The sequence below is a fragment of the Mirounga angustirostris genome, unplaced genomic scaffold (assembly GCF_029215605.1).
Source record: "Mirounga angustirostris isolate CCGP_5_RB_7025 unplaced genomic scaffold, mMirAng1.0.hap1 SCAF_6, whole genome shotgun sequence".
Classification (NCBI taxonomy): domain Eukaryota; kingdom Metazoa; phylum Chordata; class Mammalia; order Carnivora; family Phocidae; genus Mirounga; species Mirounga angustirostris.
The window spans coordinates 29,643,450-29,931,807 of NW_026991714.1; the positions used below are offsets into that span (position 1 = coordinate 29,643,450).

A 288,358-nucleotide genomic window follows, 5' to 3' on the forward strand; every position below is an offset into this window, starting at 1 on the left:
TCCTAGTCCCTTGGAAGAGTTTTCACAAACACAAAATTTAAACAATGTTAATGTGTTCCCCAATCACTAATAAGCAAATGCCTTCGGCAAAGAAATGGTTTTCTTCAATTCACTGTGTTTCTGTACAAGTCATGGCCGCCTTTCTTTCTTCCTGATAATAAGTAAGTCCACCTACAAAGGCGCTGGCTATCCTTAAGGAGGCAGAGCTCTGGAAGGGCTGGCTTGAGCATTGGCTGGTAGCTATAGATGGTGCCAAGTTTTGCATTTTCTGTAGGCAGAGGAAGAAGAACCGTGGAACTTGTTCAGTAGCTCAGTGTCCTGAAGCTGAGTCATTCTGCTTAGGTAGTTTTCAACTGTGCGTAAACCCTTGTAGCCTTACTCAACATCAGTGGGTCTGCTAGCACCTCCTGGTCTCCAAAATGAAGTGTGTGCAACCTTGGGCATACAAGAGGAAAACATGAGTCTCCTTTTCTATTTTTATTTCATCCCCCTCTTATCTATTTTTTTTTTTTGCATATGTTTTATTCCATACCTAACGTAGTAGTAAAGGTTCACCATCCCTTATTCACATCCCTGATGTCCAGAAGTTATTTTGTAATTCATTTGGTGACTCAGCCTGAACTGACCTGAACTGAGATGTGGCTGTTTATAGCTCTTATTTAGCACAACGAGTGCAAGTCATCAGAAAATCAGACATTCTCTGCCCAAGTCTTGATGTGTTCCACCATGGGATGCTGCCCTAGACCCTCCATTGGGAATGTTGCCTAATGTATGGTGTATGTACTTTATTACCTTGCCAAAATTAGAAAAATTCAGAAGCACATTTGGCTCTGAGGATTTTGAATGAGGATTTGGGACCTGTAGTTGTATATAATTTATAGATGAATAAATATACATAAGTTGAGAGTTCAGGCGCAAAAGTTTTTTCCTGATAAAAGCTTGTGATCTTGGGGCACCTGGGTGACTCAGTTGGTTAAGCGACTGCCTTCGGCTCAGGTCATGATCCTGGAATCCCTGGATCGAGTCCCGCATCGGGCTCCCTGCTCAGCAGGGAGTCTGCTTCTCCCTCTGACCCTCCCCCCTCTCATGTGCTCTCTCTCATTCTCTCTCTCTCAAATAAATAAATAAAATCTTTAAAAAAAAAAAAAAGCTTGTGATCTTGGATCTTGGAATCCACCACATCAGGCCATAGTGACTCTGACATTGACCTTGTCAGGATGTGGGCCTTCTAATTCATGGGGCAGGTCAGCACAGGTTCCACATGGGGAGACTTTTACTGAGCAACCTTGATCACCACCTTAGGTTAAAGACAGGTAGGGAGAAGGGCAGATGTGACATACAAACCAAAGACAAAAAGAATAAAAGGTTCTATGTACCTTTGTAGGAAAAGTCTGATGGCCCACAGCCCGATTAGGCATTTCTTAGGATGGGGCACTCATGGCAGAATTCTAGAAATTAGTATTTATTTTTTAGCCATGTAAAATATATTTTTTTGATAATAAAAACTTAAAAATCATGTTTTAGGGGCCTCTGGCTGGCTCGGTCGGTAGAGTACGTGACTCTTGATCTCAGGGTCCTGAGTTTGAGCCTAAGCTGGGGGTAGAGTTTACTCAAAAAAAAAAAAATTTTTTTTTAAAGATTTTATTTATTTATTTGACACAGAGAGACACAGTGAGAGAGGGAACACAAGCAGGGGGAGTGGGAGAGGGAGAAGCAGGCTTCCTGAGGAGCAGGGAGCCCAATTTGGGGCTTGATCCCATGATGCTGGGATCATGACCTGAGCCGAAGGCATACACTTAACGACTGAGCCACCCAGGAGCACCCCCCCAAAATTTTTTTTAATAAATAAAAATCATGTTTTAAATAGTGATTTTTTGACAGTTAATGGAACCAGTTATTCATATATTGAATATGAGAAAGAGGGAGACGGTGAGAGAGAAATGTAGGTCTGAAAACTATGGATTAAGTAAAGATTTCCAGTCTCTTAACTGACGTGATGTAATGATGAAGAAGAATCCAATGATTGAAAAAAAGTGTGAACAAGTGTTACGGCATCCCCAAAATGTTTTAAATTAGCTTCCCTCAAAATGAAGGGGGGGAATCGGAGGGAGAGAGGAACCATGAGAGACTATGGACTCTGAGAAACAAACTGAGGGTTTTAGAGGGGAGCGGGAAAGGGGGAAGGGTTAGCCTGGTGATGGGTATTAAGGAGGGCACGTACTACATGGAGCACTGGGTATTATAGGAAAACAATGAATTGTGGATCACTACATCAAAAACTAATAATGTATTGTATGGTGACTAACATAACATAATAAAATAAAATTAAAATAAAAAAAATTAGCTTCCCTCAGCTTTTTCATAAGTCATTGCAATATTTTATACTCAGCGTCCTAAGAAGTAAACTAGGTACCATTCTGAAGGATCTTGCCAGTAAACTTTTGCATTTGCCATGATGCTGAAAGTGCAGTTATAGCATCCTTTTTGCTAAGAGTCTTGGACATTCGTCTTGCTATTTACTTCGTAGTAGCAGAACGGCCCGTGCAGCATTTGCTCCTGAGTTTTTCGTCGACTCTGGGGACACCGAGTGTCACTTTGACTCCAGTAAGTAATGCCAGTGGCACAAGTAGATGGATCTGACGGGCCCGAGGACTAACAGCGTCTCAACCGCCTCTCTCCAATGAAGGCTATCCATCAGCGCTCGGAATCTGCCGGAGCCGAAGAGGGTGACAAGGGAATAACATCCCTTTCTCTTCCATCGACAGGGGTAATAACTCCTCACTCCCTGGGGACAGATTGTAAAAGCCAATAGCCAGGAGCTGTGAAGCAGGGAGGGTGGAAGAATTGAAAATTGAAGAGGGAGTGGAAATTTTGCGTAAGGCTCTAGTGAGATGGAATAAACCATCACACGTCAGTCTTTTAATTGCCTCGTTGTTGATACGGGGGTTTGCGAATGTTCGTTTGGATTGCTTAATTATTTTAAGGGATTATTAAAATCATGTACATTACATAAAGGTGGGTTTATGCTTTATGTATATGTTTTACCAGCGAGGTCTATAATATGCTGATACTTAATATCTGGGTGTTTTTGAAGTCACTGTTGAAAAGTCTATTAATAGTATATGTTTAAAGCTCTATGGATGATGTATTTTAAAATATCTCTATGAGGAAGGCTGCCTGGTGCATTAGTTCTCAAAATGTTTAATCTGATGTCTTTATCTCCTCCTGCATACCTGTGTATTTATTGCAGTGGAACATGAAGATATTCAGTTTATGGGTATCACATACGATATTTTTCAACAGTTAAGAATTTCTGTTTTCGAGCAGCCTTCAAAATGACTTAAATGCCTCGTGGGCATGGTCCTCCAATGGCAACCCATGGTCAACAGATAGTTCTTACAGTCTGTAGTTTTACTGAAAGCTTTGCATTCACGGCCCCACACAAACGAATGAGTTCTGGGGGCCCAAATGTGGCTTTGAATGTAACGTAGCACAAAGAAAGATTTAACTTCTCAGAAAATTATGCCACTTGGAAACATGCCTTTGAATGCCTCCTGCTTTATAGGAAACTCCCTTATTTAGTTTTAAACTAGGACTGGTGTTTAGTTAAATCTCCTGCAGACTCAGTTCACTGAAGGTGACAGAAGTCCTCACTCGAGTTCAATGAGAACTAGAGGCGACAGTAAATTTTTCAGGCAGCGACAGGAGATCTTGTTATAGGAGTCAGAACGGGGGTCAGGGCAGAGCCTGTTGATGATTGAGGAAAAGAGAAGTAAATTCATTCTGCTTCAGGCACTTTGTCAAGTGCCAGTAGCTTACCATTGAGAACTAGTCACCCGTTCTAGTCTTATGGCCCTAGAGGTCACTCATTTGATATAAATCATAGCACCGCATGGTGCAGCAACCTATTGCCACTCGGGATGAAATAAAGAAGAGGAATGCTGCTTTCGGAATGGAAATGACTGCAAATATCCCACCACATGTTGCTGTTTAATGCAATATGTGGTTAGATATTGATCTGCCGAATCAAGTCATTAAAATGTGCAGTTTTTGTTTATTGGAATGAAGCAATTAAATGGTTCAGTTATGCCAGACCTTACCTTTTCTGATGAAAACTATTGATTTCTTGCCACAGCTTTATAAGCGACAATGTTTTTGATTACTCTTGACAAACCTCCTTGGAGTGTTAATTAAAATTGTACCAGATGAGCAGGTGTGGGAGATCATTAGATCGCCCGGATCACACGTCTACACTTCATATTCTGCAGCCTTGCATAATGAATAGGGCACAAGAGGGGAAAAACAATATCTTCATCAGCAGAATTAGCATCTTCACTTCTTAAAAAACTAGGTGACATTCCATGTTATAGGACAGATGCTTTGGAATTATTGGCTCTCTCCCAACACTAAATTTGATCAAAATTTGCTTCTTGTGTTTTGCTTTAATTTTTTTCAGTATCTAATGAGTTGCTGTTTTTGTTTCTGAGGTAGCAAATACTTAAACACATATTTATACAGAAAATTGAGGAATCAAATAAGGCTCTTCCAGTGCTTATGCAGATGAAGTCATGAATATTAATATGATTTCCATTTAACACTTTAGAAATCCCCTCAGTAAGATATCTTCGACATGATTTTAAGAAATATTTTACTACTTGTTTTGGGGACCCGTGTGAAATACGATTATTTAGGAATCTGCTCTCTTGAAGACTACAGTCTGTTAATTTATAATCGCTATTATGAGATTGTTATATTTTAAAAATTAAAGATACTCAATGATAATTTATAAAACCGAGGCAAATAATATTCATGTTTTTTAGAAACAAATGATCTTTACATTAATGCTATTTGTTACAAAGCTTGATTTAATTATTATTATTTCATCAATATAGGCATCGAGGTGGAGTTTTTTCATGTTTGTTGTAATGCACAGAATTTAAGTCATTGAAATTAGATTTCAAATAGTCTGTGATCTGGTGTCTATATATAACAAAGCAGCTTGTATTTCTCAGATTCATAGGCCCTGAAAAGAACTTTAAAAGGTCATCTAATCCAATCCCCTGCTGCCAAAGTAGCTGTTTAAAAATGCACTATTTTTCATTAGTCTGGAATTTTAAAAAGGATTAATGAATTTATAAATGTATTATTTAAAATGTTCTGATCATGTATATCAAACTGGAGCTAACTGTTAGACTTTGAAATGATGTGTTTTTTTTTTTCCTTTTAAATCTCAGCTTCTCGTCGTAGAATGTTTCAGCGTTTACAAAGTGCTTTTCTGTATGTTTTTTCTCATTTGATCAACAACCAAGTTTTATATCTCAGGAAAATGTTTTATAAATTTTTAAATAAACTTTGACTCAGTTTACTCAACTGACTTGATAATATTTATATGCTCTAATTCTTTGAAGCTATGTTGTTGTTTCGTAGACTCTGTTATGGATAGCTTCTGGAAAGCATAAATTAACCCTAAGCTATTCCTTGTATTTTGTAGATGGAGGGAAATATGAAGTTCATATAAGAGCTTCAATATAGTTCAATATAGTTCATAGCACTAAAAATCAATCCAAGCAAGTCCTACAAATAGTAACAGTATCAACCATTTAAGCAAAATATTATAAATAATAAACATAGAATAGCTTTACAGGATCTTAGCATTTTAATGTTAGAAAATTTATCTGCTTGGGCGCCTGGGTGGTTCAGTCGTTAAGCGTCTGCCTTCAGCTGGGGTCATGATCCCAGGGTCCTGGGATCGAGTCCCACATCGGGCTCCCTGCTTGGCAGGAAGCCTGCTTCTCCCTCTCCCACTCCCCCTGCTTCTGTGCCTGCTCTTGCTGTCTCTCTCTCTCTGTCAAATAAATAAATAAAATCTTTAAAAAAAAAAAAAAAGAAAAAGAAAATTTATCTGCTTATTTCTCATAATAAACCACCCCCAAACTTAGTGGTCTCAAACAAAGAAATTATTGATTTTGTTCGTGAATCTTCAGTTTGGAAGGGGTGGGTACATCTGCGGGGGCAGCTGGCCTAGGAGATAGAGGATCTGCTTTCAAGATGGCTCACTCAGATGGTTTGTGAGTTGGTACTAGCCATCATCTAAGGAACTCGACTGGGGCTGTGGGCCAGAGGCTTCTCCATGTGGGCCCCCCCATAGCCTGCTTGGATTACCTTCCAGCATGGTAGCTGGGTTCCAAGAACAAATGTTCTGAGAGAATAAGGCAGAAGTACATAACATTTAAAAATTCTAGCCTTAGAAGTCACATAGCCTCACTTCTGCCCTACTCTTGGTTGAGGTAGTCATAAAGGTCTGCTTAGGTTCAAGGAGAGGTTTGCTTAGTTTCCCTTGAAAGGAAGAGCGTCAAGAGGGTCCAAAGAGCTTGTTGACTGAGAGATGTGGCCATCTTTGGATGATACAGTTTGCCTCAGAAACCACTTGTTCAATCTCTTTTTATGACAGATATTATTTTGAATATGGTTTAATTTGAGAGAGAAAAAGTGAATGGAAAATCCAATAAAATTCTATAATTCATCTGCAGTTATTCTTTAAACAATGCTTTAAGTTGTGTTTTATTTCAGAGAAAATGGCATAAAGAAGGATAATTTTTAAAAGATTTTATTTATTTATTTATTTATTTATTTATTTATTTATTTATTTATTTTAGAAAGAGAGAGTAGGGGGTAGGAACAGAGGGAGAGGGAGAGAAAGAAACTCAAACCGACTCCACATTGAGTGTGGAGTCCTACACGGGGCTCAGTGTCATGACCCTGAGATCATGACCTGAAAGGAAATCAAGAGTTGGATGCTCAACCGCAAAAGCCACCCAGACATCCCAAGAAGGATACTTTTTAATGAGATAATGAGTATGAAAGCCCTTTGAAATCTATAATCTCTAATGTTAAACAATGGAAAATAAAAACCATGGATTAAAAAATAATACTATTTTAATTGTTCTAACTTTATAAATTTTTTTATTGAGGTAAAATTGACATATAACAATATATTAGTTTTAGGTGCACAGTGTAATGATTCAATATTTGTATTTACTGAAAAATAATCACCACAGTAAGTCTAGTTGCCATCTAAGTGATGTATTAGAAAACTAAGCTGAAAGTGTTATTTCTGCTTCGATTTTAATTCTGTTTACATAAAAGATTTTTTGTCATACCTTGGTAAAAATTAGATGAACTGGTTTCATTTTCAAAGTCTTTATTTTAAAATAAATATGTATCTTTGCATGATTTGTAAGTGTACCCACAGATAGAAATACATGTGTTCTTAAAACTATTTTGTATATTTTCATTTCTGGGCTACATTGTAGCTAAATATTCTTATCAAATCTCAAGATAATTTAAATGTATGAAATAAGTATCTCAGTTATGTTACCAATAAAAGAGGACTGCGAATATTTTTTAAATAAAAATTTGCATTCTGTCTGTTATAGAATACATAGGATATTAAAAATAAATTTTATTCATAAAAATAATAAATAACAAATAACAAATAAATAAAACAAATAATAATAATTGTTTAGTTAACATCTGCCTCATCAAACTTTGAAAATCAGTTAAGTTCTGATGAAACGGAGCCTCACTGTTTCAGAAAATTCTAGCTATTTGGTCAGTGCTTGTTGTTGCTGTTGTATATTGTTTTCTTAGAAACTCATAGTGTCATTTGCTGTGGTAATCGTATTTGATGTTTGCTGAAAGTTGAGATTGCTGTATTATAGAATTACATATTTGGGATCTTCAAGAGTTCTCTCCTTCATTCAGTGAATACTTACAGTGCTTTTATAACGTGCCAGGCACTGTTCTAGGCACTTCAAGGGTTTTTTTTTCTCAGACTATTACTTGCAATGTACACAATTATGTAAGTATAAATCTTATTTAACCAATGTAATTAATGCATTTCTCTGTGGTTTTTTCTTTTGAACTATTGAAAAGGTTTCCTTTGTTTAATTTGTAATCATGGAAAGAATTAGGAGGTAAAGGCAATTTTTAGGAGCTATTGGAAAGTTTATCTTGCTCTTGGTGCATAATTAATCCATAAGTGGAACTTAGAATGTTTGGTATAGGGTGCCTGGGTGGCTCAGTTGGTTAAGCGACTGCCTTCGGCTCAGGTCAAGATCCTGGAGTCCCAGGATCGAGTCCCGCATCGGGCTCCCTGCTCGGCGGGGAGTCTGCTTCTCCCTCTGACCCTCCTCCCTCTCACGCTCTCTGTCTCTCATTGTCTCTCTCTCAAATAAATAAATAAAATCTTAAAACAAAAAAAAAAGAATGTTTGGTATAAATTATTCAATGAAACATAGTGATCTCTGTCCAAAAAAATAGTGTATTTAGCCATTTATTAATGCATTTTTAAAAACACTATTGTGGGTCCTTATTTGCCAATATAACAACCTCATATAATCAATTTTTCAGAATAGATTTTCGAATGATCATTTTCCAACCCACCATTTGTTGAAATACATTACCTGGTGGCAAGCATCTTTGTGTGCATTATGTCCTTTAATCCTTAGGCGAAACCTCTGCTGATATATCATCTCCCCATTTCACAGGTTAGTCTATCTCTGCTCATCAGCTTTTCTTTTCCTGCAGGCTTTTTCGTACCTGTATCACCCCACCCAGGATAAAGAAGGAAAGTGCAACCTCTGTGGAACTTGCCAGAACCACATGTTATCTAGATCATGTGTCCAGGGTTATATAAAATCACAGATTTCACTTATGCGTAAAATTTCTGCCCCTCCTTTCTACTGTTCATTGAGATCTGGCCAGTTCTCCACACACCAGAGGCTATCGTTATGTTTCCGACACGAACAGTCGGAGATCAAGTCATTACATGGACATTATCTAGTTTCTGGGTCATCCGCAGTGAAGTGAAATTCCACTTATCAAACCATTTTGAAACTGGCATAGTACAAACAACAACAACAATGAAGCAGTATTTTTATCTCGGGCACTCCCGAGTCCATTGTCCCCCGGCACCCTCTGGTTTTGCCCAGGCGGCAGTGACAGCCGTGGGTGCTGCGGGCTCCAGAAGTGCAAATTTAGCATCTCACAGATGTTCCAATAAAGCCAGACTGGCTGGTAAGTGAGCCAGGGCAGAATTCTAAGCCCTTTCTTTGCTCGGCAGGGCACCAACTGTGCTCGTGTAAATTTTATACATAGGCATGTTGACTTACTTAGTCCTCTCTCTTTAGAGTGGCATTTCTCACTCCAGACTAATTCGGCTTCCTGCAACGTCAGGATGGACACGAGAAGGTAGCATGCATCCGCGCAGGTGCACATCGCCCAGCGCTTTGTGCAGGTGGGGGAGAATATGCTTTTAAGGGATAATCTCTCCTTTTCAGAACCCTGGCCGCCCTATGTTTATTGGTGAGGTTTGCTCCGGTGGTGTTTTAATGGCTTGTTTGTCAGACATACTGCACATTAAACAAGCAAAGCTTGCATTCTCTTAGGATCCGCGGTGCTCTTTATTCTCTCCTCCATATTGAAAATCATTCCTGTCAGCCCGTGGTCTCCAAGCTGCCTGGAAGAACTTTGGCATAGTTTCCCTAACCTTTCAAACAGTAAAAGCAAAACTCTCCTTTGATAAAAAAGCCGGAGGACTTTGGCACGTAGCCATTAAGGATGCAGGCGACCCGGCTGCGATCTGACAGAATATTCCACAAAACACTCAAAAGTTCTCTTTAAGGTCCCCAGAGTGGGCTGAGGCACTTTGCTTGTACTTAACATATATCAACTGTCACCCGGCGGCAGTCAGTGTTGAGCCGAACACAATGGAACATCCAGATGGTCTAAACAAAGCGAACAAATGTTCACTGCTATTAAAAGCTGTTTACATCAACTTCCAGGATTTCATGTAGTGAAGTTTATATTGTGTCACTGTGGAGGTGCTCAGCTCTGTCCGCGGCAAAGACCAGCCTTTTCTAAACGCCTGTTGCTCGTTTGTCTGCACCTAGTGGAAAGTGAAGCTGGATGGTAAGTGAGGAAATTGAATAACGTCAAGCAGTCATGCAATTTCAGATGTTTTCAGTGACTTGCCCCCAATTCTGTTTTATTGATCTTCTAGTGCAGCCTCGGCCCCAGACCCAATAAACACAAAGCAGACCCCCTTCTCTGGTGGGAGTGTGTCATGGATGGATGGATGGATGCCCGCTATCTGCCTCTGCAGACAGGGCCTCTGGGCCTTGCTGGCTCCTCACTGGGGATGTTTACGCAGTGAATGGTTTTGTTTTCTTCCTCTGAGATGCTGTGGTATCAGGTCCTGTCTTATTGGGGATTAATATACATGAGTGATAAACCTACGTTTTTCTGTCTTTTTCCTTTGACCTCTTCATGGCATCTCCTTTACAAATTCCAGACCCACGGCCTACATTGTTAAACGATTTGTTGTGTTTCCGTTAATAGTACTAACATGAAGCATGTCCAGCTTATTTCTTGTTAAAGAAGAATCTAGAAAAACGGTCCCTGTATTTAGGTTTGTTAATCACTACCAATTTCTCTTGTCATGACATACCTAAAAAATAAGTAAATACTAAAAACATACTGTCTATTAATTTGCCTTAAAATTCAAAGTATAGAAAGAACAAAAAAGACCCTCACGTGTGCAAGCTCAACAATTAATTTAAGTAATCACTTTTATATAAGTAGATCATTTTAACATAATTTTATATCGTGTTTGGGTCCAATTTTACACATTTAAAAATAACTGAACAATATGTTGTGTCCTCTCTAAGTTCCCGTGCCTCAAATTTTCTGATGTATTTTTTTAGCAACTTTTTTTTTTTTAAAGATTTTATTTATTTATTTGACAGAGAGAGACACAGCGAGAGAGGGAACACAAGCAGGGGAGTGGGGGAGGGAGAAGCAGGCTTCCCGCCGAGCAGGGAGCCCGATGCGGACTCGATCCCAGGACCCTGGGATCATGACCTGAGCCAAAGGCAGACGCTTAACGACTGAGCCACTCAGGCGCCCTAATTATGAATTCTTATATTAAAAGAGAAGAAAGGTTAAAACAAAATAGGAAATGAATATATCCAAAGAAATGGAAAAACAAAACTTTACTGAAATGTAAGAAAGAGAAACAGAGCAAAAATCTGAATAATACTTGAAAAGTTGAGACATTTCTGGCAAGATTTGGTTAAGAAAAGAGAAAATACAAATATAAACCCAAGAGTTTATTTTCTTAATACTTTTGTAAGTCCTGTGGAATGTACATACTGTCACTGTTAACAAAGTGACATTCAGATGAGTTTTTTAGAATTGACCTTAACAATTCCAAAAACATTCCATTATTATTATTTTTTTTAAGATTTTATTTATTTGACACAGAGCAACAGCAAGAGAGGGAACACAAGCAGGGGGAGCGGGAGAGGGAGAAGCAGACTCGGGGCCAAGCAGGGAGCCCAATGTGGGGCTCAATCCCAGGACCCTGAGATCATGACCTGAGCCGAAGGCAGTCGCTTAACCAACTGAGCCACCCAGGCGTCCTCTGATGTATTTTTAAAAGATGGGTGAGCTCATAAATGGTTGAACTCAAGTGTTTAAGAAAATATGGCTTGTTGGCCTATTTCCTTCAGAAATTAAGACCAAGATGAGTTTCGAACGGTGTCATATGGCGTGACACAGACCTGAACTTTACTGATGGCACGTAACGTCCTCAAGAAAGATTGATTTGGAGCCCATTGTGAACACAGGAAAGATGGGTTCCCCCCGGCTGCATGGAAACACTCCTCTCCACGATTGTCCTGGTAAATCAGATCATTTCAATAAATTTGATAAGGAACAGGTTTTGATCTCCTGTATTTTTATAAGGTTATAGGCCTCCTGTACACGATCGCATGAAATTCGAAGTTTTCGCTCCCGTGACTGAGTGGAAAAGAAAATATATTGCCCATAAAAAGTTAACGTGGGAACAGTGTATTTCGCGCACCTGATGACTCAAGTACCCAAGACTTTGAAGAGTTCGAAACTTTTCACTGATGGTAGTTTGGCTAAATGCAATGCCAAGAAGGCAGCATGAGAACAATGGAAAGATCATCTGTGCCTCTACCATTTGGAATTCGAAGATCACTTTATGGGCTGTTGGTGTGGATGGTGTTTTTCGTGGCTGTCTGGGGCGACCAGGTAGGGTTTTGAAAAACCTGGATCGTACAGATGTGAAAATAAAATGCAGCAAAACCAGGGCTCAGCTTTGCCAAGGGTCAAGTGCTATGCCCACTTTCAACGAGCCGTTCCAGGTCCGCCTGTCAGCCCAACGGCGAGCTGCTCCGTTTCCTGTTTACGCCTGGGCAGAGTTCCACATCCAGGAGCTTGCCTCCAGCGGCAGGTTTTTCCGCACACCCCAGGAGATCTTTTCCTTAAAATGGCTCATTATTTATCGTTTCAGTAAGCCATTGGAATTTCGTTAATTCCTGTTTTACTTAGCACATGCAAAATGCTATCATTATCTAGGAGATGGTAATGTTAACTTATAACTGTTACCCAGAGTGCTAATTAAGTGACCTTTGCAAAACAAACCTGATCAGGGAGCCTATGAAATAGAAAAGATGGATGCCAAGTGGGTTACCTTCCAGGCCTGAGGTTAACGACAATTAAAACCTGCCTAGTTATCTGAAGAAGTTCTGGCACTTCATCTTTACTAAACCAGTCAAAATTTAGAGATCTCGTTAGCTTCGGCCAAATAACGAAGTAGCTGAAGTTTAGTTCGCATCATCCTCATTGCTTTTGCTTCCTTCTACCTCCCCCGGGTCCAGATTCTTCACTATTTCTCCCTGTCCCTCATCAGCGCTTCTAGTGTGACCAGAAACTAGTTCACACTCCAGCATAAACAACAGTTTGCTATTAAGCAACCTCTCCTAGGGCTATTTGTATTTTAAAGTAAAATAAAATTCTAAACCACGGAATTTTGGTCTTCAGGTCACTTGGTGGGAGAAATACCTTTCTGGGAGCACCCAGAAACTTCCCAGGGCCCCTGTAATCATGTCAACCAAAACATTGTTTCTCCACAGCCAGATCTAGATTGTATTCGCTGGTATTTTTTAAATAGTGTGGTATACTTTTTTAAGAAAGTCAAATTTAGATACAAAGTTTAGACTTCTGTACTGAGAAGTCTATTTTTTCCTCCATAAATCTGGAGACCTTATTTCTTAATTCTATCACAACAGGAAGGACACCTTACTTTCATTTTCTTAATTTATTCCTCCTAAAACACACTATCCTTTCCAACATTTTTTAATGTCGTAAGACCACTTTTATGAATTTTATATTGTTTTAAATTTTATTGACTTTTGAAGAAGTCCCTGTTTTAAGTCCCTGTTTTTAAGCAAATGCCATTGAGTTTCCAAATTTCCTCTGTTCATTTATGCCTATCGGCAGGCCATGGGTGTCCTGGGCATCAAATGTCACTCAAGTATTTGGGGGAATAAAAGTATAAAATGTGTAAAATATATGGTGATAGCTCTTATTGAAAAGCTGACAAACATGAACATTCTGGTTGAAGGTTGTTGTTTATTAATGCTTTTGATTTTATAACACTTGTAATAGTTATTTGTAGCTTTTGCCTTAATTATACACTAAGAGGAATAATTTTGTGTTATAGTAATTGATGGAGAAATCTTTCAGCACATTGCACTCTGATTTATAAAAGAGCACAAGATTAAAGTTGGGAAGATTGGATGAATCTGACACTAGGTTTCCCTATAACATACCTGATATATGGTGTGATACCAGTAAACATGTAATAAAAAGTCAAGGGGGTATATCCCGGTGTAATTTCAAACAAAACAAAACAAAACAAAACAAAACAACCCAGACTTCGTGGCTTTGTAAAGAATCAAAAATACAGCATTTACTTAACTGATTAGGGCTGAAACACATCCAAATCTAAATATAAGATTTTACAGGATTGAAAAGCCTGTAGCTGGAATATTATTGCATATTGTCGTGGATTTTATTGGGCCCTGGGAACATAGTAATCAAAATCTTGAGATCTGTAAGGGGTCTTCTGGTTCTAACATTGTATGATTTGGTTAGCTTCTCAAATTTCTTCTGCCTCATCTTTAGATATACACAATCTCTTTCCACGTGTCCTTAACGGACCAAGTTTTCCCCATTATCAACAGCTTGAAACTAGTTATATTTACAATACTGGACAATCCTGCCTACCTATGCTGCCCTTTTTTTTTCCCTTAATGAAAATTTTCATGAATTGTTTTCAGTTCTGTGTTATATGGCTAATTGATGAAAAAGCAGTAAAAATTCAGGATCTAAGCAAGTGCTTCACAATCAGCCATATTTATAAACATAGCTTCATAAAAATAGGGCATGATATTCCATTGGCCATAGAATGACTAAACACTTAAATCCTTGGAGAATCGTGCTCGCATTGTGTGTCACATCAGCACACATGTTTTATCTATCACTGAAAGAACATCCCATTTAAGGCTTTTCCCCATGGTAATCAAGGTTAAAGTCAGAGAAAAATTATATTCCCTTCAGCGGGTACATCAAGATGAGCTGAATAGTTTGAGAAGAGTAACTTACTGGATCAATTCCTTTCTATGATAATATCACTTTAACTAAATTTGACTTTCCTGATTCACTGCCAAGATGTTTGTTCACTCTTTTCTTGAGAAAATCTTGACTTCTAATAACTTTTGCATGGAGGCAGGAGTCTGCTATTTCTTTTATTATTATATGTTATGTTTTCTCAGTTGCCTATTATAAAGATTGCTATAAGATTTAGTTGGTTCAGTACTCACAGTTTCAACAGACTTTTAGTAATTTACTGATATGTTAGAAGCTATAAAATAATTTTAGCCCTCAGAGGTCAGTTCTTTTTTTTTTTTTTTTTCCAGAGGTCAGTTCTTAAGAATGGTCCGTTCTCCTGTTCTTGCTGGTAACATTAGGCACTCTTTGTCCTTTGAACAGCCACAAATTTGATAAATTCATTCAGTCCACAAGTGTTTATTTAGACCTACTCTATGCCATTCACTAGGGACATGGTGGAGTAAGTCACAGTTTAGGGAGGCTAGTGTTTCATAGGGAGGGAACAGACATTCACATTATAGTGTGAAAAGCAAGATGAGCAAGAAAGAAAGGGCTGGCTTTTAATATCTGGAAAAGTCAGGGAGAAAGTGAAACTTGGCTGAGTCTTAGGTATGAATAGGAGTTGGTCATCTGGATGTGCACAATATGGACTGAAAATTCTGGTGGAGGAAACAGCCTATAAAATGTACAAAGGTAAGAGGGCAGTTTAAGGAACTAACCACATGCATGTGGGAGAGGAGGGAGAAAGGAGTCAGCCACATGGCAGGGCTTGGACAGTGAAGGCTATTTAGGTAAAATGCTTAGCTTCTAAAGGGTTTTAGGTGATCACCTGACATGCTTAGAAAGGTGCAGTTTGATAGTTAAGGACTATACTCTGTGGGTTTGAATCCTTTCCTTGTCACCTTGAATGCCTTTGTTTTCCTGTCTGGGAATAACTCTGACTCAAAAGGTTGCCATAAGGATTAACGGAGTTAATACATGTAAAGTACTTCAATAGTTCCTAGCATGTGTGCTCAATAAAAAGGCTCAGTATTTGTCATTGTTATAACTCTGGATTGGATAGTGACAACCTGGGTCAGGGAAGCTAACCACTCTTTTAGGTTAACCCAGGGGATAAATGATAGAAGCTCAACATTCTCTTCAGTCATGGCCTTATTCAACTGACATTTTCTGAGCACTCTGTATGTGCAAGACCATGGGTTGTGGCTTTTTCCACATAAAATGCTGGTCAAACATATGGATTCACAGACTTCTTGCAAAAATGTCTCCCTCAAGAATTCTGGTATCTGGGGCGCCCGGGTGGCTCAGTCAGTTAAGTGTCTGCTTTCAGCTCCGGTCATGGTCCCAGGGTCCTGGGATTCAGTCCCACATCGGGCTCCCTGCTTGGCGGGGAATCTGCTTCTCCCTCTCCCCTGCCCCTCCCCCGGCTCATGCTCTCTCTTGCTCACTCTCTCTTTCTCAAATAAATAAATAAAATCTTAAAAACAAACCAAAGAATTCTGGTATCTGGCAACTTGAGTTTGGCTTCTGTTATGATTGAAAATATGGCAACAAATGACAAGAGACTCTGAAACCCACACACCATCCTTCTTTTGCCAATGGTTTCTCTCTCCCCTTCGACTTGAAGGGCTGTCATGACCTCTCTGAGGAGGAAACGGCTGCACTTGGAAAGAAGAATGCCTAACCAACCCCCAACAGGTGATCATCAACCTAAGTACTCTCAAGTTGGCTGAAGCCAGAGTCTCCAAAGAAATCAGAGTTAATAAGATGCAAAAGATACGAAGTAATGGGCCTCTTCCTACCTCAGGAGTGCTGAGAAGTAGTATGGGTGGTGGACAGACATGTTCAAGTCCCCCAGGCCACTTACTAAGCATGAGCCTTGCTACATACTTAATCTCAGTGAGCCTTAGCGTCCTCACGTGTCACTCATCTGAGTACGTGACTCACGGGGTTACTGGGAAGTCTGCATGAGAACTTTACATGGAACACAGCATAGAGCAAGAGCTCAGCAAATGCTAATTACCATGAACACACGACCTAACCAGATTTAGATAGCTGAAGAGCAAGAGGATGGTAAGGCTGAGTTTGAACACACTGAGTTGGAAGAACCCAGAGGTTCAGCCAAGTGGACTTGTGTTGTAGGTGGCTGGGTATACAGGTCCAGGGCTCAGGGGAGAGGGCAGGAAAAAAACACTACACATGGGCTTCCTAGACCATGAATCACAGTGGGATGAGGTGATCTCTGACACTAGTTCCTACTCAGTTCTCGAATTGGGCTGGAGGTATTCATTTAAAAATCTCTGGAATCTTGGGCGCCTGGGTGGCTCAGTTGGTTAAGCGACTGCCTTCGGCTCAGGTCATGATCCTGGAGTCCCTGGATCGAGTCCCGCATCCGGCTCCCTGCTCGGCGGGGAGTCTGCTTCTCCCTCTGACCCTCCCCCCTCTCATGTGCTTGCTCTCTCTCATTCTCTCTCTCTCTCTCAAAAAAAAAAAAAAAAAAATCTCTGGAATCTTGGGGAGTAAGCAGAAGAGAATGGATTGCATTGTTGGTTGGCAATGTGAGGAGAGACCATCTGGCATTTCTTTAAAAATGTGAATCATGATAAAAGCCCTGCATAGGAGGTGGTGGGTGAGGAGGTTAGGAACACGTGTATCTGAACTCTAAGGGGGGTAGGTGGCTCAGACACCAGGACAGCTCCTTTCTCTTCTTGACACGGCAATGCAGGCCTCTTTCTCTCGAGCTGCTCAGCTGCTTAGGCATGTCGGCGTCCTGGGTTCTCTGCGGTCCAGAGACTGATGCCATCATTCTGGGGCAAAGCCAATGAGAACAACAACAACAACAACAACAACAACAACAACAACAACAAAGGCAAATGATTAAAAACTCACTCTTTTTTGTGTCCAGGCTGCTTTTCAAAAGGCTGCAATTCTTGAAATGCCATATTTTAGAAAAATATGAGTATTTCCTATTTATTGCACCTTAGCTTATAAAATGAGAACTTCTTGCAGTTCAAATATCTCTCATCAGATTTGGGGATAAATAGACTTCTCCACTCACCACTGACAACTGTGTGAGGAACAGCCCCAAGATATGATGGAACTCCATTGATTTTTCATAAAAGTTTAATAAGATGATACAGGTCAAAAGCTTTGCAAAGTTTGCTATAAATTTTAGTGAAGAACTGAGCAAGATGTAATTGGATAAGAAAATGGGAATGAAACTTGTATCGTGCAGCGGAGATAATGGGAGAATAATGAGAACGAGTCCCCCCTTCACCATCCAGGTAGCATTTTCCCAAATGGACCAGCTGACCCTCTAGTCAACACTTTATCACTGAGGACTGAATATATTCTGTTAGCCATTAGTTATTTGAATGCCATTTAAGTTGATCAGATACATTTAAAGAATGCAGATAAGACAGGACAATCAGGATGCTTTGCATCTGCCTCCATTTCCAGGCTGTGTTTTGGATTATGTTGTTTAATACCAAAATAAAGGATAGTGTAGATTATCTTTTTTTGAAAATCGGCTGCTCAATTTCCAGTAATTTATGTAATATTGATTTACTTTAAATTTTCTAAATGAATGCAAATTTATTTCATTTTTATGTGAGATGCTATCTCTCTTAAATGATGGCTCTGATTTTTCACTTTCATAATATATCTTAATTTATGATTTTCAAAGTCTATTTCCTTGCAGTAGCTTTGGAAATGATACCAACCCTAGCATCATCATCATCATCATCATTATTATTAAGAAGTGATGATCTCTTTAAAGACCTTTGGATAGTATCTGCCATTGATTTAAATTTTCTTGCTCAACAGTGCACACTCCATCTAATCAATCTGTTTATAATCAATTGAACATCATGGAATATCACACACAAACTAATGATATTCCTTACCACTATGTTTCTGAAGAGGTACAGAAAAGATAGACTTTAACATTAGAATTAATTCCATGTGAGTTCATTTGCCTTATTACTTTCTCAATTGCCACATGAATTTTCTCTTTCCCTTGTTGATGAAATTTAGGATAGAATTAGATAGATGATTTTAGAATCTTTTCTCTGATATGCACAAAGCAGCGCGTTCCCACTCTGGTTTAAGAGGCCTGGACCTAAATGAGACCAAGAGGGAAAAATGATGCAGGCAAAAACATTTTCAGAAAGCAGCCTTATAATTTAGGATACCAGTAAATTACTAGGAAGTTGTGCAACCACTATTTAATGGACATGAACTAATTATAGCCCAAGAGTGGTGAGTCTCATCCTGCGGATATACAATATAATTCCTTTTACAGAAGCAATAACATGTTGTTAATACCATGCCATATTAGGGGCGCCTGGGTGGCTCAGTCATTAAGCGTCTGCCTTCGGCTCAGGTCATGATCCCGGGGTCCTGGGATCGAGCCCCGCATCAGGCTCCCTGCTCGGCCGGAAGCCTGCTTCTCCCTCTCCCACTCCCCCTGCTTGTGTTCCCTCTCTCACTATGTCTCTCTCTGTCAAATAAATAAATAAAATCTTCAAAAAAAAACAAAAAACAAAACAAGGGCGCCTGGGTGGCTCAGTTGGTTAAGCGACTGCCTTCGGCTCAGGTCATGATCCTGGAGTCCCTGGATCGAGTCCCACATCGGGCTCCCTGCTCGGCAGGGAGTCTGCTTCTCCCTCTGACCCTCCCCCCTCTCATGTGCTCTCTCTCATTCTCTCTCTCTCAAATAAATAAATAAAATCTTTAAAAAAAAATACCATGCCATATTAACTTATATACCCAAAATTTCAAAGAGATTTCTTAAAAGGGGGCATGGCAAAGAACCAGCATGTAGCAATCTGAGCCTTGGACTTTGAACTATTCTTTGGTAACTCTTTTGTAAATGAATCCACATAACCAAAAATTCTGAGCCACAATTCCCTACTCTGTGACTTTTATATCTCTGTAACAACCACTTTTACTTATTAATTACAATAATAATGACACTAGCCAGCAATTATCGAACCTTCACTTCAGTGCTTTATATGCTGTAGCTCATTTAGCCCTGCCAATAATTTTGAGATAGTATTAGTCCATTGTTTTATAACACATGGAAAAACGGTAGCTCAGAGAGGTTAAGGAACTTGTCCAGGGTCACACAGTTAATGAGTGGAGGAACCTGGATTCAAACCTAGGTTGGCCTGTGCAGTATTATTTGTCTTCGTCTGGGATGGCTAATTGTGCCGTTACTAGGTTGGGAGCTCCATGCGACTGTGATTTCTCCTGTACCTTGTAGCTCTCAAGGGTATTGCATGTTCCTGGAAGGATAGAGGCTGGATGCCTCCTAAGCTCTAAAAGGAATGTGTTTTGTACCTCTGCTCAAAGATTGACCTGAGGGCAGGGGTTTTATACCAATGAGTCTGCTGAGTGCTGCTCCTGGGGCTTAGAACCCACAGATGATCCTGGGGTTCCTCATGTCTCCCTAGTGGGAAGCATCTTTATTCGGATGTCAGGTTTCTGCCTCATTAGATCCAGGAAATGCCTAGGGCTGCCAATATCTGAACTTGCTTGTTCATTTCAGACATCGTGGTAAAAATCAAGTCCCTTTGGGTCTTCTGAGAACTCAGCTTCTTGTCGGTTGCTCTTTTTGCCGAGAACGTCTTTTTTTTTTTTTAAAGATTTATTTATTTATTTATTTAAGAGAGAGAATGAGATAGAGAGAGAGAGCATGAGAGGGGGGAAGGTCAGAGGGAGAAGCAGACCCCCTGCCGAGCAGGGAGCCCGATGCGGGACTCGATCCCGGGACTCCAGGATCATGACCCGAGCCGAAGGCAGTCGCTCAACCAACTGAGCCACCCAGGCGTCCCTGCCGAGAACTTCTTGCCTATTCTAGACACTGATCTTCTTTAGAAGTTGGAATTTCTTCTTCATAAAGACTCTCGGGTCTTTATGTGCTCAGGTCCAGGTACAAGAGCCTTTCTCCAAGGAGTGCTCCCCTTTCACCAGGTCAGCTCCTGAACCATCACCTGTCCCTGTGCTGAGTATCACCTAGACTTTGTTTCTTCCTTTCAGAGTGTCATGCCCGGATATATTCCAGGGTGACCCAAGTGTACCAAGAATACAAAGTATTGATATGTAGGCCTAGTGGTTTTTTTAGTTGATTTTGAAGCATTTTCTGAATATTTTCATGATGATTTTTGACTTAGATCAAAGAACTTTCAGATCTTTTATTTTTTTTAAGATTTTATTTATTTATTTGACAGAGAGAGACAGAGCAAGAGAGGGAACACAAGCAGGGGGAGTGAGAGAGGGAGAAGCAGGCTTCCCGCGGAGCAGGGAACCCGATGCGGGGCTCGATCCCAGGACTCCAGGATCATGACCTGAGCCGAAGGCAGACGCTCAACGACTGAGCCACCCAGGCGTCCCAGAACTTTTAGATCTTTTAAAGATTTGTTTATCCACTAATTCATTCATTCAGCATCTACTATGTGCCAGTGAAGTTTTAGGCTCTGGGGATACAGCTGCAAATAAGACAGATAAGGTTTTCACTCTCACTGGGCTTACCTTCTTTTTTTAAAATAATTTTTTAAATGTTATTTATTTATTTTTTGAGAGAGAGAGAGCGAATGAGCAGGGGCAGAGGGGCAGAGGGAGAGGAGAGAGAGAGAACCCTAAGCAAACTCCACACTCAGCTCAGTACAGAGCCCAGAGCCTGACGTGAGGCTTTATCTCATGACCCTGAGATCATGACCTGAGCTGACACCAAAAGTCAGACGCTTAACTGACTGAGCCACTTAGGCACCCCAATGAGCTTACGTTCTGGTGGTGGGAGAGTGGCAAAATAAGCAAGCACAGAATTAAAATATCAAGTTAATAATATGAACTATGCAGAGAAATATAACAGATAAAATGATTAAGTGGTAGGTAATTCATTTAGCCTGAGTGGCTAGGGGAGGCTGCTCTGAAGCTGAGGTATGAATGGTAAGTAGCATCTAACCACATGATCTGGAGGAGGGAATTTAGGCAGGAAAGAGCCAAGCTGTGGAGAGAGGGCAGTGGACTGGAATGTGGTGGGTGAGAGGAAGCAAGTTTTAATGAACATTTAGCTTTCTGTGCAGGAATATAGCCTCACCACTCTTCCTTGTACATACTAAAATATTTAGACATTTAGAGGTCATATTCACTTACTCCACAGAAGTGTAGCAAGTACATCTACTGTGTGCCAAGCACTGTTGAGTGCTGGATGTCTAGTGATGAAAAAGATGGAGTTCCTGTCTCGGTCTTGAGAGGGAACTTGAGAAGGAACAGACATTTACAACGCGGTGTGATACGTGGCATGATAAGGGGAGGTGCAGCGGGCGGTGGGAACGTAGAGGAAACGCATCTATCCTAATAAAGGGCTAGGCCACCAGAGGAGGCTTCATGGGGTAAATGAAGCCTAATTTGAGATTCGAGGTACAAGTTGTAATCAGCCAGGCAAAGGAGGGAAAGGGTGTTCTAGGTAGAGGGATTCACTTCAGTAAAGGCCAAGAGTCGCAGGAGAATGAGGCTTGTTTGGGGATTGCACATACAGTGTGGATAGAGCAAATAATGAGGAGGGGAGTGGGTTTTGCAAGACGTGCCAAATGTACCTGATAGAGCAATGCATGAATACATTTTTAAAAAGTGAGGTATAGGGGCGCCTGAGTGGCTCAGTCGTTGAGCATCTGCCTTCGGCTCAGGTCATGGTCTCAGGGTCCTGGGATCGAGCCCCGCATCGGGCTCCCTGCTCCGCGGGAAACCTGCTTCTCCCTCTCCCACTCCCTCTGCTTGTGTTCCCTCTCTCGCTGTGTCTCTCTCTGTCAAATAAATAAATAAAATCTTAAAAAAATAAAAATAAAAAGTGAAGTATAACTGACATATAACATATCAGCTTCAGATATGCAACATCATGACTTGACATTTGTATGTATTGCAAAATGATCAACGCCAGAAGTCCAGTTAATATTCATCACCATATGCAAATGCAGGAATACATTTTTAAATTTCAGGAACAATATAATGTTATGAAAGATTAAAGAACATAAAGAGGAAAGAAATTTAAAGTATCTGTAGTTTCCAGAGCAAAACTTTTATTCTGGGCGAATTCTTGTATCCAAATGACAATTTTATAAGTTCAAATTCCCTTTATAGGAGAACTCAGGATCCAGGAAGGAGGGTCTGCTTTCGTTTCTTGCTTGATCCTGGCATTTACTTTTGCAGCCCCAGGTAAAATATGTGTCACTTGTTTTCAGTAACTGATACAAGCACTTTATAAACAAGTTATCTTGGTAACAAAGGATATAACAGCACCAGGAAGGAAGGTCAAGAAGAGACTAGCATTACTGGGGGAAACATATAACGCCTGACCACGTTTTTTTCCTGGGGAGAAATGTTTTGCCTCAGAAAAGGGTCACGTGGCTATCACTTTGTTCCATTCAATGTATGCTCCGAAGCTGGGATTTCGGAAGTACGGAGTTCTATTGTTTGTATCTGTCCAACACACGATCGCTGGAAAGTGAGAAAGGAAAGGAATCTGTTCATTGTATGTGAAGCAAAAATGCTACATCCTGACCCTGACGGGAAGCTTAGCTTCTGTGTTGTTCTTGTTAAGCAGTTGAGTGCATTTGAATACTCTGAGGGAAGAAGACACACGTTCAGTGTGCTTAATGGAATTAAATTCAGGGAAACCACTTCTTCGTGTGGTCTTGCTAGACTGGTAAACCATGGTATTTAATCTTCTAGTAATATATGACATATTTTAGTTGAGTAGCTGGCAGAATTGTTTCCAAGATGTCATCTCCTAAGGACATGTTTTACACATTTGAAAGATGAATACTTTGCATCAAATGTGCCTTTTCTTATATCATGGAAATGCAGTTGATTCTCAAGGGCTCTCAGGATGGTTTGGGGAAAAGTTTGAAGAATTAAGGAAGAGTCTTCTTTGGATGAGTGTGAGCAACTTTTGTTTACTGGAAGCAATTACTAATTTGTGTATGTATACGCAGGAGGCTCTATAATAATGTTTCTTAATACTAATTCTGATAAAGTCATTGGTTTCTATAATTTTTTTTGAAGAATCCAGACAAAAATTACCAAGGATTTTGTAGTTGTTATTTGTACGTGTTTCAAACTGTGTGCAGTTTGGGGGTGCCTGGGTGACTCAGTCATTTAAGCATCTGCCTTCAACTTGGGTTGTGATCCCAGGGTCCTGGGATTGAGCCCCACATCAGGCTTCGTGCCCAGCAGAGGAATCTACTCTGCAGAGCAGCCCATCTCTGCTGGTGCTCTCTCTCTCAAATAAATAAATAAAATCTTTAAAAAAAAAAAATCAAACTGTGTGCAGTTTCTCTTTATGGTAAAGAAACTGCAAATATCTTTCTACGTATACCTTCATATATCTAACTATACTAAAAAAAGAATGCTGTTACTGTAGCAATTCAACTTAAAACTTTAGGAGAAATGATTATTGTATAATAGTGAAAAGAGAGGCACAAAAGTTTTATTTTGTCCCCTGATTAAAGGACTTGCAGCAGAGCTCCCTTCCTCTTTGCAAGCAACCAGTATAGGTTGTCCATAAAGTCAGGAAACAGGCAAATAATGGCATTGAGAATATCTTCAATCTTTACGAAGGATTGAATAATATTATGTTTTCCACCTTTCTGGAACCCTGTATTAATCAACTGCTTTGTGGAAGTTTGTGCATGAGAAGCCCATAATAGCAGTTGGCAGGCCTGATCCTCTGCCCCGGTAGCTCTGCTGTCCCACCCTTCCCAACACTCCCAATCTGACCCAGCGCAGATTCAGATGGCCTCAAAGGGCACTCTTTCTGAAGTTCCTGAAGTTGAAGTTATTGGGCATCTCTTAGAAAGGGCAAGTGATAATACAAAGTAGCAAATGACAAAAGCAAATAGATAGTATCAGGGGAAGATCACCTCAGGCTGTGGGAGGTCAGGAAGACTTCCTGGAGGAGGTGGGATTTGGGCTTGGCTTTTTTTTTTTTTTAAAGATTTTATTTATTTGACAGAGAGAGACACAGCGAGAGAGGGAACACAAGCAGGGGGAGAGGGAGAGGAAGAAGCAGGCTTCCCGCTGAGCAGGGAGCCCAATGCGGGGCTCGATCCCAGGACCCCGGGATCATGACCTGGGCCGAAGGCAGACGCTTAACGACTGAGCCACCCAGGCGCCCCTGGGCTTGGCTTTTAAAGGAGCAGCAGGACTTGGACCAACTGCACAAGATGAAGGGGTGGCCATGCTGGGCAGAGGAGGACTTACCACTATCAGAGTGCTCCAGAATGTAATAATGAACCCCTCCCAGAGTGCTCTCAGAATTGCAGGCACCCCTCAGCATCTCATGGGTCTCATTTGCAAAACCAGGGAACGGACTCTAGCCTCTGAGGCCCCTGGTAGCTCTGTGGTTAATCGTAGTTTATAAGCATCCAGGCTTCCTTTCTCTAGAACAAACTACAAAAACATTTGGTCCAATTTTTGTTCAGCTCAATCGTATCACAAATCTCACATTTCTGAGTGGCGGATCTCTGTCATTCTTCCCTTTTTCGGTGTGAATCTTCTTGTCTCTTCTCCAGGCTTTTTCTTTCTCTATCTGCTGATTGAGACTAAACTGATCATTTAGCACATGGCAGGAAGCGGCGGGTGCTGAATCATCATTTCTGGCCTAATCTATTCTCACACAGCTGGCTCCCTCAAAGTCCTTCAACCTAGATGAAGAGAGAAAGAGGGAAAGAGCATTCAAATTCCAAGTCAGGCACTCAAAATGAGAGAAGGCTTTCCTGCCCTGAGAGGTGTTCCGAGGGGTCTAGCATGACAGATTTCAGCCAATGCTGTGTAAATGGCGAGACCTTCCCTCTGCAGAAATCTGCATGTTGCAGAGTAGGTGACTGGATGCTTCTAGATTTTACAACATGCCGAACACTAAGCGTATAGAAGTGTATTTGAGAAATTTCAGAAATATGTCCCCACGTCTGCCCAGAACTGAGTTACCCCTCTCTGAATGACATTGATTCTGGAGTTTCTTAAGAACTGAATTTTCAATGTTGAATTCAAGAGGCTGTGGTTATTAGAATATCAGGGTTTACTTAAGAACGTCTGCTTTGGGGTCATCTCTTTGGCTCCAGTGTCTTATTCTTCTACTTTGTGTGTGTGTGTGTTCACATACTAAGTGCACCTTTTCTCTTCAGACCACTCCCAAGTGAGTAGAACTCTTGTTAGATAGTTGAGATTTGCCATGAGGCTCTGGATTAAAAGATTTTTCTTGTTATTGATACAGTGATTGTTGCAATTGGCACACTTATGCTACTCTCATTTCTTTGCCAATCTCACTGTGCTAAAAATAGTGAAGACTGGCAAGGCTGCCAGGTGGAAGATTTGAGATTTAAATTTCAATCCCTCTAACATGTTGGAACCCTCTCATGGAGAACCTACATCTTATATACAACAACAACAACCACACACACACACACACACACACACACACACACACACAGGAGGAGGAGAAGACAGAGATGCAGGCAGTTCAGACATCATATTCAATAAAGTGAACTTGACCATCAGTTTACTGAAGGACAACAAAGTGCCCAGGGTCGATCTAGGATTCTTTGGGAAGTTGGGTAGAAAATGCTTGAATGACCACTAGGGAAAACAAAAAACAAAAAACAAAAAACAACCACTCCACAAGTGTGCAATTGTAACATTAAACTGGAGATCCCTGGAAAACTTACAGAATCGTACATTCAACAATGATATTATTTTTTATGAGATTTGGATATGGCATTTTTAAATTAACTTAGGAGCAGGGTATATAGTAAATGGTGGAAGAAGGACGACCAAGGAAACATCTTGAGGCTTATCAGGAAAACTTGCATCCTTGTATTTCCTTTAAACACATATTTTATTGTGGAAACTTAAAAAAATCTTATTTACTGAGAATAAGTTTAAAAAATACAAAACTTATCTTGATCTTTCTAGCTGTTGCTATGGTTTTGAGTAATACATCATTAAAGCCATGGCACTCCAATGATGTATTAAAGTAATATATCATAACAATGCCACGGCTTTGATGATATATTAATGTAATACATCGTTAAGGCGCCATTGGCCCCATGATGTATTACTCAAAACACTACCAATTGGTTAGATCAACACACAGGGACCTGTGTGTTAGGGACAGGAGAATGGCAAATGATTTTGGACCAAAACACAATTGAACTTCTCAGAGATGTCTCACCCACAAAAGCAGTTCTGTAAGATTGGATAGGCTTCAAAGGCTCACTCAAGAGTGGTAGGGTTGAATTGCAAGTGAAGGGCAACAAAGACATCTGCTCTGACTACATTAGAAACATGTGCCCGGGGCCAAGTTTTCACGTGGGGGATGAGGAACATGCCTATGTTTTGCTTAGCAACAAGCCATGTGCTTTCATTGCATAATCTCATTTAATCCCAGCTGAAATGCTATAAGATATTATTACTTGATTTTAGAGATCAAGAAACTGAGGTTAGAGAAGTGAAGTGAGGTCACATAGCTAGGAGGTGGCTGAGCCAGGATGTTGAGTCCGTGTCTGCCTCACTCTAGAACTGCGTTGGGTGGGTTCATTCTGATTTGGTGCCCTTAGTTTAGAAGAATTTTTTTTTTCTATTTCTAAAGGGAAATTAGAGAATGAGCTCTCTTCCCATCTTCCCCTTTCACCCTCCTCCCCCTCCATCCCCCTGTCTATACAATTTTGAGAGAAGGCATTTGGGAAGCAGATCTGGAAAGGCTTAGGCAAGACTAGATATGCATTTGGCAGCTTTTTTTTTTTTCCCTCACGGTCCTGCCAAATGCCTGATCCATGGTTGAGGGAGGAATGGCCCTGAGAGGGTGGCTCTCCTAGTGACTGAAAGCTTGGCTTCGCCCCTTCTTTCTACTCAACAGCCTCCTCCCCGGCTTCCATGCTTCCCCTCTTGCTCCCACTACAAATCCATCCTTTACACAGCAGCCAGAGCGATTATTTAAAAATGTAAATCCTATCATGTCACCATTTTACTTAGTTCTCTTCAGAGGCTTCCCTCTACCCTTAGAATAAAATCTGAACTCATTGCCCTGGCTTGATTCTTGAGGGGGCTACACTGATCTTCTTTCTCTCCTTGGATGAGCTTGGTGCTGTCTTAGGGTTTTTGCCTGAATCAGTGGTCTTAACCTGCTTGGAATGGCTGGTTCTTTCTTGTCAGCTGCCACCTTAGATGCCACCTTCTCGGAGAGGCTGTCCCGGATCACTCAGTCACCCTTGACCACATTTCCCTACTGTTCATGTCTTATCACATCCCAGTATTTGATTGTTTAATTATCTGTTTATTGTCTCCCTCCTGGAACCCCCCCCAGTGGAGAAAGACTGGACCTTGTTTCTCGTGTTCTGGCTGTATCCCCAGAGCCTAGGACAGAGCTTGGCATACAAGAAGTGTTCAATAACAATGACTAAAACCAAAGACTGTATATTATTGATGGATTGACCAATAGTGAAGACAACTATTGGGTGAGAAGTTTCAAAGATGAGACGTTATGGAGCTAAAGGAAAAAGAAGTAGATCATAACAATACCTAAAGGGCCTGAGCAAGACCGTTGAAACAATCAAGGTAGACTAAGAAATGGGCCCTCTCTACAGGAGTTGGGAGAACAAGCTGGACTAGTATTTGGTGAATGCCAAAGCAGATCCTCCACCAAAGTGCAGTGCTTCTTCCATGCATGACCCATCCTATGCCTCCAGGAGGGGTGTGTCACATATTATATTGTGTGCAGATGGTCATATATTTGTGCAGACTTTGGAAAAGTGAGACATTTTAACTGTAACCACTCTCACACTTCTCATGTTGGGTGATGTTGGAGTAGCTGTAGATATTTCATATTCATAAGAACCAACGGGCATTATATATTTGTAGGTTTACATGTTTTTCTTAAATAAGATCCCCTAAATTGTATTAGCTTCAGGCTCCCAAAACTTAGATCCACCTCTGGTTGAAAGTATGTGATAGAAAAGTTAGAATGGGGAAAAAGAGTGTGGTTAGATATTTGTATCTTGATCAGTCCAGATGGTAGAAAACTAATGTCAAGTAACCCTTTCATTTTACTATGGAAAGGAATTGTTTCTTGTAATTTATTATAACGATTTCTTGTTAGAGAAAGAGCTTGGAGCCTGTGAAAAAATGAGAAGTTTCTGGAACATTGTCCCCCTTTACAAATCATCTGTTCCTTGTCCTATTTTCTTGAGGTCTTGTAAAGCAACTGACTTTTTAATCTTGGGTAAATTAACTCACATAAGATGTTATTGATATAGTATATTACACTTCCCAGAGGTATTTGTTAAGTTAGAGCAATCCTCAAGGGATGACATTAAAAGGGGAATGCAAGAAACCGTCTGCCCTCAAATTAAGGTAGGTCCTGACTGAACTGGCTCTTAATTAATAAACTAATTGCGCCAATATTTGTCGAGTGTCTTCCGTGTGCTAACTGTTGGAGATTTAATGGTGATCTGCTTCCGAGGTCATCTCTGTTCTCATGGAGACTGCAATGTAATTCACCACCCTCACCCCCACCCCCTGCAGATGAAGGACCAAAAGGTGTATAATGCAGACCTAGACACATCTTGGCAGGCAGAGCCCAGACAAGATTTTATTTGCCAGGGGCCCTGGGCCAGGTACCTTTGTGCAGAACACAAACACAGTAGTGGTGGCTCTGTTCATGGCTACAAAAGACACATGAATCAAACAACTATACACTGAGCCAAAGCTTGGAGGAAGTGGTAAAATTTCCTACTAGCATATGACCAAGAACCTTGCCTGAACCAGGGCATCAGTAAGGGCTTCCTGAAGGGCTGAGTCTGGCCCTGAGATTTGAAGGATGAGAAAGGAGGAGTCTGAGGGGAGAGGGGTAGGCGTGAGAAGTGTACCAGACAGAGGGAAAAGCATGTGCCAAGGCCCAGAGGTGGGAGCAGGCATGGCAAACTTGGGGACTTCAAGAGAGCCTGTGTAGCTGGAAGATACAGAGAACCTGGTGACCGTTGTGAATTGGGTAAGGAGAAGCAGGCAGGGCCAAAGTGCTCAAGGCTTCATCTTAGGAACAAGGGGATATTTTGTGAAGAGTTTTAAAGCAATGATGATATTATATGATTTGAATATTAAAAAGGTAGTTCCAGGTTCAGTCTGAACATACGGGGGACAGAGAGGTTATGGGGAGACTAGTTGGAAGCTCTTATTGTAGTTTAGGTGAGAGATGACACTGGCTTGGAATAGGAAGGTGACGAAGACAACCCCTTTCCCTTCATTTTGTTACATGTCACCATGTTGATGTGTGTCTTTCCATAAACTTGACGGTCAAGAAAACCTAAAATAATGAGGATTTCAATACTGTGTTCTTTCTTTTGGTTAAGTTTTAAAATATTTTCTCCATATTTCAAATAAAGGTCATCTGATTTATCTCACTAGAGGACACTCGCTTTTCCCTACACAATATCCAATCCTTTAATTTGTACTTACACTAGCCTGGTTTGTCATAGAAATTCTCTTTTTATTGCTGATATGGTGTAAAAATGTCCTTGTTAAGTTGTATTAGTTATACATGGTGACACATAACAAATCACCCCAAAACTTGGTAGTTTAAAATAACAGCGAACATTTGTTATCTCATACAGTTTCCATGGATCAGGAATATGGGAGAGGCTGAGGTCCTGTCTCAAATTCTCTCAAGGAATTGAAGTCAAGATGTCAGTTGGGCTACAGTAGCTGAAGGCTTGACTGGGGCTGGAAGAGCTCCTTCCAACGTGATGCATTCATATGGTTGGCAAGTCAGTGTTGGCTGTTGTCAGGAGGCCTCAGTCCTGGGTCACATGGACCACTCTAAGAAATGGTTGGCGTGTCCTTAGAACATGGCGGCTGGCTTCCCCCAAAGTGAATGGCCCAAGAGAACAAGGGGTAGCTGCAATGTCTTTTACAATTCAGCCTTGGAAGCCACACTCCTTCATTTCTACAATATATTTCTACAATAACCTACTGGTTGCACAATCCAGCCCTATCAATGTGGGAGGGGACCAGAGACTCTCTGGAACATGAGGCCCAGGGGCAAGAATCACTGGGGGCCATCTTGGAAATTGGTAGCTATACGAGGTGAGAGACAATAACATGCACAATACACACATGCACAGAAAGTGCGATTAGACAACTTACATATTTTCCTTTAAAAAGTATGTTTTTAGAAGTCACACTTCAATTTCCAAATGTAGTACGGGTCATGTTTAAATGGTCATGTTTTATGTGTCATTCACAGTTGTTGCAAGATGTAGGGAAAGAGCTTGACTTTATCGTAAAATAGGCAGGGTCGCAAAATTCTAGTGTGTTTTGAAAAACCTAGCCAGGCCTTAATTAACAATGAATAGTAATTGCTTGTAATTAAGCAATATATACAAGTAGAATTCACTTTGGTAAACTAAATGGATAATTATTTGTGCTTATTGAGGGAACTATTTAGGAGCTCAGAGATTGTGGGTCGTAAGGACATTTCACGATTCCTGAAGAGAGAAAGCATAAACTCATGGAAACAGAAGCAAGAGCATAAGAAAATTGGCAAAAGAATTGTATCTCATGGCTGGTTGCTAAATGACTTACGCGGATAATAGATGCTAGAGGGGTTCATAGAAAGGATTTCTGTAGGAGAGAAGGCAGGGAGACTCTATGGAAGTAATAGGTTCTGAGTTGTGCCTCACAGGACTGAAGAGGAGTAATCAATTCGAGGAGTTATTAATCACCTACTATTTTATACGTTATATGTTTATATTTTATCTAGCATCGGGCTAGAATAATAGAAAATGATTTCTGCCTTCAAGATACTTTCAATCTATTAGTGATATTAGTAAAGGTAGAGGAAGCTTCTGAGAAGATAGACTAGTACAAACTACAGTACAAGGGGGCGCTAAAGGGGCCAGTTTGCATAGAAGGGGCAATTTTGCCAGTAATAAGGAATCCAGGGAGTAGATGGCTAAGGGGCTTCTAGATTTTTTTTTTATCCTGCAGACAATAAGGAATCGTTCAAATAAGAGGAATATATTTGCTCTTTTTTGTGTTCTCAGCACCTCTAAATTTTTTTAAATTCAAATTTAAATTTTTTTTAAATCTTTTGCGTAAAATTATGTGATGGATTCCAGATCTGCCTGATTCCAAATCCATGCATTCAGGTGAGTGATTGTTCAGGTAAGAGGTGATGCAGGGTGGACTGAAAGAAGGACAAACCGACAACAGAGAGGGAGAGCAACACAGCCAGTGAGGGAAAGAGCAGAGGACTCAGAGCAAATGTGTAGAGAATCCAGGGAAATGTAACTTTGATCTCCGTAGCGCTTTTTAATAACCTGAACACAATGGGGCACCTGGGTGGCTCAGTCAGTTAAGCATCTGCCTTCGGCTCAGGTCATGATCCCAGGGTCCTGGGATCGAGCCCCGCGTCGGGCTCCCTGCTCGGCGGGGAGCCCGCTTCTCCCCCTCCCACTCCCCCTGCTTGTGTTCCTTCTCTCGCTGTGTCTCTCTCTGTCAGATAAATAAATAAAATCTTAAAAAATAATAATAATAACCTGAACACAAGATCAAGACACAATCGCCAACAGTTCCTCGCAGGCTGCCATCGACAGCATTTCATCATCGCCCTGGGTTGCAAAGTTTTTCCAGCGATTATTGGTAATTTACCACCAGCGCCCACAGGGCTGCCACCAAGACCAGCCCTGGCCTTGCGTAAATGTCACGGAGCAAGAGGAACAGCTAAGTACAGTCAGAGAGTGGTAATTTTTTTTGGGGGGGGGGGTTTCCAATTCCTTCATTTTGCACCTGCCTTTGAATTTATTCAGACCAAAAAGCCCAACACTGCACCACAAAGCCTGCAGCCTCTGTGGTCCCCAGGAGCCTTGCGCGTCTCGACAGCGAGACACAGTCAGGGACGCCGCTCTACGCCGTAGCCGTAGCTGCTGCAGGTCACAGCCAGCCTGTCACTCTGCGGGTGAAGTGACGGGAGGCGTGCTCAGAACTCACAGCCTGCCTCTTTGGCATTCTCTTTGATCCGTGCACACTGCCGGCAAGGTGTCTCGTTGTCACGTCACTTGCTGTTTCAGACCTTGTTGATGGCTCTGAGGTGTGGCAAGGGAGACTGGTGTCTCCTCGGGGTTGGGGGGGTAGGCAGAGCCCCCAAGTTTGCCAAGGCTTGTGAACGGCTGGAGGAGTGGGGCTGGCAGTGGAAGTGCAGAGAGAGAGCGCAAGGAGCTGGTGCAGATGCCCCGAGCCACGCTGGCCCTGGTGTCGATGAGCGAATGTGGTGAGCAGTGTGTCACTGAGCCAGTCACTGAGAGGCCAGTGTGTCACGGAGCCGGGCATGTGGTCTGACACCTGTAAGGAGACAAATGTGGCCATCCTCCAATGGTCTCTGACATTTCCTCCTCCGGCCGCATTTCTGGGACAGCTGTGTTTGCAAATGGGTTAGAAATTCACATGGAGTGATGAATAGTCCTGAATACGCTGTTTCAGGTGCAATGGGAGTGATGTGCACCCAGTTATAGAATTTCCAAGTCGTGTACGGCAGATTCCTATCTCGTAAGACACCGGTTAGTGGGTGGTGACCACGAAATGGCATCTGAGTGTGTATACCTAGAAGCATATTTGCTGTGTGTCTAAGAGAAGATGTGGAACAGCTCTTAGAACTAAGAACAGAAAAAGAAACCTTGAGAGGACAAGCCATTTGCACTTGCTTAAAATTCTAAAACCCTTCAAGCTGAAGTCGTTTAAGAATTTATTAACAATTTTTTTAAAAAATGAAGAACGGGGTGCCTAGGTGGCTCAGTCATTGAGCATCTGCCTTCGGCTCAGGTCATGATCCCAGGGTCTTGGGATCGAGCCCCGCATCGGGCTCCCTGCTCTGTGGGAAGCCTGCTTCTCCCTCTCCCACTCCCCCTGCTTGTGTTCCCTCTCTTGCTGTGTCTCTCTCTGTCAAATAAATAAAATCTTAAAAAAAAAAATAAATAAAATAAAAATGAAGAACAAGGGAAATAAAAGAAAAAATAAATGGGGCTAATGAGTTAGAAGATTTCTTGCATCTTTAGAATGCCTGCCTTATTCTAGTAAATATTTAAAAAATCAAATGTTTAGGGCTCCTGGGTGGCTCAGTTGGTTAAGTGACTGCCTTCGGCTCAGGTCATGATCCTGGAGTCCCGGGATCGAGTCCCGCATCGGGTTCCCTGCTCAGCAGGGGGTCTGCTTCTCCCTCTGACCCTCTTGCCTCTCGTGCTCTCTGTCTCTCATTCTCTCTCTCTCAAATAAATAAATAAAATCTTTAAAAAAAAATCAAATGTTTGTTTGGATTTTTTGTATACATTTCTTTTTTTTTTTTTTTAAGATTCAATTTATTTATTTATTTGAGAGAGAGAGTGAACACGAGCAGGAAGAGGGACAGAGGGAGAGGGACAAGCCGACTCTCCGCTGAGCAGGGAGCTTGATTCTGGGCTCGATCCCAGGACCCCAGGATCATGACCTGAGCTGAAGGCAGATGTTAACTGACTGAGCCTCCCAGGCACCCCCCAAATCAAGTGTTTGGATAACAGATTTTAGTAAGGGTCTATGTGGTTCTGAGGTAGAGGTCTGACCTTGATCTTTTGGGCTTTTTTTTTAATTAAAAAAATTTATTTTTAAGATCTCTCCATTTATGAGAGAGAGAAAGAGAGAGAGGGAGAAAGGGAGAGAGAGCTGGAGTGAGTGGGGGCAGGGGCAGAGGGAGAGAGAGAATCCTGAAGGAGACTCCATGCTGAGCACCAAGCACAAGCACGGGGCTTGATCACAGCACCCGGAGATCATGACCTGAGCCAAAACCAAGAGTGGGCCACTTAACCAACTGCACCACCCACGTGCCCCAATCTTTGGGGTTTTTCAAAAAAGCTGCCATATGGTGAAGGCTTGGGAATCTGTGGTTTCAATCTTCCATCCCGAAGCCTTAACCACTGAAGAGACCCAAATGCAAGAAAAAAATGGGCACAAAAGCCTGTTTATGTTTTACACAGAACCTCTGCTGGGACATTGAAAATTAGAGTGATTGCCTCATGCAGCAGAAATGTCACTGAGCTTCTACTCCCTGCTGGTCGGAGGATAAGGAGACCATAGGCAGGAGAATGGTAAAAACTAGAAGCACTGCTCCTTGGGCATCCCTGCTGCTGGGCATAGGCTTGCAAATGTGGTGTGGGCACGGCCAGCCTCGGAGGAGAGTCCTCAGGTGCTTCTTGCTGCTGGGACTTTGGGTGGAAACTGATAGAAGCCTAACTCAAATCAGTACAAGGAAGAATGGAATGTATTAGTTCGTGGAAAATCTAAGATAACAGAAAAGCAATTGAAAAGGCTTCTGCATGGCTGGTGCAGGTGCCCTGTGTCCACAGGAACCTGTCTCTGGTCACATAAGTTCTGATTTCCCCTGTTTCTGTCTCATTTTCAGGCAAATCTCTACCCAGGTGGTGGCAGCAATGGCCACAGCAGTGAGAGACATTTGTCCCAACAGCTCTGCGCTCAGACAGGGAAAGGGTGCCTCTCCAAGAGTCCTAGCAGAAGTTCGGGGGGATGCTCTCGTTGTGCATGCTTGGCCCAGGGAAGCAATCACGACGGTTCTGTGTGCTTTGGCCAGGCCAAGGTCAGTGTGCACACTTGGAATTGGTGGCGAAGGTTTAGTTCCCCACCCTAAAACCTATGGACTGAGGGGTGGGAGGAGAGTGGCCCCCCTAACCCGCAAAATGAGTCCTGTTACCAAAAGAAGGGGAAAGGGATACTGGGCAGGCAAAAATAACAATTGCGCACCAGAGTCCTCATGTCCACGAGTCCTATAATCTCTACACCTGCAGCCGAGGTGCAGACTAGCCACTGGGCACCATCCCCCAGGCATCAGGCTACACACTCGTTCTGTGACGTTTCTTCCCTACAGTTTCTCAAGGCTATTTCTTGTTTTGTTTTGTTTTTTTTTCGTTTTTTTTTTTTTTAAAGATTTTATTTATTGATTTGACAGAGAGAGACACAGTGAGAGAGGGAACACAAGCGAGGAGTGGGAGAGGGAGAAGCAGACTCCCCGACGAGCAGGGAGCCTGATGCGGGGCTCGATCCCAGGACCCTGGGATCATGACCTGAGCCGAAGGCAGATGCTTAACGACTGAGCCACCCAGGCGCCCCAAGGCTATTTCTTGTTTTAAGTAGGTTTTTTTTTTTTTTTAATTTTAAATGTAAATGATCATGGTAAAAAAAAAATATCAAATGGAAGAAAGATCTCTCCCTCATCCCCTAACCACCAATCCCTTGTCCCTAATGTGACCCAAATGGTATGGCATTCTAGAAAATTTCTAGAGAATAAATATACAAATATCTAATTTTTCTTTTCTTTATTTTTAAGCAAATTATATATTATGCATATTGCTCTCTAACTTGCTTTTTCTCCCTCCAACTTTTTTTTTTCCTCTAACTTGCTTTTTCACTTAATAATATTCTTAGCATCTTTCCATTGCAGCACACGGATTTTTTTTTTAGAGATGCATAATATCCCATAAAATGGATGCACTATGTATGATCTATTTAACCATTTTCCTGTTAATGGATACTTATGTTACATTCATGGTTGTATTTCAAACATTCCTGTACACATAGTTGTACATTGCAACTACATATGTAAGCTAAATCCTTAGAAGTGAGATTGCTCAACGAGTATATGCATGGGACTTTGGACAGATGTTAACCAAGTGACTTCTGAGAAAGTGGTACCAGCTTTCATTCATACCAACAGCATTAAAAATGCCAGTTTCCTGACACTCAGTCACCACTGGGTATCAAAACTTTTCATCTTTGCTAATCTGACAGGTGAAAATGGTATACCCGTGTTTTGATTTGCATCTTAAAATTAGAAATGAAGTTGAGTATCTCTTAATATGTTTAGCCATTTCTATTTAATTTCTGTGAACTTAAAATCTGTTCTTTCTACACACATGAAGATATTAGTGGTCAGATTACTTCCTAGTGTATTTTTTCCTTTATCGCTCACTTAATCCTGGTCCTGTAATCCGATACACATAGATTCACTATTCACTGAATCCCAGGATGTTAAAGCTGGTGAAACTCCTGAGATCACTTGATGATACAGTCTCATTTACAGATGAAGAAACTGAGGTCTAGGGAAGCAAAATTCATTGTCCAAGATTAGAGACTGGGTCAACACCAGAACACATTCTGTCTGAGGTATTACTTGGGTTTTTATTCTGCTGCTGACTACACTGAGAGTTCAATCATAGAAATTTAAACCGCTCCTTGTAATCTATTAATATCCTGAAGAGTTTCTTATGACTGTAACCACCAATCCAATGAGCCAGGATCTCCATCTAATTTTTCACTTAATGGTGTATTTTGTCACCATTCAGCAATCTGGAGACTGGCTATCTGTGGAGTGTGTTAAACCTCTGTTGAAGCATAGCAGTAAAACTCTCTGCATGTTAGTGACTAGCTCAGAGAATGGGAGCTCCTTATGCTCAGTCAACACCAACTCAAGACAAATCAAGTGAGAAAAATCAATAGTCGCATTCCTGCCTTCTCTTACAGTTTTCATGAATTGGTGAATATAATGAAATAGTCACAGGAGCAGAACATTCTAAAACTTCATAATGTGTTCTCCTCTTTGCAGAGCTATTCCAAATTCCTCATGAAATTATACCCACTTAATAATTTCCAGCTTGGATAGAAATTTATCTTTTTTTATATTCCTTTTGAGACTTTTAAATAATTACTAAAATCTGAGTTTATCATTAGGAGAATTTAAAGATGAGAATTGGTCTGGCATAGACTTTAACCTAAAGAACCCTAAGTACATGGGCCCCAGCCTTCACTATTCCCACCATACCACCTTGGGTTTTTCCCATACTGAAGAAATAAAACTTTTCATTATCCTGATAATTTAGATACATCTTGGTCTTCTCTTCTTTAACTAACTTTTTTAAATTTAAAGAACTCATAATCTATCAGCTATAAAGTTATTGATATAATTTTCCAATGGATGGAAAAAACATGATTTTGAAGAAAAAAATGGAACAAGACAAAAACGAGTGGCAGTTTGATACTTAAGCTACATATTACCAAGTCATCTATATTAGGAAGCCAAAAAAAGTGAAATTCAAATATGGAAATAAGAAATAAGATATGTGTGTATTTTAAATACTATAATTAATAGAAAATGCTTCTGTATGTAGCCTCAAAATTTTTTCAGCCAAATGTGCAGTCAACTGCTGTTCATCTGGGAATGTGTACTAAGGGGCCTAATGCACTATTTCTGTTTTTTGAAAGAGTTCTTTTATTTTTTTTCTCCCTTTTTGATTTCCAGGTTATGTTCACGTAATTATTGAAATGCTGAACATTCTGTCCTAATACTTGAAATTTCTTTCTTTTTTTTTTTAATACTTGAAATTTCTTGACTTCTGTGTAGGCAAAGGGAAACATAATGGATACAAGGGAAATTCTCCCAGCACTCTTTTATTGACCTTCTCTCCAAGTACATTCATAAGAAATTGCATTTAAATAAATTGAATTGTACCTTTGGCTTCAGCCAAATGCAATTTGGAACTAGCTTTCTTAAATACTCATAAAAATGTTCTTGCTTTCAGAAGTTAACTTTCTATGAAAATTGTGGCAAGTATGGGATATTTTTAATACGTATTCAAGAAAGCTGATTTCGGATGAAAAAGCTAAGGCTTGAGGCTGGATGAAGCAAGGGGATCTGGCACCACTATCTTATGGATAGAGCAACAAAGACTAAAAAGCTGACCTGGGAATTGTGGTAATGAAGAATGTTTCCCCCTACCAAAATATTTAAGAAAAAGTTGTAGAGATATTCCTTTTAGTTACTCTTCCCTCTCCCCGCAAAAAATACCCAGGGACCAGATTTATCAGGACTCTGACAACTGAGACCTATCACTGACTGAAGACAATGGGGAAACCCAAAATACTGATAGCTTTGAATACCAAACAATGAATAGGGTTAAAGCCAGAAGGGAATTATGTACTGTCAGGTAAGTCAAGGCAAACAAGGTGTTAGGTAGGAGTGCCAGGGGGCCCTCACTAAGGGAAATGTATGCTCTTATCTCTCTCTCTTTTTTTTTTTAAAGATTTTATTTATTTATTTGACAGAGAGAGAGACAGAGAGAGCAGGAACACAAGCAGGGGGAGTGGGAGAGGGAGAAGCAGTCTTCCCACTGAGCAGGGAGCCCGATGCGGGACTCGATCCCAGGACCCTAGATCATGACCTAAGCCGAAGGCAGACGCTTAACGACTGAGTCACCCAGGCGCCCAATGCTCTTCTCTCTTTTGCAAACTTTCTTTTCTTTTTTAAAGACAGGGGTACAGTGGCAGAGTACTATTATTTAACTGGAAGTGTATACAAAAGTTTGTTCTTAAATGATATTTTTGATCAATAATTATCCATTTAAAAAGTAAAATTAAAATTAAAAACCAGTGTGCCGCAGTGTGTTGTATATGGTGATGGTGAGATCAACCAGGCTGAGACTGACCATTGGTGGTTTCGCAGTGGCCCCAGTTGGCATGGTGTGGAATGGTGGGCTCAAGAATGGATCAAAAATGAGAGTCAAAAGTGATTTTGGGGCACTTGGGTGGCTCAGTCTGTTAAGCGTCTGACTCTTGATCTTAGCTCAGGTCTTGATCTCAGTGTTGTGAGTTCAAGCCCTGCCTTGGGCTCCATGCTGGGTATGGAGACTACTTAACTGCCCCCCCACCCCCGCCAAAAAAAGTGATTTTGCATTTTTTCTGATTTCAAAGTTTGTGCTCTTTCTTAACCATGACTATGTGTGTGTATGTGTCTGTGTGTGCAAAGCTACTTAGGAAGTTGAAGCAAGGGTTATTTATACACATCTTTAATCATCAAGGAAAGTTTAATAAAGAGGTTAGATGTGAGGAGAGCCTTGAAATATGGACAGGCCTTTTTTTTTTTTTCAATTTGAATTGTAATTATTGTTTTAAAACTTAATAGTTTTCTTATAAAAATAATACATTCTCTGCAGAAAAATTAGAGAGAATTTAATAATAAAAAGAAAAAAACCCACCCAGAATTGTGCCACCAAGAGAAATCTCCTTTTAACAACTTGATGTATATCTTTTAAAATCTAATTTCCTGCGGTGCCTGGGTGGCTCAGTCAGTTAAGCATCTGCCTTCGGCCTAAGTCATGAACCCAGGGTCCTGGAATCGAGCCCCGCATCGGGCTCCCTGCTCCGTGGGGAGTCTGCTTCTCCCTGTCTGCCTGCCACTCTGCCTGCTTGTGCTCATTCTGTGTCAAATAAATAAACAAATAAAAACTTAAAAATAAGTAAATAAATAAAACCTATTTTCCTTTTTCTAGATAGATTGATGGGTAGATAAATGGAGAGAGAGAGAATGAGCATGACTATATCAGTGTACTAGTGTATTCTTTCTGTTTGTTTGCTTAGTCAACATGACATTAAGGAAGTAGTTCAGAGATTTTGGTGGGTGGAGAGGGCAGAGATATTTTCAGAAGGGTCATGGTTTAACAGGATCATGGATCCAGAAAGGATTGTAAGATCTGACCCATAAGTAGTTGTACACTTTGGGTTCACGTTCAGGGTGAGGGGGGTGTTGGAGCCAGATTTGCAGGGCCTGAAGCTATCAGACTAAGGAGTATGAAATTTATTTGGTGGAAAAGGTAAAACCATTAAACCATTTTTGAACATTCTAGACCTCTACTTTAGAAAGGTTAATTTGGGGATCATATACTGGATGGACAACTGAAGGTTAAAGCTTGTTAGAGGACTCTACTCCAGGGGAGAGGAATTGGAAACAAAAACCTCGTGGTGACAATAGGAAGACAGAAGAAGAGCCACGGAAGAGGCAGAATTAACAGGGTAGCTGGGCAACTGACTCGTGTGTATGGGAAAGAAGGAAAAAAATCAGAGATGGATGAGGGCTGCCAGCGGTGGGCTGTCAGTAGTCATGGAGACACAGGAGGAAGAGTTGACCCTAGGAGCAAAATGATTACATGTTGACTTTGGGAGATCAGTGGGACATCCAAGGTAGAGGTGTCTTTCAGGCAATCACATATGTGAATGTGTGGTAAAATGGCACATGTCTCTCAGTTATCCAGAAAAAGCTCCTCAAAGCCAAGGGTGGGTTTAAAAAACCATTAGTTTGAGTCTTCCATTTTTGTTGAGCTTCCTAAAAAAGCCATCTCTTGCGAGTGTCACTGCCATCCATACGATCTGTTTAATGCTAGTGACCTCTGGTCATATTTAACTGAGCTCTGCAGTCACCCATGGTTTTGGACCATAATTGCTAGATCGTAATTTCATTCTGAGATTCCTTTCTTGGAATAAGTTGATTAATTTTGTTCTTTTTGAAGATAGCAGAGCGGCTGAATCTCAATTGTATGACTAAATGAGAAGGGAATGACATCTTTTGAACAAAAAAGGAGTATAAAGAATAACCTTGTCTGGTTTGAGAGCCAGATGGTCCACATTTGGGAATGATCATATCCACTTCTCACTCTTCCTATTACAACATACCTCAGCTGTTTATGAAAATGACAAGAATCTTATTCCAAGTCATTAAGAAGATTTCATGCTATGAACCCAATGTTCAATGAACCATTGTAAGATTTGAGAATATATTGGTGTCAACCAGAAAGATTACATTAACTCTTTTAAGGCCTTCATATTTGAATTAGCTGATGACAAGCTGTAAAATGCTTTCATGGTATCTTGGAGAGATGATTCTTCTTACGGTTTTGTTTTCAGGGACATTGGCTATGTGTACTCCACCTAAAGACTGAATCTAGAAGACCAGACTTAGAACTTCTGAAGATTCCTTTTTTTTTAACTTGACCTAGTGTGTATATATTTTTTTTAATTTTATTTTATTATGTTAGTCACCATACATTACATCATTAGTTTTTGATGCAGTGTTCCATGATTCATTGTTTGTGCATAACACCCAGTATTCCATGCAGAACGTGCCCTCTTTAATACCCATCACCAGGCTAACCCATCCCCCCACCACCCTCCCCTCTAGAACCCTCAGTTTGTTTCTCAGAGTCCAGTCTCTCATGGTTCGTCTCCCCCTCCGATTTCCCCCCCTTCATTTTTCCCTTCCTACTATCCTCTTCTTTTTTTTTTTTTTAAAGATTTTATTTATTTATTTGAGAGAGAGAATGAGATAGAGAGAGAGCATGAGAGGGGGAAGGGTCAGAGGGAGAAGCAGACTCCCTGCTGAGCAGGGAGCCCGATGTGGGACTCGATCCCAGGACTCCAGGATCATGACCTGAGCCGAAGGCAGTCACTTAACCAACTGAGCCACCCAGGCGCCCATTCTTCTTCTTCTTTTTTTTTTTTAACATATAATGTATTATTTGTTTCAGAGGTACAAGTCTGTGATTCATCAGTCTTACACAATTCACAGCGCTCACCATGGCACATACCCTCCCCAATGTCTATCACCCAGCCACCCCATCCCTCCTACCCCCTACCACTCCAGCAACCCTCAGCTTGTTTCCTGAGATTAAGAATTCTTCATATCAGCAAGATCATATGATACTTGTCTTTCTCTGATTGACTTATTTCGCTTAGCATAATACCCTCTAGTTCCATCCACGTCCCAAGCTTATATCCCAAAAGTTTCTTGATTCTGTCCATTCTTCACATTTTCCCATTGCTACTCGTCTCTGATTCAATTCAATCTCCTTGATGCTTCTTGACGTAGACTATTGCAATAGTTTAACTAGCCTCTCTGCCTCTAGTCTCAACTTCTTCTTTTTTTTTTTTAAGATTTTATTTATTTATTTGACAGAGAGAGACAGTGAGAGAGGGAACACAAGCAGGGGGAGTGGGAGAGGGAGAAGCAGGCTTCCCGGGGAGCAGGGAGCCCAATGTGGGGTTCGATCCCAGGCCCCTGGGATCATGACCTGAGCCAAAGGCAGACGCTTAACGACTGAGCCACCCAGGCGCCCCTCTAGTCTCATCTTCAATCCCTCCTCCTTGCTGCCAGCATGATCTTTCTAAAGCACAGCTCTGGATATGACACTTTCTCACTCAAAAACCTTTCAACATTATTTGTAGTAGCTAAGATATGGAAGCAACCTAAGTGTCCATTGGTAGATGAATGGATAAAGAAGATATAATGTATATGCACAACAGAATATTACTCAGCCATAAAAAGGAATGAAATTTTGTCATTCATGACAACATGGACGGACATGAAGGACATTATGATAAGTGAAAAAAGCCATATAGACAAAGACAAGTACCATATGACTTTACTTTTATGTGGAATCTAGGGGCACCTGGGTGGCTCAGTGGGTTAAGTGTCTGACTCCTGATCTCAGCTCAGGTCTTGATCTCAGGGTCATGAGTTCAGGCCCTGTGTTGGGCTCCACACTGGGTGGGGAGCCTACTTAAAAATAAACAAACAAACAAACAACAACAAAACAGACTCATAAATACAGAGAACAAACTGGTGGGTGCCAAAAGGGAGAAGATGGAGGATGGGCGAAATAGGTGAAGGGGATTAAGAGGTACAAACTTCTACTTATAAAATAAGTGTGGTATGTGCAGGAATGAAAAAGTACAGCATAGCAAATACAGTAAAAAATATTGTAATAATTTTGTATGGTGACGGATGTTAACTACACTTATTGCAATGACTATTTTGTAAAGTATATAATTGTTGAATCACTGTTATATATCTGAAACGAATGTAATATTGTATGGCAACTATATCTCAACGAAAAAAAAAAACCCAAAAAGCTCAAAAACCTTTTCAACACTTTCACTGTTTACAGAGGAGAATGCAAGCACCTTAGCATACCAGAACAAAACCTGGTACACCCTGTCTTTAATACCTCTTCTGCAATCACACCCTCTAACATTGTCCACACTTGTCATACCTCCATGCCTTTGCATGCACGAATTCTGTATTGGTTAATATCTTCTGCTTGGCAAACTTCTATTCATTCCTCAAAGTCCAGTTTGTATGTCAGTTCTTTGAATCTCTCTGTTTCTTCTTTCTCTCTATGTTGGCTGAATAAATTCCTCTCTCATTTCTAGTCACTTTATTATAATGCACATCATGTTGTGGTATATAGTTAGCTATTACATGTCTTTTTTCTCTGGCTAGGATGTGAACTTCCCAAGGGCTCCTGCATTATATTTATCTCTTCATCTTTTCAGGAAACATAACATGAGGGTTGTTTAAAAAAAAAAGTATTCTGAGTCAATTTCAATCTCTAGTTTGGCGTTTGTTATTTATACGCCAAATTGAATGGAAAAGAGAGGAGTCCTATTTAGCAGTGTGCACATTTATTTATAACTCTCATCTTTCTGTAATAAAACTGATATTTTATTGACTATTTAGAAAATGGAATGTAATAAAATTTTCTTTTTCTCAGTTTACTGTTACCTCCAAAGCCTCTCCTCCCCCAACATTCCTTTTAACTTTGTTCTTCAAAATGTTATAAAATATATTGGTACAATTTCATATCTTATTAAACATAGCATGGTGAAAGTAATTCAGTTTTTTTGCAGTGATTGGGAATTGTGATGAGTCAAGAATGTTTAAAATGTTGATGTATCTTGCTCTGGTAATCTCTAGGAATCTAAGGAATCAACTTTAAATACAGGAAAATATTTTTGCTGAAAGATACACAAAGTTTGCACTGAGATCCGTGGCTGTCTTGGAGGCACGTCACATAGTTCTCCCTTCAAGAGAGAGCTTGTTTTTTTTTTGTTTGTTTGTTTGTTTGTTTTTTTAAGATTTTATTTATTTATTTGAGACAGAGAGAATGAGAGAGAGAGCACATGAGAGGGGGGAGGGTCAGAGGCAGAAGCAGGCTCCCCGCCGAGCAGGGAGCCCGATGCGGGACTCGATCCAGGGACTCCAGGATCATGACCTGAGCCGAAGGCAGTCACTTAACCAACTGAGCCACCCAGGCGCCCTCAAGAGAGAGCTTGTTGAAAGAAGAGCAGTTGGCAGACAGCCTCCAGCTGCTGCACCTTTGGGACCCAACATAATGTTCACGCCAAGGCCACTTTCTCCCCAGACTGCTCATCCTCATGGCTTGGCTGAGACTTTCTCAGGGCAGATGCTACGCTGCAGTTTGAGGCTATTCTTACCCAGTTTCTTCCTTCCCTCTGTTCTTCCACAGGTGTCAGACCCTTGTTTTGCTCCAAAAGCTTTTCCAGAAGTTCCCCTGGTAAATCTCTTGTACTTCTGAATCCATCTTGGCATCTGCCTCCCCGAGGGTCTAAAGCGGCAGACTAATAGGACGGTAATAGAGGTTACCTAAGCCAAGAAGGAAAGGAGAGATGCTCAGGTAGAGTGGATAGCATGGCAAGTTCAAGGGGCTGGGAAATGCCAGTGTGTTTGGGGCACAGTGGAGGGGAATCATGGTGTGGGATGACCTGGAAGGGGAGGCAGGGGCTTTTCCTTTCAATAAAACCCACTGAAGGATTTTAATCAGGGAGGTTGATCAGATTTGGCATTTTGAAAAGATTATTCTGGCATCTTTGTAGCAAAGAACACCATTTGGAATAGTCTAAATGAGAGTTAAAGGTAGTCCACATTGGGGTGGTGGGGAGATGAAGATATATAGGCACACTTGAGAAATATTTATGGAAATCTTGGTGATAGATCAGAAATCAGGAGATGAGAGAGGGGACAGAAATGCTTAAGTTTTGGCTGGTATGACTAGATGGATGGATGTGCCATGCATTGAACTTGGGAGCTCCTCATGAGAACTGAGTGTAGAGGGAGGACTGTGTCCATTGGATTCGCACACACTGAGTGTGAGATGCTCAAGAGCTCACGCTCAAGAAGGGAGGCAAATAGGCATTGGAGATGAGGCCAGGGTCGGGTGAGAGAAACGTGTGCAGGTGGAGGTGCTTGCGGCAGGGGCCGTGGATGCAGAAGCCCGTGATTAGGGTCGGGGAGTGGCTGAGATGTCAGTGAGGACTGCATGCCCTCTGCGAGGGGGCTGGGGCAGAGCTGGAGGACGAGTCTCAGAGGGACGCAGGTTTTGTCCTGATGCCTTCCTTGCTGTCTTTTCATGGTTCGACAAAGGCATGGATGAGTAAGGTCTGAAAGTGGCAACGAGGAGCAGCAGGATAAGCTTCCTCCCAACACTGAGGTACACGGAGCGCGGAACATACAAACACGCATGCGCACCTGCACACACACGAAAAGATTTATTTTAAGAAGTTACTCCGATTGTAGGGGCTGCAAGTCTGAAATCTGTAGAGCGGGCTGGCAGCCTGGAAACTGAGGCAGGAGTTGATACAACAGTCTTGAGGCAGAATTTCTTCTTAGTTTTTGCTGTTAAGGTCTTTCAATGGATTGAAGGAAGCCCACCCATATTATTAAGGATGATCTCTTCAAGTCAACTGATGATGGTGGCTGTTCACCACAGCATCACCTAGATCAGTGTTTAATGAAGTAACTGGGTGCTACAGCTGAGCCAGGTGGACACATAAAACTGACCCTCACAAAGCCTGGAAACCACTGGAGGAGTGGGGTCCTGGGACCTCGAGGTTTCAAAGACTGATGGGAAGAAGGGGTGTCCTGCTAAGTTTGAAGACGCAGGGAGTGTGCTGGTTAGGGACTGGCCTTTCTAGAAGGTCTAGAAGAAGGATTTGTGAACCCAGAGAAGACCGTGGGCTGAGAATGAAAAGGAGCTACCGCAGAGCATCCTATGGCTCTGGAAGAACAAGGGGGACCCAGGCTCCCCTCCTCTTCCTCATAACTGCAAGTGAACCCGGGGCCAGCCTGGCTCCTCTGAGATCTGGTCTGTCTTCACGGACCCCTCCTCTGGATGGAGGGAAGTAGAATAGGTTGGCCATGGTGGTGGCATAATGCCCTGTGCTGGGCCAGTCTGAGCGCCCACTGTTCTAGTCATTTCCAGTGGGCTATGCTCCTATATTTCTGTAATACTTATTTCCTAGCACAGATGGCTGTGTTTTTATAGAGGCTTTCTAAATTGTTTGTTAGCTATTGCCAACTATGCTGTGATTCAGAAAGGAAATGGCTTTCAGGAGTGTGGAAGCCAACCAGTCTAAGCAGGAACTGCCACCTGTGGGAAAACATACGTAAAATTTGCCAATATTTTTGGTGGTAGGAATATGTTCATACTTTGAAAGCACAGACTTGTTAGGAGTGGATATTTACCCTGTGATGCCTCAAGAACGGTCAGAGCCATGAACAGGGAATAAAAGAGTCCTAGCATTGTGTGATTTGGTACACGTTTCTTGTCTTAGGACCTCAGTTTTCTTCTCTGTAAACTGGGTGGAAGACTACTGCCTCCTGAGTTATTCCAGATTATTATGAGAAGCAGCTCAGATGAACCGATAACATTAATTTATTAGGAGAGGTTAAGATACCTGGCTGATGCAGACTGTTGTTACAACCTTGAGATTTTTTATTATCATTCTCCTTATATACAAAGACTCTAACTGCAACTTGGAATTTTAATGTGGCCTCAGCACGAGGGAACACAGTACACGCTTGGGGGCAGCGCTTGGGTCTTTCCACATTACATTTAATATTAAATATTTAATTAAACATTAAAAATAACTTATTATCGACTTGCCTCTGTCTGATTTCTTAATCAGTGTAATGTTTATTTAGACTTTCTCTCCACAGTCTGAGTCTCACCCTCTTGGATGAAAGCCCAGGGTGGCCAGGCTTTTTGACACGGGGGCCAACAGTGGTTTCTGATTGAGCCTCTGGGCCCCCCCCGCCCGAGGCTGCTCGGGTCTGCGGCAAATTACACCGCCTCAGGACATTGACCCTTTGCCTGCCGGTTCATTTTATTCTCTCCTCTGCGAACAGGGGCCGAATTCGTCTCTCTTTCACTTCCAATTTGGGAGGCAGATTTCAGTCTTGGAAATCGGAATTCTTTGCCCTCATATGCGTGCATCCCACCGAAAATTCACAGGAATTCGAGTTGTGACGGAGGCGTCCATGCGGTCTCCCCGAAGCACGCACGGTTCGCGGCACTGTGGGCCATCTCGAGCGGACGCGGCTGGTGCCCGAACGACAGCAAGCCCCACGGGGCCCCACCTGCTGGTACCTGGTCACCCGCAGGGTCACAGCGTGGCTACCCAGCGTTATGCAGAAGGCAGGCAGCAAGATGTCGTTTTCCATCACCTTGAATTTTATTCACCCATTTGGAAGTTGTGATTTTTAGGGCAGAGATTATTTTGAATTTTACCCTCACAGTTTTACAGGGTAAATTAATTGTGTTCGCCTAAGAAATGTTGTCTTTGGCGATTAAACTTTTTTTCAAGCACTAGGTAGGTGACTATTTGCAGATCCCTGATACGCTAATTATATTCCATAGCCTTTACTGTGTAAACTATTCAGGCTATCAAGTTCATAGAAACGGATTGTTTGCTTAAAAATGTGGACATTTCAAGTCCCGAGTTAGAAAGTAGCAGCCTGGGTTTCAGTGGTTCTTAGAGCACCTGCCCCCCCCCCCAACCCGCGCTCCTCCCCCCTCCCACCAGCCTGCCCCCCCCCCCCCCCCCCCCGCCCATCCCAAGGCTTGAGGCTAGAGCGGTCTCTTCAATATGCAAACCTGATTCTCTTTGAATACCCTTCATCACCTTCAGGCTCCTCCAGCCTTCCGGTCCTCCTGGCGGCCCACCCTCTGCCTCATTTTCCACCCTCCCCCACAGGCGCTTGCGTTCCAGTCACGCCGAACAATTTGCAATTACCGAGGGATTTATGAGCTATCAGGGCTGTGTCTGCGCCCCTGCACTTCCTTCCATCAGGGACGTCTTTCCCCTCTGTGTCCTCTTCCTTCTGTGTATTTCAAGACGAAACTCACGTCTCGTCCCCCGCCCCCTCATGCCCCACCCTTCCTCTAGGTCCCCAAAGAGCCTATCTATCACTGCACCCCTGTCTGCTGTAATTGCTTATTTATCTAGTTCCTCCCTATCAGACTGGAAGATTCCTCACAAGTGGGACTGGCTTCCAGCTCTGAACCCCAGCATCTAGTAACTGTGTGATCCTTTACAAGCGACTCAATAAATATTTCTTGAATAAATCATTCCTATCTATTTTCTACACTTGTTCTAAAGTGGTTAATTTACTCTTAGCCTCGTTTCTTAGTTGATAGGTCTCCACTCCCTGAAGTGTGATCCCAGGACAATAGCATCTGTATCCTCCCGCAGCTTGTTAGAAATGCAGAGTGTCAGCCTCATCCCACACCTGAGAATCAGAATCTGCATTTTAGTAAGATCTCCAGGTGACTATTTGCACCTCCGGGTTTGAAAAGCACTGCCAGGGACAACTGACAGTAATGCAATTTTGTGTCTTTTAAAATATGCCTGGAATTTAGATTTTTAACCCTTTATCTGAAACAGTAGTATACTATTCTAAGTTATTTTGTAAAAAAGTGTTTACTAAAACTGTAATATGCTAAATTTAAGAGTAATTTTTAATGAAAAATATAAATTATCATTGACATTTGATACAATTGGAGATACAAGAAATTTCTATCTGTAAAAAGGACATGAGATCACACGGATGAGTGAAGTATGACTAATAAACTAAGTTTCCTCATAGGAGGGGCATAAGAAAGACCACTGGTTGGAAAAGGAGGCCCATTCTTTTGCTTAGATTACGTTACCATGTTAACATGTAATTTTCCTAAAGATACATTTATCCACATTTTATAAAGGACTGAGGAAATGCCAGTTGTTCATAACAAGGAATGAATTAACTTCCTTGCCTCTTTTTTTTTAAACCTCACATCCAATCCACCAGCAAATCCTCTAGGCATTACCTTTGGAAGGTATCCAGGCTCTGACCGTGTCTCACCACTTTTCCCAATACTGCTCTTTATTTATTTATTTATTTATTTATTTTTAAAGTAAAGTGGGCTTGAACTCGACCCCTGAGATCGAGAGTCACGTGCTTTACCGGCTGAACCAGCTAGGCGCCCCTTCCCAGTACTGTTCTAATCCAAGCCACCTTCATCTCTTGCCCGAATTACAAGAGCCTCCTATCGTCTTCCTACCTCCACTCTACCCCCCAACAGTCTGTTCTCCACTCCGTTGTCAGATCACGCCATCCTCTGCCCCAGATCCTCTGATGGCTTCTCATCTCACTCAGAAGGACATTGGAGTCCTCATCATGGCCTATAAGACTGCTCCATCCTCTCCAACTTCATCCCTTCTGGCTTACTTGTCCCAGATCTCTTCTGAGCTCCTGCACAGAGGCCTCGGCGGGTTCTCAAGCCCAGCGGGCAACGCTTCTGTCGGGGCCTTTGCCCCTATCCTTTCTACTGCTGGCAGACTCCAGATGGCTTGATCCTGCTTTCTTCGGGTTTCTCACCCATGGCAGAGTCCTTCCCTAACCACATAACGCCCACCTTTCCCACCCACTATCCCTTTCTATCTCCCCGTCCTGCTTAGTTTCATCTTGGTCCTTATCACCATTCCCTGACATAGGACATAGTTATCATTTTATCTATTTTTGTCTCTTCCCACTCTGATTCAAACTCCATAAAAGTAAAGGATTTGTTTTGTTCATTGCTATATTCCCTAGTCACTGGAACAGGCTAGCATATTAATTGCATAGTAAACACTGGTTGAATGAAGGAATGAATAATGGTGCAAAGAGGGGTATCATTGATAAAGATTATTGGGGAATGGCTCAAGTCCACTGTCATTATGTCTGATGGTACCTACACGTGCTCAACTCTTTCTTTGTAAAACTGAAAGCCAGAGTTGCTAATAAACTGCAACATTGTCAGATTAACAGATCTTTCTTTCCATTCCAATGTTGGTATAATACTCAGAGGACCACATGTTAGAAGCATGAAGAAGAGAGTGCAGAAAGTTCTTAAATAATCATTATTGTTGTTCTCTATTATGACTATATCCTCTGTTTATTCGCTTTCTTTCCCATTTTCCTTTTTAGACTTCGAAGTCTGTGCCACTTTGAACTGATGGGATATTTGTTTCAAATGTGAAGGTTTATGAAGTGACCCAGGTATGGTAAGGTACCAAACCATTAGCCTAGACCAGGGATCAGCAAACACTTTCTAAAAGACCAGATGGTAAATATTTCAGGCTTTGCAGGATTTGTTGCAACTACCCAGCCATTATAGTGTGAGAGCAAGCAACACCCCAATTTGTGTGCTTGTGTTGTAACAGAAGTTTACAAAAGCAGGCCTCCTGTATTTGGCTCATAGTGAGCTGACCCCTGGCCCCACCTAAAGTCATAGATTTCTAGACTGTAAGTCCTTAAGGGCAGGAATGGTGTCTAACACATATATTAGGTACAAAGGAACATCTGTTAAATACAGAAATAAATATAGAAGCCCTAAGACAAATCCATCAGTAATTTTATATTGAATACAGCTGGTTACAGGTGGAGTGCTTGGTGCTTGATTCTTCCATGGTCCAAGGATTTGGGGTTCTGGCACCTGAATGACGAACCTGTAGCCAGGCAAGTGACACTTCATAGCATCACTTCTAAGACATACCTCTTCACAATTGAACTTCTTTCGAGTCAGGATATGTCTTACAATGATATCAGAAGCATGTTTCCCTTTTAGCGGTACATAAAATAATGGTGTGTTTCACAATTTATGTGTGATGAATTGATATTAAATTTGAAGACATCAGGCATTTCTCACTTGGACTCTCAGGTCAAAGAGTGACCAAAGAACATATTCACTTATGTAAGAACTATGTGGTTTATGATGTAATAAGCACAAGGGCTCATGAAGCTAATAGCATCTGTATCTTAAATGCAAGGCTATTGCTTGCTTTAACTTTCAAACAATGTGAACATTCATGGTGAATTAATAGACAATAAAAAATCAAGTAGGTTTTCATGTTTTGGGTGGTAATGGCTTTCAGAATCGTTTTTTTTTTTTAATATTTTAATTATTTATTTGACAGAGAGAGACACAGCGAGGGAGAGAACACAAGCAGGGGGAGTGGGAGAGGGAGAAGCAGGCTTCCCGCTGAGCAGGGAGCCCGATGTGGGGCTCGATCCCAGGACCCTGGGATCATGACCTGAGCCGAAGGCAGACGCTAAACGACTGAGCCACCCAGGCCCCCCTCAGAATCGTTTTCTAAGTCAAATTTTCTTTATCCTGGAAAATCAAGAATCTTGGGGTGCCTGGGTGGCTCAATCGTTAAGCGTCTGCCTTCAGCTCAGGTCATGATCCCAGGGTCTTGGGATCGAGCCCCTACATCGGGCTCCCTGCTCAGCGGGAAGCCTGCTTCTCCCTCTCCCACTCCCCCTGCTTGTGTTCCCTTTCTCGCTGTGTCTCTCTCTGTCAAATAAATAAAATCTTTAAAAAAAAATCAAGAATCTGTTGACACCGAAATTATCAGTGAAAGGACAATTTTTGATTGTTGGATTCTCTTTGAAAGCAGTTAAAAGAAAAACAAAGAGAAAGATTTTCATACAAATCAGGATGTGTATTCTTTTTCCAAGGGGAAAGATAGATCATTAGTACTGCTTTTCAAATTGTTTGTGTTTTCAAAGGTATGTTATTCCTAAGAAAAGCAATTAAATATTTGACTCAGTCCAAGAAATGTTTACTAAGCACCTATTTTGAGCAGGTATTGAGTTAAAAGAAGCTAAAGCTGTGAGCAGGCTTGGGTCCCTGGTGGAGAGCTTGGCCACCCAAAACCTCATGATGGAAGAAATATGGGGCATTCAGTAGACTTTTCATTCCTTTTTAATGCATTAGAGCCATGTGATGGCACATTACACTGGGGGGGGGGAACGTGTGTTTTGTTTATGCTGGGAGATTCGTGACTGATCTTTTGTAAGCTTTGTTTTCTCTCTGAGAGCACAGCAATTCACTAGAAAGGAAGTAAGGAGAGAGGAAGGAAAGATCACTGGCTTAGGGCATCTGGGCCGGGGGACCTGGATCACTGCTCTCTTAAACTCCTGACCAGGGGTGGATAAATAGCCTATGTATTTACTCTCCTCTGCTCAAGAAAATACATGCCTGAAATTGTCCACGCAAAGATGTAGAGCAAGTTTCAGCAGCCTGGGGACAAAGTACTAGCTGGTTTGGGGAGCGAAGTAACCTGATTTAAGGGTAGCTGGCAACACAGTAGGAAGTGAGGATGGGGGTTGGGGAGAAGTGAGAGCCTTCCTTGCTGCCCTCTCCCTCCCATCACCCTCTGTATCTGGGAGCCTGATGGTTTCTCTGGGATGTCCCCAGAGATAAATGTGGCAGACGTGCTCCTCACCCCATGTTTGCAAAGCCGCCATTGTCTCTTCCCCACGTCCACACTCCTAACGGGGGGCTGAAGGAAGCCTTGAAACCTGTGTCCCTGGAGTCACAGACGCCCGCGTAGACACTGAGGGGATGACAGGAGCCATTTTCCATCCCGGACCCCTCGAGAAATCCCCGACGGAGAGACAGAAGGGGGACAACATGCCAGTTTTCTGCTGGGAGAGCTCAGAAACCAACACACAGGATTAATAACCAGTATTTTACTAGCTGATTACAAGATAAGCAGGCTTTGAGTTTCCTTATTCCCCTGTAATTATAATGAAGTGTGTTGAAACATAAAAATATCTGTAGTCCCAGTTTTTGCCGAAGTCCCTTCCTTAGGATTAAAACAGTGCTTACCCACCGTTGTGCTTGGATCCTTCCTCGTATCTTCACATCTGTTAGGAGGCTTTGTTGCCTATCAGATTATATTTGGGAAAGTTTTCCGCAGTATTCAAAAACAGGAAATTGGCATCTTTGTGGATCATAAATCAAAGCTGGATGGAAACCCCCTTCTTTTGACTCGCACAGTGCCAGCTAAGCTCTTGCTGCACCTCGTGAAAATAAACGCAGGAAGTTCTGAGGATGCTTCTGCAGAGCTAAAAAAAATTACATATATATAAAATCACTTGATATCAACTCCCAACACATTGATACCTTATTTGGCCATAGTTTTCTACAGAATGAGGTAATACAATAACAGCTTTAATATTAGGAAAAAGAATGACACTTCTTATTATTACCTGGTTGATCCTAGATGACATGTTTTTTCTTTATTCAGTGTAATGGTCTCATCCCACCTCCTTTGTGTTTTTTTTTTTCACCTCTTTTTTCCCCCAATCCCTCCATGTTTTGAGCTAGTACTTTTTGTCCCTTCCAGGCCCTTGTCTTCTGATCTCTGATCTGCCCTGTGAATCTCCCTTGGCTCACTACTTCCCACTTCTCATGTGTCTGTAGCCCCCTATTGCTCAGCCTCTTACACCTTTGTAAGTGGCATCCACATTTCAGTGTTGCCCTTCCATAAAATTCTCCTCCACTAGTAACATTTCAGGCACCAATATGGCTGGATAAGGTGTCTGTATTGTAGTGTTGAAAATAAACCAGGGGCGCCTGGGTGGCTCAGTCTGTTAAGCGTCTGCCTTCGGCTCGGGTCATGATCCCGGGGTCCTGGGATCGAGTCCCACATCAGGCTCCCTATTCAGCAGGGAGCCTGCTTCTCCCTCTCCCTACTGCTCTCCCTGCTCGTGCTCTTTCTCTCTCTGACAAATAAATAAATAAAATCTTTAAAAAAAAAAAGAAAAGAAAAGAAACCAGATCCTCCTTTGACTTCCCTTTACATTAAAATGAAACAAAGCAAAAGTAAACAAAGAGAAAACAAAGATGAGAAGCAGAAACCACTGAGCTACTTTCATTTTTCTGTTTGGTTATGCCAAAGTGATTATTTTTATTTATTTTATTTTATTTTATTTTATTTTATTTTATTTTATTTATTTTAAAGTAGGCACTACACCCAGTGTGGAGCCCAGTGCAGGGCTTGAACTCACCACCCTGACATTGAGACCTGAGCTGAGATCAAGAGTCCAATGCTTGAGCCACCCAGGCGCCTCCCCAAAGTGATTTTTTTTTTTAAGATTTTATTTATTTATTTGTGTGAGAGAGAATGAGAGAGAGCACATGAGAGGGGGGAGGGTCAGAGGGAGAAGCAGACTCCCTGCCGAGCAGGGAGCCCGATGTGGGACTCAATCCAGGGACTCCGGGATCATGACCTGAGCCGAAGGCAGTGGCTTAACCAGCTGAGCCACCCAGGCGCCCCCAAAGTGATTATTTTTAAAGATGTGAAATAATCATGTGGTAATGGTGTGTTTCCTTGCCTTTTCTTTATATATCTATTTCACTTGAAGTTGAGAAAAGGGAGATTTATCTCAAAGAGTCAGGCAGCCTGGTGATGAAATGAAGAACTAGAGGCGAAGTTTAACCATCCGTCTCTTCCATGTTTTATTTCATATGAAATACATGGCTCTGTGGTGAAATTCCTGGGCTTTGTGTTCAGATGGAGCTGGGTTGGTGTCCTGGCCCGGCCACTAACAGCTGTGTGACCTTAGGAAACACGCAGAACTTAACCTACAACACCACTCTCCTGCTCACGTTGTAGGGTTGTGGTGTGAATAAAAGGAGACAATTTAACTAATAAGGGCTCAGCACTTTAAAGGGTGCAATCTTTGTTCACTGTCCTTGTCCCTATTTTCGTGAATGACACTGGGTGTTGGGTGGGTGGAAGAGTCAGTCCCCCATGTTCTGTGTGTCTGGCTGCCTGAGTCAAGAGACGAGAATTTCTCTTTCTCCCGCAGGGGGTCCCACCACTTTCAGGCTCCTTTAAGGGAGGTGGGAGGATGAGTGAGCGCTGGCCGGGCATTGCCCAGGGAGCTTGGCTTGAGTCCAGGCCACACAATGCTCACAGGAACATTTGACACTCAAATAATACAAGGCCACAAGGCAGGAGCAGAGGGGAAATAAAACCTGTTACAGCAACACTCAGCGGCAGCGTAACACGTGTTTCCACACTTATTTATAGCAGCTCATTCTCCCTCCACAGCAGAGAGCTTTGGCTAGTCTCAATTTGTTTCTGGGGAAAATCCTTGGGACAAGTTTTTTTTTTGTTTTTTGGGAGGGGGCAGATGGAGAGGGAGAGGGAGAACCTTAAGAAGGCTCCACACATGGAACTAGAGGGTATTATGCTAAGTCAGTCAGAGAAAAACAATTATTGTATGATTTCACTCATATGTGAATTTAAGAAGCAAAACAGAGGAGCATAGGGGAAGAGAGGGAAAAATAAAACAAGACGAAATCAGAGAGGGAGACAAACCATAAGAGACTCTTGATCATAGGAAACAAACTGAGGGTTGCTGGAGGGGAGGAGGGTGGGGGGATGGGATGGAGGTAACTGGGTGATGTGATGAGCACTGGGTGTTATATGCAATGGATGAATAACTGAACTCTAACTCTGAAACTAATAATACACCGTTAATTAATTGAAGTTAAGTTAAAAAATAATAATAATTAAAAACAAAAAAGGAAGAAGGCTCCATGCTGAGCATAGGGCTCAGTCTCAGGACCATGACACTTAACTGACTGGGCCACCCAGCCACCCCGAGATTTTTTTTCTTTGCAGTTCTTTTTTTAAAAATTCCATTTAGCTAACAAGATTTTTTTTTTTTAATAGTGAATACTTCTGTAACTGGGCCCATGGCAGTTCAATGTGAGTAGAAATGACAAGCACAGAATGTTTTTTCTTCATAGACATTATTGCTTTGGATTCACACAGTCCTCCAAAATGAATGCACATAGGATGTTTTTCAAATAATTTTGTGATAAAACAAATAGGGAAACTTCTAGTCAAACGGGGGTATGAGAAAATTAGGGTAGCTCTTAAAGTTACAACATGGTCAGGACTAATATCTGGGCAAGGGGTGGTGATTATGATGACGTTTTCTGTCAAGATGGTGTACAAATAGAAGTTTTCACCCCCAATTCTCATTTATGTGAGACTCGAAGAATTTTTGGGTTGAGGATGTTCCCAAGGCATTGGGCAATCGATACCTATTTTAGCTGTCCGTGGTTAGAACCAAGCTTACTCAGGCTCTTACTGAGGCAAAGAAAAATTTTGTGATTTTGGTGCCATAATTTAAAAAAATGTGTTTGCCACCATTGTTTCTTTTGAATTCTAAAGAGAATGCTCATTTAATGAGATAAGTGTTGGGCCTGCAGGATGCCTTGGTCTGTGCTTTCAGGAAGGCCCTATAGCTAAGTGGTTAAAAGCTTGGGGTTTGGACTCAGAACTGTTTGAACCCTTGCTCTATCACTTACTTGCTTTAGGACTTTGGGCAAGTTATTTAACTTCCGTAAGTTTCAGTTCCTTTAGTCCTAGGTAGGATTGTCTTGAGGATTAAATGAAATCATTTTTGTGTATTTGGGTCAATGTTAAGCTTTTGAAACAAAGAGACCCCAAAATACAGTGGCTTAAACAAGAGCAGTTTGTTTCTCTCTTACCGAAGTCTAGTCAGTGGGCACTACTCACCAGGTCACCGAGAGACCCAGGTACTTCCACCTTTTCGCTCCTCAGTCCTCTAGGCGTCAGGATTGTTGCCACACCCGGGGTTCAGCGAGGGAAGGGGTTAAGAGCCGAAGTCCAGGTAAAGTTGGAGAAAACTGAGAAGTTGCTCTTATCATTTCTGCTCACAGCCCATTGTCACTGACCCATCTTACTCACACGGTCACACCTGGCTACAAAAAAGGTGGAATATGTAGCCTTTAACTGGTAGCCAAGTGTCCAGGGTAAAAGGGAGGATGGAGGGCACCTGGGTGGCTCAGTCGTTAAGCGTCTGCCTTCGGCTCAGGTCATGATCCCAGGGTCCTGGGATTGAGTCCCACATCGGGCTCTCTGCTCGGCGGGAAGCCTGCTTCTCCCTCTCCCACTCCCCCTGCTTGTGTTCCTGCTCTCGCTATCTCTCTCTCTGTCAAATAAATAAATAAAATCTAAAAAAAAAAAAAAGGGGAGGATGGATTTTGGGGAGACAAGATAGCTATCAAGTCTGTCATACTTTGTAGCACATAAATAGAGGCTGCTGTTTTCATGAATTATTTCTAGTATGTGTTCTTTCTTTTTTTTTTTAAAGATTTATTTATTTATCTGAGAGAGAAAGCATGCACATACATGCAAGCGAGGGGGCGGGGAGGGGCAGAGGGCGAGAGAGAGAGAGAGAGAGAGAGAGAGAGGGAGAGAAGCAGACTCCCTGCTGAGTGTGGAGCCCCGAGGCGGGGCTCAATCTCACAACCCTGAGATCAGGACCTGAGCCAAAATCAAGATTCGGACGCTTAACCGAGTGAGCCACCCAGGCGCCCCCAGTATGTGTTCTTTAAATGCATTTCCTTAACTAGATCATTGCCTGGAACACAGTAGAGGCTCAGCTAATATTTTTCAGGTGAGAAATCCTGGATTAATAAACAAATTGTTGGGAGGGGGTGGAAGGATGGGGTAACTGGGTGATGGACATTAAGGAGGGCACATGATGTAATGAGCACTGGGTGTTATGTAAGACTGATGAATCACTGACCTCTACCTCTGAAACTAATAATACAGCATATGTTAATTAATTGAATTTACATAAAAAATAAACAAATTGTTTTTTCCTTCAGTTAAGATATTTTTATGGACGTCCTGGGTTTTTCTAGTGTAACCTCTTTAATTTGCTCTCTTTTGTCAGATGGGAGGGAGAGCTGTAAGGATGGGCAGGGACGGCAAGTACCAGCAACTGCGTGAGGATTACCTCATTGAGCCAAAGGGCATCTTGCCCCTCACAGTGGAGGTGTCTGTAGGGCAAACCAGCAGTTTTGGATGTGTGGCTAGAACTTTTCAAAAAGCAGACACTTTCTTTTTCAGAGCATTAACTGCTGCCTGATGTAAGGGATGAGCTGGTCTAACATGTCTGGCAGGCTGTGATTTCTCTCTTGCATCATACATAAACATCGAAATGAGCTTTGTAAATTCAGCTCTTAGACATTTAGGTCTCTGGAGTTGCCTGGATCTTGCCTGTCAGTATCTCATCATGCTAGCAGACTTCAAAGACACAAGCACATTTTTTTCCTGGAGGGAAGGAGTGAGGAAGAAGATCCTTCCTGAAGGTTTGGACCCGTCTCTTTGGATGGTCATGCTGGAATCTTGGACTGTCCGTTCTGGAGGGCCGTTAACGGTGACCGGCCATCCGCTGCAGGAATCATGTCCCCAACACTGTCGTCAACCCCAGCTTTAGGTGGAACAGTTTCTGCGAAATCACCAACCTCTAGGAAGTTGGTTTCATTTTTGGAAAGCTTTGATTGTAGACATTTCTTTCCTTCACATCGTGCCGAACTCTTTCTCTCCGTGATAGCTACCAATTTTACTACCACCAGTTTCTGCTCCCTGGTGCCGCAAAGCACCTTTCCTCTCCCTTCTGCAGCTCTTTCTTCAGATGGTGTGCCAAGATGCTGAGCGCCATGTATCCATAAAGTAATGCCATTCTCACTGCCTAGTTCTCTGGATTAACCCCATGCTCAGGATGGGAGTCGGGATGCCGTCACACATGGGAGCCATCCCTGAAGGAAACGCAAAATTCATTTGTGATACTGAGTTTGGAGTGGATGAGCATGCTGGGTGAGCACTAGATGATCTCAGTCTTGGCCCCACTAAAATGTCCAAAGTCAAGGAGACTGGGGAGCACTGTCCTTATCCTTCTGTGGAGATCATTTGCTGTGCTTGTTCTAGTCACCAGCCCTGGGCCAGTGGCTTAGAGCGGTTCCAGGCACTGCCCGTGCCCTATGCTCACGGGGGCAACTCAGGCAGAGAAACACAATGAGACCAGAGTACGATTCACATCAGAGGCTGAGGGGCCTAGAAATGGGATCTTTTGACTTTGTTGGGGGGCTTGTATGGGATGCGGGCAGCTAGGAAGATTTCTCCAAGTCTAGTCTCGGTTTGGTGAGCCACTGGGGAACGTGCCTAGAAGTTCAGAGGCAGGAAAGAGCAGGATATGTTCAGGGTGGCAAGTAGCTCAGTGTGGTTGGTATGTTTTGGGGAGTGGAGTCTGGGAAGGCAGGCAGATGCTGTCTAAAAGGTCTGAGGTGTGAGGTCTAGGGGGGCAGGTTGGAACTTTTTCCTGAAGATATTAAACGTCACAGGACTGGAATAGAAGGAGTGACATGGTCAGCTCTGGGGTAGGAAGACGCGCTGGCAGCTGTAGAGAGTGAGGCTTGGAGTGGGCTGAGATTGATGGCAGATCAGCCCAGAGGTTATTGAAAAATTTTAGGCAAGAAATGCTAAGGGCCTGACCTAAAGCTGCAGGGAAGGAGAGGAGAGATTTGAGAGAGTTATGGAAAGTAACGGGCAGGATTTGGATACCGAGGTAATGGGGGAGGGAAAGGGGTACATGAGGAATAGCAGGGCCTAAGGTTGGGGGGAATCTGGAGGGACTTCAATTCTTGTGGCTAAAGTGCTGGAAGCTCTGGCCCCATCAGAGCTCACTGGGCTCGCTTCTTCCTGAGAGGTGGGGCCGACAGCGGTGGCCAAGGACAGGGGGCTGCTGTTTGATCAGGTGAGACAGGAGAGTTGTGGCCTGCGGTCCATCGAGTTCAAGAATGAGATGCAAATCAGGTATCAACATATTGTCTCCTTTTGGCCCTTTCTGACTGATGTGGTCCTGAGCACAGTTTCAGATCTAGTGTCCCAGGGAATCTGGCCTGGCATCCGTAATACCTCTTGGGCAGCCTGGGGTCTGAAAGACACTGGCCTCAGCTCACGAGTGGAGTGTGGGGGGTCCAGCTTGCTCCAGTCTAGTGGTTTCTTGGTTGTTTAGTGTCAAACTCATATTGGGGACACTCAGTGATTAGTCTAATTACACGTGTTTTTGCCTCTTTTTTCTCTTTTCTAGCAACAATTACACATGCAATGTTTCATAGATCGGTTCTTAAGTTTTTCTACAAACAGACCACAACTACTGCCTGGTATCAGCCACCAAATTATTAATTCCTAAACTAACACGAAACAAATGCCTCTGTGAGGCAGTTAAAGTATTGCAAGAATATTTATTTTGAGTGACTAAACTATACACTTCCTGTTCAGTGTTAACGAAAATTGGTCTTTATTATTCCAGGGAAATGTCAAGATCACTAAGTATCGTAGCATTTTGACCTGTGTTATGTTGAGCAAACTCTCCACGTGTTTCTCATAAAAATATACATCAGAGATCGTTTCAAACTGAATGTCAAACTTAGTTAAAGGTACAAACCTCTTCAAAGTTATTGTGAATATCAAATGGAACAATCAAATGCACATCAGCGTGAGCCACTTTTTTCTTAGGGGCTCTATCATGCCGATGGATTTAGCAACTTTGTGTCATTCTAGGTGATGGAGTGAGGCTTCTGCTCTCATCAGAATGACCTCTGTGGATGCTGGGTTGGGCTTTGGAGAATCTCCCTCTCCACCAAATTTTTAAAAAGTGTGTATAATCACTTATAAAAACATTTAAAAATTGATGTTCTATACCTTGCTGGACTTCTGTGATGATTACCTGGGTTATACATATGTAAGAATGTATCTAGCTGTATACTTTTCTCTAAGTTATAGTTCAATTAAATATGAATACGTATTTTCGTATTCCATGGAATGTCAGCAAGAATTTTTTTTTTTTAACAAAGTTCTTCCCGTTAAGAGGTTGACAAGGGAGATGTGTCTTGTAGGCCACTATTTAGTTACTTAAAAATCTTAGTTCCGTAATCTACTAGACCCTAAGTGCGGCGTTTTGAATTGATTCCTTGGTATCTTTTTGAAGGACCCAAAGTAAAATCAGTGCCTTCTTGGCAAAGAGATGACAACTCCTGCCTCTTTGCGGGAGGCAGGGGCGGGGGCGAAAGGAGATAGCTTTCCCCGCATCACAATGTTCCATAAGCATACTGTTTTGTGGCTCTTGCCTTATTTTGTAATAGAGGTAAATATTCATTTCCAAAACGGATTTTGTACGTATTTCCTTGCTTTAAACATCTCCAAAGGCTCAATGGTACCGAGAAAGGCTAATTTCGAGGACATAGACATGTTACTGTTTAGGGTTAAACTCCAGAAAACGTAAAAGGCTTTTAGGCTTCTAAGTTATTGATATTTGTATCCTTAGCAGTGATTTGATGCCTGATTTTATCTAATACCTTTTCTTTTCGAAGCAAATCCTAGGTGTCGCCCTGGTTTAGAGACAGTGGGGAGCCGAACTGCCTGGGTTCAAATCCCTGCTCCTTCACCGGCTAGTTTCTCACTCTGAGCAAGAAACTTTAAGAGGAACCTAATAATACCAAATGGAGCTGTTCTGAAGATCACTTGAATTAACAAGGCACTTGTTAATTTAATGCTTCGAGGATCCAACTAAGGATAAGACTACTCTAGATAATACTTAGAGAGGGGAAAGTTATCTATTTGTGTGGAAATCTTTTGATTCCATTCCTAGTCAGGTATCTTAATTACTTAGAAGCTTTAGTATCTAACAGAATGAGGACAGCATAAAAACTTTTAAAAAATTATCAGGCTGGGCATATCAATATTTATTGAAATACTGAAAAAAAAATCCATTTTGTCGAGAAATTCCTGGCAAGAATTGACATGACAATATGTATTTCACTGATACAGTAAGAAAACGCCAACAAGTAACCGACTTCACACTCTAAACATTGCATGGATTCAGGTCCAAGGTAGCTGCAGATCTGTAATACAAATGTTCAGACATTACAGATTGTCTGTTTACAAACATAGACCAACTATAATAAGCCACGCTAAGCCAAAAATGTTTATATTTGAGTCTGCTTTTACTAATAAATCCTGTAATTGATAAGGCAGTTGCTAAGGAAATGTCTCGTGACAGACTGGTTAACAATGAGCACTAGAGAAATTTCATTTGCCAACTTTGGATGGGCCACAGATGTTGGCTGTGGTGCATTCTTGTTTATCAACTTCTGTTCTTGATGTCAGCAGGAGTGTGGATGTAAATCTCCGTGTTGCCCATCTTTCTAACTATACTTAGGATGGAATTTGCTAGGTTAACAACATACCAGTAATTGACATTTCTTAGGTTTAATTTTCAGGGGAGAGTACTACTGTATTATTTAAAATAAGAAAACATGGACTTTCAGAATCAAGGTATTTAGGGTTTGTTTTTTTTTTTTTTTTTTGCAGTGTTAAAGACCCTCCAATTAACTATCCCACCAATCTCATAATTGCCGCCACCCATGTTCCACATGCAGGATGCAACCACTTCAGTAACTGTTAACAACACCCATTCCTCCCCACATGTCTTCTAGCCAACTTGGTTTTTAAGTGGGGAGGGTAAGGATGCTGCCAGTCTATTTAATGCTTGGGACATTGACTCTGATCAGCTGTTTTTCATTGTCCTTTGAGCTGCGATGACAGGTGACTGAGACTGCATGAGAAGCTGTGGACACTCAGCTTAGCAAATGTGTACCCTTCATGTGGACGAATATTAGAGGTGATTAAAAAAATAATAAAATAATCCTTTTTGTACACACAGAAGTAGTAACTAATATCTTTGGTATACAACTTACAACGCTTGTAAAGGAAACCAGGGAAGACTCTACCCTCGTTAAATTTACTTGGAAACAGAGGAAACTATAAGTCACATAATTTACAATAGATATTAAATAAACTACAGTAAGAATTACGAAGATTTACAGACATTTAATCAAGTGAATGATTTTAATTCATTAAGACCCTTCTCTGTCCCTGAACTATGTTCCACTAACTTGAAGACATGCTACAGTAAACACATATATTTGGTTTCTTCAGTCTTGGCTATATCTTATACAAAGGTGAAACCAAGGAACAATAAATTAGCATCATAATTGTCTACAGTTGAAACTATGATATACAATATAAATAAACTATTCAAAAGCCTGAAACATTTATGAAAAAATTAAGGGACTAGGAGATACTTTTAGTTTTTACAGTTTTTACAAGTGATTGTGCCGCTGATAATCTCAAAAAAATCAAAGTCTAAATGAGATTCCCATTGTTGATTTTAGTGTCTCACGACATACAATAATTAAGTACTGTTAAAAATAATTACCAATCAGAAAAATAACATTAAGGAAATTACTGCTTTAGCTATTTTGTAATATCACAGTTTCCCCCCTCCCCCCACAGGACCTAAAGAATGTAAACACTATCTTTTATTTGACTTGAAAGTATTAATACTTTATTTTAGACAAATGTTGATCCACATCTGCACAGCTACCTCTCAGAATTGTGAAATAAGGCAAGACTTCCATACCTGTGGCATTACATGTCAATAATACTGCTATTGTTTGGAGAGTTTGTTTTGCAATTCTTTGTCCTTCAATATTTGTTCTAGAGCAGACTTTGGTCTATGACTCAGAAAGGTTAGTATCACTCTCTTCCTTTCCCTTTTGGGGAAGATTGGAATTGCTTTAGTATCTTTCCAGTCCATATGTAGGAATCACTGTTGCTGTTCTATGTTTAGGGGATGTTCAACTGCAACAAGCCGGATACTTGAGGCAATTTATTAGCTCACCTTTTTCTTTCTTTTTTTGCATAGCTTAACATCCTTCGGTTTTATTTTAAACTACTTAGCACTGTGACTATTTGACATCCCAGTAAAATATGTTTCAGGTTTTATTTTCAAATGAACTACAAACTTGGATGGTCCAAAAAGACGAATGTACCCCAATAAGCCTTTTGGCAAGAAATTTTTATGAAATGACAACGCCAAAGCCACATTTCAGTAACAATAGCAGAAATAAGGTCTAGCTTGCTTTAGCTATGGAGCATTTGCTTTAAATTTGTACTCCTTTCCCTTAATATTAATTAATGCTTATATAAGATCAGAAGAGGGATACTGTCTGCTTTTTTTTTTTTTTAACATGAACACATGACAAAACAAACCAGAACATATTTCAAATGGCAAGCTAACATATTGTAGACTGTTCTTATTAGCTGTTTGCAGGTCTAAGACGTAGACATTCAAAATTAGGCTTTTCATGATTTGGTGGAGCTACTAGTGGGTGTGGCTGAGCACAAGTCTGTAAGGACAGATTCCGTGATCATAGGACAGAAGGTGCTGGGTCCTTGAAAGGAAGAGGGAAGGGCTATTACAGGTGCAGCGGATGGATTTTTTGAGTTGTTTTAGTTCAGCTTTACCATGGAGGCATTCTGTAAGCTCAAATCCCCTGCTGTATAAGCCTAATTAATAACACAGATCAGTTCCTAAATTTCTTCACAGCGGAGATCAGTTTAAATATACAAGAATTGTTCTGTCCATTTTCATTCCGATATGGGGTTGGTATCCATCTGTGAGTTCAATCCACTTCGTTACAATGTCTTTTATATGGAATCCTTTGGGGATGTGAAGCCTTTGATTCACAGTTTGCAATACAAATACCCTGATACATCATTTATTTGCTATTAAGTATTTGATTATTATGCCTTTTTAAACTCAATATCTTTAAACCAAGTTTTTAATTAGTGTTGCTTGGAGCAGTTCAGAGTATTTTTTTTTCTTTTCTTCCTGTTCTTCTTTTTTCCCCCACCAACCTCTTTTTGTTTTGAAAGCAGAGCTTTTAGGGGTTGGAACCTAAGCTCTTTTTGCATGCAACATTTCAATAAGGAGGTTATTATAGGGCACATCCCCATTCAGATGCTTATAGTAGAGGTATTCTTCAGCCTGCATGCTGATGGCCCGGATTTCAGGTAGTCGAAGAAGTAGCTGCCCGAATTTCTCTGTTTGCTGTGGGTAGTTGCACATAGTATAGTCCAGCAGGGCGGCATTGACTTGTTCCTGGACACCTTCTACCAGCTGGAAGTTCTCAAGGTTTTTGACATCTGGATTTAAAAAACAAAAGCAAAAACAAACCATGATATTTTAATGGAATTTTAATTCCTGTTTACTACAGCAGTGTGTTCAATTAATGGATGTATTTCCTACTGACATAAAGCATACTTTATATGCTGCTGAATATTCAGTAAGCCCCACTCACCAAGCTTCCTGGGAAAAGGATCACAAAAGAGCTTTAGAAGAATGTCTTGTTGAAATTCTGCATATACCTCAAATCAATTAGACACCAATGGATTTTGAGCAAGGTCAACTCTTCATATCTTACAAAAGGAAAGGTTTGAGGATTCCTAAAGTAGAGGGATCATAATATATTGCCAGCAAATGAGTCCCTAGAGAAAGACCTATCTTAACCCAGTATATTACACAATTCACATGATTCTGTATTAATTTTTCTGACCCAAGGTGAAATCTGTGTCCCGGGTATGATGTAGTTAATTCTAATAAAAAGTGACAGGGTTCTTGTTTCTGTTTGACATTTTCTAAATGATTCTGAAAGCCTTTGACTTGTCTAGCCTATGCTAATGAACATCTGGTACACTCCAGTGACTGGCAACAGAATATTCGCTACTGAGAACTCTCTAAAATATATATCTCAGTGACTAATGATCTTTATCAAATGAAAGCCTTGTCCTTTAGGCAGAACACACTCCAGGATGGCCAGTGCCCTTTAACCTGAATGTGGTTTGAAAGTCTGATACTTTACTTTCCCCCCCCCCCTTTTTTTTCCTGGTCCTGGGTCACTCATACAGAGAAGATGGACATGGACAATTCATGCAGCCTAACTCCTGGTGATCATCCAGTTGTTTTAAGGCATCTGCCCTAGAGGTCCTTATAAATATTGAAAAAGGGAGAAATAGAGAGTCAAAAAAAGACAGACTGACATACAAATACATACACAGACAATGAACAGGGGAAAATGGTGATGTTGGAATTTCTCTTCTGGAGTTTATTTACGTTAACTACAACTTTTATATAATGTGTAAATAGAAGTCTCTGGAAAAAAATATATAGATATGTGTGTTTACATACATCCACGCTAAGAAAGTAAACAGATGCAGCACCCCTCCAGCCCTGTTTTATTTTCTAATTGGACAAAAATAAATAAGAATGATTCAGAAGAAAACCACATAATACTATGATTAAAAGGTTAAATGTACTAAACTCAGTACTAGTTACCAGAGTAACTCATACCCAATACTTCTGGCACTGAACTTGGCTGTTAAACTTAGCCTGTACATATGTGCATGTCCATTTTGGTATCTCTAAATCCTCTTAAAATAAGGTTACTTACTTGCCTTGGGGGGGGGGTGGGAGACAGGCAGAATGGGTGAAGGGTTGTGTGAAATACAGGCTGCGAGTTATGGAATGACTAAGTCACAGGAATAAAGGGCACAGCGTAGGAAATATGGTCAGTGATTCTGGACTAGTGTTGCGACAGTTGGCAGCTACGCTCGGGGTGGGCCCAGCATAACATACAGAGAAGTTCGATCACTATGTTGTGTACCTGAAACCAATGAAACACTGTGTGTCAAGTCTACTCAAATAAAAAGTAAAGACAAACAAAAACAAAACAAAACAAAAAAAGGTTGTTTAAATGTGTCTGGGATGATTTTAGTGTTTGTATTTTGAGCCATAACTTCACATTAAACATGCTTTCCCCTCCTCATCCTCCAAGTCTCTGCCCCAAATTAAAAACAGTGAGGAGTAAGTACTGAAATAGGTACATAGTGTGAGCACCAGATACCACATGTATTTCAAAGTGAGATGGGAGAATAAAAAAAATTGATTATTTATTAGTGAGATGTACCAACAGACAAATGCTACACTATTAGGCGCTGTGTCTTCTTATGGCATTGAAACTCGTAGGCAAGTTGTTGCCCACCTGACATTTTATGTATGTCCTACTTTACAGTTAATAAAGCATTTTCCATCTGATTTAAAATATTTTTAAAATGTTCTTAAATTATTATTATTTTTTAAAGATTTTATTTATTTATTTGACAGAGAGAGACACAGCGAGAGAGGGAACACAAGCAGGGGGAGTGGGAGAGGGAAGAGCAGGCTTCCCACCAAGCAGGGAGCCTGATGCAGGGCTCGATCCCAGGACCCTGGGATCATGACCTGAGCCGAAGGCAGACGCTTAACGACTGAGCCATCCAGGTACCCCCAAAATGATCTTATTTAAAAAGACTGATATGTTTAGTTACATTTGGTTCAAAATTATAAAATGTCAACAATTGGAAATATCATTGATATGCTCTAGCTGGGTTCAGGACAGAAGAATTTACACTCGTGTTAGCTTTGTCCCCTGCGGTGCATGTTCTCCTTTCAAGGGCTCACACTTTGGTGATGTGTGTGGGTCCTTCATAAAGGATCATGGCAGAGAGCGAATATCATTTAAAAATAGTTCAATTTTTGGCAAATTTCTCAGTGCTTTTTCTTTTTACCTTCATCCAACTGAGAGGAGACAGAATTCACCTTTCTCTTTTACATACGACTAGGAAGTTGAAAAAGAAAACAAGCCACTTTCAGTGTTATAGTGATCTAAACACAATTATAGAAAAACAACTGAAATGGAGTATTATTTTATGCTACAATGAAAGATATTCTCACAAGCAAGGAAATCTAACAAGAGTCATAGAATTAATAGGGAGGATGTAAGAATTTGCACAGTAAAAAATGTAAGATAAATAAAAGTCTTAGAAAGTTCTTGAAACTTTCTTTTTTTTTGATAAATGTATTTTTTGAGACCTAGGTTCTACCTTCTGTGATAAATTATGCCACTCTGTTAAGAAAAAAAAAATCTATTAAAAAACATAAAACAAAAAGAATAGATCATTAGTCCTGGTTTATGTGCTTATTATTATTAATTGCCCCAAAGGTACTTACTGAATGTCTATTTTGTTTCTATGTCTACAGAGACAATTTATAATTTGGCATCAATGATCCTGATATTTAAGCTATGTAAGGTTAAAAAAAAAAAAAAAAGAAAGAACAAGATTTTTATGGAATTACTCTCATTTACTGACCAAGTAGTTCCTGGATCATTGCTCTGCTGGTTGATTCTACTTTCAGCTAGCAATTCCTCTCACAGCGTTTTGCATTGCTTTAGTAACCATCCGTTTCCCTAGTAGACTGTAAGCATCTTGGAGTGAGGACTCTGTATTAGTCAAAGCATCTCCAGAAAATTCTCCAATTAATGTTTGCTTTATATTATTGATGTATTTGTCCAAGACGGATATCACTGTGACATTACCTATTATATTCAACTGTTAAGTATCGTATAAGCCAATTTCCTTTCTTTTTCTAATTTGAAACTGGCTTTCAAAAATTGATTTATACAATAGATTTCTCCCCGAAATAAAATATTTAAAATGTGACAGTGTTTTCTGGCTAAAGAATCCTGTGTGAATCCTGTGGTCTGAATAATCAAGTCTTAATTTACATGTTTTGCCAATGAGGATTTTCACTGGTCAGTTTTGCTTTAAGGGAAATGTGCCCACATCCTCATTTGGATTTGGAATAGGGTCGCTGAGCTCCTAAATTTCTTGCATCTCTGCCTGAGAGGCAGACCATAATTTCCCTGCTATGGTCGAGATGGTTCACAAGGACCCAAAAGCAACAGAGAAGATGAGTGACACCACCTCTCAGGTGACACGACCTCTCAGAAGACTCAGAATTTTCTCTTTTATGTAGTTCATTTGTATTTACTTTTTGGGAAAAGTCCAGAAACTTAAGTGTGCTCCCACAATACTCATGGAATTCTTTTTTTAAAAAAGATTTTATCATTTATTTATTTATTTATTTATTTATTTATTTATTGGGAGAAAGTGGGGGGAGGGGCAGAAGGAGAAGGAGGGAGAGAATCTCAAGCAGACTGAGCTGAGCACAGATCCCAATGAGGGGCGTGATCTCACAACCCTGAGATCATGACCTGAGCCAAAATCAAGTGTCAGATGCTTAACTGACTAAGTCACCCAGGCGCCCCATGGTATTCATGTCCTTTTGTGAAAATTCATATATGAAATACATTTAAAATCTTAAGCATTTTCTCTGGGGTGTTCTTCCCATAAATCAAGTCCTATTCCACATTAAGTAATGAATGGGGGCTGGCATACTTGGGAGTCTAAATTCATCTATAACAGGACTCTTTAACACCAAAACTTCATGAATGAACTGGTATTAAATTACATGAGAAAATAGAATTTGGAAAATTATTACACATTCCGGAGTCCTCAGAAATCATATGTTTTTGAGCTGTGCTGTTCAGTTCCTGTATAAATACCACTGTACCATATTTGGATGGTAGAAGAGGGGAGATTGACAGGAGACCAAAATTCCCACCAGTTCTTCTGCGGTATCTTATGCTGGATCTTCAAGTCTCCTGCATTTGGCCCTCTATGTTCTCCTTTGAAATTTATAAGCTTCATCTTAATACAATTTAAAAATACAAGTTAATGAACTCTATCATTGCAAATTCAGAGTTGGAAATCGCATGTAAACAGACAGAGGCATCCCCAACCTTTTTTCTATAGCCTTTAAATTTTGATGACTGGCAAAAGCATTTTGTGTTTCTCCTCTAAGTATCAATCTCTTATCATCTATTCTACTTTATTCACTCAGGGACTAATTACCAACTTTTTATATGAAGCAGCATTACGATAAGCTCACAGTGGCATGCTCAGATTTTTTCCATCCTTACTGGAAAGTAAACCCTTAGGTCTTCTTGAATATATTACAGTTACTGGCTTCTCAGTCATACACAACACTCAGACTCTCTCTGAAGGTGAAGATACTGATTTCTGCCTCCCTGGTACCTGCCACATGGCACAGCCTGTAAATCTTCCTGTTCAGCACTTTTGTCAGTGATGGGTCCTTTGCTGAGCAAGGGGGCTGGGAGGTTGGGAGGTTGGGAGGTTGGGAGGTTGGGAGGCTGGGGGCTCAAATGGAGTGTGCCGGTTTTTTTGCCGAGAAGATAATTATCTTTGTAAATTTTCCACATGTGGGAAAAACAATTGTATCTTGCCCTTTAAAAGAGATGAAAGTGGGAAAAGGAGGTACCATTTTGTACCTAGAGAACATTTCTTTTCCTTGAGGCTTTTGGAAGGATGGCGATCTATAAATCGGTACACGATTTGTCCTCAGAAGACTTTTTCCTTTAATAAGTGAGAAAAGGAGAAAGGAAAGAATTTTCTGTAAGGAATTAATTTTTAAAATTATTTTTGAAAGGGCTATATTTAAATAATTTACATACATAATTTTATAAGAACTTTGAGAGCAACCTGCTAGTTCTTTTCATATGAACCAAGTTCACTTAATAAAGAGTGAGGGCTGTTTAGGGTTTGGAAATGGGCGGACAAGACATTTTTAATGCTGATGTCTAAGATTAAATTCTATCCTGTTTCCAGCAAAACTTCAAACTCAAGATTTTACATTTATCGCTGTTAAGTCCCCTACAAAAATGTGTTTGTGTGTGTATGCTTATTAACCCAAGAGCTATTTTTAGCAACTAGAATATACAATTCGGTGCCTTCATATGCAAATTACTAACAAGAAAATGCAACTCTTTGGCAGGAGCTGTGTGTAAAAATGTGGACAAACAGAGTATGCATTATTTATGTACACAGGAATAACAAGCCCTTACAACTACTGATGCTTTGTAACTTACAAGGCACTGTAACATGCATTATTTATTATTTTACACCTTTATGTATATGCAATATATGAAATATATGAATTCATTCATCCATCCATCCATCCATCCATTCATTCAGTTTGACAGTCCTATGCCAAGTATTAAAGATACAGGAATAAAACACAGTCTCTGTGTCAAGTAGTTTATTTAATGTTATAGAGATAAGCCGTGGATGTGTTGGGCACACACAGGATCAGCAGCTTAACTTTCACGCAGAAGGAGAGCAGAGGGGCAAGAGGAGGATGGGCCATAAAGTTTAAGACTAAGGACATCCCATGTCAGAAAGAGTCTGGATTTTGGTCTGAAAGCAATACAGAAGCACTGAAAGATTTTAAGACGGCAATGGTCAACTCTGATTTAGAATGAGCACTCTAGGGGCGCCTGGGTGGCTCAGTCGTTAAGCGTCTGCCTTCGGCTCAGGTCATGATCCCGGGGTCCTGGGGTCGAGTCCCACATCGGGCTCCCTGCGTGGTGGGAAGCCTGCTTCTCCCTCTCCCACTCCCCCTGCTTGTGTTCCTGCTCTCGCTATCTCTCTCTCTGTCAAATAAATAAATAAAATCTTTAAAAAAAAAAAAAAAAAAGAATGAGCACTCTACCAGAAGTGTGGAGAAGGAATTGGTACATGAAGAAGGGGAAGGAGGGAGCAGTCTCATGGGAGGACCAATCAGGAGGCTGTCGCAGGAATAGAGGTGAGAAGTACAGTGGGCCATGGGGCGGGGCGGGGGCGGAGGGGATGGATTTGAAAGGCATCAAGATGGTTGTCTCAACAGGGCTTATTGGCCCTGTGTTAATCAAGTAGGACAGAGTGAAGGTCCTGGATGACTCCTGGGTGTCTGTCAAGGGAGAAAGGTGGTGGCTATCCTTTTGGCAAGAGGCAGAGGCATATTTGAGAGGGCAGGATTTAATAAGTCTAGGTATAGCCATATTGAATTTAAGGAGCCTGTGGAACACTCAGTAGATATAGAGGAAATGGCAGGAAATGAAGGTCCAGACCTAAGCAGAGAGGCCTGGATGGTGGTCCAGATTTGGGACTCATCAATGGACCAGTGTTGGATGAAACCTCCGGGGTTGGTGAGAATGTTTAGAGAGAAGGGGCCTAGTGGTGGAATTCTGGAGAAGGCTAACTTTTAAAGGATGGCTTCCTTGAGAAGGTATTACAAGTATTTTGAAATTAAGACTCAGAGATTAAATAGCTTTTCTAAGATCTCAAAGTAAGCCAGACACAGGGAGGGAGAAGCTAACATTTCAGAGCGCTAGTCAATGTGCAAAGGATTTTTTACATGTTTTCTCATTTAATACTGTTAAGAATCTTGGGAAGGTATTATTATCTTCATTCTCCAGATAAAGAAACCGATTTACAGGGGTCACGTAACTCTACCTCCACAGCTACTAAAACGCAGACCCTGGATTGTAACAAGCTATCTGGCTCTAGAGTTCTTGAACCCGGCCCACAAGACATCCCCTCCTGCCCCCGCCCCCCCCGCCCCCGCAGAGCTTGAACTAGATCTTGAAGGGCTCCTGACTGTCCTGGAGATTGTTTTCCCCCTAGTGCCACAGCCTGCAAGTTTCTGCCATCTGCTGAGGTTGGAGAATGGGATGTCCTGGTTAATCAAATAGTTCCTTTTCTAAAGGGTCTGATCTCATAATACATGAGCGGTTTTCAGAGAATTTTAACGAAATAATATACTATTGACATTTATATTGCTATGGCTCATACCTTAATTCATCTTTAATGATTTTGAAGGAACTTTAACATCTTAAATGCCACAGTTCATTATTCTAAATAGCAGGCACAACTGAGAATGAGTACAATTTAGTGTCACAGGGTGCCTTCATGGGGGTCTTTTCTGGGCAATCTCCACCCAGCCCTTTCCACTGGGACTATAAGGTAGCAGGGCTAAGGAAAAAAGAGTTTCTCTTTGCTTCTTATATGGAGTTTAGGAAACAGGGTTCCACTGATTTAAAAAGTTTGAAAAGCACTTGATTTTGTGGCTATAATAACATCATTCAAAGGGAATTTGGTCTAATTTAATTCCATTGACTAGTCCAGTCAAGCAAGTCTTTCAATCACTCTGAGCCTGTGTTTCTATCTGTAAAATATGGGAAATAACTCTTTTAGTCTCTTAGGATCATGGAAAAGTAAAATATGAATTAAATTTGAATAAACTTAAAAATGCAAAAGTATTACATCCTAGTCATTATTTCTTAAAATTTTAATAATAAAATGTACTGATAAAATATTCAAGTTTACTGATTAACTTGTTTGCTTCCAACACATATCCTAAACAGCCATCTAATCCTTTTCCCTGCCACAAAGTTTCACGGACAAAACAGTCTCTGATGTTGCAGTTTTCCAAAATTAACGGAAGGCACAGTGAATACTTCAAAGTTTATCCCCCCCTCGATCACAAAGAACATTCCAGAAAACAGGGCCAATTCTGAAGTTTCAGCTACAGACTTTTCATGCTGTTGTATTAATTTTGAAGCCCAATTTTCCCAACTATACATGGCAGCCTGCACAAAATGCTACGACGGAGCGAGTGGCAGCATGGGCCAGAGAAGCATAGGCTCAGGAAATACCGGTGCATAGAGAATGTCACTTGGAGCAGTGTCTGCCCTCTTGTCAATTTTTTGTTCATAATGGGTCATCCCCAAGAGGCAGCGGACATTTATTAAATGTCTTTAGGGCACCTGGGTGGCTCAGTCGGTTGAGCGACTGCCTTCGGCTCGGGTCATGATCCTGGAGTCCCGGGATCGAGTCCCGCATCGGGCTCCCTGCTCAGCTGGGGGTCTGCTTCTCCCTCTGACCCTCCTCCCTCTCATGCTCTCTCTCTCTCTCATTCTCTCTCTCACAAATAAATCTTAAAAAAAAAAAGAGGGGCACCCGGGTGGCTCAGTTGGTTAAGCGACAGCCTTCGGCTCAGGTCATGATCCTGGAGTCCCGGCATCGAGTCCCGCATCGGGCTCCCTGCTCGGCGGGGAGTCTGCTTCTCCCTCTGACCCTCCTCCCTCTCGTGCTCTCTGTCTCTCATTCTCTCTCTCGCAAATAAATAAATAAAATCTTAAAAAAAAAAGTCTTTATTTTTAGTCTCAATTCTAACTGTGAGATCATGAGCATGTCACTATTTGGGGCCTCAACTTTTCCTCATCTGGGAACTTCAAAGTTGGACTTGGTCTCTATTGTCACCCACAACCCTAATAGTCTATGACTGAATGCTTATGAACTGAAGTATGGAGAGGAAGATACTGGATTGTCAACAAACAGGTACAAGCAGTATTCTGCAATCACCCTACTAGACTATCACTGGCTATTTATTTATTTATTTATTTATTTAAAAGATTTTATTTATTTATTTGAGAGAGAGAGTGAGAGAGAGAAAGAGCACAAGAGGGGGGAGCGGGAGAGGGAGAAGCAGACTCCCTGCTGAGCAGGGAGCCCGATGCGGGACTTGATCCCGGGACTCCAGGATCATGACCTGAGCTGAAAGCAGTCGCTTAACCAACTGAGCCACCCAGGCGCCCTATCACTGGCTTTTTTGCTTAACTGTCTGGAAAGTACTTCAATTCTCCAAGATGGTTTTTGGCCTGCATTACAAATCATTTGAAACTTTGTTTAGTATATAGCTATGATCTGACACACTGTGCCCTAGGAAAAGTGGTACTAAATTCATTTCCATTGATGTAGCTCCCTCCTTGACAAGGAACGATGTCGCTTTGGCATGCACAGACACAAAGCTTGCAGAAGTCTCAGAGCTAGCTCCTGTGTGTGCTGACACACACTTTGCCCTGAGCGCACAGAATAAAGAATTGAATACAAATGGCATCACTTAAATCCTTTGAACAAAACAACACTCCATGAGTTTACATAGTTTCTTCTCAGAAGAAAGTGGAAATCCTTTATCATAGTCTAACTCAGAAACCATATCTGTTGGCCTCACTCCTCCCCAAACACACTGGTCTTCTTGCTTTTCTCCAACACGCAAAGCTTCCTTCTGCCTTAGGACCCTTGCACTTGCTGTTCCCTCATTCTGCATGGTTCCTCCCCTATTGCGTAGGACTCACTCCCTCACTTCACTTCAGCCTCAGCTCAAATAACATCTACTCAAAGAAGCCTTTGCTGACTACCCTTTCTACAAAAGCTTTGCCTTACTACCAAATCTCTCTCTGTGCCCTCACTCTGCCTTATTTTTCTTTAAAATATGTCGTGTATCAAAGAGATATTTGTATACCCATATCTGTTCCTAGCAGCATTGTTCACGATACCAAAAGGTAGAAGCAACCTAAGGAGCCACGGACCAATGAACAGACAAACAAAATGTGGTCTATACATCCAATGGAATATTAAGCAGCCTTTTTTTTTTTTTTTAAAGATTTTATTTATTTATTTGACACAGAGAGAGACAGCAAGAGAGGGAACACAAGCAGGGGGAGTGGGAGAGGGAGAAGCAGGCTTCCCGCAGCGCAAGGAGCCCGATTTGGGCTCGATCCCAGGACCCTGGGACCATGACCTGAGCCAAAGGCAGACGCTTAACGACTGAGCCACCCAGGTGCCCCTAAGCAGCCTTAAAAAGGAGGGAAATTCTGACATAAGCTACCACAAGGACACTGTGCTAAGTGAAATAAGCCAGTCACAAAAAGAAAAATACAGTATGATTCCACTTGTATGAGGTACCCAGAGTAGTAAATTCATAGACAGAAAGTAGGATGGTGATTGCCGGGGCCTAGGGGGAGAAGGAAATGGGGGCCGTTGTTGAATAAGTATACAATTTGAGTTTTTGTGGGCACCTGGGTGGCTCAGTCATTAAGCGTCTGCCTTCGGCTCAGGTCATGATCCCGGGGTTCTGGGATCGAGCTCTGCATCAGGCTCCCTGCTCGGCAGGAAGCCTGCTTCTCGCTCTCCCACTCCCCCTGCTTGTGTTCCCTCTCTCGCTCTTTCTCTGTCAAATAAATAAATAAAATCTTAAAAAAAAAAAAATTTGAGTTTTTGTAAGATGAAAAGGGTTCTGGAGATTGGTTGGACAAGAATGTAAATGTATTTAACACTCCTGAACTGTACACTTCCGAGTGGTTAAGATAATAAATTTTATGTTATGTATATTCTACCACAACTAGAAATTTAAAGATGTAATGTATAGGTAGGTTTTTATTTTTATTTATTTATTTATTTATTTTTAAGATTTTATTTATTTATCTGACAGAGAGAGAGACACAGCGAGAGAGGGAACACAAGCAGGGGGAGTGGGAGAGGGAGAAGCAGGCTTCCCGCCACCAAGCAGGGAGCCCGATGTGGGGCTCGATCCCAGGACCCTGGGATCATGACCTGAGCTGAAGGCAGATGCTTAACGACTGAGCCACCCAGGCGCCCCTATAGGTAGGTTTTTAAACATGATATAATGAACACTTGTGAATCCACCACTCTGAAGAAACAAAAGGAACATCACCCTTCAGGCTCCTTGTGTGTTCCTTCCGTGAACTAATTCCTGACGCCTCAGAGTGACCACTACCTCCATTTTGTGTCTACTCTTCCCTAGATCCCTAAACTATATGTTCTTACTGTTGCTTGTTGGACTGACCGTACATTATACATTTGTCTAATTTTTGAAATTGCCTGCTACCCTCACCAGCATGAAAGCTGTGAAGGAAGGGACTTGGTCTAATTTGCAGCTGTATGTTAGCTCCTAGGGCAGTGTTCAGCACAGAGAAGATCCTCAGTGTAGCGGCCCCCTTATCCATGGCTTGGCCTTCCGTGGTTTCAGCCACGGGCAGTCAACTGTAGTCTGAAAGCAGATGACCCTTTTCCGGATGTACCATCAGGAGGTTAGTAGCCGCCTAATTAGTCTCCTGTTAGTAGACACAGTGTCTACACTATTCACCTCCCTTCGTCTCATCACGTAGGCGTTTTTTTGTTTTTTGTTTTTAAAGATTTTATTTATTTGACAGAGAGAGACACAGCGAGAGAGGGAACACAAGTAGGGGAAGTGGCAGAGGGAGAAGCAGGCTTCCTGCCGAGCAGGGAGCCCGATGCGGGGCTCGATCCCAGGACCCTGAGATCATGACCTGAGCCGAAGGCAGACGCTTAACGACTGAGCCACCCAGGCGCCCCTCATCACGTAGGCATTTTATCATTTCACATCATCATAAGAAGAAGGGTGAGTATAGCACGATAAGGGATTTTGAGAGAGAGGAAAACCACATTCACATAACCTTTATTACAGTATATTATTATAATCGTTCCATTTTATTATTAGCTATTGCTGTTTATCTCTTACTGTGCCTAATTTAGAAATGAAACATTATCATAGGTATGCATTTATAGAAAAAAATGTAGTGTGTGTATATATCAGTACCATCCACAGTGTCAAGCTTCCATGACTAGGGGTCTTAGAACATTTCCCCCACAGGGCGCCTGGGTGGCTCAGTTGGTTAAGCGACTGCCTTCAGCTCAGGTCATGATCCCGGAATCCCGGGATCGAGTCCCGCGTCGGGCTCCCTGCTCGGCAGGGAGTCTGCTTCTCCCTCTGACCCTCCTCCCTCTCATGCTCTCTGTCTCTCATTCTCTCTCTCTCAAGTAAATAAATAAAATCTTTAAAAAAAAAAAAAAAGAACATTTCCCCCACAGATCAGGGGGTGGGGGGACCACCGTAAATATGTGAGGAATGAACAAATAAATTTCTTGATTAAACCCTGCTTTGCCCTAAACCAAAACCTTTTCTTTCTTTTTCTTCTGCCTTTGACATACTACTATTTTTCCATATCAAATTCACGGCAGACTTTATTTTTGTTTCGTGCAGAATTATTTCGTAACAGTAAGCAAAAAGCATGAAGTCCATTATGTATTGTGTTTTCTTGGGAAAGAGTCAGAAGGGACTTTTGGCTGGGTGTTCTGCCTGCAGTGCCAGGCCTGCCTGTTTTTCTTGAATCACGAGGACTTTTCTATGTGTAGAACATTTTACTCTGCCATGTTTTACACATTTACCAGATCACTCAATGACCCATACTGAAGGCTGCAGAATATGACTTGAGGTTCTGTAGATAACAGCCGCTTCATGGACATCTCTTCCCCAATGGCTAGTGTGTATTTCAAACTCATGCTGTCTAAAACTGAGCTCAGTCTCTCCATTTTTTCTGAGCCTATTCCTTCTCCTGTTTTCCCTATGCCAATTATTGGATCGCTATCTCTCAGGACTCCGTATAGACATCATTGCCTCCAGGAAGCCTCCCCCAAGCCATCTCTGTAGATGCTATGGCACATTCCATTTGCCCATCACATAGGTCACTGGGTTATCTGACAGTCAGTTCTGAGAACAGGGATGCAGATACCTTGTTCATGGTTACCCTTCCTTCCCCAGGCCTAGCACAGTGCCTGGACAAAACAGGAGACTATTTCACACTGGTCGAGTGAAAGAATGTCCTTTCACACTAATTCATACATCAGTCCTCCCCTTGCTTGTGCCTGAAAGATCTTCCAAATATTTCCAATCCTATCTTCCCTGTCAAGCTTTTCTTGATCTTCCAGTCACTGGTCTGTACCCTGCCTCCCCTACTAGACTGTGGTCTCTCGAAAGGCAGTGATCCTATCTTATGGTTATTTCCCACACAGAGCAAACATAGCACGACACACACAAAGACACCCAACACATGTACTATTAAACTGGCTAATTTGAATTAAGCTGCCATGAATATAAAGCATAGGCAAATTAATGCCCTGAGAATATACTGAGCACCTTTTATGTACCAACAGTCCCAGTGGTTAACTCTTAAGAAGTTTTGAAGTTCCTCACCTTGTTAAATTCATAACCAATTTCAAACATCACAGTAGCACACATTTCCCATAACTTATCTCTAGAAGAAGTATAATTTGACTCAAAATGGAAGAAACTGAGTTCCGTGAATTAGGAGAAGGGAAAACACTTGGTTTGTCTGATGTTATGAAGTGGTAATCTGTATACGCTGAGGAAAAATCTATTTTGAGGCTGACTGTGCTGAGGGACCGCATCAACTGACATAGAACACTCACATTTTCCTTCTATGTATAAATTTGCAGTTTGTTTTCCAAAAGTGTTGGGGATAAAAATGAGGAAGGAAGGCTCTACTAAAGAATTACTTTAAAAACATGAATTAAAATAGAGCCTATGTTTCATCAACCTCTCCATACCAGATGATAGCAAAAACCATATTAAAAATTCTTGGAGAATGAAGGCAAAAATAAGGTCTCTGGCTGGGAACTGATGGAATATTTTGAGGCAGGAAAACAAAATTTAAAGGGGCCTGGGACGAGGCAATTTTCTGGTTTCCCCCTCAATTTCAAATAAAGCTGTGTGTCAAAACAAACCTAATACTAAGGGCAAATACATACAATTTTTGATAACAGATAGCTTTTCAAGTGCACATGACGCTCAAAATTGCAGCTGCAATTTCTTGAACAAGAAGACCATCTGTCCCCTCAGAATATGAAATGTCCACATTCATAAAAAGCAGCCCTTCCTGAGAGAAAAGCTCTTCACTACATTCTTGTAGTCACGTCCTAAGACAGTTTTTGATTCATTAGTTTGCATTTGATTTCCATTCAGGAACTTTTGTGGGTTTTGCAAAGTTTTCTTATTCTCTTAGAATAAGATACGAGGTTCAGTTTGTTCAGGTGGTAAGTCAAGACTATGAATAAACCAACGTTATCATATGAAAGAGAATTAAACAGGCAGATCCAAGTGGGGATATATTAAGCCAAATTTAAGCTCCAGTTGTTGAATTTAGCCTGTAGTAGATGTCTGGTTTGCCTCGGGATAAATTCAGCTTTCCAGCTAATCGAATGAGGAAAACTGCCTCAGGTATGATAAAATTTACAAGAGAACGCTGTCGAACAGTTCTTGTTAAAAATATTAGCTTAAAGGCATTCTTTATCGTCTTTGGGATGAAGACTGTATTTGCATTTAATTATTTGATTTCAAACTTTATGAACTTGGATCAAATATTAGCTTAGCCAATTAAAATATTATTTTGTGTGAGTGTGGCTAAGAGCCCAATTCAGTTCAACTTACTTAGCTTTTTTAGTGATCTACAACTTTCTTATTGACTTTTGGAGAGATGATTTCTAAGAGGTAATAAAAGGTAACATTTAAGAATTTACATGCACATTTAGTAAACAAGGTACTGTATTCAAAATAAATAGCTGAAGCCTTTCTCTGCATTACAGCATTAGTCCAGAAGAAAAAAGATAATCGTCTAGATATTTCCACTCATACAATCAATACTCCTTCATAATTCAGCATTTGAAATAAATCCTTTTCTTTAAAACTACTCCTGTTAGTCCAAGGGCCACAGTGTGGTTGCATTGCCACGAGCAGCTTCGTGTTGGGTTTGTTCCCCACAGAAGGCTGGGTAGAGCCTGTTGTTTCTATCCTCCAGGTCTTAGAGGGGAGTAAGGGATACTGCTCATGCAGAAAAGGGACAGGAATGAGAAAGGAAGAGAGCACCACGGGGAAAAGGGTTACGTGAAATGAAAGTGCAGCAGAACACTCTTTTACAAAATGGAGTTGTTGAGAAAAGGCATTCAACAAGCTCTATCCAAAGAATCAGTTTGTTTTATAAAGCTTATATTACTCAGGCACCTGGGTGGCTCAGTTGGTTAAGTGACTGCCTTTGACTCAGATCATGGTCCTGGAGTCCTGGGATCGAGTCCCACATCGGGCTCCCTGCTCAGCAAGGAGTCTGCTTCTCCTTCTGACCCTCTTCCCTCTCGTGCTATCTCTCATTCTCTCTCACTCAAATAAATAAATAAAATCTTTAAAAAAGAAAAAAAAAAAAAGCTTATATTACTCATACCTTAATGCCCATTGTGGATTGGGCAGGGAATGTCATAGCATCTTTTGGTGAACTTAGTCTTCTGACCCCAGGGCTATGACATGGTAGGACTTTCTAGTGCCAGAATGACACAAATGTGGTCATCACTATCCTGCTGTGCTCCCTATTCCAAATCCCCTGGGTAATGTGACCCTTTGCGGGGGGGCGGGGGGCATCTTTGAAATGAGCCGCCTGCAATACCTCCTATGGACCCGCACCAGGTATGATTAGATATGAACGAAGTCAAACAACCAGAGAACCACTGCCTCCCTGGGTCTAATCCCACTCATTTCAACAGAACTTTGAAACCAAGATGTGAATATAATATATTTGTCATTCTAAAGAGTAAGTATTGATTATTTTAAAAGAACGAAACACATTATGGTCAAGTCAGTACAAGGATGTATACAGGTATGAAGTTCTGCCTCCCAAGCAGCAAGAAATATAGAATCTGGAAAATATTACCACACTGTTCTACAGTGATTATTGTTGGTTCACTAATTCAGACTCACCAACTTGAACTCTTGTGCAAATTCCGACACTGTTTTTAGGTTTTATTTTTGATAGGAAGTTTACAGATGCCTTTCTGTTTCATACTCTGAGTATCCAACTCGAGAAATTCTGTCTAAAACCAGCAGCAGAAGCAGAAATTCAGGAAATTAAAAGTATTACTGATGTATCGTTTATTTTACAATCCAAGTTTTAAATGTTTAAGACCTTTTATAAGGTTTATATAAATGTAGGTTTCTTGTCTATTACAATTTCTGAGGATAAAATATTTGCTTAGTTCTTTGAACTTTTATCAAAACCCTGTCATCTATTTTATTTAACTTCTCCCAACACTTTGGCAGATCTGGCATTAGCCTTTCTGAGAGAGACACACAATGAATTAGTGATAGAATTGGGAGCAAGACTAGGTATTTTAATGTTACATCTGACGTTCCCAACATCCTTTTAGTTGCACCATACCGTATCAATTACATTACTTTACAGAAACCATTGGGTTGAGGTCATTAAAATTGCATTTCTTGGGGCACCTGGATGACTCAGTAGGTTAAGCATCTGTCTTTGGCTCAGGTCATGATCCCAGGGTCCTGGGATCGAGCCCCGAATTGGATTCTCTGCTCAGCGGGGAGCCTGCTTCTCCCTCTCCCTCTGCCTGCCTCTCTGCCTACTTGTGCTCTCTGTCGCTCTCTCTCTCTCTGTCAAATAAATAAATAAATAAATAAAAATCTTAAAAAAAAAGCATATATTTAAAAAAATAAAATAAAATTGTATTTCTTTTTTTTTTTTTTTTTTTTTTAAGATTTTACTTATTTATTTGACAGAGAGAGAGACAGCGAGAGAGGGAACACAGCAGGGGGAATTGGAGAGGGAGAAGCAGGCTTCCCACCGAGCAGGGAGCCCGATGCGGGGCTCGATCCCAGGACCCTGGGATCATAACCTGAGCCAAAGGCAGACGCTTAACGACTGAGCCACCCAGGTGCCCCTAAAATTGCATTTCTTAAAGTACATGTTAAATTCAGCTTTTTGTTGCCAAGTTGAATGGTTCTGAATTAGTGGGGCTTACTGTATTCTGTTTCCACTTGTACTAAAAAGTAACATCACAATCATTAAAATTCTTGCAGCTTTCTGCCCATATGAGAACCGTTGTTTATATATGCTTGTTCTAAATATCCAAGACTACTCTTTAAGACATAGATACACTTGGGGTGCCTGGGTGGCTCAGATGCTAAAGCATCTGGCTTCGGCTCAGGTCATGATCCCAGGGTCCTGGGATTGAGCCCCGCATCGGGCTCCCTGCTCAGCGGGGAGTCTGCTTCTCCCCCTGCTCATGCTCTTTCTCTGTATCTCTGTGTCTCGAATGAATAAATAAAAAAAAATATTAAAAAAAAAAGACCTAGATACACTTGTTACTTATTATTACATCATTTCCCTTGGCTTATTAATATCCTGCTCAGGAAGATCAGGGAAAAAAAAAAATCATTCAGATGACCAAAACTTATTCTGAATTATTGGGACTATAAAAAGAAAAGAGAAGTCTTTGGGGTGAAGAACTAATACTTAAGGGAAACTGAAGGCCTAACAAGATCATTAAAACCAAATACTTATCAATTTGGGGGACATAAATTAATAATTCACCCAATTGCTCAGGGATACGTATTAGTATGTGAAAGACAGAAAATCCATATTACCAATTTGTTTTGTATTTGTTTAACCATGTGGCAGAGAAAATAACAGGAAAGATTAGTGTAAGAACGTTCAAGAGCTTCAAACATTTTGCAAAGGAAGCTATCTTTTTTTTTGAAGTGCTAAGACAGATAGTAATGATACTAAAATATCTCACATCTGATCATATTTGTTTTAGAAAATGCTATGCTCAATTTTAAGCCCTGTATAGGAAAGGAACTAGGAATGTGTGCTCACCATGCCTTTTTGCACCCAGATATCATTAATTTAGCAGTCAAAAAATGCCTATGAGTTTGCAGTTGCATCATAGCCAACTCTTGATTATTTAGGGGAATTATTGATCCTTGCATTTCCACAGCTGGGAAAAATGAAAAGAGGTGATTTTAGATCTGTGAATACCGTGCTAGCCAACTGACCTTGGAAAGAGGAAACTGCTCTCTGTTTCCTCTTTTTTTTTTTTTTTTAAAGATTATTTATTTATTTATTTGACAGAGAGAGACACAGCGAGAGAGGGAACACAAGCAGGGAGAGTGGGAGAGGGGGAAGCAGGCTCCCCACTGAGCAGGGAGCCCGATGCTAGGCTCGATCCCAGGACCCTGGGATCATGACCTGAGCCGAAAGCAGACGCTTAACGCCTGAGCCACCCAGGTGCCCCAGTCAGTTTCCTCATCTTTTAAAATGTATGGGGGGTGGGGGTGGTGGGGTTAGGGACATATCTCCAAAGGCAAGGGAAACACATGCAAAAATGAACTATTGGGACTTCATCAGGATGAAAAGCTTTTGCACAGCAGAGGAAACAGTCAACATAACTAAAAGACAACCTGCAGAATGGGAGAAGATATTTGCAAAAGACTTATCTGATAAAGAGTCGGTAACCAAAATCTATAAAGAACTTACCAGACTCAACACCCAAAATACAGAAAAAAAAAATCCAGTCAAGAATTGGGCAGAACACATGAATAGACATTTCTCCAAAGACATACAAATGACCAACAGACAAATGAAAGAAAAAATTCTCAGCATCACTTGGCATCAGGGAAATACAAATCAAAACCACAGTTAGATACCACTTCACACACACTTAGTCAGAATGGCTAAAATTAACAACTCAGGAAACAACAGATGTTGTCGAGGATGCAGAGAAAGGGGAAACCTCTTACACTGTTGGTGGGAATGCAAACTGGTGCGAATGCAAACTGGTGCAGCCACTCTGGAAAACACTATGGAGGTTCCTCAAAAAGTTAAAAATAGAACTACACTAGGACCCAACAATTGCACTAGTAGGTATTTATCCAAAGGACACAAACATAGTCATTCAAAAGGGCGCATGCACCCCAATGTTTCAGCAGCAATGTCCACAATAGCCAAAATATGGAAAGAGCCCAGAAGTCCATCAACAGATGAGTGGGTAAAGAAGAAGTGGTATATATATACAATGGAATATTACTCAGCCATCAAGAAGAATAAACTCTTGCCATTTGCAACGATGTGGATGGAACTAGAGGGTATTATGCTAAGTGAAATAAGTCAGTCAGAGAAAGACAGATACTAAATGATTTTACTCATCTGTGGAATTTAAGAAACAAAACAGATGATCATTGGGGAAAGAAAAATAAAATATGATGAAAACAGGAAGCAAACCAGTAAGAGACTCTTAACTTTAGGAAACAAACTGAGGATTGCTGGAGGGGAGGTGAGGTGGGGGGATGGGGTAATTGGGTAATGGGCATTAAGGAGGGCATGTGATGTAATGAGCACTAGGTGTTATATGCAACTGATGAATCACTAAATTCTACCCCTGAAACTAATAATACACTCTATGTTAACTAAACTGAATTTAAATAAATTTAAAAAAAGAAGAAATGAGGTTTTAAGCTAAAAAAAAAAAAAAGGTAGTTTAACAATAATTACCATAAAGTAGGACAGTGTGCCTGGTTCATAAAGTACCATTAGTTATTTCATCTTCCTACAGTGATGACTTTGCTGAACATGAAATATTTCTGCCTACCAAGTGCTATTCTAAAAGAAAGCTTAGATATGGTTCTTCCTGAGCCCAAGGCCTCTGCCAGCTTATACAGACAGTGGCTCTGGTCTAAGACATTAGGAATAGTGTTCATACTCTAAGCTGCTCTGAGCAATTCACCATACTTTCCCTGAGGGTGCGCTCAGGTCCACTGACATTCCTCTCGCTCAGGGTGCCACTCCCATACCTCCTAAGGGGATTCTCCGTGGAATTTGCCCTGGAGAACCATTACTGTCTCCTGGGGATTTTCAAATTTAAGTATCCAGGATGTAAGAAAAAAGGCAAAATACTCTTCACGTGAGCCGCATGATGGCTCAGTGAGTAGACCCACATCTGGTGCAAGGACAGTCCTGAACCACTTACAAGTTTTCCAAATTGCAGTGGGTATTTAAGCAAATGGCTGTCATCTTGTGGAAGTAGAAGATTTTAAAAAATGTTGGAAACTTGATTTTTGGATTATCTGTGGATTCAGCGTTGTCCTTAAGCCTCCATTAACAGAGAAAATCAGGGATAATGTTTTAAGTTCCAGTACAGTGAAATGAGCAAATTGGCAGTGACAGCCTTAGAACCACCCATTTCTATGGGAGGTTCTTCCGTGAGCAAACCATTGTGTAGTTCCTTTCTGGTTGTGAAGAAACAAAGGGCCTCCCATTTCCCAAATTTTGAAATAAATATTTCTTCAAAGTATTAAACACATCTTTAAAATAATGATTCTTGACATGCTTGGCTGTCTTTCTCCCAGTCTATTGCATAATTAATAATAAGTGAAAATAATATCTTTTGAGGTTCATTTTAAACTCTATGAATATCACCTGGATATATATCTCTTTTAAAGATGCATAAATCTCAGACTGCATGAGGTGAACAGAGCAACCGTTTATCTTTTCTAACACTATTTCAAAGCAAACAAATCCCTCACCATCCAACTGATACGTAATCAAGAACAGTTCTTATTTTTCTGATTAAATCAAAAGTCATGGTGGAAAGCAAGTCAGGTGGATGTATAAAAATATGTATTATCTTTCAACAGGTAAGCATTTTTAGTTTGTGAACTATGGGACTTTTATATTTATTATTGATGGCCTACTCATAAGAATAATGTCAGCAATGAACTTTTTTTGTTTTTTTAAAGTAAACTATGCCCAGTGTGGGGCTTGAACTCATGACCTGGAGATCAAGAGTTGCAGGTCTACTGGCTGAGTCAGCCAGGTGCCCCAGCAATGAACATTTTAAGTGTCTATCTGTTAGTGTTAGTGCCATCTCATTTAATACATTAGACAACCCAGTGGGGTTGATACTGCTCTTATTATTATTATTATTATTATTTTTAAAGATTTTATTTATTTATTTGAGAGAGAGAATGACAGAGAGCATGAGAGGGAGGAGGGTCAGAGGGAGAAGCAGACTCCCTGCCGAGCAGGGAGCCCGATGCGGGACTCGATCCCGGGACTCCAGGATCATGACCTGAGCCGAAGGCAGTCGCTTAACCAACTGAGCGACCCAGGCGCCCAATACTGCTCTTATTATTATTCCCAGTTCCGTGCTGGCTGGTGGCAGAATTGGAGACTGGATTAGCATCCAGGTCCACTGGATTCTAAAGTTGTGCCCTCCGTGCCTGTAGTAACAACCCGCTTTTTGTCTTCTGCAGACTACATTTTTGGTGGGAGTGGAGGTGAAGGAAAAAGCTCACAAGCTGCATTTCCTCCCACCCTCCCGAGACTCTGCTGAGTCTTGGTTCCAGAGTTTGAAGATAGATATTTTTCTTTCTTTCTTTTTCTTTTTTATTAAAGATTTTATTTATGCATTTGACAGAGAGAGAGAGAGACAGCGAGAGAGGGAACACAAGCAGGGGGAGAGGTAGAGGGAGAAGCAGGCTTCCTGCTGAGCAGGGAGCCCGATGCGGGGCTCGATCCCAGGACCCTGAGATCATGACCCGAGCTGAAGGCAGACACCTAACGACTGAGCCACAATGTGCAGAAACATGGATGGGTCAATAATATGAAACATCTTTTTAAACTTCTGAAAAAGCTTCCAACCACTCAGGCAGATGCCCAAACCGTGAGTGTGTGGTAAGATCAGACACAGCCCAAACTGGGCATCGGTGTCGGAATAAAGCCGCTTCCCAACAACATGGTTTCTAAGACCCTTCCTAAATGTTTTGTTGGAATTCCTATAATGTCTTTAATGATCAACTTCTCTATTTCCAAGTGGTGCATAGGTCCCTCTGGCTCTTGAGTGTCACCCACTGCTCTCTGGCGACACGAGGGCCAATGCTTATTACTATTAGTTAAAGCAATGCAAGGCCAGCAGTTTCCCTCTGACTCTGCAAGGCTTCACTTGTTGCGGACTGGAGGCAGTTAAGAGAGGGCCCACGGCCGCTGCCTGAGTACAGACCTGTCCCTTTCCTGCATATGTCAAGTGAGCACACCAGCCACCAGTGAGCGGGAAGTCCGGCACAGGAAATACCACCACCTGTGAGGCCGGTCACAGAACACTCCCACACTACGAAGGACTCTTAATCATGCTTTCACATGTACAGCTTCAGGACTGCTGAGACCAATTTGAAGGGAACATACGCTGGGGAGCCGAAGGAGGCAAGAGCAGACAAGGACCCCTGCGGATGCAAAGATATTTCTGGAATAATGCAGTGTAAGTTATAAATGCACTTGTGAAACATATAAAAGTATCTAAAATTATTTTTCTTTCATAATTTGCATAAATAATGTACCCATTTAAGAATTCAACTGGATCATAGGGTAATATTTATGCCAGTGCAATTCTAGAATAGTTCCTTTGACTCGTGAACTTCTTTTATTCTATCTTAATTAGGAAGAAAATTCAAATCTTTTACGAATATGATTATAGAATGAAATAACTATGATCACAGTTGTTTTGCTTAGTGTGTATGATTTTCTACTACTAATCTTTCTTCCTTTTTTCTTTCCTTTCTTCCTCCCTACCTTCCTTCATTTTCTTTTCTTCTACTCTCTCCCTTTATTTTATTTCCTCCTATATCACTACCTCATTCTTACTACATTCTCAATTCCTGATTAAAATGTATTCATTCACCATAGATATTTAAAAAACATACTAAACATCCAGGACATGGTAGATATGTCTGCCCAGCAACCTCTTCGATGGGGAGCCGTCTGAGTTGATGGCAAATTTGCTGTCATTCTGGATTTCCCCATTAATTTGACCCTACAGGGCTTAAGATGGCTTGGTTGGAAAGCCCCCTACTGTGCATAATATCCTGCTCTGGGTTTTCCTGCTCCTGTCTGTCTGTGGAAGAGCAGGGCAGCACTGGGTCACTGTAATATTCACAGAGCGAACATTCTCCTCGGCAGCTCAGGGAAAGCACCAGGTTGTTTGGTATTAAGGTTCAATGTGTCATGAAAGGATTTCTTTTTAACTATGCAAGACAAAGTATGTGGAAAGAATGCACTTCTGCTGCCAGATGACAGAATTATTAAAAAGAACACGAGTGAGACAAGCAGGGAAGTGTTAGCTTAGTTCACAGAGATTCTGTAATCACTTCTGGTTGAAAACCATCCAAATGATATTTCATTATTCTTAGATCTCCAATTATAGTTAGGACAACCACATCTAAAGTAGGTTAAACAGGGCGCCTGGGTGGCTCAGTAGTTAAGCGTCTGCCTTTGGCTCACGTCATGATCCCAGGGTCCTGGGATCGAGCCCCGCATTGGTCTCCCTGCTCAGCAGGAAGCCTGCTTCTCCCTCTCCCACTCCCCCCTGCTTGTGTTCCCTCTCTTGCTTTCTCTCTCTCTGTCAAAAAAATAAATAAAATCTTAAAAAAAAATAAAGTAGGTTAAACAAAGAAGAAGTACTGCATGTAAATAATATGCAACATATCAACCAGGAAAGTGGCAAAAGAAATAAATGAAAGCAGGAATATAATTAGAGATTGGCATTATACGAATTATCTTTACAGTTCTAATCATTAGGGATATTGGCAAATAAAAAGGCTAAGCTCATGGATGTAACTGCTATCTGATTAACTGGGGAGAGGCGGATCTTTCTCTGAGGCAGTGGTACAGAAGGAGAGGGAGAGCCTGTTGCCAGTTTCTCAGTGTCCTCTGGCTAACTAATCTTTTCACAGTCCTTATGGAGCAAACCTTTCTGAACATCAAACACTGAATGGACTGCCCATAGCTGAAAGACAGTTCATTCTTTTGTCAGAATGTCAAAGGGAAATTAAAAATCCTTACATCATTTCTGGTTGTATGAAAACACGGAAGGAAAAACATTTTTTAAATTGGGAAAAATATGAAAGAAAACAGAATATTTGAGAAGTTCATCATTGAAATATTCCTCCCTTTCCACCCCAAAACAAATAAACCCAAAGAAATCAAACCACTTGCTCAGATTCGTCGTATTTTTAAATGGTTTGGGGAGGTATGTTTGCTGTTCAAGGTTTTTGTTTCTTTGTTTAATATTGCTGTGATATTTCCAAAAATATTTTGTAGTTCGTTAAGACTCTCCTATGAATGCAAAAATTATAAGGCCCAAGTTTCTATTTTCTTGCTAAATATATCATGTCTAAAGATAATTTTTGTAACTGGGGTTTGGAATTGGATTGTAATAGTGAAATATGAAAAACCTCTGTGTAGATCATTACTACCAGTAGGTAATGGATGCATTACCTATGTACCTGGATACATTTCTCTGTACATATATCTTGAAACTGGGAATTCAACAGGATTTATGATCTCACATGGTTCAGATTCAGACTTGTTAGATCTGTGTTGGCAATCTCCTCTTGGTAGAGCCCAAATTGATGCTGAAATGCTAGACAAGTCCTGAGGCCTTGACAGCCCCCAGACTCTCCGCTCAAAGTTTTGTTTTTCAGCATTCTTGATTTACATGCACTAATTGGTAGCTAATGTGCTCCCCAAAGGCAGATAAAGGTATTTGTTGCTTTAAAATCCTGGGGTGTTTTTTTCCTTCAACATGTGCTTTGAAAGAGAATTAAACTTTGTACACCTGCGTGTCTAGGACTCCCGAGTCTGATTAAGACTTTGGCAATATTACTGTATCTTCCCGTGGTTTTTAGCATCCTCCTTGCCTGGCTGGGTGGGGAGCACATGACGATTACACCATTCCCTTCAGCAGTGGTGACTTTCTGTGTATAGAGTCAATCTAGCAAATATTAAGCGGGAACATACTCCTACTGTCCGGATGACCTTAAGAAGGCAATCGCAAGACAGAACGCATGGAAACCGCATCTATATGATGCTTATTCGGCAATGCTGCTTTCGTTCTGAAACATGGTTGTGCCCCTTGTCCGTGCCCTGTGATGGCTGCCCTAGGCTCTGTGTTCTTCCGTTTCACATATAGTCGTGTTTTTTAAATTCCTTACAGTTGATCTGCTGAACTCTACAATTTTTCACTTAGCTGGAAAGAGCCAGTCACGTGCTGTGCACCTTCCATGGTGAGCATCTAACAAGGTGTGCTCTTGCAGTCTGGGCTCTTTACTTGATGTACACAGTAATGAAAGCTTGCTATTGATTTTTCTGTAGCTGCTTGTAACTATTATAGTTGATACATCAATAGAAAAGGAAAGCACAATGTTTCATGGGAGGCAGAAAATCAGAGAATACATGATGCTCTGACAGTAAATCATGGCATAATCTTAGGGGTTGATAGATGGTTACTGCTAACTTGAAACCCATGGCTTTCCTTAAAAAGACTGTCCTATAATCGCCCGATATGTCCTAACAGACTGACTGCTCAGAACAGTGTTAAAGTATACAAGACAATGTTTCATCTTCTAGAGGCTTTTTTTTTTTTTTCCCTCCAGGGGGTGAGTGGAGGACATTTCAGCTAGGTGGTTTGCAGTCAGGAAGACCATTTTCCCTTTTCCCTCCTCTTTCTAGAGCTGAAATGCCATAGACTCTAAGAAAGCTCAGAGTGTAGATCATTTCTGAGAACAGCAAACAAGAGGGGGAAAAACGAGCTACCATTAATTCTTAATTCCCAAGGGCCCGGAATGAAAGAGAGAACTCTAGTGGAACATGGGTGTTGGTAGTAAGAAGAGTATTTTAGTTATGGGGTCAGAAAAGCAAACTAGGCTGGGAGGACTTGCACCCCAGCAGTTTCTGCCTTCTACAAAGTTACCAGGAGTCTATGACTCATGGGTGATGCTCTTATGTGATTAAAGGATGCTTGAAAAATGTTTGGGGCATCAGGAATGCTTGCATTCTGCCTTTACAAAGCCTTTAAAAAATCTTAAATCAGTAACTAAAATTGGTGTGATATCCGGTGATCTCTCTCTCTTCTCCCACCCTCCGCCATCTTTACAGAACATTTCCCCACATTTATATACACAGGGTTAACTCTGAAACAATTACACCTATATCATACTTTTAGTGTTTAAGCCATTTTACAAGCATCTTATAATCTGTCCATTAATTACTGAAGCTTTGAACATTGTTTGCAGCTTGCCCCCATCAAATGTATTAATTATTTAACAAGGAGCCATATTTTTAAGTGGTGCTGATAATCATTTAGAGTTTTACTGCTATAAACATACAGGCATTAAATATAAATGATACTTACTAGTGTCCAGGATTGTTTTTGTCTTTACACCAGACTGGTGCTATAAAAACAAGCTAGCGATGGATAAATTGGTTTATCTATTAACTCTTTGTATGAATAGCACAACTTTATATATTTCCTCCACTAAGTATATACTAAGGATGACAAAATATGGTTTAGGTTCTTAGTTTTCCATTTGATTTTGGTTCCCTTTTAGGTATCATTCTGGGGACTGAATAAATTGCGGTAACAAAAAAGTGTGTGAGAGTTCTTCAAATTGCTTAACATCTTCTAATCGATGAATATTCCTTCCTTCCATCCATCCATCCATCCATCCATCCGACCATCCTGTGCTGCTTGAATACTTAACTGTGAGCCAAGTCTTGGGGTTATGGATTTTAAACAAATGGTGCAAACCCTAGTATAGATAATCACATCATGGCAATTACTACATGGACGTAAGTATGAAAACGGCATAGGGAAATCAAGCGGGCATCTTCAAAGAGGCAACATTTAGATAGGCCCTAAGTGATCAACTGGAGTCCACAGGTAGAAACAGGTTAATTTACAAAGGCAGGGATAACTATCGTATTGTGGGTATTTCACTAAGTACAGTTGAGATGTAAAAGCAATGCAAATGGACTTCCCATCAATGAGAGGCTCATGGTAGGTGCACACATACCTGCCAGCACATGTGATTCTCTCAATTTTCACTACTACCTTGCTGTAAATGGCCTGGGTTGCTACTCCTGATAGCTGCCAGGGTCCTCTGAGCATGGGCCTCTCCCTAGTCGAAAGGTCCTTCCTCCCTAACCTTATACCTTCTATGGCACTTGCCGGTGTGCTGAGGGAGGGGACGCCTCGATGTGAAAACACATAGCTGAGAGTTGCTGGGGAGCAATTTAATTTTATTTGATACTGTTTGATAATCACCTTTTTTAATGATTAAAAAATTACACCTTGGGGTGCCTGGGTGGCTCAGTCATTAAGCGTCTGCCTTCGGCTCAGGTCATGATCCCAGGGTCCTGGGATCGAGTCCTGTGTCAGGCTCCTTGCTCGGTGGGGAGCCTGCTTCTCCCTCTGCCTCTGCCTCTGCCTGCAGCTCTCCCTGCTTGTGGGCTCTCTCTCTCTCTCTCTCTCCGGCAAATAAATAAATAAAATCTTTAAAAAATAAAAAAGTGGGGCACCTGGGTCACTCAGTCGTTAAGTGTCTGCCTTCGGCTCAGGTCATGATCCCAGGGTCCTGGGATCGAGCCCCGCATCGGGCTCCCTGCTCTGCGGGAAGCCTGCTTCTCCCTCTCCCACTCCCCCTGCTTGTGCTTGCTCTCTCACTGTGTCTCTCTCTGTCAAATAAATAAATAAAATCTTAAAAAAAAAATTACATCTTAAATAGAATATAGGTTGCCTTAGAAAAGCTCTCGTACTCACTAGGATGGAGATAAAGAATGGCAGGGTTTCAAATGATACCTACTGATGGCTATTTATACAGACTATTAAGATCACAGCTGTATCATGTTCAAAGCAAACAAATATACAACATGGTCCTATGCCTTTCTCCACAGAATATTTCCTAAAGTAGTCTCAATTAAGCAAGCCAGAGCAACAGTATCCATTGAAACTATTCTTTTTCCTTATTTATATCTGGAGTGCTGTAGACAGCTCATATTGACTTTGAAGAATTCTCTGTATACCAGTGCAAACCTCACAGATGGTTTCTGTAAGTAAATTAAGGACGCAAGAAATTTATTGTTAATATTCAACAACCTTGGTACGCCTGGGTGACTCAATCAGGTAAGGATCTGGCTCTTGATTTCAATTCTTTTTTTTTTTTAAAAGATTTTATTTATTTATCTGACAGAGAGAGACACAGTGAGGGAGGGAACACAAGCAGGGGGAGTGAGAGAGGGAGAAGCAGGCTTCCCGCATAGCAGGGAGCCCGATGTGAGGCTCGATCCCAGGACCCTGGGATCATGACCTGAGCCGAAGGAAGACGCTTAACGACTGAGCCACCCAGGCGCCCCTTGATTTCAATTCTTGATGTCAGCTCAGGTCGTGATCTCAGGGTTGTGAGATCGAGCCCCTCATTGGGCTCTGGCGCTGGGTGTGAAGCCTGCTGAAGATTCTCTCTCTGCCCCTCCCCAACCTCTCTCTCTCTCTAAAAAAATCAGCAACCTTACTAATATTTAGTAATCTAAGATCTTAAATTGAGCAAGTTTATAATTTTATTTCATTTATATTTTTACTGTGCTGTTTATTAAAGTGAGAGGTTATGTATGTGTGATTACATATAGTATATTCAATAAATTATTGAAGAATAAAATCGTATTTGATAATGATCTTTAGCAAAGCTTATAATCATTTACGCCCTATATTTATCCCATAAATTTATGTGTTTTGAAAGTTCAAACTTCTGAAAGCAGCGTAGACATCCATATACGAACAGTAAACTATGTTCTTCTAGTATATGATTTTTTCCTTTATGCTCAGGCCCTTCTTGCAGTCATTTCAATTATTTGGGGCATCAAGTCACACCGATTTTACCTCCTATCATAATTACTGAAGGAATCACATGTGATAGCAATGTAACTAAAATGTACATTGGGCAGCATCTGGCACACAGTAGGTTCTTAAGAAATACTATTTTAACACTAAGTCTTTGAGACTGGGTAAGATGTTTTATAATGGCATTTTAGATTATGGCAAATGCGCAGTAGCGATTGAAAAACACAAAGGGGTAATAGGAGAGAAAAATTATTTCCTAAGTAGGGGGCTGGGAAAGTCTCTCGGTGAGAAAAGAAAGGGTTTGCCATAGCTTGAAAGATTGGGGAAAGCTTTGAATGACATTTCTAGAAAAGGGGAAGAGTAAGATAGTAAGATGCAACACAGGGCCTAGTTTGCTGGGGAAAACAGCGTGCTGAGGAGGGAGTAGAAGACAGTGGGACCTGAACTGGAAAGGCAGGCCGGCGTCTCACTGTAGAGGGCTTCAATAGGAAATCCTGGCTGGTATGTCTGTCTTTATATGTGTGTACGCAGTGGCACTGGCAGAAGGAGAACTGAGGGCTTGCCAGGATCTCTGGCAAGAGAGGGGATCTGCCGGACTTCAGTCAAGATGTCTCAGTGAGTTCCCAGTTTGGCATACCCTTTCTGTTTCCAACATATCAGTGACAGAAAAATATGAAGAGAGAAAATGACGATAGTCAGGCCCCAAAACAATATCAACATGTGTGTCAGGAACAGAAGAGAAATGCAGAGCAGTGGCCAGGGCTGAAACAGTGAGCAGGAGGTGGAGTCCAGCTCCTGGAGGGTGATGGGAAGTAAAAGGTTGTGCATCAGGAAACGAGAAGTAGGACTGGCTTGAAGTCAGGGTATGGAGCAGGGTCACTGCAGGCGCTCTATTCTTCTGCTCCTTTTGTAAAAGGAGGCGACAGAAAAAAAAAAGAGAGAGAGAGAGAGAGAGAGAGAGAAACTATTCCTAATCTACTGCCTAAGCTACATATTTTGGCAAGCTGTAGAACCAGGGAAGGGGCAGGGCAATAATATATCCCTGCACTGGAACCGGGGCAGGTCGCCTGCTGTCTCTGTGACTGGATCTGCTCTATCTCCAGAATCACCACAGTGCAGAGGCATAAATGCCATTATGAAGGACCCACTCTGAACTCAGAACCTTGTAGTGTTAGATGGAAGTAAATACAAAAATGCTGAATAAAGAGAAGTGAGAGCAAAAGCAAGAAAAGAGAAAGACACAGAAACAATAACAACCACCAAAAATCATACTCAAAACAAGTCTGCAAATCATTATGTGAAAACCATCAAAATGTATTTTGCTAAGGAGGAAGCCAACAGAACAATGAAAACATCAATTTACTCCAAAAGAAATTGTTTCTATGGAAGATTGAGATGCAAACTTCAAAATTAGTCTGCTCAGAATGTTCAAGAGATAAATAGGGGCACCTGGCTGGCTCAGTCAGTAGACCCTGTGACTCTCGATCTCTGGGCTCTTAAGTTCGAGCCCCATGTTGGGTGTAGAGATTATTCAAAAATAAAATCTTAAAAAAAATAATGTTCAAAGGATAAATAAAAGGACACTATTCATTAAAAAAGAAAAATAAGTTATGTGACAACATAGGCAAAAAGTAAACACTAATAGGTACATATGGAAAATAACCCATTAGAAATCTTTAAAACAAAACAGTAGTTATTCATACAAAAATTTTAATTGATGGGATATATGCTAGGCTAGATGTAGTTGAAAAGTGAATTAGAAGATTTTTTTTTTTTTAAAGTAGGCTCCAAGCCCAGTGTGGGGTTTGAACTCACAACCCTGAGATCAAGAGTCACATGCTATACTGACTGAGTCAGCAAAGCACCCCTAAAAGATGTTATTAACACCAAGAGCAACACAATAAGATGAGGGTGACAGGGTGGGAGGCATAAAAAAGGGCACCACAGAAGACAAACTGAGAGGCTCCAACATGTCTAACAGGAGTTAGCAGAGTGGTTTACATAGAATATATGAAAAGAGAATAACAGAATTTTCCAGTATCCTCCAATAAGATGTGTACTTCTGGAATAAACCTATACTTAGACAGCTTGTAGTGAAAGTATAAGATATCTGCAATAAAGAGAAAATCCTCAAAGTCATGGGGAAGAATGGCAGTAGGCATCCAATAGACCTCTCAACCCTTAAGAGAAGATACTGCCAACCTGAAGTTTTATATCCAACTAAACTATCATTCAAGATGAGGCAAAATCGTAATAATTTTCATACAAATAAAGAATGGTTTAGCAGTAAACAGATCAAACTCACCTCTTAAAAAGCAGATTATTAACATGCACTTGTCATACCGCTAAACAAATGCATTCTTGGGCACTGACCCCAGAGAAATGAAAACTTACGTTCATACAAAAACCTGTACATGATCTTCATAGAACCTTTACTTGTAATAGCCCCAAACTAGAAACAACCCAACTATCCTTCAACAAATGACGAGTTGAACAAACTGTAGGACATCTGTACTATGGAATACAATACAGCCATAAAAAGTAGCAAACTATTGATATACTCAGGGAAGGATCTCAAGGGAATACTGTTGAGAGAAAAAAGCCAGTTCCAAAAGGTTACAAGCTGTATAATTATATTTATATAATGTTCTTGAAATATCAAAATTCCAGAGATGGAGAACAGATTAGTGATTGCCAGGGGTGAAGAAAGGAGAAGAAGCCTGGTGTGGCTATAAAGAGATAGTGCCAAGGAGGCTTGTGGTGACCGAAAAATTCTGCATCTTAATTGTGTTGGTAGCTATACAAATCTATACATGTCATAAAATTGCAAGAACCACACACAAACATAAACACACAAATGAGTGCATGTAAAACTGGTCATATAAGCAAACTGAATAATGAGTAAGCTCTATGGACTATACCAATATCATTTTCCTGGTTTCTATATTGACTACAGTTATCTAAGACATTACCATTGGGGAAACTGGATGAAAGGAATGTGGGACCTCCTTGTACAACTTTTCTTTTTTTGCAACTTGCTGTAAGTCTATAATGATGTCAAAATTAGAAGTTAAAAAGAGATTACAGACTGGATTAAAAAAAAGCCCACACAAAGTCTAGTCATACGCTGCTTATAGGAAACCCACAAGAAACACAAGAAACTCTACTGAATCAAGTAAATAGCTGAAAATAAAGAGATCAGAAAAAAATGCCAATATTAATTTCAAAAATCTGTTAAAACTCTCTTAATTTCAGACAAAGCAGATTTTAACACAAGAGAGTTAAAAGGAAAAAAAGAGACACTATAGTAATATAAGAAATAATCCACCAAGAAGATATTACATTATCAAGAATAATACAAGTAAATAAAACTTGGCACCTAACAGAGATTATATTTTTTAGTACATATGTCACATGTATGAAAATCAACTAAAGATAACATCACAAAAGAAATTCTAACATGATTATTTCAAAGAATCAATAATAGGCACAGCCTTATAATGCAATTAATGTAGAATCCAAAAATGGAGATAGTCTAAATGCCCATTTGTTTAGAAATTTTAAAACCCATCATTAAATGAATCATGGGCTAAAAAAACAGATCACAGTAGAGATCACAGAATATTTAGAACTGAATATAGGATCACGAGATAGGTTTGTTGAGGTTGTGAACCACACATTTCTAAGGGATGACTGACAAGAGACTATGATGTTCATGGTGTCCCCTAGAGTTTTGTAGAGTGATATGCATAACCCTGCAGCAGCATTGCCATGTCACAGAAAATTTCCCACATCAAAACTTCTGCAGATACCACTATGGTGGTGCCAAGTGGCAACTGTCTAACACTAAATGCTTTCATGAAAAATAACTAAAATGTGTGATTAATATAGACTAAAAGAACTTTCAACTCAAAAAGCTAGAATGAGAACAGCAAAGTGATAAAGAAGAGCAGCATTTATTGAAATTGAAGGCAAAGAAAAAAGTTAAGGGATCACCAAGGTTAATAGCTTTTTATTTAAAAAGAAGGCTAATACAATGGACAAAACTTTTCACAGTAAGTAGTGAGAATTTAGAATTCCCATTAAAGATTAGAATAAGGTGTCAACAAAACCAAAAGACAACTGACAGAATGGGAGAAGATATTTGCAAATGACATATCAGATAAAGGGCTAATATCAAAAATCTATAAAGAACTTATCAAACTCAACATCCAAAGAACAAATATTCCAATCAAGAAATGGGCAGAAGACACGAACAGACATTTCTGCAAAGAAGACATCCAAATGGCCAACAGACACATGAAAAAGTGTTCAACATTACTCAGCATCAGGGAAATACAAATCAAAACCTCAATGAGATACCACTTCACACCAGTCAGAATGGCTAAAATTAACAAGTCAGGAAATGACAGATGTTGGCGAGGATGCAGAGAAAGGGGAACCCTCCTACACTGTCGGTGGGAATGCAAGGTGGTGCAGCCACTCTGGAAAACAGTAGAGAGGTTCCTTAAAAAGTTGAAAATAGAGCTACCCTACAACCCAGCAATTGCGCTACTGGGTATTTACCCCAAAGATACAAATGCAGCGATCCGAAGGGGCACATGCACCCCAATGTTTATAGCAGCAATGTCCACAATAGCCAAACTATGGAAACAGCCTAGATGTCCATCAACAGATGAGTGGGTAAAGAAGATGTGGTATATATACACAATGGAATATTATGCAGCCATCAAAAAATGAAATCTTGCCATTTGCAACAACGTGGATAGAACTAGAGGGTATCAGGCTAAGCGAAATAAGTCTATCAGAGAAAGACAATTAATTATCACATGATCTCACTGATATGAGGAATTTGAGAAACAAGACAGAGGATTATAGGGGAAGGGAGGGAAAAATGAAACAAGACGAAACCAGAGAGGGAGACAAACCATAAGAGACTCAATCTCAGGAAACAAACTGAAGGTTGCTGGAGTGGAGGGGGGTGACAGGGATGGGATGCCTGGGTGATGGACATTGGGGAGGGTATGTGCTATGGTGAGCGCTGTGAATTGTGTAAGACTGATGAATCACAGACCTGTACCCCTGAAACAAATAATACATTATATGTTAATAAATAAATAAATATATAAGATTAGAATAAGGCAACAGTGCTTGTTATCACTGCTTCAAGTCAATACTGTCTAGTCAATAAAATAAGACAGGGAAAGGAAATCAGAAGGAAAAAAATAATCTGTATTTGCAGACTGTGACTGTCTATATGGATATAAGCCCAAGGTAAACTAGTTCAAATGAGAGAATTCAGCAAGTTTGTTAACCACAAGTTCAATATATATATTTAAAAATACATATATTTAAAGATCAGTTACATGTGTATTAACCAATTAGAAAATGTAATAGATAAAAGTCTGCACTCACAATAACAAATTCTATACAGTAACCAAAATAAATCAACAACAAAGGATACCTCTGGGAGAAAATGACAAGGCATTATTGAAGAAGCTGTACCAAAGCACACATGACTAAAGGAAAGACAAACTGTGTTCATGGATGGAAGAACTCAATTCTATGAAGATAATAATCCTCCCCAAACTAATCTCTAAATATGATGCAAATCTATTCAAAGCTCATTTAGGTTCTTTCTAGAATTACAGCAAGCCAATCCTAAAGTTCACATGGAAAAACAAAAGCACAAAAATAATTAACGACTATCTTGAAATACAAAGTGGAACTACTGCTCAACCAGATATCAAGATTTATAATAAGAATACTTAAAACAAGTGGAATTAGCACGGTGATAATCAAATAGACAAATGGAACAAAATAGACAGTCCAAGAAGAGACCCACACATATATAGATCTTGAGTATATAAGAAATGTGGCATTAAAAATAGTGGGAAAGACAAGCTATTCAATAAACTGTGTTGAGACAAATGACTACTTGTGAGGAAAATAAGACAAAGTAAAATAAAAATCAGATCTCTACCTCATATTATACATAAAAATAAATTCTTGGCACATTAAAGACCCAAATTTGAAAAGCAATGTTTTAATATATTTGAAAAAAAGCTACAGGAGGATCTATTTTATGATCTCAAAGATAAGGAAGGATTCTTAAAGAAGCTACAAATGTAAAATAAGTAAGTCCTGGGGATACAATGAACAGCATGATAATACAGTTAACAATGCTATATTGTATATGTGAAAACTGCTAAGAGAATAGATCTTAAAATTCTCATTATAAGAAAAAAATTTAACTATGTATGGTGATGGATGTTAACTAGACTTATTGTGGTGATCATTTTGCAATATATATGTATATCAAATCATTATGTTGTACCCCTGAAACTAATATTATCTCAATAAAAAAAAGGCTACAAGAAGCAACAAATAAATAGGAAAATATTGATAAAGGTGGCTACTTCTGTGATAGAAAAGATACATAAGTAAAATGTTAAAGAGTTAAGCATCTGCCTTCGGCTCAGGTCAGGATACCAGGGTCCTGGGATGGAGCCCCACGTTGGGCTCCCTGCTCAGCAGGGACTCTGCTTCTCCCTCATGCACATGCTCTCTCTCTCCCTCAAATAAATAAAATCTTTAAAAAATAAACATAAATAAAATGAAATGAAAAGCCAGTTATCTTTTCTATTTACCTGCCTACCTACCTACCTATTTACCTACCTATTGAAGAGGTCCCTTCAAATCAATAGGAAAGACATACATCCCACTGGGGAAAGGACATGAATAGGACTTCAGAGAAACAAACAAAAAAATCTTTAATTTCAATGGTAATCAGAATGCAAATTAAGACAGAATAATGACAAATTTAATTACAGTTTTGATGATGATATTGGGAACTCTCAGTTACTGTGGACAGGAATATAATTTGGTACGGTTCTCCTTGGAGAACAATTTGGCTATTTCTTGAATTGAAAAGGAGCGCCCAGAAATGTATATACAGGAAGACATGTAGAAAAATGTTCCCTCAGCATTGTTAATAATAAATATCCATCCACCTCAGAATGAATCAATAAATTGTGGGGTTCATCATATAATGAAATACTATGGATCAGTGAAAATGATGATGATCCGGGCTCTGGATTTCTTAAGGATTTCAGAGCTACATTAATCAAAATAGAAATCTGGAAAACATAACGTGGAGCAAAAAAGGTAAATTAAGATGTCTTTCAGTCCTAAAAAGCCTTATTCTCATGTACAAAGTTTCTGCAGCTACCTTTTTGAAAGGGGAAGTTCCTTGAAGTTATAATTAGAAATGATACTGTTACAGTATTCATGGACCCTGATCCCTTTTGATACGGGTGATCCTGGAGAAATGCCAGCACATGTGGTTATCCAATTTGTCCTACAATTTCTTGGGGCAAGGACTAATAACAACTTCTTAAATAATTTTATAAGGAATTGCTAATACGAAAACTCTATCCAGACCATTGAGTATCAAGAACATACTAAAGATGACATGCTGAAAACTTTTATTTTGATATTCTTATAATACATAAAAACATGCACAAATTCATTTTTCAATTTGTTCTGTTTCCTGTTCTTTCACTATACTAAGCCTAGTCCTTTGAGTTTGAAGTTAGAAGAATTAAAAAATGGAGAATCTGTTAATAATCCAGGCTAAGAATCTCTGATAAGTTATCAGATTCTGTTCACAATAAAGATTTGTAAGAAGATAAGAAATTGGACACCAGATGCTTCTTCACATTAAAAAGAAAATCTGCATAGAGTCAGCATGAACAATAAGTACCCTATAATTTCAACAGCGCTTCTGACTTTGCAGTGATAAAACTTGCAATCCCATTCCTAAAGCTGGCAAATAGAAAGCAGGGATGAAACCACACTTGGCAGTCTTGAATGGGATGTTGGTGAAGAGGCTAACCATTAAGAAGAGGCTTTCAAGAAAGATCTAGAAAGATCAGATTTCCCCCAAATTCGTAACAGGTCTACTTAGAATGGGTTGTCTTCATCATAAACGCCAAGCATTATGGTTTACAGACTTAATCATTTCATCGAAAAAGCAGCAGTGATTAGTGGAGAATATCTGGACTTTGGAGTCTGAAGTGTGTAAGTCTCTGTTCTACTACTTTCTAGCTGGGGGATTCCATGTAGGTGTTTGACTTCTCTGTTCTCAGAGAAGGGGAGTAAAATAGGAACAGCTAACTGCTTGTCTAAGGTTTGCACTATGAGGATGAGAAACAAAATGTATAAGATGCTCTGCTCAAAGAAGACAATAAGAGGTAGCTATTAAAATGGAACACACTAATTAAGAAAGTATTATATTGATGGGGTGGCCTGGGTGGCTCAGTCATTAAGCGTCTGCCTTCGGCTCAGGTCATGATCCCAGGCCCCGCATTCGGGCTACCTGCTCGGTGAGAAGCCTGCTTCTCCCTCTCCCACTCCCCCTGCTTGTGTTCCCTCTCTTGCTGTGTCGCTGTCAAATAAATAAATACGATCTTAAAAAAAAAAAAAAAAAAGCAAGTATTGTATTGATTTGTTTTAAAGTATTGCTTTTAATATAAACTATATATATTCGAGGCGTGGTGCTAAACGCTAGGATTACAGAATGAAGACAGACCTGGCATTCTGGTTGCGGGACATACAAAACAATTACAAAATAACATAAGTGGAGATCTGTGTTAAGAAGCGATAGGAAGCCAGAGGAAGTGTGAGTCTGTCTATGAAGATGTCTCAGGGAAGGTTATCTTGAACTGAGACATGAAGGACGCACCTCACACAAACAGCCTGCAAGATAGATACAGGTGTCCACATTTTATAGCCAAGGCAGGGCAAACTCATAGTAGACTTGCACGTTGTTATGAACTAGGGATGCTGCTGACATCGGCCGAGCCCTCCCTACACCTGTTATTCTGCTTCTAGGTGGTAGAGCCCAGAACTCTGGATTTCAAAGTTCCACATCTTTGAACTGTGTTTTAAACCATGCACAAGTTCACATTTCAGTCTTCACTCCTCCCACCTCCTTAGTCCCTTGAATTTGAATCTAGTAATATGAAGAAGAGAATCTGCTATTATTATTATTATACAATTACTATCAGTAATTATTAAGGCTGATGTAAACTTTAGCTGATGTAAACAGATGCTCTGAATGATAATAATTTACTGAGAATGTGTCCGACGTGGTGCTAAGTTCTTCACAGTGATTACTGCATTTAACATCTCTCAACAGTCTTTAGGAAGACCATTATTTCAATGGTACCGATGGGAAAACTGAGGTGAAGTTGCCTAAGGATGCAAACAGAAAAAAAAAAAAGGCAACTTCAAGCCTGCATTCTTTAATCACTAAGCCATACCACCTCAGTAGTAGGAAACTAGTTCTGAATGCCTCCCCTTTTCCTCTCTCACTACTTCCTGTGTTATTCTTCCAGACCCAAACCCTGAGCCTTTCTTGCCTGTGTGGTATGGAGTGACAAGTCTGGAATCAGAAAACCTGGCTTGGAGCATGGGCTCAGACTCCTACCCATTCCTTGGGCACGTTAGCCAAGTTCTGAATCTAGTCATGTTCTGTAAAATTACAATACTTTTTAATATCATATGTAAAAAGTGCTTTCTAAATAAAAAATTTTTGCTCGTAAATTGGAGGCTGGTGGTTGCAGGGGTGGGGACAGGGATGGAAAGTCTTTGTTTAATGGGTGCCATTTCAATGCTGGAAGATGAAATTCTGGAGATGGATGACGGTGATGGTTGCAAAACAATGCGAATGTACTTAATGCCACTGGACTGTACACTTAAAAATGGCTAAAATGGTATATTTCGGGGGCGCCTGGGTGGCTCAGTTGGTTAGGCGACTGCCTTCGGCTCAGGTCATGATCCCAGGGTCCTGGGATCGAGCCCCACATCAGGCTCTCTGCTCCGCGGGAAGCCTGCTTCTCCCTCTCCCACTCCCCCTGCTTATGTTCTCTCTCTCTGTCAAGTAAATAAATAAAATCTTAAAAAAAAAAAAAAAAAAGGTAATGTGCATGCTTTGCTCTTCTGAGAAATCATTTTTATGCATCACAATGATAACATGTTGAAGGTTTAGTTAAAAAGGATGCCCCCCAAACTAGTATTTAATTTTGAATATAATGCACAAGTGGGGTTTCAGCATGACTATTTCAGTATTGAAATCCATGTCTGTGCTCTTTTCCTGTATTTGGAGTCTAAAACTTTCAGTGCAAGGCCCGACTCCTGAGTAACTGTGCATGAGTCACTCAATGTCTGTTAGTCTCAATTTCCTTATTCAGAAGTGAGAGGTGGTTGGACATGTGGTGGGTTCTTTTCTATGGTACAATTCTAGGATTTGGTGTCCATTCAGGGATGAGGCCAAAGTTTCTGTCAAAAACCTGGGTAGCCCAGCGTGTGGGGGTTAGGTACGGTATCCCCTGCTGAGGCTCCTGGTGACCCCATGCACCTCCTGGTGTCCCACCTCTTTTCATGCCCTGGATCACTGTCAGATTTGTGTAACATGAGGATTGAGAAGGGGTTTTTTTGTTTTCCCTAAAGTTTTTTTTTATGTTTAAATAATCTCTACACCCAACATGGGGCTCGAACTTATATCCCAGAGATCAAGCGTCCCACGCTCTACTGACTGAGCCAGCCGGGTGTCCTAAGAAAGGCTTTGTCACTGACAAGATGGGATGGATGGGACTAATGTGTATGTGGAGCATGCACTGGTTCAGTGGAAAGAGGGAAGAGAACAGAAAGGAAGAGAAGGGAAGCAGTGGCCAGTGAGTGCATCATGCAGTGTTTCAGACTCTCCACTTGATACACTATACCTTTTTCACAAGTGTCCCCTGGGTCCAAAGTGCGGTTCTGTACCATACCAAGGAGTTTCCTTCTCTTCGGAAAGACTGTTCGTTGCCCATTCATACATGGACTAGTACACTGGCTTTGCCCCATAGTAGACACTCGATATATGTTGTCGAATTCACTATTTCAAACTGACGAAAGGCCTTTACACTAACTATTTGTTCATGATTCTGGGCCTGAATTGGTCTGCTTGGAATTTAACCCTCTCAACCAAACATGGCCAGAACTCAAGAGTGGACTCATTGGATGTTAGCAGTAAGCTAGAAAGAAGGTGTAACGAATTCCTCAGAAGTGAGTCACTGAGGGACTCCACCCTAGAAAAACACCCTGAGGCCCCAGGGTGTCCAGTTCACTAGCATGTAGGATCTGCATGGACCACGTTGACCAACTAGCCTCTCCTGAGCGGGGCCTAGGACAGCCACTTCATTCTGCAGTTTTTAACAGAGCGGTCGGTATTGCTGAAGCAAGAAGAGGCAATCCAGCCGAGCAGGCAGCGTTCACGTCGTTTCCCTTGTTGGCTAGTCCCAGTTTGCCGGGCCAATACATCTCTGAAAAATCATCTCACTAAATAGCACTAGTTAGCAAAATGACAATATTAGTATTAACAACTAAAAAATAATAAATATTTTTAAGCATAAGCTATTCAGAAATATGCCTAAATAAATGCTATTTAGGCAATTATATTCTTGTGCCAGCAGATAACAAATGATAATCACTTCTTCCATGGCTGTAAATACGTATTGATTAAGTTCAAACTTAGAACTCCAAAATGAATTATATCTGGTCATTGCTAAACTGCTTTGCTCACTGAAAGAAAAAAAAAAAAAAAAGAAATCCACACAACACCTATTATACTGCATTTAATTAAGACAAGCATCAACTTTATGTGCCATTATTTGCTTCTGCCAAATCTCTATGGTGTAAATATTGAACAGTGGCATCCCTTGAATGCTAATCAATCTTTTCTGAATTTCAAATGATTACATAAATTTCAGGAAATGTTTATTTGCCGGCATTACCCTCAGCTGCATATATATCAGCGAAGCATTAGTATGAAGATATGCATAGTTATATGACAAGTGTCTAGTGAGTGTTTTTCTAAATTAGAATATCATATGTGAAAAGGTAAAAGCCGAGACTGAATGCTAATTTTAAGAAGAACCCTGGGATACCTCTTTTGCTTCTCTGACTTCATGAGGAACAATTTAACCAATGCACTTGGGTGAAGAAGATGTGAGAGGAACGCACTGCATCACTAGGCAGGCCAGTTGGCGAGGGGGTGTGTGAGTGTAAACACACGCACACGTGTAGGAAGAGGAGCGTCTGCAGTATGGGATGTGGGTGTTTGATCATATTTAGAGGAAGGCTATCATAAAGCAAATACTGGGGGCGCCTGGGTGGCTCAGTCGTTAAGTGTCTGCCTTTGGCTCAGGTCATGGTCCCAGGGTCCTGGGATCAAGCCCGCATTGGGCTCCCTGATCCATGGGAAGCCTGCTTCTCCCTCTCCCACTCCCCCTGCTTATGTTCCCTCTCTCGCTGTGTCTCTCTCTGTCAAATAAATAAAATCTTAAAAAAAAATAAATAAATAAATAAAAATAAAGCAAATACTGTGACCAACCTCGGCAAGGACAAATACCACATAATGGGAAGACTGGTTTTTGCTGTTTGAAGACCATGTAAATAGAATCTTAGGATACGCAGACTTGCGCTTGCTTCAAAACGGAATAAATATTCAGACATACATTGTGATGTGCACAAATACAAATTGGTACAAGTTTTCCACCCTTCTGAAGTTTTTCTGACACTTCTGGAGGGAGGCAGTCAACGAAAGAATGGGAACAGGCTCTCCTATTTCACTTTTCTAGGTTGGCTGTAGGTTTGCTTTATAGCAAACCATACCTGTGGCCTCATTCTCTGATTTATACAGTGACTAGTCCACTTTGCTTTAGGCACTGCAAACAGAGTTTAATCAATGTGATCAAATTTCTCTGCTGGATTTGGAAACCTCTTTTATTAACTGGACTTAATGTTGCAAAAAAAGGGAAGGCAAATTCATTTTTCCCTTTGTTCCTGTTGCTCTGCTTAGAACTGTGCTTTCTTCTGCCACCCCCACCCCTTACACAAAAGGTGACACTTAGTCTGATGGCAAAAAACCTCAGACCCAGCAAGCTGCCAGGCCCCTGGAGAACTGGGCAAAAAAATTTACCCTCTTTCTTTTTGCAACACCTTACATTTCCTTCTCCCACGGGGTGTTCTAGGACATTCCAGGATACTCTGGAAGCACTGAGGGGAAGGAGCAGCCGGACGCCAACCGTGTCCCCATGCACACTCCCTCTAGGGGTTTGTTGCTCAGGAAGGGTGGGTGCAGGAGTCCAGAGGCCAGCCCGAGGCAGGACAACTTTTCTTTCTCAGGACCACCTCATAACTGGTCAATAATCAGGTGATCCTGCAAAACTCTTTCTTCCGCACAGGAGGTGCGATTTTGAAAAACCTCGTTATGATTGACACTGCAAAGCCATGCCGACATCTGGACTTGGGTTCGAGGGTGGAACTGTAGTTTGAGCAACCAGTTTTCACGCTCCTCTGCATGACTAGGATAGCCTTCCCAGGGGCAGCAAACAACCAAGCAGATGGGATGAGGGGGGTATGCACGGGGGAGGCTTTTCTCAGCACAGGACTGAACACACCAGCCTTGGTGGCACTTCATAATAGTCTTTCTCACTGAGCAAAAAAAAGCAAGGAGTCTTCCCTCCAGGGGTCCTGACTGAACTGCCATGCTTTCTGGGCTGTGCCAACACAGAAACTTCTATATGCCACGCTTCATGACTGCATGCTTAATATTCCTACAGGTCCCGGTTGTCTCTTATTAAGTGAGATGTAAGATCAATAGTTACTGTGCAATGCTTTGCCCTTGTATAAAGCCTTCATTTTTCAAACGAAGTGTATATGTGTGTCAGTTCTCACAGTGATGAGAGTTCCCATATGGGATTGTTTGTGATCAAGTCTTAAGCTCTGCACAGAGGTGCTAACTTGGGCTTGGGTCACATGAAACCCATCTCCCTGTTGGCATTTTGCCTTACCACCTGCTCTGCAGGGGGCTTTAAGAAAAAAAAAAAGATTTATTTATTTATTTGAGAGTGGAGGTGGGAAGCATAGAGAGGGAGAGAGTCTCAGCAGACTCCATGCTGAGCACAGAGCCCCACACTGGCTTGACCTCATGATACCAAGATCATGACTTGGCCAGGTTGACATTGAAAGCCAGGAGGAGAAATGATATTCTTAGGAAAGGGAAAACAAGGGATAGGTCTTTATTTAAATAACAAAGCAGAATTACTAGTAAAAGTTAAAATAAAGAAAAGAATACCTATTATATCAAAAACTAAGCCTACTGGAAAGCTAATCGCTGAAAATAAATTTCGTCACCCAAAGACTAAACTCATCCACATTTTCCAGCTAGTAAACATGGTGCAAATTTTATTTACTATTAACAATGTCAACATCAAAATGCGCGAGCAGAGTTATGGTGGGGCCCCTGGGCAGAGTGGGAAGTTCTACCTGAAGGCAGAATTTCCTAATTCTCCCCACCAAGGAGTTTTATCTCCTCAACCTTATAGACCCCTTTGGTTCCTCTTTTTCTACTGTAGAGTTTTTAATACCAATGACCACCAAAGAGGAAGAGGATGATCACCAAGTTACTTTTGTTCATTTTCTCCTTTTAACATTACAAGGAGCTCAAATAGATGATAAAATAGACAAGTAGGGCGCCTGGGTGGCTCAGTCGTTAAGCGTCTGCCTTTGGCTTGGGTCGTGATCCCAGGGTCCTGGGATCGAGCCCCACATCGGGCTCCCTGCTCCGCGGGCAGCCTGCTTCTCCCTCTCCCACTCCCCCTGATTGTGTTCCCTCTCTCGCTGTGTCTCTCCCTGTCAAATAAATAAAATCTTTAAAAAAAAAAAAAATAGACGAGTAAGTAATAAAGGTTTATGATCATTTAACTTTCCTAAAGTCCAGCAAATAATCCAAAGAAAATGCCAAACCTCTAGGCAACAATAAACTATAAGGCGGAATTCTTTGGAGAGGGAGGTACCAAGGTTATGAGGCAAACGCTTTCTACAAACTTCGTGAAGCCCTGAAACCCAGAGTTCACATCATCATGAAACAAACAAACAAAAACAGCTTATGATTTATTTAGAAGCCAAGCGGAGGAAAAAGTTTTATAATTAGTTAGTATATTCAATGAAGATTGGAAATTCATATAAAGCAGTTCCCTGTTTGGTTTTCTTTTTCTTCCATATTCCTCAGGTAATTGTCCTAATTCTCTACATCATTTTGTCCATATAGAAGGTGACTTAGTATGTATGTAGTATTTGTAAAAATATTGGTTGATGAGTTCAAATGTCTCTGAAGAAGACAATGTGCTGTAGCAGAGAAAACACAGCCTAACATTTGGGGATGTTAGTTCTAGACCTGGCTCTGCCCTAAAATGTTGGATATATTACCTAGTTTTTACAACTACCAAGTGAGAGAAACGATCTCTTAGGTCCTTCTTTCTGTAAGAGAGAAACTAAGTGATTTACCCACCTGAAGATGTTTTATTAACACTACTGGAGAAAAGCATTTCTGCCACTTCCTTCTATGGCTCATTTTGGTATCGGACACTGAGTGTCTCAATTCAAATGGAACCTAAATACTGATCATCAGTACTTAATTCCATTCATTATTTCATTCACAAAGGAAGATTCTATTTAGTCTCTTTTTTCCTTATGAGAATCCCTTTCATAATATGAAGACATATCCTTACCTTCTAAAGTGAAAAAGATGTCAAATTCTCTAATATTTATCCACAGGTATTTGCTAGCCTCTCATTCTTCAAATTTTGTGCCTGTATTTTTGTTGTTATTATTACTAATTTTTCCAGTTCCCTTTATCTTTTTTTTTTTAACTTAGAAGTTAGAAACAAAAGCCTTCTTTCATGAATGCAATAAATATTTCTTAAAAACTTATATATGTCAGGTGGTATGCTAGGAGCCAAACAGATATACTTCCTGTGTTCATGGACATTCTAGTTTATTAATTTGATAGATAAAAAGCCTTTGCTTCATGAATAGTACTAGAACAACCGAACAACCGTACTAAATGTCAGCCTTAGATATTCAAAGTAGCCACAACAGACATGGGGAAAAAAAGCTTTGTTCATTTTCTCCTTCCAAATCATGATTTCAAAGGTCTTTTAAGGCCTGAAAATGTTATTCATCCATTAAACCCTTTACAATTTGTGGGTCAAGTCACAAATATACTGTTTTATCCTGGGACATTTCACCAATTGCTTGGATAGTAATTTACATTAGAGATAACGTGTGTCACTCTTTGAAAGTAAAGGAGTTGTGGTCTGACACTAAAGAATGCCTGAACCAAACCTGGAGATGAATCAAACAACTGTGCAGCCAGCTTTGTTCTTGATCTATGCCCATTGCACGTTCAGTGCTTCTCTATCGAGAAGGCTCAGGTGGCAGTTTGGGTGAGGGCATCTAATGGGCGGTAGCTCTCCCAGGTGAGCCATTCCCCAAGGCAACCACAACCCATCTTCCCTGGGTCTGCCTCCATGAGGATGAATCTTGCCTGGGATGTGTGATGGTGTAATCAATACTTCATTCAAAATTTGGAAATTTTGTGTGTGAAGCAAAGAGCTACCACGATGAACAAAGATATGACTTTGTCTAGCCATTTCAGCATAGACAGGATTCCATCAATATCAAGAAGGAGTTGTACAACATTCCTCAACTACTGTTAACTGACATGGGCCGAAAGCCTATGATCTTGTACTTGCTTGGAACAGACATGCATTTATCACCTAGTGTTAGCCATGAATATTCTCTCTAGTCTTTCTGCAAGTCAGCTTTCCCAAAGAGCTAATAAATGAACATCTCCCCTTATACATTGGGAGAATGCAAACTGATAATAGAAATAATTTAATTTTGAGGAGGTATCAGAGAGTTCTCTGAAGAAACTAGTCTCAGAAAACCAACCTGAACTTGAGATATGACAACCTCCTATTACATGTCACAAACCACTTTGGTGAAGGCTTTGTTTTGAATTTAAAATTAAGTAAATCCACGTATGCATCTTTTTCACCAGTAATATTTTGTTAAGCTTCTACTGTGTACCAGGCAATGTGCCAGAGACCTGGGATACAGAGAAAAGTGAAGGACAATTTCTAACCCCACCTGAGACCCAGTCTAGAGCATTGTCTGCAGAAAGGCAGAGCAGAATCTTCCACTCTAGCCAGTGCACTTAGAGAGCCTACACTTGGGGCACATATTAGTTACTTTTTAGGCTGGGAAAATCCCCTCAAAGAGAATAACAATCTCTTTAACTCAGCGGAATACAAAACAGCGCTTTGAGAAACACTGGCTGGGCAAAGAAGAGAATAATTTACAACAAATCAAGGGCATTCATTAGGGGAAATAAGATGCAATATGCCTCTAGTACTTTCTCTTGCCACCTGGGATATAACAAGAGTCCGGCAGCATCCAGCCATTGAGTCTTGAGGCTAAGAAAATCCAAAAGCCAGAGTAACCTCTTAGTTGGCACATTCTGATTACTCGTTGCTTTGAGCACTGAAGTCACAGTGATATTCCTGACAGGCATGAACATGTAAGGACACTATTCAGGATGCTGAGGTCAGAAACCAGGTGACTGCTTCCCAGTTCTGCATTTGTCTTCAGATCAAGTTTGTGGGAATTCTGCTCATCTTTGGAACACATGTAATGATGACATTATTTGAGGGTCATGATTCCACATACTTCTATGAGATTTATTTCTGCATTTGGTGACAGCAAATTTCCTTTCATCAGTCACTTTGATTCCTTTTTAGAAGGTGGGAGTACAAACCAAGAGATAAACATCAAAAATGTTATTTTATCTTCTCTTGGGTCATCTGGTTTAAATAGCCAATGTAGAGTATCTCCTCTTCTGCCAAGTTATCAATAGGCTCAAATTATGTTATCTCATAGTTAAGGAAAATTTTTAAAAATTATTTTATACATATATATATATAAATTTAACAGGATTTTAAGAAAACATTACTAGCAGACTGGGCCCCCAGAGCCTACTATATTATATACAGAAATATTCTGAGAGAAGGAGCATTTTTTACTTTTACTTCTTTTTTCAACCAGCTTAACTAATTGATGTCTGTCCTGGATACAATTTGAGGAAGAAAAAAAAGAAATTAGTAGAATGGAAAATTTTTAGTCAGCCATACATTTAAGTTAGCCCTGTCATTAGCTTTTCATGGCATCAGGAATCAGCTTTAGTGAAGAATGACTTTTAAGAGGAGGATGGTTTCTACTGGAATCTGATTTGGCTCAGCTAATCAGCTACTGCTCCTCTAGAGTTTTCTATTCTGGTTCAAGCACCCAGAAACCTGAGACTCATGCGGGCCTTCATCTTCGTAACTCTGTCACATGGTTGCATCCTATACCTTGTTCATGTCAGCGCATTCCTATCTCCGTGGAGTATTAAAACCACCTCTGAACACAAAGTTTCCGGCCTTGTTTGTCTCCAGTCCACTTTCCACATTACTACCAGAAAAGCAAATCAACTTACATTAACCATACTTCACCCCTTTTTTTAAAAGAATCCAGCTATACTTCCTAATTGCCTACAGAATGAAGATCATGGCACCTACTTTTGTTTACCACTGTATCCCCAGTGTCTACCTCAGCACCTGTCACAGAAAAGTGCTCAGAAGCATCTGTTGAATGCCTTAAGGACCTCCTTGACCAGGCTCTTGCCCACCCCTCCGGTCATAACTGAGGCTTCCCTCAAGCCATCTTGATCTCCAACTAGCTCTCGAACTCGTCTTGCTCTTTCTTGCCTTCATGCTTTTGCACCAGACATTCTTCTGGCTTAGAATGTTGTACCTGCTAGGGCTCACATCCTACTTTTTCTCACCAGCTCCATGTGGTAAACCCGGTTTCATCACCCACCAAGAGAATACTGCTGCAGTCCTCTCTCAACGCAGCCCCTGACCTATGATCAGTCCACAAAGTCCTCGTTTTACTCCAGGATCAGAGAGTCTGAAGGCTGAGCTGGGATCAGAATGTAAAGGTTTTCAGATTTGGGGCGGGGTGTAGGAGGTGTGTGTGCAGAGCTCATGAGGGTTTGAGACAGCAGGTATCAAATCTGGACTTGGGCTCAGCTTTCAAGGGTGGCGCTGCTATGATTTCATTCCCATTACAGGCAAAACAGGTGATTGGGGACTGGCATGGGTACCCAAAGGTTAATTATCCACACACCTCAATAAAGCTGCCCAAAAAAGATTATTTATTATTGTTTTTCTGGGGGGATATAGTTTCCATTTGCAAATTGGAAACTACCTGAACGTTATTGCCAGTTACCATCTTCTTGCTTCTTTAAAAACAAACTCTTGAGAAAAAAAAATAAACTTTGGCCAAAACTCTATTTACCTCTGATATGAAATCCATGCTTTCTTTTTTTTTGCTTAAACAACAAACAGGCAGAATTTTAAGGGACACTAAGTTAGTTATTCAGTGGTCCCCAGACTCCTGACACAGTCAACACATTCAGATAAGAGAGTGTGTGGTTGAGGTTCTGGGAAATACATGGCCCAATGGTTCAGGATGATAATTTGTGAGGTTCAAAGATTGAAAGCACTTTAGAACCACCACTCCAGCCCCTACTTCCTTAGTATTGGCAGAGAACCTAATAATTTTGAAAAATGATGAAGGAAGATAAACGTGAGGAAAACAAAACATGGCCCATGGTTAATGTCTACATCTTCAAATGTAATGCAGTTATTCAACTAATTTAAAATACCACTGAAGTGAGATGACTCTCTTTAAATATTTTATCACTAAGATGCTGTGAGATTCCTTACACATATATTACCACTCTTTCCATTTAATCACTGATCAAATGTGCTCATTGAAAAGACTAAGATCTTGCCATACACCAGAATGATTTGTGAGATTAGAGCAAGCAGGCCTGTGCTATCTTCCTCTTGATTTTCTAAAAACTGTTCATGGGTAAAAGATGTTGACTCACTTGAATAGAACTTTCCTATTTATAGTGGTTAATACAGAAACCACACGGGATCCAGTCCTGGCACTGTAAACCTTTGAACACTACATCTATGAAATTCTGTTGTCTTTTCAAATTTTCAGTAACATTTCTCTTTGCTATATTTATCACATTTTCCAAAATATGAAAACGTTCTTCTTATTTTAAGTGTTGACTACATGTGAAAAATTAACTCTGGTCCTATTACTTCAAACTATCCCTTTATTAGCAACAGTTGTGCAACGCTGTCAAGAGGAATTTTAAAGCGAAAGTACCAAATCTGGAGAGTAGACACATCTGTTTTACTTTGTAGTTTGTTTCATTGTTTTATTTCTTAGGCTATGAGTTCACAACTATCTTATAACTGAAGACTAAAGAAAAAACATATGTTGGTAAATCTGATTTCTGCATTTTTTTTTCATTCAGGGGAAGTTGCCTCCCTCAGCTGTCTGCCAATAAGTAATAAATGGACTTGGCAAAAAGTTTATTTAAGTTGGCTTTATTAAGCCAAGAAAATACAGAAATCAAGTATGGGACAGGCAGAAAAATCTGTTCCTTTGAAGTCAATAAAAATCCATCTCCTTAATCCTTTTTTTATTCCAAGCAGTGGTGATTTTTCTCAACTGACTCACTGAGAACCTTGATTTAGCCAATCTGTCTTGCTTAGTTATCTTTCTTCTCCAAAGCTTTCCTAAAGAAGCATCCTTTCCCCTTGACAACCATCATCTTATATACTTGAATAGTGATGCATCTAGTTATAAACATTCTCTGGTTAATCCTGATCGAGATTTAAGAAACAGGTTTTTAATTACTACACATATTTTACAATAAAAACAGCAGTAGCTTGCAAGCTCTAACAAAAGGCACACAGAAATGATCAACAGCGGAAGGATGGCTACAATTTGATACCATACGTCTTTCCTAAGCCATCTCCATTCGGCTTTCTATGGCTGCTGCCTACTCATCATGTCCATTACGGGAGAAACTTTAGGACTCCCATCTAATAACTCCTTTTCCATGCCCCAACCCATCTACTCACAGGCGCTGAGTCATGCAGAAATATATACATAAGAATGTATTCACGTTTGACGACTTAGGGATTTGAAAAGGAGGGCATTATCTCCGTAGAACAAAAGCATGCACTGACTTCGCGACACTCAGAGTTCGGCATCATCTAATAACATCTGGTTGTACAGAGTATGAGAAAAGGATTCCTTACCTAAACTAAAGAGCACCAAGAATTTCAGACACACAAACTCTCGTTGATCAAACTGTAGAGAGCGAAGCTTTACCACTAACTCCTGTGCATGACTCATGAGATTGTTGAGGGTGGCCCCGGCTTGGGACGCTATTATGGAATAATCCACCTGCAACACAGAATCAGTTGTAATGACTGTCAGAATCAGAAACAACAACAAAAAAGAATCAGAAACAAATATTTTATTTGCAACTTTTAGAAATTGTGGGTAAAATCAGATTGCACTAGAGATTTGTAACAGAGGGGACATTCCCCATGAAAATGGTTTGAGACATGCTATGATTCTGAGATGCATCATAATTATGCTGATAAATCTAATCATTTTGATAAGCTTTGTAGGGAACAGATTTTGGCTACCTAATTCCACAGGTATATACCTTCATCTTTTTTCTATTGTGAAATTACATTATCACATAAGGTTAAAATTTTTAACTCTCACAGATCAGTTTAAAGAAAACTATACTGGGCGCCTGGGTGGCTCAGTTGGTTAAGCGACTGCCTTCGGCTCAGGTCATGATCCTGGAGTCCCTGGATCGAGTCCCGCATCGGGCTCCCTGCTTGGCAGGGAGCCTGCTTCTGCCTCTGACCCTCCCCCCTCTCATGTGCTCTCTCTCATTCTCTCTCTCTCAAATAAATAAATAAAATCTTTAAAATAAATAAATAAATAAACTATACTATCAAAAAAAAAATTGAATCCAGAACAGCATTCTACGTGCGCACAATGACATTAGTGCATGAGGAAAGTGAAGGCAGAGGTATGTTTCCATTTTTATTTTATTAAGGGACTATGTTTTAAAGCAGTCATTGTCCAAGAATGCATGCTTGTGGATGATGAAAGAATCGCATTTAGATTATTCTTTAGCGGGTTGCTTCCTAAAAAGCAACAACTACTATTTTCATTCATATGATTATTAATACATTTCTCTCTAAAGACAGCAATGATCTTATTAAGAGGAATAATTTCTTGATATGGAAAACATAACAAAAAGGGCTTATTTTCTTCTTCATTAAAAAAAAACGTGCTGCAATGCACCAATCTTATTCAGGGGGACATAAAAAGTGCAGCTTATAATAATAAGTTAAGTTGTTGGGATGGCTGTCAATGATGGTACTGGCTTTGCTGCTGAATTATAGCGTAATGGGAAAGCCCCGTTGGTACCTGATGCTCCCATCCTTTTTGTACCGGAGAGCTTTCAGGCAACCAGATACTCTTTCAGGTGCATTTAATATTTGCAGCCGCAGCAAATTTGTCTGGGAGGCAAGTCCTCATCTGCCACTCACCCGGAGCAGACTGTATTAAATTTTTATATTTATTGACATTTCATTACCATAATTGACTGCACTTGCTTCTCCAGGAGAAGGCACAGGGCTGCCTCCTAAGCAGGAGAACTAGTCCCTAGAGTAGAATTTGCAATTAAAAACAAGGCAGAAAGGATTTTTTTTTATTGTGTAAATATGATGAGTTGAATTTTCAGCTTTAACTAGAGAATACTGGGTATACAGAAACCTTTTTTCAAGAGTGAGAAAAATTAGGAGTGAGTGGAAGGATGACGCCCAAATGTGTCAATCAGTTTATATAGAGTCAACTATGCATGAAAAAGGCACAGTTAATGTGTGTTCTAGGTCTGCTCTTGTATCAAGCACAGCACTGTCCTCCCTGCTTTGTCCATGTGCTGGCTTCTGTCCACTAAATTTAAACATTAAGTGTTCTAGGAACTCCTTTGGTTTCTGTTTCAGAATGTGTGAAAGAAAGGGCCGGGACCCAGGCAACCAGAATCCTGAGCGGGAAGCAGAGAGGACAAGCAGATGAACACTGTGGACCCCATTATGATGATCTGCCTAGCCCCCAAAGGGATGTCTCAGCTTTCACTTTGCCAGTTCTCTTACAAGAGATCTTTCTACTCCAGGGAAGTTCTTCTTACTTAAAAGTGGTGCCTGAGCTCTCAATTCTTTAGCAACTATACATGGTCTCACTACTCCCAGGTAATAATAGAAATCCTACAGGGACAAATAGGATAGGTGAGTGAATGACAGCAGGAAGGCCCCATGGGGTCACAGAGGTGGAAGAAAACTGGGACAACACAGGAGATCTGGGCCAACACGGCCATTTACAAACGAAGCATCTTGGACAAGTCATATGGAGTCTCCATCCCTTGGTTTCCTGATCTTTAAATAAAGCAGTTAAGCTAGAGGATAATAAGGTGCCTCCCATTTCTGTGATTATCAGTAAATGAGAGTACTTGGGTTAACACTACCAATTTAAGCTTGGAATCAGCTGTTGAACGCACTGCAGCCGGAGCTTAGTATATACATAGCACATTTTAATCAAAATCATAAGTGAAGCCTTCAAAAAGGAAAGTGCACTACAATAAACCACAAATATGTTGGTACTAATTAATTTTTCATAGTGTAAAGTTAACTAAGTTTTGATATGTATAGAGTTCTAACAAGTATGCAAGAAGTTCAAATACTAGAACAGCATGCTTGAAAATGTAGTAATTAACCAGAACCTCATTTTTTTAAAGATCGGTTAATTAAAATTCGATATGTGTACAGTTCTAACAGGTGTGTAATACTAAGTTCAAGTCCTAGAATTTTATACTTGAAAATACAGTATATTATACCCGAAAGGAACTGAAAATGTTTCATAAGATTCTATTTACTGAGAGACATTTAGTGAGTTGAACTTCAGGAAATCAATTGGCATGCCAACAACTTTATAGCTATACATTTATTTACATGCTAATTTGAAAGCTCAGACATGCTTATTAAATGCGAGCTCCAATAACACTTCCTTCAAGGATAATTTATCAAATTGCATGGCTCTAAAGGAGGATAGGTGGTTTAATCCTGAAAGAGCACACAGATCTGCAACTTCCTTACATTTTATTACAAACATAATTATATTTTCATTGTTGAATGCAGGGTTTGTGCTCATTTTAGGAGCAGCTGGCCTTGTCTTTTATGTACTTAGTAAAATTAATTTATTGCTCTCTTACATGTAATCTTTGTGCCATTAAACTCAAGGCAGATATTGAAGAAATACTATATGCTGATGTCCCCTTTGGATAAATTTCACTCATCATGAAGGCAGAAACAGTTTTAGCTAAATTGCTTTTAGTTCTAATAACTGAAATTTTTGATGACTTGTACAGTGTAAGATGTCCGTCATTTTAATATGATACACAATAATAGAAGATAATGAATAAGTTGCTGGTAGACCTATCCCTTAGGATGATGTTACAGGGGCTGTTAATTAGCTACAATATGCAAATACTAAAAGCAATCCCACTTCAAAGTACTCTATTGTTATCCATATATATATAAGTATATATATACACACAGATATGTTTTGTGTGCATATTTTTAAAATACTGGATAGAGGGGCGCCTGGGTGGCTCAGATGGTTAAGCGTCTGCCTTCGGCTCAGGTCATGATCCCAGCGTCCTGGGATCGAGTCCCGCATCGGGCTCCCTGCTCCTTGGGAGCCTGCTTCTCCCTCTGCCTCTCTCTCTCTCTCTCTCTGTCTCTCATGAATAAATAAATAAAAAAAAAATAAAAATAAAAATAAATAAAATCTTGGGGCGCCTGGGTGGCTCAGTTGGTTAAGCGGCTGCTTTCGGCTCAGGTCATGATCCTGGAGTCCCGGGATCGAGTCCCGCGTCGGGCTCCCTGCTCGGCGGGGAGTCTGCTTCTCCCTCTGACCCTCCTCCCTCTCATGCTCTCTGTCTTTCATTCTCTCTCTCTCAAAAAAAAAAAAAAAAAAAAAAAATCTTAAAATACTGGATAGAAACGAATTCTTGTCATAATTCTAAGATGTTAAAAATATAGAATTGATTTGATAATCCTGATGTTACTGATAATATTAATACTAATTATTATGTTACTAATACTAATAATTAATAATATTACCGATAATTATTTCTTTTGCTTAACAAGATTATTTAACATATGCTTATATAGATGTCTGATTAAAAGACAATGAATGCATGATGGCTGACCTTAGGTTTAAGTAAGAAATTTGGTGTGAAGCATCAAATCCTCATTTCAATACTAGGTAGTAGTGCCCTGGGCTATTCTTTGCAGTGGGATTATTTCAATTACTCTAGATCTCAATGAACTATGAAGGGACTCGATTCTGCAAACATTTATTTAGCGAACATAATGTGCTAGGCACGCTAGCCATGGGACTTTTGAGAAAAGTTATGCTATTTTATCTAACTTTCTTCTCTCTCTTCAAACTCCAAGTAGCAGTTCCCTGGAGATCCCCCTCACTTAAAAAAAATTCAGTCTAGTCTTTTTCTTCCTTCTCTGTTGTAACAAATGCATCACATTATTTACCGTGAGATGCGTTCAGGAGGAAAATACCAGAATACTGGGTCAAGGAGTACCTGAGGCCTTGCATTCCTTAGTTTGTCTAGCAGAGTTGCTATAAAGCATTGTGTAGACAGTACATGCATGCTCAAGCTGACACAAAATTGCTTCCTGGGTCGCCTTTGTATCAAGACTATAGGATATTATAGACTGAGGCATATTTAATAATACTATTTATTAATCTTAAAATAAACAGCATAGGGGTGCCTGGGTGGCTCAGTCGTTAAGCATCTGCCTTCGGCTCAGGTCCTGATCCCAGAGTCCTGGGATCAAGCCCCGCATCGGGCTCCCTGCTTGGTGGGAAGCCTGCTTCTCCCTCTCCCACTCCCCCTGCTTGTGTTCCCTCTCTCGCTATCTCTCTGTCAAATAAATAAATAAAATATTTTCATTTGTTCTAGAAGAAATCACCACGGGGCAGTTGAGAAAATTCTATAAGCAAACCTGGAAATTTCTTTTTTTTTTTTTAAAGATTTTATTTATTTATTTGACAGAGAGAAAGAGAGAGAGAGAGAGAGAGTGCCCACACACAAGCAGGGGGAGAGGCAGGCAGAGGGAGAAACAGGCTCCCTGCTGAGCAAGGAGCTCAATGAGGAACTCAATCCCAGGACTGGGATCATGACCTGAGCTGAAGGGAGATGCTTAACAGACTGAGCCACCCAGACACCCCAAACCTGGAAATGTCTAATGAATGATTTGGGAGTACCGTATTTCTTCTGGTTGAGGCTGAAAAAGGTGGTGGAGTTTCGTTAAAGTTTAGTTAGTTTAGTTAAAGTTTTATCCAGAAATTCCTTGTCACTGCTCTCAGTTTCTGTCTCCACCTGCAAAGGAGTTTGGTCAAACACTGTCACTGTAGAAATAAGGCACTTCCTTCTAGAACTGGAATCTGGACAGCTTCACATGCCCATCTGACTCCCTTTGCACGTCCTCCTCTGAACCTTCCTCCCATCTTCTCTGAATCTGTGTCATGCAGCTTACCTGTGAAAGTGCACAGTGCAAAGCACGATGCAAGGCTCAGTCATCACCGTCATTAGACGATAAATTACACCTCTTATTACCACTGAGTGCAGGACTGTGTCTAACTCCCCTCCACCACATCTTCGATTTTCCTTCAATTATCAGGCCTTCAGAAATGTTTTTAAATTAAGTGAATCAAGTTGTTTTTCTCCTGTAGGTGAGTGTTCAGCTGCCCATAGGGGTATTTTACATGCTACCTTGAAATAATGTTGTTTATTTTCACCATGATATCAACATCATGACTTGCAGCTTCTATCATTGTTTCAAAGTTCACATTCTGCACAAATCTGTGGTAGTAGGTCAATGTGTTTTGGTGGCAGAGGAATTATTTCCTTTAGAAAACTAAGAAAACCCCACATTTAGGAAGAAAACTCAACAAAAACAGTTGATTTAGGGTGGTGGCATTATGAACGACCCTTTTCCTTCTTTCTAGCATTTTCTTAATGCTGAAATAATTTTAAAATGGTAAGTAATAATCATGTTAAAATACTTCTGATGTTAAAATTTATTTTTACGATGTGTTTACAATGCCACACCAAAAAATTTATAAATAAATAAAACAAAGCCATTTATGTATTTAGACTCAATAAAGAAATGAATGTCTTGCTTGGAAGTTCCATAGAAGCTGCCATGCACAGAAATTATACATGAAGACCCAATTGAGAGCCTATGGTGAAAGCAAGCTCTGTAGCGTCTGTGAGGTATATAGAAAAGCAGTATAGCATGTTGGTTAAGAACACAAAACAATGGGGCGCCTGGGTGGCTCAGTTGATTGATCATCTGACTCTTAATTTCAGCTCAGGTTGTGAGATCGAGCCCTGTGTCAGGCTCTGCGCTCAGCTTGGAGTCTGCTTGTCCCTCTCCCTCTGCTCCTCCCCTCACTCTTTCTCTGTCTCTAAAATAAATAAATAAAATCGCAAAAGAAAAAAACAAAACAAAACACGAACTTTGGCACCAGGTTTCCTAGACTGGAACATTCTACTGCTTTTATTAGTTGTATTTTGACCTTGCACCAATTATTTTACCTCCCTTTGTCTCAGTTCCTCATCTGTAAAATGGGGATGATAGTAATAATAAATAGTACTTTCTTCATAGGACTGTTGACTTCATACATGTCAGCTTCATGTTAGATTAGTTCTGATAGCTTCTAATTTTCATGTCTGCACTTTACAGAACTATTTCTTATAATTCCTATGGCAATTCTCTGAGGCAGATTCCTCTACAACCCCCACTGGATAGGTGAGGACACTGAAACTTGAACAGTAAAGGGAGTTGCCCAAGACGGCATAGCTAGTAAGGTTTGGAATAGGAACTCGAACACAGGTCAATTCGATTCTAAACTAGACCAACGTGTATAATAGACACACACACAATTTTCATACCAGAGAGCAAGCAGCCTGCACTAGTAATGAAAATATACTCTATCCATAGTTTCCCTGCTGTTAGACTATATACTAAGAAAGAGGAAGTTCTCTCTCTTTTTGCTTTCTTCAACTCCCTCCATACATTTTCCTTTTAAAAATCATGTTCTCCCTAGGGTGTGTGGGTGGCTCAGTCACTTGGGCATCCTACTCTTGGTTTCAGCTCAGGTCATGTCTTGGGGTCCTGAGACCGAGCCCCACATCTAGCTCCACGCTGAGCTCAGTGTCTGCTTGTCCCTCTCCCTCTGCTCCTCTCCCCACTCTCTCTCTCTCGAATAAATAAAATCTTAAAAAAAAAAATCATCCCCCCCCGAATATTGCCCTACTCTTAAGTCTTCATATGGTCTTTCCTTTCCATTCAGCATTACTTTAACAATCTTCTTAAAACTAGCATACTCCAGGGCGCCTGGGTGGCTCAGGTGGTTAAGCGACTGCCTTCGGCTCAGGTCATGATCCTGGAGTCCCGGGATCAAGTCCCGCATCGGGCTCCCTGCTCGGCAGGGAGTCTGCTTCTCCCTCTGACCCTCCCCCCTCTCATGTGTTCTCTCTCATTCTCTCTCTCTCAAATAAATAAATAAAATCTTTAAAAAAAAAAAAACTAGCATACTCCAAATAATTTATTATTGTTATTGTTGTTTTAACAAAAAAATCTAGGTTTTCCCACACTTGCAGCTAGGGAGGTATTTACTGTCCTAAGAAAATTTTACTTAATATTTTCACCTATATCCCTGCATCTCAGGCTGGGGAGCCTACTGCAGTGAAAAGCAACTTCTGAAAGTCAGACCAATGCTGGGGTCTCAGCCCCACCACAGAAAATGGGAAGGTATAAAAAGGTATAGATGAGATGTGGAAACATGGTGGGGATGCATACTCTGGGTGTTGAGTCCGAGTTAACTTGTTTTAATTAAGCACTTAGGTTACGATAGGGTGGCTCTACTTTGGTACCATGAGCTAATATTTATCATGCACCTAACATATTCAGCACTAAATGGGTGCTGGAGAGATGTAAAAATAGGTCTATGACTCCACATTAAAATATCTTTCTCATTCTCTTGGAAAGGTTGCATGCTTTGTTTGGAAAAGTCTTCCTTCATAGCACTTCTTTTGCTTTTATTTAAGAAATTGCGGGATGGGGTACCTGGGTGGCTCAGGGGGTTAAGCTTTCAACTCTTGATTAAGGCTCAGGTCATGATCTCAGGGTCAGGAGATTGAGCCTTCTTAAGATTCCCTCCCTCCTTTCCCCTCCTCCCCCACCCCCCGAAAAAAAGAAAGAAATTGCAGGAGCATTTCTTTACTTGCTAGATGGAATGCTACCCAATTCATAATCACTTAATAAAGCCAACTAGATCCTCAAAAAAAAAAAAAAAAAAAAGAATTGCAGGAAGCCCAGAGATAGATTCAAAATGTTTTGTCTAGCCTATTCCACAATAGAAAATACAAGGTTTGTTCCACAATTTTCATAAATCAGAATGTCCAGTTATAATGAATCATTATGAGGCTCTCCATTGGATTGGATGGAAAGGGGTAGGAGAGGGGTTTGACAGAAAGGTGACTCACTTTACGAGGGCAGGAGGGAGCTAGAAGACTCTGGGTGGCAGGAAAGATGAAAGGGAAGAACTAGTTCTCCACCAGGGAGTTCTGTATTCTGTTGTGATGACAAAACATGAAGTAGCAGTAATTGATACTAAAGATGATAAATACCATCTATTTCTGACTGTTCTTGGTTTTGAAAATCAGAGAGACAAGAAATGCACTTTCTCTACTTTTTAAATGGTAATTACCTTTACCCAGGGGCAGCACTTAAGGCCAAATGAAATGTGAAATAAGGAGTATTTCTAAAGAGCAAGCATGGAAGTGCTTTGAGAAAGAACGGCACAAACCCATTTGATTTCTGAAATTCAGAAGGAAATGAAATCAAATTAATTTGTGGGCTGAGGCTCCTTCTAATGCAGTTCCTAGTTGGGTAGGGCTGGGCGGGGGAACAGGGGTGGGGTGGAGAGAGGGTTGGGAGGCATACCCAGTGATTAAACTCTAGAAATGGGTACATTTCCTCCAGAGACTTGGGTCACTGGATGAAGATGCTTAACAAAAATTTGGAAGTACAGAAAGTCAAGCCCATGAGACTTTATTTTCTCGTCTAGCAGGCTTTTCTCATGAGATGTACAGAAAAACAGGGACCAGATAGTGATGGAGATGGTTGAATTGATCCAATCTGCAAAAACTCTGAAATAGTGCTTGCCTTTAATTTGATTGGGAAAATGTGATTTATTAATAATACAGCAAATGGCGTGGAGACAGCCTTTCATTTTCAAATATGCACTGCTGTGGTTTCACAGCACATAAACATTTATGGGTGGATGTAAAAGATCACGGTGCCCTAGTCCTGAAGTATGGAAGCATTGCTGAACGCTGGAGTGATGCCTGAATAGGAATGACCCAATGGACTTATGGAATCACTATGTTCCGTGCATTTATTTTAATAACACATCAGTTATTGAATGAAGGCTAAGAACTGGGAGGGACATGCCAAAATCCTATAAAGTTGGACTTAGGTCCATTGAATACTTTCTGTTCCCCAGATATCCATGAAGCCAACAACGATCTCTCCTCCTTCAAGTGTTTGCTAAAACATCACCTTCTCACTAAGACAAAAGCAACTACTCTTATTGACCATGGAAATCCTTGGGTCACGATGCAACCTACTACCCCCAAGGGTATGTGTGCATTTCCCTTTGCACAGCATGTTCTCTTTTCTTTTTTTTGTGTGTGTGTAGTTTTATTTTTTATTTTTTTATTTTTTTATTATGTTATGTTAATCACCATACATTGTATCATTAGTTTTTGATGCAGTGTTCCATGATTCATTGTTTGCGTATAACATCCAGTGCTCCATGCAGAACGTGCCCTCTTTAATACCCATCACCAGGCTTACCCATTCCCCCACCCCCCTCCCCTCTAGAACCCTCAGTTTGTTTTTCTTCTTTTATTCAACAGCACGTTGACTTCTAATACATTATACATTTCTTTCTTTTTTTTTTTTTAAAGATTTTATTTATTTATCTGAGACAGAGAGAATGAGAGAGACAGAGAGCACATGAGAGGGGGGAGGGTCAGAGGGAGAAGCAGACTCCCTGCCGAGCAGGGAGCCCGATGTGGGACTCGATCCCGGGACTCCAGGATCATGACCTGAGCCGAAGGCAGTCGCTTAACCAACTGAGCCACCCAGGCGCCCTACATTATACATTTCTTATATACAGGTTTGTTATAAGATGATTCATTATGGTCAGCTTTTCCCTGCTATGATGTTAAGCATTGTGAGGATAGGGTCTTTTTCTGTGTTGATCACTAATGCATGCCAATGCCCTAGAATAGTGGCTGGCACACTGTTGATGTTCAGTAAGTATCTGTTGACTAAGCAAATATCTATTCAGAAAGTAGTAGGGAAGCGCCTGAATGGCTCAGTTGGTTAAGCGACTGCCTTCTGCTCAGGTCATGATCCTGGAGTCCCAGGATTGAGTCCAGTATTGGGTCAGTATTGGGCTACCTGCTGAGCAGGGAGTCTGCTTCTCCATCTGACCGCCCCCCCCATGCTCCCTCTCTCATTCTCTCTCAAATAAATAAAATCTTTAAAAAAAAAAAAAAAAGAAGTAGGAACTAACAGTAATTTTTTCTATTTTCCTTTTCAATGATGGCTAGCTCTTGAAAACTGGAACCCCTGTCCCTTTTCCCTCACTTGCCTTTATGCCAAATATTTAGTTTATATATGATATTTGAATCAGTCTCTTCCACCATTATGATGCCAAAATCGTAAGGATTCCACAATGTATCAGCTTTTTAAATAGCTGACAAAACAAGTGTGGTAGATTAATGCAGAAACTTAAGGAAAAAATGCTGGGTACTAATCGTTAATTCTGATTTACCAGTTGTTTTGACCCTTGAAAGCACAACTTTCAATCCCAGCAGAGTGAAAGCAGCAGAATGTTTGTGATTATGTTTTGCTTTTACAAGTTTAACTGTAATCATCGGTGTAGGAACAGAGTGCACCAAGTCAGCTTTTCTAAATTATTTGCAGCCAATCTTTCCCTTTCAAAGCACCAGAGTGCTTCTGACCTAGTTAAATTCCTGCCATTCTGAACATGCTTAATAAAAAGACATTTTTGGGGGGGGCGGGGGATCTCTATACTCACTTGTTGCCCAGTAACCAGGAAGATGGATCCTTCCTTTCCATGTACCACTTGTCGGTAAATGTGGTCGAGAATTAAGAGCTCACTCCAGCAATTCTGAAGCAGCTTCATTTGGTCATCAACCTATAAAAGAAATAGAAAAAAAAAAAATGACACTGTTATTCACTACATTTTTTATTTTTGCCTAATTTTCTACATAAGAGAACTCACTATAAGCAAGAAGTCTCTGCCAATGGTCGTCATGGCACAAATGCTCAGAATTTACATCGCTGCTCCTGAAAATCATTATTTTCATTTGGATAAATACTTTTTAGGCCACATATGAATACTTAAGAGTAGTATTTATAATCAATGAGCTGCTAGGAAAAGGCCCTCCATTAGATCGGTCTGTCTAATGTTAACAGAGCTAGTAGAGTTTGCTTGTGGGAGGTCCAGGCGCCTCACACTGTCCTCGCGAGACCCCGTTAGAATGGCCCCAAATAGCCTATGCTTATGTATCTAGCATTTAATACATTGACCCAAAGCTAAAATAGTACACAGATATTAGCAAGCTGCCAAACCGAGATTTCTTTAAAAGACAATTAGCACGCCGGCACAATGACTTTGGAAGATAAAGAGACACACTGCCTTATCTGGCATTAGTATTAACTGATGTGCGTGTCCAAACTGTCCTCGACTTTGATTGGAATAATCACCAATCATGGTCTTGAGGCTCATCTACATTTGCTTTATGATTTGGATGATTTTCCCAAAAACGCTCTAAACTTCGGTTTCCATAACTGGAAAATGAACCGAGAACATTACCTCCCTCACAGGACTGCCATGAGGATTAAAATGAAATGTGCTGGGTCACAGTGGGCATTTTATTCTTATTTCACCTTGTCCTCCAGGGGAAATTCTTCACTGACATTTTTCAATGACAAAACCATACTTATTTCACGGACAGTTCACATATCCACGGTCTGAATGCGAAGAGCATAGTGACCCATTGCAATGGCTACTTGTGACAGTGTGCTCTTCATTTTGTAATATATACCAGCCAAAGACCCCGGTTTTTCCAAATGCAGTAGCCATATTTAGACACACACTGTGAACTTATAAAACTAACACCTGGGGGCGCCTGGGTGGCTCAGTCGTTGGGCGTCTGCCTTCGGCTCAGGTCATGATCCCAGGGTCCTGGGATGGAGCCCCGCATTGGGCTCCCTGTTCGGCGGGGAGCCTGCTCTTCCCTCTCCCACTCCCCCTGCTTGTGTTCCCTCTCTCGCTGTGTCTCTCTCTGTCAAATAAATAAAATCTTAAAAAAAAAAAAAGTAACACCTGACATTGATACATTGTGTAGTTTTGTTTTTTTTTTTTAGAGCTTTTGTGTATTACTTTAGATTTAATTGACAGAACATGCCTTCGAAGTTAGCCGAACTGGTGTCATTATATTAAATTTATAGATGAGAAAATAGGGCTCAGAGAGCTGCCTAAAAAATTCTCTAACGCTCTCTCAAGCTCTAGGCTGTCTCCAAATTACATCAGGAGGTGCTAGAATTTTCTAAATGAAATTAATTTGACTTACTTTTAACAAATTCATTTTTAAGTGGCCATTCAATGGAACTCTGGATAGCTGGCTGATTCTAAGGAAGTTTCCATTCATACATTGATTAGTACTGATAAGAGCTTGTGACTAACTTTCTTTCCATGACTCCGGGACATAGTGAACATGATCAAGGGAGCACTGAACTCATAGTACAAAGAAGGATTCAAGGACGCCTGGGTGGCTCAGTTGGTTGGGCGACTGCCTTTGGCTCAGGTCATGATCCTGGAGTCCCAGGATCGAGTCCTGCATCGGGCTCCCTGCTCAGCAGGGAGTCTGCTTCTCCCTCTGACCCTCCTCCCTCTCATGCTCTATCTCATTCTCTCTCTCTCAAATAAATAAATAAAATCTTTAAAAAAAAAAAAAAAGAAGGATTCAAGACTCAGTTCTATATTTTCCAGCTGTGAGAGCTTAGTCAGACCACGTAATTCTCTAAGACTTATTTTCTCACCTAAAAATATATGAGAAAGTTTTTGTGAGGATGAAATAAGGTAGTGGATGGGAAATCCCCTTCGTAAAGTGTAAAATACACAAATGAAAATACATCAGACAGACGGCTCGTGCCTGATGGAAATGGATTCTGTGGAGAAGGAGAAAAGCAGTAGTATTGCAACTACACAAAACTACAATCAGGCTCTGTGATCAGGAAAACAAATCCCCAAACATCTCCATCAGAAATACTTTGAACCAGTTAGTCTGTTCTGACCAAAAGAATTTCATTCATGGGCACCTTGGTGGCTCAGTCAGTTAAGCGGCCGACTCTTGGTTTTCGCTCAGGTCGTGATCTCCTCGGTTGTGGGTTTGAGCCCCGAGTCAGACTCCTTGCTCAGCAGGGAGTCTGCTTTTCCCTTTCCCTCTGCCTCTATGGCATGCTATTTCTCTCAAATAAATAAAATCTATAAATAAAAACAAAATTCATAAATCTTTTAAAAAATTTTCATTCATTAAATAAATCGATCTTTTTAATAGCTGATTCTTTGGTGGGTTTGAGTGCCAGACCTGGGATATAATGGTGAGCAAGACAAACGCAGTCCCTACCTTGTGAAAATGACTCTCATGGGGGACAATGTTCACCCAAACATGACTTGGTGGTTTAGTGACAGTAGAAGGTCATGTTCTTCTCTACAGAAAAATCTCCAGTGTTGTGTGGTGTGACAAGTCAGCCTTTGGGCAGCAGTTGATGTAGATCCAGCTAAATGTTCTCCATAAACTGTTGTCACAAGGAGCAGTGGCCAAATGTCCCAAAAACATACATGTTGTAGCATCCAGGGCACATTCCAGGAACTGTCTCGCCAGATGCTTGGTATGATTTCAAAACAAAGCATACTTTGCTCTCCTGGGTTTTATTATGCTCTCATTTCAGCAAAAACATGACAGCATCTTATTTCAAATTTATCAGTCTGTGATGACAATTTGGTTCCACTGTAAGTTTTTTGGTTTTTGGGCTGTGTGTGTGTGTGAGAGAGAGAGAGAGCTTTGAAGCTTTAGTTATTTATCATTCTTTTCAGGGAAACCTAAAATACTCCCCTCTGAGATTGTCTCCCCAGAAACAATTATTATACATGTTAATGTTGCAAATAATTTCAAAATGGATGGGGGAATACAGACTCCTCAAAGTGCATTTATTGTTCCCATTTTGGAAAGATGAAAGAGCCAAGAGATTATCCACTGGCCACACAGAAAAGGAGAAAGGGGGGAGTGAAAATGAAAAGAAGTGTAAGTTTGGGAGCTATCTCATTAAGGGTTTCTTCCTCTTCATTTGTATATGATGGTCCCTTATTTTCATATATAACAGGACAGAAATACTATGATAACAGTTTTCCAGCATCAAGCCATGTTCCAATCATAAGTCAGAATCTGACTTCTCCTGGCCACCTTTTCTTTTGGGATGTTGAAGACACACTTCCAAACAAAGATATATTTTTGTCTCGTGTTCAGAAAAAGAATGGGGTGTATCATTTTCAGATTTTATGCCGAACTGTGTGTGTGTGTATGTATGTGTGTGTGTGTGAGAGAGAGAGACAGAGAGAGAAAGAGAGAGAGAGAGGAGTGCCGGCCAATTGCCAAGGAAGAAATAAAGGTTTTGTTTTCACACATCCTCTGTAAGTTTCTTACTAAGGCGGGGGGCTGGATATTTTTTCATCCCCACTTCTGCCCACTGCTGCCTATGTCCAGACGCAGTAAGAAGATAGACAGGCTTTTAAAATCTGCATATTTCCTGGTTCCTCTGCTGCTTCAGAAATTGCAAGAATAGGTGAACATATCTATTTTCCATAATTAGCATTTCACTTTTGGTTTTATATTTTCTACTGTTCGGGGCATCATCTCTTCCTTTGTGTCTAACATAGGATCTTTTTTGTCATCACCCTGTTTCTGCAAAGTACTGTAATTGCTTGTGAATCTGTCTGCCCCCCTCGAGGACAGCGGTGGAACCTGCAGCTGGAGCTCCCACAATGTGTACCACAGCACCAGGCACAAAAAAAAAAAAAAAAAAAAGATGCATTTTATAAATGCTTGTTAAGGCAAGAAACAAATGACTGAATTACCTTCCCTTCTGCACGGTTTCTGCTTTTCACCTGTGTATCTTTGTTACCTAGCCCACAAGAGAAGCAAGCAAGTCCTTCCGTGTTGGTGGAATAAACAACCATCTTTGCCCCACGCGATGAACACCCCAGAAACATGCATCTGACCCTTCCCACATGTGCTGGCAGGTCCGGGCCCACAGCTGGCCCTTCGTAAAGACTTCGTGACTGATTGTAATTTTAACACTCCTCCTGAGCAATTGATTCCTTGTTTTAACACTCTCCGAGGGGGCTTTCCATGCCAACATTCCATTTCATTATTTTCCATAATTGATTATGTCATATTTCATGTTATCTTGAAATTGGTGAGTATGCAGCTTCACGGTGCTTTGGGTGACAAAGTTTTTATGCAGCTCTATGAATAAAAGCATGGGGTAAATTTGATGACCGACTTGATCCTTATCTCTAGATAAGAAAAGCTGGCAATTTTGAAGATATTTTTTCTTTGGAAAACAGAGTTATAGGCGACATGGGGTGGGGGGTGGTGGGAAGAGGAGAAAAAGAATCCACTGCTTTTGGGTAAATTCTCCAGGTATGAATACTGTCAATAAACAATTTAGGGTGGCATCTGGGGAGCTCAGAAGGGGGACTGAATGAGTATAATTTCCATTATATATCAAAACCTCTCGCTAGTTAGCCATACCGCTTCCTATAATCCTGTGTTATCAGCTGTAATAAAAGGAAGGACTTATCTCAGAAACCTAGTTACTCATCACAGAAACTATTTATATTGACGTTACAGATGAGTGTGTAAAGGAATACAAGCCACATATTGTTAATGAAGCACACTTCCCGCAACCCAGAATGTTAATCATTAGAGACACGGGCTTTCTCCTAAGAACAGTGGATTTGGGCAAACAATTAGAAAAAGAAAAATGTGTAGAACTTTCTCAAGCCTGCACTTAACTTATCAAAACCTTTCTGTGCCCCCTCCCCTTTACCTTTTACGAATCTGGAAACTACACTGTGATTTCACTTTCCCTGGCGGATTTGAAAATTGACATCAGGAATCACTGTGGTTAAATTTTAAGAAAGATTTTTAAGGAACACATTCTACTGACATGGATTGGTAATTTAAAAGTGGACATGAAGCCATCTCTTACTTCTGATCATTAAGGCTGGTGTTCTAGGCCTTTGTTAGAAATTTGGTTGGGGGACGCCTGGGTGGCTCAGTCAGTTAAGCGTCTGCCTTCGGCTCAGGTCATGATCCCGGGGTTCTGGGACTGAGTCCCAAAATGGGCTCCTTGCTAAGCAGGGAGCCTGCTTCTCCCTCTGCCTGCCATCCCCCTGCTTGTGCTCTCTCTCGTTCTCAAATAAATAAATATAATCTTAAAAAAAGAAAAGAAACTTGGTGGGGGAAGAACAGAAGTGACTAGGACAGAATCCCTGCCTTTGAGAAAAATCACAGTCTGAGGGGAAGAGACAGAAGCATAAGTCTGCTGTTATAATTCCATGTGCAAAAGAAGCTGAGGAGCACTTTACCCTGCTTCACCTCCCAAAGGGGTCATCGAAGCTTCTGAGAAGAGGATACTTAAATGCAGGACTTAACCTTGTAGAATCACTCACTGAGCTCTGTAGCTCCTGTTAGAACAACTCTTGGAACCAAGTATTTAAAAATGATGTGAGGATTCTTCACAATCATTACAAATCAAGTCTAGCTATTAGTTCATTTTTTTTCTTTTCCTTTCTGGCAAAAAGAAAAAAAAATCCCTCAAAATGGACATCCATTTTTTGGGGCTTCCTTTTGTGACAATGGTGGCATTTATAAAAAGGTATTCAGAAGCAGGGAGGGCGCCTGGGTGGCTCAGTGGGTTAAGCGACTGCTTTCGGCTCAGGTCATGATCCCGGAGTCCTGGGATCGAGTCCCGCGGGCTCCCTGCTCGGCGGGGAGCCTGCTTCTCCCTCTGACCCTCCCCCCCTCATGTGCTCTCTCTCTCTCATTCTCTCTGTCTCAAGTGAATAAATAAAATCTTTAAATAAAAAAAAAGGGTATTCAGAAGCAGGGAGAGAAAAATCAAAACCAAGACAAATCAAATCAACTTTTACGCATCTGAGTGAGAACCTCCGCTGGGCTAGGCAGACACACAACTACTTTAATCCTTTACTGTTTTTATAAAGAATGCTGCTGATTATCTGCAGCCTCTGTCATAAACTGCTACAAAGTCCAAAAAAAATGATTTCACATTAACAATGATTAAACAAGCACTAAAAACAATACTGTACAAGAGAACTAACAGCCAGTAAAACTCCCCTGTCAATTGTGGCAATACCCCAGGGATTTATGACCAGGAGTTCTCCCCTGCTTGGGGATAACTAAAGTCCCCCCGGTGCACTGTCAATTGGGCTGCAAAGTCGTGCCCGTCAACGCTCAGCCAGGGAACTGCACTCTTCTGGACTCTTTCTGTGTTTCTCTAGTGGAGCAACAAAGAATTGTTTTCTCTCCCTGTGATCTAAGTCCTCAGGTGATGGAAGGAGGAGGCAAAAGGGTTTCACTGTATGATATCTGCCCCTTACTTCCTTCCATTCCACCAACCCCTTCCCATTATACCCATTTCACCGGCCATCTGGCTCATGCCCAACAGTCCACAGAATCTAGGATCTCAGTACATCTACCTGCTTCTCCCTTTTGTTCTAATTCAACATACACACAGTCACCAGGAATATTTCTTTCAAAAAGGGAGAAGAAACACATAGACACAAACCTCTGGACATGAATCTCTTCCAAATTCTCTAGATTTCTGTTCTGAGATGTCTACCAAACCAGACCTCCCTAACCAGCGGAGGCTGGCAACACTCACTGAACAACGTGCCTGCTGATCCTTCAGCCTCGGGAGGCCTGGGGTGGCCGGAAAATGAGGAAGTAAAGAGAGGTAAATGGCTGCCACCTCCAGGGAAGTGGGGCCACCTCAGCCCTGCCCCACCTCCTCACAATTAGGTGCCAAGTCAAAGAGCAGAGTGTGGTTGGGAAATGAATAAGGTAGCTGTCAGCACAGGGAGAAGGCAGAAAATAAAACAGACCAGCCTCTACTTCTTGAACACCTAATCCAGAGTCACTCCGTGGGGCAGTCAGAGGCCCCAAACCAAGGAACCTCAAAGGGAACCACTCTGTAACCCAGGGTCCGACCGCAGCTGCTACAGAGCCATGATGAGTCATCGGGAACGGGGCTCAACAAATCTGCTGTTTAAGAAGTCGGAGAATGGTGTGACTTGTGTTAGAGGTCTTCCATCAAAAATTGTTAAATTTCTTGGCATGCCTGGGTGGCTGAGTCGGTTAAGTGTCCAAAATTATTAAATTTCTCTCAAAGTCTAACGTGTCCAAAGGTAAGTTTCATTTATCCAGAACATTCATATGCCTGGTGCACCTTATTTCCCAAGGATGTCACATGCAGTATTATTTTTTTTAAGATTTTATTTATTTATTTGAGAGAGAGAGAGGATGGGGGTGGGGGTATCTGGGTGGCTCAGTCAGTTAAACATCTGCATTCGTCTCAGGTGATGATCCCAGGGTCCTGGGATGGAGTCCTACATTGGGCTCCCTGCTCAGCAAGGAGTCTGCTTCTCCCTCTCCCTCTGCTCCTACCCGCCCCCCCCCACTCATTCTCTCTCTGTCTCAAAATCTTTTTAAAAGAGAGAGAGGGAGGGAGGGAGAGAGGGAGAGATTGAAAGAGAGCATGAGCCAGGGGAAGGGCGGAGGGAGAGGGACAGCAGACTCCCTACAGAGCAGGAAGCCGGATATGGGGCTCAATTCCAGGACCCTGGGATCATGACCTGGGCCGAAGGCAGAAGCTTAACCGACTGAGCCACCCTCACACCCAACATGCAGTATTATTTTATACAAAGATTTGATAATATCAATGTGAGTTTTTTTCATTTATATAAATGTGAGACAATTATACACGTGAGAGACATCTTTGAGGTTTGGAGATAATACTGCACGGTGTATGTACATGTTAAATATCACCTGAATTATGTATCATCACAGACAACATAATGGAATTCAGACAATTTCTTTCGCATAGAACAGTAGCTATAGTCTCAGAATTTATCAAACCAAAGGACAAAATTTTTCTCAGCTTTTATCCCTCTTGGTTTTTTTAAGATATTATTTATTTATTTGAGAGACAGAGAGAGAGCATGAGTGGGGGGCAGGGGGGGGCAAAGGGGGAGGGAGAAGGAGAGAATTCTAAGCAGACTCCCCACTGAACACAGAGCCCCACTTGGGGCTCAATTCCAAGAGCTGGATGTTCAACCTACTGAGCCACCCAGGTGCCCCTTTTAACCCTCCCCTTATCCACACTTCAAAAAGCTTCTTGTTGAAATGTCAATTACTCATAAGCTAACAGTAAGTTCATCATATTTCGGGGGTCAAATGGGAATGTGCACCACAGCAATGTTAGTCGTCTTTCCTATTTAAGTTTTCATATGCATCCACATATAATATATGTGATCTGATTAAGGTGGACACAAAATGGTAATGACTATTTTTCCTTCTGGCTTACGGAATACAATCACATTCCATTGCTTTGAAGTCAAAGCATGTACATATGTAAAGAGATAGGGGAAAGAAAGTTTCTGCCACTCAGACTTACCCCTAAGAGTTGCTTTGACATGATTTCAGCATGATGGGGTGATTCTTCCATACAGTTGTGGACTTTTGCAAAGTAATGAAGACAGGAATTAGAAGAGCTATGAACTTTATGGCCAGCCCAGCCCCAGGTTTGGGGAGACCGGTATTACAAAGGATGGTCTGGATGAGGACAGGGTTAACCTAGGAGTCACTTATCTTGTCAGATTATGGACATATCCCAGTCAACAATAAATCAACCTATAGCTGGGTGTTATTGAGACCTGAATGAATTTAAGACCTTATCCTCAAGGAACTTACAAATGAATTGAATTAACAAGACATATCCATGCCAAGTAATTAGTATAAAAGGTAGCATATAAAGTGTTAAACTCTGTGGAACCAATAATTTGAAAATGAGTATATACATATATATATATATGTATGTATAAATACTGTATGTGTGTGATATATATATGTTATATATATATAACTCAACTTATTGTATTTATTATAACTCAGTTATTTTATAGGCATATGTATAAAATGCCATATCCTTAAAATATCTGAAGCAGTTTATATGTACACATAATAAAAGATGAATGGAATAAATGAGAAAATGGGGATACAAGGAAAATAAAGGTAGGATAACAAGCTGAAGCCAAGACTAGGCTCAGTCCCTAAAATCAGCTTCAGAAAGGTTGTTTCAGTGACTGGAAATGGGCCACACTTTGGTTCCTTGTAGGCGGAGCACCATTACTAACATGATTTGTAGTATGCATGAAATAAAATCAAACAGTTACTTGCAAAACAGCCTATCTTAGTGCTGGACTCCTGAGAGAAACTTCTCTCTGAGTTTTCCAAGGAGGATTCTAGATGGTGCAGTAAGCTAGGCTCCAACCACATCCTCAGGTACACACAATATTTAGCTTCACAGAGGGTGTTCCTTTTAAAGCCTACGGCAATGTTAAGAGGCCACAAGATAATTTGGTCCTGAAGCACAAATTTCTGACGGTCTGTTTTCCAAAGATATACTGAGACAATTCAGAAATGGAGAGAATGTATGTATTTTAGGCCCCTTCGTTAAGAGCAGAGATCAGGACCATTAGACACGGTACAAGAAATATATGGGCTTTGCAACTTGGAAACACGGGTTCCTATCTTGGCACTCTCGCCATGTGAACTTTGGGAAGAATTCAAACTCCTTAAACCTCAGCTGCTCGCTCAGCCGTTACTTTTGTTAAATGATATAAGCGTGCCTAGCTGAGTGACTGCCACGTGGCAGACACCCAACTCTGAACACAAAAAAGAAGGCAAAATACAGGAGATGCAAATTGAAGTACAAAGGAACAAATTTCAGGTGATGGAAAAGGATGATGAATGAGAAAAGAAAAATAGTTTAAGGCAGATTAATGTGCAATATTTTCCAGTGCTTTCTCTGGCTGGGTCTTGTTTCATTTATGACCACTACCTGTTTCCTGTCCTCTAGTTTAGAAATCTCCTCTGTATAATTAAGCCAATGTTCCTCACATGTCCAACCAGGCAGATATATTTCAAGCAATGAAGACAAAACCCTTGAAGGATGAATATATTTTCTGTTAGCTTGGCTGGAATGTCCAGAAAGCATTTGTGAATATGATTATCGTTTTCAGAATATTCATTTTCTCCATTTCCAGACACCGCCTTAAAGGCAACAATACCAGCAGCCACAGGACTCCAGGTGTGCAGTGGGCCCATTATCTGGACATCAGTGACTAAGGCATAAATTAAGAAATGTTTTGGCTGTCTTACACCTTGCGAAATGCGCACAGAGTTGAAGTCCTTGGAATACCAGTGTGGAGAAGAAAGGGAGAAGCTGAGGATATTCTAGTGAGCATGCTCTGTGACCTTTAAGGTCTTAATGTAACTTCTTCCTTTGTAGACTGCATGTCAAAGCCAGAAAAAGAGTTGTTAGAGGCTAAAATGTCCTTGGGTCCTTTTTGGCTGGCTGTTTCCATCAGGCAGTTGGCCAAAGAAAGGAGGAAAGAACCCAAGTGGCCTAAATATCACTCACCAAAAATACAACTGAAATCAGGGCAGAGGCAAAGGAGAAGTCCCTAAGGACCATCCAGTGATGGGAATTCACTGGGCACAAAGGCTCCTGGGAGAACTCTTCAACCCCAGCTCACCGGAGACATGTAGACAACCTACTCTCGTCATACTATTTACATTCTCCCTTCTGGTTGCAGAGCTAAGTGTGAGGTCAATCCATGCCTTCAGAGATACTCAGAAACGGATTCACAAAAATTGGTAGCAATTGAGGAAAGAGCTCCTGGAGTCAAAGCATCAGCCCCAAGGATGAGATGGTTATTTCTAGGTAACCCAAATAATTTCTGCTTTGTGAAAAATCTCTCAATAGCATACATTGGGCAATATTCATTCCCGCGCTCCAAACTCGGAGCATTAACAACGCCAATAGTTCTTATCTAATTTCCTGTCTGGGGCACTATGAATGGCATCCCCTTGCACTATCCGAATTGAGGGTACCCGCACACTGGTACATCCTGAATCACACCCTGGTCCTGGGAGGAAATATTTGCTAGTTAATATTTGCTTCATCAGGGCTGAAAGGACCTAGCAACTACTTTCAGTTCAACTACTTCATTTTATAAAAGAGGAAACTCAGGCCAGGTGGGCTGTGATTTATATAAGATTACTCAGGTGCCAGGAATAGAATGGGAATCCACGTATTCTGAATCCCAGCCCAGTGCCCTGTGACTATGCTTTCTATGTTCATATGGGAATAAAGAACAATCTTATTTTTTTCTCTGTGAGTTTATTTTTTTTTAATATTAACACTGTCTCAGTTTCTTTCTTGCAAGGAAAGAAATTAATGGTGATTTAGTTTATTTCAAATGTAAAGAAGTTTGTGATTTGAAAAATAAAGGCTTTTGGAAATACAAAAGACATAGATAACAAATGATAGAACCTTGGAATTATCTGGACATAAAATCTAGATAGATGATCTTTCCTATTTTGGGCGAAAGGCTATGAAGGTGACTTGGATGGAAGATGAACTAAGACCGGGCATTTACTTAATTCCAAGGGGGTCTGTATTGTGCCCCAACTTAGATAAGAATGAGGTTCTTCTGGGTAAACTAGAATCAAGATGGAGAAGGAACCCAGAGAAACAAGATTACACACTCTTCATATTTTGAAAATCCACAAATTATTACATGATAGAATGGATTTTTCTCTCAAGGTATTTAGGCAAATATTAACTTAATTTGATCCTGAGCCTTTTTCCTAGTAGCCCACATATAACTTTATCAGGATGTGTCCATTTGGTCACAAAAGAACGAGTGGCGATCTGCCAGCCGTCCATGGTAACCACCTTCCCCCGGCTGTCCCTGCTGGCACTGGAGACCACCTCCCCTCAAAACCTTTGGCCCTAGGGGCGCCTGGGTGGCTCAGCCGTTAAGCGTCTGCCTTCCTCTCGGGTCATGATCCCAGGATCCTGGGATAGGGCCCTGCATCGGGCTCCCTTCCCTGCTCCGCGGGAGGCCTGCTTCTCCCTCTCCCACTCCCCCTGCTTGTGTTCCCTCTCTCGCTGTGTCTGTCTCTGTAAAATAAATAAAATCTTTAAAGAAAAAAAAAAAAAAACACCTTTGGCCCTATACCTCTGCACAGTGGTGCCCCTGGCCTCTTGGTGCCCCGTGTGTCAGCAGTGAAAAGGCTGGGTGGCCCCTTTCTGGCCTAGCCCCAGTCCCAGAAGACCCAAAGGTCAACACGTAGCTCCTGGTTGTTTGTGCCCTTTTCTACAACAGCCCGCAGCTTGGCAGGGTGGAGTAGAGGACTTCTGAGCCTCACTGAAGGGCTCAAAGCTAAAAAGGAGGAATATTATTATCATGGAAACACTATGCACCAATATTGTACAGCACTAATTTTGACCAATTTTTTAGTTCCCCAGATCTGGTCATTTAAAAGGGGTAAACATCTGGAGCACCTGGTGAATCGATTGAGGGTGGCTCAATGGGTTGAGTACCTGACTCTTGGTTTCGGCTCAGGTCATGGTCTTATGGGTCAAGGGATCAATCCTCACCTAGGGCTCCAGGCACTCAGTGGGCACTCTGCTTGGGGATTCTCTCCCTCCGCCCCTCCCCCAACTCTCTTGCACGCATGTGCATCCTCTCTCTCTCTAATAAATGGATAAATCTTTACAAAATAAATAAAAGGGGTAAACATCCTACACAAGGTGCAAGGAAATGATTCAGGAATCAAAATCACATGACCTAGATTTTTAACAATATCATCCCTAGCTCTACTGCATCTGTATGTGAGCTAAGTGTGCCGTACAATGTATTTCCCATTACTGCTACTTTCATATTCTTTCTATTCCAGATTCAAGGAGAAAAACATGTGGGCTATGATGCTGCACTGCCCTCTCCCCACTCACACAGCACACACCCCCTATACAATCCCTAAGACAGATGGATTGCCCTTCTGAATCTGTCCCCATGAGACCAGGACTTGGCAGGTCAGTCCCAAGCCAATCTCTTTATGTCTTCCATATTTCTAGGTAGCGTTTCCTTTATTCACTCTTAGTAAACTCTATAACTCTGGGATTTCTATCTGAATATAATGATGAAAGATAGCAAATTGAGATCTGAGAGAATTTATGCCTAGCACAGCTACCCTGACACACAGATTAGAAGTTCCTGCCAAGATGACTGAGATGTGAAATGCAAGGTATTGAATTCCATGGTCCTCATTATTCTCATTGTAAAATGGGAGAAAAACCTTTTGGATTGAAGAACTGCTTCTCTAATGGAGGTTAAGTGAGGGTGGGGAAGTAAGCACCCTCAAAAAACAGAAAATGAGAGAACCCTATTCATCTCCATTGTCTCTGGGATTCACACACTAGAAGTTAAACTAAAACGCAAGCAATATTAATTACGTAAATTGAGTACTAAGTACAGATCACACAGCAAGGGGACATAATATTTATTTATATTTATAGGAAGAAATGATTTACATTTTCCACCTACAACACTGTTCTTTGAGAGAGAGTATGAACTGTATCTGCTCATATAGACCGCATTCTTGCCGGGTCAAGGACATGCTGTGTCTACGGAGTGAGCTCATTGACTATTTTGTTGTGGTAAGCTGCTTGATTCATATCAAAGTATCTCAGCCAACTCATGAAGTCGATTAATTTTTTAATTGAACAGGCCAACAGTTTCCAGGTTGTGCAGATAGATACAGGCCTACGGATGGGTTATTTAAACACATCAATCATACAACAGTTCTGTTTTCACACAGAGGGTCATACAATTAGCGCTGTATTGTGTTTAGTATTAAGAAAGCAGTATTATGGGGCGCCTGGGTGGCTCAGTTGGTTGAGCGACTGCCTTCGGCTCAGGTCATGATCCTGGAGTCCCTGGATCGAGTCCCGCATCGGGCTCCCTGCTCGGCAAGGAGCCTGCTTCTCCCTCTGGTCCTCCCCACTCTCATGTACTCTCTCTCTCATTCTCGCTCTCTCAAATAAATAAATAAATCTTAAAAAAAAAAAAAGAAGCAGTATTATGGTGTGGGTGGAGTCCTGATAATGGGAATAGTAAAAATGCAGCGACAAGAGTATAAGTTTTCTCAATTAGTCTGTCACGTGTCCTTCTCTTAATGATGTTGGCCATTACACACAAGTGAGAAAGCGAAGGGTTTCCAGGTCCAACGTGCACCGTTTTCCTATTATTTCTTCATGACCAATTAGGACTTTTCCCTGCCGAAAAATATTTTTAAAATCTTTCTTGACTATAATTCAGAACTTGGAAGATACCAAATAATAATCATAACTCACTCATAGGACATTCCTAAAATATTCCACCAATGCAGGATCTAGCCAGGTGCTCAAGGTTAGCTGGATTTGTGCAGCACGACCCTCTCCCAGTCCCCTGAGCACTGCCCCCACCCTCATTCAACTCTGTCTGAACTGCCTGCTCATTTCTCACTAGCAGCCTGAACATGGCAGATCAGTCTGAGGGCCCTGGATGTCTCATTCAATTTCATTTGCTCAAAAGGAGATTGTGCAGAGGCTGTCTGGGGGGTACAACTTCATCCTCTCCCTTATTGTGACCACCTGCCTTCAGAAAGGTGGGGGACACAGAGGTATATCCTAAGATGTGTCATCTTACAAAGATCTAAAGAGGTTATTTTTCATGTGACAAATACTATATTTTCACATTCCAAGTGGTACTTCATTGATGTAAATTTCCAAAGAATGAAGCATAATTCCAGTTTGCAAAAGTTTGGCCTAAGGGTTCTTGCCTCAGACTCAAGCTTCAGTCTTTCAAGGAAAAATTTGGTTTGAAAAGAAGGAAAATGAAGTCTAGGGGAGGACCAGAGAATGCAAATCAACTCTCATTGCTGCGCATAAGCACTGTGCTGGTGCTGGAAGGGATTCGAGGGTAAAAAGGAAACACTTCTCAAGGGGCTCATATCCAAGTGCAATGAAAAAAATGAGGTTGGGAGCCATGCGGGCTGTGGTTTTCCCAATACCCAAAGTTTCTCTTGGAAACCATGGCTGGGAGTTGGAGGACCCTGAGCGTGCTTCCGTCTAGTGTCGATCTGGAATCTACACGCTTTTTAAAAAACTGCAAATGCTGCTTGTTGGCTTACTTCTACCTCACTTCTAGAATTCACACGGCCCATTACATGAAGGAGGAAGTATACAAAGGTCACATGAACGTTTTATGAGCTGGATTCACTAAGTCACTACTTCCTCAGGGCTTCTGCAATTAAGGGATCATATATATAAAGGAATGGCAGAGAGTTTGACAAGAAGGAACATAGGGTGACTCCCGGGTCCTAGAGACCACATTGAGCAGGTGCCTTTTAATTCAGAAATGAACTTGGTAACATCACTGTTACACTTTAAAGCAAGCCATCTGCCTACATTCACATACATTGAATTCCTACATTGATCACACATGATTTATAAAAAGTACAGAAGGAAAACACCACTCCTCATAGTAGAAAAGCAATCCATTTCTTTTAAAACCTTTTTCTCGGAGTAACTGATACACAAGTAGAAGATCCTAACACGAAGAACCACCAGGACTGCCTAAATGAGGATGTTCAGACCTCCATCTCTTGCCATGGGTGGCAGCCCTGCTAGAAGCCTCTGGCTCAGAAAGCTATCCATCTCCATTCACACATGAGCTAATCAGTTCAAGGAGGGAAGCGCCAATGAGCTCTCAGATCAATATGGTGAAGTATGGAGATTGATCTCCTCCCAGAGTGAGTGCATTAACGAGCTCCTCTGTATGACCTTTGCCCAGTGGTACAAATTAGACTCTACCACAAACCACATTCTTGAATGGGGGCTTTCAGTCTTGGATTGCTTTTAATAAAGCACACTGCAGGCAGACCTCAAAGAAGACTCTCAAAAATTATAGTACATTTGTGTACAGAGTAGGCCTTGCAGAATTATTACATTATGTTCCAAATTATGGAGTGAGACAGCATAAATGCATGCTTTTAAAACAAAGCACATACTTTTTAAAAAGCATGTTTCCCTTTATTTTTTTTAACCAACAGTGCTGGAAATCTTTCCAAGCAGGACTCCTACTAATGGCTTCACTTCATCCTCTCTTAAGAATTTAGGGAGATACAACTGTGCTCAAGATCTTTGCTTCTCAAACTTGAAGACACCTACAATTCACCTGGGAATCTTGTTAAAATGAAGGTTCTGATTCCGCAGGTCTGGGCCTGGGATTCTACGCGTCTAACAAGCTGAACAGTGAGACCAATGCTGATTGAATATACCACCCTTTGAATAAAAAGCTCTAGAAAATTCCAGGAAATTGATATCCCCGCCCTCCCCCTCCCCCCCCCCGCCACATGTGTATGTGCGTGCACACACATTATCTCACTCACACACCAATATTTTAGGCATAGAAATTTGGTATGAGAATAATCACTCTAATGGCGAAGAGCAAGAGCTTTGGAATCAGACAGACTTGATGCAAACCCAGGCCCCACCAGTGGCCAACAGACTGAATGTAACTTTGGGCAAATGACTTAAATCCTTGAGCCTTACTTTATTCCAGCTTCAGTCAAATTCTAATTAATATTGGGGCACCTGGGTGACTCAGTCTGTTAAGCTGTGACTCTTGATTTTAGCTCAGGGCTTGATCTCAGGACCATGGGATGGAGCCCCATGTCGGGCTTGGCGCTGGGCTCTGCGCTCAGCAGGGAGTCTGCTTGAGATTCTCTCTCCCTCTGCCCCACCCCCACCTCTCACTCTCTCTCTAAAATAAATAAATAAATCTTTTTAAAAAATTCTAATTAATATTGACACCTCTTCTTCTCACACCTTGTTGTAAGGGTTAACTGAGCTAATGCACACAGAGAACTTAAAACAAGGCTTGAGTTCAATAAATAATTGCTATTATTAGAGTACATCATTGTTCTTCCATAAAAAGTCAGATTAAGTGTTACAAAACAAATAAGAGTTCAACACCAAGGGGTGCCTGGGTGGCTCAGTTGGTTGAGCGTCTACCTTCAGCTCAGGTCATACCCCTGGAGTCCCGGGATCAGGTCCCATGTCAGGCTCCCTGCTTGGCGGGGAGTCTGCTTCTCCCTCTCCCTCTGTCCCTCCCCCCGCTTGTGCGTGCACTCTCTCTCTCAAAAATAAAAATCTTTGGAAAAAAAAAAGTTCAACGCCAAATGAAAATCAAAGCAACAGCTCTAAGCTTTTGTTTGGACATGGTCTCCCTGCCAATTTTCTTACCTGTCTTGGGGACTGACCAGACAGAAACTGTAGCTGCTGGAGGCCCATGGGATCTTGACCTCAGAAAGATGAGCACAATGATACAGCTGCCCTTTCCTGGTCAGGGCCCAGCACGGCACCAGTGAGTGTGAATGTATGTCGGTGAGGGGGTCAATGGTCGCACATGGGGACATGTGTGCCTGTTTGTCAGTGACCTACATATACATCCATCTGTGCTGCCCCCAGCCTTGCTGATTCCCCAGCCCTGCCCAGGGGAGCAACTTCACAACCGCTGGTAGTCAGAGAAGGGTTTCTGTCCTGTGCATCTGTCTCGACACTCCACTTACTTGCTGGTTTGAAAATTCCAGTTTGGGAACTGCATTCGGGTTGGCATCCAAGCTTTAATCCCTATGAAAGAGTAAATACCCACGAAGGTAGCAATATTTAAATCAGTGGTTTTACAAATGTGGCCAGAGGATTCAAGAGGCTAAAGCTATCTTCCCAATTATACTAAGCTGCTATTTGCCCTTTTGACCCTCTACCTCTCAAAACTGTACAGAAACAACAGGATATAATGACATCATCACTGTGGTGGCAAATGAACCATATGCTTCTGAACTCTTGTGTTCTACCCATTTCACCCTTAACTCCTTTTACATTAATATTGATAGTTAAAATGCACATAAACTAAAGCTCTTCAGAATCCTCAATCATTTTCAAGATTGCAAAGAGTCCTGAGATCAAAGTTTGAGAACGACTGCTTTAAAATGGAGTAAAAAGATCAGGCTATATCCCAGATTTTGTCACACAGTCCTAATGTCAAGTCCTTCCATGACTACATTCAGACTTGCCAAATCAATGACTTTGAGTTTGGTGGGGTGGAATGGATCTCTCACTAAATATATATATAATAAATAAATATATGTATATATGATAAAATAGAATAATGAACAAAATTCTATAGTAATATAGGAAAGAGTGATTAATTCCTGCTCAAGCAACGAAGGAAGGTTCTTGGAATTGGTATTTGAGCTCAGCCATGTATGATAAATGTTGTGAGGGGCATCTAAGCAAAGAGAACAGGGTAAGCCAAAGCACAGAGGTGTAAAAATTGACAAAGAAGTGAGGGCAAAGATGAGTAGTTTGGTGCATCAGTAGTCAAGGAGTGGGAGATGAAAAGCTGAGAGTGCCTTGATCAAATCAGACAGCTGAGGATAACAGCTGGAAGGAGTATGTTCTAGGAGAATACAGGAAAGGAGGCCCCTTGGAGGTGATGTTGGTAATGTTGGTGATGAGCATTCATGTGTTCAGCAAGCAATTCAGAATGTTACTGTGGAGTCCGGGGAGAAGGTAGGGCATAACAGTGTGTGTGGATGAAATCACAAAGAAGATTGTATAGCATGAGAAGGGAGGGAAACCAATAGCAGCCAAATTCAAGAAAAATATCATTTAAAAGTTGGGTAGAGGGTGCCTGAGTGGCCCAGTCAAGACTCTTGATTTTGGCTCAGGTCATGATTTCACGGTTGTGAGATTGAGCCCAATGGTGGGCTCTGCACTGGGCACGGAGCCTGCTTGGGATTCTCCCTCTCCCTCTCTCTCTGCTCCCCTCTCTCTCTAAAAAAAAATAAATAAATACAAAATAAAAGTTGGGTAGAGGGAGAGGAGCCAATGAGGGAGCCTTGCATGGAAAAATCAAAAACACAGTAGTGACCAAAAGTCTGTTTCAGAAGTAATGTCAGGGATGCAGAATGGAGAGAGAAGGTGTGGATGAGGTTGCTGATAATGTTTGAGATTTGAGAGAGCCATTTCCCATGGAAAATGGGAGTGCAGCCTCCCTGCTGGCCCAGCTTGAGAGCCCCCCACACTCCCCACACGCCCTTCCCCTCCTCCCTCCAATACCCAAGGTTGACTACTGAGACACCAGGAGGAAGAGGTAGAGCAGAGGCCATGGGCGCCATGTTGGAAAAAGCAGGATGGTGAAGATGGGGAGACCAGTTACAGAGGTGGTTTATTTTGAGCCTTTTAGGAGGGGAGCCTTGCACATCTCTGTGACTGATGGGACCCAGTGGAAAGGGAAGATTAAAATGCTAGCATAGCATGAAAACACTGACAGAATTGAGAGAAAGTGAGAGGAACAGTTTAAGTGGGAAAATTAGAAGGAAACCCTCAGACTCCATAAGAAGGGGCATTGTTTTTTATAAGTAGGCTTGAACTCAATGACCCTGAACAGTTGCATGCTCTACCAGGCACGTCAGAAGGGGCACTAAACTCAGCACAAATCTTTTTTTTTTTTTTTTTTAAGATTTTATTTATTTATTTGACAGCGAGAGAGGGAACACAAGCAGGGGGAGCGGGAGAGGGAGAAGCAGGGTTCCTGCCAAGCAGGGAGCCCGATGCGGGGCTCAATCCCAGGACCCTGGGATCATGACCTGAGCCGAAGGCAGACACTTAATGACCGAGCCACCTCAGCACAAATCTGAAACTTTCTAGAGAACAGGTCCTGAGTGGGTTGTGTGCCTGTGAGTTGCTGCAGGAGGGAGTGTGTATTGATGGAGGCAGAATGTGTGTGTATGTCTTGGTGCAGGAGGGAGTGTGTGTTGGTAGAGGAAGGGTATGCATGTGGCGAAAACACGGCAGACATAAGTCAGAGCTCAAAGGCAGAATTCACCTGACTAAAGCCCCTTCAGCTCCTTCAGAAACTAAAGTTCACCTAAAATTTGTTTCTTTGTCCCCAATTTTAGCCCCGGTCAGGGTTATAGAGAGTAAAGGGCACTCACAATGTTGAGATTTTACTCTCCTTTGGGGACCTCTATTATCGCACTCCCCATATTGTAATGTAATTATCTGAGTTTTTTCTTATTTCTAAAAAAGTTTCCAGAACTCATTCTCTCTCCACCCTCATACCTTCCCATTAGTAACAGACATAATTATTTGGCATAAATAAGCCTTGGTCGACATACTAATAGAAGGAAGACAGAAAGTCACTGAACAGCAGTGAATGAATCGTCTGGGCTCAGAGTTCTTTTCTCTCCACCTGACTCCAATCAGCATTTCAATACCCTTTACTACAGAGTCAGATTAGACAGGCTGATAATCTCACAAACTACTCTCTCCTTCTCCATCTTTCAGTGGTAACAAGGGACTAAGGAGGCCTTACATCAGACCCAAGGGAAGTGGGAGACTTATAGAGACTTAAGAAAACTTTCTCGGGTGCCTGGGTGGCTCGGATGGTTGAGCGTCTGCCTTCGGCTTGGGTCGTGATCCCGGAGTCCTGGGACCAAGTCCCGCATCCGGCTCCCTGCTCTGCGGGAAGTCTGCTTCTCTCTCTGCCTCTCTCTCATGAATAAATAAATAAAATCTTAAAAAGAAAAAAAGAAAACTTTCTCATAGGGGCGCCTGGCTGGCTCATTTGGTGGAGCCCAGGACTCTAGATCTCAGTTGTGAGTTTGAGCCCCATGTTGGGTGTGGAGATGACTTAAAAATAAAATCTCAAAAAAAAAAAAAAGAGGGTCATTTGGGTGGCTTAGTTGATTAAGTGTCTGCCTTTGGCTCAGGTCATGAGCCCAGGGTCCTGGGATCGAGCCCCGCATCGGGCTCCTTGCTCGGCGGGGAGTCTGCTTCTCCCTCTGCCTCTGCTGTTCCCCCTGCTTGTGCACTTGTTCTCTCTCTCTCTCTCTCCCTCTCTGGTAAATAAGTAAAATCATTAAAAAAAAAAAAAAAAAAAAAGAGGGGCAGGAGCAGCATGTGTTATGCCTAAAATGTTTGTCATCACTGCATTATCAAATCAGTGAATGAGAAGTTACCAGAAGAGGATTAATGCATTTTTTTAATGAAAGAGCACAATATAACTCATTATTCTCTAAGATTAATGGCAGATCTATGAAATTTCCATAAAGAGGAGCTTTGTGAGTTTAACTGAAAAAAAGAGGAGCTTTGTGAGTTTAACTGAAAATCTACAAATGGGTAAATATTCCTAGAGATTCTATTGAGCATTTTTTTTTTTTTTTTTTGGTCAGAGAGAGGGCAAGCGCACAAGCAGGGGGAGTGGCAGAGGGAGAAGCAGACTCCCCATTGAGCAAGGAGCCCAATGCGGGACTCGATCCCGGGAACCCGGGATCATGACCTGAGCCAAAGGCATACGCGTAACCAACTAAGCCACCCAGGCGTCCCATCTATCAAGCTTTAAAATCACTGTTTATTCATATGATTTCCACCTCTTCTCTGTGATTGGTTTACCTAAAGGTACTAACTATAAGTTTATGACAAAATTATTATTCTCCTTAATCACTTTTGTTCTTTTTTTCTTTGACTCTGAGCTTCAGAAAGGAACACCAACTATTAAAGTAATCCTTGAATATATCCAGGGAATGTACTTGAACTCATGATATGTATGGGGTCGTAAAACTGGTAATGTCTCCTGGAGGCCTCCAACAGAGGAGGAACAGAAACATTCCATTCCCTGAAGGTTTCATCCTTGATTAGTCTAGTTCGCTAAATTACAAATGTTTTTTTATATGTTAGTGTAATTATTCTAAAAAACATTCACAATCACTAAAGTCTATCTAAGCAAGTATGTTCCTTCAGAGAAGGGATTTTGTCTATCCTTTTTGTGTGCAATCGCCAAGTCCTAAAATGTTAACTGGCACAAAAGTGACACTTGGTAAGTATTTACTGAATAAAAGAAGTCATAAAAATACCCGACCAGGGGCGCCTGCGTGGCTCAGTCAGTTAAGCCTCCTACTGCTGATTTCATGATCAAGTCATGATCTCGGGGTTGTAAGATCAAGCCCCATGTCGGGCTCTGTGCTCAGCAAGGAGTCTGCTTGAGATTCTCTCTCCCCATGCCTCTCCAGCTCATGTTCTCGCTCTCTCAAATAAGTAAATACATCTTAAAAAAAATATATATATATATCTAACCAATCCAAGGTAATTAAACTACACATTTATCACTTCAATTGTATAAATGTAAGGAAATCGAGAGGTCATGCCGCTTCAGTAGGTACTCGTGAGCACACACATGACCCAGTCTTTCATTATCCAGGGATAATTCAGAGACTGTAGAGGAATCCCCAGAATGCATAAAAATCCTTATCATCTCGTCATTTGAATCCATTTAAAAAGCATGTATACTCACATATTTAAATTTTAAATTACTTAAAAGTGATAAAACTTAAAAGAAATGTCAAATGAGAATCACACTGAGAATTACTTGGCTAACAGGTGAGAATATTTGTTACTTAGGCAGAGACAGCTGGTGGAGTGCCTGGGTAGCTCAATCAGTTAATAGTCCAACTCCTGAGTTTGGCTCAGGTCATGATCTCAGGATTGTGAGATCGAGTCCCAGTCGGGCTCTGGGGCTCTGTGCTGGGCGTGGAGCCTGCTTGGGATTCTCTCTCTCCCTCTCCCTCTGCCCCTCCTCGCTCTCTTTCCTCTCCCTCTCTTAAAAAAAAAAAAAAAAAAAAAAAAAAAGGAAGAGAGCTGGAATTAATGCTTTAGGATGAAATGATTTGAATTTCAGAAATATAGTTAAGTTGAAGAAAAGTATACATTTCTTTTAAAATTCCTTCTGACTCTGGCCTAACATATTTGTAGGTAAACCAGTAGACATTAAATTGTTCATGTAATGACAAAATATAATGAAAATAAGGTCATGATACTATTATATGTTGTTGATATTCTGATATCTGTAACCTATTGTCTCATTTAAAGTTACCATTAAAATAAAGTTACCATTAAAAATGTGGGTTCTGAAAAACATCTTAACCGGTAGGAAAAGTGTGGCTTTTTACCTTTAAATGAAAATAAGTTATTATTTTTAAAATTAGGATTTCAACTGCAAAACTTCCCAGACTGAAAAATGCAGAGACATATAGTCTGAGTTGAGTTTCTTAGGGCTTATGTTAGAAGGGCCATCCTAATTCCAGACAAAAACATAAATGCTTTTCAGGTAGCTTGAATACATTTTTTTAGATTGAAAACTGATTAATAAATGTAAGAGTTTTGTAGATTCACAGCAGGTGTTTTGAGGGCTTATGTTGAAAAGCTGACAACTAATTATAAAAGCCTTACTGAACTAATCAATTACTCAGATCAACATTAGGTGCCTATTATGTAGATAAACATGGGAATTATATCTCCCTTAAGTAAATGTTAAAATCATGAGTCTAAAACATTCTAATGTGAAATGTGAAGGTATAGCAGTCTTTATTATTAAAACTCCTTCCAAATAATGAATTGACTTTTCTGTGTACGTTAGACACATAAGAGACATTTTTTGGTTTCAGCTTGATTCCTATTTTTGTAATTTGTTTTATATTTTTACAGTGACAAATGTGAACCAAATCATTAACTGATACAAGGTACCCTGGTATAAAACATCGTAGGTTATATTCTCATAACAAAACAACCATTGTTTGTTCTTTAAGAAACTTTTAGAATTATATACATAAATATCATAATTTCTAGAAGTATAAACATGCTGATTTTTTAAAAGTACATCTATTGTACCCAAATCTGTTTTCAACATCTTTCCCCTAATCCAGATTTTCCTAGACTAATAACAAAAATGTCCTCTTACAAACAAGCTTTTGAGGAGCAGTTGCCTGTCAAATATCTGCTATTCCTTCCCTCCAATGAGAACTCTCCTTCTCAGGCATTTAGGAAAAAAGCAAGCTCTTAAATAGATTCAAACTGTAGGGAAAACAGAAATAGATGCAGCCAGACACCTGCTGACGAACAGTGACAAATCCCACTGACACCGCAGTGACCCCCAGTTAGTCAAGATTTAATTAAGGGCATAATTAAGTCAGTGGAACAGAACACTAATGAGTGTTTTTTTTAATACGGGTAATTACACGTAAAAATACAAAGTGTGATGGAGATATCATTAAAATGAACGGTATAGAATAGCAAACAGAGAAGTATGCCTTTCTATTGCTGTTTTTAAAAAAAAAAGTTGAATAAGTCTCAGGTTGAATAATACTGAGGCAAGTTTATGTTGGCTTCATGCTGGGAACATTTGTTATTCTAATTTTGCAACAATAAGCGACTATGTGTATTGAGATCCTGTTTTCAATGCAGATTCCATTGGCTTTGAAGTTTTTCTGCGTTTAGCATTTTGTCCAACTGCAAATGAGCAATTAAGAGACTGTTTGCAAGTATTTGGCTTCCTATGGATCAGCTTACGGAGGTGTCCATCTGAGCTGGGGACGCTGGGGACTCTGACAGATGTAGAAGACTGCCGTTATTTACTAATTCAGAATGAGCTTCCATTATGTCAGATCCTTTGATTTGATCTTTGCTTTAGGCACGGACATAACCCACAGGATTGTGGTCTACTGACTGGGAAATACCACAGAAGAAGGGTAAATATGACTGAAATAAAGTTGGTAACTCTTCAAACATGAAAAACGAGGTATTTAGGTCACAAGCAAAAAGGACTAAAACAACCACATTACATTCCGTGATTGAAAAGCATGCCTGTGTGGTTTGAGACCTGCCCTTCTGCCAGGATTATTTTATCTATGGTACCCCCAACCGGGGGCTTGAAGTCCTTGGCAGCCTTTTATCCCTTTACCCAAGCAACAAGTGGAAAAGCAGATTCTCTTGACTGCTAACACTCATCATTGAACTCCCTATATAATTAGTGATTCTGAAGCCTTCCTTTAAAAAAAAAAACGATTACATTTCCTTCCCGCGGGTACTAAATACATCTCTCTCCAGTCTCCCCACTTCTGGTATAACTTTGCTTTACAGTATTCCAGAGAAAAAGAAAAGAACATCTTTATAACCCACTTTAACAGAACCAGTGGTCAGATACTACATCTTTCTACACCTTTCTACTAAGTGCTAGGCTTTTGTCTGAAAAGGACTGTGATCAAGGTGCCTTTTAAAATATAGGTGAAAGTATCTCTAATTGGTTGCAGTCAGTGTCCCACATTCAAAAATCAAATTTCTATTGCTATTCATATATTATCAGACTGGTTGCCCAGTATTAACTTCTTATAAACACCAGTGTATCTATAATGATAATGGAAAGTTTCTCCAAGGGGAGAATTTGCTTTTGACAAAGCTATTCAGGTTAAAAATGTCCACAAATAGAATTTTGACACTTAATACGGTGGTGTAAGTATTCATCAAACACAAGGACAGTGGAACACAAAAGAACTGGAAAGAAAACCCACCTTTTGTTTACACAGTGAATGATAGAGCTCATTTTTACTTAATGCTTATCAAAAAATATGCATTCTCTTTCTGACAGGGTTAGTACAATTACCAGAAATTATACAGTCAAAGATTTCACAAAAACACACCCCAAACCACAGTGAATAATTGATTTTAGAATACTTACAAATTAAGCCATATTAGAATTCCTAATATTTTAGGGCGCCTGGGTGGCTCAGTTGGTTAAGCGACTGCCTTCGGCTCCCGTCATGATCCTGGAGTCTCGGGATCGAGTCCCGCATCGGGCTCCCTGCTTGGCGGGGAGTCTGCTTCTCTCTCTGACCCTCCCCCCTCTCATGCTCTCTGTCTCTCATTCTCTCTCTCACAAATAAATAAATAAAATCTTAAAAAAAAAAAAAAAAGAATTCCTAATATTTTAATGAATGCTAAATCTATGAACATTTGGAGGCAGGGGCTAAGTGACTTTTGCAGTCTTAGACTCCATAGGACAACTTTTTAAAGACCGCATAAGGTTCGTTTAAGAGGCTGGTTCCATTAAACTAGTGACCAGTTCAATTCATTTGTAACATTTGAGCCATTAGATTTTTGGTAGTGTTGCCTCGTGGTTCTGGTAGGGCAAATCAATCATCAGTCTCTGTGAAGCATCTTTTTCCAGCTCTCAGTTCACCCCTTTACCCCAAATCACCTCAAACTTTCGAAACACAGTAATAAAATAGAGTAAGCCATTTATTAAAAGCTTAAGGAGAGTGCAAAAACAGTTACAAAGTCAAGAGCTATTTGGTGGTATCTATCTTTTATGGAAGCCACTTTTGAAACCCAAATGACTGAATATTACACTGAGCTCATCTTACCAGACTGACACACGTCTGATTCCCAACACCCCTTTCAAGCCCCCCCCCCTTTTTTTTGGGCAAGGCCACTCTTATCAAGTTATGTATGAATGAACAGAAGTGTCTTTCATCCCCCACTTGCCTCATGGTTCAAAAGGAACTACTAAAATAGCAGCAACAAAAATCCAACAGCCTGCCAACGGGCTTGCACACGTCCCATTCTTAAAGGCATGTGAAAGGTTGGAGAGCTCAGCAAAATTTTTATGTACGGGAGCAGGCCCAAGGAAAACTCACACGCCATAACCAATTGTGGACAGAGGATCATCTATCAGCAGACAAATGCAGGAACTCCAGAATGTCTCTCCTCAAATGAAATAATATATCTTTGAAAGCCAATGCCCGTTTTAGGCCCGAGGCCCATATATCAAGCCTGAGAGGCTTGTGGAATCGCTCCAGGGCCATTAACCTTCCACCTGTTTCCCCTTGTCCTTCAGGATGAGACCCTGCCCTTGATTTTACTCCCTTCCCCTGTTCATCTTCCGACAGAGTGTAAATGTAAAGCAGCGGGCCTGTGAAATAATTCAAAGGCAATGGACCAGGGGCATGGTTACAAATCTCTGCCACTGGCACGGTGACTTATGCAGGCAGTCTATCACACATGAGCCAGGTGACCTCTGTGACATAACAGAAAAATATGGCCAGAGATCAAAGATGGGATTCAGAGCGCTCTAAGTAACTCTGCTCCACAGAGTGAGTGGGTTATCTGGTATCCAAGGATTTCCCCTTATGCCAATAACATTTGTTCTAGTGAAATAGAAAAGGTGGGCCAGGGACTCCCTAATTGAAATCATTTCTGTCAAGTAGAACTGGGGACTTTCCTGTAACATCGGGATTAGAATTTCTGTTTTCTTGCTCATGCCTTATAGATGTTGTGAATGCCAGAGAGAGGCGACATAAATCTATCGAATTTGACTTTAATAACGAGAAATTAATAGAATTTGAACAATGTAAAAGAGAGCCCGTGAAGAATTTTTAGTTTGAGAATTTAAAAGCTCTAGTTATGAAGGCAAGAAGAAATTTTATTAAAGCGTCTACATTTTCTAGGTGAAAATAAGTGGTTTGGTAAATTTTTTGAGACTTAACACTAGTCATGAAAAGGAGTCACACATGTTTAGTTATGCACTATGCATAAAAAAATGATAGTAACTGAAGGATCACATGAGATCTCATGTATGAAAGTACTTTTAAAAGTCCAAAGCTTTCTCCAGCTGATAATTTAGGAAAGTGTAGAATTGCCCATGAATGGTTTAAAGAGAAAGCAGAGATGTATACTGGAAGGAAATTAGCAGTTCACATATTCCTAAATCTGAATTAGAACTAATTTCTGGTTTGTATTTATTACTTAAATGATGACTTTCTCCAGTCACTTTGAGTATTCCAGTATTCCCTAGGCCCATTATTTCTTTGGTAGGAGTATTTAATTTTGAATTTTTCACCAGTTAAAAACAACAACCACCACAACAATAACCAGTTTGGGTTTGCGGATGGAGAGATGCAAGCATACCTTAGTTCGTTCATTTCTTGTTCTAAAGCAAAGGCTCTAGCCGGGATACAGTGGCATCCTTTGTAACCCTACACTTTAGTTGTCCATACACAGTATTTTTCAAATACTATACAGGTCTTTAGTTGGCCAACTAACATGTGTTTTCGTTCCTCAAGAATGCTGATACCAATGTCAAATTTCTAACTTAGAAATGTTAGAAGGTAAAAACCATCAACCTTAAAAAATAATTGGTAAGTTCAGATGCTGAAGTCTGGAACAATTTTAAAGTGCCTCTTAAGTCTTCAGAGAAACACGAGGTTACCAACCTTCTTTAGAGAGCCACAGGGTTCCTACTCTGAGGGGTCTATGAAGCCCTAGACTTAGATGCAAAATTTTCTGTTTAGGCATTTTTCAGGGAAGATTAATAATAGCTTTCATCAGATACTCAAAGGTGTTTGCGGTCCAAAGAAATCCCTAACAGTGACGCTAGAAAGTAAAATTTGAGGTCTTGAAAGGTTTTATTACCAAATTATAATAAAAAACTGTGCGAGCCTGAAAGAATCCTAGAGGTTATCCAGCCTGATCCACCGTCTTGCAGGTGAGACAAAGAAAGCCAAGCAAGAGAGGGGCACACAACCACAACTTATTCAGGTGATGGCCAGAGGAACTAGAACCCCAAACTCTGGCTTCCTAGTCTAGGACCCTTCCAGGACATGTGATACCAATCTTTCCTTTGGCTGTTGTTTAAAAGTCAGATTTTGTTTCATGTCTCTTAAAATAATTTTTCTGTGATGTAGAAACCTAATCATAAGAGATACCTATTATTTAAAAGAACATAAAACATTTTATAATTATGGCCTCAGGCATCTTTTGTTATGAATAAACATTAAAAGACTTTCATTTGTGGATTAAAATTTGTTTTCATAAAATCGGCACTAGAATGATAGATATTATGCTTTGAATTCTTGTTAGGTTTTCTTCCTGAAGAAGATGGTTTATGCATGTGTCATATGACATGGTGGCCCTAATTTTTAAGTAGCTTTGTTGTGCCTACTTCATTGGGAGCACATTTTAAGTTTCTCTATAAATTAATATTTAATTGGCACAGATAAACCCATTGTCTCTTATTGTAACTGCAAGTTAGTGGATACTCCTTTGTAATATTCATGAAAATTTCAAACCAAAGTCATGCAATGCCAACTATCAACAATAAATATGTTTCTTTTTTTTAACCAGTAAATGTTTCCACTATTTGAATTCTCTATGCTTCCAAATTATCAACAAAAATACTAGTCAAGGCATGTCATTCATTTATCTGAATTCTAAGATAAAGGTAAGGCATTTAGTATTTTCAATAAACCACCTAAATTAGTCACTCCTTTTAAAAGGAAATGTTGGACCAAAAAAAATGGAAAAGAGAGCCTAATAGTAAGTTATCCTAAAACTTTTAATCCACTAATGTTCTATGATTTAAAGCAAATAAAATATGGTTAGCCTGCAGCCAAAAAAAAAAAAAAAAAAAAAAATTCCTGGGCATGAATCACTGCTTACATTCTTTTCCATCCACAAACAGTTTCGTTTGGGAAAGTTGCCACATAGTATCGACAGTGACAACAAATGGCATTGTCCCGTGAACATCTGTTTCCGACTCCCACACTGATACTGCAGGCTGAGTACTTAGGAGTTAGTTGGTCTTCACAAGCTGCTGAGCCACAAAGGAACTGGAAATCACTGGTACGTTGAGGTTTTATTATTGGAACACAGGAAAACTTTATCATCATGCTGGGAAGTTCTGTATCTTTTGAAATATTGGAACCGGGGTTATGTTAGCACATTAAACCATGCGGAAGACTACTTCTGAAGAAAAGGGAGAAAAAAAATTGTTTCTTGTCTATTATGTCCTTGGGTTGAGGTTCCCACTCAATCTTCATATAACTTCCTCACCCACCCTCAACTGAAAACTACTTTGTTTCTTAAAGATGTTATTGATTTAGTTTCTTTTTAAAATTAAAAGAACGGAATACCAAGAAATTCTAAGCCAAACATGATAAATAAACACTATTGTTTCTTAACAAAAAAAAAAAAAAAAAAAATCAAATGAAACCAGAAGAGCTTTTATATACACTTGTATTTGTTCTAAATTCAAACTACCGTGCTTAAAACCTGGCTAGAGGGCTCAAAAAGACTCCTGACTAGTATATCCTCACCTTAGTCCAAAATGATAAAAGGAGGAAGGCAAAGAGCAGCCAGAGAAAAGCGAATATGAATGGGATAAATGGAGAGGTGGACACAGGACATAGACATGGGACTTCTGCCTTTGTAGTTGAACGTATAAGGGTAATGGTTTATGATAGCCCATCAATAACCATTCAAGTGCACAGGACAGATTTCTGCTCTTATTTTATACTTTTTTCTCTGATTGGCATTTAGTTTTAACAAAAGCAATCATGGAAGTGGAAATTATTCACAACAGTAATTATAAATCAATGTCTGCTCAAATTACTTGCATACTCAAAATTAATTTGCATATTGCTGAAGCAAAGAGGCTTCCCTCTTTTTCCTGGTTAAAAATGGGGTCACATAAAATCAAAACCTCAATGAGATACCACTTCACACCAGTCAGAATGGCTAAAATTAACAAGTCAGGAAATGACAGATGTTGGCGGGGATGCAGAGAAAGGGGAACCCTCCTATATTGTTGGTGGGAATGCAAGCTGGTGCAGCCACTCTGGAAAACAGTATGGAGGGTTCCTCAGAAAGTTGAAAATAGGGGCGCCTGGGTGGCTTAGATGGTTGAGCGTCTGCCTTTGGCTCAGGTCATGATCCCAGGGTCCAGGGTCCTGGAATCGAGTCCCGCATCGGGCTCCCTGCTAGGCGGGGAGCCTGCTTCTCTCTCTGCCTCTGCCTCTCTCTTTCTCTCTCTGACTCTCATGAATAAATAAATAAAACATCTAAAAAAAAAAAAAAGTTGAAAATAGAGCCACCATATGATCCAGCAATTGCACTACTGGGTATTTACCCCAAAGATACAAATGTGGGGATCCGAAGGGGTATGTGCACCCCGATGTTTATAGCAGCAATGTCCACAATAGCCAAACTATGGAAAGAGCCAAGATGTCCATCGACAGATGAATGGATAAAGAAGATTTGGTATATATAGGGGTACCTGGGTGGCTCAGTCGTTAAGCGTCTGCCTTCGGCTCAGGTCCTGATCCCAGGGTCCTGGGATCAAGCCCCACATCGGGCTCCCTGCTCGGTGGGAAGCCTGCTTCTCCCTCTCCCACTCCCCTGCTTGTGTTCCCCTCTTGCTATGTATCTCTCTGTCAAATAAATAAAAAAATCTTTAAAAAAAAAAAAAGAAGATTTGGTATATATATATACAATGGAATATTATGCAGCCATCAAAAGGAATGAGATCTTGCCATTTGCAACGACATGGATGGAACTGGAGGGTATTATGCGGAGCGAAATAAGTCAATCAGAGAAAGACATGTATCATATGACCTCACTGATATGAGGAATTCTTAATCTCAGGAAACAAACTGAGGCTTGCTGGAGTGGTGGGGGGTGGGAGGGATGGGGTGGCTGGGTGATGGACATTGGGGAGGGTATGTGCCACGGTGAGCGCTGTGAACTGTTTAAGACTGATGAATCACAGACCTGTACCTCTGAAACAAATAATACATTGTTAAAAAAAAAAGGAGCGGGGGAGAGAAGATAGCAGGAAGGGAAAAATGAAGGGGGGGATTCTGAGGGGGAGACGAACCATGAGAGATGATGGACTTTGAGAAACAAACTGAGGGTTCTAGAGGGGAGGGCGGTGGGGGGATGGGTTAGCCTGGTGATGGGTATTAGAGAGGGCACGTTCTGCATGGAGCACTGGGTGTTATACGCAAACAATGAATCATGGAACACTACATCAAAAACTAATGATGTAATGTATGGTGATTGACATAACATAATAATTAAAAAATGGGGTCACATATCAAGGTAGTGCCAAGTGGGACATGCAAGCAATATCTGACTTGCACGTACTTTTTAAATGTTTCATTCTAAAAAGACACTGGAACATGTTCTATAAGATATTGTTTATTTTGTTTGACATTGCACATAGCAGGCCCACAAAAATATCCGTTGGATAAGTTGCTAAATAAAATCATCACAGAGCTGTCTTACTGATCATAGGAAAATAATAAATTTCTACTGGAGAGAGGCAATTCTAATACTTAGTTTGCCTAGAAGACGATCTTTTTCATCAGAATATACCTATAGTTTGTGATTAAGTAATTGATGTTTTAAAAAAATAATCTTATTACTAACTACCATTTCTTTGTAGTTTCGTATCTGCAAATCACCAAAAACATGACTGTTTAAAAAATAATTACTCTCATCACTACTTACAGGAAAACATATTCAAATTTGGAGAAGTTAATTTTCATTTAATTCTGGTCTATATCAATTAAAAACAAAAGTACTTGAAATTTGTGTTTCTCTCACTTTCAACTACAGTTTTATAATTGGTTCTCAAATAATTGTACTCATAATTTAATAATCAAAAAGAAACAAATTAATAACCAATCAGGAATTAGAAGTAGCTCTGTCATATTCATGCATGTGAGTCCTTTTGTTATAAAAAATAAAATAAAATAGAAATGTTTTGGGGCCCTGGATGGCTCAATTGGCTAAGCGACTGCCTTTGGCTCAGGTCATGATCCTGGGGTCCTGGGATTGAGTCCCACATCAGGCTCCTTGCTCAGTGGGGACCCTGCTTCTCCCTCTCCCTCTGCCTGCTTGTACTCATGCTCCCTTTCTGACAAATAAATAAAATCTAAAAAAAAATAGAAATGTTTCTCCATTGCCCCTTACATAGACAGAGCTCCTCTGCCCTGTGTTCTCAGACCTGTCAACTATATGATACATTCTTTGTAAATTCTGACTATGTGTTCACAAGTCCCTCCAGCGACGGGTGGCTTGTGAGCAGGGACAAGGTATTTTTATTTACCTTGTATCCCTACTGCTTAGCAAGATGCCTGGAATATTGGAGATCAATATATGTTTGCTACATTAGTCAATCAGGAAACTGTGGTTCAGAGTTATACATAAATGCTTCAAGCAAAGCCATAGAGCTCACTGGTGGCCCCAGTGAAACTGAGACCTTACTCCTTTCCAGGGCTGCCCACTATGACCCCTCCCACCCCCCCATCCCGACCTTCCAACTTCAACTGCATTGACTGATCTTCCATAGATGTAATCTGATAATAACCAAATAAGTTCAAAAAAAGCAAGCAATCCGTGCTGATGTTAGTAAGGAAGTAAAGATAAAATTCTTCATCACACCTTGTGTCACCCAGAGGAAACATCAGCCTGCCAATTTTACCAACTTGCCCGTAAAAGAATTTCCTTGGCAAACAGACAGCTTGGAAATGTCCTTTTTAAAAATCAATTAACCCCCTAAATTCATGAGCTTGCTAGAAACATTTCCTATGCCGTGGAATACAAGGCTCCCCAAGATGCTCTTCCCCTTTCTATTTCTGGCATCTTCTTTTGTTCATACATGCTAATAATAGTGGCAGAGTTGGGGGGTTATTTATAGCCCAGAAAGCAGCATGACTCTGTGAACACTTTATTCATTTATATTTCCTGTGTTTATTATTACCTTACCTTTTTGGTAATTTAAAGTGTTCCTCCAAGATTTTATTTAGTAACAAATTACCTGTAAATAGCTTTTCTTTTAATATATGAAAGCCTATATTTAGACTCATAAAATATTTTACTCCCATTTCCGTATTAACTAAAAACAGATTTCGATGGGGGGAGGGGTATAAAACATTTTTCCCCAAAATTTTATATGAAAACTTTATTATTTGACCTTTCGGTGTTTGGATGAAAAGATTTTCGCATATGTTATAGATCACACATTCTCAAATCACTCAAATTTTGTCTTGCTATTGAAGCAAAATTGCTATTATAACTAACCCACCATTAATTTATTAATCAACAGACTATAACTTTTAAAAGATATCTGATCACTACATAATATGGTTAGAAAATATAATACTAAACAATGCGTCCTTCGTTTCCCTCATCCCCAAATTGCTTTCTGGAATACAGGGTCTCTAGAAGTGGTCACACCTAGGAATCTGCTTTGAAGCCAATGGGTTTTCTGGTATAAGAAGCATCCAAAAGTGGAAAGATTAATTTTGCCAGATTTACTTCTGTTACTCCTGTACCTTGATTTTTGATAAGTGAGTTACATCCTAACCCTTTGTAAGTACTTCCTTATCAAGACAATTATATCGGACATGGATCAAATCTTTCCCACATCTAAGACCACAAAAAGTATATTCTGTCACCCTCAACCAGCATCCCATATCCAGAGCCTTTTATGACACAGCATAGACTGTTTTAATCACAAATTCAAATTGAAGATGGTTTGTGTACCTCTATTTTTAAACTGATCAACTTTTAAGATCTTCAGGAAAAAAAAAAATCTGTTAAATATAATTGGCTCTACCTCAGAGCAGTGAGATGCTGAGTAACACAGGTGGTCCAAACTCTTGTGGTCTCACTGAATATCAGCTCTGCTTTTCATCACAACCTTAAAATCCACTAGAATGGAGATAATTAGGGTTTTTCTTTTAATCTGAAATAGTCTATCTAGAAAAACAATCAGCATTTAATTACGGCATTCAATCTCAAAAGCTGTCTTTGAATAAAAATATTTTTTACTCCTCTGCTCTAAAACTGATTGAACTAAGAGGGTCAGGGAAAGTGGGGGCAATTATGTAAATGTTTATTCACCAATTCTCAATATGGGATAAGTTAACAACTGGATTTGTCCTCTACTCAAATGTAATAGAACAATAGAGTTTGGGCACCGTTGTTGGTTTAAGTGCCCTTTCAATGTGTTTTTACCTAATGTTTTGTTTTGATAAAGTTAAAGCTAAATAAACACTCCTTACTTCAGAAATCTTTGTAAAACATTACATCTGTGCAGCAAAGTGCTTTCAGGTCTAAGGTAATTATTGATATATTAAGGTTTTTTTCTCCCTCCTCAGGTGAAGTAGGATAGGGCTCAAAGCTGTAGAAAAACCAAAATTTCAAAAGCAGTTGAAATAATATTTTGTGGACAGTTCCTCTCTCTGAAAGTGTTTTGTATGGTATATTTAACTTAGAAATCAAAGAACCTTAATCAAAGTGGTTCTACGTATGAGGTGACTGATCTCTAAATTCTCACCAGTTAGTCATCTGGGTAAGTAATTCCTAACCAAAGAAAATGACTTAAAAAGTCCACCTCATAAAAGGATATCTATCTAGGAAAAGTTGGTAGTTTTGTTCTTATTTCAAAAGATAAATTTAGGGGCACCTGGGTGGCTCAGTCGTTAAGCGTCTGCCTTCAGTTCAGGTCATGAGCCCAGGGTCCTGGGATCGAGCCCCGAATCAGGCTCCCTGCTTGGCCAGGAGCCTGCTTCTCCCTCTCCCACTTCCCCTGCTTGTGTTCCCTCTCCTGCTGTGTCCCTCTCTCTGTCAAAAAATAAATAAAATCTTAAAAAAAAAAGATTATTTTCACTCTCTCTTATAAAGTATGCCAACTGTTTCGATTATTCCCTACAAATACTTCCAGAATTCTCCCATTTACTTGATGGCCAACACACAAAGACTGACAGTCTGCTAACATCATTTCTGCTCCAGTTCATACATAATCAGGTGTGGTGCATTCTCAGAGCAAAAACCAGAAACTTAAACCAGCTCTAATTCAGGCTTATTTATACATCCAACTTTGAGAACAGACTTTCTATTAAGTGTTATTATGCAGAAACAGTCTATGAAATCTCCTGATTAATCATTGTATTAAAGGGATATTCTTGACTTGTGGACTATTTAAAAATAAAAATCATAAGATACTCAAAGATATGTCTTGGCTCATAGAAGTCATTAGACTGCCTTCTTGCTCTCATTATTTTCAAAACCAAAAGTTCACAAAGGGGCTCTGCTGTCCATTCATTTAATTAACATATACTCCTTTGGTTCCAGCTACTACTTATTTATTGCTTTACTGAGGTGTGGCTACATTGAATTATACAATATTTAAAGTGTATACTGTGGTGAGTTGACATATGTATACGGTATGGCAGAAGTACGTGTATATATACACATGTGTAAATCAGCAGACTTGTACCTGCAACTAAAGAGTTTAAGCTTCACAACCTTCCCATGTACTGGCACTTTCTAGGCTCTCCATGGATCCAAGCAATTGTACGCACAAGGTCTGTTTTTTATAAAATGTGCAAAAGAGAAGATATTTATACACTCTCTTTCATTAAGAGCTTCCTAAATTGTGTCAACTCCAGGTTCCACAAAGCTGGGATCTACCTCTGCTGCAAGTGACCACTGAGTTGGGTTAATAAGTGAACTGGCAAGAAGTTTTTCAACTGCAAAGATAGCAGACAAAATAATACCACTTTTTTTTTCAATGCCTAGAAGTAAAGTAAGTAAGGTGTTAAGTATTGGGAAACCAAGACCTTTTGGAATATCAGGAGATTGAAGAATTCTAATCGATAAAACACTCATTACTATGATCAGGGTTATTAATTCTGGTATGATATATTCATGCTCATCTATAATTTCATAGATGAATCAATCTCTGGATTTGTTTTATAATCCAAACACTGCCCACTGCTCTGCACTGGGCAGAGAAGCATTGGAAAGACCATTGCGGATATTTTGTGTTACTATAGAAAGAAAGTTGAAAATGTTTTTAAAAGAACAAAGATAACTAAAGGGATTGGAGATAACGCTTAGAAAGAATTTTATCTTCGTTAGAAAGGAGTATGGAGGAAGACAAACTGGGCCTATGTCCAGGCACTGACTTAACCTTTCGGTCAAATTCTTCTACAGAATCCATACTGAAGTAAGAAAAATACTTTTATAGGTAGCATTCTACATCTTTAAAACAAGGGGTCCAAAGTTCCCCTCTTCCTTCAGCTCAGAGCCAATCTTAGAACAAAAAAGTCATGTGGGACTAGCACTAAATGTTCTCATCCATTAATTTCCCATACGCCACTCAGATTGAATTTGCGACATGGTCAGTGTGGTCAGAATAGGGATCCCCTTTTTTTTTTTTTTTTTAAGATTTTATTTATTTGAGAGAGAGAGAGAGCATGAGCAGGAGGAGGGGCAGAGGGAGAGGGAGCAGCAGACTCCGTGCATGGCAGCCCAATGTGGGGCTCGATCCCAGGACCCCAGGATCATGACCTGAGTAGAAGGCATACATTTAACCGACTGAGCCACCCAGGCACCCCTAGGGATCCAGTCTTACCAAGACTCTTCTGTCTTGGGGCCCCCCTGGGTGGCTCAGTCAGTTAAGTGTCTGACTTGGTTTCGGCTCAGGTCATGATCTCAGGGTTGTTGAGATTGAGCCCCAAGTTGGGCTCTGCACTGGGCATGGAATGTGCTTAAGATTCTCTCCCTCTCCCTCTGCCTCTGCCCTCCCCTGCCCCCGCACGCTCACTTGCTCGCTCGCTCACTTGCTCTCTCTAAAACAAAACAAGACTCTCTATCTGAATTACTTAAACAAGTTTGGACCTCTGAATGACAGAATATTTTTAGGTTTTCATGAGGCAGCTACTCAACAAGTAATTAAATAAAAAGTTAGGATCAAGCGGAGAGTGACCTCATGCTTTGGCTATATTGACAGACCCAGAGGGAGTGATATATACTGCACAAGGAAGGGTTTAAGTTGCATATAAAACAATGTCTTGACTGCTGTTAAACTCTGAAATAGATTGCAGAGGCCGGTAGAGAATCCCTCCCTTCCAGAAGAGCTTGAATTCTTATGTGCATAGAGTGATTTAGCTGTGTTCTCTTGAATAAAAAAGAGGGATCAGAATAAACCAGTAATTCCCAAGGAGGACATCAAAGGACCAACTCTGGCATCTGAAACTATGGGTTCAGGAAGCTTTCTAGAAAATTTGCAGTCCTTGCTACTAGAGATTCTGGTTCCCCTTCTCAATAAATGACTCTCAATGGCTTAAGCCAAAAACCTATGTCTTCTTGTCTCATCCTTTTCTCTCAAAGCCCTTTTTGGCACGTTCTGTCAGCTTTATTTCAACATATATCCTAAATCTATCCACTTCTCCCTATCTCCACTGTCATGCCCTGGTCTAAGCCACCATGGTATCTCTCCTGGCTTGCTGGATCTCCTACTTCCTTTCAACCCATTTCCCACCTGGAGCTAGAGCAACATTTTTATAATGAGGATTTGATGGAATCACTCCATTGATTAAAATGCTCCTATAATTTCCTGCTCCAAACAGAATAAAATCTAAGCCCTACATGAGCTGGATCATGTGAAATTTTTCTATTTATCAAGACCCACTTTTCCCCCTCAGTCACCAATTTCTATGCTCATTGGCTTTCCTCATGTTTCTTGAAAACACCAAGCTAGTTTCTACATCAGGGCTGTTGCACTTGCTGTTCCTGTACCTGGATTTCTTTATCTCCAGATTTAGTAAGACTACTTTTTTACTGCTATTGAGATTTTAGCTCGAGTATCAGCCCTTCATATCACTTCTCTGATATGAAGAGCTCCCTCCCTCCCCATACCCTACTTACTCTTATGCTATCAGTTCTCATTATTTTTATTGGCTTGTTTATCATCTGCTTCCCTTCCATGAGAGTGTGAGCACTAATAAAAGCGGTACCCTTGTTGATCTTGCTCACTACAGTATCCCTCAGTCTAGAACAGGACTTGGCACATAGTGGGTATTTAATGAACATATGCTGAATGAAGGAAGGAATAATTCATCAGGTTGGAGCTAGTACCTAGAACAAGTAAATTTAAAAGCTCATGTGTGATCACTTTAGGTACACTGAGCTAGGGGCTGATTTGATGCCATTAAATCAATGATTAAGATATAAACAGCAATAGATCAGTTTGAGGTTAAATTTTTGTTTAAAAAAACATCCTGGTCAAAAAATATGTTAGTTATACTGAAGAAATATTAAAATATCATGTTTATTGAAATTAAACACAAAACAAGGACCAAGACCTCAAATACATACATGTCACCAATAACTGAAATTTACCTAGAAGCAAAAGGCCCACTTTAAAGAAAAACGAACATAATAAAGTATGTAAAAGATATCAACCATATACCTTCATTGCAACAACAATGACAAAATTTAAGCAATACCTAAAAAGACAATATTAGAATGCACTATTAGCTAAATGCTGGGAAACAAAGGAAAATCTATACCAAAACCGAAATCATGAAATAACACAGTACACATACGTCCACCAGTCTCCATGGGCTATTTTCAATCCCTCTGGGGCTCCTGTACTTAACTTCCTCTGGTGGCTTCCCTTGCCTTGAATAAAATCCATACATTAGGACCTCGTGTTAGTGCCCTGCTCATCTAGTTATAGGTGGTCTAGCTGTACCTCTTGTCACTTCCCTACACACTCAACCCTCAGCTATAGGAATTATCCACAGTGCCCCCAAAGCATAATGCCAACATCTCTGATTTCACACAAGCTGTTCTAGCAAAGCCTCCCTCAGTCCCCTAACTCCTACTTGCTCATCTGGTTCACAACTCCTGCTCATCCTCCAAGACTCCCCTTAGATATTACCGCCCCCTCCCCAGACCATACACCCCTTGTCCCATGCTGGATTAGGTGCCCTCCAAAGAGCTTGCACTACATTCTGAGCAAAGCTCTCTCCATTTCAGTCATTATTGGGCTAAGGCCATGTTTCTCAAGGGTCGGCTTGTTGTCTCTGAGAATTAACTTGTATTTTTCAGTTCAAATAGAATCTTACACATTGGTGTGAGCATAGTCAGGATCATTTGCATGCCCATCACAAGTACTTGCACAAGATTTCCAGGGGAGGATTTGCCATTGTCGTTTAGTCCTGCATGAATGCCAGGGAGTTCTACTTTGAGAAAAGTGCCCTGGAGGGCTTAATACGTAACAAGTGAGGACTGCTTTTGTTTTTATCTCTAGCAAGTTAGCATAGAGACTGACACACAGTAGGGGCTCACTAAATGTTTGATGACTGAGCTAGTGAACAAGTGATTTAATGAATGTATAAAAACCGAATCTGACCTAATCCTAAATCACAACAAATTATTCATGCCAGAGGTATTTTAGGGGCAGCTTGAGAGTGTGATTCAACCTATATCCTGATGAAATGCAGACATAGTGTGTTCTGATGTTTTTCCAAAAGCTACAACCTCACTTGCACCCATCCAAATATAGGACTGCAATGAAGTTATGTTTTCAAGATTGCAACATTTCATTGATAAAACCATAAAAGTAATTCTCAATGGTCAAATAAGACTCCTTCAAAAACACTCATAACCATGAATCCCAATACATGAGTGCAAAATATGAATGCTTTTAAAGCAAGTTATTCCCCACCAAAGTGAACGAGAGCTATTGTTTTCACTGTAAATATCTGATATGATTTGAACCTAATGTAAACAGCAATGTTATTGTGCCCAAGCATCCCCCCCAACTTTAATTTACTTGCCAAATGGATCCAGAATGGTTTTTTCTCCAAAGCTGGAGCAAGGATCAATTAAAGTATATAAATAATGTGTTAACTAGCTAATACAGCAGTTAACATTAAGGGGCATTTCAATTTCAGGCTTCTGAGTTTTTAGCAGCAGATCTGTTCTTTCATTCACTCTCTAAGATCTATAATTGAAAGAATACCATGAGAGATGCCTTTCATCAGCTCCCTGAGTTACATTTCCCACTTTGATAACTGTACAAGGAAAATCTAAGGCACTTCAAGCTACCCAATTACATTTGATTAGCTAGTGAAAACAATATAACAGCTTTTCATCACCCAAAGGAAAACTTTTGAAGAATTCTATTGCCAACACTTCTGCACAAACACTAAATCTATATCATTATTTTACAAGGGGAAATTTAATATTTAGTATGTTTTTTTTTTTAAATTAGGCAACAAGCAAAGCCTCTTATTCATCACAACTTTAGATCAAAAAAGCACAACTGTGATGATTGGATGTGTGTGGTAAAGAAGCATTTGTGGTGACTTCAGAGTAGGCAGGATACAGTGGTCAAAATAAAACAACGGGTCTTAGAATGAGCCAACATTTCAGAGAACATGTCTGAAAACAGGATATGCCCTCAAAACTCTGATATATACACACAAGATCTGCCAGGGAGAACCACTTAGGTGCATGTAATTATTTTCTAGCAAATGAATGTGGGTGTGTCTGTGTAAAATCAGTAACATGAATTAAAAATCATTTAAAACATCGTTAGGAGGATTGTCATATTACCAGAAATATATATTTGATGTTGCTTAAAAGTAAAAACAAGATGTATATGTGTTGCCTTTCCGACTGAGGAGTCTTGAGCGCACTAATTCAACACGTATCCTGTGTTTTTACTGCGTCTCATTCCCGTAAAAATGTGTTTTTAATTTAAATGAAATTATACTGCTCTCCCAGGTAAAATATTCTGTAAACAGGGTACTTAGAAATGTGATAGTCAATTCACAGGAGGTGGTCTTGCTGTAGACTTTAAAAACCAACACTACGAACCACTGATGAAGGGCCAGTTACATCCATGCTCCCAAAATGAAAGACAGAGGCCAATGCCTTTAAAGGCACTGAGGTGAGGTTACATTCTGCCTTTGCAATGCCCTTATTGCACAATAAAGGACAGACTTTGGACCTATTGGCCAATTATTCTACCTGTCATGTAAAGAAAAAGCATTCTTACAGAATTAGAAGTCGGATCAAGTTTGGTTGTAAAGTTAAACCTGAATGTTGTGTAATCCTAGTGATGTTTCTAAAAATGCAAGATAATGCAGTTTTCTTCTAGTTTTCTGAGAGAAATGAACAGCAGCAGGACCCAATCGTCCTGTCGACTTCAGAGCACACATAGTTTTTGGCTATTCCTTCAGAGTACACCACATATGAAAAATTCATAGATTAGGTCATGGCGGGTCAAAAGCATGGCATTTGAAGTTGATTTCCAAGGAGGAAGCGAAAAGTGAGGAAAACACTGGTAACCATCTGTGGGATTGTGTGGCAATCTGGCTAAACCTGAAGTAGAACTGCCTTGCCAGGCACAGAAACCCTCACTACTAGAATTTTCTAGGTGTCTCTGTATGAGAGTTACAGGGGATTCATACACTCCCTTTGCTGAGCCTGCAGCCATAGCTTTCTCTTTGGACCAAGAAAGCTGACCTGCCATCCCCAACAGAAAATGCCATGGCGTGGAAGTCACCTTGAACCATGGAAGGACCAGACAGAAGTTCTACCTACTACCATTGAATATACCCATTCCTAGAGCCTGTCTACCCAACTACTTCTCTTGCTTTCTCTATCCATCCTTGGACCTCCAGAGTTCAGACTGTCCTTGCTCCACATTTCACTTGAAAGGAAAAGGGAGATACAGCCCAGGAGAGGGGCTTAGCCACCACGTGGTCCCTGAACCACAACGCTGTACAAAGTACAGTAGTCCCCCACCCCTTACCCATGGTTTCACCTTCCCCGGTGTCGACCATGTCACGATGCCGACGCCATTCCCCTCACTTCATCTCATCACGTAGGCATTTTACCATCTCACATCATCACTGTAAGAATGGTGAGTACAGCACAATAAGAGGTCACGAGAGACCAGTCACATAACTTTTAAATGACAGTATACTGTGACAATTGTTCTTTTACTATTAGTTGTTGTTAATCTCTTACTGTGCCTAATTTATAAGTTCAGATTTATCATAGGTATGTGTATGTAAGGAAAAAACAGTATATTTAGGGTTCAGTTCCATCTGCAGTTTCAGGCATCCACTGGGAGTCTCAAAACGTATCCCCTGTGGATAAGGCGGGTGGGGGGGGGCACTACTGTAATGCCTACAGGCACGTTTGAGAAGCCAGAGGCATAAGAAGAGAAGGAAGAAAAGTAAGTTGAGTAGGAAAAGAGAAAGGGAGGGGCGCCTAGGTGGTTAAGCATCTACCTTCGGCTCAGGTCATGATCCTGGAGTTCCTGGGATCGAGCCCCGAGTGGAGCCCCCAGCTCAGCGGGGAGCCAGCTTCTCCCTCTCCCTCTGCTCGTGCTCGCTCTCTGTCACATAAATGAATAAAATCTTTAAAAAAAAAAGAAAAAGAAAAGAAAAGAGAAAGGGAGTCTGGACAGAAAGAAAAGGAGAGGTGGAAGTGAGGGGAGTGGCGGACAAAGAAATGGACACAGAGGTGAGCGCGTCTGCAGAGGCCGGCCAGGGCCCCACGTGGCCCACACCACTGGTGGCCTGCGCTTAGCCCGGCGCCCGGACAACACAGAAGTGCAGACGGAATTAGGTTTTTAGTATCAGTCAGTCAAGAAAGAGCCAGCTGCTAGAATAGCGGAGGCCATGGTGTACGTCGTTGTTCCTGAGTGTGGGTGGTGTTCTTGGGTTAGAGATTAATGTCTTTAAAGTGAAGAATAGCTTAAATGCCCCATTGCTATGCAGCCGTTCTGCAAATGGATGTTGAGCCCTCCAAGATTTGTATGATCTACTTCTAAGCCGTAGAAGAATAAGTCAGAGCAAAGTCATTCTTCACTTATCTTAGAAAATAAAAAGACCTATTTTACCTCATAGGTTCAGAGGGCAAAGTCCTTCAAAAGTGTGTTAAGGGGCGTCACACATGAGTCATGTTTTCAGAGTTTTTTTACCCATTACCTGACTTTGTCTGACACTGGAAAGCGCATGCAGAGAGGGACCCAGGAGGCTCGGGGACTCAGGGAGCTCCACCTCCCCAACAATGAGGAACTAACAATGGCCGACTTTCCGTAAGACCTGTAAGCAATCTGTGTGCCTGGCTGGGCAGGCGTAGGAAATGCACTAAGCAGGGGCCCCCGTGCCTGTCTGCGAACAGGTATGCAGCTGCTTCCGAGCAGACAAACTAATGAAACTGCTTCTAGTAATTATGCAGTAGGAGCTGGTGCTGGACATTGGAGGGGTGGGGGGTGGGGTGGGGAAGGCCTACCCAGGGATTCCCCACTGGGAGCACCACCCGGCTATAGCCTGCCTGCCTCATTCTACAGCCCCCCCAGTTACAGTCAGGCTTCACACGTGACGGTTCAGAGGCTCTGGAGGGGGGGTATAGCTCAGGGGTAGAGCATTTGACTGCAGAGGCTCTGGAGGAGGCCTCTGCAGCCAATGGCAACCCTGACCCCCTTCTGATAGTAAGGTACCAAACTTTCATTCCTATGATGTCCTCCTCTAATTAAAAAAAAAAAATGGTGGAAGGAAGGAAGGAAGGAAGGAAGGAAGGGCCTGGATGGTTCTGCTGGTAGAGCATGTGACTCTTGATCTTGCGGTTGTGAGTTCAAGCCCCATGTCGGGTGTAGAGATTACTTAAAAATAAAATCTTAAAAAAAAGAGGGGAAAAAAAGAAAAAGAATTTACATATCCTTGGGCCAATTTAAGATAAACTGCTCTGTGCAGTTTAAGGGTAACAGAGGTCCTTTAAGACCTATTGTAATATAGTAAACAGATACGGGCAAAGTGATAATGGCAACAATCATAAAGTACTTTACTCTTTACCAAAGACTTCCATAAACATTTTTGGTTTTCTTTTTTTCTTTTTTTTTTAGAGAAAAAGACAGTAATGCAAGTGGGGGGCAGGGGCAGAGGGAGAAAGAGAATCTTAAGCAGGTTCCACGCCTAGCACAGAGCCCGATGTGGGACTCGATCTCACAACCCTGAGATCATGACCTGAGCTGAAATCAAGAGTCAGACGTTTAAGCAGTTGAGCCACCCAGGCGCCCCTATGTTTTCTGTTTTAATGATAACATTACTGGGGCGCCTGGGTGGCTCAGTCGTTAAGCGTCTGCCTTCGGCTCAGGTCATGATGCCAGGGTCCTGGGATCGAGCCCCGCATCGGGCTCCCTGCTCGGCGGGAAGCCTGCTTCTCCCTCTCCCACTCCCCCTGCTTGTGTTCTGTCTCTTGCTATGTCTCTCTGTGTCAAATAAAAAAAATCTTTAAAAAAAAAATGATAACATTACTACTATTAACTGTGTAACTTGGGGCAGGTCAGTAGATGTCTCTAGGTCTTGGTATCCTAATCTGCATATAGGGCATAATCATGCCTACTTCACAGGGATTAGTGAGTGTTAAATGAGAGAACACATGTAGAGCACTTAACAATTGTCTGACTCATAGTAAAGCTCAATAAATGGCAGCTATTATTATCCTCCATTGTCCAAACTCTGTAGTCAAGGAAAAATGGAAGTGTTTTCTGTGACCTTGAGTCTTCCTTAAACTCTCAACTGTTAATGTACCACAAGCTTTGGATGTAAATGACCTCCCCAGGTTTTTTCCATGTCTTTGCTTTTTTCCCCATCTTTCTCATCCCTGCTCCTTGGAAACCAAACTGATTTAAGTACCTTTGTTAATTTTGCTGGTACTAACAGATTAATTGAAGGGATTGGTTGGTTCAAAAAGGAGGTGGCGGGGCACGTGGGTGGCTCTGTTGGTTAAACATCTGACTCTTGATTTTGGCTCAGGTCATGATCTCTGGGTTGTGAGATCAAGCCCCACATTGGGCTCCGTGCTGGGCATGGAACCTGCTTAAGATTCTCTTTCTCCCTTTCCCTCCTCCCCTCTCCCCCCAAAATAAAAAAATAAAATAAAAAGAAGGTGGCACACCTTTACTAACTAATCAAGTAACTCAGTGTTTCTGTGGGCCACTATGAGCCCAAGCGTGACAAGGGTTGGACGGACATATCCTCTGTAAAAATCATTGTGTGATAGCAACAGTCCACGTCTTTACTCAAACTCTCTCACCCAAGGAAGACCTTATCCTGTGCTCACTTCACAGAGCTGTCCTAAGGATCAAACCAGAAAATGGCCTGAAAGCACCCAGCACTACAGCAAGCAAATAGTGAGCGCCCCAAAAACGGGACTCTCCCCTTCACCATCTGACCTTGAGCACAGCAAGGAAAGTGTTGATTTTCTTCCTATTCTCGTTGTTCATATTCAAACACCTGATGATGGCCAAGCCAGTTAAACATGGATTACTTGGGTGCGGTTGGCTATTCTCATGTGCTCCCTGTGATTCTAGGAGATATCGGATAGATTAATAGGAACAGGAAGCTTATCGGTGTAACAAGCAAAGCCAGTATGAAGCTTTGATCATCACTACTAACACTCCCACCAAACACCCTGGCTTCCCATGGAGGATATGTGTGCATGGAAACCACCAGAGCACTGACCACCACACGGAAACCAAGCTTCAGGAAGTCAAGAGTCTAAACGGAGTTTGCAGCTTATAAACGTATACTCACAGAATAAAGCAAAGTTAATACTTTTAAAAAGTAACTACACACTGGGGCGCCTGGCTGCTTCAGTCAACAGAGCATGTGACTCTTGATCTCAGGGTCGTAAGTTCGAGCCCCATGTTGAGTGTAGAGCTGACTTAAAAAAAAAAAAAGGAATCACAAACTATAAGGACAAAAACAAGGATTGACAGGAGCTGGGTAGGGGGAGGCCTGGACTATGAAGGAGCACAGGAGAATTTGGGGAGGTGATAGATTGTTTTATATTTGACTGTACACTGAAGAGTGAGTTTAGGGGATAGAAATTACACCTTAATAAAAAGAACTAGCACAGAGCAGTTTCAAGGTGCCTGGTGTACTTTCATGATATCCCTGTAAAGAGCAGGGAAGGTAAAGAATGCAGGTCTCTGCGGTCAGGTGGGCATTTCCAGCTGCCCACTAAGAGCGAGTCATAACAGTAACAGGTGTTGACTGAGAAGAGTGGATTCATCCTGTGGATAGTGAACAAGAAGGTTAAACTAATGGATTCCTTAACTGATTATAGACATGATTGCAGTTGCACATGTATAAACAAGTTAAGGCTAGAATAATAGAAATCTCAACACCATCAACCAGACCAGGTCTGCCTGGAAGAAATCACGGAAGCAGAATGTCTGACACCTGAAGAGACCTGAGAGGCCATCAAGTCAAACCTGCCAATTCTCTCCAAATTCACAAGGTCAGAAGAAAAGTTCCATGCCCACTTTTGGTGGAAGGAAGAAAAGCTAGTTTTCTCATTTCCTTGCAAACCTATGTAGGACAGATTTATTTTATTCCGATATCTTGTGATGAGTAACTGATATGGCGATGAATGTTTTAATTCACCTTCAGATAGAAAAAACTCTCTTCTTCTGGAGTGGAAATCACTTTCAAGTTTGTTTCCTGCATATCATCTCCTTCCAGAGTAACCACTTTGCATCCAGAGCACTGAAAACATGGGTATATGACATGGTTTACTGTAACTCTGGGAAGCCACGGGACCATGTGGCGGGGATGCTGGGATTGGACAGCAGGTGAATGGGGAGACACTATGCAGGCGCTTTCTCTACCCCCACCCCACACCCCACACACAGAAAAGGGCTAAATAAGCTTCCTAAAGAACACAGCTTAAAACTGGGGCAGATCCAATTAAACTCAGACTATAAACCTGTATTGGTTAGGAGAGGTGAACAAAGGCATGGGGAAAAGGATCTAGAATATTCTAAATAAATGAATAAGACTCTGCTCAGAAAGCGTCTGTGATGGACCAGAGAAAAAGGAAGGTTTAATCCTACCCCAGCCTCCACACCAGTCAAAACCGCGCTTAGAAGCTGGCTTTGGCATGGCTGAATTCCTTTGGCACAAACTCCCTGAGTCTCTGAGACCTATTTTCCACAGAAATGCTAGTTATGTGTTTCAGTCAGGATTAATTTAGATTTTTTTTTTATTCCTACATGTATCAGAATCATTCATCGAGGGGAAGTTCTTATATATCCATTCCCAGAATCCTCTTAAGACATCTGGTCTCATTAGAAGATCAAATAGATCCTCCAGATTCATTAGTTGTTCAACAAAGTGGGAATTAGTTTCTCACTGCTCTTGTGTCTGTGAGATATTTAAGACATAGCTGAGAGAAAAATAACAAAGAAAACGTACAATCTTCTTGACTCACAAAGACAGGTCTTTCACCAATGTGAGGAGGTCTTGAATTTGCTTTTAATTTCCAAAAACACAAGGAAAAAAAGTCCAAGAGTATCGGCCATTGTAAGATTTGAAGATTAGAAGGTGCGTGGGATTTACGATATTACCTCGGAAACACTTCTAATACATTTATAATTAGTGGCTCATCACCTGATTGCAATCTTGTATTCTCTTTCTGTATCTTTTCACAAACATACATAAAAAGTAACCCATGCTGACTATGCGGGCATCAGGTAGAATTGTATTGAGCCATTTTAACTGCTGAGCACAACCCATGTTGTTGCTGAACCAGATTTCTCCCACAGAGTACACTATCTGTAGAGGGTAAGGTATTAAAGAATGCTCTGGACACGCTCTCGAGGCTCAGAAGTGCTAGCTGGTAGATCCACTCTACTGAATGATACCCCAGTGGCCTGAAAGAATTATTGTAGCTTTCTAAAGTGACTCATTCACTCCCAGGGGGTCGTCTGAGCTCAGAGAAAATCTGTCTCACTGATTATTAGTGATTTAGTAATTGGATGGTAGTGATGGACTTCTGATAACCTAGAGATTTGCTTTAGCTTCACTGGCAAAGACCTGTGTTTTCAGAGTCAAAGGTTACACTGCCTATTTGTGTGTGTTTCTTGGGGGTGGGGAGGGGGGCTGTACAAAGTACTGCTTTTCAGAACCTGAATCTGCCAGTCCCAATTTCTGACATTTAGTAGCTGCATCATCTTGAGCCAAGTCACAATTCCACTCCTGCTTCAGTTTCTTCATAGGTAAAATCAAGAGGTGGGTCAAATGATCTCCACCATGTCTTCAAACTCGGGAAAAATCTGGTTTCTAGGCCTGGAATATCTTCCGATGCATATGTGCTGTTTCGAAAGCTACTATTTCATAGTATTAATTTCATCGTTCTCATGCCAGTATTTTGGATTGGAATTAGAATTGGCCCTTATAGGTGTATAGAAAAACAGAACAGCTCACTTATGTGTCTGCATCCCTTCTTCCCTAATCATCTTCCGGCTCTGAAATTGCACGGTTTCTAGGCGTATACAATCTTTTTTTTTTTTCTTTTGCTGTTTATGTGCTATTACATGAACTGTGAGGTTGGGAGTTGTAATTTCCTCTTTCTCATTACAATATTTTGAATAGGAACCAGAATATCTTTTTTGAACCTTGTAGCCATGTAGAAAAACAAAACCACCCACCAAATTCCCTCTGACCCTTCTGTTACCTTAAATAGTAAACAAATGAAATCTGTATTCTCTCCTTTTATACATGGTAGAGAGTGTAACTTGTCCTGGAATAATGAGCAAGGGGTCATTTGCAAAACTGCCTTATTATCCTATTACTCTCCCGGAACAAATATGTGACTTTTCATCTTGGGGTCATAGAGGTATAAGCAATCTGCCTGTATATCACTTGACGGGTAATTTGTTGTGAAGTTACAAGAAGAAGACAAAGGTTTAAAGGGGAACATTGATCTTCCCAAAGGACTATTTAAAAATCACAATTTTGCAGGAAGATAGGGTGAGGACTGGGCTGTAGGTTTCGGGGATGTGTTGGAAGCCATGCCAGAGGAAAGAGGCCTTTTCAGGACTTGCACTTAGCAATGCCAGGTAGGCAATGCCCAATGGATGGCCTACAAAACCTTCCCTAGAGCAATGTTTCTTGAACTGCAGGTCATGCCTCATTAGTGGGTCATGTAACCAATTCAGTGGGTGATGACTGGAAATTTTTAAAAACATGTAAATTAGACTAAAGCAGAATAGAGTAGAAAATATCAAGTGCATGGCATGGAGAAGGTCATGTAATGTCTAGTCAAACTCTGGTTCATTTTATGTGTGTGTATGTACGTTTCTGTGTGTGTGTGTGTGTGTGTGTGTGTGGTAGAGAGGGAGAGATCTGTTTCGGTACACCAAGTTCCAATGTAAAATATATTCTTACTGCAGGTCATAGTTTAAAAACTTGAAAGCCATTGCCCTGGAAAAATACATGGCGATGCACATGTCTCAATGTTGGCGTCCAACAACTTGCTCTATTTTGTGACAAATTTATAAACACAAGGAAAAGGAATTCTTTCAAATGTGAACAGTCACCTTCTAACTCTAAATTTAAACTGCCCCTAAATTATTCTAAATTCTACTTTTTCTTCTCTGAAAAATACTTATATTGAATCACTCTTTTCAATGCAAGCTCAAGGCAAAACAGGAAGTGGGTCAAGTTTGTCTTTCTTTCCTGGGGGCACTTCCTACCCCTTTTAAGCACCCCCACTAATGTCTGTACTTTCTTTCCCTTTCCTTTTTTCAAAGCATCTTCTCATGAAAGACTGATAAATGCATTAAATAACAATATAAATGACTGATAATGCTTTAATCTGCCCCATTCCCAAAGGATTTACATTTTAGCCAAATATGAAACCTCACACCCCATAAAAGAATGTCGAATTTAGCTACAGGGGGGAGGAAAAGAGAATTTTGGAAAGGAAGAGTGCTTTCCTAGCACTCTTAAAATCCTACCTGTGGCTGTCTATATTCTCTTCATAATGTTTCCTTTTTGACATGTAAATGATATGCATAATTTCTTCCCCTGTGTATTTGTGAAATACAACTTCAGCTGTCTTTTTTAAATAGATATTTATGAAACTGTCTTATCATAAATCTTTGAGAGGAAATATTTTTTGTCTAACTCAACTTTGCATTCATCTTACACCCAACTTACTGTCTGGCAAATTTAAGTCCTCAATTAGTAGTACTTATGACTGTTTATTATAGAATTGCACTACTCTATAACATATGTGGTGATATTGTTTCCCAATGTCAAACTAGGAAAAAGCACAACTGCTTATTTTTATGCTGAATATCAGATAGTATTATGTAAAATCTCCAGACACTTGTCATAAAACCACAATAATGACGATTTTAAAAGAACACTAATTTATTGAGTATGAAATGTATGCCAGACTACCAGTCCTAGATATTTTGCCTACATGGTCTCATTTCTTCCTTGCAAAACCTCGTCAATGGTGAAAGTATTGTTATGCCCTCCATACCCCCTATACCATAAACACCACAGGTATAATTTTACAGATGGGAAAACTAAGCCTAGAAATTAACATCCTGCCTACGAAGATACAGTTATTCAGTTATTAAGTCATAGCAAACAAAGCTCTAACTCAAAGTGAGTCCATCTGCCCGCAAAGGTCAGTCGTGCTTTCCTCACTTTTACATTTCTTAATGTTGTATCTAAAATTATCGTTTTCTTTTTCATTTCAGATACCTTACTGGCCGTCTGAAGGACAAAGCTGTGAGTGTAAGAACACCAGAAAGTTTTCTTTGTTTTTGTTTTTCATGAAAAACGCTTTGATTATCACAGAGTGGTTACATACCCAGAAAATATCTGGCCTGACCGTGCTAACTCAAGGCATTCTGCTTGTCCTCTGCATTTGGTATCTATCTCCACTTTCAGCCCTCTTTAAATGGAGAGATAAAGTACAAGAGAGTAAAGAGCTGGATACGTCAACACTCTTAACCGCCTGGTGGTAGTATTCTATCAACTTCTTTGGCTCTGTTCAGATAACTTTTTTGTTTCCCTGTACAAATCGCAGTGCTTAGTAAAGACTGCTATGAAAAGCGGTCTCCCATTTGCACACAACTTTCATATTCCCTGGTCTATCTACACAGACAGTTTTCAACAACCACCCTTTATATTAAAAGTCGGCTCTGTATTGTCCTTCTCGTAAAGATTTTAAATCTCCTCCAAAAGTCCTAGGTGTTCAGAAGCCACAGATCTTTAGCAGCTATGTCTACCCATGACAGTAAAAGGAAGAAATTGATTTTGCAACAGATATACTGAGAAATCAAATCCAGGATTCACCTTTGCTCTTAAAACAGAGAATGAAACCACTGACTACCAAATGTGCTTTGGTAGCTACTCTTGGATTCCAAACTTCGATATCACTTTCCTATATTAATTCAGTCTTAAGTTTCAGGAAATAAAATAATTACGTAGTTAAACAGAGATCTTTATACAAACATGTACTGTGTTTACAATGTACCAATCCATTAAAATCAACGACAGACATAGATTATGAGAACTAAAACCCGAGCCAAGTAGACTAGCACTCACCATTTGCCCAATCCCCATCCAATGACAGTAAACATCCTATTGGAATCTGCTCCGAAAACAAAGCTTTACCAACCTAATGTCAAGGTAAACAGGTAGTAAATACCTATTTGAGACTAGTAGCCAGTGGTATCATTTTCATTCTCTAGGGTCTAAACACAACGAAACGCTGGCATTTTTTCTTTTAAATTGGCACCATTATAATATAGCTTTTTACTTGGTAATTTTTTAAAAAGTTCACAAGGTGCTGGCTCACAGTGCCTTAAATTTTCTAGCCATAAACCATCTGAGTTAAAGGGAGTAAGTAAAGACATTCTACTATTCAGAAAAAAAAATTTTTTTTCCCCTATACTTTACATGAAATGCCATCCCCCCCTAAACTAAGAGCTACAGAGAATAAAAGCCCCATCAAGTTAAGCTGTGACAGTCCTGAAGTCAAGGTCCTAAGATTCTTCTACTCTGTAAATCATACAAAGAAGAAAAGTAAGGAAAACATATTTTCAACACCAAGTATATATTAATTAGGAACAGAGTTAGGTCTCATTTGAAAGGGGGATTGTAAGTTGTAATAGCCCATGACGTACCTTAAGTTCTCTGAAGAAGATACTACTCCTGGCCCACTCAACAATAGAGAAGAGGGTTTGATCAGCCATTTTGCACATAAGCCCAAACGTGCTCAGCTTTTCGTGCTTGCTTCGGTTAGCTTGTTCTTGCTGCAAATAGGCCATGATTTTAGCCTGGACTTGAGGCTCATCTGGCTCACACTTCAGAAGTTCCAGTATCAGATGTGGGATGCTTGCCGGGGAGCTCGTCTGGTAACTATCCATGTAGGAATAGCCCATTATTGACTCTGGTGAGCTGGTGTAGGGATCTGGGTACTCAGACTTGATGGCCCGGTTAGGAAAGTGACTGTATGTTTGGTAACCTTGCAGGCTGCCATGAGGTGGCATTGTCATGCTAATAGGGGATGTTACAAAGGGACTTCTGTCATAGTCTGTAGGAGGCAAGGCAGCGTGGTTCAGAGGTAGGCCTTTGGAGGCAGAATGGATGTTCTGAATGGCAGAAGAGATGGTGAGCTCAGAGGGCATTGCTTGGATCACCTGAGACATGGCTTCTAGTTTAAGTCCATTGGCTCGGATGAGGGCTTTTTTCTGTTGCTTTAGGGCCCTGTCTCTCTTGTACATTGGCCCGAATTTATTCCTTCCCCCGCGCATTCGGTCAGCCCTTACCGCTGTGGGGAAATAAAAAAAAAGGAGTAAGGGTATAAATAAGATGCAAACTATTAGCATTCTCTACATCTCCAGCTATTGAGAAATGTTGAAAATTGACCAGAAGTGTTAGGTGTGTGGTTGTTTTCATTACAATGGCCCATAAAGATACCCCCCCACCACCCCACAAGCCATTTTTGAATTCTTTCCTCTTTAAGTGTTTGTCATCAAAAAAGTATTTTGGATGCATAGGGACATATTAACCCTTTGGTAGACAGTGAGGGTTTCATAATTTTTGCTACACACGGGATACTACAGATTGCTAAGAAAGAGTATCAGTTTCTATTATGCCAGTTATGTCAGAATTCTCTTTACGGAAACCCAAACTACTAAGAGGAAAAAATAAAAAATCAACCCATTTCTGGATCGAGTTGTGAATATTTTCCCTGAGAATATCTTCATTCCTCAAAGCCGTTTTGACTAATTTGCTGCAAAAGGGTTGGGCACATGCTCTTCCTGGAAAATCATTTTCACCTGGACTTGATGAGCACACATCAGATAACCACTGGTTATTGTTTTTAATTTAAGAAGAACTGGACATAATTAAAGCAAATTCATTTCAGAAGGTGTCAAGACAGTCTACCATCACAGTGCTGTGTGGACTCTGGGACCATGTCAAATAAGTGAGTTAGCAGTAGTCTCCAAGCCCACAGTGGCCAATGGCAATTAGACAGAAACCAGCGATCTCTGACAGCTTCTGACATGTTGAAATTGCTGGAGGTTAAGTTTTTGAGCTTTTGATCTTAGGATTAGTATAGCATTAAACATTTATTGTGAATGCTAGGTATCTAGAATATTGTGCAAGTTTTTCATCTGGATGATAATTTATTGAACATTCCACTTTTTCATATCACTGTTAAGGAAGTATGGTTATGCCCCACGAGTGACTTAGTAATACTTTTTAAGGTAAAGAAATGCAACCTTTTCTTTTCATTAAAAAAAAAGAGAGAGAAATCAAATGACACCATATGAAGCCACAACATTTACTTGTGTGTGTGTGTGTGTGTGTGTGTGTGTTTTGTTTTGTTAAGTAGGCTCCATGCCCAACGTGGGGTTTGAACTCATGACCCCGAGATCAAGTGTCACATGCTCTACCGACTGAGGCAGCCAGGCGTCCCACAACATTTACTCTTTGACATTTTATATTTTGAGTCTCATATGACAGTATGCATCTCCCACAATATTTTGCTGTTTGGAAAATAATAAAGTGAGTGGTAATAAAGAAATTAGTGAGCATTTCTTTCTTGATATTTCTCCATCTCTTCTTAATAGCAATACAGAGGGGCACCTGGGTGGCTCAGTCCGTTAAGCCTCTGCCTTCAGATTCCTGAGGTCCTGGAATTGAGCTCCAGGGCGCCTCTCTGCTCAGCAGGGAGTCTGCTTCTCCCTCTCCCCCTCCCCCCATTCATGCTTGCTCTCTCTCTCTCTGAAATAAATAAAATCTTAAAAAATAAATAAAATAAAAGCAATACAGAGTTAACAGTTCCAATGATAACCAAAGTGGCTACTTCTATTGGGAAAGAATCTATTAGCAATTTAGCAGATTTATTTGAAATCTTTTGAGTATTTCTATCAAGTCTGAGTGCCACATCACAGGAAAGCTCCACACACAACTAGCCTGTGCCTCATTGATCAACTAAAATGCACTCTTGTATCTGGCACATAACGGTGACATGTATCTCTTATTATTACTTTATTTGCACTGTAGTTAATCTGTGGAAAGTCAGTAGGCTGGAGGCTAAGAAATAGCAACACACCAAAATAGTCCATGAACTACAGACTACTTACTTACAGCGACCACATATTAACTTTCCTCCCTGCCAACCTGTACATTGTAAATACAGTTTACTCTCACAACGTAAAGTCTAACATGGCTTTTGGGGAACCACTACCTTATTCCTGTCAAACCAATGCTACTGATTTAATAGTTCATTATTTTTCATGTTTCCTACTTTTCAACTTCATTTCGCAGCCTTCATCATTATCTTAAAAAAAAGAAACGTGCTTTCCCACATTATCAAAATTGATAATCTACACGAGAAACCCCATTGCACAATTAAAGGCTTTAACTCTTGCTCAGGAGCCATGAAATTAATAGTAACAATTGTGACAAGTAAACAATTTAAAAGATTAAAATCAGACTTTTACTAGAGCATCCGATCAGAAAACTTAAAAGTATTTTTTTTTAGTTTTTGCAAATGTTTAAAACCTGTTCTCAGTTGAATCACGTTAGTCTTGTTTTCATCTAACCTGGCCTTTTTAGCATCAAATCCATCTGCTCGCCAAACTAAAAAAAAAAGAAAAAAGTGGGGGGAGGGAAACTCTGATATTTAAATTTTTTCCTAGTAGATGTCCCCAGTGTTTAAATGATACTCAGACATCTCTGCTGACAAAACATAAAAGATCTTACGTTATTGTCCACGGTGTTAAAAGACTAGGAAAATAATGTTATCATATTCTAAGTACAATGTTATTTTAAATCTTATGTCCTTGGAGAGTTTTAACAGGCAGTAGTCTTTGGAAGAAACTTACCTTCTAGCTTCATTCCAACACTTAGACATTTTTGAAATCGACAGTAAGGACAACGCTTTCTCTGTGTTTTATCAATTTGGCAGTTCTGGTTTTCTATACATGTGTACCTTTTATTATTTTGGACTGTTCGCTTAAAAAATCCCTACAAGACAGAGAAAATAGTGAGGCATATTAAAAATCTAACACCCATCTTTTCCATTGTTTCATTTTAAGGAAATCACCAATAAATCTTTTCATTGAACCAATGAGCCCTTCCATGGTTCTGTGGTTTGTTTCACATTTTAACAAGATTGACCCTCCAAAACAGCACCGGCCCAAAGTGGAGATTTTTCTAGCATTTGAGTTCTATTCCTAAAATTATATCAAATCTCGGGGAGATTTGGATACACACCATTTCATCTCAACAGTCAGAGAAAAATACATTCTATATTGACTAGTATTAAAAAAACACACACACATCTGTTTTCTTATTAATCTATTCCAGGTAAGGTACTCATGGAGATCTGCACTGTTTGTAAGCAGTCTGATAGAATTTTAGTGGCAAACTATTGTAAAATAACAGTGGAAAATTGAATAGCAAAACACCCCAGATTTTTTTTTTTTTTTACAAACGTCAGCACTTGATAAGAGCAAAAGGATTTAAAGAGTAAAATGGGTAAGTGTTCATAATTCCATTGGAATACATTCAAGTTGGGGAACTCTTAAAAAAAAAAAACAAAGAAAGGTGAAACTAATGGAAAAGAAAATCATGTGTAGCAGAGAGGTGAATTTTAGCACAGTGTTTTTCTTATATTGCACCCAAAAGAATTCATCAAAAACAAATTTTGTAGCTTCATAATACAATAATAGCTTTACCAGGATGGTATATTCTTTATGTTTATCCTACTAGCCATAAAGTGAAACAATCTTATTTTGTTATAGAGAATGAAAGGATTTTCCTGCCAGTGGTTTAAGTATTTGTAACTGAGCTTTCTCCTTTAAAAAATGTTGAAAAATAGCAAGTATCAAGTTGACTGGGACTATATTAAAAAGGTCTGAGATAAATTCTTGATGTATGGTTGAGATTATTAGGAACAATAAAGTACATTTTACATATTAAAACTTCTTGCATTTAAATAGGTCATATAATTTATTTATGAAAGCTACACTTAACTATAAACTGAGATGTGGTTTCTTATTCTTTATGATATAAATTTCAAAAAAATCTTAAGAATTGTTTTTGGAATAAATAAGGATAAAATCACATAGTTGAGAATTTAGACTTTTACCTGTGGATAAAAAATGTTTAGACTTGCAGCACAGAATAGTCTGAAGTTAAAATATATTTGGGAAATCCTTTGTCATGTTTCCTCTCAAGAACGATGCTTTAAATATATATAAGTCAAGCAAAATCAATATTTAGGACTGTTAGAAATAGAAGTCTTTCTACAGTTACATCACTTTACCACAATAAAATATTTTAAAGCCATGAGACTGGCAAAGTTTTCTAAACAGCATAATTTTTTTTTTTTTTTTTGCCTTTGGAATTAAACACATATTTCAAAGAATCATCTCCCTAAGACTTTTCTCTCATTTTTAATTGAGTCCAAAAAAGACAGCCTAAATTTAGCTTTAGAAAGCAATCCAATGGTTTATTTTGGTTTTGAACCTTGTATTTGTCAGGTAGCAATGTGTAAGCAAACCTTGCAGCTTTCACAGGTGAGGAGCCCATAATGGTATCCAGACACTTTATCTCCACACACCGGGCAGAGCTCTTCAAGATCTTCATCATAGGAGTAATTCACCATTTTAAACTGAGACACTGAAACAAAAGAAATGTATATATGTAGCTAATTAATTCACACGGTAGGTTGTAATCCTGCAGTGAGAAGCATTTTGGTAATTGGTGGGCAAATATCACAGGTAAAATATAAAATAAAAATATTTTTTTTATCCAGGAGTAGTGAAAAACTATTTTTATACAATGAAAGTAAAAGATCTTTTGGACTCAGCGGGCACGCACTTCCTATTTTTTAACTGAAAAAGAATTCCCACTTGTTTTGTTAAGAATTTTAAACTTACCAGTGTTGAACACAAAGCTCATAACTGCAAGGCAGCAAATCAGACTAGAAACATGAATCGCAGAAAATAACACTTTAGAACTTTAAACCTCCTAAAGATCCAAAAATGTCACCTTTGCCTAGGAGAGAGAAACAAGCACACACAGTCTCCCACTCTTGAACTAAGTTTGCTGCAAGTACACCTCGCTCAACAGGAGAGCAACTCCGACTTGCAAACACTTGACGGAGAGCCTGAAGCCCCAGAAACCTGCTTCTCAGCAGCAAGCCCCACTTGAACCACAGCCTGCTGCTCCCTACGTTCAAATCTGTTAGATTAATTGAAACATTCAGCTCCATATCGACAGGACTCCTGTTCTGGATACTTTCACCTCTTCACACTTGAAAATCTCCTGTAAAAATAGAGAAGGAAAAGAGAGAGGACGCCGGGCAGAGAGAGAGAAAAAGGAAAAGATACACACGAGGGTTTGGTTTCGTCGCAAAGTCCTGTGATAAACTTCACATGTTTCCGATAATCAGTGCAAAATATAAACACCTCCGGATCGCCCTGTTAAAGTTAAACAGAGATCAGGCCGTGGCTCCGCGAGGTTCACTGCGGGGACCGAGTAACCGCCTTCCGCCGGACGCAGCTCTGCGAAGGCGCCTTTGCAGCCAAAAGATGGATAAACTATGCACAGGAAGGACAGTGGCCGGGAGATAATACCTGACCTAATCCCTTCCCGAGACTCACCCAGGGTCAGGTGTCGGAGGGCGGACGCACCGGGTACCTGCGGTAAGGGGCAGGTCCGCGCAGCCCGGCACCCTAACCCTTCCGGGCACCTTCCTGTGAAACCCCGGGGTACACTCGCCTCTCGCCCCTTGCTCGGCTACACACAGGCGCACTAAAGCAGAGTCGAGTTTAAGTTAATCAGTGGCACTTGCAGGGGGCGGGGCGGGGGGGGGGCGGGGAACCGATGGCCGGACAGAAGTTTCCTCTGATTTGTTTACCAAAAAGGAAAGAGAGAAATAGCCCCCACCGCATCCCCGAAGTTCCCGGCCACTCCATCACCATAATGTGGCCTCTTCGACAATGACTCGTTCTTTTCCTTATTCTTTTTAAAATAAAGTTCTTTTTTTCTTTATGGATTCTGCAGGCCTCCGGAAAGGGCCGTGGGGAGGTGCGGTCACTTGCACCACTTCGAGGCTGAGGGCCGAGCACAGACCCGCTGAGTTTGAGCCATCTCTTCCCGAACCACAGAGCCCTGGTCTGGGGCTTAAACCCGAGTGAGTTAGCCAGAGTTTGGAGATAGGGGGTGGGGTCCCCGTGAAAGATGTTCCCGTAGAGGCAGGCGCTTGGGCTCCGTAAAACAAGAGATACCGAGCGCAGTCCTCCCAGCGGTGCCAGCCCTAAGAGGTCCGCGCTCGGGTTTTGGGAAGCTGGGGGTTTGGGGGAACTGAGGGTTCGAGAAGTTCGTTTATAGCTCCATCTCTCCCCAAACTTAAACTATTGCTTTGTGGCGTGTTTTAGGGACGGGAAAGAACTGTACTTTATTGTTTTTATTCTCCCAAAAAAGTAAAGTCTAAACTTCGCACCTAAGGGGCACAGCGAGGCAAACGTTTGCAGGAGGATTCGGTGCCCACCTCGGGGATCCAACCCCAAAAGGAACGGAGTTGAGGGTGGGGACCCTCTTGGACAAAGAGTCCGTGTGGGTAGACAGTTGCCGCTGTGCAAGACTGGGGCATCTTTCAGTTTCCCAGGTGCTGTACCCAAGTAGGCATTTGAAGAACGGAATCCGTTAGGGCAAAGAAGTCCCTGTCTTAAGAAAGTGAAGAGGACGGTGGGGCCTTGTAAAGCTAGGACCGCAGAGAGGCACGCAGAGAAATTCCCCCTAAGTTGGACGCGCTATGCTGTCCCGCAACCCAATGGCGGGTCCCCTTTCTGATCGGATTAGGACGACTAGGGCGCATCCCCGGCGGAGACCAGAGCAAGCATGGTAATGGGGTCCCATCCCCAGGGACTGCCCTCGAGGTGTAGGCCGCGTGGCCTAGGGAAAAGTCGTGTCGTGGCCCTTCCCACGCTGTTTTCGAACCCGGCGTGAGCGAGCGGCCGGCGACTTCTCCTGAGCCCTGGGCACAACGGAGGGCTAACTTCTGCTTTGGGGCAGTAGGTCGTGTCAAGAACTCCCCTCCCGAACTTTACAGGGAAAATATTACAGTGGCATTTCCCTCCCATTTCCCCCCACCCCCTGAACCGTTATTCTTGCCTCCCCTGCTTCTTGATCCAGCGTTTCTCTGAGCCTCTTTTCCCGAGTCTCAGAAACGCGCGCGCCGGAACGAGCAGCAGGAACTTTCCTTTTGCACCCAAGATCGCGCTGGCCTCACGGGCGCCCAAAGGGTTGTCCCTCTCCGCAGCTCAGGCGGAGGGTTCCCAGATCCGGCTCCCGGCGCCCGGGTCCCCCACGTCCCCACTTCGCGGGAATCCCAGGTGAGGGCGAGAATGCCTCTTTGGGCCAACCGGGTTCCTCCAGCAGCCAACCCTCAAGTTAGTCTCAGGGGCCGCAGCCCCCAGGGGACTTCCACAGCCCTTCCTGGAGGGTTGGAGAGACCCCAGGATCACGGTGGGGTAAGCGACCCAGAGGCCTAACGCACGTCTTGCCGCCACCCCGTTCCCCCAGCCCAGCCGGGCGACGTCAGGGCCCCCGGGGCAGAGCGCTGCAGGCGCGCCGCCTATCCCGTACCGCGGCGTGTACCAACCCCAAACTCTGGTCGGACTCTGCTCTCAACACCTTCCCGGCCCTTTCAAGTTCGCTCAAGGGGATGGCAGGAAGCGTTCCGGGATCACAGGCCCGCCTGCCCGCACATCCTGCGCGCTGGAAGGGGCGAGGATGGAAGAGCGCCGGGGACTTTTCCTAGCATTGTTCCCTCCCCAGCCCAGAGCAACTGCGATAAACTTCTGAAGGGCTCATACAGCCAGATCTAGAGTCGCTGTTTTGGAATGCGGCGAAAATATTGCCAGCAGAGTTTGCTTTTTTGTTGTTGTCAGCAATCAAGAGCTGGCAAAACAAATAGGACTTCCATACTCCCAGTTCTCGAACTGAAGCAGAGGCATTAAGCTAAACCGCTGCCCCCCTCCCTCAACTAACTCGGCAATACCCGCGCAGAAGATGGGGTTGGGGTAACTTTGGATCTCTTCAGTTCTGCCTGCAGTTCTGAAGTTGTCCAAATTATGCCGGCGCCCAGTTGTCCGCATGGGCGTTTGGGGGTGCCCACATGCATTCTAACGCCGCTAGGACAAGCTTTTCCGGGGTCATCTTCTCTTTCTGTAGTTGACTTTGCTAGGCGGGGTTTTTTTCCTCCACACAAGAGCACTGATTAAAGTTCTCACCGATTCAGTGACTGAGAACCTGCTCCGGTTTCCAGTGAGGCATTCCATTTCTTAGAATGATCTTATTATTCTGAAGTATCTGTAGCCTGAAGGCGCCCCCCCCCCACCCCCGCCGCCTCGGGTTGCCATAGATCTCGAAGCCTCTCTTTTCTTAATTAGAAGCGGCCAATTAGGCATTGCTTGGAAAACCTCCGCCCCGCATTGTTCAAGAGCCATAAACTTTTATGCCTGTCCCTGGGGTGGGGGGCCTGCCGCCCGCGAGCTGCCCCACAGCCCGGCGGCCGCGAGAGCCCAGCCGGGTAGCTCAGCGCCCGCGAGGGGTGGGCGGCTGAAGCCCGCAGGGCGAGCCCGGGGTGGCGTGGCCGCGGGAGCCCGAGCGCCGCGCAGCGCCTCCTTACCTTGCATGTTTTCCGGCATCTGCCCCTGTTCCCCATGCGATCGAGCCAGTCCCAGGGCTTCCGTCTCCACTTTGGGCAGCATGACAAGGCGGCCGCGGGCGGGGATAGGGGGTCCGTGTCCGTCCGGAAGCCCAGCACCTGGACACGGGCAGCACAGATTCAACTCCGGCGGAAAAAAACGAAGGGCGACCGGGGTGCCGGCTCACCCACCCGCTCGCGGGAGCGTGCCTCCGCCTCCTCCCGGGGTCGCGGGTCAGGACCCCTGAGCCCCGTCCAGTCTCGCAACTCCGGAGCCGCCCCCAAGCCGCTGGGAGGAGATGGCGGGCTACGAGATGCGGCGAAGACTGCGTCCCGGCGCCTTGGTTTGGCGCGGCGAGGGCGGCGGCGGCGGCGGCGGCGAGGGCGCAGCTGCCCGGGGCGCGGATCCGAGTGCGGCCGAGCTCCGGGCGGGCAGCGGAGACGGCGGCGGAGCGGCTGGTGCTGCCGCCGCGGCGGTGCCGCTGCCGCTGCTCCCGGACGGCTCGGGCGACTTCTACCCCTCCCTCCACCCGCCCTCTGGCTCAGGATCGCCAGGGGTCTCTCTCTCTCTCTCTCTCGCCTCACTTCTCCTCTCCGCCCCTTCCCCCGTCTCTGCTTCCCTCTCGCTCACTATCACAAGTGTGAAGTTGTGAAGTTCCAGCCTCCCTCTCCTGCCTCGTTTACTCCTCCTGCGTGTCCGAGAGCAGTCCTTCCAGCCCCGAGGGTGACGGTGCTGGCAAGGAAAGGGGGAAGATGAGGAGGAGTGGGGAGGTAAGTAAGCCGGGGCTAAGGGGAAGGCTGGGATGAGGGGTGATGACAGTGAATGGGGACGCGGGTTCCGGACTAGGTCGGACACCAGCCGCCAGCCAATGAGGATGAGGCGCATGCTCCAGTCCCCTCGCCTGCCCCAACCTCACCACCCCGCCTTAACCCCCTCCCACCCCACCCTGACCTGGGGCGGGGGATGTGAATGCTGCCGGGTCTTCCAGCTAGTGAGAGGCGACCTCTGTCTGAGCGCAGCGGCGGAGGACGGGAGGCTAGGGCGGCGATTTATTTCTGCGAGCTGGGGGGAAGCCAGAAGGGACGCGGGAGTGTGTGGGTGTGCGTGCGTGTCTCCGCGCGCGTGTCGGGTCAGGGGCTGGAGGGGGGAGTTAAACACCCATTTGAACAACCTAAAGGAGAAAAGAGATGTTGAATTCAGTGGACCGCTCTTCTCCAAAGAGCGGGCCTGCTCTCCAGGGTCTCCCGGCTTCATTAACCCCTCAGCATTCAGTCCGAAAAGGCCCCACCGTGGACCCCGGGAGTCCTGGAGTGGCCGAGCGTCCCGGCCCACCGAGGAGACAGCCATATGGCCGCACGTTCACTCACTTGCCGGAAATCTGAGAAACAGCTATCCCTGTTTCCCCACTCTACCAGTTCCGTCACTGGTAGACTAGTAAACACCCCACCCCCTCCAGCCCAAGATTATATTGGCGGCAGACTTCCTAAATGTTAGTGAACTGCGTGTCCAAGTAGAATGCAAAGACCGAACTAGGCTTTCCTTTTTCATTCTGGTGTCTCTGGTGGGACCATCCACATGAGGCCCAGAGGCCCAGCACTTCTAATAAAGTTTTAAAGAACCATCTGTTACGTAAGCTCTTCAGCCACCAGCCCAGCCACATCTTCAAAAAGTTTTCAGATCTCATCCCAACAAGATGAAAAACATTTTTTTCCAGCCTCATGACTGCATATGAAATGCCTCATATTCAGTGTCTGCTGCAAGACTGGGTAATTATCAGAGTCCACCCACAAGGGGGTGAATTTGAATCTCAAAAGATCTGAATTTATTCTATTTGAATGGCATGGAGATCACACATTCAAACTGTCCAGTCCAGTATTTGATGAATTGGAAAACACTCCAACCATCGCCATGATTAATCTACACTTTTGCATGAAACGGGTTGTTTATCACCTACCGGTGTCTGGCAATTCAGAGGCTGTTGGCTCTCTAAATTGTTCTTTTTGTAATTTTGTTCTTTAATATATATTCAGAATCTAAGTTATTTAAATCTCAGTTTTGTAGCATCATCAAATTTCATAAAAATGTTTAAACTTGGGGGGAGGGAGACTGTCCATTAGTTTGGAAAGTGCAGTGGGCTGTGGTTGCCAAAATTAGGGACCCTTAAGATGCTCAGATTTCTGTGATAGTATCTAACACTGTCAATCCATTTTCAGTATTACTAGTTGTTTTAAATACCATTGTGAATTAAGTGCATATATATATATATATATATATATATATATATACACATACACACACATATATTTACATAGTTCAGAAAAGGAAAGGAATTACAACTCAGGGCTCAAATCAGTTCTTGCAGTGCTGTGTGGATTCGGATGAACTTTGAAAACCAGTTTATTACAAAGTCTTAATTTAGGAGTGTCCTACTACAATCAAAGAGCTTATGGGGGCACTTATGTAGCACCTTCAGAAACACCAGGCTGGCAGCTATGGAGAACTCCAGACTCTGGGTCCTCAGAGGGAGCTTCCAGCTCAGAGCCAGAGGGAAGGTCTTCTGGTTGGTAGAGCTGAAGGAAGAGGTTAGGAGGGTTGAAGTCTGACAGACCATATATTTGTGGTCTGCATGGTGAAATCCTTGCCTGGACTTGAAGCAGAGCCTGACCTAGCCCAGGCAAACTTTGTGATCACATTCATAACCCAGCTTCAGCTCCAGAAGGGGCTTGTTTAGACCATAGCGTCTCTTGAGTCCAAGCCAGTCTGCCTTCACCTCACACACCCAAAACCAGTAGTCATAGTGACAGAGGGCCAGCTGACATTCATCTATCTCCTCCCCAAACCAGAGGAGGTGGTGAGGGGGAAAATAGGGGCTGGAGACACCGTTTCAAAAAGCCACCCTTAAAAAAAAAAAAAAAAAATGTCCAAGATTGCCTTGCTTTGAGGCTCTTGCCCAGGCTGACCGCAGCAAACGGAAGGGACACCGCAAACACAGGAGGTCTCAAGCAGAGAGAAAACCTCGGTGCTCCAGGCCTCCCGCTCCAGGGAGGGAAGAGGCTGGCTCAACCGTATCCCAGATACCCTCGGCGTGGTGGAAACCCCCCCCCGCCCCCCCCCCCCCGCCTGCGGTGCGCAAGGTGGGAAATCTTCCACTGCAATTGTTTCTAGTCAGACAACGGAGGGCCCTTTTTCACGGTTTTTCTCCTCAAGGAGTTTAGGGGAGCGGCGGAGTCCCCAGGCCTGGGGCAGACACAGAGGGAGGGGCGGCGGCACCAAGGCTTCCGACACTACACTCATTCCGTCCTCCAAGTGCATCCATTCCCCACCTTCTGAGTTCCCTCTGTCCGAATGTTCTGGTTCCTCGAGCCTTCAATTCGGCTGGGCCAGGGCCCGCATTGAAGCCACGGACCGCTTGCCCTGTGACTGGGGATCGTCTTGGGCGTGTTCCAGAACACCCTCTCGGAAGGAGAGCTGGGGGAGGAGGGGCCTGAGCCGCCCACGGTGCCTCGGGTCGGTTACCTGAGGATGGTTCTAGGTTTCAGAGGCAGCCGTGAGGAAGGAGAGCTAAGTGGACGCGGCAAGGGGGAGGCATTTGAGATGGGAGTAGGGGAACAGGGCCTGTGTGGTCTAAACATTGATGCCGGTAGTTGGACTGGCCGACAGACACACCGATCGGCTTGGAATAATAAAGCCCCCATAGAAGGGCAGACGCATCCCATCCTCCGCCAGGGACATCTTTACCTACTGCCACTCTGCCTCTTAATGGATGCACACTTAGGAATCCACTCCGTCTGCGGGAAACTTAACTGGTGGCAGAGACCACAGACCAGAAGTCGGGAGGCAGGGGGAGGCTGTTCCAGCTTTAGCTACCGTATGCATTCTCAATTTCTTCCCTGCATTCTTCTGCCAACTTCTGGCAAACTTCTCTCCCCTTTCCCCTCTCTTCCCCCACGCCTCCACCTTCTTTCCGACGAGACTGGTCTCCAGGGCTCGTCCTTCCCGGTTCTGACTTCGTCTTAAAGCATTGATTGACGGTTGCAATTATAAAGGATGATGGCTCGGGGAGGCTCCCGCAGCCTTGATGAGCCCGAGGAGCGCAGTCCTGGCATATTTTATCCAGGCTCAGCGTTACGGGGCCGTGCGCCCCATTCACCCGGCGGGCTGCAGCTGAGGAGGTCTCGCACTCCCCACCCGCGAGGATGTAACCGCCTCGCTCTCCTCCCCCGCCTCCACTTCTCCGCTGTTCCGCGCCGCATTTCAGACAGCGCGCCGGGAACAGCCCGCCCTTGACCTGACCTGAGAATTGTTGGCCAGCCCCGCGCGCTTAACGCATGCAGGCTGCAAAGGGAGTGAAAAATGTCAAGATTTTTAGGACTGGTTCAAGTTTCCTGGGCTCGGAAAACACAGGTCCCCAAGTATAAGACCCACCCCTCCCGCGCGCCTGGGTGGGAGAAGCCTTGCATGACCCACACAACCTCACACGAAACTTGCAAATCAACATTCTTGGAAACAATTTCTAACGTCTACTCCATTTCTACTTTTTGGTAGTTTTTTTTTAAGAAACCAGAATCATTACTTTTCTCGTAGCACGTGTCTAGCTTCCAGCCTCAGAAGAAACCTAGATTTTTTTCGAAGTCTCCACCAAGTGGCCGGGATAGCCCGAGGGAAAAGAGAAGCAAGTTTACCAGCCTACAGAAAACTCAAGCTCTTCCTAATTTTTCAGCCCCTCCCACTCAAAAAGCCCATCAGAAGGCCCTTTTGCCTTTCTCTGAAGATTAAGTTTAGCAAGAATTCCAGAGTTCCGCTCCCGAGCTCAGGGGGCTGGGCTATCCGCCCCCGCTTCCAGGCTCCCCCAGCCGGCGTCCAGAGCACTTTGTTCTAAGATGAGAGGGGTTAAATTTCAGGACAGACATACAAATTACCAAGGAGCACCGTATTGGCCGAAGCTTTGAAAAAATAAACTTGAATAGGTGAGAAGTCGTGCCTCGTTAAAAAAAAAAAAAAAAAAAAGATCCCTTTCTGGTACATGTGTAAAGAACTACTTAAGACATCATCTGCCACAGCGAGTAGAGCAGGAGGAAAAACTGCTATCAATTTAGACACTCTACCCCTGGAAAGACTTGTGTGTCAGGGGTAGTCGCAAATGGGGATGGATTCACAATCACTAGGAGAGTATCTTAATATATCATGGCCCCGTCTTTACTGAGGAGGAAAATAAAAGGTGAAGTAACTATCCGGGTGATCCAGGCTCCTCCAGCCCCTCCCCCAACCAACCGCCCACCCTTGCCCCAAAGAATAGGTGAGGTTTTCCGAGAGTTTGGCCTGGATTATCGGAATCTGCATCTCTGTAAAAAGGCTTCTCAGTAGAACTTTTTGGCTTCATTTTCTTTGGAGACTGTTGCCCCAACCCAGGGGTCCAGGCGCGTCCCGCTTTGGTATAGCCGGTGCCCTTCTCGAAGTGGGCGGGGAGATCCGGTCTTGAGAAAGGAGCTGGCTGGGGAAATAATCTTGGGTAGGTGGTCCAATCTAATCTATCTCTTCCTCTGTAATTGAAATGGAGATGTGAGTCAGCTCCAACTCAAAACAGTGAGACTCCACTCTTGGAACCACCCCTGTCCATCCTCGGGACAAACCAGAACAGCGAGTGACGTTCTCGAGGACGATCCTGGCGCCAGCAGGCCACCAAGCGCTTAGTGAAACCAGCTGAGCCCTTGCGTTGCAATTCCACGCCCCTTATCCCCTCCCCGCTCCTCAACCCGGACTAGGAACTAAAGCCTTAGCACTAGATTATTCAGGGCCACCGTTCACGTGAATCCGCCGGACTGGAAGTGTCCTGAGGGAAGAAGGGATTCCGCGCCGCCTCGCTCGCTGTTCTTGGATCGCGGGGATGGGTGGTCGGGAGGCTCTTGCCTTAGGAAAGCCCCCGCGCTAGGGGTTTCTGTTCTTAAGATCAAAGAGTGCCGGGCCGCGCAGAGCTGTGTTTGCCAGCCAATTTGGGCCCCTTTGGGGCAGAAAAGAAAGTGGGGGGGGGGGTTGCTGGAAAGGCGGGACTTGCGGTGATTATCTTCACCCTCCGGCTTGCGGTGCAAAAGTATGGAAAGTGCTAGGGTTTGGGAGGTTACGCAGTTCGCAGGGTGTCGGCTCGTCCTCCGACCTAAAGACAACTTTTACGATTAAGAGGTGGTGGCCAGCTAGCGCAAAGGCGTGGGGCAAATTCTTTCGCTTTCCCCCCAAGGTTTCTTGTCTGGAAACTGGGGAGACGCTTCGGGGACCTAGTGCCGGGTTCAGACCGATTTTCTTTTCAATCCAATATAGACCGCGGGTAGAACAGGTGGAGCTTGGTGGGGCTGAGGCTGCGGACGTCCAAGATCATGAGGAAGGAATCAGCATTTACTGTGAAAAATGTTAGCGATGGGCGTGGGACCAGCGTCTCACTAGAAACACACCAGGGTTTGTCAAAAGTGCTTTTTAAAAAAGGATGCGTGTGCTTAAACTATTTCGTTCTCTATCTCCTCCCCTTATAAGACAATAGATGTAGGCGCCTGGGTGGCTCAGTTGGTTAAGCGACTGCCTTCGGCTCAGGTCATGATCCTGGAGTCCCCGGATCGAGTCCCACATCGGGCTCCCTGCTCAGCAGGGGGTCTGCTTCTCCCTCTGACCCTCCCCCCTCTCATGCTCTCTGTCTCATTCTCTCTCTCGCAAATAAATAAAATCTTAAAAAAAAAAAAAAAAGACAATAGATGTTTGTTCCTCAGGGTAAAAAGGGTCCTTTTCTCTCTAAACTCAGTCACTCAGGGGCGCCTGGGTGGCTCAGTTGGTTAAGTGTCTGCCTTAGGCAGGGGTCCTGATCCCAGGGTCCTGGGATGGAGCCCCGCATGGGGCTCCCTGCTCAGTGGGGATCCTGCTTCTCCCTCTCCCTCTGCTGCTCCCCCTGCTTGTGCTCTCTCTTTCTGTCAAATAAATAAAATCTTAAAAAAATAAATGCAGTCACTCATTTTGGGTGATTTCCCTGCCCTCCTCATACCCACCAATTCTATAACAAATAGCTGCTCTGAATTTTCTCTCAATTCCCTTGTCTGTCAGTAGTCCTGCAAGTGGCCAGCATACCCCCCATAAATGCAAGCAAAACCTCCCTCCAAACTCCAGAGAGCCTTTCAAGGAAACCAGAACAGAAGACCCAAAGTGCTTTCCTACATGCTTTGCTCTGCCCCCAAGGCTCCTGGATGCTGTCCCCAGCCGGCCCCCTACCCCTCTCCCCATCCCACCCTTCTGAATTCTACTGAGATCTAAATCTGATTTCCACTGTGGAATGAAAAGGAAGATAAAGAGCCATTTACAAATGTCTTCTTAATCCCCCATGCCTTTTGGAAGAATGTCTGAGTAGATCAACATTGTTTTTAATAATTACTTTATATCAACAAAGGCAAATAATCACTACTTTAAGGAAAGATCATGGATTTCAGAATCACATCCATGGGTTCTGTTTACAGTTCACTCTCTTGACAAGGTGAAGGATCTTGGGAAAATCACTTGACCTTTCTGATTCAATTTTGTCATCAGTAAAACAGGGTTAACAAAGTAAACTCTATACTTGCATGAAACAGTACCAATAAAGCAACATACCATGCTCTTAATAAATACCAGTTCTCCTTTGTATTTTCTTTTCCCCTAACTTCACCCACACTCATCTTTCTCTAAGGAAAATAACTAGGAAGGGAATCACTAACCATTCTAGAACCATTAAAAATAAGATCCTTCCAGTGGGAGGTACCTGCTAACTTGACTATCTTGCAGCGCTTGACATAGTTCTCAGGGACCTAATTACACCCCCAGATAAAACTGCTCACCAAACTGCTTATGTTCATCTGTATTCAGATTATTTGGAGTTTAAAAGTTAAGTGTGTCTTTTCTTACTTATTACACAAAAACACACATATCAGAGCTTCCCAAAAGACTAAAAAAGAGGCAGCCTTTATTAATTTGATCGAGTTCAGTCCACATGGTTCTTCCAGGCTTAACCTCTCAAGTTCACACTGGTTATATTTCAACTCTTCCCCAGGTCTTCCCCTAGACCTCAAGGTCCCCAAACTCCTAAAGTTCCTTGAAGCCAACCGGATTTCTCAGAGAAATTTTTGTTCCAATAAGGTGAAGAGTGAGGAAGTGCAACCCAAAGAAATAGCTTTATCCTGAGGTAGGTTCTAGTCTTGGGGAACAAGACATCTGACTCTTGCCCTTCATAAAACATCCCTAGCAGTGCTTGGGGGAAGCTGGGCCTCCAGGTGGGAGTCTGTCCCAGAGCCTTCTCCATACCTCATCTCAAGTTCAAGGCTGAATCTAAGATAACCCTAGACATTATGTCTGGGTAGAGGCATTAAGTAAAGGAAAAAAAAAAAACCAAAAAACACTACCAAGCCTCTGTTCTCCCTTCCTCCATAAATCTTTCTTGGTTTATTAAAAGAGGTGGTAAAGAAATCCTTTAGCTCCAGTCAGAACTTGTAAATCAAGGCCAGTAAAGAGTTTGGGAAGCACTCTTTTGGAGTTGGGCTGAGGCAAGGAAGGAGAAGAGGCACCAGAGTTTAGCTTCCTGGAGGGAACTGGCTGCCTGAGCCCAACAGCCAAGAATCAGAACATGGATTTGGGTGACTGACATTCTAAACTGCACCACCAATAAGGCTAGCCAGAGTTTAGGGTGACATAATGGGCTATCTCATTTTCTGCTGCATGATGTCTACTTTCAGAGATCCTTATGGGCACAGAGCTTACTGGAGGTTATTGCTGGAATGAAATCAGACTCCCAAGAGTGCTAAGGGGACTAGATAACAAAGTGTATGTAGTGTCTCAAGAATGTTTGCATTGTGTATTATGTACCCCTAACTATGCAGACATAACTTCCTGTGGGTAATAGACAATAACATATTGAATGTGTATAATGTATTCTATTAATGCACTTAATTTGAAGAACTACATAAATTTCATAGAAATCAAAACAATAATGTTGAGCACATTGCAGAAGAGTCAATAAATACTTGTTATAGGACATACTTCCCACCATACAGATTTGACTCTTTTGTTGATGTAGACAAATACTTCGTTCTTTCTTTTTCTGTTTCTCTTTCTCTCTTACATTGCTACTGTATATCATCAGTAAAATTGCCCCATTTGGGAGAAAGGGGAAAAAAAAAACCCCTAAGCCAGAAACCAAGAATTTGGACAGTGTCCCAGAGCTAGTTAACTTTAAGGGAACAATCTGGTTATAACCCCAAGTCTGCTGCTCTTATACCACACTGTGATTATCTTGCAGGTAGGCAGAAGGAACAATGTTATGATTTCCACTTTTCTATGTGAGTACAGACATTTATACACAATTTTCATGTAACCACCAGTGTGCATAGAAGGAAAATGACATACCCACCAAGGACCCATAGGGACAGCTTTTGAAATAAACAGAGGCACATTTCTTAATACAACACAACTGAATTACTGTAAAGTTGGAAACCCTGACCCATCTCTACATGCCTTGGCCTCAGTTTTGTGAACCACTCCCCATCCCTATCCTAACTTGCAGTTTGCTCCCTCAAAGCCACCCCAGGACCTGACACTCTCTACTCCACGCGTGGGTTCCTCTCAACGGGCCTGCCCTGGGCAATCAGAATCCAATCCAAGAGGAAACTCACCTTCAGGATTGGGGTAAGCCCTAACTGTTCAGACTGATGGCTCACAATGCCCCCTTTTCCTCTGTCAGCCCTTTGGGTGACTTGTCTAGCCAAGAAACCCCCAGGAATGACCCTCCGCGCTCCTTGGAGGCTACCCCATGAATAGATGGAATTCTCAGTGCCAGTAGCCGCCTCTGGGTGCCTAAGATGTTGCCAACAGGGACATCTCACAGCCACCTGGGAATACCAGGGTATGGGGGAGGGAGGGTGCTAGGGCTCGGAAAGGGCGGGAGGCCGCGAAGGAGATCGGAAAGAGGTTTCTTTTACCGGAAAATTGACTGGAATTTTGTCATCCCGGGATCTGACGCCCGGAAGTGCCTGGAGAGGTTTAGGGTGTTGGGGTAGACTCGCTGGGCGCCTCCTTCCGTACTCTTTTTTTTTGAGGCTCAGTCTTTAGCAGTCCCTCCGGGGCTAGACAGACGTTCCGCAGGTTCTGGCTCTCCCGAACCTGGCTGATCCCAGACTTGAGGGTGTTAGATCTCTATTTATGCTCGGGATGGACCTGCCTCTATTCTACAGCAATGCCCGCGCCCTGTGAGTCCCAGTGCGGTGGGTAAAACGTAGCAGAGAGAAATGCAAAGGGGTCTCCTTCTACCACCTGTCCCTCTTAATTCACCCCAAGAGTCTGAGGGACGCCGTGGCGGCGGGGGTCGGCATATGTGTTCTCGGGGACCCCCACGCCCTCTCAATTCGCAGCCTCCCAGTCCCCGCTGCGCGCGACCCGAGGTGAGGCGGGAGCGCGGGCTCGCCCCGCGCACGCGCCGCCCCTGTCCCCGGCTGAGCGCGCCCTCGCCGCGAACCCCCCGCGCGGATCCCCGGGGCCGCCGAGCCCCGGGAACGCCTAGCCGGTCGCTGCCTGGAAGGACTCCTTAGCGCGCCGCCGCGGTTTTGCCAGGCGAAAAAGATTAGACATCGTTTGTGTTTCTCTTTCGCCTCCCTTCTTGTGCTCATAGGTTCTTTTTATCTGCAGAGCAATTGATTCAGTGTTGCACTCTGCCTTCCTCGTGTTTTCTTTTCCTAAGTACAGATTTTGGGGTGGGGGGGTAACCATTTCCTCAATTGATACACCATAGGGTGTAGTTGGCCCAATAAAAAAGCAATCACTGCACTCAGTGGAGTCAGCTGGTTATCAAGGGAGAAAGAGGAAAAGCCCAAGCCTTGATTTTCCTTCTTGTTACAGCGGAGCTGGAACTCAGAGCTCATGACAGGCCTCCGCGAATTCGCAGGGAAATTGCAGTTCGAAAGCCTAAAAACTGCTACAAGAAAAGGCACAGGGCCTTCAAAAACTAAGGGAAAGGACAAAGGGCATGACTGCCAACAGACTAATAATTACAGACCGCTGGAAATCACTTCCCTTTAGTCCTTTACTTTTAGGACTAATTGCATGTATTCTTGCTGTAACACTAACATTTTTTGTTCTTTTCAGAAGTGAAAATTAGCTTTATTTACTCCTGTTTATAAAAACAAGCCATGCTCATTATTTTGGAAAATAGACAGTAACCCTTAAATTGTAATCCTTAACTAATGATGAGGTGTGTGTATATGTATACATATATTTATTAAATACATATATTAAAAATATATGGTTTTTTGCATGGCTTTTATTCATCAGAGAAACAAAAGGGTCTATAGTATCTGCAATGAATGAGATACCATACTGTGGTGTGGCTTGAAACTTTACAAATATCTGAAAGCTATTTGTTAAAGTTTGATCAATGATGACTCCATATGGTAGTTTCAAGTTGGTCAAATTTTAGCTTATTATCTCTGATTAGAAATTATCAGAAAATACTAGTGATGAAATATATACATTATAAATTTTTGATTCTGACTGTTTTAGACTAATGGATGGGCATCCAAAAACAGTGGATATAATGAATAATATTGAAATACCCGTTTGCTTTTTTTTAACTTCAAGAAAGATAAATGTGTGATACATACATGGGCTTATGTGCTTTTAATAGACAATAGGAGAAGCAATGACTTATAATGCTAAAGACATCAATGAGATTAAATTACATGAATTAATGTAGTAGCAGAATAATAAATGGATGATAAATAGAGCAACTCCTACTTACCAATAGGTGTAAGTCCGCGCTTTAGAGAATCTTGTAAATTTCCAGTATCCGAATTAGAAGACATTCTTAGTAAAATTATAGGTGGTCCTTTGGCTTAAAGCAGAAATCATTGAGCATAAGAAAGGGTAGAGCTTGTCAAATTTTGTAGTCCTCGGTAGGACACATCAGACTACAGTAGCCCTTAGTGAAAGTTTAAAAAATTGCAAAAAAAAAAAAAAATCCAAGAATTCAGAAAGTTACAAGTAAGTCTTTCCCTGGACTCTGTACTTTTTCCAGCATTACTGGCCTGCTGTAAACCATGTATCCTGTTACATGATGGTTTCTAATCAGAAGAATGGGAACTTTTGATAGGCTTAGATGGATCACATGACTCTATGCAAGTTGATAAGAGGACCCTGTTATAAAGTGACAGCAAAAGAGATAAGAACTTGGGGCAGATAATGGCAAAGAAATGATTAACTCAGAAGTGGAGAGGTGCTATGCAGCACAGAGACTGGAAAGTTGTAAAACTGAGGGGTCAGAAGATCATACTTAGTGGATAAAACTCCAAACCAACTTAAATCTACTAACTGAGCTTAGGCTTGTGACATACCCCCTTGATGTCATCACCTCTTGGCATGGAGGAGGACAGACGTAGCTCTTCTGACCTCTGTAAACATATTTTAGATGATAACATTAGCACACATTAATTCTTTAAATGGTGACTAGAGATATGATTGACACTTTAAAATACTACAGGTAGCATTTCCAGGCTTATGGTCATTTATTTATTCATGTGTTGTCAACCAACTTTTTAATCACGCCTATTCATTAGCTGCAAAGTTAATCTTAGCTTATTTGTTCATTAGTCAGTTGATTAAAAGGGCAGCCTATCTCTTTACCCCCAATAAAATAAAGCTTATACTTTGAGGTTAGTGCTGGCAAAATGATGAATGTATAATACGTCTTCCATAATTTTAAGTTATTATTCTTTGCTTGAATCCATGGGAAAAATCTGGATCACTCTTCACCATGGAAGAACTATTATTAAAATGGCCAACAGTAGTTTTAGGTTCCTGTTAAATATCCCTATTGTTCTTCAAAGTAATAAACTATGGATTCTTAAAATAATGCATATCTTTTCCCATGTTGTGAAAGAGTTGTCTGTTTTAATTTCTGTAATGGAGCAAACTTCTTTTCCCCCTGAGATTCTATTTAGAAAACTCAAAATGTTTATGTACAGCATTTTTCCCATCAAAATTATATTTTCTTGGATTAGATATCACTGCATATAATAGAAAAGTCAGAATAAAGTGGTTTAAATAAAACCTTTATTTTTCTCTTAGAAGTTCAGATGTAGACAATCCAGGGATGGTACAATAGCTCTACAAAGTTGTTCAGAACCAGGTTCCTTCCATTTTACTACCCTTTATCTCTTGTCCTCATGTTTCAGAATGGCTACTAGAATTCCAGCCATCATTTTATACCAGGAAGCAGAATGGAGGAAAGGCAGAGAAAACACACTTCTTTTTTTTTTTTTTGAAAACATACTTCTTTTTAAGGACATTTCCTGAAAGTACCACATAAACACTTTGCTTACATCTCACTATGCAGAAATTAGATGCGTACTTATCCTTAGCTGTAAGGGAGGCTGGGAAGCGAAGTATTTTAGATGGGCAAGTATTTCAAAGGATTTGGTGGCTCAGTTGGTTAAGCATCTGCCTTCAGCTCAGGTCATGATCCCAGGGTCCTGGGATCAAGTCCTGCATTGGGGGGGGGGGGGGTCCCTGCTCAGCAGGGAGCCTGCTTCCCCCTCTCCCTCTGCCTGCCACTCCCCCTGCTTATGCTCTCTCTTTCTCTGTCAAATAAATAAATAAAATCTTTATTTTTTTAAGATTCTATTTATTTGACAGAGAGAGAGTGAGCAGGGGGAGGGGCAGAAGGAGAGGGAGAGAATCTCAAGCAGACCCCAGTCTAAGCGCAGAGCTTGATTCCTACTCGGGGGCTCAATCACAGGACCCTGAGATCATGACCTGAAGGGAAACCAAGAGTCCGCCACTTAACAGACTGAGCTACCCTGGCACCCTTCCTGTTATTTCTTTAAATATCAAACAACAGGGGAACCTGACTGGCTTAATCAGTAGAGCATGTGACTCAATATTGTTGGGTGTAGAGCTTACTTTTAAAAAAATAGTAAAATAAAATAAAAAATACTTTATAAAAAATAATGAAGGGCTCCTGGGTGGCTCAGTTGGTTGAGCGACTGCCTTCGGCTCAGGTCATGATCCTGGAGTCCCGGGATCGAGTCCCGCATCGGGCTCCCTGCTCGGCGAGGAGCCTGCTTCTCCCTCTAACCCTCCCCCCTCTCATGTACTCTCTCTCTCTCATTCTCGCTCTCTCAAATAAATAAATAAATCTTTAAAAAAAATAATGAATAATCAAACAGTAATATGCCACAATATTAGAAATGTACTAATGTAGGGGTTAAAGGACATATGACTCTGCAAAGCAGCTATTCTCTTAAAAACTATTAGGGCCCCAAAATATTTTTGCTTCTGTGAATTATGAGTATTTATTGTAATCAAAATTAAAATTGAGAAAGTAAAAGTTATTATTTATTTATAAATATACTAATTTATTTTTATTAAACTATGTTAATATGCATAATGCATTTTAAATTAAAATAACTATTTTCTAAAACAAAATAATTCATAAAAAGCAGCATTTTCAGTAGTCTTTTTAATCTCTACCTTTTTTTTTTTTAAAGATTTTATTTATTTATTTGACAGAGAGAAAGAGAGCACAAGTAGGGGGTAGTGGCAGAGGGAGAGGGAGAAGCAGACTCCCCACTGAGCAGGGAGCCCGATATGGGGCTCAATCCCAGGACACTGGGATCGTGACCTGAGCTGAATGCAGACGCTTAACCAACTGAGCCAGCCAGGCACCCCTTACGCCTGCCTTAATGGAAAACTAGATTCTCATATCTGCTTCTGCATTGTCTGTAGCAATATATTGTTTTGGTTGAAGTATATATAAGAAAATATGGTCTTCAAGATATGAAGTTAGGAAAAGGAGCAGCAATATTGTAATAACTTTTTCAAATAATTTTTATGGATTTTCTTTCTTTGATGCTACACCAAAACTCCACAAGTAATATCTTCTTAAAGATTAGTTGAGGGACTCCTGGGTGGCTCAGTCGATGAAGTGTCTACCTTCTCCTCAGGTCATGATCCCAGGGTCCTGGGATCCAGTCCCTCATCGGGCTCCTTGCTCAGCGGAGAGTCTGTTTCTCCCTCTGCCTGCTGCTCCCCTTGTTTGTGCTCGTGCTCTCTCTTTCTCTCTCTCTGGCAAATAAATAAATAAAATCTTAAAAAAAAAAAAGATTAGTTGAAATGTGGAATCTGAAACCACATCTGTGAACTTTTTATACCCTGTTACACTAAAATTCATTGGCCTATTTTATACTTCAAATACACCTTTTACCTATGCATGATTTTGTTGCATCTCACATTGGTAATTTGGAAAATGTAGTTTCATCAAAGTTGGCAAATTTTCCAAATGTTGACACATTTTGTTATATAGTATTAAAAATTCTATTTATGAATATTACTACTGATCTCATCTGAAGTCTTTAAATACTGGGAAGCTGTCAAACTCACAGTGGAATATACAAATTTTCTTAAATCCAAATTTTCACTTGTAAGCCTGAAGTTATCAATGGAAAAAAGTACCATCAGTTTTTTTCCATGAATTAACAGGTTCACTTCATATTTGAGAATTTTCTCCAAAATACCCATGTCTAAATAACCAGTTTGTCTGTCATTCTTAAAATGTAAGAATAACATTCCATTTTTAAAAAGCAGCTAGGGATGCCCGGGTGGCTCAGTTGGTTAAGCATCTGCCTTCGGCTCAGGTCATGATCCCAGGGTCTTGGGATGGAGCCCCGCATCGGTCTCCTTGCTCAGCAGGGGAGTCTGCTTCTCCCTCTCCTCTGCTGCTCCCCCTGCTTGTGCTCTCTCTCTGTCAAATAAAGAAATAAAATCTTGGGACACCTGGGTGGTTCAGTCAGTTAAGCGTCTGCCTTCGGCTCAGGTCATGATCCCAGGGTCCTGGGATCGAGTCCCGCATTGGGCTCTCTGCTCCGCGGGGAGCCTGCTTCTCCCTCTGCCTCTGTCTCTCATGAATAAATAAATAAAATCTTTATTAAAAAAAGAAATAAAATCTTAAAAAATAAAAATAAAAAAATTTAAAAAGTAGCTAGATCAGCTCCTCACTTGAACAATCACATCAATGTTTTCCCTAGAATCAGCCAACGTGTTTTGACTTAAGTCTTTAATGGTACTTGAAGAACTTAAAGAACTATAGGTAGTACAGGAAGGGGGAAATTTAAGTCTTATGGCTCAGCTTGATTAGAGATGTGATTTGCTTTATGAAGTAGCTGTGTTTTTGACGAGTTACGTGTTAATTACTTTTTACAACCCACTTCATATATTCAACACAGTAGTTGTCCTAGGGTCAGAATACAATGTTTGGAACTTTTTATAAAACAGTCTCTTAATTTCATCTGTTTTAAAAACATACTTTCATATTTATATTTCTGTGAACTTGGGGGTATGGAAGAAATTTGAATTGAATTAAAATAGATAATTTCTTCTTTTGTCAAATACTAGGAGCCATTTCCCCCCCAGGATGCTGAAAAGGAGGCATGCTGAGATTTCAACTGTGAATAGAAACTTTTCCTGGTCTCATAGATCTCCATATCCTAACCTGGGGCTGCCTGTCCCCAGTGTATTGTGAGGGATTTTCAGAACCTGGGGGGACGGGATACTTATTGCAGGAACCTATGATTTTACCTGTTCTTATGGCTTTTCATCTCTTTGAAACAAATGTCAAGATTATTTTAAAATATACCTGTCTGGGTGCCCGGGTGGTTCAGTCGTTAAGCGTCTGCCTTTGGCTGGGGTCGTGATCCCGGGGTTCTGGGATCGAGCCCTGCATCGGACTCCCTGCTCGGCGGGAAGCCTGCTTCTCCCTCTCCCACTCCCCCTGTTTGTGTTCCCTCTCTTGCCTTGTCTCTCTCTGTCAAGTAAATAAATAAAATCTTTAAATATATATATAGCTGTCTGTACCTTGGGGATACATTGTCAGTTAGTTAGAAGATGAGTTTCTGGATAAACAGTTTTATTCATTGTATTTATGGCCGTAAAGTTAGGAAACTCAAGGATGTTTCCCCAAGTCTTTGAAACTCTTTAGATAGAAGGAGTTGATGTTTGTGAGGGGCAGTGCCCAAGCAATTGTACCTCTGGCCCAGGACCTAAGAAGAAAGATAAATGAATAGAAAGGTGCCTCGGGCGCCTGGGTGGCTCAGTTGGTTAAGCGACTGCCTTCGGCTCAGGTCATGATCCTGGAGTCCCGGGATGGAGTCCCACATCGGGCTCCCTGCTCGGCAGGGAGTCTGCTTCTCCCTCTGACCCTCCCCCCTCTCATGTGCTCTCAAAAAAAAAAAAAAAAAAAAGAAAGGTGCCTCTATATAAATAAAGGGACTAGGTATGTTCCCTTAATGATCACATTAAAATCTAATTAGATCAGTTGTTTAAATCAGAGTGTTAATGAGGCTAAAGTCCAAATTTTGATTCCTATGGAAGAAGAAGTTTCATAAATGGGAAAGCTATTTGCAAGATCATATGGACACCTGTTATCTCCAGCTAACACTGAAAGAGTAGTACTTCGATTAGGAAGTGATGGGTATGGTAGGCTCATCGTGCAGTTGGTAAAGTGGTAAGGGACCTTTTCTGAACTCTCAACTGGATACGGATACTGAGTCAATTAGACTATAAGCTTATGCCTCTAGCTAGTTTCACTCTTAAATTTTACATTTTAGCTTATTCTTTTAGGCTTCTGGTAGAGAATCTGCTGCTATCGGTGATCAAAGCCCACGTATATACATTTTCAAGCCTTCTTGTGGTTTCATACAATATTAACATTGACGCTTCTTTTGAACTAAGTGTATATGTATTCAGCAGGTAATTTATAACTTCATATATGGACATTTGTTGTAACATAATTTCACACATCATGGGATAGATTTAGCAGTCATTGTCTGAAGGTTCACATTACAGAATTTATGATCCTTTTTTTTCTTTGTTGTCTATTCCGATTACTGTTATGTTTTCATTTCTCCCTCCTGCCTTACTTTATTTCAGTTGAAATGTTGAAATATAGCCTCAGAATGATAAACATGCTTTATGGAGAGGGACCAGATGGAAGGGAAATAAGAATAAAGAAAGGCTTTATCCTCTCTTCCTGTCCCCTGCATTCTAGCTGTGCTGTTGGCTCTGAATCCTGCCTGATGCAGACTCACCTCTGTTATCGGATGGGGTGACTTGAGGTCTGGGCGACTCCTGGAAGTCAGGGTGAGAGGTGGCCAAGGCCATGACTGTGGTCCTCATGGGTGATGGAAATGTCCCCAGTTAAATATTCACATAGCCTCATCAAGGTGAGATTTTGTTGAGGAGACCTGCTCATGGAATGTAGGTAGTTTAAAACTGGTGCTGGTTCACACAAAGTGAGGAAACTGGTCATTCTGGCTGCCAATGGGGAGGGCATTTGATAAAGATGCTGTTTTTCCTCTGAGCTTTAAGTTCTTTTGTATACATAACCAACCCAGTCTATTTTGCATTAACACTGTGGTAGGTAGTATTTAATTTTTTCTTTTAAATATATAGTGGATTTCAAAATATGATTTTTATTGAAACCAATGACTATTAATTTTATTTTTTCTTTAAGATATATATGTACATATACATATATATATAAGTAATTTCTACACCCAACATGGGGCTCAAACTCACAATGCTGAGATGAATGGTCACATGCTCCACCAACTGAGTCAGCCAGGCACCACAACCTATGACTACTAATTTTAGATGAAAATTCAGAAGGGGCATATATTTTGTAGGCATGCCTACAAAATATATGGGTCTTCTTTTATTATACATGCCAAAATGTGGGATACACATTTGTTAAGGTTTTACATATTATTCAGTCCATAAAAGAGCATTGCCCATCAACTCCTCAACACTCTGGCTGTAGATGTAATTGTGCTTCCCTGAGAAACCATGCAGTTGTGCTTGGTGGATGCAACCTACCTGAGCACGAGAACACATTATGAGATCATGGCACAAATGAAGGTACTAGTTAAGAGCCTGAGATTTGGGATCAGAAAGTTCACTACTCCTGTTCCTGCTTTGTCCTTTACTCAGGGGCCAAGTAATGCTTGACTTCCTTAAGCCTTATGAATTCTTCAGAAGTAAAAACGACAATGGTATCCAATAGTGTTGTTGTGAGAAAATGAGATAATAGAAAAATGCTCAGTGTCAAGGATGCCTGGGTGGCTCATTCGGTTAAGTGTCTGCCTTCGGCTCAGGTCATGATCCCAGGGTCCTGGGATCAAGTCCCACATCGGGCTCCCTGCTCGGCCAGGAGCCTGCTTCTCCCTCTGCCTGCTGCTACCCCTGCTTGTGCTCGCTCTCTGACAAATAAATAATAAAATCTTTTTTAAAAATGTACCCAAAAAGTTGAAGGAGGATAGCATTACTAGGTTCCTAATAACTCCTACAGAAACCTTTAAAAAAAATACTATTTACTATTTGTCACTCTCTTACTTTTCTGTAGAACTTACTGGCATGCAGAAGAAACATTATATTAATGAGTTACTTTAGTCTTTTGAAGCTTATCTACCTGGTTAATTTAATAGAAATAAGTACTCAGTACTTTGTGAGAAATGAACATATTTTTGTGAAAGAGGGAGCGGAGTAACATTCACATGTGGTACAAATAACAGGTGCTCAGAACTCAGCCCCAGTGACAGTTAATAAGCAATTTACATTCCAGCTATGCTGGGGAAAAACACAAAACAAATGAAAACCTCAGTTTTGGGTAATTATTTTTTTTCAATCAAGTCACAGTCTAACCATTTCCTTTTGGCAAGTGTGGGCATTTTCCATTATGGCATTCTGTTTTAAACTCACTATCCCACTGAACTCAGCCACATGGCATACTTATAATGACTCACATTTACAAAGATACATGTTTATAATGATAAAACATTATTTGCTAACTGATTTCAGAAAGGATTTGTAAATGATTGACAGATAACTAATGACTCCCAAGGTATCTTTGCCAAAATCCAAAAGGCATTCAACAATGCCATCTGAACCCATATTGCATGATGATGTTAAAGTTCAGTTAATGAGTTACAGTCTCTGTAAGCTTCCTGAATATACTCGTCCAAGACATTATGACACGTCTGTTAGGAACTGGTATTCTTGTACAATTGGATTTCTGGTGAGCCCTGTACATGAACATATACCAGAAAAGCCCTTCAAGTTTGTTTATAATTTGGGTTTAATAACCAGCACCCTAAATTACTCATCATTCAATTGATTGAGGCACTGGGTGTTGGGGAGTTTACAGAAGACAAAAATCCCAAACGGGGTAGTTCCTGTGAAACCATTGCTTACTGGAACATTGTTGCTTGAACTCTTCACTAACAAAGACATTTGTCACTGATTGCATTTAGGACCTGGGCTTGGGTTGGCACTTTTTAATTTTTTTTTTTAATCAGCTTCCTTGGCAACCCTCTAACCCCCAAATTATATAAGATGGTGGGATGGCTGATTTTGAAAAGAAGTGACTCAAGATTTCTTCTCATTATTTTTAATAACTGTGAGAAATGTGGCACCTGGCAGGAAAGATAAGTGGCTTTTATGCAGTACTATTATGGCTAGGTAAATATTACTCACTTTTTATAGCACTAATAATTAAACAGAGCCTCAGTCAATCTTTTGGCAATTGAAATGTTTAAGACTTTACTCTTCTGTAGGCTTATGTTGAGTTCCCCACGTTTATCACAATCTATGATCTATGTCTGATGACTTATGGTTCCTATCTTTATTTAGAGGAAAGAAATAAACTCAGTACCATTTTGTTTCCATTTAAAACCTTTTAAAACTTTTAAGCAAATAACTCAATTATCTAAACTGTTTTTAAAAGAGGGATCTGTAGAGCGTTCAAAGTGATTTCCTTAGGAATCACATAATAATTATTTTTAAAATATGGAGCCACAAAATAGATCTTAATTCATGAAACTGAATGGTATATGTCACCTCACATTGTCTGGTAGATCACATGAATAAAGTGGTTTTTTTCAAACAATAGATGTTCCTTTAGAATGGAATTTTTTTTTTTAGTATTTTATTTTTTTAAGTAATCTCTACAACCAATGCAGGGCTCAAACTCACAACCCTGAGATCAAGAGTTTCATGCTCTACCTACTGAACCAGGCAGGTTCCCCTAGAATGAAATATTTTATATGGCTAAATCTTTTGTGTGGCTATATAAACCTAGCTTGATTGTGTTTCAGTTATTTTAATAGACATTGTTTTCTGCCCACTCAATCCTTTTGTGAAAAAAAGAAAATGTTTAATCAAAAATAATAAAGTAGGGGCGCCTGTATGGCTCAGTCAGTAGAGCACATGACTCTTGATCTTAGGGTTGTGAGTTTGAGCCCCACATTGGACATAGAGATTACCTTAAAAAAATTTTTTAAAGGGCACCTGGGTGGCTCAGTCGGTTGAGCGACTGCCTTCGGCTCGGGTCATGATCCCAGGGTCCTGGATCGAGTCCCACATCGGGCTCCCTGCTCTGCGGGGAGCCTGCTTCTCCCTCTCCCACTCCCCCTGCTTGTGTTCCCTCTCTCGCTGTGTCTCTCTCTGTCAAATAAATAAATAAAATCTTTAAAAAAAATTTTTTTTAAAAGAAGATAAAGTGGAAAGAGTGCATAAATGCACATATGTTGTATTTTCATTATGTTTTGAGAAAGAAAGGAAAAAACCTAAAAAAGAAAGGATTACTCAAAAAAAGCTGAAGGCTCTTAGGTCACCTTATACTATATGAAATTGAAAAGCAAAAATGAGTTTCAAAGGTAAGCTTACTTTCTACCTGTTATTGTCATTACCATGAATCTAACAAGTTATTCCCTCCAGCATTATTTTTTACATACTAATACATTTTAGATTTTTTGAGTTCTTTTCGATTTCATCATGTCCCAAATGGAACTTTTTATCTTTCATTTTGAATGGCCCCCTTTTTTAATTTTGATGAATGACACCACTAAATTAGAAATGTGGGTATCATTCTAAAATCTCCCTCTGATTTACTTGCTGTGTCTATCCATTTGACAAGCTTAGTCCATTCTGTTTCCTTTACGTCTTTTATTTTTTAAAGATTTTTATTTATTTATTTGAGAGAGAGAGCGAGAGAAGCAGGAGCAAGGGGAAGGGGACAGAGGGAGAGGGAGAGGGAGAAGCAGACTCTCCGATAAGCAGGGAGCCCAATATGGGGCTCGATCCCAGGACCCCAGGATCATGACCTGAGCCGAAGGCAGACACTTAATTGACTGAGCCACCCTGGTGCCCCATCCTTAACGTCTTAATTGGCATCCCCTCCTCTTAGTAGTGCCAGTGCCTTTGCTTTGCAATGTCCACATGGAGAGCTTACTGGCTTTGAGCCAGAGAAACTTGAGGTCCAATCAGGACACATCATTGATTAACAGTGTGAACTTTGGTGAGCTCTTCCCTTTAACATTGTTTCCTTAGCATGGGACCAGCATGAACCATGACTCTTGGGATGACGGGAAAATTAAATGAAAACACCTGTGACATGTTTAGGGCAACAACTGACACATGGCCCTCATCGTTTCTCACTTTATTGTCTTCTAATGGTTCCTGGTCTTTCTTCTGGCTTAATTTAGACCATTTTCCACACTCAACTAAAGAGTTTCTTAAAATTTCATGATATTTTGCTGCTTAAAATTCTTCAATAGTTTGTCATGCTCTTTAGGATACATCTCATACTCTTTAAATTTGATACACAAAACGCTTTAGGATCTGAATTTTTTTTAAAAAAGCAAAAACTCTCTGATCTATCTTCCATATTCATTCTATGCTCTAGCTACAAAAAACTATTTGTAGTTCCTCAAAACATCATAATGTGTCATGCCTCCATTTATTTGTTTATCTCTTCATTTGTTCATTCATCCCCCCATTCATCTGTTCTATAAACTAAAATGTGCTGGAGCCTGTGGTTGGTCCTGGGGATAGAGTCGATCTCATGACATTCAATTTGATGAAAGAGACAAATGATGACCGTTGTTTATCAGAGCTAACCTTGGGATGCTGGGGAGCAGCCGGGGGTCATTAATCCATCTTGTGAAAGGTGAGAGGAGACACCTCAGAGGAAATGGTGCTTGAGCATCCTTGAGGACAAATTAGAATTTGCCAAGTATCAAGGGTATTCCTGAGAGGAAGCAGCACATACAAAGCCATGGAAGCATGAGGGGCCAAGGCATGTGCAGTGACCTAAACACATTCATTCAGCTGGAGCTGAGCCAGGACTGTGTTTAAAAATATACCCTTGAGGGGCACCTGGGTGGTTCAAATGGTTAAGCATCTGCCTTCTGCTCAGGTCATGATCCAGGAGTTCTAGGATCGAGCCCCACATCGGGCTCCCTGCTCAGCGGGGAGTCTGCTTTTCCCTCTTGCTCTACTCCTCCCCTGCTCGTGCTCTCTCTCTCTCTCTCAAATATTTATTTGAGATTTTATAAATAAAATCTTTAAAAAATATATACCCTTGAAGCATTTCTTCAATAGTGGCAAATGAATGGGAACAAATGAAAATAGAGGGAATGGCCAATGATTGGGGAGGGAATGGCTGAATAAATTATAGTATCTCCACTTTGTAGGCTATAATGCAGCCAATAAAACTGGCTAAGGAGAGCCTTACTGGATGGCTTGGAGGGATTTGTGGGAAGCATTTACTGTTGCATGAGCAAAACAAGGTAATCGTGAGCGGGAGAACCAAGCAAAAAAGAAGAAAACAAGTATGGGAATATAATCATATTATGCACTTATGTAAAAATCTGTGTACATGAGGATATGTATATAAATGAAATAAAGAGGTTAAAACAACTTAGAAAATGCAAATATAAAGGAAAGATACACGAATCACCTGTAATCCCGACATCCTGAGATCTTAACATTTTGAAGTATTCTTTTGTCTTTTCGTATGTACTGGAGTACTTAAATATAGATATAGGCAAAATTGGTATGTTGTACATATAGTTTCATATTCTGTCCTTGTAGACGTTTACCATTATATGATTAATATTTTTCCATCTCGTTATATCTTTTTCTAAAACACCTTTTTAATTTTGGGTTACTGTCCTTCAGATGGCTCCTTCATAACTTATTCTCCTGTTGTGGGACATTTAGTATATATGTATTTTGTTAATTTAAATAATCTTGTCACTTGGGCACCTGGGTGGCTCAGTTGGTTAAGCGACTGCCTTCGGCTCAGGTCACGATCCTGGAGTCCCGGGATCGAGTCCCGCATCGGGCTCCCTGCTCGGCAGGGAGCCTGCTTCTCCCTCTGACCCTCCCCCCCTCACGCTCTCTGTCTCTCATTCTCTCTCTCTCAAATAAATAAATAAAATCTTAAAAAATAAATAAATAAATAAATAAATAATCTTGTCACTTACTGGCTTTGTTAATCTTTTGTGCCTCAGTAAAATGGACTTAGTAGAGAGTAACTCTGACTAGTAAAATGACTAAAACATATTTGCTTATAACTAAGCCTGGTGCATAGTCCGTACGCAGTAAACGCTCACTCTTGGGAAGCTCTCCCAAGCAGCATATGAAACTTTCTTCTCTTCTAAAATGAAGACATGAAAATGACAATGCCTCCCTCGTCTTGCTGTTGTTGAGTATTAACAAACGTGCTGCAAGTGGCTGATGTGATATGTGCCAGTAGCAGACCCTCAGTCCATTTTCCTGGGTCTCAGGAAGTCTCCATTCTCCGTCAAATGTTCTTCCTCTATGCTCCCAGCCCCCAGCATCTAACGCTATTATGGGACTTATCTCTCTGTATTATGATGGCTTATTGTCTCCTCTACTTGTTTGCTAAGATGTGAGTCCTGTGTTTGTCTGTCCCCAGTACCCAGTGCAATGGCTCACACATTGTGGGCACTCGGTGAATGTCTGGCAAAGGAATAGTAGCAAGAAGGAGAACCTACAAGGAAAGTTTTAGGAGGCAACAGAGAAGAAAAAGACAAAAGAAAAATGATCTCGGGGAATGGGATTAAACTGTCAGGGAAATAGAGAAGGTGAAGAAAAGGAAGATAACGTGAAGATAATGGGAGCCGTGAAATTGGTGAGGGTCTCTGCGGTGTGAACTGGGACTGATTATTTGGGGGAAAAAAACAGAGGGAGGGGGAAATCCCTGGCTAGCAAGGTGCAAGGTGGGACAGCTCTGCATAGCAAATGGCAGCTAACTTCTGAGTCCCCGATATGTGGCAGGCACTGGACTAAGTTCCTTTTTTTTTTTTTTAAGATTTTATTTACTTATTTGCCAGAGAGAGAGCAAGAGCAAGTGAGAGAGACAGTGCAAGCAGGGGGAGAGGCAGCCAGAGGGAGAAGCAGGCTCCCTGCTGAGCAAGGAGCCCGATGCAGGACTTGATCCCAGGACTGTGGGATCATGACCTGAGCTGAAGGCAGATGCTTAACCAACTGAGCCACCCAGGCATCCCCGGACTAAGTTCTGATATGGGGATTTTCATTTGATCATTTCAAGCACCCTGTGTTAGGTAAATGTATTAATTCCTCCATGGGGGAATATCCCCCAGAACTATTTTAAGGATGAGAAAACTGGAGATCTGTGAAGTTATTTGCCCAGGGTCAATCAGCTAGTAAGGAATGGAGATCTGATTCATGGGCCTGTCTGGTTCTAGGGCCTGGGCACTCATCACTCTGCTTTCCCCAATCCTTTATGGAGCTTGGACCAGACCCGGTTTCAGTGTTTGTCAAATAAGGTCAAGTGTGTCCTGTCAGGCACAATGGTAAATTGCACAGCCAGTCTGGCTCTCAGTATTCTTCTCCTGTAATGGTTTGGCATATGGTTATTGACCTTCTTACAGGGCTCTCCAGTGATCTGTAAAGAAACAAAGTCCTGCAGTAAGAAACCAAATCGAGAAGGTCAGAATGTCCCCTGAGAGATGGCAGAAAGAACCTGGTTTCAGTGGACCAAGCTAAAGGTAGGCAGTGATCATGCCCTTTTTCATCCATAGTTGTGAGGATTGGACTATCTGCAGTCACATCTGTCCTCTCATTGCTTAGGAACCATCAGTGACAAGAAAGGAAAATTGAGGGTAATGAGTAGATGCGGGATGAGAGGTGGCATTTTCCTCTACTAAATGGTGGAAGGGTAGCACAACGTTGGTGAAATAGCCAGGGAGACATTAACAAGGTAAAGAGCAAAACCAAAATCTGTTTTATTTTTAAACAGAGATATGAATCTGGAAATCTTCAACAGTTGAGAAGCTAAAGGTTAAAACACTTGTGAATCTATTTTTAAAAGCCCAAACATGTGAGCTTCGAGAAAGCAAGAGTCAAGAGTGCCAGGAATGAAAGGACTGCTTTAAAATAAAGCTTTCATTTTATTTTTAAAGATTTATTTATTTATTTATTTTATTTATTTATTTACTTTTAATTAATTAATTTTAGGTAGAGAAAGAGATAGAGAGGGCACGAACAGAAGGGGCAGAGGGAGAAGGAGAGAGAATCTCAAGCAGACTCTGCACTGAGTGAGGAGCCCGATGCAGGGCTTGATTTCATGACCCTGAGATCATGACCTGAGCAAAAACCAAGAGTCGGCTGCTTAACCAACTGTGCCACCCAGGTGTCCCAAGATTTGAGCTTTTAGACTGAGGGCACCAAGCTTTCTAATTGCAGTGCTAGAGTAATGTCCAGGGGCAGATCATTTTGATCGGCTAATTGCAACAGAACGACAAACGACTACATGTTCTTGTGTTCTTGCCGGCCCTGATTCTGCATCTCTTAGTTCTAAATTCTGAGTTGAACATGTAATTTTAGGAATTTGTCATAGTTTGGAGCCTTCCCATTTCTGATAGGATAGGACTTTAGATCCTTGCAAAGAGCCCACCCAACTAAGGAAAGGTCTGAGGAATGTTTTCTCCTTCATTCATCAGAAGCAAAAACACGTTTACATTCTCTCCCAAATTCAGTCTTGTAGGGAGTTACTGTGGTTGGTTCGGGTTGTTTGCAGCTAATCATTGTGTCAGAGATTTGGAGTGTCAGTTAATGGGAACTGACAATGTTAAACAATTAACATTGATTTTTCTTTTCATGATAATGCCTAGGGTAAGCTCCATACTTTGTAATGTGGGGTAGATGCCAGATTTGACTTCCAAGTTGACTATCCAATAAATTTGAGGCATTTGACAAAAAAAACATTGAAGTGATTTTGGTCTTCACCGTGGATAAAGGCCACAGTTCTGTAGTCTGTACAGCACTAAATGTTTTTCCATACAAAGTTGATCAGCTTTTATGCAAGTAAAAGTGTAGGCTATTCTTACAATTAAAAAATAGATTAAAATATATCCTGAATCCATCATTAAGCAATTCATGTTCTTCCCTCCCCTTTCCTTCTTCTTCCACCCCCTTTTCTTCAGGCATATCTTAGGTTATTTTCCTTTGAAGACATTGATTTAATTAAACTGCAAACAATAGAAGGCCCAGACTGAATTGGCTTCAATGATGAGGAAAATATAATCTCTCATCATAAGAGAGTCAGAGGTGGAGCCGCTCTAGGGCTGATTAACTCATGGTTTGGTGACATCATCAGGACCCTCGTTTTTTCTGTCCCCATCATTGCCAATATGTTGACTTGTCCTCTGGCAGCTTTCTTTGTTGTCAGGTGGCTGCAGAAGTTCTAGATACCACACTGGATGGCAAAATAATGTCCAGTGTAAGAAATGAGGGTGTCCTATTTTCTATCCTTTTATCAGAAAAGAAATTGTCCCAATAACACCTGGCAGATTCCTCTTTATGTCACTGATGAGATCCTAGTCACATGCCTGTCCCTAAGCCAGTCTGGGAAGGAAAATGGAACAGCCATAATTAGTTAGAATATTCAGGATTTAGGCTCAAGCTCAGCTCACAATAGCATCACCTGTCTAGTGGGGAAAAAAGTATAGCAGAATAGCTTGGGATAAGCAATCAATAATCAATAATGCAATCAATAATGTATGCCGTATTCCTTAAATTTTGTTCTCTTCTGCCCCCCCATATCATTTTAAAGATTTATTTATTTATTTTGAGAGAGAGAGGGACGGAGCATAAACAAGCGTGGTGGGGAGGGGCAAAGGGAGAGAGAGAGAGAGAATCAAGCAAAATCTTCCCCCCCACATCCCCCCCAATCCCCGTGGAGCCCAATGTGTGGCTCAATCTCACGACCCTGCGATCATGACCTGGGCAGAAATCAAGAGTTGGACACTTAACCAACTGCGCCTCCCAGGCCCCAATACTTATGTCATTTTAACAATCATTAATTTCACATACGTAGACAAGAGAGAGTTTGCAAAGTTAGAATGGAAAAGTCTTTGCTGGGGGGGATTTAACAGCCTGAGACGGAAAGGAGACTCACAGGCAAGGAGGTGAGAGAAGTGTACCCAGGTCAGAGGGAGGGTTAGCTGAGGGTCACATCTGTCAGTGAGCCCCTATTTCCTACCCAACTGTATTAAGATAAAATGTACATGAGGTAAAAGTCCTGAGAACCAAAAACAAGTCTGAAGAGATACAGAAGTTTGGAAACTTCCTATTCCTTAGAGATTGTATATTAACAACCTCTGCCAATTCATTGATCTGGGCAGTCATTATCATGAGGTACAGAGATTCCGTGTAGTGAGACTACAAAACTGGTCTCATCAGAATATCCATGGGGAAACTGGCAGCAAGTAGAACCAAAACACATCCGGCCCTTTTATATGTAGGATCTCATTTGAATATTCCTGTCCTATCTTCTATCTCACGAATAAAATAGCAAACAGTTAGGTACAAATTACCCTGTCTGGATGCTGTGATACGCACTTTATATGAATTCACACATTTGTTCAACAATCCTGCGGGGTATGACTATCACTCCCATTTCAAAGATCAAGAACTGACACGCGGTGAGGCTGTGTAAGGTGCACGAGGTTGAAGACATTGTAGATGGAAGAGACTGTGATTTCATCGTGTTTGCACTTAGCCACTGCACCCTTCTGCTGCTTTCAGGAGGCTTGAACCTGCCAGAGTTGCCACTTTGATACATTTTTGCCTTACCACGTGGTTTCACTAAACCTTGGTACAAGGGAATGGTAAAAAATTCTTGGACCATTAGTTTTCTCACTAGTAGTTTTCTGTTTTGTTTTGTTGTGATAGTTGTTTTCCATCTCACAACATCCGCTTAGTTTAAATTGGAAATCCAAGAGAGACTTTGGTTAACACCTCAGACAAATAGAGCTAGAAATCATACATTGCACATTGTGTGTGTGTGTGTGCGTGTGTGTACTCTCTGATAATGAATAACAGAGGTAATGATGATTATATTTGAGTACTTAAGTCACTGTTTTCCTAGAATACCCTTAAACACACAAATTGGCCTTTTATTCTTATATTCTAAAGATGTTTAATTAGAAAAGGTCAATCTTAATATCTAAATGACGTAGCAATGAAACTGAGCCAAAGCATGGAACTTGGGGTGGCTATTCCAAAAACTTGGGAAATAATGCAGATCAAAATTTGAAGTGTAGGGTGCCTGGGTGGCTCAGTTGGTTAAGCGACTGCCTTCGGCTCAGGTCATGATCCTGGAGTCCGGGGATCAAGTCCCACATCAGGCTACCTGATCAGCAGGGGGTCTGCTTCTCCCTCTGACCCTCCTCCCACCCATGCTCTCTGTCTCTCATTCTCTCTCTCTCAAATAAATAAATAAAATCTTAAAAAAAAAAAAATTTGCAAGTGTAATTAAGTATCAGCATACCTTGCTTTGCTTGATAGATTTGTTTAAAAAGATTTAGGGGCACCTGGGTGGCTCAGTCCATTGAGTGTCCAACTCTTGATTTTGGCTCAGGTCATAATCCTGTGGGTCGTTGAGATCGAGCCTGTGTTGGGCTCCACATTCAGAGGGGAGTCTCCTTGAAGATTCTCTACCTCTGCCCCTCCCTGGGTATGCACCTGCACGCTTGCTCTCACGCAGTCTCTCTCTCTCTCAAATAAATAAGTGTTTAAAAAATTAGATGTAAATCAAATTTAGCAAAAAAAAATTGCCATACTTGCTGTTCAGTGCAAACTTATATTCCTTTTGTAAAATGAAAAGTCTTTTTGTAGTGTTGATATTCATTTTCCAATTGATCCGTTTTGAAGTTTGCCATTTTGGATAATCAAAGCTGTGGTGTAGACCCTTCCTCCTCTTTCTTTTCTCCCATTTGCCACCCCTTTCCAACTTATTTTTTCCATGCTCAGTCACACACAAAGAACGTATCTGAATAACTCCCGTAAGACTGATAGCCATAAATCTGACCACTGGACAATATTCTAAAAATTTTTAACTGCAACAGGTTGTCTGGCTGGCTCAGTTGGAAGAGCATGAGACTCTTGATCCTGGGGTTATGAGTTCGAGCCCCATATTGGGTGTAGAGATTACTTATATAAATAAATAAATAAGAAAAAAATTTGGGGGGCACCTGGGTGGCTCAGTCGTTAAGCGTCTGCCTTGGGCTCAGGTCATGATCCCAGGGTCCTGGAATCGAGCCCCGCATCGGGCTCCCTGCTCCTCGGGAAGCCTGCTTCTCCCTCTCCCACTCCCCCTGCTTGTGTTCCCTCTCTCGCTGTGTCTCTCTCTGTTAAATAAATAAAAATAAAATCTTTAAAAATAAATAAATAAAAATAAAAAATTTAACTCTAACGAAAGCAAACCTGCAGTCACATCCTACTTCCTTGTTCCCAGGTTATCCTGTCCACTCTGTGACTGTTACCTGGACTATCTGGCTGGACTCCTAGCAGCCACAAAAGTTTCAGCAGTTGGGCTTTTTAAAAAAGGTCCATCATCCATCCCTCAGTATTATTAAAATCAAAGTAACAGGCAGTACTGAGATGATGTCCTCCCAGAACTGTCCTAGGCTTTGTGGGGGAAACAAAGAACCAGAATGATAGAGCAGTGGACTTTGAACCTGAAGGGTCATCATAGTTTTAGTTCCTTACTTGTGTTTGGTGTGTTATTAGATCACATTGTTCCCTGCATGTCCACTAAGAAGGTACATTCCTAGTACCAAATGGGAGAGAAGAAGCATATTTGGAGTTTAAGAAATATTTGTGTGTGTGTGTATGTGTGTGTGTGTGCAGTAGAGTGCTGGGTTCAGTGTGCAGGCTCCAAAGGTCAACTACATTGATTTAAGCTCAGCTGACTTTGGGCAAGTTACGTAACCCCTCTACGCCTCAATTTCTTCATCTATGGAATAAGGATACTAGTCATACCTATGTCCTAGGGTTATTGTGAAGATCAAATGAATTAATTACACTGAAAGCTTGGTACATAGTAATGGTGCATCTTAGTTATTACTTTCTTCCCATTGTTTGCTCACCACTCAAGTCTTCCAAGGTGAAAACTTTTGACTAGAGCTAGAAAATGATCAAAATATTGATTGGACTTGATTCTAACAATCATTTATTCATCTTAAACCTACATATATATTGGGGTGCCTGGGTGGCTGACGGTTGGGCTTCTGACCCTCGCTTTCAGCTCAGGTTATGATCTCAGGGTCCTGGGATTGAGCCCCATGTTGGGCTCTGGGCTCAGCAGGGAGTCGGCTTGGGAGTCTCTCTCCTCCCTCTGCCCCTCCCCCTCTCACTTGAGCGCTCTCTCTCTCTCTCAAACAAATCTTAAAAAAAAAAATCCTACATATATATTAATAGAAAAAAACCCTAATATCTCCTTGGGAAGAATGCTGGGAATTGCCAGTTTGGTAAAAACTGCTTTGTGGGCCTTCTTTTGACATCAAAGTTGATATGGCACACTATGAAGTATGGAGAGCTGGCTGGTGAAGTGGCGCAATGTGTACTAGAAATTTCTTTTTCTTTTCTTTTTTTGTCGGCTGGTGGGGTGACGGATTTTGATTTTGCTGACTGGCTTCAGCTTGAGAGAACCGGGTGAGATTGGCAAAGCATAGAAGACATCCTCAGGTGCTGTGGGCTCTACATCTATTTCACATCTATAAGTACTGATGTTATATTTTCTATAGAAAGTACCCATCCTTAATTATTTGATCAATGAAGGCATGCGAGATTTACCTAAGTTTAAAAGTGGAAGGCAAAAGGTAGAAGCTCTTTGAGAAATACCTGCATATGTGAAATGACTTAGGGGATTAAAAATATTTTCTTGGGGGCGCCTGGGGGCTCAGTCGTTAAGCGTCTGCCTTCGGCTCAGGTCATGATCCCAGGGTCCTGGGATCGAGCCCTGCGTTGGGCTCCCTGCTCAGCAGGAAGCCTGCTTCTCCCTCTCCCACTCGCCCTGCTTGTGTTCTCTCTCTCGCTGTGTCTCTCCCTGTCAAATAAATAAATAAAATCTTTAAAAAAAAATTTTTTTCTTGAAGAATGACTTTCAAAGCAACTTGATAACAAATTAGACATTCCTGTTTTTATCTTATTTGATACCAGTAAAAGCATCATCAAAAGATGCTCCCCCCGCAAGAAATGTTGGCCCAATTTAGGGATCCACAATACTTTTACCTCATCTTAAGCCTCAGCTGAATGACTCATTGTTCTAGAAGGTGATTGGACAATTTTGAATTACTAGAAGGATCTGCCTTCGTCCTAAAGTCACTAAGAGGTACAAAAGACCTATTGTGTTGACAACTTTTGAAGTTTTATGGGAATTGCTATTATGTTGACACTTTCTAAATGTCTTATTAGATAATTTCAAATGTACTTTTCACATGCAGCTTCTTAAAGAAATAGTTTTCTTTTTTCTTTTTTTTTCTTAAGATTTTATTTATTTATTTGAGAGAGAGATAGAGAGCACATGAGAGGGGGGAGGGTCAGAGGGAGAAGCAGACTCCCTGCCGAGCAGGGAGCGCGATGCGGACTCGATCCCGGGACTCCAGGATCATGACCTGAGCTGAAGGCAGTTGCTCAACCAACTGAGCCACCCAGGCGCCCCAAGAAATACAGTTTTCTAAAACCTTTCTGAACCCTGATCTAAACATCTAAAGACCTTTAATTGAATTTGTAATAAACTTGTCAATTTGAAAACAAATTCTTTTGTTATGCCCAAATACTGGGGAATAGAATTTCAAGAGCTTACATTTGAACTTTTTTGTAAAGATGGTTTTTTTTCTTCTATTCAACTTCAGTTTCCCTCATCTATAAAAACTGTTTGCAATTATAAACCTGCTTTATCAGATCGCTGGAAGGGATGAGAGAGAAAAATTATTCCAGAGCCCTTCAGGGACTATTTCATGACCTTTCTGCATTGAACATAAAAGTTATACTTTATAACTTTAGGGAATTTTTCTTTATAGCTCTTGTAATCTACATTAAATATTTTACTCTTTTTGGTTTAGCTTAAAATATAATTCCATAGCTATAGACTCACACGTGTGTGTGTGTATTGAAAACACTTAAAATGCTATCTTGGAATTTTACATTTTTTATCCCTTTGAAAACTAGCTTGTGTTGAATTTTTATCATTGCTTTTTTTTCTATTTTTAATTTTGGAATAAAAACCTCACCTAATGTTACTCAGGATGGCTTATTGATTTGGTTTCTATATAGTGTATGCACTTTCTTCTGAGATGTGTTCTAGGGAGGCTGAAGAATATCCTTCTTCAGAGGGCCAAGATTTCAACACTTCCCTTCCATTCACTTACACTGCCATTATACCGTGAGGTAAAGACAAATATTATTACTATTATTACTTAATGAGGTGAAAAACTCAAGCATTAGTGGTTGTGTTGTGAAAGTCAGAGTAACAGATCAATAGCAGGTCTGAGAGTGTGTAAGTGACCCCAAAGGGGAATGGGCACATTCAGCCACCTCTCTGATCCGGGGAAGCCTCCCCACAGGTGGATGGCCTTCCAGAGAAGCCTGCCTTGCCACATGGAAAGCCCATAGCCTGAAATCGATTTGATCCATGTTGACACTGGCTTAATGTTAAGAATCTGGTTATTCTCTTTTCTTGTTTCACATCTGAAAACCAGTGAATGCTGGTCCTCTCAAACAACTCCCGTCAAATCTGCTATTCCAGAACCACCCCATAAAAACAAAATCCCTCTGCACCGCTAACACATGTGAACAATTCCACTTCTCTCTTAATAAAAACATCACCTTTATGCCTGTGATTTGAATCATTGTTCGAGATATCAAGTGTTAGGCTTTCGGGAAAGACCCCTCTGATTTGTTAAAGGCATCTCCAGAGTCCCAAAGTCCTCAAATCATTTTAGCAAGAGATTAGCATGGTGTTCCATTTGGTTTAAGATTTCTCCTTTTCCTTTTCTTATTATGAAAAGAAACCGAAACAAGAGGAGACAATTGTGCCTACCCTTGTTCTTTAGGACCCAAGTGAGTCTTTTGGCATCTGACTGGCTACCCACAGGGCCCATTTTCTCTCTAAGGTAAGGCCAAGCTGGAGGGAGATGGCCAGTGCCCATGTTTGTTGCCTGTCCAGAAGAGAAAACTCAGCACAGTAGCTTATCCAGAACCCTGTGTCTCAATCTGCCCCCCTTTTTAAGATTTATTTATTCATTTTAGGGACACCTGGGTAGCTCAATCGGTTAAGCGTCTGCCTTGGGCTCAGGTCATGATCCCGGTGTCCTGGGATCCAGTCCTGCATCTGGATCCTTGCTCAGTGGGGAACCTGCTTCCCTCTGCCTGCCACTCCCCCTGCTTGTGCTCTCTCTCTCTCCGACAAATAAATAAAATCTTTAAAAAAATGATTTATTTATTCATTTTAGAGAGAGAGCAGGGGAAGGAGCAGAGGGAGAGGGAAAGAAAGAATCTCATGCAGACTCCTCACTGAGCACGGAGCCCTATGCTGGGCTCCATCGCAGGACCCTGAGATCATGACCTGAACCGAAATCAAGAACAGGGTGCTTAACCGACCTAGCCACCCAGGCGCCCCCCTGTGTCTCAATCTTTATAATATCTTGACTTTGACCTGATAAGTCAAAAGGTAGGCATAGATAAAATATCCAGAATTTTTAAGCTCTTGAGGAATAAGCTATTTTGGGATGTGAAAAGAAAAAAGTCTAGTGCTGCAGATAAGTGAGCACAGTTGTAACTAAATTTAGAATATTTTAAGATAAAAGCCTTCTTGCTACTTTAGAAACAGACAAATGTATTTGGCATAATTAAATTTACTCATAAAATGATTATTTCCGATTTATTTTAAAATGAAAGTCTTCAAAAACAAAGTAAAATAAAATGAAAGTCTTCAGAAATAATCCAGGATAAAAAGCTCTCCATTTCTTCTATCTTTCTACCACTCTTTTTCCTATTTTGACAAAATACAGGAAGCTCCCTGCATTCTCCTCCTTGAAATATTTCTAGGTTTTTTTCTCCTAGGCTTTCACACCACTAATCAGATTCTATCTCAGTTTTCTCAAGTTACAGAGGATTTTTTTTAATTTTTTTTTTATTTATTTATTTGAGAGAGAGAGAATGAGAGACAGAGAGCATGAGAGGGAGGAGGGTCAGAGGGAGAAGCAGACTCCCCGCCGAGCAGGGAGCCCGATGCGGGACTCGATCCCGGGACTCCAGGATCATGACCTGAGCCGAAGGCAGTCGCTTAACCAACTGAGCCACCCAGGCGCCCACAGAGGATTTTTTTAATGAAGAATTTGATAACCTTGGGATATTTTAGTGCCAAAAGAAGTGAAAAGAGAGTTTGATATCCTGAAAAGAAAAGTTTTCAATTTCTAAGAATTAATGATCAAGTTGCTGATATTTAGGTATTTACTCTTTGGTATTGATTCATATTTATTGAGTAACTACTTTGTGCCAGGCATTGCTCAAGGTGTTGTGAGCAAAACGGAAACCAGGATGCACCAGGGCCCGGATTACCCTGGCCACCAATTTTCATCATTGATCACCTCCCAAAGCATCACAGCAAAAGTCTCTATATTTTAAAAGAGATTAAAACCTCTCCAATTGGCTCTTTTTATTCATATTTAAGGAAACCCCCACATTTAGATAGTGGTATGTGGTTACAGAAGTAACTGTGACTTATATTTTCAAATACAGAGACTGATCACTTAAGTTATATTATCGAACTGTTATTAAGCATTCTGTAGCACATTGGTAGGTTCTATGGAAAATACACTAAAGGCCTAAGACATTGTCCTTGCCCTCAAGGAAATTATAGCATTTGAAGATAGTCTTTTTGTATGTATGGGGGGGGGGGGCGGAGAGTTCATTTGGTATTTAGGTAAACTTGTTAATTCCTTTTGCATTGGGTCAGGACTCAGTCAGTGTGAAAAATAAAATGTAAGTATATCCAAATATACCATTTACTTATTCTTGTATCTCTGGTGTTTAATCTTTTGGCTCTGAAAGTATAATAAGATAATTCTTCATATAAATAAGCATGAATGCAGACCTCTCTTATACCATATAGACATATGTGGTATATTTATAAAATATATTTATAAAAATATATTTATAAAAACATATACAGTTCCCACATTCATTTTTTTGGAGTATAGTTGACACACAATGTTACATTAGTTTCAGGTGTACAATATAGCGATTCAACAAATTCGTACATTGTGCTGTACTTCCCACAAGGGTAGCTACCACCAGTCACCACACAGCACTATTACAGTGTTACTGACTATATTCCCTACGCCGCACCTGTTATCCCCATGACTTATTCATTCCGTAACTGGAAACCTGTACCTCCCACTCATCTTCACCCGTTTTGCTCATCCCTCCGTCCCTTCCCTCTGGCAACCATCAATTTGTTCTTTGTATTTATAGGTCTGATTCTGCTTTTTGTTTGTTTCTTTATTCCTTTTTTGTTTTTTCAGGTTCTACATATAAGTAAAACCATATGGTGTTTTTCTTTCTCTGTCTGACTTATTTCACTTAGCATAATACCCTCGAGGTCCTGGCATTTCTCACAAGTGGCAAGATTTCACTCTTTTTTATGGCTGAGTAATATTCTATTCTACACACACACACACACACACACACACCACATCTTTATCCATTCATCTATGGATGGACTCCTCTTGGGTTGCTTCTGTACCTTGGTTATTGTAAATAATGCTGCAATAAATATAGGAGTGCATATATCTTTTCAACTTCGTGTTTTCATTTTCTTTGGATAAATACCCAGTAGTGGAAACATTGGATCATATGGTACTTCTATTTTTATTTTTTGAGGAGCCTCCATGCTGTTTTCTACAGTGACTCCACAAATTTACATTCCTACCAACAGTGCACAAGGGTACCTTTTTTTCCACATCCTCACCAACACCTGTTATTTTTTATTCTAGCCGTTCTGCCAGGTGTAAGGTGATATCTCATTGTGGTTTTGATTTGCATTTCCTGGATTCCACACCCAAATTTTGTGATTCAGTTGCATAGGATTTATAAATTTTAAATGTGATTGCTAGAATTGTCCTAAATAGTCTTTTAATTAAGCTTTCACAGTTTCCAATGTGTTCCCTTCATTTTTTTTAAATCTAAAATATTTACAATCTGCTACATGCTTTGTATCTTCAGTCTGAAATCTTTGACTAGCTGTGTTGAAACCTGTGTAGCCTGAAGAGCTTTCACGGAGCACCTCCTGAATGACACACACTGGATGAGGTGCTGGTAATAAGAAGAACAAAGGAGGACGCCTGGGTGGCTCAGTTGGTTAAGCGTCTGCCTTCAGCTCAGGTCATGATCCTGGAGTCCTGGGTTCGAGTCCTGCACCGGGCTCCCTGCTCGACGGGGAGTCTGCTTCTCCCTCTGACCCTCCCCTCTCCCATGCTCTCTCTCTCTCTCAAATAAATACATAAAATCTTAAAAAAAAAAAGAAGAGCAAAGGAACACTTCATGGTCACATGGGGGACAATAATTTCGTGTGCTAAGAGCCACCATCATATTACCTATGGGCTGCAAAGAGTCCAAATAACTAGTAATGAGAGACTTTAGATGTGATATTAGTTTAAGAAATAAAAATTACCATTCAGACATCATATTCTTATCCCTAAACGATTCTCAAAAGGTCATGCCTATTGTTCATTTGCAGTGTTAGTATTTGTCCTTTCCCATAATGAGACAGGAGACGAACTAGAACAGAAGTGTGAAAAGTGAAAGGCAGCTTTTATGTGGTGTGTTGTTGGGGGCAGGGTGGGTGGGTCTCGTTTTGTTCTCCATAGATCTTTCCCTCCTTGGGACCATTGTTTACACATGGACATTTCTGGGTCACCAGCAGCTGAACCTGTGAGGGGAAAGATGAGAATCTTGAATATAACTGAAAGTTTTGCCCTAAAGGGAGCTGGTCCTGGGGAGTGGAGTCAGGAAAACTTTTGCTTCAACTTCCAGTTTTAATTTGAGGCAAGGTTTGGGGCTAACGGCACAATGAGCGTGGACTGCCAGATTTTTTTTTTTAAAATCAATCAGACACATTGTTTGTTCCTCTGGGTTTGACAGACATGTTGTAATAAGGTCCTGAACTGCTCACTGCCTCTTTATGTACCTTCTGTCTAAAGGCTTGTTACTATTGTGACCTATATTCATAGAACCACAAACAATGGGCTTAACCATTAACTTTCAAACCGCCTTTAAATGAATTCTTTTATAAGATGACAATTATATAGGCTCCCAATGGTTGCTTAGAGTGTCAAAGAAAAGGATTCAGGTTGAACTAGGTTATTAAGGAACTGGGACTTGATGGTCAGGATGCCCCTAGACCGAGCAGATAATTTGCCTTGACCTGACCATGTCAGATAACACTGTTTAGCTGACATTCCAGTGTCCCTGAAAAACATAAGGCTTTTTAAAGTTGGTTGGGTTGAGTATAAAGTTAAATCGTGGCAATATCTTATATTCATTGAGTAAAAACCCCTAATCTATGCCAATACTTAGTGTCCATTAAGACATGATTTGATGTTAAGTATCTCTTTTCTGGGCCTTTCCTTGTGGTCCTTGGGAAGTTATAAACTACAAAGGATACATTGTTTTCGTCTGATCTAAAAGACTGAAGATGGTGACCAAAATCTTGCCCCCTCAGATTCATAATTATCTTTATGAATTTTTCTGCTATTTTTATTTGAGCAATAATCCAAAAAATGGGTAGCTTTCCAGAAAACTGTACAATCTGGTAATGTTGGAGTGTTTAATTAATTTTAATAATATTTCATGCAAAATAGAGGGACTGTCTCATTGGAGTTGTGAAACTGACCTTATTGGGATTGCACCTACGCTGTTAGTAACAAAGGACTTCATTTGGGGTTTTCTGTAGTTTCTACTTTTTGCTTTTTTATTGGGGTTTAATTTCGACATGCTGTTTTGAATCATTTCAACTCATTCTATAGAGTAAATTGTTTTTTCTATAACATTAGAAAAGCCTTTTTCTATTCTTCTGGTAGATTAATTATTTTTCAGAATCTCTCTGTAGGCTGGTTTAACCTACTGGCCTCAATTTTCAGATCAAGAAATAGAAATACAGTGAGACTAAGTGATAGGTTCAGCACGATCCAGGAGTCAGCAAAACAGTCTCTTGGTTACAATCCTAACTTCACTTTCTGAGCCATTAGTCAGTTCCTGAGTAATTATTTTTATTTTTATTTTTATTTTTTAAAGATTTTATTTATTTATCTGAGAGAGAGAGAATGAGAGAGAGAACACGAGAGGAGAGAGGTTCAGAGGCAGAAGCAGACTCCCTGCTGAGCGGGAAGCCCGATGCGGGACTCGATCCTGGGACTCCAGGATCACGACCTGAGCTGAAGGCAGTCGCTTAACCAACTGAGCCACCCAGGTACCCCCTGAGTAATTATTTTTAAAGTGAATTCTCTGATTCACAAATAAATGTGCTGATTCTGACTAAATTATTTAATTGGCTTCATCAGTGTTTTTACAAATATATTGTATATGTGCCTCTCTGTTAGCAGTTAATTATATAATGTGCCAGGGTTTGTTTGTTTTTTCCTGGTATCTTGTATTGTTATTTATTGTTTTTTTCCTTCAACTTTATTGAGTTGTTATTTATTCTTGTATATTTAAAATTGAATTTATGTATGTATGAATGTATGTATGTATGTAAGTAATCTCCACACCTAATGTGGGGCTCAAACTCATGACCCTGAGATCAAGAGTTGCATGCTCTTCTGACTGAGCCAGCCAGACACTCCGAAAATTGAATTCCTTAAGAAAGCCTGTGCCGGGGTGCCTGGGTGGCTCAGTCGTTGGGCGTCTGCCTTCGGCTCAGGTCATGATCCCAGTGTCCTGGGATCGAGCCCCGCATCGGGCTCCCTGCTCAGCGGGAGGCCTGCTTCTCCCTCTCCCACTCCCCCTGCTTGTGTTCTCTCTCTGTCAAATAAATAAATAAAATCTTCAAAAAAAAAAAAAAAAAAGAAAGCCTGTGCCATCTGTGAACCTCTCAAAGAAAAGGACTGTGATTGGGCGCCTGGGTGGCTCAGTCGGTTAAGTGACTGCCTTCGGCTGAGGTCATGATCCTGGAGTCCCTGGATCGAGTTCCGCATCGGGCTCCCTGCTCGGCAGGGAGTCTGCTTCTCCCTCTGACCCTCCTCCCTCTTATGCTCTCTGTCTCTCATTCTCTCTCTCTCAAATAAATAAATAAAATCTTTAAAAAAAAAAAAAAAGAAAAGGACTGTGATCTATAATTCTTTGTAGTCTCTGTAATGCTTAGAGACTTACATAGCCTTGATATGGGGGTCAAGCCCATGCCCTGAGATGGTGAACTGAGCCAAGGTCAAGAGTAGGACGCTTAACTGACTGAGCCACCCAGGCACCCCCTACTACTACTACTATTATTGATAATTATGCAAGTAGACATTTCTCGATCATTACTCTATGCCAGACATCATTCACAACTGTTAACTCCATCCTTACATCACAATATCCCTATGAGGTAAGTACTGTTATTACTCTGTTTTACATGAGAGGGAACTAAAGCTCAGAGATCCTAAGCAACTTAACCTAAGGTCACATAGCTAGTAAATGACAAAACTAGTAATCAGGTGGTTTGGTTCCAGGATCTGAGCTTTACTTGCTGGGAAGAAAACTATTTGAGAGAGAGTAAGGGATGGAGGGTGCTGACAGTGGAGATAAGACTTGTCCTACCCTCAATGTCTTTAGAATTTTGTCGAGGGCAAGACCTTTATCTATGACTGGGGCGCCTGGGTGGCTCAGATGGTTAAGCATCTGCCTTCGGCTCGGGTCATGATCTTGGGGTCCTGGGATAGAGCCCCACGTCGGGGTCCCTGCTCGGTGGGGAGCCTGCTTCTCCCTCTCCCTCTGCCTGCTGCTTCCCCTGCTTGTACACTCTCTCTTTCTGTCAAAAATAAATAAAATCTTAAAAAAAAAAAAAAAGACCTTTATCTATGACATATTCCCTCAGTGTCAGCCTTAAGACACATGAAGCTATGTGGTTAAAAAAAAAATCAGGTCTTTCCAGAATCTATTTTTTTATTAGCAACAAAATTCTTGCTGCTTGGAAGTAACTGTAAATGACCCAAGAAGGAGATTCTGGTTCCATTTCTGATCCCATGCCCAGCAGACATGGCAGGCAAGACAAAAAGAGCTAAATGATTAAGTAGCAAGACCATTTCAGCTGGGCATGAAAGTTCCAGCTATGGGAATCTAGTATGTGGCAGAGTGGAAGGAATCAGCTCAGAGCACTCTCCTTCTCACTACTGTTACTGTTCAACCTTATCAAATAATAACCAGAACTTGCCACTCGAATCAGGTTTGGGTTTTTTTTCCCCCTTCTCTTTATTTCATTTTTGTTTTCTACTCCTATAAATAAAAGTCCATCCTGAAGTGTTTAGGACAATTAGGTGAACTCATTTATCTGCTCTAATTTTTTTTTTAAAGATTTTATTTATTTATTTGAGACAGAGAGAATGAGAGAGAGAGAGAGAGCACATGAGAGGGGGGAGGGTCAGAGGCAGAAGCAGGCTCTCTGCCGAGCAGGGAGCCCGATGCGGGACTCGATCCAGGAACTCCAGGATCATGACCTGAGCCGAAGGCAGTCGCTTAACCAACTGAGCCACCCAGGCGCCCTATCTGCTCTAATTTTTCATGTAAAATTCAATTTTGATTAAAATGTCCAAATCTATTTGATCTGGACAAAACATTGGGGATAGGCTTTATCTATTCTTCTTTTTATGTAGGAGGAAACAAAGCACAGAATAATTACATGATCCACAAACAATGGACACCCAGATAGTATGTGAACTGGGACTAAAACCAAACCACCTATCTCTCATTTCAGTGCCCTTTCTGCCCAAAAGTAGTAAAGAATGTCCATTGTAGTGTGTTTGCTCTACCTCTGTCTTGGTAGAAAGTTCTATTTTATTTTATTTTATTATTTTATTTTTTAAAGATTTTATTTATTTATTATTTATTTGAGAGCGAGGAAGAGAGACAGTGAGAGAACACAAGCAGGGGGAGTGGCAGAGGGAGACAGAGAAGCAGGCTCCCCACTGAGCAGGGACCCCCCCCATGCAGGACTCGATCCCAGGACCCTGGAATCCTAACCTGAGCTGAAGGCAGACGCTTATCCACCCAGGCGCCCCAAAAGTACCATTTTATTTCCTCTTTCCACATGAAGTAATTTCCCATCTTGTATGGTATGGCAGCTGTTTACCAATGTTTCATGCCTACAGGAAGATTGGATTTCCCTGCCTTCTAGAAGTTGGGGATGGCCGTGTGAATTTCTTTGACCAACGAAATACAAGCAGAAATGACAATTATGGGATACTTCTGAGACAAAACATTTATTTAGTTGTCAATGTGAGACTTTCCAGAGCTCTTTTCCCTTTCCACATTAACTACAGAGGCTATGTTTTCCAGATGATACAAGATGGTGATGCTGACTTCAGCATGGATGGCTGAGTTGCCACATTGAAAACAATTGTCTCTGGAAAGTCACCCAGACCCTGAGATACTAACCAGGTATTTCAGTGAGTGAGAAATAAATCACCATTGTGTTAACTCACCAAGATTATAACCTCATTTGGTAGTGCAGCATAATCTAGCCTATCCTGATTATTACAGATGGGCTTTAGGAATCTATATTAAGGGGCGCCTGGGGTGGCTCAGTCGGTTAAGCGTCTGCCTTCAACTCAGGTCATGATCCCAGGGTCCTGGGGTCGAGCCCCCGCATCGGGCTCTGTGCTCAGCAGGGAACCTGCTTCTCCCTCTGCCTGCCTGTCTGACTACTTGTGACCTCTTTCTCTCTCTCTGTCAAATAAATAAATAAAATCTTTTTTTAAAAAAAGGAATCAATATTAACTATACTAGTGAGCACCTGTTAGGTGTTAGGCACCATGATAAGTATCTGGGATTATGTTCTCATTTAATAATTTAGCTTTACAATGACCCAAATAAGGCATGCATCTATATCATTTGCAAATGAAGACATTGAGTCTCAGAGAATGTAAGTAAATTCCCAAGTTTACTCAACTAGTAAGAACCAGAGTCACTCCTAGGCATGCCTAGCTCTAAAGCTTCTGTATGTTTGTTTGTTTTCCCCCTACACAGCACTGCTTGACTTAGTGGTGTTACTCACTGAGTGCTCAAAACTAATAATTGAGGGGCACCTGTTTGGCTCGGTTGGTAGAGCATGCAACTCTTGATCTTGGGGTTCTGAGTTTGAGCCCCATGTTGGTTGTAGAGCTTACTTTTAAAAAAGTAATTAATTAAAAAAATAAAAGCGACAACTGATCCCATAAGCATTCTGTGGAGTGCCTACAGTGTGTTCATCACCGCGCCAAGTGTTCTGGGTGAGAGATGCACCTTGTCCTTAAGGAATTCAAGAGTCTAGTTGAGGGGAGTTAAGCACATGAAACAATAATGAACAATAAGAGATGTGAGTCTGGCGTTAACAGCCTGTAAGCCTTGAACCGGGACTTGAAGGTTAGTTAGGATGTAGACGGATGAGAAACATTGGGGAGACATGTCCACACTGTCCACACTGTCCACCATTGTGGGGAAGAATATGGACTTAAATGTCAGCCCTACCATTTATGCTTCTCTCAGTCCCTGTCCCTTCATTCATGAAATGGGTCAGTGATAGTACTCACATCATGGGGTTGTGGTGACAATTACATTGGACAATGAGTATCACTTAGCAAAGTGAGGGCACACAGTGGGTGCTCAATAAATGTTAGCTGTCTTCCTGGGGCGCCTGGCTGGCTCAGTTGTTGAAGCATCTGACTCTTGATCTCAGGGTTGTGAGTTTGAGCCCCATGTTGGGTGTAGAGGTTACTTTAAAAAATATATATTAGCTGTCTTCCAATGGCTGGAAATAATAGGCATTGGTAGGAAAACCAGCATGTGAAGTAAATGATATTTGTGGTAACATCCATGGGCTTAGAGGGTCCCATTTGTGTCTGATTCTTTCCTTGAGATGCTTAGAAGATCAAACAGTCCCTAATGAATGTGGCAAGTTTATCTCTACACTAAGTGCTATGGGGGTACAAAGATGAACTAGACATGACCTCTCTTGATTTGAAGAGCTTGAATGTATTCAGGGAGAAGGGCTCAATGGAATCACCACAGGAATGACAGGAGAGAGAGGAGGGGAAAGTGCAGAGGAAGGGATGATGATGGTACCCTCAGCTCCAGGGTGATGAAACAGAACCCAGGTTTTATGTAATAGATGCTAATGGTAAGCATCGCTGCTGACATTATTCTTACCATTTTTACAAACCTACTCCAGCAGCTGAATGGATGCTAACTGCTACTCGTGCCTATGTAACTTTTCTTTTTTTTTTTTTTTTTAAGATTTTTATTTATTTATTTGAGAGAGAGAGAATGAGAGACAGAGAGCACGAGAAGGAAGAGGGCAGAGGGAGAAGCAGACCCCCTGCTGAGCAGGGAGCCGATGCAGGACTCGACCCCGGGACTCCAGGATCATGACCTGAGCCGAAGGCAGTCACTTAACCAACTGAGCCACCCAGGCGCCCTATGTAACTTTTCCTTTACGCAGTAAAGCTGAGCAAAGAGTATGGGTTTTTGAGTCACACTGACTTGGGTTCAAATCCTAATCAGTCACTTACTTGTCTCATCTTAGGAAAAAAAATTTTTTTAAAGATTTTATTTATTTATTTGACAGAGAGAGACAGCGAGAGAAGGAACACAAGCAGGGGGAGTGGGAGAGGGAGAAGCAGGCTTCCCGGCGAGCAGGGAGCCCGATGCGGGGCTCGATCCCAGGACCCCGGGATCATGACCTGAGCTGAAGGCAGACGCTCAACGACTGAGCCACCCAGGCGCCCCTTCTTAGGAAAATCTCTTAACCCACTTGAACTTTAGTCTCCTCATCTGTAAAGTGGGGATAATAATACCCACCTTGCAGGATTCAAAATGGATTAGGAAGAATATATTTAAAACACCTAGCACAGTGATTCTTTCCAGAACTGTTGCTCTTATTAACTGTGGATCTTCAAGATTCTGGCAAGCAGTTTTTGCTAAGACTGTGATTTGTGAATTTTTACACTTGCAGAGAGCTACTTGGAAGGATCAAGAATATTACATGGAAATCCTCTTCTACTAACTCCTTCACTCAATGATTCCATCTCCCTTTGTCTTTTGATTTCTGAGAAAAAGAATATAATCTGGAAGGCTGTAAGAAGTACAGAGTACCAATCCATGTGGAAAATGAGTATTGTAACTTTATTCATATTAATTTTAATGAGTCAAAGATCAGACACAATTGGCTCTTTAAAGTGGGAATCTTCCAGATGCTCATATTCTCCTTTCATATACATAAAAATGAACCAGTGTAGTTACTATTTTCACCTCTCTCTTCTTGTTTTAGTCTAAACTCACTGAATAATTAAATATATGTCAAGTGAAATCAAGTGATAAAAATCTCACTCTTTATTCTGAGGACTGGACTGGTATCTATGGGAGGAAGACTGAATCCTCTGCTATCTTGAAGATATTTACATTTTGGCTATAAATCTTGGGGACATTTATACCCCCAGGCCAGAGCAAGCTTGCTTTAAGTTGAACTTTTGGATTAGTTGGTGGTCACAGAGGGACACTAGAAAGTATATTTTCTTGCTATTCAGCTCTTTCTGAAATATTTTTTTTCATAAACAGTCACTATTGATTTTGCTTTGTTCTTGTTAAACTGGAGTTTGTGTTCATTATGGAATTTTCTTTTTTTTTTAAGATTTCATTTCTTGATTTATTTTTGACTTTATTGTTATGTTAATCACCATACATTACATCATTAGTTTTTGATGTAGTGTTCCATGATTCATTGTTTGTGCATAACACCCAGTGCTCCATGCAGAACGTGCCCTCTTTAATACCCATCACCAGGCTAACCCATCCTCCCATCCCCCTCCCCTCTAGAACCCTCAGTTTGTTTCTCAGAGTCCATCGTCTCTCATGGTTCGTCTCCCCCTCCGATTCCCCCCCTTCATTCTTCCCCTCCTACTATCTTCTTCTTCTTTTTTTTTTTCTTAACATATATTGCATTATTTGTTTCAGAGGTACAGATCTTCATTTATTTATTTGAGATAGAGAGAGAGTGAGAGTGAGACTGTGAGCCAGGAGACAGAGGGAGAGGGAGAAGCAGGCTCCCCACTGAGCAGGGAGCCCGATGTGGGCTGGATCCCAGGACCCTGGGATCATGACCTGAGCCAAAGACAGACGATTAACAACTGAGCCACCCAGGCAACACTTATTATGGATTTTTCTAACTTAAACTGGTTTTAATGATCCTGTTTGGTCTTCAATCTGGGAAGTAACTACAACTATTCATGAAAAAGAGAGGGCAAAGACTCACGATAAAAAGTTTTTGTTGCCTTGCAGTTCATTCATTTATTTATTTAACAAATATTTATTGAGTGCTTTTTCTAAATCAGTGTGCTGGTTTTTGGAGATACTATGGGAGATAAAGCATAAACCCTGATTTTCCAGGAATTTTTCTAGTTCAGTATAAGATTCGGGCAAGTTAACAGCCAGTTCATCAGAAACGAGAGGTCACTGGAAATGGAACGCCGTAGAAGACACTCAGCAAACCTAGCTGGAAGTAAATGCTCTGTCCTCTTTCACAGAACTTGTAGAAGTTCTGTGTGTACATCTCTCCCTACCCCCCACCCCTACTCCAACACTAGCTCTTTGAGGGCAAGGACTTTTTGTCTTATTTATCCCCATGTCTTCCATTACACTGAATTCAGTTCCTAGTAACAGCCACTCAATAAAGGCTTCTAGGATCAAAATGTGATCTCTTTATCATAGTATTTGCTTTATCCAGAAAAATATTACCCAAAGGAATCCCAGCTTCCAATCTTAATACTGTAAGGAGAATAGTATAACATCATAAAAGAAGAAAGGTTATAACACACATAATCTCACCGCAATACCTCGTTCACTAATGAGTTAAAATTCATGAGTAAATGAGTAAAATTCCCAAAAGGGTTTATGAGCAGACACAGTTTAAACATGGGAATGTTTCAGTAAAGAACCCACCTGTAGTCCCTTTTGCAATGGAGCTTAGAGCCCAGGGGAGGGGCGAGGAAGCAAATGCAGATTCAAATTCCAATTGTGCTCAGTGATCTCTTTTCTCCCACTGGCCCATGACTACTAGCCTCAGGCCCCAGGAGCCCTTGGTTCCTCTGATCAGGGGAGGGAGGGGCAGAAGTAGGCAGGAGGGAAGTTCAGTGGAATCCATGGGGGAAGCACCAAGCTGGGAGGCAGGCTCCCAGTCATTGGGCCACCTGTTTCCCCCTCCGTGGTGTTTGCCTGTATTGGCCTGTAGTGCCTTAAGAATATTTACAAATCAAAGGCTGCTCCCAGAGCAAAGTCCTAATATTGCATTCAACAAGATTTGGAATTTCTAGAGAATTGCCGCCACATAAAGCAGAAAACAGCTTTGCTTTGCATTCCATCTCTTAGATTCCCACTTTATTGACTTCCAGAGAAACTTTAGAAAGTCAGAAGCAGCCTTCCCAATTTTATTAATGTTGGTTTTATTAGCTTTCTCTGGAGAACTTTCAAGTCTATGCCAATCTTATGCAAACCACTGTCTTGATTTAAGTATGGTATGTGGCCAGGAGTGAAGTCAAATGGTGGCTTCTGATGGTGAGGTAAGTTGGGTAAGTTGGCAATACTAATTTAACACTGAAGTTAGTTCTCTGTAAGTTAGTTCTCTGTATATTCCATTGATCATTCTAAGGCTTTCTAAGCTTTAAATTTGATGCTACCCTTGAAATTAATAGGCTTGCAGCAGAATGACAAATCAACTGAATTTGGTGAAACTGAAGTCACTATCACATCATTAATTTAATCTGGGAGCCTTGGTTCAAGCGATAGCGTCTGTGTCTTTGAAATGGGAACTGAGGTTGTTCTAACATGAGTTTGTCTGATATTGAAGATGACTTTTCTGGTTCCAGAGATAAGAAGCTCAAGTTTGAGGGGCGCCTGGGTGGCTCAGTCGTTAAGCGTCTGCCTTCGGCTCAGGTCATGATCCCAGGGTCCTGGGATCGAGCCCCACATCAGTGGGGAGCCTGCTCAGCAGGGAGCCTGCTTCTCCCTCTGCCTGAGGCTCCCCCTGCTTGTGTGGGCTCTCTCTCTCTCTGACAAATAAATAAATAAAACCTTTAAAAAAAGAAGAAGCTCAAGTTTGAAAAGATAACAAGTAACCAATTCAACAATGGATAAGGATTCTCTAAAATTGTACTGTCCAATACAGTAGGCACTAGCTATTTCAATTTACATTAGTTAAAACTAGACATATTTCCTGAGTTGCACTAGCCACATGTCAAGTGCTTAATAGCCTATCATGGCTAGTGGCTACAGTAACGGATAATGCAGATACGAAACATTTCCATTATCGCAGAAAGTTCAGTTTGAGTGAGAACCAAGCTAAAATAGTCAGAGAATGTATTGCATCTGCTTTGACACTTAATATTATTGCCAAAATAGTATATTAAAAGATTAGATAAATTCTGTTGATGAAGATGAATCATGATACCAGAATAAGAGATTCTGAGGTCAAGATACTATACCAGAATGGGAGCAAGGGAGCATGTTATGGATCAATATATTGGATAGACACATATATACCATGCTCAAGTTATATATCTAAAACCTGGATCAAATCTGATGAGAATTGTTCCTCCAGTATAAGGAGATCTAACATATGATGGTTTTGATTGGATTGTTGAATACTGTTGTTCTAGAAATTCATGGCGTAATTTTGGAGGCTGCTTAAATATACTGTGCAAAACCCAAAACAACAAAAAAGAAAATATTGTGCTTATACTGTTGCTGCCATTTTTCCTTTCAGGGAATTTAAGGGTCAATTGTCTATCAAGTGATAAAAAAAAAAAAGATCTATCAAGTGATGTTAGATGCTATATGTCATCTCTTACAGCAGATTTAAAGCCAAGATTTCCCCATAAAGGGCAGTAGAAGAATAATATGCTAGTTCTTTGCAAATATCTTATGCTTCTTAGAGTGGACTGGGATGTCCTCCAGCAACTTGCACTTCAAACTAGCCTTGCTTTAGCTGTTAATAGAGGTTTTGCTTAAATTTAAGGCATTTTGTGGGACCTTCAAACTCTATTCCAGTTAGTTCTTAAATGCATTGGCTTAAATGGAACAAGGATGATTAGGATCTAATATCATACATATTTGTGTTTCTATGCAAACTTTTAAAATATTTTTTAATGTAGATTTTTCTTTTATTTTGCAAAATTTGAATGAAGATTATAAATTCAACTTGGACACATTTGCTGTCAGATTATTGTGAAACATATAAATCTAGATGTTTACATTTTTTCTGTATTCCTTTTCAATCTTCATTTGCATTTTAGATGATTATAATTATTAAAGATTAAAGATAAACACAATTAACACTTATTTAGCTCTAGTGTTATAACGTTTTTCTATCTTGTTCTATGTTATTTTGTATTTATAAAGATGTTTTAAAATTGGCTTAATAGGGTGTCTGGGTGGCTCAGTCGTTAAGTGTCTGCCTTCGGCTCGGGTCATGATCCCAGGGTCCTGGGATCGAGCCCCACATCGGGCTCCCTGCTCAGCGGAAAGCCTGCTTTTCCCTCTCCCACTCCCCCAGCTTGTGTTCCCTCTCTCGCTGTGTCTCTCTCTGTCAAATAAATAAATAAAATCTTTAAAAAAAAATTGGCTTAATAGTCCACTATATTTTTATGCCAGTATTTATTTGATAATTTCTATCTTTCTGAGTACAGTAGTTTTCTATTATTTGCTATTTTGAATTAATATGCGATAGATATTTTTATGACATCTTTTTCTCTTCTTTTTTTAAGATTTATTTATTTATTTGTGGGGGGAAGAGGGAGCGGGAGAGGGCAAGAGAGAATCTCAAGCAGACTCCCTAATGAGTGCGGAGCCCCACACAGGGCTCAATCCCACGACCCTGAGACCATGACCTGAGCCAAAATCAAGAGTTGGCCACTCAACCGACTGACCCCCCCCCCCCCCAGGTGCCCCTCTACTTTCCTTCTTTTGAGTTATTTCTTAGCATGAATTCCTAAGAAATGAGATTATCAGTACAAATAGTATGAGCATCATTATGGCTCAATACATGTTGCCATTTCTTTCATGAGAGTTGTATCAGTTTGTCCCATCAACATATAAGCTGACTGGTTTCACCACCATCTATCCATATCACAAACAATTAGTTGTAAATAGGTATCCTGAATATATGAAGATCTGAAATCTTCAGATTCACATTCCTGTGTAACCAAATACTAGTTATGTCACCTTGAAAATGTTACTAATGTCTCTAAACCTCAGTTTCATTATGTATAAAATGGGAATGAAAATGTACACTACCACATTTATTGTTTATTGTTAAGATTAAAGAAGATAACATCTACAGTTTAGCTCAGTGCCTACCACATGATAAATGTTAATTATTATTACTGTTTTTACTAGTATTTATTTTAAATTCCTTAACTGCTAACAAGTTGAATATTTTTTCATGTGCTATTTTATAATTTTCATTTTCTTCTGTGTTACTTAGGTGTTTGTCTTTTTGTTTTGGGGGGTTTTGTTATTCTTAAACCTCAAGATGAGATATTTATAACACAACTTGTTTGATATTTATATTGATTTTCCTTTCTAATCTTTTTAGTGTATAGAAATTTAAATATTTTATGGGGTGCGTGGGTGGCTCAGTTGTTAAGCGTCTGCCTTCGGCTCAGGTCATGATTGCAGGATCCTGGGATCGAGCCCCACATTGGGCTCCCTGCTCGGCGGGAAGCCTCCTTCTCCCTCTCCCACTCCCCCTGCTTGTGTTCCCTCTCTCACTATGTCTCTCTCTGTCAAATAAATAAATAAAATCTTAAAAAAAAAAGAAATTTAAATATTTTATTTTATGTTATCTTGTTATCTCTTTGTTTATATTTCTTCTATTGTGTCAAATCTTAGGAACATATTATTGTCACTGTTCCACAGACCTATTTGCTAATTTTGAATGATTTGGAAACTAATGTACTCCATTTTGGTGTTTGATTTCATGCATTAATATAAATCATTGTCTGGCCTCCTTTTTCCTGTCTGTACAGTTATCTAGTTATCCCAATACCATGTAAAAATAATCTTCCTTTTTCCATTGTCTTAGGATAACTTATTTTCCCCACATTACCTTCTGTTATGTGACTGTTCTAATCAGTTATGAGCTGTGATTTGACCATTTCTTTGAGGTTAGTGGGGCAAGTGGTGTCCAGGAATTTTCACTGTCTTGGGAGAGTCTAACATTTACAAAGAAACTGGTCACCATATTCTGTGTCACAAGGTAATTGTGGGTAGTGCACAAGAGTTTAGTCTTACTTGAAAGCTATAAATCTTATCTTAGTAAATAAAATAAAACTGGCTAATGATCACCAACCGTATTTTCTTCTCTCCTAAGGGATGGGCTTGAAAAAGAAAAGGGTGTGTTGGGGGGGTTCTTACAATAGCACTAAAACAGCTTTTAAGCAGAAAATAACCTTATGTCAACCAAGACAGGTTATTCTCATTATACAAACACACCTTTCTCAATTTAGTCCTTTAGTGTTATTTTTTTTTAAAGATTTTATTTATTTATTTGACAGAGAGAGATACAGCAAGAGAGGGAACACAAGCAGGGGGAATGGGAGAGGGAGAAGCAGGCTTCCCACTGAGCAGGGAGACCGATGCAGGGCTCAATGCGGGGCTTAATCCCAGGACCCTGGGATCATGACTTGAGCCAAAGGCAGACGCTTAATGACTGAGCCACCCAGGTGCCCCAGTCCTTTTTTATTATAATTGTTTCCACATCTATAGAACTCCATGAGAAATTATGCTAAAAATATATTTATTTGTACAAAAATATTTTAAGGTACTTTATTTTCCAGAAGGACCGGGAGCTGGCTTTCATTAAGACACATCAGGGCAGGTTGGTTTCAGAGGAAATATATACTAGTGCTAATAATTTGTTTGTCACATAAATTCCAATTATCTGTGAAGAAACGTGGTGAACCAGTTAGGTGTGGAGTTTGGGGGAAGGCCAGCCTGGTTAGCCGTAAACCATTTAATCATCTAGTGAACGTGGAATCAGTGTACTTATTTCTTGATTGGAAAGCTTTGCTTGGAGATAAATCTGGATAAGCCATAGTGAATTGAACTGAACCAGGTTTATGGTTTTGTTCTAGTTGAACTGAAGTATAAAGAGACAGTCTTTATGCTCTTCTGACTGTACCTACTTTTCTTATGATGGAAACACCATGGATTTGGTTTGATGCCATTTAGTCAAAAATGCAGAGTTTAGTGAACTGCATCTCTATTCATGAAACTCTGCTTTATTTTAAGGGGTAAACAGAGCTCTTATGTTTTAGCTGTTTACAATTCAGTTTTGGAGACAAGACCTACACATATGAAAATTTAACCAGCAGTAAAAACCAGTTACATAAATCAGAGTCAAATGATGGAAAAGTGACGGAGTGAGTATTCAGAGGGGAGAAAATCATTGCTGGTAGGAGCAATCAGCAGCAGATTCCTAGGGAAGGTAGGGCACAACTGGGTCCTGGAGGGATGGATGGCTGATGAGTGAAAAATGGAGAGCATTCAGGTGAGAGGTGCCTAAAGAAAGACTTAGGGACTTAAATGAACAAAATGTGCTGAGGAAGCATTGATTGAACAAGACAGGCTGGTATAGAAGAGATTAGAGGGAAGAACTTTGAGTCTGACTATGAACAGCCTTGAATGCCAAACTAAATAACTAAAAGAAAAGGTTTATTCACTTATCAATTGTTATTCAAGAGCTCTTTAAATCTGAATGCCAGATATCATTGTAGAAACATTTGGAGTTTTGCCCTTATATTTTTCTGGACTAGAGTACAGTGAAGGGTTCATTTGGATTTTGAAGAACATGAGAGAGTTAAAAAAAAAAAAAAAGCACGAGAGGTAAAGCACAGAGGATTTGGGGGGCAATGAAACTATTCTGTATGATACTATCATGTGGATACATGTGGATACATGGATGTATCTGTCCAAACCCATAGAATGTACAACACCAAGAGTGAACCCTAATGTAAACTACAAATTCTGGGTGATAATGGGTCAGTGAAGGTTCATCAATTGTAACAAATACCACTGTGGTGGGGAATGTTGATAATAGGAGAAGCCAGCATGTGCGAAGGTAGGAGGTATATGAGGAATCTCTGTACCTTCCACTCAGTTTTGCTGGGAACCTAAAACTGCTTTAAAAAAAAGATTTTTAAAAAAGAACACAAGTGAGTAATAGGCCTACATAGGCTTCTTTCTTTTAAAAAATTTTTTTCTAAAGACTTTATTTATTTGAGAGAGAGAGAATGAGAGAGAGCACATGAGAGGGGGGAGGGTCAGAGGGAGAAGCAGACTCCCTGCCGAGCAGGGAGCCCGATGCGGGACTCGATCCCGGGACTCCGGGATCATGACCTGAGCCGAAGGCAGTCGCCCAACCAACTGAGCCACCCAGGCGCCCTAGGCTTCTTTCTTTTAAAAATCTAAATCAAGATAACCAAGATAACATTTTAAAAATGCATACTTCATAGGAGAAAGGTGTAAAGGATTTGATTTTTCTTTTTTTTTTTTTAAGATTTTATTTATTGAGAGAGAGAGATAGTGAGAGATAGAGCACGAGCAGGGGGAGGGGGTAGAGGGAGAAGCAGGCTCCCCCTGAGCAGGGAGCCCCAATGCGGGGCTCCATCCTAGGACCCTGGGATCATGACTGGAGCCGAAGGCAGATGCTTAACTGACTGAGCCACCCAGGTACCCCATAAAGGATTTGATTTTTCTCCTGTGATTTAAAATCTCCCCTCTGCTTCTCCCCCTCCCTGCTTCTTCTTCTTTTTTTTTTTTTTTTAAAGATTTTATTTATTTGACAGAGAGAGACACAGCGAGAGAGGGAACACAAGCAGGGGGAGTGGGAGAGGGAGAAGCAGACTTCCCGCCGAGCAGGGAGCCCGAGGCGGGGCTTGATCCCAGGACCCCGGGATCATGACCTGAACCAAAGGCAGATGCCTAACGACTGAGCCACCCAGGCACTCCCCTCCCTGCTTCTTTAATACTACACTCTTAGAAAAAATTTGACTAGTTGTATCCTAAAAATTACATTCCTATTATTAGTCAGCTGGGCTGTCACCCTTCAAATGTGCCTTAAAATATAACCCCTCAGTCCAAGTCCTATTTGTCAGCCAGTCATCCATGTTGATGTCGTTGAACTCTATGAAGTAGGGTACAGGTTATAGTTCCTGCCAGCTGGGCAGTTACAGTACTACCCTTGGCAAGATGGTGCAGAAGGAAGTGCCTGGGCACCTGGCGGTGGGATATGCAGGACCAGAAGAAGCCATTCCTACATCATTCAGGACAAGGTTTTCCTGAAGGTTTTGTATGCTTTTGGATAGACCTCAACTCTCCCTCTGGTTGAAGAAATTCAGGCACATAGTTCAGGGAGTTAAAAGATCTGTAATGTGACCCAAGAGGTGGCAAAGGACTAAATTCGTTTATTTTGTCTACCTGTTCTGTATCACAAAATTCTCTCATCTTGTATTTCTTATAAACATTTTGACATCCTGTTGAATTTTCTCAAATTTCTTCCATCTGGAGAAGCAGAGCATTTCTCAGACAACTGCAGCCAACTTGTCTATCTTCAAACCTGAACCTTCAATCGCTGACCATAGAAAAAAGTAAGACATATACTTGTTGAGTTGGGTCACGCAGATTGTCCGGTTTGCAAGAACATTAAAAAAAAAAAGAGAGAGAGAGAGAAAGAGTGGGAATTGATACTAATGAACTACAAGGAGGAATGATTATTTCTATCATCGGCTGTCAAAATTATTTTTGTTGTTAAGAAAGCCCCGATCCTCCAGAGAGCGTTCTATCATCTTGCAACGTGTTCCATGGAAAAGCCAGCTGGGCTCACACATGTGTTGCCAGCCGGCGGTCTCACTGGGCCTCAGATCTCAGAAGGCTGTTCAGGCTAGATTACATCACCTGTGGCTCAACTTGACTCTATTCTTCTGCACCAGCTTGGCACATTGTTTTCAGATGGTAGCCCCTAAGTCCTTTGAGCTTGGCATCTGAAATGCTTTTTGTTTGATCAAACGCCAGTACTTCTAAAATGCTAGGACTTGATAAAGGGAAGAGTCCTTTCCAAATTTGTGGGCTCTGAGTGATTTCTCTCATGATGTGATCATGTTTAGGGTACACATCTCTTTAGGATAGTAGCACTTTGAGGGAAACTCAACTAAATGGATTCAAACAGAATTACTTGTTTCATTTGTGATTCTCTTTCTTGCTCTTTTTTTTTCTATCTTCAACGTTTAGATTATATTTTACCCTCATTGTAACATTACTGTCTGAATACTGTTAAAAAATATAGAAAATGTTTTTAAAGTGTAAGAAATATTTTTTTTAAATTATAATTCCACCATCAAAGAAGATCTGTGTATAATATGAGAATGTTTTTCTTTCAGCCTCATTGGGGACATAAATATATTTTTGAAAAACATAAAATCTTTCGGTTTCTGTTTGTTTTTACTTGATATTTTACCAGGAATATCTTCTTGTGTCATGGAACATTCTTTGTAAATACGGTTTTTGACAGTCACTTAATATTCCATCTTAGCAATTTGGCACTATTTTAAAAAACACATTTCTGTTCTTAGAAATGTGTTTTTGGAAGAAGATAGTAGTAATGGAAAAATGAAGGGGAAGAAATCGGAGGGGGAGATGAACCATGAGACACTATGGACTCTGAGAAACAAACTGAGGGTTCTAGAGGGGAGGGCGGTGGGGGGATGGGTTAGCCTGGTGATGGGTATTAAAGAGGGCACGTATTGAATGGAGCACTGGGTATTATACAAGAACAATGAATCATGTAACACTACATCAAAAACTAATGGTATAGGGGCGCCTGGGTGGCTCAGTCGTTAAGCGTCTGCCTTCGGCTGAGGTCATGATCCCAGGGTCCTGGGATCGAGTCCCACATCGGTCTCCCTGCTCGGCGGGAAGCCTGCTTCTCCCTCTCCCACTCCCCCTGCTTGTGTTCCTGCTCTCGCTGTGTCTCTCTCTGTCAAATAAATAAATAAAATCTTTATTTATTTATTTTTTATTTTTTAAAGATTTTTATTTATTTATTAGAGAGTGAGCGAGAGAGAAACAGCATGAGAAGGGAGAGGGTCAGAAGGAGAAGCAGGCTTCCCGCTGAGCCGGGAGCCCGATATGGGACTCGATCCCAGAACTCCGGGATCATGACCTGAGCCGAAGGCAGTCGCTTAACCAACTGAGCCACCCAGGTGCCCTAAATAAATAAAATCTTAAAAAAAACCCCCAAAAACTAATGATGTAATGTATGGTGATTAACGTAACATAATAAAATAAAATTTTTAAAAAATGTGGTTTTGGTGATTTTTTTGTTATTATAAATAAGGCTAAGATGAGTAATCCTGTACATAAGCTTTTTGAGTTGTTGCATTAAAAGTATTAAATTTTTTTAAGTATTACATGTTTTTAATTAAAAACTTTTTCTTGAAAATATTTTTATATGAAAAAATTCAAACACAGAAGTTGAGTCCAATACAATGAACCCTCACATTCCTGTCAATGAGTTTCAAAATTCATCCAGATTTTCACAATTATCAATATTTTCCCACATTCATGAATGATTACTTTTATTTTTCCAGGTAGTCACTGAAAAAAAATCAAGAAAGGTGTGCCAACTTGTATTACCATGAGTTGCCTCAGTAAAAATATTAGTAGTGAAAAACATAAGTTTTATAGGCAAAAACTTGTTTTGTTGTTTTGATTTGCATTTATTTGATAGCCAGGGGTTTGAAGATACTTTCAGATTTTGTTTGCAGTCAGTATTTATTCTTTTTGGATTGTACATTCATATCCTTTGTCCATTTTTCTTGTCTGGTATTGACCTTTTTCTTATTTAAAGGGCTCTATATAAAAAGGGATAATAGTCTGTTTGTCATAAATGTTGCAAGGATTTTCCCAAGATATTATTTGTCTTTTAAATTAATATGTATGCTGTTTTCTGACATAGAACCATTTTCATTTTTAAGTAGAAGACTCCATATATCAAAACATTTGTTAACTTCCTTATTCTTTTTTTTTTTTTTTTAAGACTTGCATTATCTTTCCCCATTTGGGATTTGGAAAAATCCTGTACTCACAGGTGGGATAACGTGTTGATGAAGTATGTGAGTTCTGGAACATGCATCCAGTTCAAATCTTCACGTGGCATTTACAGTCTGTGTGACTGCAAGCAAGATCTTTGTGCCTCAGTTTCTTCATCTGTACAATGATTATATTATTATCTACTCTATAATGCTGACGTAGGGATTGAGATACTTTGAAACACATAGTACATGCTTTGCAAATAAATATTAGCTGTTGTTATTGTATATTTAACTCTTTAATCCATATGAAGCATTTATTATTTGTAAATAATAATTACAAAATCCTCCCAGTTAAGTCCTTGCTTACACAAATCTTCAATACTTTGTGGTGAACAAAATTCAACAGATGAGTAAATGTATTTAAGAAATGATTTTAAAAGAACTATTCTCCCCCCTGCTCCCCATGAGATAGACTCTCATAAATCATTTTAGCATTATAGAAAAACACATATAAGAAAAATATGTAGTTTTTAGAATTTAGAATACGTATTAAAGCTTGTCATTCAAAAAATTGGAAACTGAGGTGCAGAAAAGTCAGGATCTCACAACTGAGAATCAGCTGGATCGAGTCTAGAACCGAGGCTTCTCTGGTCTAATTCTTTTCTAAGTAAAGAGTAAAAAACAAAAACAAAACCTAAAACCGTCTGCACACAAATCCATAATTCATTAGAGCTTTACTGATTTGAAACTTCCCAATTGTTGAGGAAGGAGAAAAGCCTGTTCCCCACTGTCAGTGGAAACGAAGTAAAGAGCCCGATTTACACATACAAAGTCAAGTCAAGAACCGAAGGAACTGGAAAGATTCACTTTCTCTTGAAATGGATATTTGAGGTCAAAGTGGGTTTTTGCACCTGAATTCTCTGGATATTTGCCACAATTCTTACTTTTGACTTGCTTATGAGGGATTTAACCCATGGAAATAGAGCAATTGAAAAATGATCTTCAGGCTTCAGGCCCTGTAGACCCCCACCCAGATAATCCATCCAGGTCAAGCATTTGCTCACTGGATGATAAATATTTCTTGGGCACTGTTCTGGGCCCCAGCCCTGCCGTGGAGTCAGGCCGACTGGTGTGCTTGTCCTCATAGAACCTATATTCAAGTGAGATTGTGAGAAAATGAATGATCAAGATCATTTCAGAGTGACAAACGCAGTTACATCACAAGGGCGGCTCTGTCACTGTGGATTGTTGGGAGGCTGGGGGGTGTCAGATCCTTGCTTTAGAAGATGTGATCAGGGAAGGCCCTTCTGAGGTGAGGAGCTTCCAGAGCTTTGGTGAGAAGCAGCCAGCTAAGTAAATATCTAGGGGAATGGGGTAGCAGGTGGAGGGAACACCAAGTACTTAGGACCTGAGATCCAGAAAGGTTGTCTGTGTCATCTACTGGGTTTCCTCTCGTTACTCAATCTTCTGTTTGTTAATCCAGGCAGACATGATATACAATTATCTGGGGAAGTTATTCGATAGACCATTTTAGCCATAGTCCTTGCAGATGAAAAAGGGCTTTGCCTTCTCTCCATTACCCTGCAGATATGTCAATCTAAGAGATGGTGGGAGGGGGTAGGCTTTTAAGAGGGCCTGACAACCGTGAACAGCATATTTTGATTTTCCTTGAGTGTGTTAATGTTAGCACAAACACTGACTGTGCTGCCAGGAGATTTCCACACATGTGACCACAGGGGTGGTTGAGGTAGTCACGTATTGATTTGAGTAGTTGCAACATTTTTTCCTTTTAACTAGGAAACTCACGTTCTGGCAATTTCTTCCAGGGAGCTCCCTAGAAAAGGCAGTTTGGAGACAATTATGTTGCATCTTGATTTCTCTCATTGATGCTCTAGAAAGCAGTCACATTGACTACCTGGTTCACATTCTCCATGGAATGGTTAACAAACAAACAGAATACCAGAAAAACCTTTGTAAACGCTCACTGATTTTTTTTTATCCCAGCACTAACCCTTGGGAAGGCTCAGATTTTTAGCTCTCCCTTTGGACGGGTCATTCTGCAGACTCGCGGAGCTGGAGAAGAGGAAACGTGTCCGGTGAGGGCAGAGTTTTGTTTTGTTTTCTTTCTTTTTTTTTAATTTTTTTTTATTCTTATGTTAATCCCCATACATTACATCATTAGTTTTAGATGAAGTGTTCCATGATTCATTGTTTGTGCACAACACCCAGTGCTCCATGCAGAACGTGCCCTCCTCAATACCCACCACCATTGTTTTGTTTTCTACTTGGCGCTTGTCTCAGCACCTTCAGGGCTGCCTGACACATACAAGGCCCTCAATAAAATAAATACCAGCTGAGTAAATTAAAGGTAGAAGGATCTAAAAGACATCTTTTTTCCAAGTCCTCCATACGATTTTTTCCTTCAGAGAAGATAGTCCTAAGAGAGTTCGGATTGACTCACCTAGAGGAGGGCTAAAACGCCTGTATTCCAAAACTCCTACTCGGCTTCTCTTCTTGAAAGTCCAACTTACTGTATCCCACCCTGAATTCTGGATGTTCCTTATAGCCCCAATTCTGCCCACTCAGAGCCTCCGCCTTGCTTGACAACAACCTCATCCTTCCAGTTGCTCACACCAAAAGCGATGGAGACATTATTGACTCTCTCTTGCTCTTTCTTTTTTTAAAAAAAAAAAAGTTTACTTATTTTACTATTTTAACTTTTTTTAGAGAGGGGGAGGGGCAGAGGAAGAGGGAGAGAGAATCTTAACCAGGCTCCACTCCAGCGCAGAGCCCAACGCAGGGCTCAATCTCACAACCCTGAGATCATGACCTGAGGTGAAATCAAGAGTTAGACACTTAGTTGACTGAGCCACCCAGGCGCCCCCTCTTTCTGATCTGCAAAGTGCATCTAGAATCTTATCACTTACTACCATCTCTGGTCCAAGCAACATCAATGTTTTATCTGGTTTATTATAACAGCTGCCTAATTGGTTTCCTTCCCTCATCTTAACATATTCTGAAGAAAACAACCAGACTGATTCTTTTTTAAAGATTTTATTTATTTATTTATTTGAGAGAAAGAGCACGAGCGAGAGAGAGAGAGAAAGAGAAGCAGGCTTCCCAACTCGGGACTCTATTCCAGGATACTGGGATCATGACCTGAGCCGAAGGCAGACACTTAATTATCTGAGTCACCCAGGCGCCCCGATTAGATTGATTCTTTTTTTTTTTTTTTAAGATTTTATTTATTTGACAGAGAGAGCACAAGCAGAGGGAGAGAGAGGGAGAAGCAGGTTCCCTGCTGAGCAAGGAGCCCGATGTGGGACTCGATCCCAGGACCCTGGGATCATGACCTGGGCCAAAAGCAGCCACTTAACCGACTGAGCCACCCAGGTGTCCCAGGATCAGATTGATTCTTTTTTTTTTTTTTTTTAAGATTTTATTTATTTATTCATGAGAGACAGAGAGAGAGAAGCAGAGGGAGAAGCAGGCTCCCAAGGAGCAGGGAGCCCGATGCGGGACTCGATCCCAGGACACTGGGATCATGACCTGAGCCGAAGGCAGACGCTTAACCGTCTGAGCCACCCAGGCGCCCTCAGATTGATTCTTAAATATATATCTACACCAATGTCTGATAGATCATGTCATTCTGTTCAACACTGGCTCCCATCTCACTCAGTAAAAGCCCAAGTTCTCACAGTGGTCTACGGAGTCCCATATGATCTGTGCCCCCTCCCATCCTACCATTAACTCTCTGACCTCATCTGCTATGCTTCTCCTCCTTACTCACTCTGCTCCAGTCCCACTGGTCCCTTTGCGGTTCCTTGGCCAGGCATGTTCCTGCTTCAGGTCCTTTGCATGGGCTATGCCCTGCCTTGATAATTGCAAGGCTTATTTTTTTCAATTCCTTTAAATCTTTGCTCAAAATGATAACTTTTCAAGGAGGATTACCCTGACTACCCTGTTTAAATATGCAACCCATTCCTCTGCACTCCCAATCTCCCTTCTGTTTTATTTTGTCCTCTAGCACTTACCGCCTTTAAACATAGTATAGCATTTCTACATGCATTATGTTTTTGGTATGTCTTTCTTCCATTATATTATAAGCTTCACAAGAACAGGAATTTTTTTACTATTCTATTGATTGCTGTATTGGCACGGCCTGGCACATAGTAGGCGCTCAGATTTTTGTTGAATGAATTAAAGAATCCGACTGTGCTTTCAGTGCCTGCTGTGTCCTACTACTGGGACAAAAATGAACTAGTTCGTTTTATTGAGCACCAGTGGGTATCAGGCACAAGGAATGAACTGGATAGCAAAGGAGAAATGACTCCTGCCCTAGATACATGTAACATTTATCAAGCATTTCTATGTAGCAGGTACTATACTAAGGGTTTTATGGACCTTATTTTGTTTAATATTCACAGCAGCCCTACAAGGTAGGTATTTTTCAGATAATGAAACTCAGATGCAGACAGGTTGAGTGATTGGTCCAAGGTCACATAGCAAGTAAGTGGCACAGCAAGGACTGGAACCCAGGCAGTGTGACTTCACAGCCCTGTATGTTAGCCGACATATTATATTGCTCCAAGGAAGTTACGGTGTAATGCAAAAGCCAGACCTCAAATAGGTAATTATACAAGCACACATTTAATTGCAGACTGGGCATTGTGCTCTAGAGGAAAAGATGAAATCCTTGAGAGTTATATGATTTTTTTTCTTTGAAGCCTGACGTCTGGTAATCTGTCAGTAAGTGCTGACAGCATGAATACTACTCTCCTGATACACAAACCACCCTGAGGACAGAAAGTTAACCATTATGTGGAGAACTATTTGAAGTGTGTTAATCTAGAGTTTAGGGATCTGAAAGAGGTGATAGGACTCCTGAGGCAGGATGACTTCTACAGGTGTGAATATCCCAGGGAATCTCACATGATAATCATGGGTTGATAGCAACATAGCAATCATTTTTTGATGATGATGATGATGATGATGATGATGATAAGATCCATTTTTCAACCACAACTTCAAAAGGCAATTTTATATCCTTTGTGTTTCAAGGCTGGTACAACACTGTGTCTGTAGATAACAACACTATGTTGCATGCATAAAAATCTGTCAACAGGGTAGGTCTCGTGGTAAGCGTTCTTACCACACACATACACAAAATAAACCCATTTTGTTAAAATCTCCTCTTATTTCTCATAGGTCATGCTCATACCACATTGATTCTTCACTGTTGTATGCTTCTCCCTCAGTATAGTTTCCATATGTCCTTCTCTTCTTCACTAAAATGCAAACTATCAGAGGCAAGATTCTAGTTTGTACATCCTGATATCTCAAACACCTTGCACAGAGTTCTGTATACAGTCATTGTTCAGTACATGCCTGTAGGATTGAATCAATTTGACCACACCACCCCCCCACCAATAATTTTTTTTCTCATCAATAATTTTTGTCTTCCAAATATTATTGGTAACCACAGAAGCTTCCCTTGGGAGGGAGGATGTGGACTTTATTCTTTTAGAAGGAAAGTTTGAGTATGTGTAGGGAATATAGACAAGAATTTAAAATTTCAAAAAGTGAATAAGTTACAAAGATGATCTAGGAAGGGGAGCATAAAACATTTAATATTGGAAAAAAGCTGTGGGGATAGTAGAACTATTTGGTTCCATATATTAGGAAGTCTAGTGAAATACATGTGTATGGTCACAGTGTTTCTGCACAAGATATTTAAAGTGAAATTTTCTAATCTAGGCTTCATGAAACAACTTGCCTCACATAGACTATTTTCCTGAAAATTTGTGCTTGTTTCTACTACTCTGGTTTCTGAAAATTTAGCAAAACCTGTTTTTAGAGTCTATCAAATCTCATTTTAAAATATATACTTAGCAAGTTGAATATACATATGATACGGTAAAAGCAAGAATTTAAGCATTTTCTTTGCATTATATCTAGTGGAATTTGTTCATTTTACTCAGTTTATCCAAGTGGTGAAGTGATTGACATTTTGCAGAGTCTGGGTTGCACGAGTTCAAATTAGATTATATTAGCATATTAGGACAAAGATTTACCTTTTACTATTCCTATACAATTTGTTAAAAGACAAATACTGGATCAAAAATAGCCATTTAGAAATTGTAAAAATTTATGTTAATAAAATGAAAAAAGAAATCAATATCCTGGGGCACCTGGGTGGCTCAGTCGTTAAGCGTCTGCCTTCGGCTGAGGTCATGATCCCAGGGTCCTGGGATCAAGCCCCACATCAGGCTCCCTGCTGAGCGGGGAGCCTGCTTCTCCCTCTCCCACTCCCCCTGTTTGTGTTCCCTCTCTGTCTCTCTCTCTGTCAAATAAATAAATAAAATCTTAAAAAAAAAAAAAGAAAGAAATCAAAATCCTATATATGTAGGAGCAATGATTCCAAAGTCATGATTAGGTTTTTGAAAACCAAGCAGGCCAGAACTGATGTATTTAAATAATTAATAACCTTTCCTCAAAAACAGTTATCTTGGGAGAAATATACTTAATACATGATGTTATTGATAAATATTGGTAATATATATTGTTGATAGTATGTTAATACATATTGTCTTAATACATACTGTTATTGATGTTATTAAACCTTAAACTATTTTTAGAACTCATTTTTTAAAAATATTTTTTTCTATTTATTTGAGAGAGAGAGAGAGCAAGAGAGAGCATGAGCTGGGGGAGGGGCAGAGGAAGAGGGAGAGGCAGACTCCCTGCTGAGCAGGGGCCCCCCCCCTCCCCATGTGCGGCTTGATCCCAGAACCCTGGGATCATAACCTGAGCTGAAAAGGCAGACGCTTAACCGACTGAGCCACCCAGGCTTCCTTAGAACCTATTTTTTGATATTATTTTCAAAGCCCGAAGAACACACTTTTGAATACCTTCATTGGTATGATAGCTGGGGGGACGTGCTGCTCAGATTCCCCTTCAAGAAAGGGCTTGTTGGTCACCTGCCTGCAGGGGGTGTGCTCTCCTGACAACTTCACTTGTTGGCTTGTTCAGAGTTGGCTTCAGCTTTCAAGCTGATGTCATACTCTTCTTGGAGGGCTCTCCACCAAAGTCTAAGCAAGGCATCTGAGGTCTAGCTCTTTTGCCCAACATGGGAAATCTTTGCTCTCTACTCCCTGCTAATCCGGCAGAGACATTGTCAGGTGTCCATCTTGGCCTGACATTTAGCTCTGCCCCTCTGGCTTGTACTTATGTTCTTCCTATACAGGTGTTCTCACTGATACAGCTCTTGAACTCCTCACCTCTTACTATTTACCTTCCAGAGAAAACAACCTGGGACAATTGGTAACAAATTAAGGTATTACATTTTTTTAAAAAATGTAGTGCTTTATATTTACTAATCGCCTTCTAAATACTAGAGATACACTAAAGAACAAGACATGGTCCCTACCTTAAAGGGCTTATTATAGTCTGATGGAAGTACAAGTGGATGGACATTGATAACAGAACGTAATGAACAGTTTGGTGGAGTAAGGACAACATAATGGGACTAGTGAAGGCTTTGACAAGTCAGGGAAGATTTCTTAAAGACTTGATTTGTAAAGTGATATCAAAAAAAGCCTATGGGGAAGACACAATATTCCAGGAAAATGAAGCTGTCTGCCTAAAGGCTTGGTGGTGGGTGGGAGAGCATGTTCGGTGAATAGTCCTGAAAATGTAGTCAATTTTAGTTCTGAGTAGTCCTGAAAGGCTGGCGCAGAGAAACAAGGAAAAAAATTTTGAGTAATTTAAAAGAAGCTCCACAAGGGAGATTCTGGCTTTTCTTCTATTCTGTGTTGAGGATCAGGTAGAGAGAGGAGCAAGAGATGAAATCAGAGAGATAAATAGGGCCTAGATTAGGAATGTCATTTGTAGACTATGTTAAGGAATTTGATCTTTATCCTGAGGATAACAGGGAATTAGGAAGGCAATTTAAAAAAATCAGACCAGATCTCAGATTTAGAAAAACCATTCTGGAGGCAATGAGGAGACTCCATTACGAGGAAGTGAGGCAGCAAGGAGGATAGTTAAGGAACTGCTGCAAAATACAGGTGGCAGATGATGGCTGCTTGGACTAGAATAGGGGCGGTTGGGAGGTGGCTAGGTGGATGAATTTGATACCTATTATGGAGATAAAATGAATAGACAGACAGTTAAGAAAGATTGCCAAATTTTTGGCTTAGGCAAACTGGGGCTGATTGCCACTTACCAATCACAGGAGACCTGAGAAGGATTTGCTGCACTCTTGTTGGCTTGACAAAGGAGAGGGCTGCATGACAAGGCATGCATGCGACCTCCAGCAGCCAAGAGTGGTTGACAGCCAGCAAGGAGTTGAAAAGATAGTTCTGATCTTTGGAAAGAAAAACAAGACAGCGATTTTGATCCATGAAGATGAATTACAGAACCCATCTTACTACAATGCTGTTGAGCTGGCTGGAGCCTGGGGTGGGCTGAGTGTGAGACACATGGAACTGAGAACTGAGAGCTGGAGAGGTGGACAGGACATCAGAGTGGCCCTTCCTACTCTGGAGTGGGCATCTCCCTGACTGCTCACTTCCCATTCACCCTACATCAGCCGCTAGAATTCCGGAGTAATTTAGGAGAAGCCCCAAGAGAGAGATTCTGGAGTTTCTTCTGGAGTGTAGATTAGAACCAGAGTAATATTTTATCATAGAGCTATTCATTATAATTTGTGTTTAAGAAGCAAAAGCAATGGGCGCCTGGGTGGCTCAGTCGTTAAGCGTCTGCCTTTGGCTCAGGTCATGATCCTGGGGTCCTGGGATCGAGCCCCGCATCGGGCTCTCTGCTCCGCGGGAAGCCTGCTTCTCCCTCTCCCACTCCCCCTGCTTGTGTTCCCTCTCTCGCTGTCTCTCTCTGTCAAATAAATAAAATCTTAAAAAAAAAAAAAAAGAAGCAAAAGCAAAAGAAGCCTGGTTGCATTCAGACTAATGCTACTCCAACAAAAAAGCATTTAAGATACCTTTGCTTACTCTGTGGCTTGCCCAGACCGAGACTGAAACAACTTGAGAATAATGTGTTTCTCTGATCCTCTTGTCATCCTAAAGTTAAGTCCCCTGATTTAGGTCAGACTTCAGACTGTGTCATAATTGCCAATGTGGAATGCTTATTTATTTATTTTTGGTAGGGTATTCCTACCAAAGGTGGACCTTTCTTGTAATCTGGAGCTGGAAAAAAACATCCTGAAGACAGGGATGCCTTTATTCTGGTTATACGCCTGATAGATGCCACTCTTTTAAAAGTGGCAACTGTTATATCATAATAGTAAATAATATTTATTTATGCATTCAACAAATAAATGTTGAGTGCTTACTATCCATCCATCCAGTACTAGGTACTGTTCTAGATGTTACAAATACAACAATGAATAAAATAGACAAAACTCTGCTTTCATAGAGGGAGAGAATGAGTTAAGTACATAAAATATATCTTATGTTAGATGATGATAAATACTAAAGAAGAAAATAAAGTCGGGGCAAAGGTAGAGCCTCTGGGGGTGTGTTTCCGGATAGGGTGGCTGGGGAGGGCCCCATTTGGAAAAGCAAGCTGAGAATAAATGGGAAGGAGAGGCACACGTTGTCTTGCAGTAGGCGTCTGTATCTGGTACCTTATCAACACATTTTACTTTTAAGTATTTGAATTGACTCAAGAATACAAGAACAGGATTTTTTTTTGGAAACTCTAAAAAAATTTTTTTTAAGTAATCTTTAAGCCCAGTGTGGGACTCGAACCAACAACCCCAAAGGTCAAGAGTTGCATGCTCTACCAACTGAGCCAGCCAGGCACCCCAATACAGACACAGGATTGGCCAAAAAGCTTTAAATGTAACTTCAAAATTTTTTTATGCTTTTGGTTTGAGTTTATCATGGAGGGAGTCACTTTGTTCCTATCAAATTGAGAGGTGGTGCTTGCTTTATCTTAGTTCACAGAAAGACACAATGATCTTTAACAACAGTTTTGATCTGGAATCTAACTTTTGCCACTTTTAAGAATTTCTTCCCTTGTATATAGGGAAACTAACTTGATGGATAGTGTGGAAAAACTTGCTTGCCTAGAGTAGAGAGCAATCTAGTCAGAAAATGTTAAACTATGGGGAATCTCAGGGAACATTTAGTTTACTCCCCACCCTTTTACAGCAGAAGAAACCAAAGGATTGACTTACGTGAGGACTAATGATAATTCAATGGCGGATTAGCTCTCCATCTTTCTGCTTGAAGTTCACCGATCTCTCCATTAGACTCCTTGGTCTCCTGAAGTGATGATGAGGAAATAATATTTTCATTACAGACCTCTCAGTGCCCACCATGAAGGCTCAGCTGTGGTTTTATTTCCCTCTGGGTCCATCATGCCCAGAAGAGGAGGAGTTGGGAATGGAGTTAGAGGGAATTATGACACATGACTTGTGAATTCACTCCCCATCCTCTGAAATTTCGTGCCTGAGTTCGGCTTCTTCAAACAAGCCAAGGAGTAGCAAAGTCCATTCCAATTAGCTCCCTGTGCATGATATTTTCTGAGTTATCTCATTGGTAGCTTCTGATGGCCACAAAAAGAAAACAAACACAGTGACTGACAGAAGAAAAGGAATTCTGTTATTCAGATTATGAATGTGTACAGAGCGGTTTGGATAGGACCTTGGAAAATTCTGCTGATTCCTACAGTATTTATTTTTTGATGGCATGTCATTACAGATCATCTTACAAAATATAAATTGAAAAAATACGGGTGGGTTGAAGTCAGGGGTGTCATTAAGTGCCCAAGCTATTTCCCCCAAATGGCTTGCGTGCTCATAACTACTGCCAAATACAATCCCGCATATTTTGCTATCTCTATTTTTTATGACATAGTTTCAGTGATATAATGACATACATTTAAATCTCCATCCATTTCCTTATCTAGGATGATACTTTGAAAAGCTTAAAGAGCTATATGGACATGATCTGTTGGGTCCTAACAGATCTTTCCAGGAGGTGTGGGACAGGCTCAGGTTAGAATATTCCATGACCCACAGACCAATTCATGAGCAGGTGATACCAGCAACAAGCAGGACTGAAACACTACGTCAGAGTCAAAAAGAGCATATGCACAGGGCAGTGGAAATCAGAACACCTGTGTGGGGGTGGGGATGGCGTTGTGGGGCAGTGTTTCACTACCGTGGTGCCTCTGCTTAAGGCCCGTGGGACAGCCCCTGTGGTTTGTGTGTAGAGGGTGGGAGGGCTTTCTGAGTTTTCAAGCCATAATGTGCTAACATCTGCTCATGAAACCTTTCCAGGTTCCTTTAAGGATAGGCTCACTCCTGTCTTTGAGCTACCAAATCAGTTGTATTTTTTCTATGATACCTAATAGGTCTGTACTATCTTGTAGCATAATCACTTGTGTTGCAATTTTTATAGACTCCCAAATGCCCAGGACAGTGCTTTGCACATACCAAGTACTCAAGCAGCATTTATTGGCTTGAATAGATAAGCCCTAACTCAGATAGAGCTTTGTGCAAGGCCTGGCACATAGACACTTATTTACTATGAAATATTATTATTATTACTATAAATATTTGTTGAATGAAAACAATAAATCAGAATTTAAATACTTGTTCTGCCAACTGGTCTTTTGGCTTGTAACAGTTATAAGAATTTAGAATAAATTTTGATGATTAAAATATAATATAAATTTTTTAAGATTTTATTTATTTATTTACTTAAGGGGGAGAGAGCAGGAGAGCAAGCAGGGAGAAGGAGAGGGACAAGCAGACTCCACACTGAGTGCAGAGCCCAATGCAGGGCTTGATCTCAGGACCTCGAGATCATGACCTGAGCTGAAATCAAGAGTTGGACACTTAACTGACTGAGCCACCCAGGTGCCCCTAAAATATAATATTTTTAATATCCAGAGAAAACTGTGTTTTAAAATATTTCTTGTTCTCTGATGACTGATATTGAGCTAAGGACCAGAGTTGGATTGATTTGAAACAAACACCTTAGACTTTAAATATTTTGAGTCCACAGAGGCCATATTTGGATCACAAAATGATTAAGAATAATTAAAACCAACTTGCATTTATCACTCGAGACTTATATAGAAAGATCCTTGAAAAAACTCAAGAATGTTCACAGAAATGAGATAATGAGATTTTTTAAAGGCTAAGAGTTGCCCAATATGCATATGTTTGAAACCATATATAAATGGCAGATGGTGAGGATAAGAGAAAGACAATAGGGATTTACTGCAGCCTGATCATCCTCTTAAACACTGAACCTATTATCTATGACAATAATCCTATCCATGGACTAATTCCAATAACAAAAACCCATTCTTTCATGGTTTGGACACTATAAACTCAGACTTTTCAAGGATTCCCATCAACAAGGAAGGAAATTAGTTTTTACCATTTTGTTGTCTTTGTTGGTGTGACTTATGAAATGAGTTTCCCGAATATAGGAATGAATTATAATGATATATACAGTGGTGTGTACTACCTGAAATTTATATTACCTTATAATTAAAACATTTTTTTTTACTCTTTTGAAAAAGATTTATTTATTAGAGAGAGAGAGTGAGCAGGGGTGAGTAGGGGGAGGGGCAGAGGGAGAGGGAAAGAGAGAATCTCAAGCAGACTTCCCGTTGAACAGGGAGACAAGGTGGGACTCATCCCCTCACCGTGAGATCATGATCTGAGCCACAATCAAGAGCTCCACCTGCTTAACTGACTGAGCCACCCAGGCACCCCTTAAATATTTTTATTTATTTTATTTATTTATTATTTTGTTCTTCTTCAAAGCAAACGGTAGGTTTACGGGCTGTGTGTCATACAATGAGGCGGAGCCATCCAGAGACGGACACCGCCTCCGTCCTCCTCCAGAGGGCTGTGCGTGACGCCTACGTGAACGTGGCCGAGCCGGCGTCCGCCCGGAGGGGCTGACGGGCCACAGGGGCTTCCCCGGGCCGCCGGGCGAGGAGCGGAGCCGGGAGGGGCAGCCGCACATCCCCTGCGCCTCGCGCCGCTCTCGCGACGGCCGCCGCTCCCTGGGCCAGGTCGCCGAGCTCAAGGCCCCGCGGGAGGAGATCGCTAACCGCGGCCGAGACCGAGACCGAGACCACGGCCAGATCACGCATGACAGCTGCTGGCACTGGCTGGGAAGCACGGGGATGACCTCCGTCGCCGGAAGACGGAGACTTGTGAGAAGAACCCAACACTGGCCGACTCCACGCTGAGCTCGGCGGCCTCAGCGGCCACGGGGCTCCCCTGGAGGCTGCCCTCGCGGACACTTGGCAGCATAGGGAGCTGGCCAGTAAGGACGCTGGCGCCAAGCTGACTGGGCGGGAGGCTGCGCTGCAGCGAGCCGAGCGGGACACGGCGCGACAGCTGCGCCAGTCGCAGGAGCTCCTGAACGTCACACTGGCCCTGGACATGCAGGTCGCCACCCACCGGAAGCTACTGGAGGGCGGGGAGAGCCGGCTGGAGGCCCGGATGCCAACGTCGAGGGCCCGTACCAAGACTGCCAGGGGCGCCTCAGGGGGGCCAAGCCCCGCCCACTGGGGAGGGGGCGGGGCTCAGGAGCCGGGCCTCACCTGCAGCCTGAGCTCTTTCCAGTCCAGCTTCGGCTGTGGCGGGCCTCCAGTTCCTTCAGCCGAGTCAGCTCCTCCACGGCTGTGGTTGTGAGGAAGATGGAGAGGAAGTTGGTGTTGGAGTCCTCTGTGGTTGCTCCCAGCCTCCCCGCTCCTGTGGCTGCCATAGAGCCTTTGGGGGAAGGAGCTGTGCAGGGCAGCGTCAGAAGCAGGAGACCCACCTGGAGGCTCAGCTCCGTTCCTCAGTCCACCCTTGGAGAGAGCCTACAGCTCTGGGTACCTCCTGCCCTTGCCCCCAACTAAAAGCCCGTTCACCTGTCTGTTCCCAAGTAAAGCCTCAGCTGGCTCTGCCAATCACTCCCTCACCCCCCCCATAAAAAGAGTAGCCATATTTACAGCACATATAAATAACACATGTTTGGCCCAGAATATATAGAGAATTTCAATGAATGAATATGAGAAAGATTAACAACCGGAGTAGAAAAATGGCAAAAGATGTGAGCAATCATTTTGGGAAAAGAAAACCACAAGGAAGATACTACTTTATTTTCACCAGACTAAACTTAGAAAGATTATCTAATACTTGCATAGGAAGGCCGTGTTTTACATGCTTTAGAAGCAGTAGCTTATTGAATTCTCTCAACAGTCCTATAAAGTATGTTTTATAACTATTTCTAACAGATGAGGACATGGAGGTACAGAGTGGTTAAGTAACATTTGTAAGGTCACACAGCATTTAGAAGTGTACAGTGTGGGAGCTGGGCCCGATGCAGGGTTGGAGATTTGCAGCATATCCAGATGGCAGGTTGGGGAAGGAAGCACTGAAGACTGAGTGTGGGTTTTTTTTATGAACAGGCCTGGCAGTGCTGTTCATCACTTTAGTCCACATTCCACCGTGAGAAGTCTGCGACATGACCTTACCTAACACCCACAGCTTCATTCTCAGGTTTTAGGGAAATTTTATGGGGGACTTGGGTTTTTATGATGGCTGAAGAAAATGTGCTGTCAGTGAAAAGGCTTGCTTTGGAGGTCAGAAGTAGCTGTTTGCTCTGCTTTTCTGGGCTTCCTCAAAAGAAGTGCCCCCGCAAGACTATGCCAACAAGTACTTGCTTATCCGTTGCTTAAATACTGGCAGCGTGACTTAAACCTGACTACCATTCTCCAGCCCAGATTTGGAGAAATGGGAAAATGCTCTCTCTCTGTACCATATTCTAACAGGAATATAAATGCTGGGTCTTGTTCCCGTTGGGAAATATCCAAAGTGATTGTGACAGTACTGTATTTTGAGCAATGTTGGCTATTTGTTTTTTGAGCACAAAGCAAGCAATGAATCTGTCACCCTGAAAAATCAGGTTGTGACCTAGAGGAAAGAGCAAATTGTGACTTTAGGTAAAAAAGAGTGACCTACCAGGGAGGATAATTTATCATGATAACAAAATTGCTGGTGCTCTCCTAACCGACCAGGAAGAAGGGCTGCAGTAAGCAAATTCAGGAGATGCAAGCGTCCGAATATTTTTAACTGATCAATATTTCCAGAGTTCACAAGCAGCCAAAAAACTGTCATGGTTCAAAGTAAGTACAATGCTCACCTGATTTGTAAAAGGAGAAACTGAGAGCTTTAATTATTCTCTTTAAAAACAGTCACCACTCAACAATTGGCATTCTTTGTAAAATGAAAATAGATATTCTCCTGGGGATTTAGGTGAGAATTCTTGATTTTTTTGGGGGGGGGGCAGGAGATAATGTTACCTGGAAATGCTTAAGGAAATTGACTACTGGGGATTAATGTCCTTCACCCACTCTTATGTTCATGCTGGAGAGGAAACCAAGTGAATAATATCATCTATGGAATTACCGATAAAATAAAAACTTAGGCAGAGCTAGAGGTTACTTAAGACAGTACTGCTGTCTTTCCACTTATGTTGGGTATCTTCCATTTGCCCCTTCAGATCACTCTACTTGTTACTCCACCCTGCACTATGTCTGAGAGACAGTTTCAAAGGGTTCTCTGCCCCCGGTTGTTGGTTGGGTTCAGTCAATGGGCGGCACCTGCTGGAGAGTAGAGGGAAGAGGAGGCTGGGGTATTATTCCTCCGTACCCCTCCCTGCACGATGCCTTCAGGCTGGTTGTGTCCCGCTTCTGAAAGTCACAGTTGCTCTAAGGTGACATTTTCTGCACAGCCTTTTCTGTCTCTAGATTCCAGTAACCTCTTCCTTCCCTTGACACTTCTGTTCCAGGAGTGATAAATGCACCCCACCCATACTACCTCAGGATATGTGCTGTACTATCTTTGTGGTTTCCATGGGCCCTGCTCACACCTTTGTATATTAAGCTTTCCTAAATTAAAGTGGGTTGTTTCCTCCTTGGTCTTTAACTGATATACCACTTGAGTTGCACATTCCATAGACCTCAACATCCTCATGGCTTTCCAGCAGCTCTGGATAACTAAGGCACTTCCACAGGCCTTAAGCAGGGATGGCAAATATCATCAGTCATTGGATGAAGAATGTTAAGTTTCCATTATGTGGCTCAGTATTGGTAGCAACATGATATGCTCAAGCTTTGTATACTATAAAACTGTGATTTTTTTTCTCTAGATTTTGCTGACAAGTACAGATATGATAAATCCAGCTTTATGTCATCATCACTCCTCAATGAATTTGAAGGCTAGATAAAGCATTCAGTTCCTGAGCATTAACACCCATTATCTTCAGCCCCTGTTGCCCACATGGCACAACTTATTTTCACTTCACCAGCTTACAAATTCAGCTGTCCTCCCAACAAGCTTGGCAGGCTCATCCCATTTCTCAGAAGAGATTTAACAGCAGTGAGTTCATGTACTACAAAGACTTCATTACTTTTATTAGCTTCCCATGCTCCATGCTTACTGGTGCACTGAGAGGTAAGTATGGAATAATCCATAGTTGTCAGAAATATAAATGTGCTCTAGCGTAGTACAGCTTTAATTCTACTTGTTTTATTTTCTTATTTAGGACATTTTGGAAGAGATTAGGCAGAGTTTCTTCTGTAGGGGAACCTGCTGCAAGTGGTGGTTTATGTCCAACATATGAGTAAAGCGGGAATATCCAATTTTCATGGGCCTATGGCACCTGATAAAAATGCATCCATAAGGCCAAGTGCTGATTCTTGTTGCTTTTCAGGCTCAGGCAAATTTTTTGGTAGAAAAGAATTTATTCACTACTTCATATAATCCTTGATCTTAAACAAGTTAAATATGTTTATGTACCTTTCTTTAATTATAACACATATACGCATAAATCGTGCCCTAAATACCTTTTTATTTTAAAATTTTTTCAAATTCTATTTTATTTATTATTTATTTATTTATTTTAGGAAGAGACCATGCATGTGCATGCGTGTGGGGGGACAGGCAGAGGAGGAGGGAGAGGGTCAAGCAGACTCCACACCGAGCAGGAGCCCACCTTGGGGCTTGATCTCACAACCCTGTGCCAAAACCAAAAGTCAGGCACTCAACTGAGGGAACCACCCAGGAACCCTTATATATCTTTTTTAAAAAACACGACAACCAAAACTATTGGAGAGTATTTTGTAAAATATTTAGTTGCTTATTAAATCTATATTAATTTAATCGTAATTAGTTATAATATAAGCATATACGTACTAACGGAATAAGAAAGGGGAGAAATAAGTAGAATTTGTCCAATGAAGATTAATATTGATAAAGCAGAATACCCAACACTAATTGCACAAAATCTTTCAATTGTCTTAGATTTTAGTATTATTTATATAAAAGAAAAAAGTGGGGTGCCTTGGTGGCTCAGTTGATTAAGTGGCTGAGTCTTGATTTTGGCTTAGATCATGATCTTAGGGCCATGAGATCGAGCCCCACATTGGGCTCCATGCTGGGTGTGGAGCTTGCTTAAGATTCTCTCTTTTCCTGCCATGAAATAAAGACTAGAAATTGGATTGACTTCAGGTCTAAGATAGCAAGTATATAAAGTATGTGATAATTTATGGAATATCTTTCTTACTTAATCTATATGTCTCTGGGATTTCTCTTATAAGATAAAGGAGGATTATGTGGAAGCAGACATTTTTTTGAATGAAAAATAAAGACAGAATCTCTATAAAATTCTGTCACATAAAAAAAAGAATAAAATGTATATTTATGTCAGGCACTGAAGTAAGAACTTTACACACATTACTTAATTTCATTTTGATATTTAAATTACATTTACTGCTTGTTTTTATTTCTTATAAACCATAATATTATATGGACTATATTAGAGGACTAATATAGACTGCTTGCTACATATATCACCTATATAGTTTAAACTATTATGTATTTTATACTTACTGACAAAGATTTTGGAGTACTGAATTTGATAATATTAAGAACCTTTAAAATTTAGCAAACTCAAAAGGGAAGAAAGCAGGGAAAGATTATTCACCTCCCTTGATAATCCTTCTTCTGTTTCACAGTCTAATTTCTTACAAGAATTGCCTATGCAGTGGTTGCTTCTTTTTTCTTTTTTAATTTTTTAAAAAGATTTTATTTATTTATTTGACAGAGAGAGAGACAGCGAGAGAGAGAACACAAGCAGGGGGGAGTGGGAGAGGGAGAAGCAGGCTTCCCACTGAGCAGGGAGCCTGATGTGGGACTCGATCCCAGGACCCTGGGATCATGACCTGAGCCGAAGGCAGATGCCCAACGACTGAGCCACCCAGGCGCCAAGTGGTTGCCTCTTATCTGCAGTTTCATTATCTGTGGTTTTGTTTTCCCTGCTGCGCACTGTGGTCCGGAAGCAGATGATGCTCCTTCTGACGAATCATCAGAAGGTCAACCGTAGCCTAACTATGGCACAGGGCTTGCGTCATTCACCCCACTTCATCCCATTACATAGGCCTTTTGTCATCTCACATCGGGTGAGTATGGTGTAATATCTTGAGAGAAAGAGAGAGGTCACATTCCCATAACTTTTATTACAATATATTGGTATACTTGTTCTATTTTATTATTAGTTATTGTTGTTAATCTCTTACTGTGCCTAATTTATAAATTAAATCTCATTATAGGTATATATGTATAGAAAAAAAGCATGGGATATAGAAGGTTCAGGACTGTCCTTGGTTTCAAGCATCCATGAGGGGTCTTGGAAGGTATCTCCCATGGATAAGGAGGGAGGACTGTCCTCGATGTCTTCATTTTCTCATGTCTCAATGCCTTTAGCAACTCTTGCTCAGAATACCACCTTGTCAGGTCCTTGTTTTACTTGACTCCTCCACAGAGTTGGACATGCTAACCACTACTTAAAGTTCTCTCTTCTGCTGGCCTTGGTGACTTTACTTCCTCTGTTTTCTCCTTCCACAGTCCTCATTCTTTCACAAATCTTTGTCCTCCAGCTGGCTGTCTTATCTTGGGAGCTTTTTTTTTTTTTGAGAGGGAGACTGTGGGTGCCAGTGAGCAGGGTTGAGGGTGGTGGGGGTAAATGGGAGGTAGGGGTGTGGGAGATTGTTGGGGGGAGGGATGAGAGAGAGGGAGAGGGAGAGAGAGTCTTAAGCAGGCTTCCCGCCCTTTGCAATGCCCGTCCTGGGGCTTGATATCACGACCCTGAGATCATGACCTGAGCTGAAATTGAGAGTCGGATGCTCAACCAACTGAGCCACTCAGGTGCTCCAATCTTGGGAGCTTCTAAAGGCTAAGTCCTAGGGATACTTACCTTACTTACTTTTCTGTTCTGAGGACCCTTCCCACATCTTCAAATATCCATGTTCCTAACTTCAGTTATTTGTTAAATGTTGATGAGATCCAAGTTTCTCTCTTTAGCTCGAACCTCTACTCCATATTTAACCACTTACTTCACTTCTTTTTTTGTCAGAGAGAGAGAGAGAGGGAGAAGCACAAGCAGAGGGAGCAGCAAGCAGAGGGAGAAGCAAGCAGAGGGAGAAGCACTCTCCCCGCCGAGTCAGGAGCCTGATGCAGGACTTGATCCCAGGACCCTGGGATCATGACTTGAGCCATAGGCAGACGCTTAACTGTCTGAGCCACCCAAGCGTCCATTGCTTACTTCACCTCTATATGAATGTTTTAAAGGCAGTTCAGCCTTAATATATTTAATGTTTAAGATAAAACTCATAATCCATGTCTTCCCCACCTGGTTCTCTGATTTTTCCTATTTTAGTGAATGCCATTATCACATTCTGGCATAATAGATAATTATCTTTCCTTCACTTCCTTAATCCTACCCATCATCAAGCTTCAGAGTGTGTGTGTGTGTGTATGTGTGTGCTTAATCATTAAATTATCTTTGAATCCATTCGCTTGTCAATATTTTCATTACCACCAGTCTGGACCAAATTCCTAGTGCTTCTTGCCTGTGTCCATACCGTAACTCACTAACTTCAAATGTTTGAATCAGTTATCTCATTTATATTCAGAAGGTTTTTACAAAACACAAATACTATCGTGTCACCCACCAGATTAAAACCTTTCACTTCAAGTAACTTTCTTTATTCTTAGGATAAACATCAAATGTCTTCCTCAGGGTTTAAAGGCCTTGTAACTTCTGGCCCCTGTTTTCCTTTTCAGTTCATTTTGAGCCAGCCTCTCATTTGTTTGCTGTGTTCTTGCTGCTTTGGCCTTATTTCAGTCTCTCAAATACACCAAATTCTCTCCCACCACAGGACCTTTGCACATGAAGTTTCCTCTTACTGGAATGCCCTCTTGTACTTATTTACTTGCTTATATACTGACTCCTTCACTAAACTTTAAGTGCCATGAGAATAGGGGTTGTGCTCATTTCTACTTTCTTTTTTCTGCTTTCTATTTAATCTGCAGATATGTAGTTCTGGCATATAGAAGAAGCTCAATAAATATTTGCTCTGAAAACATATATATAGGTAATAGCTATTACCATATTTAATTTTTCATTTACCTTTTCAGTATGTATCAAAATATAAAAATTTTGTGCCAAAGTTAGTATTTTTGCTTTTTAAACATATACTGATGTTTACAAATTTTACATAGATCTGTCAATCATTCTGTTATGGCTTCTTTTATTGATAACATGCTTGAAAAGTCTTTTCTTAATAGAAGATAACATGAATTATTATCTATTTTTTAATAATATAGCTCTTTCTTTAAACAAAATGTTAAGTTTTTAACCATATGGAGTGTATTTGAGGGCAAGATGTCAGGTAGTGAGGTTTTTGTTTTCCATGTAGTAGCCACTTGTCCCAGCAGACTACAATGAATGCTCCATTTCTTTCTTAAAATGCCCACTTTTATTTTGTATCTTATATATTTTCAGACTTTTTTGATATTTAATTTTGGTCCATGGATCTGTCATTTTGGTGACACATTATTTTAAGAATGATGACTTTAGGGGCACCTGAGTGGCTCGGTTGGTTAAGCGACTGCCTTCCGCTCAGGTCATGATCCCAAGGTCCTGGGATTAAGCCCCACGTTGGGCGCCCTGCTCAGCAGGGGAGTCTGCTTCTCCCTCTCCCCCCTGCTCATGCTCTCTCACTCACTCTCTCTCTTTCAAATAAATAAATAAAATCTTAAAAAAAAATGATGACTTTGTAAAACATTTTAATATATGGTTGCATTAGTTATCTATTGTTATCATTATGCTATCCAACAACCATCCACAATGCAATGACTTGAAACATTCCTTCTTAGTAGGACTACAGAAGATAGTTAAGCCTTAATGCCCTAAGGCATTTATTAACGAATTAACGAGGTACCATTTGGGAGATTGAGAAAATAGTCACTCAAATATTTTTTCTATAGGGCTTAATTTTCTAATGTAAACCCCACTGAGAAAATACAGCTTAAAAACAATAAATGTTTATTTAGCTCATGCATCTGCAGCTTGTAATTTAGGCTGGGCTAAGCTGGGCAGTTTTTCTGGCTTTAGTTGGGCTCATTCTTAAGTCTGGTGGTCTGTTGGCTGTGGACTAAGGAGATGCATGAAATTGGGCCGTATATCTTTTGACCACCAGCAGGTTAGCCCAGACATGTTCCATGGTGAGGTGCAGAGGGCAGACAAGAAGCAATGCAAAAGTATTTTTTCAAATCTCTGCTTGAAGCAAGTTTGCTAACATCTCATTGGTCAAGTCACACAACTGATGTCGCACCTGAGGTGCAGGGAAGTACACTCCACTTTTGCTAGAAGGAACTGCAGAGTCACATTGCAAAAAAGGTCATGCAGAGACTAGAGAAATGGAGTCCATTAATGTAGTTCATGTACCACCATGATAATCTTCTATTATTCTTTTTTTTTAAAGATTTTATTTATTTATTTGATAGAGACACAGTGAGAGAGGGAACACAAACAGGGGGAGTGGGAGAGGGAGAAGCAGGCTTCCCACTGAGCAGGGAGCCTGATGCGGGGCTCGATCCCAGGACCCTGGGATCATGACCTGAGCTGAAGGCAGATGCTTAATGACTGAGCCACCCAGGCGCCCCCCATTATTCTTCTTTAATACTTTTGACTGGCTCTTCCTGCAGACTTGTGATATTTTAGAACCATTTTTGTCAAGATAAAAAATACTCTTTGGGATATGCATGGAGAGAAGGCATAAGTTGGAAATTGAGGTAGATTATTATTATTTTTAGGATAAGAATAATCATTATTTATGCACTGAAAACATCCTTGGCAATAGTCATCATTTGCATTTGAGGTAAGTACAAAGGCATAATCCTCTGAAAGAATATTTCTGATGTAAAAAGGAATGAATAGTGTGTGGAAAGGGATGTTCCATTCTCTCCCCACTCATGCCTCCAAGTGCTATTCCTGCCTCACCGCTTTTGACACCTTCTCAATGAAACCACTGAGAAAAGAGAAAACAGAAATGGCAATAGTGAACCAGATATAAAATTTTCCAATGAGGACCTTAATAAATAACTTTAAAATGGGCATTTTTAAACTTTAGTCATTATTGTAGTGTATGGCAAATATGGATTTGTTGGGTTCTTTTTCCATGAACCATCAAAAGTCTTGAAAGCTTCAGAAGGTGGTCTTCCTGAAGTTCAAAGTATTTTATTTATTGAAGAATGGATTTCACTATTAACCTTACCTGCTTCATATTCTGTTGGCTACTCTACCAATATAAATTTAGTCTTTATAGTTAAAAAAATACTTTTTCATAGCAGCAAGTCTATCCATTATTGTGAAGTTTGCTTTAAGGGAATTTGATGTTCTATCATGAGTTAAATTATCTGCTCCCAAAGTAGCTTCATTTGCAAAATGTCAGTAAAGTTCCTAGTTCTCCATTAAAATTCGAGCCACTCTGTCATATAAATACAGTTAGATGGTGAAATCTCACCACCTGCATGGCGGTCATCAAAAACTGGGCAGAGTCCACACGGGGCCCCGACCAAACCCGTGGGTGGGATGATTGGATTGATGCTCTGTACAGTTTCATGTGTCCATCTGCACTGCCAACCATGCCTTCTTTTGCAGCAAAGATAGTCATCTCCACTTTCCCATCATAAATGAGTGTATTTAAGATCGTTTCAATGTCCTCCACGGACAACTCTTACCTTACTGATCCCCAATTCACAGATAGACTTCCACATTTCATGTGATGAGGCAAATGAACTATTTCTTTGTATCATTGGATTCTGTTTGCTTTCTCATGCTGTTTCTGCCTTGGTTTGTAGGAATTTAAAGCACTGTTGGGTAAGCACCTCTATAAATTCTGATTCAAAATCCTGGTCACCGTACCAGGCTCCACCAGTCACAGACTGGTCCGGTTGCACGTTATAGAGCATGTGTACTTTCTTTTTTGAGGCTGACACAGACTTAACAGCTTTGATAAGCTTTTCACTTTCCAAATGCTTTAGAATTTTGTTAATTTCTGTTAATGGCAAGTTACTTTTGTATCGGATATCTCTGCTCCATATTCCTTTATTTCCTGCATCCTCTATGATTTGATATACTAGTTTTTCTTGATTATCTGATCCTTTCATTTTATCAGCATTCTGAGAATCCTTTATTCTATACAGCGGTCTATGGATGGCCACTGCCTGCTGCTGGGCTTCTATATGAGGCATTTCATTCTGAATTACTTGGTCTGTGATTCCATGAGGGAACTGGTGACATAATTCTATAATCCTGTTTTCTATTTCGACCGGATCCGCGTCAGGCAGCTGTACCTTCACTTTCACCTCAGCCATGACTGCCCAGTTCCCGGCCCCCGGGGGGAGAGATGCTCGGGGTCGCCAGAGAGCCAGTGGAGGAACTGAGGAACCGGGACTCGAGGTAGATATTTTTATGTATTCATGTCATTTAATCTTTTCAGCAGGTGAAAGTAGCTATCATAATACATATTTTTCAGGTAATGACATTGAAGTTCAGATAGATTCAATAACTATCAGACCGTTAATTGAGAACCTGGACTCAGACTCAAGTTTCCTGCCTCAGAGTACATGTCTTCTACCACTACATGGCTGCTTCCTTCGGTAATTTCTGTGAAGAACATGCATGAAAATGTCCATGAATGGATTTGGAAAACTGTAAAGTGAGCGAAAACCCAGTGATTCTGAAGTTCCCCAGATACCCATGTTTCTGTAAGTACAACTCTTGAAGTTTTTAATTTGTAGAAGAATCTATTATATCTCCTTCCTGTTTCATCTGTTAGTTTAGGTAACATCATTTACACAATTGACTGAAGGAGACGAAATCGTCACGAGAAGTGTAGCGTGCATTTACTATGGAGGCACTAACTTTTTAGCTCAATTGTGATATGATCCATTACATTTTCTGACAATTTAGAAAAATAACTATTTATTTTATTTTTTTCTTTTTAAGTCTTTTTTTTTTTTTTTTTTACTTAAGTAATCTCTACACCCAACATGGGGCTCAAAATCATGACCCTGAGATTAAGAGTCCCATGCTCTTCTCACTGAGCCAGCCAGACACCGCCTGAAAAATAACGAATTTCAAGGGGACTAGCTGTGTCTTCCAAAACTTTCCCTTGGGAGACTTTGACTGGGGTTCCGAAATGATGGAAGGGAGCTGAAGGCCAGTGACACAAACTGGTGGCACTGTTGCCAGAAATATTGTCAGAGGCTATCTTATTTCATTTTATCCAAAACTGTGCTCAACAGGTAAATTCTCTATAGGATGCCAAACAATCATTTCAAAAGTGAAACATCTATGTGGATTTTGATTAAAATCGAAATGTGTTGCTAGAGATTCTGGAAATAAGCAGTAGTAGAAACACTAATAACAAAATTTCTTGAAGTTTACCTTGTTTCATTGTAGATATTTTTAATAAAAGTCAAACCATTTTGTGTATAAAAACCTAGTCATGTAGCCAAGTGTCTTAATGCTCTGGGTGGACCCATCAATTTAAATCATATGTTGGCGCAACATGGAAATGGTGGGAGGTGGGAAGAAGAGGTTGAAATCCAGGAGCCCTGGTCCTGGAAGTGCCTGGTGATCAAGCACCATGGGTTTGCTTTGGGTAATTTATACTTGCGTGTGAATCATGAAGATATTAATTTCCTGAGAGTTCTTCAATCTCCCTAATCATTATGGGCTTTGACATACCACAACCCTGAGAACAGTATAGTGTATACCTTAAAGGTCCTAGGAAAAATCCTTGAGAACCTACTGTGGATGAAAAATGCCATTCAATCACTTTATCTTCTTTGTTCAAGATGGCAGGACCTTCTGACGCACCGCATGGAAACCTATAATAATGTCCATCGAAAGCATGTGAAAAGATAAACTGCATGAGAATGGTGCAGAACATCTAGAGAGAAGGGCTAGTAGAAAGTTGTTTACTCACAGTATGAATTTAAGAGTAGTTGCAAGGATTAGAAGGAAGGTATGTTAAGGAGTCCACATCAGGCACTTGACACACATTAGCCATGATTATTACAACTGAGGAGTTGTCTGCAGTTACATTATTCTAAATGGAAGAAGGGGGATGGACTAGATGAATGGTGTCCAAAGCTGACCGATTATCAGAATTTGCTGAGGTGCTTTCTAAGATCTTAGATTTCCAGTTTCCAGCACTACATATTTTTATTCGATAGATCTTTTCTGTAAAGCTCTGCAACTGATTCTGATGACCAGCTAAATTTAGAGACCACTAGATTAGGAGATTTCTAAATTTCCTCTGCTGCACATTCCAGAATTTAAATTTGGAATTTTGAGAAGGTTCTGGTTTTGATACTTACTGCTCAAGCTCATGCAAATTTGCACTAACCAAGGTCAACTGATGTTATCAAGGTGCCTGTGATATTGCTAGAGCTGGTTATTCTGTGCAAATTGGCTTTAATGGGCCTCAGTTATTCTCTCAAAGCCATTCCAATGCTTCAGGGAATCCAAGACCCGTGATGCCTGTGGATATATCTCAGCCCTTAGCCCATTGTCCAAATTCTCATGTCTTCATCACCAAGTTTATCCTATGGTAGGAACAGAAATAAGGGAATGCCAAATTACCTGAGGTCACATTTTTCTGCTGCCACATACAATTTATGCCCAAATGTGGGAGACACTTCCAGATGTGTACCCTCTGTAGCTCCATGCATTTTTCTCCTAGACAAGAAAGCATATCAGAATGCACGTGACTGAGAATAATTCACTAACGTATACACATATACAAACAATCATTATGCATATGAACGTACATGTCTGTGTATTAATATATCCCTTTGAAAAAAATTAAACAATTATTTGTAAATGATGACTTGACACATGTCTCCTAACTGAAAGAGTTACATGTTTATGTCCACATATCATGGTTGAGAGTTGCCAACATAAAGATTTCTAATAGCCACGAAAGACACACATTTTAGTTCAGTTACCATCTTAAGTAGCATTGTAGGGGTCCCCTTTGCTCTCAGACTAGGTGTTGCCAGCCTCTTGCTCTACTTTGGGTTGGTATTCTGGGCAGCCTCTTGCTAGCACCCTTGTTATCTTACCAAAGAAAGGGAGTTTGTGGTTTGTGGGGGACTTGTGGTTTTTGAGGAAGTTGGGATATTTAGCACGTGGTAATTTAGGAATCATACAGTTTTCTGAGTACACATTTGCCAGGAACTTGAACTGAATTGAACCAGGAACCCAAACCTGGGGCTGCCTAACCAACTTCAATTTCTGAAGCAGTAAATTAATCGGTTAACCACAAACCAATGGAGAAATGTTTTAGTTTTAACCTAGTCAACCTATTCAAACCAGAACCAGTCATGAGTATTTCTTTTCAAACCACAGAACCATAACACTAGAATGTTTTCAAACTTAAATTAAATTCGGTTTGAGCTCCTGACTTCAACATTTATAGCTGCCATGCTTTTTGTAACATTCTACATGCTTAGCATTGATGGTAATTTGATATATGATAGTATCTTGTGTTTGAAGATCATAGAATGTTGCCAGTTTAGAAATGTCACTTTAAATATATTATCATGGGGCGCCTGGGTGGCTCAGTTGTTAAGCGTCTGCCTTCGGCTCAGGTCATGATCCCAGGGTCCTGGGATCGAGCCCCACATCGGGCTCCCTGCTCCGCGGGAAGCCTGCTTCCCCCTCCCACTCCCCCTGCTTGTGCTCCCTCTCTCACTGTGTCTCTCTCTGTCAAATAAATAAATAAAATCTTTAAAAAATATATATATATATTATCATTATAGTATAAAGTGGAAAATCCTGTCTTAGACTAGATTCACTGAAGGTTTGTTGAAGCTGAAGTGATGAGTCAGAGGAAGAGGTGGATAGTGTCTAGGAAACCTATTTAAATGTTTGTTGCTTTGGTCATTGAGCCAAGTTGCCAACATTTATATAAAGTTTCTTCTGTAGTATTCATTAAGGAAGGAAATAATTGATCCAACTTCTTCATATACCACTTGCTATCTTGTACTACTGAGGAGTTAGTGTTAAGATAATTTAAATTTGGGGCGCCTGGGTGGCTCAGTCGTTAAGTGTCTGCCTTCGGCTCAGGTCCTGATCCCAGGGTCCTGGGATCGAGCCCCGCATCGGGCTCTCTGCTCGGCGGGAAGCCTGCTTCTCCCCTCTTTCTCCCCCTGCTTGTGTTCCTTCTCTCGCTATGTCTCTCTCTGTCAAATAAATAAATAAAATCTTAAAAAAAAAAAGATAATTTAAATTTATTGATGAATATAAATTTTTTAGAGCTTAGTTAAAAGCTTCATTATTCTCTTACAGGCAGAAACCTTAAGGCTCTGAGAGGGAAGTCATACAGCTATAAATGGAAGAGCTAAGTTTTAAGCCCAGCTCTCTTTTGATTCCGAAGTATTAATTGCCATGCTATATGCTCTCTGCTTTGAGACTTTGTCCAGTTGTTGCCTGTTTATTCCCAGATTTCCTTCCATTTTGATGGAATTAGCTGAAGACCAAGCTGACTGCTTTTATGCTTTGGCAGTACCATACTGAATTAAGTTTCCACTTGCTCTTTGGGGAACAAGAGCCTTTCATTTATGACTGAGAGAGAGAGAGAACAAGGGAATGGCCTGGTCCATCCCTTCCTTTTCAGGGGGTTGTTGCACATTAAGGGAGTTTGAGCATCACAAAGCCCTGTACAACTTTTTGCTCTGAGTGTTGTCTCAGGCTGCTCTTCTAAACTCAAGTAAGACTGATGCAGCAGAAAGCCAACTAGTGAACAAAAACTACAAACCTGACCCAGCTCCATTTTGACATATGCTCTGAAATGAACCTCTTAAGTCCCTTTTTCCCATTAGAAAATTGTTTTAAAACATATTCCCAAGGAGATGAATTTGATTCTTTATTTCTTCAGATTTCTTTGGCCTTCTATTACTTGAACTGCAGCCTTACATTTTCTGAAGTATGTCTGCAGTGAAGCCAGGCAGAGCACATTAACAGACCCAGCATGCCACGGCTAAGTAATCCAGTAAAAGTATTCTTGTTGTGCAGTGCATGCATTCATAGGACCATTTTAGTTATTGCTATAATTAGTTCTGATTCAAGTATTCCACAGAGAATGAGGTTTCTAGATTGAAAGTGGTCAGATGCAGGTTAGCAGTGGGGATGTAGGATGCAGATGGCAGACAGAGCCTGAAGGAGAGATGAGAAATATTTCTATATGCCTCAATTTGTAACATTTCTGATTTTTATATGGACATTAAACTTGGTCAAGCTGAAGTGCCATTTGCTTTAAGAGAGGATAATGTACACTTATCCCTGTGAATTCTAAAAAATAGACTAAAAAATAGAAGTGGCAGGCTATGGAACAGCTCATGGTGACATCTATGTTACAAAATGCCTATAATATAAGGCTTACAAATAGAAAAAGAATAAGCATATTTTGCCTGTATAGTTTTAGGTAAAATTATTTTCACCCTTGACTGATGATATAAGATCATAGATCTTATATCTGGAGGAGACCCAAGAGATCATGTAGTCTTTCCTAAATTGCAAGTATGACAGTTTTTATTGATGAGTCAGCAGAATATTTACTATGGGCCAGGGACTCTGCTAGGAATTAGGAGTGGTAATATAAATAATACACAGTGCCCCCTTCCCTCAAGGAATTGATGGTATAGTTGAGGAGACAGAAGTCTAAATAGTTTTTCAAAACAATGTGCTGAGTGGCATTTGGCATCATATACCCTGGGAGTTCAGAGGGGCACTCATGATGGCTGGGGCAGGGTTATGAAAGGTTAGGGAAGGTGTCAGAGAGAACATGCTTCTTGAAATAACATGGATGACAAAGATGCCAGAAAATCTCTAGGCCAAGGCAGCTTGATTCTCATGTGCAAAGTTTTGGTAGTGTCAGAGAGCACATTGCATTTGGGGAAGTAAAATGTTCAATAAGGCTAAAGCTTCTGAGGGAGCTAACAGGAGTTGACACTGAAAAACATAAGAAGCTAGGTCATGAAAGGATGTGACATTAAATTAGGGAATGTGGGCTTCCTTATATATGCAGTGGGAGAATTGTTTTGGATTTTATTTTATTTTTTTGTTTTGTTTTGGATTTTAAAGAGAAGAGTGACATTCGGGTTTGTCATTTTCTGGTAGAAGTGCAAAAGATGGATGATTAACTGTACAGAATAGTTTTGGGGAGACTATAAAGAGAGGTACAAATTAAGGCAGTAAGAATGGAGAGGAGGGAATTTGTCTGGGGGACATTAAGGAATAGAATTGTAGTATTGACAGGGGATAAGGGAGTGGAAAAATGTCAGATGTATGGCATGAAAACTGATGGGATGATGATGCCATCCAAGAGCATTTGAGGGAGTTTAAATATGAACATATTATACAGTTTAATATTTTTATGGGATATTCAAGTGGGAATATCTCCTTGTGAATTAGAAGTATATTTCTGGAGTTGAAACGAGATGTCCATGCAAGAGATATGGATTTGGGAGTTAATCAGCCTATAAATAACAGTTGAAGCCATGGGAACACATGCCACTCATTGACATTTATAGAATAAGAGGCAAGGAGGGCACTTCTGAAAATATGGCAGACCAGAAAACTTGAGAACCCACCCCCTACAAACACATACGAATCTAAGATACAATGTAGCAACTCTTACGCTCAGAAAGTCATAGGTACTTCCAGGGGTCAGAAATGAAGAAGGAGCAGAAAGCTTCCTTCACTCCCTCTAAATTATGACTCTCTCAAAATTATAATAATGGTAAATGAGTAAGCTGAGATGGTGTCTGCCTACTGGAATGAAGTGGAGGTTTTGTAGCTTTCAATAACAGAAGATTGGGTTGCAACACACATGTGGTCAAGAGATGAAGTTTTTGTCCCCAGTGAGGTAGAGCATTAAAATTCAAACCCATTTGGGATCCCTGAATGGTGATCAGGTGATTCAAATGGTGGATTAGGGAACAAGATGCCCACTGGCACAGAAAGAAGACAAGTAAACTGTTCTATTTTGGCTTTGAGATTAAAAAAAAAGAAAGGTCTCATGTGGGAATTTTTAAATAAAAATTTGTATCAGTATAGGTTGGGGTTAAAAAAATTTTAATCTCATTGAGGTATAACTCACAGACTGTAAATGTCAGTCTTTTAAAGTGAAAAGTTTGGGGCGCCTGGGTGGCTCAGTCATTAAGCGTCTGCCATCGGCTCAGGTCATGGTCCCAGGGTCCTGGGATCGAGCCCCACATCGGGCTCCCTGCTCAGCAGGAAGCCTGCTTCTCCCTCTCCCACTCCCCCTGCTTGTGTTCCCTCCCTCTCTTCAAATAAATAAATAAAATCTTAAAAAAAAAATAAAGTGAAAAATTTGCTGAGTTTTGACAAATGTATGTAATTATGTAATCACCAAAATAATCAAGATATAGAACATTTAATACACCTCAAAACTTCATAGGAATTCCAAAAAAAGAACCATCAAAAGGAACAGTCATTGGACACAAAAAACTCAGGATTATACTCCACATTATTTGCATAATGAAATAATCTGTTAGAAGCCATAAATAAGAATTTTTGGAAAGACTAAATTCATAAAATCAATTATTGAAAATATAGAAGAGGATAAAACACTCTGAGAAAAGACCAGATAGATTGAAAAAGAAAAAAGTGATTTTTAGGAATGAAAAATATAGTCAATGGAATGGAAAACTCAGTAGATGGGTTAAATAACAGATTAGCCACAGCTAAAGAGAAAATTAGTGAAGTAGAGGATATTTTTTGAGAAAATAAACCAGAAAACAGTTTAGAGAAATTATATATGTAATGTATATATAATAAATAAGATATATGTATGTATAATATATAATAAATAACACTACACAATTATAATATAAATATATAATTATAAAATATATAAAATATAATGTATATTTATTATTAACTAGAGGAATTATATATAATTTATATATGTATACATATATGTATATATACACATGCAACTATGACTATAATAAAAAATATAAAAATAAGTTAATACTAAAATTCTGAATAAACACAACTGCTAAAATAGGAGGGATATTAAAATTAAGGTGTTTTAAGTTCTTTTTTTAAGATTTTATTTATTTTTTGACAGAGAGAGGGACAGTGAGAGAGGGAACACAAGCAGAGGGGGTGGGAGAGGGAGAAGCAGGCTTCCCGCTGAGCAGGGAGCCCAATGCGGGGCTCAATCCCAGGACCCTGGAATCATGACTTGAGCCAAAGGCAGATGCTTAATGATTGAGCCACCCAGGCACCCCGTGTTTTTAGGTTCTTATATTTTTCAGGAGGAGAACAGAATGGTTGATTAAGTTTATATTTTGTTAAGCCAAATATGAATATTAAATAATATCATGAATATTAAAAAGTAAACGTAACCTAATTTCTACTTGTGGTAATGATAGACATCCTTGTTGTAGAAAAAGTATCTGCTGAGCTCATTAGAAAAACTTGACTAAATATTTAAGAAGCCATTTGAAGACTTTTGAGATCTATCGAAGCAGCAAGGAAATATATTTATCTATTACATACACACATATATAAACAACCTCCTTGAAAATCATACCCACCAGTTAGGCAAAAATATGCTGGGAGTGTATCTGGTATAACCACTTTGGAGAGCAATTTGGCAATGTTACGTTAATGCAGAGACCTTGTAACACCTAAGAGCAGCGGCTCTCAAAATGTGATCTGGGACCGCTGGTGGCCCTGAGACCCTTTAGGGATTTTGGAAGGTCAAAACATTTTATAATAATACTATGAAATGATCTGATTTTTACTCTCATCCCCTCATAAGTATGGTGGCATTTTCCAGAGACTACAGGATGCACGATGACATCATTGCCCTGAGGGCTAACGGGTTGTGCGCTTGTGAATTCTTGTGTTGTTAATATTTCAGTGTCAAATTCTTTTTTTTTTTTTAAAGATTTTATTTATTTATTTGAGACAGAGAGAATGAGAGACAGAGAGCATGAGAGGGAGGAGGGTCAGAGGGAGAAGCAGACTCCCTGCCGAGCAGGGACCCCGATGCGGGACTTGATCCCGGGACTCCGGGATCATGACCTGAGCCGAAGGCAGTCACTTAACCAATCAGTGTCAAATTCTAATATGACAAATATTGATAGAAATAGGCCACATAAAAAAAGTTTCTTGGGTCCTCAGTGATTTTTAAGAGTGTCAAGTTGTCCTGATTACAAACACTTTGAAAATCTTAGAGAAATTCTCATGTGCACCACAAAAAAGGAAGCCTTACTGCAGTATTATTTGCAGTTGTAAAAAGCAGGGAACAGCCTACATGTCCACTAGTAGGTGAAAAGAGAATTGTTTTAGGTCTCTAAAAATAATGTTGAAAATTTGAATGAAAAGAACAAGTTGTATAGGCGCCTGGGTGGCTCAGTTGGTTAAGCGACTGCCTTCGGCTCAGGTCATGATCCCGGAGTCCCTGGATCGAGTCCCGCATCGGGCTCCCCGCTCAGCAGGGAGTCTGCTTCTCCCTCTGACCCTCCCCCCTCTCATGTGCTCTCTCTCTCTCTCATTCTCTCTGTCTCAAATAAAAAAAAAAAAAGAAAAGAAAAGAACAAGTTGTAGAAAGATAAAATTGTAGAAAGATGTACAGCTTATACTATAAAGCTTTTTTTAGACTTTAATTCCTGTTGCCCCCACACATGCACAGCTTCCCCCATTATCAACACCCCCCACAGAATGGTACATTTATTACAATTGAACTTATACTGACTCATCATAATCACTCAAAGTCAATTGTTGACATTAGGGCTCACCCTTGGTGTTGTATATTTTATGGATTTGGACAAATGTATAATGACATGTATCCATGATTATAGTAACATATGGAATATTTTTATTGTCCTAAAAATCCTATGTGCTCCACCTGTTCCTCTCTCTCCACCCCATCCCTGATAACCACTGATATTTTTACTGTTTCCACAGTTTTACCTTTCCCAGAATGTCATATAGTTAGAATCAAACAGTATGTAGTCTTTTCAGATTGGTTTCTTTCACTTAGTAATATTTATTTAAAGATCCTCCATGTTGGGTCACCTGGGTGGCTCAGTCGTTAAGCGTCTGCCTTCAGCTCAGGTCATGATCCCAGTGTCCTGGGATCGAGCCCCACATCGGGCTCCTGCTCAGTGGGAAGCCTATTTCTGCCTCTCCCACTCCCCCTGCTTGTGTTCCCTCTCTCACTGTGTCTCTCTCTGTCAAATAAAATCTTAAAAAAAAAAAAAGATCCTCCATGTCTTTTCAGGACTTTATTTCTCATTTTTTTTTTTTAGCACTAATACCATAAAATTTTAAAACCTGCCAAATTATTATATATGTATATAAATAAAAATTGTCATGCATTACAGAAATAAGCATGAGCATGATGAATACCAAAATCAGGATGGTGGTTACCTCTAGAAGTGAGGTATGAGAATGGTATTGATGAGGGGCACCCAGGGGGAATCTATTGTATTTGTAATTTCTTTCTTAAAAAAAAAAAATCTGAGGGGCGCCTGGGTGGCTCAGTCGTTAAGCGTCTGCCTTCGGCTCAGGTCATGATCCCAGGTTCCTGGGATCGAGCCCTGCATCGGGCTCCCTGCTCAGCGGGAAGCCTGCTTCTCCCCCTTTCCCACTTCCCCTGCTTGTGTTCCCTCTCTCGCTGTGTCTCTCTCTGTCAAATAAATAAATAAAATCTTTAAAAAAAAATCTGACAAATCTGAGCAATACTTTTTTTGTTATTTGTCATATTACACTTTATACTTTTCTGTGCTCTTAAAATATGTCATAATAAAAGTTATTTAAAATTATAAAATTATGAGAGAGCCAGTGAGAAAGCCCTTGGAAACCAACATCAAAAGGCTGGGCAGAAAAGCCAATAGAGATTCTTAGAAAGAGGTCAGGAAATAGAGAAACCAGGAAATCTCAACCCCAAGCACTATAAGGAGAGGAGACAGCATCCCAGTTAGATGCTGCTGAATGTCTAGGTAACGTGAGGGCTAGATATAGGGCAGGAAAGACATGTGATTAAAGTCGATCATGATGAGAAATTTGGGGACCGGTAAGGCTGGAGAACAAGGGGTTAGCTTGTTGAAGGTGCAGGTTAGTTGGTTATTAATGGTCCAGAAAGTGTGAGTACGGGAGATTACTAGGAGGCGAGTAGGAGGACTGAAATCTCCATGGGGTAGAGGAGTAAGCAATCAGGTGAGGTGGAGGGCGAAGGTATAATGCAATTTGGAAGATTTCTTATGGGGCAGTTTCCAGTGTCCATAGAGTCCTGGTTTGGCACTGGAGTTTATTGTTAGGAAGCGAGGAGCCACCACATTTGGGAAATCAAGGAGCTGTGGTTTTTCCATTAATCTAGGGACAGTCGAGGGTAGTGGTTTAAAGTGCAGCTCAGTGGTCAGCCTGCCTGAGTTTTTGTCTCAGCTCTGTTACTACCTGTGTGATCTTGGCTAAGAGTCAGTAAGAGTGTCTAGGCTTCCATTTTCTCATCTATAAAACGGGCTTAATTGTAGCACATGCCTCATGGGATCAGGGGGATGATTAAACAAGATAATTCATGGAAGCACTTACACAGTGCTTAGCACATAGAAGGTGCTTAAAAATATAGGTAGTATTTTTACTATTTTTAAACACTTCCACATATTTGTTGAAGTTGCCCATAATAGTGCAAAACATGAAAGGAAACATGTGAATTGAGTGCCACAATCATCAATGACTTTTGGGTAATGGTCTTGAAACAGATGATTGAAATTGACAAAGAGATGGAGAAGCTGGTAATAAATAAGGTAGCATGAACTTCCGAGGAAGAGGGTTTGCAGTTAAAAGTGCTAGAAGAACAGTCTGAAAATGACAATAAGCAGCTAAGAGAATACAGATTTCTCATTGTCTCCTAATGTAGAGATATAAATTCTGGTGAGAGAGAAAAAGAGAGTGAGAGAGTGGAGTGAAAGCAAGAGAGATTGGGACATGTGTGCAAATATGAGAGTATAAAGTAAATATGGAATTGTTTGAGGATGAGTCCAAAACAGAATGGGTGAGTGAAGGGCTTGCATTTGGATGTTGTCTTCAGAGAACATGATGGATAACCTAGATGGCATTCAGGAACTGCTTGAGATGTCATTACAGTTATCCTATTTTTATTTATTTATTTTTAAACATTTTATTTATTTATTTGAAAGAGAGATCATAAGCAGGTGGAGGGACCGGCAGAGAGAGAGGGAGAAGCAGACTCTTCACTGAGCAGGACCTTGGATCATGACCTGAGCCAATGGCAGACACTTAACCAACTGAGCCACCCGGGGCCCCTCGTTACAGTTATTTTAGTGCCTACCAATATTCTAGTGACTTTTAAAATCTAGTGATTACAGTTTCAGGAATGGTGCTCAGTGCTAGGGATACAAAAAAGTCTAGAGGCAGAGACATGTAGGTGTATAACTATACAATGGCATGTGAAGAGGTAGAGGGATTAATTTATTAAGCCTTGGGAAGGCTTCACTGAGGAGGTGGCATTTTAAACCAGGTTTTGACAGATGATGAGAAGACATGCACAAGAAAATATATCATGAATGAGAAAATAGACTAAAGAATCTAAACAAGAGAGGATAGTAAAAGTCAGAACATGTAAAAATAGCACATAATCATTGACAAATTTTTTAAAACTAGTGATAAAATGATTGCTTTGATAAAAAATTAGTATATAGCAAGATAAATATGAGCTTGGAATTCTCAATAGATCCTTTTTTGGCCTTTACTGAATGCCAGTTTAACAAAGCTGCCTTTAAATTTGTATACCAGGAACTTTCTTCTCAGGAATCATGTGGGCATCTTGCCCATCTCCCATGTTACTTTGGCTACTTGGATGCCACTACTTAACAATTACTTTTATTTCAGATTGTGAATATGTTTAAGATGAGTAATTAAAAATTCTAGACCACTAATGCATTGACTTTGAAAAAAATTTTTCCTCTATTTTTAGAACCAAACCTGCTTTCAGTGTACAGTCTGGATTGGCACTTAGATGAGTTTGGGATAAGCAGATAATCAATCACAGCCAGATAATAGACATCAGTGATATTGCTTTGCAAGGTATATGCTTTGATTTATGTTAGTGGATTGTTGTTTATGATACCTTTAAAATACTTGTGATGGAATAAGGCTTTTATAACCAAGCAGCAAAGACAAAGCCATTATTTTATTTATTTATTTATTTATTTATTTATTTAAACAATCCATTTATCCATATACTGATTAAATTTTAATGTTTGGTGTGGTCGTCAGTAACTGTAATTTATATAATTTATATAAATGAATGGTTCTCATGGTGAGCATATTACCATGCTCACAGACTTCAGTTGTTGGTTTCAAAACTCATTTTCAGTTTGTCATTTAAAACTTGCGTTTATCCAGTCTAAAGCTGGAGGGTTAAAAGAATTATTTTGCTTGTAATTTCCTTAACTTACTTTCAAGAGTGAGAGAGACATTTTTAAGTATCTGCAAATATGTTTCTTCCATTGAGCTGCTTTCGTGTGTATGCCAAGTCAATGTGCAAATAAATACTTGTATTTATTTATTTATTTATTTTAAAAGATTTTATCTATTCATTTGACAGAGATAGATACAGCGAGAGAGGGAACACAAGCAGGGGGAACGGGAGAGGGAGAAGCAGGCTTCCCGCCGAGCAGGGAGCCCAATGCGGGGCTCGATCCCAGGACTCTGGGATCATGACCTGAGCCGAAGGCAGACGTTTAATGACTGAGCCACCCAGGCGCCCCTAAATACTTATATTTAAAAAATTAACCTATAGTGGTACTTGTGGCACCTTATTCCTGTCCTTCAACTTTATTTCCCCCTTTTATCTCCTGTCCACCTTGGTCCCTGACTTCACATCACTTGTGTACCTCCTACTATAGACAGCAAATATCCATTGTCTGAGAATGCCCTCTTTTCTTTCTTTTTTTAAGATTATTTATTTATTTATTTGACAGAGAGAGACACACAGCGAGAGAGGGAACAGAAGCAGGGGGAGTGGGAGAAGGAGAAGTAGGTTCCCCACTGAGCAGGGAGCCTGATGCAGGACTTGATCCCAAGACCCTGAGATCATGACCTGAGCCGAAGGCAGATGCTTAACGACTGAGTCATCCAGGCACCCCAAATGCCCTCTTTTCTTGGTACCAAAGATGCTATTTATTGTCTCTTCCTCTGCACCACTTTGTCATCCCCATCCTGTGGAAGGGCTTGCCAATCTGTACTCTGGATCACATCACCTCCAGGAACTTCACACTGTTTGTTATTTCTATTCTATTTTTATTCATGTATTTATTTTTTTTTTAAAAAGATTTTATTTATTTATTTGGGGGGGGGGACAGAGAGAAAGATCACGAGCAGGGGGGGAAGGGCAGAGGGAGAAGCCGACTCCCCGCTGAGCAGGGAGCCGGATGTGGGACTCAATCCCAGGACTCAGGTCAGGACCCTGGGATCATGACCTGAGCCAAAGGCAGATGCTTAACTGACTGAGCCACCAGGCACCCTATGTATTTATTTTTAAAGTGTTCTGCTGTTTGATTTCATTGATTGGATTTGAGAAGATTTGAGAACCTACTAGATCAGTCAGTGATATTTCTGCAATCTACGGTGGATCACATATAGGATCTAAAGTATTATTTCTTTTTTCTCGGGCATCTTCACCCTTCTCTCAGATTCTTCCCATCAATTTTTAATCATGCTTAAGTACATCCAATTAAAAACAAACAAACCCTCACTTGATTCCTTATCTCCCTCTGTGTCCCTGCCTTATCAGTCATCTTTCTTTTACAGTTAAATTCCCTTAAAGACTTGAAAAAATTTTCTGGCAGTCTTGATTTCCTCACCTTCTTCTTGCTAGCCCGCTCCAACTTTTTTGCCGTCTTTCCTCTGCCTCCTTTATGGGTTGCCTTCTCCCATGTGGTTATTAAATGCTCAGATATACTGAGGCGCCGTCCTAGACCTCTTTTCTTCTTACTCTACAGTGTCTTTAGCCCTACTGGAACAGCAACTGACTGTTTTCTAAAGAAAAAATCCAGTACTGTTGCCAGAATAAGGAAAATGGATACTGGAAGCAGATCTTGGGTAAGCAAAAAATAACAAAACAAAACAAAAAACCAGACTAGAAGTCTATCACAATGGGCAATCTATTATTTATAATCTATCCTCAAACTTATCATTCCTGTTCTTTCTCAGCCATCCTATCCCCAACCACTTTGTGACCTTGTCCCACCATCTATTACTTCTATGCTTTTGAACTAATGCACATTTTGAATTTTTGTTTTTCACCCCAACCTGCTAAATGAAATCCTACCTACTACCTAAGACTCAGAAGCTATCTTTCTGGAAACCTAAATTAAACTTTTCCTTTTATATGTTCTCATAGCTATTTACTTCTCTCCTTGGGCACTTACCACATTCTAATTTGTAGTGCAGTTATTTCTGTTTTGTAGTCCAGTTCTCTGCTAGAGTGTAAGCATAAGCTCTGCCAGGACAAGGATTATACTTCGTTTATCTTTTTATCCTCATAGGATCTAATTTGTTGCCAAGTTCATGGTAAGATGATCATTGTCTTTCCTAGTGAGTCATAAGCCGGCATATTGGAACTTCGAAGAATTAAAAAGAGACAATTAAAGAAGGAAAAGATGAAATTTTATTTTTTACACTCAGTTATTTAAACAACTAAGTCAATCAGAAAGAGCCATAGATTTCAGTTCCCAAGAGTACTATGTTATAACAAGAACCCCTTATGTTTCATATTGTTACATAGAGAAGATACCTTATACTAAATATTGTGAGTTTTTCCCCCTAGTCTGGTTTTATCTCTAATAAATGACCTGCCCTTTGGTTGTTTGTGTTGGTCAGACATGATCCTCATGTCCTAAACAGATGCAAACAATTTTGGAATAACCTCTTTAAACAACCAAGTTCTAGGAAAATAGAATCGCCGCTGTGATAATTTGGAAAGAATACTGATGACCTTCAGCTTCAAAACAATGCAATTGCAGCATCTTTCATGTATTATTTATGAGAACGCTCATTCTATAAGTCACATGGGGAGGAGAATGGTCCATGTTTATACACTAGAGGCGGTTGCACTTTCCCAAGGATGGGTTGGGAGAACATCATTGTTCATATCTTTTTCTAAACACTGTGTAGGTCTGAGGTGAATGTGACCTCAAGTTTTTCCTTCTCAAGACAGTTCTGCTTAGAGGATTCTAGAATAATAATTTCAGCAGAAGTAACTTTTAATCTGAATATAAGACCCTGACAAACACTGGTACTTCAAATTGGGCCTACTCAGCTTTACATCACACAGAAAACGGTTTCTCTGGGGCGCCTGGGTGGCTCAGGCGTTGGGCGTCTGCCTTCGGCTCAGGTCGTGATGCCAGGGTCCTGGGATCGAGCCCCGCGTCGGGCTCCCTGCTCGGCGGGAAGCCTGCTTCTCCCTCTCCCACTCCCCCTGCTTGTGTTCCCCTCTCTCGCTGTGTCTCTCTCTGTCAAATAAATAAATAAATTCTATAAAAAAAAGAAAAGAAAAGAAAACGGTTTCTCTGACAATAGCAATGGGGAAGGAATTGATGGAGGTAGATGTCAGGGATACTTTGGAGGATAAATAAAATGGCCTCTGTTAGTGGTCCCTCAACTCTTTGCGTGGAGTATTTCAATTTCCACACAGCTCTGGATTTCGTCTTAAGACCTATCCTATCTCTGTCATCTGCCCAGAAATACAGCATTGTCATTTCTGAATCACCTCGCCCCTACAGTCTTTAAGCTTATTTCCTATAAACACTATACGTCCTGCCAAGAACAGAGTAAGACCTTACTATATCATATTTAGGAAACAGAATACCACAGAGTCGATTATATTTTGGTTGGTTAAAATGATGTCTGGGAAAGGTAGTTTTTCGTCTTCATTTTTTTTTTTTTTAAGATTTTATTTATTTATTTGAGAGAGAGAGAATGAGATATGGAGAGCATGAGAGGGAGGAGGGTCAGAGGGAGAAGCAGACTCCCTGCCGAGCAGGGAGCCCAATGCGGGACTCGATCCCGGGACTCCAGGATCATGACCTGAGCCGAAGGCAGTCGCTTAACCAACTGAGCCACCCAGGCACCCTCGTCTTCATTTGTTTTAATGTCTTCTGTCTTTAGGATAACTGACATTCATCATTTTCTTTGCTGCCTATGTCTTTTTTATCAACATGTGTTTCTGTGTTGGTTTGAGCCAGAAACTGACTTAAATGGGAATGAGTCTTTCTTCCTATTTTAAAATTATACTTTTAAAGGTGTAGAATACTTTGAGAAGGTGTATTGCACAGAAATACAAATGTGCAAAAATAACACTGTAGGGCACAATTGTTTTACAGAGAGAATCTTTGCTTTACTACATTACCCTGATTTCACTTAAAAAGAGGCTTCCTAGGGTTGTCTACTCAAATGATTACATGCTAGAAAGCCTGGCTAGAAGAGGATTTTTAGGTTATTCTTTACCAATAGGGTTACCAGGTAAAATATAGAATGCCCAGTTAAACTTAAAATTTCAGATAAACAACAAATAAATTTTTAGTATGCTATGTCCCAAATATTACATGGACATATTTATACTAAACAGGTATTACTTGTTTGTCTGAACAAGTATTACTTGTTTGTCTGAAATTCAAATTTAAGTGGGGGTCTTGTATTTTTATTTGCTAAGTCTGGCAAACCTACCAGGGTAACAGAAAACCTTGAAGGATTGATTAAACATTTTATCACAAAATTCCAACTTGTAAACAACCGTTCTTTGGGTAACATTTCTCCTTTTTGCATTAAAGGTGATCTGTGTTAGATAATACATGCAAAAGTTCTTTGTGAACTGAAAATAATGGGTATGAAAATATTGTTTATGTGCATTAGGAACACAGTATCATTCAAGAGTCTAACAGGGCATGACACAAAGGCTTGTGTGGAGAGAGGAAGATGAGAGGCTTTTTTTTTTTTCTTTTCTTCAGCATCATTTCAACCTTCCTAATGTGCAATGATGCTTATGCAAACTCTCTTAGAGGAACATATACATGAAGTAAGTGGTATTGGAGCTGAGTTGAAAGCAATGAAAAGAAAAAGAGAAGAAGTAGAGAGGGCTGAGGCACTGCAGTAAGCGACCTAGGTTCAAATCCTACATGCACAACTCAGAAGCTAATGGCATTGATCACATTACCTAACTTCTAGTTGTCATTGTTTATGTTAGCCCTTTAGATACATGGCTTAAGCGACTGTATCATATCAGGATTTGCTATATGACAACTATTGTAATTATTGGAAGGAGGTAAGAGGACAGCAATGATGAGAAAACAAGGAAGGGGAAGGAAAGGAAGGAGGAAAGAGAAGAGAGGATAAAATTTAGAAGTCTTTTTTTTTAAGATTTTATTTATTTATTTATTTATTCATATTTTATTTATTTATTTGACAGAGAGAGAGAGGGAACACAAGCAGAGGGAGTGGGAGAGGGAGAAACAGGCCTCCTGCTGAGCAGGGAACCCGATGCAGGGCTCGATCCCAGGACTCCGGCCGGGATCATGACCTGAGCCGAAGGCAGATGGCCAACGACTGAGCCACCCAGGCACCCCAAGATTTTATTTATTTATTTGTGTGTGAGAGAGAGCACAAGCAGGGGGAGCGGCAGGCAGAGGGAGAAGCAGGCTCCCCGCTGAGCAGGGAGCCCGAGGTGGGGATTTGATCCCAGGATCCCAGGATCATGACCTGAGCAGGCAGACGCTTAACTGACTGAGTCACCCAGGCATCCCCAAATTTAGAAGTCTTAAAAAACCCCTTAAAGAGTAAAAGGAAATGCAAATAACTATCTGCACCTCCCAACAATAGCAAAATCCCAAGGTGTTGCTTCACCTTCAAATTCTTTCTCCCAAGTCCTGTTGTGATTAATGCAACATGGTTGCAACTGGTTAAACAATCATTCAAATTTGTATAATGAATGGAAATACTCAAAACCACTAAAGGAGGCTATCCAGCTCCCATATTTCCAGGTGAGATGTGAAAATTAATATTTTGAAATCTCTAGCTGAGTTACATTGTTTTGGCCAATTTTCTAATCATGGATAATTTTTTTTCTCACTTTTTGATTTTCCAACACAGATACAGTCTGCTACTATCTTTTAGACCACTTGCTTTGTAAAACATACAGTTGGTACTAAAGAAAGCAGTAGTACATTGTAACAATGTTGTATGGCAACAGATGGTAATTACACTCACCAATCCCTATGTTGTACACCTGGAAGAGTGTAACAT

General features: G+C 41.0%; 1 protein-coding gene and 1 pseudogene across 5 annotated transcripts; both read right to left on the reverse strand.

Moving 5' to 3' along the window:
- Nucleotides 1-62,587: 62,587 nt before the first annotated feature.
- Nucleotides 62,588-200,231, reverse strand: NR5A2 (nuclear receptor subfamily 5 group A member 2). Of its 5 annotated transcripts, none has more exons than XM_064594038.1 (8): nt 199,856-200,231; nt 188,049-188,186; nt 183,912-184,030; nt 182,230-182,371; nt 179,014-179,660; nt 126,268-126,387; nt 115,233-115,380; nt 62,588-65,292 (listed from the first exon to the last, which is right to left on the reverse strand). In XM_064594038.1, the coding sequence occupies exons 1-8, from the start codon at nt 199,917-199,919 to the stop codon at nt 65,045-65,047; spliced, it is 1,626 nt and encodes a 541-aa protein (XP_064450108.1). In that variant the 5' UTR covers nt 199,920-200,231; the 3' UTR covers nt 62,588-65,044. The 5 variants fall into 5 exon arrangements, with proteins under 5 accessions (XP_064450108.1, XP_045733038.1, XP_064450110.1 ...); XM_045877082.3 differs by lacking the exon at nt 199,856-200,231 and adding an exon at nt 188,698-188,867; XM_064594040.1 differs by lacking the exons at nt 188,049-188,186; nt 199,856-200,231 and adding an exon at nt 187,020-187,628.
- Nucleotides 200,232-268,449: 68,218 nt separating this feature from the next.
- On the reverse strand, nt 268,450-269,428 carry LOC123845356 (DNA-directed RNA polymerase III subunit RPC6-like; annotated as a pseudogene).
- Between the last annotated feature and the right edge of the window lie 18,930 nt (nt 269,429-288,358).

Bases quoted from the DNA above. Each gene is read 5' to 3' on its own strand.
- NR5A2 (XM_064594038.1), bottom strand. From the start codon at position 199,919: ATGTCTTCTAATTCGGATACTGGAAATTTACAAGATTCTCTAAAGCGC. The intron at 184,031-188,048 runs GTAAGGAGGCGC...CTTTTGTTTCAG, and splicing joins GATGCCGGAAAACATGCAAG to TGTCTCAGTTTAAAATGGTG. The intron at 179,661-182,229 runs GTAAGTTTCTTC...ATTTCCCCACAG, and splicing joins TGTTGGAATGAAGCTAGAAG to CGGTAAGGGCTGACCGAATG.